This window comes from Rattus norvegicus, chromosome 18 (genome assembly GCF_021556685.1).
Source record: "Rattus norvegicus strain SHRSP/BbbUtx chromosome 18, alternate assembly SHRSP_T2T, whole genome shotgun sequence".
NCBI lineage: Eukaryota > Metazoa > Chordata > Mammalia > Rodentia > Muridae > Rattus > Rattus norvegicus.
In genome coordinates, this window is record NC_141551.1 from 84,196,691 (window position 1) to 84,437,551 (window position 240,861).

Here is a 240,861-nt window from a genome sequence, read left to right on the forward strand (position 1 = left end):
TGTGACGGGAGGTGTTTCTTTTCTGGTCCAATCTATTTGGAGTTCTGTAGGCTTCTTGTATGTCTATGGGTATCTCTTTTTTTAGGTTAGGGAAGTTTTCTTCTATGATTTTGTTGAAGATATTTACTGGTCCTTTGAGCTGGGAGTCTTCACTCTCTTCTATACCTATTATCCTTAGGTTTGATCTTCTCATTGAGTCCTGGATTTCCTGTATGTTTTGGACCAGTAGCTTTTTCCGCTTTACATTATCTTTGACAGTTGAGTCAATGATTTCTATGGAATCTTCTGCTCCTGAGATTCTCTCTTCCATCTCTTGTATTCTGTTGGTGAGGCTTGTATCTACAGCTCCTTGTCTCTTCTTTTGGTTTTCTATATCCAGGGTTGTTTCCATGTGTTCTTTCTTGATTGCTTCTATTTCCATTTTTAATTCCTTCAACTGTTTGATTGTGTTTTCCTGGGATTCTTTCAGGGATTTTTGTGTCTCCTCTCTATGGGCTTCTACTTGTTTATTTATGTTTTCCTGGAATTCTTTCAGGGATTTTTGTGTCTCCTCTCTATGGGCTTCTACTTGTTTATTTATGTTTTCCTGGAATTCTTTCAGGCATTTTTGCGATTCCTCTGTGTAGGCTTCTACTTGTTCTCTAAGGGAGTTCTTCACGTCTTTCTTGAAGTCCTCCAGCATCATGATCAAAAATGATTTTGAAACTAGATCTTGCTTTTCTGGTGTGTTTGGATATTCCATGTTTGTTTTGATGGGAGAATTGGGCTCCGATGGTGCCATGTAATCTTGGTTTCTGTTGCTTGGGTTCCTGCGCTTGCCTCTCGCCATCAGATTATCTCTAGTGTTACTTTGTTCTGCTATTTCTGACAGTGGCTAGACTGTCCTATAAGCCTGTGTGTCAGGAGTGCTGTAGACCTGTTTTCCTCTCTTTCAGTCAGTTATGGGGACAGAGTGTTCTGCTTTTGGGCGTGTAGTTTTTCCTCTCTACCGGTCTTCAGCTGTTCCTGTGGGCCTGTGTCTTGAGTTCACCAGGCAGCTTTCTTGCAGCAGAAAATTTGGTCTTACCTGTGGCCCCAGGCTCAAGTTCGCTGGTGGGGTGCTGCCTACGGGCTCTCTGCAGCGGCAGCAACCAGGAAGACCTGTGCCGCCCCTTCCGGGAGCTTCAGTGCACCAGGGTTCCAGATGGTCTTTGGCTTTTTCCTCTGGCGTCCGATGTGTGTGCAGAGAGCAGTCTCTTCTGGTTTCCCAGGCTTGTCTGCCTCTCTGAAGGTTTAGCTCTCCCTCCCATGGGATTTGGGTGCAGAGAACTGTTTATCAGGTCTGTTTCCTTCAGGTTCCGGAGGTGTCTCAGGCAGGGGTCCTGCCGCTCCTGGGCCCTCCCCCAGGGGAGCCCAGAGGCCTTATACAGTTTCCTCTTGGGCCAGGGATGTGGGCAGGGGTGAGCAGTGTTGGTGGTCTCTTCCGCTCTGCAGCCTCAGGAGTGCCCACCTGACCAGGCGGTTGGGTCTCTCTCTCACAGGGTCTGGGAGCAGAGCAAAGATCATTTTTTAAAAACATTATATAGTGGGCTGGAGAGATGGCTCAGTGGTTAAGAGCACCGATTGCTCTTCCAGAGGTCCTGAGTTCAAATCCCAGCAACCACATGGTGGCTCACAACCACCCTGATCTGATGCCCTCTTCTGGTGTGTCTGAAGACAGCTACAGTGTACTTATATATAATAAATAAATAAATCTTTAAAAAAAATGTTATATAGCTTAAAGTAGGCCAGGCTTTGTGGCATACATCTCAGTTTATAAGATTATTCAGGAGGACTGCCATGAATTCAAACCAACTTGGACTGCATTCAGAGACCCCATATCAAAACACCAAACCAAAGAACAGACAAAACCTATTTGATGAAGAGACAGGTCATGAGAAGGTTCTGTCAAAGTTGGTTGAATCCAAGTTTTTCTTTATCTTAATGTGAATTTCAGACTCTTAGTATGATTCCATTAATCTGTTCTGGTTACTCTCTTATAGCAGCACCATATTTTTCTGATTACCATAGCCTAATAGTAGATTGTGATACTGTAAAATATGATTTATCCAAATTTATTTTCAAAATTTATTTGGCTGGTATGATTCTATGACATTTCAAGTGAATCCTAATATCATTCTTGTCTACTTCTGAAGGTTGATGTAATTTTGCACTTTGAATATGCAGATCACTTTAGGAGTATTCCCATATGAATTATACAATGTTTTCCAATTTATCAAACAAAATATCAAGATGCCATGCATTTAATATATCTTCCCATTATATTTCGTGATTCCAAATATGTAACTTCTGAAGTTATTTTGTTAAATTTTGTTCTCAAATATTTTACTTTTTGCTATAATCAATAATATACAACACATAGATTATTATGATATTCCACTTATATAGGACATAACTTGAAACTTATTGCTAAAATAAAATATAAGACCACAGGACGGTAGTTTTGATGTAAAAGTAAAGATACCATCACATTATAAATCTGGGACTGTAGAAATGAATAAACAGAAACAAGAGTCAAAACGTTTTTTATTTTCCTACCTTTTAAAAACTTACAAAAACTTTCTGCATCCATTCTTCATTTGAGGGACATCTGGGTTGTTTCTAGCTTCTGGCTATTACAAATAAGACTGCTATAAATATCGTGGAGCATGTGTCCCTATGGTATGGTGGGGGTATCTTTCGGGTATAGGCCCAGGTGTGGTATTGCTGGGTCTTCAGGAAGAACAATTTCCAATTTTCTAAGGAACCACCAGATTGATTTCCAGAATAATCACTTGCCCTCCCACCAGCAATGGAGGAGTTTCCCTCTTTCTCCACATCCTTGTCAGCATGTGCTGTCGCCTTAATTCTTTTATCTTAGCTATCTGATTGGTGTAAGGAGGAATCTCAGGGTCATTTTGATTGACAATTTCCCTGATGACTAAGGACTTCAAACATTTCTTTTAATGTTTCTCGGCCATTTGAGATTCCTCTGGTGTGAATTCTCGGTTTGGCTCTGTACCCCATTTTTAAATTGGATTATTTATAGTTTTGGAAGTTAGCATCTTGACTTCTTTATATATTTTGGTATTAGCCCTCTGTCTGATGTAGGGTTAATGAAGATTTTTTTCCCAATCTATAGGATGCTGATTTATCTTATTGACCATGTCATTTGCCTTACAGAAGCTTTTCAGTTGATTTATCAATTCTTGATCTTAGAGCATGAGTCATTGGAGTTCTATTTAGGAAGTTTTCCCCTTGCCAATGAGCTCAAGGCTTTTTCCCACTTTCTCTTAGATTCAGTGTATATGGTTTTATGTTGAGGTCCTTAAGCCACTTGAACTTGAGTTTTGTGCAAAATGATAAGTATGGATCTATTTTTACTTTTCTACCTACAGACTGTCAGTTAGACGAGCACCATTTACTGAAAATGCTTTCTTTTTTCCACTGTATGTTTTTGGCTTCTTTGTCAAAGATCAAGTATCCATAAGTGTGTGGGCTTATTTCTGGGTCTTTAATTTTCTCCCAGTGGTCTCTGTACCAATACCATGTGGCTTTTATCACTATTGCTCTGTAGTAAAATTAGAGGTCAGAGATGGTGATTCCTGGAGAAATTCTTTTATTGTTAAGAATTGATTTTGCTATCCTGAGGTTTTTGTTTTTCCATATGAAATTGTGAATTGCTCTTTCCATGTCTGTGAAGAATTGTGTTAGAATTTTGGTGGGGATTGTGTTTAATCTGTAGATTGCTTTTGGTAGGATGGCCATTTTCACCATGTTAATCCCATCAATACATGAGTATGGGATATTTTCCGATCTTCTGAGGTCTTCTTCAATCTTTTTCTCTCTTTCTCTCTTCCTTCTTTTCTTTTTTTCTTTCTTTCTTTCTTTCTTTCTTTCTTTCTTTCTTTCTTCTTTCTTTTTCTTTTCATGGATTTGAAATACTTGTCCTACAGATCTTTTACTTGCTTGGTAGGAGTTACATCAAGATACAAAACATGGTTCATTTACATAATGGAATATTGCTTAGCTATTGAGAATGAGGACATCCTGAGTTTTGCAGGTAAATGGATGGAACTAGAAAATATCATACTGAGTGAGGTTGCCCAGACCCAAAACATGGTATGTACTCACTAATAAGTAGATATTAGCCAAAAGGTACAGAATACCCAGAACACAACCCACAGAATTTAAGAAGTTTAACAAGCAGAAATGGAAGTGGAAGCTGAGGAGGAGGGCAACCCCATAAGAAAACCAGCAGTCTCAACTAACCTGGACCTCTGGGAACTCCCAGACACTGAGTCACCAATCAGGCAGCATACAGGGTCTGGTCCTAAGTTCCTCGGATGCATATATAGCAGGGGACTGCCTGGTCTGGCCTCAGTGAGAGAATCCTCTAGAGACTTGAGGCCCCAGGGAGGGGAAAGGCCTGGTGGTGGTGGAGCATCCTCTCAGAGACAAAGGAAGGGAGGAATGAGATGAGGAACTGTGCAAGGGGGAACTGGGAGGGGGGCAAACAGCTGGGTTGTAACTAAATAAAAAAAATCAAAAACTTTTCATGACAATAACTAGTTTAATGAGAATGATAGTGAAAACTCCAAAGATAATACTTATGAAAATTCAATGACTTTGCTTTAGTTGGTGCCAGACCTGATGGCCCCAGTTCAATCTCTCCCTGAGCCTCCATGGTGGAAGAAAACAATCACTGGAGGTTGTCCTCTAACCTCCACACATGTTCTGGCATAATTAGTGCCCCCCCACATGTACACGCACGCACACACACACAGATACCTATATATAAATGCAAATTTAAAAAAGCATTTAAAATTGTCAGATGGGATTGTTTGTGAAGTCTTTGGTAGTTTATTGTATATCTGTTTTATGAAACTATTAGTATAGCTACTCTGATGTCAGCTTTGATGTGTTAACCTTACAAGAACTTTGCCGTGTCTATTGCTAAGCAGCTTATGAAACATCCATGTATACTTAAAATGAAATGATACTTTTATTTTCTTCTTTAGAAATCTTCAGTTTCCTTTAAATTCCAAGTGAAATTTGATTCCTCGTATGGTGCATAGTGTAGTAATATATAGTTGTTTAAAATGTATCAGCAGGAGTGTTTAGAAAGAATATTCAGTTGAGTAAAAAGCTGACTATGTAATCAACCTTGAGGACCTAAGTCTTCATCCCCAGTTCTTACATAAGTGTTGGACAGTACCGTGCATATCTATAAGGCCAGTGTTGGGACAGGAGAATGCCTAGAACTAGTTGTCCAGTTAGTTAAGCCTCATTCACTGAGAGATGCTGTCTTAAGTATAAGAGGGAGAGCAATAAAGACTGATATTTAACATTAACCAGTGACCTGCTCAACACATGTACACTTCACGAACCCATGTACACGCACACACGTGCACACATAAATCATTGGCAGAAAAACTGCATATTTGACATTGTAGGAAATAGTTTTTATTTTCCATGGGGTAGATAATCCAGTTCTGATTCTACAAAATGATTTTGTCAGAACAATCTATTATACCTCATGCTGTGTGTGGTAGCAGCCAAGCATTGCTGGCAATAGCCTGAAGAGTCTTTCTCTCCACCAAGTAAACCTGGATCCTCAAACCACAGAAACAATTCAGGATGAGTCAGAATACAGCAAAGTTAGTAAATTTATCAAACACTTATAAAAGTTAGTACACACTTTAGACTTAAGTATGCACACACAGAAAGAAGCTTAAAGAGTTATACACTCAGGGCATGGAAATTGATTTCTCAAGAGCATCACATGTGTGTCTTTACATGCATGCGTGTGTGTGTGTGTGTGTAATTATGATTTTTCAAATTACATTGTTGAAAGGCTGTAGCTTACAATAAACTTTAAACATTAAGTAAAATTTAAAAATTAATTAAGAACATAAATGAGCAGGTTTACATGTTCCTTTTATCTAAAAGGATTTTGCTCTGTAAATGGAATTTAAGGGATGTAATATTTAGATTTAAGGAAAAGAGAGTATGCTACATCTCTCCACTTCAACATCTGTATGTAGGATGAAATGTCCTTTACACACATCAAGTCACTCTGGGGATAGGCAAATCCTCTCTCAGACAAGGCAGTCCAGTGAGGGAAATGGGATTCACAGACAGGCAACAGACTCAGGAATAGCACCCATTCCAATTGTTGGGGAAACCAGTATACACATTTGCTGCATATGTGCATGACAGAAGGTAAGTCCAGCCCATGATCACTCTTTGGTTAGTGACACATTCTCTGGGGGCCTCCAAGGGTTTAGGTTAGTTGACTCTGTTGGTCTTCCTGTAGAGTTCCTATCCTCTTCAGGTTCCTCAATCCTTCCCCCAAATCTTCCAGAAGACTCCCAGAGCTCCATCTAAATAGATATCAGAGGTGGATGGACGGGGCGGGGGGAACTGGGTGGGAGAGGAGTGGGCTGGGAGGTAAGGAAAAGAGAGAATGGAAATCATCTGATCATCTCGGGGTGGAGGGAGGGGAAGCATCTGTAGAACAAGAATGTGCCAGGCACCTGGCAATGGGGAGGTCCCAGGATGTCTATGGGGGTGACTCTAGCTGAAACTCTTAGCGGTGGGGGGATATGGATACTGAATTGGCCACTTTTTGAAGCCAGGCAGGACTTCTAATGGAGGCATAAGGACACCAACTCACTCATAAAACTTTCAACCCAAAATGTGTCCTGCCTACAGAATATGAAGGGACAAAGGTAGAGCAGAGAGGGAAGAAATGATCAATCAATCACTGGCCCAAAATGAGACCCATCCCATAGGCAAGAACCAATCCCTGACATTATTAATGATACTCTCTTATGCTTGCAGACAGGTCCTAGCAAAACCATCGTCTGAGAGGCTCCACCCAACAGCCACTGATGGAAAGAGATGCAGAGATCCACAACCAAACAGTAGATGGATTTTGGCTTCTTTTAAAACACAGTTACGTTATGTGATTATGTTTTTCTTTTAATCCCAGGTGTACGATTTTGGGGTGGCTGATTCCTGCTGTTGGGTTTGCTGCTTTTGTTATTGCTAGACTGCTGGATTGCTGGATTCCTAGATTGCTGTTTGCTGGATTGCTGGTTGGAGCTATCCTAATGACACAGATTGATTGAACTTGCCCCTAAGAACTCAATGCCTCAATCAGCAGGAAGTAGTCTAAAGAGATCTATGCATCTTTCCCCCTCTAAACTTCTTTCTCCTTTACCTAATGTTGGGGGTGCTTGGAAGGGATTAGGGTAGAATGAGGGTAAAGGAGGGTGGAATACAAAAGTACCCAGTAAAGTAGCCCAAAAAGGCTGGCTACAGAAAACCAACTTATTTACACACCAGACCAAGGCACAGGTGCAACCCCTCACTTGGTCCCATACAAAGAACATCAAATGATATGATGGTAATGGCCCACATCTGGTATCTCACCACTTAGTGTGTGAACCAAGGGATAAACAGGCAGAGGATTTCAAATGTCCCACCAGCTTCATCTCAGCTCAGTCCTCACTGTGCATGTGGCTTATCTGAACTCTCATCTATCTGTCTGTGAGTCTGCCCATTTGTCTGGTTCTCCCCTTGCCTCGGTGGCCTCCACAGTTGTGTACTTTGCTTCTGAAGTTCTACTTGTTCCTGATGCTTAGCTTATCCCAGATACTGGGCTTGACTCTGTAACCAGTGCCTTCAATTGGGCTTGTTCACATTTTATCTAAGCCCTTGTAGGAACACTCTGTCTGCACCAGTCTCCTGCCTGCCTTCCAGTGAGGCCTCGTCAGAAGTCCTTGACCCCCAGTAGTCTCCTCCTTAACCTTTCTCAGCCACTCTATAGCCAAGATGGATAGACACAGATATAGATCTATTTTCTCCGTGATGTGTTTTGTGCAATCTGAGAGCTCAGGTTCATAGTTAAGATTAGAATAAAAGCGGCCATGTTTGCTCAGCCAGCTGTCAAAGGAAATAGGTACAGTTGGCAAGCTCCTGCCAGTGAGGCTGACAGACGTAGCTTGTGAATTTATTGCTATTCTATAAAGTCTGATATTGTGGAAAGACAGATGTGTCTATTCATGCATTTGGCGTAGCATGCTCATGATAAATAGTTAATTTTCCATTTGAACACCATTGTTTGAGACGCCGCTGGGAAAATTAGAGTTATCTCTGTAGGAAAACTTGGTTTTATTGGTTGAATTGATTTTTCTTGACTTCCAGGCTGTAGCAAACAGATCTTAGGGTGAGAGATTCTTTCCCCATGTCTCCTTAATTTTTCTTCCTCTCCTTCCTCCATAACCTTTTAATTGTTCACTTCATGGACCAAAAGCTTAAAACAAACCATACTTTCCCGTGTTTGTGATGGGTTTTTAGTTATCGATGACTAGAATTCCAGGAAAGAAGTTGTGTCTACAAAGGCTGATCTACTGATTAGAACTCAGTGAAATGGAGAGGTTGGAATGTTGCTGTTTCAGAGGTTATCTCATACTGACCTAGCTGAACCATGCCCCTCCTCAGCAGCCATTCCTTGCCCACTTCTGTTGGAACTAACATGCTGTGAATAACAGATTAATAACATTTTTAACTTAGCAGGCCACTGGCTTCTTTCAGCCCTAAAACTGAAGTTATCAGATAACATTTAAGGCTTATAGAAAAGCTCCCACATCTAGCTGTAGCAACCTCTCTAATGTATCCACTGATGTATTTTAAATTGCCTTAAGCAATGACTTTTTTGTCCTGTAAAATTATGAAACTGCTTCCCCACTGGAACATGGAATTCGGGGTAATTTTAATCTATGTTCTCTGGTTATTGCCACTTAAATTTTACTTTAGAGTAAACTATCTCTTATTCTCTTTAAGATGAAAGTTGTTTTGTTGTTGTTGTTTTGTGGCTTATTTGGTTTTGCTTTCTGTGAAAATAAGTTAGTTTCTTTGCAAGATGGTATGTTTTACATCTACAAAAATCATAACCCACTCTTTTGCAATAACTTTGTGGAGAAGATTAGCTCAGGCTGTGTCTGATTTGGCTGGTGCCATTGCTCCCTAGGTATCTGGAACAGACTCTTTGTTACCAAGCATTGCTTTAAGTTGGGAGATCAATTTAATTAGTGAATAATTCTAATTTGCTAATTTAGCTAACACTTCTTTTGAGCATTGTATCATTTGGCATAATGTTTTGAGACCTCACAGAAACCTGTAAAGTTTCTGGGCAGTGTGCCTTCATTTACTCAGTCACTTCGGCCCCTGCATATTTGATTTAACCATTCTGTGGTTTGGCACTGTAAGTTTTCTGCCAGTCTTACTGATATGTGCTCATTAGAACCAGTTGTCTACAAAGCACCTGCTTTCCTGGGAAAGGATCTGATTACTGAAACGCAGCTAGCTCTCACCAAGGAAAGGGCTCAAATTTCTTGGCCTGCTTCCTGCATTATCAGACTGCTGGTTGGTCTTTCTATTTGTTGTGCTCAGCCCAAATTTCTTCCTTGTCTTTTGTTCTGGAAAGGTCCTGCTGTGAATCGCTCTCTATTTTCTTCATTCTCTCCTTTTAAGGCAGATCATGCTGTGCCCAGCCCAGCATCTAGATTGTACTGTGATAGGAATACAATGCATCTAGTTCCTGCTACCATCCCAGGGGAGTCCTTTAGATACAAGGACATCCAGAGGTAGGTCTGTGCCTCCACTCCACTGTCCCCAGAATCAACTCCTGTATTCTTTTGTTTCTATTCCAAGCACTTTTCTCTCTTTTTTTCATGAAAGGGTTCCTCTTGTAATCATGAAAGGCAGGACCAGTGCAGGCAGGGGTGCTTTCAATCCACTTCTTTGTTCCAAGGACAGCTGGTTCCAGCCATGCTCTGAAAAATGGAAAGATTCCCATGGGGGAAGTCACCTGAAACCCAAAATACTTTCTTGAAAAATGGAAGCAGAACCTACTGTTGCTAACTCTGTGATCTTGGGCTGGAAGCAGCATTTCTTCACATCTCAGTTTCTTCCTGTGAAAAAGAACAGAGTGGACTAGATTTATTTATTTTTGGCAGGTGGATAAAATGCTGTATGAGTCTCTTAAAAGCCATGGACTTGCTCTTTAGAAGAGTGCAATTCTGAAAACATCCGTGAAAGCTATAAACAAGTTAGGGTCTGACTGACATGTTGGAGATCTAAGTCTATTGGGTTAAGAAAAATAAAGTAAGTACGACCCCTAAATTCATTTTGAAGCCTCATATTCTGAGCATCCTCTTGAGGCTCTTGACCTGAATGAGAATGTCTTTAGCACTTATACCTCCCTCAAGCCTCATTTCAGTTAAGTGTCAAATGTTCTCTTTCCTACTAGTTAGTCATAAAGGGTCACCTTGGGCAAAATCACAGACTTGTAGTAAGACACTGTAGGAAGTAACCAGCCATTTTCCCTGCTTTGGAAACTTGTTTTTCTTCTTCCTTTGGCTTTCAAAATTTTTACATTACTGGATATAGGACAGACTTTCCCATTTAAAGTATATACTTTGAAATAGGGCTGTGTCCTCCCTTAAGTTACTCTAATTGTATAAACTCGTGGTTTTACAGGTCTTATCTTCCCCAACAGACTCCATTTTGAGGACGAAGGATGGATGACTCTGCACCTGGGTGGATACATAAAGGACCCCCTTTGCCTGGTAATTCCCACGCAGCACAGACTGATGCATAATGGTTTATTCTTGGATGTTGGAAGAGTCTCATATTATGCATTTGTTGGGGGTGTACTAGGACAGGAGGGACTCATGAGTTTATTAAAATCATATAAAGAAACCCAAGCCTGAGAAATTATCAGGCATATTAGACCAAGGAAAGGGTATCTAGATCCCTCCCTGAACTCTATAAAGAGGTTAACACCTAGTGATAGCGATGGCTCTTGTCATCTGACCACCCAGGATGTATATCAGGCATGGGAGTCAAGAGACTGACAGGCAGAGAGGACTGACTGACTGTCTTAGGAGCTCCATTTCAGCTGTAGTTCATTCTTGACTATTGACATGGCTTACTTAATTGGCCTTCCTGTTTGCTCACTTACACCTGTAATCCATCCATCTGCCTGTTTATCCATCCATCTGGATGGTCCTAGCACCTTTGCCCTTGTAGCTGGACTCTGCAACAGCAATGAAGTGCCTCTGAAGAGACATCTGCTTGTTATCTCATCCCTAGAGACTCTATTTATTTTCTATCAGCTTCTCAGCTTTGTCCTTCTAGGCCAATCCAAAGCACCTCAAATCCCCTTGCTTCTTAAAGACTTAAAGGCCCACCAACATGTAAGATTCCAGGAAAGTGGTTCTAGGGGCCACTCCCCCAATTATGTTTGGGGTAGCAGAGGTGAAATATAGATTTTAAAAGATGTTAATTCAGGAACATTGGAGGGGAGTGTGTACTAGCTATGGGGAGGTTTAGAAGTGTCCAGTCATTGTGCTAGTCAAGGCATATCAAAATTAGCTGGTGTGTCTGTGTGTCTGTGTGTCTGTGTGTGTGTTTGTATGTGTGTGTCTCTCTGTGTGTGTATGTGTCTGTGTCTGTGTATGTGTATGTGTGTGTGTATGTGTGTGCGCGTCTGTGTGTGTGTGTGCACATGCACGTCTTTCATTCATGATTCCATAGCCCTTGGGAAAATACAGCATGTGAGTGACCTGCCAGGAACCAAAGGATATCAACTATTGACCATTAGTGTGTTACGTGGCCAAGGCCATCTAGGAAAGTGGGAATATCTGGCTTCTAATGAAAGTTCCATACCTTGTGAACCTATTTTTAATAAACTCTGACATCATAGAAAATCACATAAGTGTTTGTCTATGTTTCTGACATTGCAAGACAATGACAATATGGTTTAGCATCATTTTGTACAAACATATCATTGCATACACAGGACCACTATTTCTGGAACTCTTTTCTCTTACAAAATCAAAACACTGTAACTGTTATTCATGTGGATTGAGGGTGTTGATTGCAGATTCTTGGTTTTATATGAACAGTCTTAGAAGGCGATACGAGGATGGTTTCATTGGGGATAAAACCAAAAATGGCAGCTCAGGAAGAAGAAAGTTGTGCTTTCTAAAATAGAGTAAGAAAGCAGGCAGGCTCAGTAGTGGAAGTCTGTGTGTTGCTTCGAGGGAGGAGCTTTGTGGGCCCATAAAATACATATACTATTGTATTCATTATTTGTCTTATTGCTGCAGCAAAATTCTGAAAGCAACTAAAAGCAACTGAAGGAGGCAAGATTTTACTCTGCCTCATTATTTGAGGGGAGAGTCCATCCTCCCTGGCAGGGAATCTTGGTGAGAACAGACAGAATATGCAGGTGGTGTTTTCTCAGCCAGGAATAAGAGATAACTGATTGTGCACAGCTCACACACTTCTTTCTTATTCAGTCTAGGACCCCAGTCCATGCAGTGGTGTCACCCACAAGCAACACAAGACCCAGAGCTACTGACAGGCATCCTCAGAAGCTAACCTAATACAAATGATCCTCCATAGGAATGTCCAGAGTTAATCTAATATTGATAATTTTGCACACGGGTGTTCAGATACTTAGCTCCTAGATAATTCTGGATTCTGTCAAACTAACCAATATTAACCATCCCAATCATTAACAGTCACAGTTTAGCTTGAAGGCTGTTTTTTTTTTTTTTTTTTTTTTTTTTTTTTGGTTGTAAAACTGTTCTTCATCCTCAGGAGTCCCTGGCCTTTTCTTTACCACTGAATTGCTTTCTAGCTACATCTTGAAGAAGAATTTCCCTTTAAAAACAAAATTGATTGATCAGTGGTTAAGAGCACTGGCTGTTCTTTCAGAGGACATGGATTTAATTTCCAGTACCCACATGGTGGCTCACAGCCATCTGTTACTCCAGTTCTAGGTGATACAAAACCCTCTTCTGGCCTTTGTGGACAGATACATATACAGGTCGTGTGCAGACATAAATGCAGGCAAAATACTCATACACATACAAATAAAATAATAAAATATGTTTTGAAAAGGAAATTAAAATATTAGACAGTTTTTGTGGTTTTCAGGTCTATGGACAAGATAAGCACCATCAATGGTTAAGTTTTAATGTCATATATGCTTTGGAATTAAGCATGATTCATGAGCTGCTTTAATCCCCTTGCTTGAGATAATGTTCAGAGAAGGAGCACTTTTGCAGGTGTTCTTCATAGCAATGCACTTTTGTTTTCTATCTGTGCTGACATTTATGCTTGTTAGCCACTAAAATGTAAGACAAATCTGGGTCAAGAGGCTCCATTTTCTTCCCATACCTTCTTACCTTTCCTGTATGTCTAGCCTGCATAAATTCTGTCTTCTGTCTCTATGAAGTTATTATTTTAAAAACTTCACATACTAGAAGTAGAGATGAAATGGGGGGAGGGGATGGTTACTGAGTATGAGAAGACTTCTTAGATTTGGTGGGATTTCACTCAAGAGTTAAGATGCCACATGCCCTTGGTCACACAAAACTACTGCCAGGTCAGTGGCTTCCACCAAGTCAATAGAAAATTTAAGAATGAATTTTATGGACACAGAGAGCTAACTTTAGAAAGAAGTTTTATTATAAGATTTTAGGTGGGGAGTTTAAGAGAAATAAGGAAGACAATGTTGTTGTGTAGCTGGAGTGGCTCTTGGCAAATGGGGTTCTACTGAATTTCTTTTCAAGGGTTTTTTATAGGTCTTAGAGCAAAAATGATTGAAGTGTGAGGAGGTGTTCAGTCCAGATACCTCTCATTTTAAGTAACAGCCTAGCCTATGGCTTCTACGCAGTAAGGTTCAGTCAGGAAAAACAAAAGAATCCAGAACCGAACCCGAGGCCCCTTCCGGCTTTCTGGCTTCAAGTCAGGACAGAACCAAAGACATTCTCCATTTTGGCCAATGTTTGCTGACATTGTAGCACTGCCAGAATGCAATTTTAAGTTTGAATAGTGTTTCATTTTATATATACAGGCCACATTTGTTTACTCACTCATCTGCTGATTGACAATCGAGTTTCTCCCACATGCTGCTCTTTGAATAATACTGCTGAGAACAGAGGTTTACAAGTATCGACTCTTTTCAGTATATACCCAGAAGTGATGTTGCTAAACCAAATGATAATTGTGTGTTTATACTTTTGAGAGGTAGCCATACTTCTTTCCATAGTGGCTACATCATTTTACATTCCTTTCAAAAGAACACATTTTCCGATTTCACCACATCTTTGCTAAAACTTGTTATTTTGTGTTTACTTTGATGGTTGACTTTGATGGGTGTAAAACGCTGACATACTGTAGCACTGAGTGGTTATCCTAGGGCCTTACACAAGCACAGTGACATTGGGCTCCTTTTTCTGATATTAATTGTGGCTTAGGTATGCATTTCTTTAAAGACTAGTCATGTTCAATAATAAGATCTCTTTGTGTGTGTGTGTGTGTGTGTGTGTGTGTGTGTGTGTGTGTGTGTGTGTTTATTTGTATAACATCTTTGGAGAAATGTCTAGGCATTTTTTTCTCTTTTTTGTTTCAGCTTGTGTCCTATCCCACATTTATATATTAAAGTCCCCTTTGGGAGCTTATGAGTTCATGAAAGTCAAAAACCCATGGGAATGGATTAGTATTTGTAAGAGACATGAGGGCTGGCAAGAAGGATCATCAGGGAAAGGGAACTACTGCCAAGCCTGATTACCTGAGTCTAATGCTTAGGATACAGTGACTAGAAAGAGAGAACCAATTCCTCCAAGCTTCCCTTTGTATCCATTGGAGCATTAAACACACACACACACACACACACACACACACACACACACACACACACACACAAGATATCCCTGTGCACCCGTCCTAATCAGCAAGCCTAGCACCAGTGGGCTCAGTCTCACTATGTTGGAGCTCCATCTTCCTTCTGAGGCATGCAAGCACCACCAGAGGTCAGTGGTTGAAAAACAGAGGCCATAGCGCCCCACCCTACAGCTCTACCTGCCTCCGGGGAGGCCTGCTCAAAGGCTTACTTAACCACAAGTTTTTGGTACCACAATAGTTTATCTGGTAACCAAGGTAGCTACTAAGTACCGAGTGGGAAGGCAGTGAGAGGTGTCTCACGTCTTGGGTGGGATGGAGCAGGACAGTATGATATTTCATCCTGCTTCTCATGACAATGTGAGAGATATAGGATGCATGAATTATTTTGGAGTGTAAGACAAGGAGGGCTTGTGTATACTTGGGAATAGAATTGCTAGGCTGTGTGGCAATTCTGTTTACATTTTTGACTATTTTTCATGACCCTCCACCACTTTATATTTCTAAAATTAATGTCTGAGTTTTCTAGTTTCTCCAAAACTCACACCAGCAATACTATGCTCCCCCTTTTCTAATGCAGCTATAGTATAATTCTGTCCTGTTGACTCATGTCGGGGTCTTTCTGTGCATTTATTGGTCATTTATATGTCTTCTTGGGGAAAGGTCTGTTCTGATCCTTGGCAGTTTTTAAATAGAACTTTTCTTAAGTTCACTTTATTGCTGTGTTTTAAGAGTTTTAAAAATAAACCTAGGAAATATGTCTCTTTGTGATATGTGATTTGCAAATATTTACTCATGTTCTGTGGACTTGGCTTTTCGTTTTCATGGTAATGTCCTCATAAACATGAGGAAATTTTTAAAAAAAACAATTCTTAGCCCACAATCATAAGTATTTAGAGCTGACATTTTTACTAAGAATGCACACACTGGACAGTTATCCATGCAGTACGAGGAAGGATTACTTATCCCTTCCATGTAGATACTGAGTTATCCCATTTGTGGAAAAAAAATTACTCTTTCCCCAAGAATTGTATCGGTGCATTGGTTCAGACAGCCAGTTAATTATGACCATACTTATTTCTGATTTCTATAATTAAGAAACGTGGAAACTAACTGTATAACGGAAGCAAGACTCAAATCCATGAGGCTCTGCTCCAGGAGATGTAATCATCTTTTGTTCTGATCTTTACACTTTAAAATGGCATAAAATATTTATCAGTTTTCTATTTTCATATTGGGAGGATAAGCTAGAATTTTATGATGCTTTAAAAAATTAAATATTGTGTGAATTAATGGGATGAAGTTATGGTGCTTGGTTTGGATAATTCATAAGTGGGGAATGAAACCTCAGGCTTCAGCCATTTTTTCTTAGCGATCAGTATTATTAATAAATTGTGACCTTTATTCTTAAATAACATAGGCTGGCATTTGGGTAACTTTTTGAAAGTCACACAGAACATGGGTTTGCCAGAAGATAATGAATAAAACTTCTATACAACTGTTGGTTTGAGCCTCTTTTGTTTAGGAATCTTTATTGTTTACTCTTTTTATATGTTTTTTCATAAATAAATTAATGTTCCAATTAATTGTTGGAAGTTGGAAAAGGATATTCTCCTGAAGCCAATAATGTGGTCCATGTGAAGAAACAAGGAGAGAACACACTCGTTTTCTTTCACTGAAAGTGTTGCCTGACTGTGGCTGCACAGATAAATGACTTTGCAAGTATATGCAATCCTGTTTTTGAAGTCCTTGAAACTTAAGGGTTCAAAACCACCAGCAGTAAGACAGCTATTCTTTGCCTATTCGAGATTTCCATCCAGAGCAATCAGACTCCCAGCTAGCTCCTAAATAAGGTATTGGAGAGTTAGAATATCCCTGAGCTGCCTGTGTGGAATTCCCACCCTGCTGAACCAAGTTAACTTCTGTGACATTCAAGTTTTGACCATATTTGTTCCCTTGTCAAGGTACCTTTGTCAGTCCTTTTGGCAACCCATGAAGAGACAATTAAAGGACTGTAGGTGATCATCCCATCCCTGATCATCTTCGAGATTTGATGAGAGAGTTGGCATTGATTGACTTCACGGATCTTAGTAATGTTCACTCTTACCTTCTTTTTACACCAGAAAACATTGGAAGTGAGACTTTTCTAAAGTCAGATATACTCATGACCACAGTCACGACAGTGAATAGAAAGGATTTTTATTATGGGTGTGTGCTTTTTAAACAGCAGAGTTAAGAAACCGAAGATTGATTCTTTGAGGGAGAATGGTCAGATCAATACTTAGTCAACACGATAGAATACAATACAATAGTCAAATTCTGGATAAATTTATTCGTTTCAAATGCAGTAAATAGTACTTAATGCTTTTGCCTGATTATAAAAACCATTTAGGATGAACACTCTTAATTCAAAAATCAGAAATCCTAAATTATCCAAAAGCTGACATTTCGGTGTACAGCTGTTGCACAATTATTGTGAAGAGTTGCACACTTCAACCTGCGTTCACATATAAAAGTCTTATAAAAGAGCTGGGGAGTTGGTTTTGCTTACTGGAATTTCAAAGCATCTGAGTTCTTATCCCAGCACCCACAGCAGGCAGCTCAACATCTTTAGCACCAGGAGATACAATGCCTCTGAAACCTGTCCATACAGCAAACCACCCACCTACGTGTGTGTGTGTGCGCGTGCGCGCGCGTGCGCACACACACATCACACAAACACATCATTCACACACACATTACACACATGTATCACATAGATCACACAAGACAATTTATAAAATTGCCTTTAGACCATGCTCAGAAAGTACATATGAAATAAAAATTTTCACTAGGCTTGGGCCTTGTGTTCAAACTAACTCATTATGTATAGACAAATGTTCCAAAATCAATCAATCAATCAAACAAACAAACAAAAAAAAAAACCCCATAAAATACAAAATATATTTGCTTCCAACCATTTTGGAGAAGGGATAATTTTACTTTAACCCATGTAAAATCGACAATAACAACAACATATAAAATTAAAATGTTCATATTGGTCCTAAGTGCAAAGCTCAGACCTTTTTTATAGTTATCTCTCCCAAGTCAAGGTAAGGCAACATGCTTATGTTGATATTTCTTTTCCCCCATGGTCATGTGCAGTTCTAATCTACAAATGTATGCTTTGTGCTTGGGTTGATTGCTCAGTTCTGAAGTTGTGTAATGTCCTTCAAAGTTTCTACTTTTTGCTCTACTTGGCACATTACTCATGAGGTGCTTTGGTCCAGAGGTGGAAGAAGTTATCTACAATTAAATTTTGGCTAAGCAGTCTTAGGCAGAGCCAAGTGGAGTCTTGATTACACATACAATAGTGCTTTTGCCTGGAGCCAGAAGGACAAGAATTAGAAGACACTGTGTTTTCATCAGTACTGGTCAGCTGACATGGGCTGAAAAGGGATAGAAGGCCAAATAGAAAATACTTAGAAACTAGCAGCAACCTTTCTGTCCTTTTCTTTTCCCAAGTAAACTGGTCTCATTGAATTTCTCACTTTCTTGTTTCTGCCACATTTCCTCAAAGTCCTATTCCTTGTAAATATTTCTTCACCCTACTTTTTGGTCTTAGTACATTTCTATTTATCCAAGAGTCAACTCAGGTTTCACTTGTTTATCTAAAACACACACACACACACATACACACGCATGCATGCAGCACTGTTCTAATGGAGTCGAAACAGAAAGCTAGTTTTTTAGTCTTAGTATTTGGTGTGACTTTGGATGGGTACTTCTCTGATTTTTAAATTTCCTCTTTTGCAAGAAAAGAATGAGTTATCTATTTTGATTGACATCCCCTCCCTTCCTAGGAAATTGAAAACGCCAGTACAATAAAATGTTCCTTAAAATGCGAATAATTTTATAAATTTAGCTTTATCATCCCTCTTACTATCATTTGCAATTTCATTTCAGCGTATGTTAGAAAAGCATGGAAAATGCATTTAGAAAGCATTCAAACAGAATCTTCTTACGCCGTTCCTTTTTTTCCCTTTTCTCTTGTCACCCCCCCCCCCCACCTTCTCCTCCGCCTTTGATTTTTGCTTATGCATTCTTGAGGTCTGGTATCCTAGACGCTGAACTTTTCAGTTACATTTTGCAGCTTGAGCCATTTAATAATCAGGAAGAGAGTTGGAAGAGCAACCACACACACACACACACACACACACACACACACACACACACACACACACACACACACACACACAACCACCTGAGCTCTAGGAAACATTCAGACTGGCAACACACACACACACACACACACATTCCACCCCAGCTCTAGAAGCTAAACATTTACACACACACACACACACACACACACACACACACACACACACACACACACACACACACACACACACACACACACACATTCCACCCCAGCTCTAAAAGCTAAACATTCAGACTGGCACGGTCTGAACAAATCCCATCAGAGCCTTGGGCTGTTGCCAGCTCCTAAGAGCCCGCTTTTTAGCCCGCGTCTGAAAGCCGGAACTCAATACCAAGGGGCGAAGGGGCGTGTCCGGAACTTCTGGAGGGAGCAGGGCTGAGCCAGACTACAACTCCCAACATGCACTTGGACGGAAGAGGGTGCTACCTCTTCTTGACTCCCTTATACCTTAGGCTTCTTAGGACCGAGGCAGAGGTATACGTAATCAGTCGTAATAACAAAGAGATATCGTAAACTTGTGTGGTGACAGAAGCATTGGGACTTTTCATTTACTGCTCTCTACTCAAGGGGTGGCTAGCGTAGACATCGTGGAACCTCTGTTCCTTTCAGACGAGTTTCCGGAGGATATTAATTATGAACGAACTCTGTGGCGCGACCGTTTAATTCTCCGGCGGCGACAGATTGTGGTGGAGAGATGGTTCTGGCGGGGCTCATCAGGAAGCTCGGTAACTGTCTGTGTTGCCCAGGGTCCGAGGAGCCCTCGCGTCTTGGCTTGGTAGTGCTGGGTTTCGGCGGCCCGGTCGCGCGATCACCGCTCCTAGTCCCTGCTTGCGCAACGTTGCCCGCTGACCTTGCTCACATTGTATAATCCTCGGCCGCATCCAGCGCACCTGTGGCTTAGTTACATCCTGCTTTCTCTTCAGGGGGTTGGGGGGAACAAGCACATTCAGAATAAGTTATGAGTGGTTCATCTTTTCAGAGCCGGGAGATAAAATTATTTTGTGCCAACTTTTCTAACAGGCCATCAGCTGACAGAGATCAGGGAACGCGCCCTCAAAAGTATCCTGTGCAAGATCGAGCACAACTTGATCTGCTGTGCTGACTTGATTCAGGAAAGGTTGCTTTTTCTCCATTTGCTTGAATGGTTCAATTTCCCGTCCGTCCCAATGAAAGAGGAGGTTCTGAACTTGTTAAGCAGATTGGTTAAGGTAATGTCATTTTGAAATGAAACAACTGTGGTCTAAGTTAACTAGCATTTACTGAAAGGCATACTTGGCATTAATTTTTTTTTAAAAGACAATCAGAGGTGTTGAATTTTAATTCATCTGAGTAGACATTGCTCATCATTTCTTATAATAGCTTATCTCACATTGTACGATGCCTTGAAGTAGAACTACTAATTCTGTTTTTTTGATTATTTGCCGCCCGTTTTTCTTCATTTTCCTGATATTTCACGTTTAAATTAGACATTTCCAGTATTAAAAGGAATACATTTAAATACGTTTAATTAACAGTGCATATAATGCTATTTCATGAAAATATTTTTTTTTCTATTTCTGTGTCTACATTAAGAGTAATTTAATTTTAAGGACCAATGTCAAATGTTCAGTGTCTTTTAAGTCATTAAAATTCTCATGGGGAAATTTTAATGCCTTTGGCATTTTGATTCCAGTAAGGAGACTAAGATAAAGTGTCAGTAGAGAAAAGTAACTTAATTTATATTTAAAAGAAAGGCGTGGAAGTAGGAAGGATCATATAAGACAGGGGCCAGCCAGTGTGTGTGTATTGTGTGTATGCTCCTGTGATGGGAAGACAAAGTACAATGATGCATATATATGAAATATAATGGAACCCATTTTCTAAGTGACTATATTAGCAATAAAACATTTACAAGTAAAAGGGGAATTGGTAGTGTGTGTTTTTAGTGCTCAGAGTCTTGGCTTCTTTCTATTGAGTATGTGTCTCTCTAAGTTTGTCTGTTTTCCTTTATGTTTGATTTATGGAAGTTGTTTAGAACACAGCAATGCAGAGTTTGCATTTCAAAACATGAAATATTTGTTACACTAAAACTGCTATGTTTTGATTATGGTAAAATGAAGTTTAGAGATCTCCATGTTCATGGCTATTCTCAAGAATATTTCTTTTACTGTAGTATCCTCCAGCTGTCCAACACTTGATTGACCTTGGTGCAGTAGAGTTCTTATCTAAGCTCCGTCCAAATGTGGAGCCAGCAATTCAGGCTGAGATTGATGGCATTCTCGATGGACTTTTCATTCTTCCTTCAGAAGTTCCTGCACTGCGTTCTGCCACTTACCAACCTGATCAAAATGGTAACTGCTTTTCTGTGTTGTATTCTCTTCAAATCTTTATTATGTTTTTTTTGTGTGTATGTATGTGTGTATGTAGGATGTATGTATGTATGAATTATGTGTGTGTGTATGTATGTATGTATGTATGTATGTATATATGTATATGGGTATATGTGTGGATGAATGTCAGCTACAACATGCCTAAGGAGGACAGACAGAGGATACTTGTGGGAGTCAGTTCTCTCTTTTCCACTAGTATAGGCCCCAGAGATTAAATTCAGACTGTCAGGCTTGGTGGGCTTGCCAACTCATGTCCTTTTTTTTTTCTTTCTCTTTTTTTTTTTGCAATTCTTTCCTAAGTATATTCAGTGAGAACCAAAGCAGCTGGGAACTATAAATTTGAGTAGTGAAGAGAAGGGAAACAGACTAAGAAACACAGGTGGGCAGTCATCATTTGATACTTTTAGCAGACTCATATTCACCAGGGATATTTTCAATCTAATTAGTAACTATATTTACCTTACAGTGAAAGAGAGGGGAAAGCACCTTACTTGGAACTTGGCATTCTTTTTTTCTTTTTTGTTTTGGAATATACAATATTCAGAGGATAAACTGGATTACTTTTTTATTTTTATTATTTATTTAGTTTTATTAATATTGAAAGAGTGAGAGAAAATAATACACTTTAAGATGGATAATTTTTGTTTTAGCAGGTGAATTGATAACAGTAATTCATGTATTTTTTTTTTTTTTTCAGAATTGTCACAACAACCTGAAGTTTTAACAGGCTATTTTCCCCAAGACAAAAGTAATCTCCAGCAGATGGAAGCCCCACCAGGGCCAGTGGGTGTGTATAAATAGGGAAATCTACTCTGTTGTAGAGACTTTCCTGATGATTGTTTGTAGTGACATGTTAGTTTGTTTTCTATTGCTGTGATAAACACCATGACTAAAATGATGTTTTTGATTGGGAGAAAAGGGTTTATTTCATGTTACAGCTTATAGGCTATCATGAAGGAAGTCAGGGCAGAAACTCAAGGTAGGAACTGAAGCAAAGACCATAGAGGAATGCTTGTTATTGACTTGATCTCCATGGCTTTCTCAGACCACTTCCCTATACCACCAAGTATTACCTTCTAGGGCCTGGGCCCTTCCACATCAGTGATTAATCAGTAAAATGTCCTACCATCAACTTGATAGAGATATTTTCTCAATTGTTATCTAACCCCCAGATAAGTAGCTTTTTTCACATTGACCAAAAGTAATTAAGACATGACTGGTTGAACTGTGTCTGATTCTGTTCTTAACGCCCCCTCTGTCAGAGAGTTTTCTGATTGATGTTCTCTTTATGTCTCTTCTTAGCAAATTATATATATGTTTACTGCTTGTCTCCTTCCTAGTGTAATAAGCTGTGACAGCCCCTCTTTCTCAGTATTTGAACCAATGCTAGAAATGTATCAGGGATCCAATGTGGACTCTTCAAAGGATTCAATGAGTACTTACCAAGCCACAGTGGGATTTGGTATTATCCAATGGGGTAAGCACACTATTATCACCTGACTACAGTGGCTCAAATACAGTTAGTATAGCATAAAACTTGGCCACACAGACTCAAATCCCAGTGTCCCTATTTTACCAACTAAGACACTGACAAAAGGTGAAAAGTTTGTCCTAGGTGACAGGGAATGGTTAAAAATTACACAAGTTAACATGGTATTACATGTTATAGTTGAGATGAAAGGATGTGCTAAAGAGTGTCTGCTGATATCAAGAATTAAAATAAACTTAATTTAGAACCCTCTGCTTTTAAAAAGCTTTCACGGCAACTTAAAGGCTGAATAGCAGCATACGGGAACAGGAAGCATGTGAAGCGGCTTTAAATGCTATACTCCCTCTGTCTGGAAAAGCAAGAAATTTAAAGATAATCTCTGCATTTAACGAGTTCATGTTCTTCCCAAACCATTTGACACACATTATTTACACACCATCATATTTGATTGTTCAGTTTTGCTGTTCTTTTACAGGAAACCCAACTGTGAAGTGGCTGAGGTTCTCTGTGTTTCCTTGGCTACCCCTGACCACAACAGACAGACATGTTCTCTCCTCCAATGAAAGGTACAGAGATGATGTATTACAGGCCCTTTTGGTTTTTTGTAGCCATGAAATCTGATAGTTATCACTATATGTATTCTTCTGGAAAAGGTAACAAGTTCTGAAATGTGATTTTCAGTATTTCAAGAAAGCAAGCAAGAAAATTGTTGCATGTGTCTTATCTTTGAGCCATCTACATGCCCATTTTTTTTCCTGAATGGATATCATGTAGCCCAGGCTGTCCTCAAGCTTACTATAAATAGCTAAGGATGACCTTGAACTCCTGCTGCTCCTTATCCCCCCACCGTGTGCTGTGATGATATGCATGTTTGTGCACCTGGAGCACACCCAGTGTCTTCTGTGGTTGGAAGCTTACACAGTCTTTCATGACATGCTATCTCTAATTGTGTAGGCTGTCTGAGTATTTCCTGAGTCCTTCAGGAAGAACAGTGGGACAACTAAATGCAGTCCGTTTGGTAGAATATACTTGAAACATGGGCTCCATGAGGAGGAAAACTTAAAGGTGTTGAGAAAGTTGGAGATACCCGCACTGGTCTTCTCTAGTGCGTATTGATCTTAAATTAGGAGGATTTATAAAAGGAGAGGGCTGATTGAGAAAAGCTTGCAGCATCTTACTTGTCGTTTTTGTTTTTTTAAGGTTGATTTTTAGGACAGACCATAGTGGCACATACTTTTAATGCTGGTTCTCTCGAGGCAGAGCCAGGAGGATCTCCGTGTGTTTGAGGCTAGCCAGGTCAGAATAGTGAAACCCTTAAATTTTTTTTAAAAGAAAAACATTTGTTTGTAGTTTTAATTAATTTAATGTGTCTGTGAGTGGGTTTGTGCCTGTGTGAGTTCGGGTGCCAGAGAAGTCCAGAAGGTGGCATCCAGTCCCCTGGAGCAGGAGTTACAGGTTGTGAACTGATTAATGTGGGGGGGGGGAGCCGAAATTGGGTCCTCTGTAAGAGTAGCATGTGCTTTCGACTACTGAGTTATCTTTCTAGTCCCAGATAGTGGTTTATATATGTAGGTATGCATGCATTTATTAATTATGTATGTAGAGGTCTGCCTGCATGTATGCCTGCAGGCCAGAAGAGGGCACCAGATCTGATCATAGAAAGTTATGAACCACTATGTGGTTTCTGGGACCTGAACTCAGGACCTCTGGAAGAGTAGCCAATGTTCTTAACTTCTGAGCCATCTCTATAGCCCCCAGATGGTATTTTAAATATCAATATTTATCTGGTGTAATTTACTTGAAGTCACAATAAGTGATTGTCTCTTTTGATAAGGTATGAGTTTATCAAATTTGAAAGAGTTAAGACAAAATACAGGCGATTGCTGGTAATGCTTACATCATTGTCTAAGAGCAAAATATTGAAGAGGTAGTGCCCACTTTAGAATGGGTCAAGGGTGAGTTATTAGTTGTGAGTCAGTGCTTAAGGAAGAGGTAGAATAATTCTAGCTGAGTTCTTGAAGTGGACTGTATACAATTAACTGCATCCTTAGGTAAGTGGAAGCTAAGGGTATGGGATAAAAGGACATCGGGAACAGGGAAGATGATTGGAGAATCGAATTCCCAGAAATTAACACTATACAGGCTGTCATTTTTTCCCTTTTAATTTGAAAATTGTATTTGACTCACCAGTCCCATTTGGTAGAGTTGTTATGCCTTCACATTTAGTGGTTAATGTGACGTAGTTCCTGTTCTGCCAGAGTATGGTCTAGTGGAGGATGCAAAGCCAGTAAGCAGTCACTGAATTAAACAGTGTGGTGTAGAGAAGAAGGACCTCCTCAGAGTTGACTAGGAAAAGATAGGAGGATGCATCCAGGGCCTAGTGATGCCTCTGTGGAGCTTCAGGTGCTGACAGAGACATTATGCCGTTAGGTTACACAGGCAGGTGCACATGCGTTCTCTCTGAAGCCTGGCTCTGTTGTCTCAGCTCCTTGAGAAGTAGTAACCACACTCTGATCTGGAACACCTGTGAGCTTCTGAAGGACGTGATCATGCAAGACTTTCCTGCGGAGATTTTTCTTCAGAGGCCTAAGATTGTTCAGGTAAGTATATTCTGTATTGTTTTAGGCTTTAAAACAACATTTTATCTTACCACAAATTAGTGAAGTGCATAGCAGAGTAAGCATCCTTGGGAAGAAACCTTGTATGAATTTTAATTTTAAAAATGAAGTATTGAGTGACTTAAACTGCCTTCTGTCTGACGTATCAGGATAGTTAACAGTTCTTTTAGTGGACAGTAGTCTCATTTAGTACTTTCTGTCAAGCTGTCTATCTCAAATTCTCATCGTTTGGATTTTCTTCTTTAAAGTTTTAAATTTCTATATCAAAGTGTGCGTGTGGAGATCAGAGGGCCACTTTACAGCATTGGTTCTCTCCTTTCACCTTGATGTGGGTTCTGGGGATCAAGCTTAGGTTGCCACAGTGCATGGCACGTGTCTTTACCCACTGAGCCATCTCACCAGCCCCATTTATGGGTAATCTAATAGAGTAAGCTTTAGAAGAGTGGGCAGCAATAATCTTCATGTTTCGTATTCTTTATGTTTAGAGAATAATGCTAAAGAAATACATTATCAATGATCAATAATGATTACCCTTTCCCTTTATGCAGTCTCTTGTCTCTGCAGTAGACAGATTCAAATGGGAATGTAACATATCCACAGCATCTTGTAATACCTGAGGGTTCTGGGTTCTCACTCAGGCTGGATGGATCCCAGTGATTGGCAGTGTTGATGCCTTCCATCACAGATGGGAAATGGAAACAAAAACGCTGTTTATTACTGAAGCCTGTAAAGTGCTTCAGATGGGTGAGGTGTAGAGAACTTGCTGTGACTCTGTGTGCTGTGACTCTGTGTGCTGTGAAGTGGGTGTCCTTAATGAGAAACACTCCTTCCAGATAGGAAATAGGAGATACTGACTGCTTCAGTCAGCTTTTTTATTATTCGTACTTATTTATTTTTTATTTTATGTGTATGAGTGTTTTGTCTACATGTATGTCTACACCATGTGCTGTGTGCTCCTGGGGCCTGTGAAGGTCAGAGGTAGGCATCAGGTTAATGTAGCCCTAACCCTAACACTGACAGTTGTGAGCTACCATGTGGGTGTTGGAATTGAGCACAACTCTGCAAGAGCAACAAGTGCTCTTAACTGCTGTTGCACTAGGCCTACTCAGCTTTTAAGCACTGTCATTGAGATGAGGTCTGGCTGTGTTGCCCAGGTTTGTCTCAGACTCACATGGGTTCAAGTGTACTGAGTATCTGAGTATCTGGTACTGCAACAGGTATGTGGTGCCACCGTGACTTGTTTAATTTTATCACCTATGGACATTGTTGGATTTTGCTGTCATTTTTGCCAGTATCTTTTTTAAACATTTTTTCTGTTTTTTGAATAAAATATATTTTATTATTATTATTATTATTATTATTATTATTAATGTTGAGTGCTCATGATGTGTATTTGTCTACGTTCATGTCATCAAACAACTTTATGAAGGTGATTTCCTCCTTTCATGTGAGTTCTGGGTATCAAACTTGGGTTGTCAGGCTTGTGTGCCCCTGTTTCTCATGTTTTATGAAAGTTTGCAACCCTTTTCTTTGCTTATTCACCTTTGTTTGCTTATGTGCCACATCCATTTTTATTTATTTATTTTTTTTGTTTTTGTATGTAGTTCTAAAAACATAATTTTTAAAAATATAGGTCTCGTTATATATGCTCTGGAACTTGCTTTGCAGACCAGACTTCTGCCTTGAAGTTGTGGTGGCCCTCCTGACCACCACACCTGACCACAGTGTTCTGTAGAACTGAGCTCTCTGTTTCTATAACTACTTTCACTCTCCTGTCTCAGGGCCTTTTGTGTCTGGTGAAGCTGGCCTTTGGAGGAGATGGGAAGCATCGTCTCGCCTTACAGTCAGTGTCCTGTTTGCAGCAGCTGTGCACAAGCTTAAGAAACAGACTCAACTTTTACAGAGATCCCAACCTTTTCTCGAATAAACAAGGTACTTTGCTTATCTGTTTACCAGTTAGCAATATTCTTTATCGTCTTCTGAGAACTGTCCACCTCACTTGAAAGTTGACTGTGTATGCTTTGCCTTTCTCAGTATACATTCTCATTCCTAAGACGTCATTGGCTCCTTGAGTAGAAACTAGGCAAATGAGAGAACCATCATGATCCCGCTCTTTTTTTTTTTTTTTTTTTTTTTTTTTAAATAAGGCAAAGTTTGAATTACTTAGAAAAAGATTCTCATAGAGAATTAGGTGTGGGCACTAAGAGAGAGATACACACTGAAGGACAGTAGCCCATATCCAAAGATGGTGCCAGCTTAAAGAGATTTCCTTTCACAGTCTTAACAATGGCTATATATGTGACGCCGGTGGCTTTCGAAGTTACAGTGCTTAAATGATTTAAATCTCAGATAAAAATGTTTTAGTATGCTTTGTTTTTTATCTGAAGAACTTTTCTTTCCTAAATGAGTTTGTAAGGTGGTTTATGGTTTATGGGGTTCCATGTGCCTTATAGTTGTATGCATTTGCAGGATAAACTAGGTCAGTAAAGGTCAGTGGAGTGCTAACTATAGGAGGTTAGGCATTCATTGTTCATAATTTTCTGGAATTTTCTCAGAAAAAGGAATATGTTCCTTTGCATATGGTGTCAAAATTATTTTTAAAGATTAATTTTTATTATTTTTAATAAATTGTAGTTGTGTGTCTGTTTGTGGATATGTGCATATAAGTACAGGTGCCTGAGGGATCCAGAGGTGTTGGATCCCCCAGAACTGGAGTTACAGACACATGCAAGTCACCTGCCCTGGGCGCTCTGAGGAAAAGCAAGCTGGCTGCCCTTTCTTCCAAAGCCTCCTTTCCTTTTCTGTTGTGTCTCTCCTCTGAGCCTTCTGGCTGTTCATCTTAGGGATGACTGTAGCAGAAGTCCCATTTTCTGGTAGTGAATTTACTTGCTTAGAGATTTATAGAGTGATTCTCTGTTTTATCCCCAGATTCTCAATCATTATGGGTCTGGGGACTAGGATTCAGACTGTGACAGTTCATGTGGGACTTAGGGAATTTTAATGCAAGGTATATATTGGGTTAAAACACTCTTTTGTTTGAAAAACAGTGATTTGTATTTTACCAAAGCCATGTTTATGCTTTTTGAGATGTAGCATATGCAGACATGTACTCACATCCACAGGCCATTCAGAGGAAAAGTGCCCTCTAGTGGACAGATGGGATACAGGGTGACCTAGGCTGAATAGTCTCTACAACCTGATTTCTGGGTACACTGTGCCTTGAAAGATAAATACAAAAATCCAGTCATTTGTTATTCTGTTTTACAGTCCCTGTTTACTTGGGGGCCTCGCTTTTTACCGTAGACTTTACCATAGGCTATGGGCTCTTGTTAATATTCTTAATGGGTTTTCTGCAAATGACCCCAGAGAGCTGTGCTCCATGCTTTAGCATAGAAAGAGTTCAAGTACTTACATAACTCCTATTATATGCCAGCAGATAAACTAGCCTCTGGGTAGGGAGCAATGACCTAGCAATTCTGTTCTCGGGGTCTTGTACTTTTGGCACTTGAGGAAGACAGAGAAAATCAGGGTTGTTTCTGATAAGAAGTGCTCTAAGGAAATAGAAAGGCGACATCACAGAAGAGGATACCACTTTCACCACTTTCTTTAGATGGATAGAGAGTTGCATGAAGAGTGTACATGGGGAGTTGGAGATCAAGGCACCAAGTGCATGCGATGTATGTGAGAAAGGCAATCATGTCCTAGGAGAGCAGAATGTCCAGAGTCAGGTACAAGGAAGTGAGGCGAGATAAGAGAGGTTATAGAGGCATGTAGATTGTGGTGGTTTGAATATTGAATATGTTTGATCCATGGGAAGTAGTACTATTAGGAGATGTGGCCTTGTTGGAGGGGTTGTGTCACCGTGGTGGTGGCCTTTGAGGTCTCCTAGGCTTAAGCTCCACCCAGTATGGAATTCTAGTTTCCTCTTGCCTGGCTGCCTACAGAAGACAGTCTTCTTCTGACTGCCTTCAGATTAAGACATAGAATTCTGGGCTCCTCTAGCACCATGTCTGCTATCTTGCTGCATGCTATCTTGCTTCCTCCCATGATGATAATGGAATGTACCTTTGAAATTGTAAGCCAACCCCAAATAAATGCTTTCTTTTATAAAAGTTGCCTTGGGCATGGGGTCTCTTCACAGCAATGAAACCCTAACTAAGACATAGATCTTATTAAGCATTTCATAGTTTGTGAAGAACAGTGAGAAGTGTGTGGTGGTAATTTTTTCCCCTTATAAAGTCTGTCAATGTATCCAACATGTCTTTTTCTACAGCTGTTTGTAAATACACATTTGTGCACTGAAGTGCTATTATGGCTACTTTCACCATCATGAGTCTTATCTACAAATGTACATAAGACAACTCCGGCTGTCCTGGAATTCATGTGTAAATGGGCTAGCCTCGAGCTCACAGAGATCCTCATGCTTCTGCCTTCCTAAAGCTGAGGTTAAAGGTGTGAACCAGCACACCAGGCTCCATGTGCACCTATAACATAAGATGTAGTTATAGCTTTTTAAAAGAGTGATGTGAATGCTCATACTGTTTTACAGCTCTCAGACATCCTTGTTACTCTGAAGAGAGGTATTAAGTAATAATCCCCCTTTCTGCTTTTTCTTCACCTACTGATGAACTCTAATCTAATTTTATTATGAATTTTGTCCATTCTTGATACATTTGAGATCATACAGAATTTGCCATTTTTGTTTCTGGCTTATTTTCTTTGTAATAGTTTTAAGCTATGCCTTCTTTGTACTTTATTTCTTCCTTTGGCCGAATAATTTTCCATTGTGTTTATGTGCCAGATTGTGTTTGTTTATATCTTGAGGGACGTTTGTGTTATATCTACCTTCAGTCATGTGTCAGTGTGCTGTATCCTACATGTGTGTGTTTGTGTCTGACGTGTGTGTAAGAATGAGCTGAAGATCATATGCTAGTTCTTTCCTTTGCTTTGGAAGGTCGTCTTCGGGCCCCTTTGTTGGTGGCTAAAACACTTTACGTATCTACTAGCATAAAGCTTCTGCACATGCAGTTCTCGTGAGTGCTTCCTCTCACTCTTCATCATGACATTTCACAGGTGCCAAGCAGTTTCTCTCGCCCTTTTGATTTGCATGTATAGACACTCACAATGGATGATGAACTCACTACTAATTTTGTGTGTGTGTGTGTGTGTGTGTGTGTGTGTGTGTGTGTGTGTGTGCTGGTTGTTATTTGTATGTCTACTTTGGAGAAATGAATGGCTATTTCAAAACCTTTGCCCATTTTCACTTTGTTCTTTGTTTACTGTTCAGTTTTAGGAATTATTAATGTATTCAAAATATTAAACCCTTACTAAATACATATTTTGCAAATATTTTGCCACTCTGTATTTTGTCTTTATGCTTTCTTATAAAGTATTTTGATGCACAAAAGTTTTGAATTTGATGAAGTGTGACTTATCTATTTTCTTTTGTTGTTTACATTTTAATTTCCATATCTAAGAATTCATTGCCATGAGGATTTTTCTGTTGTTGACTGGGAGGTGTATTTATGGTTTTAGTTCATATTTAGATTGATGTTTCATTTTGTTATGGTTGCATGTGGTTCAAAGCATGGGTGCTTTGAGAGCTCAAAGCTGGGGAGACGTACCCAGTGTTGTTCTATTTCACAGTCTTAGCTGTCACTGCCCAGAACTTCTTAAAATCAGGTCAGGAATGTGCTGTGTAAATATTTGCTGGGAAGTGTGATTTACTCTTTAAATTTTGTCCCTGTAGAAAATATTTTTTATTAATTTTTTTTATTTTTGCTAAAAGTCTAGGGGATATAATTAATTCACATTATCAGAAGTCTGTTTCTATCAGGGGTAATTATATTGTTTTATTTCTCCAGACACAATCTCCCAGAATTCTTCTTTGTCTTACTGTCATGAAGCAAGAGGTCCTTACCATTCCCCAAACCCGTCCCCAGGAAGCAGTAGCTCTCGGCCTTCCGTGGTTGGGCGTACAGGCCAGCGACCCCGAGGAGATGGCCAGGACTGGGATGCAGTGTCTTCCAGGTGATTGGCTCCTGTGTCTGTGTCCATTTTATAAGGAGAGAATTGTTCCCCCTGTTTTCTCTTGGATTATTGCCCTACGTATAGGCAATGAAACTCTGCATTCAATACACATTCATATGCTTCCTCTTAGTCTCTGACTCTCTTTATGTGTGTTTAACTAAAAAACAACATGTTTACACCATTTTACTCCAATTCACTATTCTGCAACCAGTCTGTATTCTTTATTCCTTCCTATTTCTTTAAAAAGATTTCATTCACTGCTATTTTGATCAGCTATACATAGAACATTACATTAAAAAATTGTATGTGTGGGGGAATGGGGCTTGGGATAGGAGCTAGCATGCCATGCTGCACATGTGGAAGTCAGAAGGTAACTTCGTGGATTGGGTTCTCTCCACCTTTTATATGTGCTTTTGGGATTAACTCAGGTCATCAGGCCTTAATGATAAGTACCTTAATCCACTGAGCTGTCTCTCAATCTCTAAATTATATTTTTAAATGATATTTTCATATATATTTTTGTAAGTCTAATTATAAAGTCCTGTGTGCGAGGATATGAATGGTTAGAGAATATCGTTTACATGGGAACTCATTTAAGGGGCATGCATCATTTATCTGTGTGAATACAGATTTTCCATATGTCATGTTTGCTTGAAGGGATGACATTATATCTGTGTTAGCCTATCCTAGGCCATAACTGCACACAGTAACCTTTTCTTGCATGTCATGCTAAGCAGTGTTTAATAAGGAAGTCCATGTCTTGGCTTGGTTATTGTTGCTGCTGCCCTACAAGCTCACACAAATTCATCATGGTCATGAGCACGGTGTTAGGACCACACACTTTACATTCTTGATTTCCTTAGTCATCTTCAGACAGTTTTACAATAGGATAGGCATTGTTCTTATTGCTATTACTTGCAGAAAGACTTGTATTTTCAAGGGGTTGAAACCACGATAGTTGCCAAGGAGTAGAGTTGGGGCTGCCTGTGGCAGGAGAGCACAGAGCTCTCTTACAGGTTTTCTTTTTACCTGGTTATAAAGCATGCTTTACAACCTTGTTCTCTGTATGTGAACAGTTTCCTCACAGGGCCTATCAGACTTTGAGGGAAACCTCGGTGGCTCCCTTTCACATTTTGGGATGCTTGGAATCTTGAAGCTAATAAATAAGGAAATAGGCATGAAATCTGGGGAGCTTTGAATGCTCACACAAAATGTTTCAGTAATTCAGCTGTAGTTGTCCATAACAGAAGTCAGAATTTTGAGGACCAGAATAAGAATCTTTTAATGGAGAAAGCATTTTCAAAATCACTATATGATGTTGAATGTCCTGGTAAGTAACCCACTTCCTATGGTATCTTTCTGAGGCCATTCTCTAGTTGCTCGCACTGGCTTACTTAGAACATTTGCTGAAAATCACAGAAGCCCTCAGCAACTGTAGAGTTTACCCTCATGATTTGCTCCCATCAGTGCTTTGCTGTGAGCCTGCTTGTTTTCTTTTCGGAAGTCAGTGGGTTATTGTTGCTCCTGTTTTCTGCTGTAGAAGTGTTCATGTCTCAAAGTTATCAATATGAAAAGCAAGGAGTAAATGAATGCATGTTTTGCTTCATGTTCAGTTTTTTCTGTTTTTCTTTTGTGGTGTTGCAGTCTGTAGTTTAGGTAAGTGCTGTGTCACTGAGCTGCACGTGTAGTTCCTTCATGGATAGCCTGAAGTTCTCTGAATGGAATTTAGTCTAATTTGTCAGACTTATTACGCAAGTCAGTACGAAGAATAGTGTGCGTTCTGCTGTGCAGCAGGTAACAGCAAGTCTGCTGTTGGGTTGTCTTCTTACTGAAGATCTGTCTTTGTTTGCTTTCCAGCGGGAGCAGCAGTCACGCACATGTGAACTCTAGGCTGTCTGTGCGTTCTCCCTTGGATGTGGCGCATGCAGATCTGCCGGAGCTGGAAACAGAGGACGCATTGGAGCTGCACTTCCAGCAGCTTAGTCTTCCTCAGTTCTGCATCTCCACCCTGGACGCAGCAGTCCCTCTGCTGAGGACAGGTGAGCTGCACGTGAGCTTGTGTTTGTTTTATGTGTCTCCTGCGAGTGACTGATGCTCTTTCTTTTGTATGAAGGCTTTTAGCATCTATTTTTACTTATCTTTCTTTAGAAATTAGCAAGCCTCCTCCCTTTCTACTTCACTAAATGTGTTGCCATGCTGATATTCAAATAGAGTATCTTCTTCCATTATTTGTTGTCATGGGCTTCTTCACTATTTTAATATGAACACTAACTATAAAATTTAGCTTAAGTAAGTTAACAAAGATACATTTAAAAACTAGCAAAGAAAATTCACTCAAAATTCTGTTTGAGGTACTCTCTGTTGCTCATACTTTATACTCATGTCTTCTAAAAATGATTTATTTATATTTTTATGTGTATGAATGTTTGGCTGTTGCCCATTGGTATGATTGCATCATGTATGTTTGGTCCTCATGGGGACCAAAAGGACATCATATTTCCTTTAATGAGTAACAGAGAGTTATGAACTACCATGTGGGTGCTGGGAACTGAACAGCCTGGGTCTTTTTCAAGAGCAGCAAGTGCTCTTAACTACTGAGCTATCTCTCTAGCCATATTCATATCTTATAAGCCAGAAAATGGTAACCAATCCTCTACCTGGATATATTTTTCTCTAAAGCAACCCCCACATGTTCTGGTTTTACTCATATGTACTAAGTATCCTTTTCTAAAGCATGCTAGTTACAGTGACAGTGTGGCTGGTCTCTGCTGGAGTCTAGTCATGGAGCTCTGTGTGGAATTCCCAGCCTGCTTAGTCATTGCTATTTGATTTCATGAGCATTATTTTCTGTTTGTCAACAACCCAGTTTTCTCCTTCAGCAGTCACAGTTAGTGTTGCCATGTTTTCAAAGGAGGAAACTAGGGTTTAAAATGATTTTCAGACTTACTGTCAAAATAGCCAGGGACCTGACCAAAAGCACTAAACTTGGAGTCCACACTCCAACATTTTTTAGTGTAAGCAAAATATTGAAAGCAGTAATGATTTGTATTCTGTAAGCTTATACATTCCTCCTCGGTTTTGAATATTGAAGCAGATACTTATGTTTTCTAGGCAAGCACTCACTCCTAAACTACATCTCCTAGCAGTTGATAAACTTGTCAAGATATTCATATAAAGTGAGTTTTGCCCTTGTTAGTTTATTTATCAAAAATCCCATATAATGGTTGAACATTTAATTTTTTTTGTCTTGGTTTTTGTCTGCTTGAAGGAGATGGAGAAAAAAATAGAGCAAAGGTATAAATTTGTGAAGCATCTTTGTCTTGAAACCCCCCTCCCTTTCCTTCTCATGGTGGATTCCTGGCTCCCAGGCTTGTGAGTGTGCATGCTTTCACATGCTGATGGTGTTATGTGATACAAGAGTGGCACTTTGCATCATCAGGTGGTTTTGTCTATTTGTCTGGTATATTGAGAAGAACAGTTTTAGTCTTAATGATTTTGCATTTAACCTTTCTTTAATTTGTTGTAAAAAGTCAGATTGATAATTATAAAGCTATATCTTGTACATAAAAATTTCTAAATGTTCCCTTGCCCTTTTGCAGTAAATTATTGCATAATTTGTAATTGTTCAGTATTTTAAGAGGTGTAGAGAGAGCTTGCTCCAGCTGTTCTAATGAAAAAAATGAATGTAGATAGATCCCTGTGATTCAGGAGTTTGTTTTACAAACAATTCATTAGGAATTAACCTTTAAGATATAAGACAGGATAGACAGTCTTATTTGAAAGTTTGCCTTTCAGAATTTCAGAAAATGCTTTTGTTTTCTATCTCAGGAGAGAGAGATTTGGTTGCTTTTATGGTAGTGTTGGTTTTGTTCTTTTGAGATGGTCTGGTGATTGGCCAAGAACACATCGTGTAACCCAGTGCTGGGATTACAGGTGTGCACCACCTTGTTTTTCTAGAGCAGCATCTCTTGTAATGTTTGTGGTTAGTGGCTTTTTGTTTGTTTGTTTGTTTAGACAGTCTGAGGTGTCCCAGCTTGATCTTAAACTTACTTCATAGCTGAGGATGACTTTGAACTTCTGATCTTAACCTTCACCTCTTGAGTAATGAGATCAGAAGTGTGCCTTACCGTACCTGTGTAGGCCATCTGGAAATGGAACCCAGGGCCTCAAGCAAGCTAAGCAAGCCTTCTACCAGCTTAGTTACACTCTCAGCATTGGATGCTATTTCTTATAATTTCTTCAGTATACAATACTGTGGATGGACATTTATTCTTTTAGTTACTGTGGTATAGGACTAGTTTCTCATGTGACTCTTATGTGTGACTCTATGACAAAGCTTAAAGCTTCTTGTGCTAGAGAGAAGTCTAGAATGTATCCTTTAAACTTGCTTGTTTTGTTGCATATAATATACAACATGGATAGTCTCTGAGTTTGAAATTGCTTAAATCTGTTTCAGGGTATTTTTAGTTATTTCTGCTTTCAAGTAACTTTGACACTTATGAACACATTTGGTCTGTTACAGTGAGATTGTGATTTCCTCCTTCATCTCTGCCAGCAGTTTACAAACCGAGGATGGGGTAATAGGAATTTGGGAGCATTACCTCGCTTGAGGGTCCAGCCATTAACTGATAATCAAGTGACTTTGTTTTCCTTTATATTTCTCCCATTTTTATGTCTAGGTAGCAGAGAAATGGTAATAAGAGTTTTGGAACTGCTTGCAGAGGACCTGTTGCTCATTGGACAAGCAATTTCATCTGAAATCTGGGATGATAACAGCCTTTTTGCTATAGATGTGGTGAGAGTCATTATTTTCTTTAGGGTATAGTAGGTTTTAATTTGTGACAGAATACATGATAGGTTCATTTTGTATGCATCTTTGAGTGAATCCTTTCCTCAGTGGTTTGGTTTACACTAATAGAGACAGGTCTAGACCAATAAAAGGCCACTGGGTATAAAAGCTGTCATGACATCCCACCCCTCTTCTATAACAGAACTATGATATCTAATTCATGGGTTTGTATTTGCTGTGTTCTGATTTTAAATTTTTCTTATACTTTTGTTCAGAGAAAGTATTAGTTCACAGCAAGAGGAAAATAATTAGCTTTCATTGGTAGCATATGTACATTAGCTTGATAATAGTAACACTAGCACAGTGTTTCCCAGTCTTTTTTTTACTTCAAGTAAATTTAAACCTTAAAACATACAGTTGAAATATTCCTTAAATTTACTTGAAGGAATTCTCTTTTCCTTACAATTTCAAGAAACACAGTTATACTGGCTCAGGTAATTTTTTAAAAAAGTAAAAATATAATTCATAAAAATATTAACTCATATTTCTCTCCATGAAATTTTTTACATTAATGTCATTCTCAGAGGTTTTTTCCTTCTCTTGCTTTGGTTTTTGTAATTTCTTTGGGATTTTCTCTCTCTGGAATCACTCTATCAATGAATAAACCGTGTTAGGATTATGTCGTCTGTGAATATAGACAGTTTGATGTCTGTTTAGTCAATTTAGATATCTTTTAATTTATTGTTGCTGCCCATTGCTTTGGCTAGCACATGGCATACAATGGGAGTTAGCATGCTGTGAGCCTTGTTCTTCCTGTGGAGGAGTGTAAGTCGGTCTGTAAGGATTAGCTATAGTTTGAGCTCCCCAGTTTTGTTAAGTGCCCTTAGGAGAGGAAGTTTTCAGTTATTCCTTAATTTGATTTTTTTTCTTGAACAGATGTTGGATTTTGTCCTAACCTTTTCAGTGTCCTATAGAGATGATCATTTTTTGAATAGAAGTTACTCATTTATCTGTTTATTTTTATGCTTGAGACATTGTCTTGGTAGATATTCTAGGTTGTCCTTGACCCCAAGATTTTCTGCTTCAGCCTCCCTAGTGTTGAGATTATAGGTATGCATCCCACGCCTGGCTGGATTACACTGTGTGTCTTGATTTTTAATGCATTTGTCCTTGTAGAATTAGAATCTGTTCTTATAAGTGGCTAAGGTATTATCAGAGCAGTCTCACTTCTTTGGGGCCTATTTAAATTTTTCTAGAAAGGTTCTTAAACAGTGACTTTAAAGTGGAACAGTTTTGCCCTCCAGTGGGCATATGGCATTATCTAGAGACATTTCTATGTATTATAACTGTCATGGTACTGGCATCTAATAGATAGAATCCAGAACAGTTCTTCATAAGAAGTACATTTTTAGCTGAAGGTTCCAGTAATAGCAATATTGGAAACAACAACAACAACAACAACAACAACAACAACAACAACAACAACAACCCCCAAAAAACAAATGTCAGTGTTAGAGTATCCTCCTTACAGAGGTTAGACTCTACTCCTCTAGGAGATGTGGCCTCTCTGGGTTCCCATCGGATGTCTGCAGACTTCTGATGACTTCCATTGGTTGAGGCTTGAATCTCTTGTTGTATCTGTGCCCTGGGATTTTGTGTTAAATCTGAGTGGTTAGATTTGGCCCACATTATGCAGTTTGTAGTTTCTACATCATCTCCATCTTCTTTTTTTTTTTTTTTTTATTAACTTGAGTATTTCTATTATACATTTCGAGTGTTATTCCCTTTCCCGGTTTCCGGACAAACATCCCCCTTCCCCCTCCCCTTCCTTATGGGTGATCCCCTCCCAACCCTCCCCCCATTGCCGCCCTCCCCCCACCAGTCTAGTTCACTGGGGGTTCAGTCTTAGCAGGACCCAGGGCTTCCCCTTCCACTGGTGCTCTTACTAGGATATTCATTGCTACCTATGAGGTCAGAGTCCAGGGTCAGTCCATGTATAGTCTTTAGGTAGTGGCTTAGTCTCTGGAAGCTCTGGTTGCTTGGCATTGTTGTACTTTTGGGGTCTCGAGCACCTTCAAGCTCTTCCAGTTCTTTCTCTGATTCCTTCAACGGGGGACCTATTCTCAGTTCAGTGGTTTGCTGCTGGCATTCGCCTCTGTATTTGCTGTATTCTGGCAGTGTCTCTCAGGAGCGATCTACATCCGGCTCCTGTCGGTCTGCACTTCTTTGCTTCATCCATCTTGTCTAATTGGGTGGCTGTATATGTATGGGCCACATGTGGGGCAGGCTCTGAATGGGTGTTCCTTCAGTCTCTGTTTTAATCTTTGCCTCTCCCTTCCCTGCCAAGGGTATTCTTTTTCCTCATTTAAAGAAGGAGTGAAGCATTCACATTTTGATCATCCGTCTTGAGTTTTGTTTGTTCTAGGGATCTAGGGTAATTCAAGCATTTGGGCTAATAGCCACTTATCAATGAGTGCATACCATGTATGTCTCTCTGTGATTGGGTTAGCTCACTCAGGATGATATTTTCCAGTTCCAACCATTTGCCTATGAATTTCATAAACTCGTTGTTTTTGATAGCTGAGTAATATTCCATTGTGTAGATGTAACACATTTTCTGTATCCATTCCTCTGTTGAAGGGGATCTGGGTTCTTTCCAGTTTCTGGCTATTATAAATAAGGCTGCGATGAACATAGTAGAGCACGTGTCTCTTTTATATGTTGAGGCATCTTTTGGGTATATGCCCAAGAGAGGTATAGCTGGATCCTCAGGCAGTTCAATGTCCAATTTTCTGAGGAACCTCCAGACTGATTTCCAGAATGGTTTTACCAGTCTGCAATCCCACCAACAATGGAGGAGTGTTCCTCTTTCTCATCCTCGCCAGCATCTGCTGTCACCTGAGTTTTTGATCTTAGCCATTCTCACTGGTGTGAGGTGAAATCTCAGGGTTGTTTTGATTTGCGTTTCCCTTATGACTAAAGATGTTGAACATTTCTTTAGGTGTTTCTCAGCCATTCGGCATTCCTCAGCTGTGAATTCTTTGTTTAGCTCTGAACCCCATTTTTTAATAGGGTTATTTGTTTCCCTGCGGTCTAACGTCTTGAGTTCTTTGTATATTTTGGACATAAGGCCTCTATCTGTTGTAGGATTGGTAAAGATCTTTTCCCAATCTGTTGTTTGGCGTTTTGTCCTAACCACAGTGTCCTTTGCCTTACAGAAGCTTTGCAGTTTTATGAGATCCCATTTGTTGATTCTTGATCTTAGAGCATAAGCCATTGGTGTTTTGTTCAGGAAATTTTTTCCAGTGCCCATGTGTTCCAGATGCTTCCCTAGGTTTTCTTCTATTAGTTTGAGTGTGTCTGGTTTGATGTGGAGGTCCTTGATCCACTTGGACTTAAGCTTTGTACAGGGGGATAAGCATGGATCGATCTTCATTCTTCTAAATGTTGCCCTCCAGTTGAACCAGCACCATTTGCTGAAAATGCTATCTTTTTTCCATTGGATGGTTTTGGCTCCTTTGTCAAAAATCAAGTGACCATAGGTGTGTGGGTTCATTTCTGGGTCTTCAATTCTATTCCATTGGTCTATCTGTCTGTCTCTGTACCAATACCATGCAGTTTTTATCACTATTGCTCTGTAATACTGCTTGAGTTCAGGGATAGTGATTCCCCCTGAAGTCCTTTTATTGTTGAGGATAGCTTTAGCTATCCTGGGTTTTTTGTTATTCCAGATGAATTTGCAAATTGTTCTGTCTAACTCTTTGAAGAATTGGATTGGTATTTTGATGGGATTGCATTGAATCTGTAGATTGCTTTTGGTAAAATGGCCATTTTTACTATATTAATCCTGCCAATCCATGAGCATGGGAGATCTTTCCATCTTCTGAGGTCCTCTTCAATTTCTTTCCTCAGTGTCTTGAAGTTCTTATTGTACAGATCTTTTACTTGCTTGGTTAAAGTCACACCGAGGTACTTTATATTATTTGGGTCTATTATGAAGTGTGTCGTTTCCCTAATTTCTTTCTCGGCTTGTTTCTCTTTTATATAGAGGAAGGCAACTGATTTATTTGAGTTAATTTTATACCCAGCCACTTTGCTGAAGTTGTTTATCAGCTTTAGTAGTTCTCTGGTGGAACTTTTGGGATCACTTAAATATACTATCATGTCGTCTGCAAATAGTGATATTTTGACCTCTTCTTTTCCGATCTGTATCCCCTTGATCTCCTTTTGTTGTCTGATTGCTCTGGCTAGAACTTCAAGAACTATATTGAATAAGTAGGGAGAGAGTGGGCAGCCTTGTCTAGTCCCTGATTTTAGTGGGATTGCTTCAAGTTTCTCTCCATTTAGTTTAATGTTAGCAACTGGTTTGCTGTATATGGCTTTTACTATGTTTAGGTATGGGCCTTGAATTCCTATTCTTTCCAGGACTTTTATCATGAAGGGGTGTTGAATTTTGTCAAATGCTTTCTCAGCATCTAATGAAATGATCATGTGGTTCTGTTCTTTCAGTTTGTTTATATGATGGATCATGTTGATGGTTTTCCGTATATTAAACCATCCCTGCATGCCTGGGATGAAGCCTACTTGATCATGGTGGATGATTGTTTTGATGTGCTCTTGGATTCGGTTTGCCAGAATTTTATTGAGTATTTTTGCGTCGATATTCATAAGGGAAATTGGTCTGAAGTTCTCTTTCTTTGTTGGGTCTTTGTGTGGTTTAGGTATAAGAGTAATTGTGGCTTCGTAGAAGGAATTCGGTAGGGCTCCATCTGTTTCAATTTTGTGGAATAGTTTGGATAATATTGGTATGAGGTCTTCTATGAAGGTTTGATAGAATTCTGCACTAAACCCGTCTGGACCTGGGCTCTTTTTGGTTGGGAGACCTTTAATGACTGCTTCTATTTCCTTAGGAGTTATGGGGTTGTTTAACTGGTTTATCTGTTCCTGATTTAACTTCGATACCTGGTATCTGTCTAGGAAATTGTCCATTTCCTGAAGATTTTCAAGTTTTGTTGAATATAGGTTTTTATAGTAAGATCTGATAATTTTTTGAATTTCCTCTGAATCTGTAGTTATGTCTGCCTTTTCATTTCTGATTTTGTTAATTTGGACGCACTCTCTGTGTCCTCTCGTTAGTCTGGCTAAGGGTTTATCTATCTTGTTGATTTTCTCAAAGAACCAACTTTTGGTTCTGTTGATTCTTTCTATGGTCCTTTTTGTTTCTACTTGGTTGATTTCAGCTCTGAGTTTGATTATTTCCTGCCTTCTACTCCTCCTGGGTGTATTTGCTTCTTTTTGTTCTAGAGCTTTTAGGTGTGCTGTCAAGCTGCTGACATATGCTCTTTCCTGTTTCTTTCTGCAGGCACTCAGCGCTATGAGTTTTGCTCTTAGCACAGCTTTCATTGTGTCCCATAAGTTTGGGTATGTTGTATCTTCATTTTCATTAAATTCTAAAAGGTTTTTAATTTCTTTCTTTATTTCTTCCTTGACCAGGTTATCATTGAGTAGAGCATTTTTCAATTTCCACGTATATGTGGGCATTCTTCCCTTATTGTTATTGAAGACCAGTTTTAGGCCATGGTGGTCCGATAGCACGCATGGGATTATTTCTATCTTTCTGTACCTGTTGAGGCCCGTTTTTTGACCAATTATATGGTCAATTTTGGAGAAAGTACCATGAGGAGCTGAGAAGAAGGTATATCCTTTTGCTTTAGGATAGAATGTTCTATAAATATCCGTTAAGTCCATTTGGCTCATGACTTCTCTTAGTCTGTCTACATCTCTGTTTAATTTCTGTTTCCATGATCTGTCCATTGATGAGAGTGGGGTGTTGAAATCTCCCACTATTATTGTGTGAGGTGCAATGTGTGTTTTGAGGTTTAGTAAGGTTTCTTTTACATATGTAGGTGCCCTTGTATTTGGGGCATAGATATTTAGGATTGAGACTTTATCTTGGTGGATTTTTCCTTTGATGAATATGAAGTGTCCTTCCTTATCTTGTTTGATGACTTTTAGTTGAAAATTGATTTTATTTGATATTAGAATGGCTACTCCAGCTTGCTTCTTCTGACCATTTGCTTGGAAAGTTGTTTTCCAGCCTTTCACTCTGAGGTAGTGTCTGTCTTTGTCTCTGAGGTGTGTTTCCTGTAGGCAGCAGAATGCAGGGTCCTCGTTGCGTATCCAGTTTGTTAATCTATGTCTTTTTATTGGGGAGTTGAGGCCATTGATATTGAGAGATATTAAGGAATAGTGATTATTGCTTCCCGTTATATTCATATTTGGAAGTGAGGTTATGTTTGTGTGCTTTCATTCTCTTTGTTTTGTTGCCAAGACGATTAGTTTTTTGCTTCTTCTAGGGTATAGCTTGCCTCCTTATGTTGGGCTTTACCATTTATTATCCTTTGTAGTGCTGGATTTGTAGAAAGATATTGTATAAATTTGGTTTTGTCATGGAATATCTTGGTTTCTCCATCAATGTTAATTGAGAGTTTTGCTGGATACAGTAACCTGGGCTGGCATTTGTGTTCTCTTAGGGTCTGTATGACATCAGTCCAGGATCTTCTGGCCTTCATAGTTTCTGGCGAGAAGTCTGGTGTGATTCTGATAGGTCTCCCTTTATATGTTACTTGACCTTTTTCCCTTACTGCTTTTAATATTCTTTCTTTATTTTGTGCGTTTGGTGTTTTGACAATGATGTGACGGGAGGTGTTTCTTTTCTGGTCCAATCTATTTGGAGTTCTGTAGGCTTCTTGTATGTCTATGGGTATCTCTTTTTTTAGGTTAGGGAAGTTTTCTTCTATGATTTTGTTGAAGATATTTACTGGTCCTTTGAGCTGGGAGTCTTCACTCTCTTCTATACCTATTATCCTTAGGTTTGATCTTCTCATTGAGTCCTGGATTTCCTGTATGTTTTGGACCAGTAGCTTTTTCTGCTTTACATTGTCTTTGACAGTTGAGTCAATGATTTCTATGGAATCTTCTGCTCCTGAGATTCTCTCTTCCATCTCTTGGATTCTGTTGGTGAAGCTTGTATCTACAGCTCCTTGTCTCTTCTTTTGGTTTTCTATATCCAGGGTTGTTTCCATGTGTTCTTTCTTGATTGCTTCTATTTCCATTTTTAATTCCTTCAACTGTTTGATTGTGTTTTCCTGGAATTCTTCCAGGGATTTTTGTGTCTCCTCTCTATGGGCTTCTACTTGTTTATTTATGTTTTCCTGGAATTCTTTCAGGCATTTTTGCGATTCCTCTCTGTAGGCTTCTACTTGTTCTCTAAGGGAGTTCTTCACGTCTTTCTTGAAGTCCTCCAGCATCATGATCAAAAATGATTTTGAAACTAGATCTTGCTTTTCTGGTGTGTTTGGATATTCCATGTTTGTTTTGATGGGAGAATTGGGCTCCGATGGTGCCATGTAGTCTTGGTTTCTGTTGCTTGGGTTCCTGCGCTTGCCTCTCGCCATCAGATTATCTCTAGTGTTACTTTGTTCTGCTATTTCTGACAGTGGCTAGACTGTCCTATAAGCCTGTGTGTCAGGAGTGCTGTAGACCTGTTTTCCTCTCTTTCAGTCAGTTATGGGGACAGAGTGTTCTGCTTTCGGGCGTGTAGTTTTTCCTCTCTACAGGTCTTCAGCTGTTCCTGTGGGCCTGTGTCTTGAGTTTACCAGGCAGCTTTCTTGCAGCAGAAAATTTGGTCTTACCTGTGGTCCTGAGGCTCAAGTTCGCTCGTGGGGTGCTGCCCCCGGGCTCTCTGCAGCGGCAGCAACCAGGAAGACCTGTGCCGCCCCTTCCGGGAGCTTCAGTGCACCAGGGTTCCAGATGGTCTTTGGCTTTTTCCTCTGGCGTCCGAGATGTGTGTGCAGAGAGCAGTCTCTTCTGGTTTCCCAGGCTTGTCTGCCTCTCTGAAGGTTTAGCTCTCCCTCCCACGGGATTTGGGTGCAGAGAACTGTTTATCCGGTCTGTTTCCTTCAGGTTCAGGCGGTGTCTCAGGCAGGGGTCCTGCCGCTCCTGGGCCCTCCCCCACGGGAGCCTAGAGGCCTTATACAGTTTCCTCTTGGGCCAGGGATGTGGGCAGGGGTGAGCAGTGTTGGTGGTCTCTTCCGCTCTGCAGCCTCAGGAGTGCCCACCTGACCAGGCGGTTGGGTCTCTCTCTCTCATGGGGTCTGGGAGCAGACAGCTGCTGTGGGCCGGGATCCCCGGGTGTGGGACTTCTGGTAAACACAGAACGTGCCTGGTCCTAGAGGAATTCTGCTTCCGTGTATCCCAAGCTCACCAGGCAGCTTTCTTGCAGCAGAAAATTTGGTCTTACCTGTGGTCCCGAGGCTCAAGTTCGCTCGTGGTGTGTTGCCCACGCGCTCTCTGCAGCGGTAGCCCATCTCCATCTTCTTAAACCATCTATGACTGTCTGACTCCATGGGCCATTTTGTCTGTTTTCTCCATAGGAGTTGCTTGCAGGCACAGTAAGTAGGGCCTTCATTTCTTGTTTTTCTTTCCCCTGATACGACAGTTTTAGACTGTTAATTCTCCAGTGTCTACTATTTCTTTTAAGGAAAAAAAAATAGTGCAGCTTTTTATTTGTTTCTTAGAAATGACTAGTCCTTATTACTATTTTATGACCCACATACAGAGGCTTTAAATTATGATGTTTATGCAACTGACTTACCTGGGAATTATCAGAGTTTAGTTGTACAGTTGTCTACAGTATAGATTCTGTATCTCTCTCAGAGTCGTTTTGTATGGACAAATGTTATTGAGGTTAGTTTTGTGAATTTAATACAAACTAGAGTCATGGGGAAAGGAGATTTTGGTTAAAGAATTGCTACCTTTATATTGGCCTGTGGGTATATCTATGGGGATCTTCTTAATTGCTAATTAATGTAGGAGAGCCTAGCACACTGTGGGCAATGCTGTCATGTGGGCCTGGGCTGAATAAGAAAATTACCCAGACTAATCAGAGGAAGTTACCCAGTCAGAGGAAGAAATTACCCAGTCAGACTAGTCAGAGGAAGAAATTACCCAGTCAGACTAGTCAGAGGAAGAAATTACCCAGCCAGACTAGTCAGAGGAAGAAGCTGGTAGCAGAGTTCCTTGTGGTCCGCACTTCATTTCCTGTCTCTACTTTCTTGCCTGAGTTCCTGGCTCCTTCTTCCCCCAAGCTGGTTTGGGCAGTGATTTATTATAGCAAAAGAAAGCAAATAGGGTTGGTGTTTTGTTCTTCACTGTTTGTATTTTCATTTGGTAGATAATTTCAGAAGTACACAGTAGCCTCAGGAATGCTGTATTATGGCATAATATTTAGAAGATCTATAAACTGCCAAAGTTTGGTTCTTATTGTTTTGCTGCCAGAGATCCATTACACAAGAATTTTACCACTGAGATGCATCTTTAGTCCTTAGTGTATCGGCATGTAATTGCAAATTGTAAATCCTTTGACATTTCATTGTAGCATAATTCTGTTGTCACTTAGATCTTTTATTTTGAAATCATCTGATAAACATTTTTCTTGAAAGAGTGACATCTCTTTTGTTAATGTCTACTAGTAATATCTTTTCTCTTTATTTACCATTTTGATTATCTTGCTAAGGAAGTATTATAACTTGTTAGTCATTAAAATATATGTTGCTTTAAAGGTAACTCATTGCTTTTAGGATAACTTGAGTATTGTTTTGTAAGTGATAGGGATCAAACCCAGGGCCTTGCATGTGCTGGTATGTTCTTTCTACTGAACTGTGTCCCCAGTCCATGTGATGACTTGTAGTTACTGAGTTTTCTTTGTTACTGTGATTTTGTCTGTCTATATTTAATTAAGATTTGTTTTGGCTGTTAGGGAATGGCTGATAAAATTCTTAGGAATAGAAGCCAAATCATAAAAACACAACTAAAATAGAGACAATGCAGATATTTACATAATAAATATTTGTGCATAATATTTACTTGATGCTATAATGAATATTCAAGATAATTAACTTGTTAAGGGAAGAGAGTTATTTTACTTAGAGTGTTGGAACTTACAGTGTAATACTAAGTGGACTCAGTGGCTTTGGATTTCAGGTAGATATGTGTGATATCAGAGGTGGTCTATGTATGAGGTCAGTCTGTATGCCTCATAGCTACTTCAGTCCTCTTCAGATGAGAGACTCTTCTTCCTGATAGCTTCACCCTGGATGCCAAGCCTTTAACATTTAGACTTTGGAGGTCATTAGGCTTTTAACTATAATAGTATTATGTATGCAAATACTTACGGTGTTATCTTTTTAATGATACATGTATCTTGAAAATATAAATAAATGATATATAATAGCTATGTTTCAAGCCCTTCAATTCGTGATAGTAGTTTTTGTTTATTTGTTTTATGTTTTTGAGATAGATTCCTATATATCTCAGGCTGGCATCCAATTTGCTGTGTAGCCAAAGATGATCTTGAACTTCTGATCCTCTTGCCTCCACTTCCAAATGCTGTGATCACAGGCATGATCCACCTTGCCAAGGCACTAAATGGAGAGCTTCCTGTATGCTGAGCAATAATACAACCAACTGAATCACTCCCTACCTTCTGATGAAGCTTTTCCTCACTTCATTTTTCTTTACAGTTATACTCCTTCATAGTATTTTACTTTTCTATTTTATTTACTTGTTTTTACACTCCAGATTTTATTCCCCTCTGGTCCACCCTCTGGCTGTTCCACATCCCATATCTCCTTCTGCCCATATCCTCCACTCCCCCTTCACTTCCACTACCCCCCACCAACTGTCCTACCCTCCACGCCCATCTCCACAAGGATGTACCCCCCACTCCCACCCCTACCCCACCAGACCTCTAAACTTCCTGGGGCCTCCAGTCTCTTGAGGGTTAGGTGCATCTTCTCTGACTGATTCCAGACCCGGGGGTCCTCTTCTGTATATGTGTTGGGGGCCTCATCTCATCTGGTGTATGCTCTCTGGTTGGTGATCCAGTGGCAGAGAGATCTTGGGTTCTAGGTTAATTGAGACTGCTGGTCCTTCTATAGGGTTAGTCTCCTCCTCAGCTTCCTCCAGCTTTCCTCTAATTCAACCAGAGGGGTCAGCAGCGTCTGTTCTTTGGTTGGGTGTACATATCTGCATCTGACTCTTTCGGCTGCTTGTTGGGTCTTTTGGACGGCAGTCATGATAGGTCCTCTTTTGTCAGTGCCCCATAGCTTCAGTGATGGTGTCAGGTCTTAGGGCCTCTCCTTGAGCTGGATCCCACTTTGGGTCTGTTGCTGGACCTTCTTTTCCACAGGCTCTTCTCCATTTCTATTCCTGCATTTCTTTCAGACAGGAAGAATTATTGGTCAGAGTTTTGACTGTGGGATAGCAACTATATTCCTCACTTGATGTCCCGTCTTTCTACTGGAGGTGGGCTCTACAAGTTCCCTCTTTCCACTGTAGGGCATTTCATGTAGGGTCCCCCCACTTTGATTTCTGAGAGTCTCTCACTTCCCAGATCTCTGGTACATTTTGGAGGGTCCTCCCAACCTCCTTCCAAGGTCACCTTTCTTTCTGCTGACCTTCAGGGCTTCAGTTGTTTTCACCCATCCAATACCAGATCCCCCCACCTCCATCCCTTTGCAAAACACATGATGTCCTCGTTCATAAGAGCCGAGTAATATTCCATTATGTAAATGAACCACATTTTCTATATCCATTCTTCTGTCATGGGACATCTGGGTTGTTTCCAGCTTCTGGCTATCACAAATAAGGCCACTATGAACATAGTGGAAGACGTACCCCTGCGGCATGGTAGGGCATCTTTTGGGTATATTCCCAAGAGTGGTATTTTTGGGTCTTTAGGCAGGTCTAGTTCCAATTTTCTGAGGAACCTCCAAATTGATTTCCAGAGTGGTTGTACCAGTTTGCAATCCCACCAGCAATGGAGGAGTGTTTCTCCTTCTCTACATCCTCACCAGCATCTGTTGTCACCTGAGGTTTTGATCTTAGTCATTCTGACTGGTGTAAGGTGGAATCTCAGTATTGTTTTGTGTTTGCATTTTCCTGATCACTAAGGATTTTGAACATTTCTTTATGTGCTTCTCAGCCATTGGAGATTCCTCTGTTTTGAATTCTCTGTTTAGTTCTGTACCCCATTGTTTGATTGGGTTGTTTGTTTTTTGGTGGTTAGCTTCTTGAGTTCTTTATATATTTTGGATATTAGCCCTCTATTGGATGTGGGGTTAGTGGAGATTTTTTCCCCCAATCTGTAGGATGCTGATTTGTCTTACTATGTCCTTTGCCTTACAGAAGCTTTCCAGTTTCCCGAGGTCCCATTTATCAAATCTTAGAGCATGAGCCATTGGAGTTCTGTTTAGGAAATTTCCCCTTTTCCAATACTTTTTTTAAAAAGTAGATTTGTTTTCTTCTCATATTGAAGAGTTTCAGCACGTGATTTTATCCTTAGAAATGTGAGGAATAGATTATCAGTTGTGTCTTAAATTAACTCAAAGACTCTTGGCCAGAACATTTATCTGAGAAAGTTCAGTCATTCACTTTTTACTTTTGGCTGCTGATCATTTGTGACTCAAAGATTTATTTATTTTTAATCTGTAAAGGTTAAATCTGTTATATAAGTACCAATTGGTACATAAGAAATGCTAGGTCATCAGTGCTTGAAATTATACGTAATTTACTTATAAATAAATACCTCCTTGGTAAAAGCTATTTTCTTCAGTGTTAAAAGCAAAAAACTGAAATTTGTGTTCCAACTTTGACAAACATTAAGATAAAAAAATAGAATGTTACGGCATTAAATAACACAATATATTGTTATCAATTTAGAAATAAAGTACTTGAGGATATATAATCATATTACTAGATAGTTCTAAATAGTTAAGTCATATCTAATATTCTGTAACTCAGTTTTGTTAAGCTAACATAATGAATCTTCCCCTAGAAGTGACTACTTTTATTCATTTGAAGTAAAAAGAAAAAAAAATATTGTTGTTAAAGTAGAAATGTATTGATAAACAATTACCACATTTTATTTTCCTAGAGTACCCCATTCTACTTTGCATATGAAATCAGGTTTCCATTTTTTTCTGTACACATGGCCATTAGGTCTAGGAGCTGGGAGCCTGGCCTTTCTTTAGAAAACTCCCAGCTCCTCTTGTCCTTTGTTTTGTTTCATTTCTCTCTCTCTGTCTCTGTTGTCATTGTAGCTCACTGAGAAGCAGTCTCATGACTCAAAGCTTCTAAGTTTCCAAGCACCTAGCACTGAGTGGCCAGTGTTCTTAGTCTGCACGTTTTCCATTGTCGTGCTTATGTGTCCTGTGTTGGAAGTGAGACTTCCAATGTGTGCTGTCATTGTTCTGCTGTACTGTCTGATGGCAGCTGAGAGCACGTCAGTATATCTAGAATACATTTTGGCCTATATTATCATGACTTGGCAAGTCAGTTTCTCTATATGTTATTTAATTTTTTTAATATGTTATATTTACCTTTCAATATAAAAGATACAGTGTTCTGGTTATGTGGTAAGTTACATGGATATTTATAATGGTAAAATATTTCTTCTTTAAACGGCCTTACTACTTGAGAAGAAAGTTGACATGTTTGATAATTTTTTTAGCTAGATGGCTTCTGTTTTATTATTTAATAAACATTTGGGTCATCAATTTGAGAATATTTCTATTAAATTACTTCTTCTACCCCATTATATTTGCCATTGTATTCAGCAAATATTAATCTTGGTACACATTTGAAGCAAGGTCACATGAGTCTGTGCTCCAATTTGGAGAATTAGGTAGTGGAAACTGGGAGGAATTTATAGCCCTCTAAGCTTTTGTGTTTTATTGTTTTTGTTATTCTTAGTAAGGATTTCTCACTATATGCTCAAGAACTGGCAGCCTCCCTGTGTAACATTAATGTACCCGTTCTTTTGCACTTTCTGTTATCTCTAGATGTTGGCTGTTTTTTTGCTGTGAGGAGTAAATTTTTGTGTTGGTTTGTAAATGACAGTATTTGTTCTCAATGAGATTTGTGTATATTTACATGCAGAATTGATTGTTTTGTTTAGTTTTGTCTTGTTTGAATGCTTTCAGAAAGAGAAACTGCTCCAAGTGTTGGGGTCCCTTGGAGAAACTATGTGCTACCGAAAGACCAGTTTTAGCTTGGAGCAAGCAGAGGCTATACTAGTGCACCACAGGATGGCCTTTGTCAGCATCTCACTGTTCACCGTTCGACTGTTACAAATTCTTCTCCCTGTTGAAAAGGTAAGAGAGAGAAGGCTGGATGCTTATAATTTACTGAAAAATGTAAGTAAATGGCTATTTAATGGTGTAAAGGTGTGTTCTACTTTAGAATGTTTTCAAAATATGTGTGGCATAGCACTGTATCCTGTAAGCCTTGACCTTGGAAACCTGACTAGGATGATGAGAGCGAAGAAAGGACAGACACATAGAATGATGTATAGAAAAGCTGGAGGTCAGTTGGGCCATTTGCTGTGATGGTGACACACCATCACTGCAGCAACCAAGACTAAGTGTGTTTATTTTATACACTTCTGTCAAGGAGGTGTGTTTACTGTATATAGCTGAACAAGCAGGTAGGTTTAGCTAAACGTGGTTGGAAGTCTCTGTCCTAGTTATTGTTCTATAGTTGTGAAGAGACGTCATATCCATGGTAGCTTAAATAAGAAAGCATTTCCATGACCATCATGGTAGAGAGCATGGCAGCAGGGAGGCATGGCAGTGGAGAAGTAGCTGAGAGCTTATATCTGATCCACCAGCAGCAGGCAGAGAGACAGAGACAGAAAGAGACAGAGACAGAGAGATAGACTGAACTAGGCTTGCCATGGCATTTTCAAACCTTGCACCTCACCCCCAGTGACACACTTCCTTCTACACAGCCAAACCTTCTTCTAGTCTTTCCTGAATAGTCCACCAACCTGGAACCACACATTTAAGTATATTAGCTTATGGGGACCATTCTCATTCCTATCCCTATAGTCTCTATAGGGGGGCAATCTCAGGTTGTAATCATATTGGAAGAGGAAAACTGCTTGATAATTTCTGCATATACTGCACATGGATCAGAGGAAGGCTTTGCAAATTCTCTTTGAGTATCCCTGGAGAAAGATTTATGGTGGAGGCACTGGGGTCCTAGACATGGCTCTGCCCCTATCAATAAATAATACACACTCACTCAGGAAATTATCTGCTCCTCACACATCTGCCCAAGGCTTCCTCCATTCTTCACGATTCCCTCTTTTTTTTTTGTGTGTCTTAAATGCTTCTGATGCAGCTTGACTTCTGGTTCAGTGGCAGTTCTGGGTGATCTCAAACCAGGTCTCTGGTCTGGGTGATTTGTTATCCTGCTTAAAAACTAGAATTAATTTGAAAACCAATTAGATCCTTCCCTTTCAGCAGGTCTTGTCTCAGGGCTGCTTGTAAGAGCCATACTACTAATAGCTACAGCTGGCCTTGTCTACCAAAAGAAAAGACTAGAGCTGTTTTCTGAGGTGGTCCCCAGCTGGGAGGCATATGCCTCCTTTGAGCCTAGCCTTGAAGACAAGGGCTTGGTAGTGTAGAGTGGGGAAGAGCCTGGCTGGGTTGTCCTGTATTAGCTCAAGGTCAAGAGCAGCTTGCTGTTGCCAGAGATCAAGCCTGAGCACAAGAGAGCCCACTACCCCTGACTACTTCTACACCTGGGAAAGGAAGTCCTAGACATAGATCTGGGTAGGTTATTACGCTGGACGCTCAGGAACTATTTCAGTGTGGGAAGATCGGTAGCGACTATAAAGTATCCCACTACGCCAAACCCAAACTCTTAGAACTCTGAAATCCCTAAAGAATCCTGATAGTTTGTAAGATGAATATAATCCATTTGGACAGCCTCTTCATAAGGAGAACATTGCAGCAAAATCTCCTTTAGAGTACTAAAGTACAACTTTAAAGTACAAGCAAAACTGCCTCGGTCTTGGTTCTCTGTCTTGCTTGTCCCATGTTTTAAACCTAGAACTTAGACATGCACTTCTTTCTGTCCCTCTACCACCCCCATTCCCTTCCTCTTCCTCTTTCTTTGTATTCTTCTCTCAGACCTACACAACTCCATCCTGGAAACCTGTTGGGGTGGCAAAGAAATACAGATAGGACAGACACATGTACAGAGAAGCTGGGATTGGGTGGGCTGTGCACTGTGATGGAGACACTGACCCCGAGAGCCACCTGGAAACTCAATGTGAGGAGGCCTGTTGATTGAACATAGCTGAGCAAGGAAGGTTGTTTAGCTAGTCTGAGTGCGGGGTGCGGGGGGTAGGGAAGCCTTAGCCTGTAGTCTGAGAGGAAGCTGTATTTGCTATTTTCTGCATAATAGCCAATCTTTCCTAAATATGCATACTTGGATCTGAGCAAGGTTTTACCAGTTCTCTAAGCCTGACTTGATAAGACTGCCATTCCCATGGGTCTGAGACACGGAGGTCTTTGACATGGCTGTGCCCCTGTCAATAACACACATTCGTTCAGGACTTCATCCTCTCATTTACTCATGACTTCCTCTGTTCCCCACAATGTAGTGATTTTAAGAGAGTTGTAGAAAATGACTAGCACCTCGAACAATTTTGGCAAATCATTTGGTAGAAAGGGATTTTTACTTTTGCATATGTTAAACACATTTGGGCTTTCTACACTCATGTATATTCCTTCATTTGTTTACCTAATCAATATTTAATTCATTAGTAGTAGTTGACTAGTCGTATTAGAAACTGGATGTAGAACTGAGTTAGAATTTGTCTCACAGAACTTAATCTTGTCTAAAGCTTGCTATTATCTAATATATGCATTTATATTCTTGACTTGCCTGATTTCATTAAAAAAGAACATTTATTTGTTTTATATGTGTTTTATCTGTTTGTGTATATGAGCACCATGTGTGTGTGTGTGTGTGTGTGTGTGTGTGTGTGTGTGTATGTATGTGTCTTGTGCCCATGGAGGTCAGCAGAGGATATCAGATCCCCTGAAATAGGAGTTACAGATAGTTATGAGCTGCCATGCAGGTACTAGGAATTGAACCGTGAACATCTGTAAGAACAAGTGCTCTTGTCCAGTGAACCATGTTTTCAGCTCCTGCTTTCATTTCTTTAATAAGTTTGGGGTTACATGAAGGGTAGTGGTCATGTCTTTGTAATTCCTTTTACCTTATTATTTTTACTTCTATTAAGCATGCAGCAAGCCTTATAAATACCTCACATATATAGATACAGACATACACATATGTATACCTATATAATTGATAGACCTTTTAATTGAATGGATGTCATTACATATACACCCATGTTCTCATCTCTGCAAACGAGGAGCATAGCTCTCGATGCTTATCATTCCTGGCAAGGTTTTCTACTGCTTCTTTACAGATAGGTAGAGTTTGTTACTTAGCCCATTTCCCAAATTCCTTGGCATATGTAAAACATAGTTTTCAGCCTTTCAGAAATTATATCCTGGTTAGCATTTGCTAAGTGTCATCTATTTTCTCTGGCATGACATTTCAGAACAGGTAAGCAGTGCCTTAGCATCCAGGTGTTGATTAAGTTGGTTTCTTAGTATTGTTTCTCATGATTATCCTAACGAAAGGCTTTTCTCTTTATTTATTAAACAGTGCAAGAAACAATATGAGAAAGGAATAAGAATTTATTACAAGAGAGTAAGTTACTGACCCTGAATAGCACTTAGCAACAAACAGTTGTTATCAATAAACACAGCTTATTTTTAATATTTATAGTGAATATTCATTTTAAGGTTTCATTTTCACATATTTGCTTTCCTCAAATGATTATTATAGTGCCCATATGTGCGCGCGTGCGCGCGCGCACGCACACACACACACACACACACACACACACACACACACACACACACAATTCTGGGTCAGGAGCATGCAAAAGTATGTAACTTAAGACTGAACATTTAGCTTACCTTGTACAAGCTAATTGCGTGCAAAGTGCAATGCATAGTAATGTTGATTATACTTGTTCAAGGCAGGTTAAACTTAAACAGAATTACCCTTAGTTATTAACTATTTTTAGTTTTGTTTCTATAATTTTGTGGAGAATATAGTCTCAATTCTATTTTCTTTTGATGTTTAAGATCTGCAATATACTGCCAGGACATTTTGGAAAAAACAAAGTTTTAATTTTAAAACATACATTTTACATTGTAAAAAATTAAAATGTAGAATCCTAAGACTGACCTGGTTATATTTGCTTCAATTAGCGAAGTTCTTTAAAATGGCATCTTAACAGAAATGCTCTTCCATTGCGCCTCATTTCTCCATTGTGTAGAAATGTGAGGTTTTGCTGCCCTCTGCCTGTGAGGAGTCACCAACAATTGGAAGGCAATTTGAGCCATGTTCACAGTACTTTTCCTTTGAAATTGATATTTTTTGATTGAAAATAATTTTGTAGAGTATTCATATTTGGTTAAAATGTTAGCAATCTCATGAAAAATACTTTTGATTGGGATTGAACTGATTGGGAAATAAAATGAAGGTTGTTTTACTTGAGTAAATATTTAGGAGGTATGGGGGAAGAATTGAAAATACTAGCCTGAACCAGAAGAAGCAGAACCCAAGATCCAAGTGTATTTTAGGAATATACTTTTATGCTTCTTAGCTTGCAAGCAGAAGTAAAAGTGAGGAGGACTTCATACCCAAGTCTTCTGGCTTTTGGTGATGTATGTCAGGTGTCTTGGTACTGACTGAATGATTCAGACTAGTACATTTTGAAGTATAGTGTATAAACAGATCTCCTAGAGATCTTGATAATCTTATTTTCCATATTCTGATTCATCAGGGTAGGGCCCAAGGGGATGGATTTCCTGTCCTTGATACCCTCTATTGTTGGAGACAAAGGGCCTTGTGTTTGCTAGGCAAGCACTCTACTACTGAGCTAAATCCCTAACCCAGAGGTTTCCTTTCTATCAAACTCTTAGATAATACTGCACCATGCAAGAATTAAATTTAGGATATTAGCATAGTGTTTTGAGTTGTTGATATAACAGAGTTTCAGATACAAATATGCAGAGTGAAAATGTCAAATTCCTCCTTGAGGGGAAAGGGGAAAGGAAGAAAATGAATATTTATCAAGTACTATGTACTCTGTTCTTTGCTTAATGCTTAATTCAAACCCAGTTATTATTTTTCTCACTAGATTTAGGCATTGTTCTTTCAAACTAATGAAGGGACCTTTTCATCCTATTTTGTCACCACTTAGAAACTAGGCCATAAACCATTTGCTCCAGCAGCAGACCCCTAAGTCCAGTAACAAGACAATAAAATCCCACACTTGAGGAACAGCCTAAAGATACCCACATGAATGGGAAATAATCTTAGGATAGGCCATCTGTGCTGGGCAGCACATCCTGTGGTTAATCATTTATGACGCAGCCCATCTGGGTCATCCCAGTACACATCAATGAGGTCTTAGATTACCTTATCCTAACAATATAGTAATAATAAAATGTTTGTCTACTTTAAGTCTAAGTCAATGCCTGTCTGAGTAGTTCTGAGGCTGGAAACGGCAGTTTCCAGTAGCATCTCATAGTAGAACGGGTTGCGTGGGGGAACTGTTCAGCTCTTAGTTGAAGTCTTGGGGGAAAAAAAGGGGAGGGTGACATGTCTCTGCTCTTAGTTCTCAGCACTTGTATGTCTTCCAGAGTGTATGATCACATGGTAAAAAAAAAACACTACAAGTTTGCACATAAATTTAGGTCATAAATCAAATGAAAGGTTTACAACAGAGGATGTCTTTATGTTTATCTACTAAGAGTAATTATCTGGCTAAACATTCATCATTTGTTATTAGCTCTACAGGTTCATGGAGAGTTAAAAACCATAACTGTGTTATCCTTGAAGTTTTGTATAGGTAAACCTACTCAAATATATATATATATATATATATATATATATGTGTGTGTGTGTGTGTGTGTGTGTGTATGTATGTGTGTGTGTGTGTGTATATATATATATATATATATATATATATGTTTATTTATTTATTTATTTTTTTCCTGTCCTTGCACCTATAGTAAATCCTTAGTTCCCTTTTTATGACCTTTGGTTAATGGTTCTTACAACCTTTTGGAATGCGCTGTAATTTTTAGATATCTCAGAAGTATTTAGTATTTTGCTATCTCAGAAGTAATTAACTAGGGACACTTGAAGACTGGAAGAATTCTCATTGCAGTTTTGACATCAGAAATGATTTAATAGAGAAGTCCCATTATAAAAGAGACCTGAGTGTCTTTGAAGTGGTGGGGACCCATGAGTGCTGGTTGCTTCTGCAGATTAAATGCTCTTTGGTCTTGCATACTATTTGAGTCTGGGGGCTTCCTTCAGTGATTTTGAACCCTGACACTAAAATGTAGTTACCATGGAGTTAGAGCCTCTGGGTTATATTATTTCAGTACAGTGCGTCCAAGTCACAAGTTCTCCCTTACTTGTTTTTCTTTAGCTTTCTTAGTCTTTCAAATGTAGAAGACTGACCTTGTGAAATACTCCCTTTATGTGACCTTTAAATGTGATTTACTTGTTTATGATTCCAGGACTTATGCTTACAGGCAAGACATTCACATGTTTCTTATCATTTATATGTTCTATATCTCTAGTGTTCCATTTCAGTACCATCACTTGGATAGTGGTGTTTCTAACTCCCTACATCAGACCTAATCCTTTGCTTCATAAGTGTTTTCTCCCCGTAGACTTTGTTATTTCAGTATCTTCATTTCCTACATGTTACTTTTTTAGGTGAAAGGTTCTAGTCCTTAAGTATTGTTTCTCCAGCTTGAATTACCTGAGTTGAACCCAATGTCCTGTTTGGTCTGTGCTATTGCAGTAAACGATTCACTGGTCTGTCTCTTTTTATCTTTGTTTTACTCTGTATTCTCTGCAGACTAGTCAGATGAATACTTGCATCCTGTCAAGGGCCTCAATCTGTGAGCAAATCCTTAAGAAAGATCAAAGCCTTAATTAATCTGGTTCTTCTTTCTCTATTTCCATCCCTCAGCACTATCTATAATGGCCTATTTAGAGCTCTCTCGCTCTCTCTCTCTCTCTCTCTCTCTCTCTCTCTCTCTTTACCGCTTTCCTCCCAGATATCTATGCTTCCTGATGGGTCCAGGTTGCTAAGGACGAGCCTCAGCACGGAGAGGGTCTCTGAGAGAAGGATTGTCTAGGAACAGCAAAAAGAATGACTCAAAGTCAAACTGTGTGTCCAAGCTTGTGGCCTATTGTCTGCTGAGGTGGCTTTTCAGACTGTTCCCCGCCCCTCGTGTTCTGTTCAGCTCTAGACAGTTTTTTCTTGGTATTCTAAAAACTCTAATAGTAAAAATTCTAAAAGCTGTATGGATAGCTCATGACTTTTCTGACCAAAGTCAGAAAATCTGCTATAAAAAAATTATTGGATCTTCTAACCAAGTCAGAAATCCTTTTAGGCAACAATCCTTGAAGAGCTAGCTGTGTTGCTCTCCAGAAATCTTCAGACAACTCTGTTTTTGCTAGGGAAAAAAAATGTAAAAAAGAACTGCTATCTCTTTTTGCTAGCTCATCTACTGCAGACCAAACATCCAGTTTTTAATTTACATATCAATTCAGTTATTTATTCCAGGTTTCTTTTGCTTATCTTATGAATCAGTATCCTGTGACCCTAGCCATTTGATTCTTAAGAGACAGCAGGCATACATTTTTTCCCTTAATATTGTGAAAGAATTCAGAAATCTGTCTGCCTCTGTTTAGCACAGATGAGAAGGTGGTTGGGTGGGACCCTGCTATGAAATTACCATTTCTACCACACCTGGCTTTGTCCTAGGCTGATGTTGACTCAGGAATCTGCCTGCCTTTGTATCTTTCTGACAAGCTGGCTCATACTGTAGCTGCCTTTGTTCGTTTAGATTCATGAAGGCCCTCATAATTCATATTGTGACCTTATATTTTACATAGTTGAGAAATTATATATATTTTCGAACTCATGTATTTAGAGCTCTTTCCCATAGCCTTTAAGGGCTGTCCTGAAGGTCCCAGCATTTATCATTTTGGTGAAACATCTTCACCTCCTGGACTTGTGCTGTTTCTGATTCTCATGGAATAATTAACATTAACAGGGAAGACATTCCTTGGAGGAATGTGAAAATATGTACATTATTATACAAACAAGCCTTATGCCCACAGTAGCCATCTGCACTTGTGGAAGCTTACAGCAGGCCCTGTCAGGGGCAGGAGCCATGTCATCATGTCACCCTGTCCCTACCTGGGCTGCGCTAGGGCAGGAGCATCGGGGAAGAGTTGTCTCTCTCAGAGTGGCCTGTGGACATGTCTGACAGGCGTTTTTTGATAGATGATTGTTGTGGGAGAACCCAGTACAAAGTGGACCATGTTATCTTTGGGTAGGTGGTCCAGAGGTGTATAGGAAGGAACTGAGCAAGCCACAGAAATCGAGCTATTAAGTAAGATTTCTCGTTGGTTTCTGCTTCAGTTCCTGCCTTCAGGTTCTTGCCTTGAATTCCTACCTGGGTTTTCTTTGATGATTGTCTGTAACTGGTAAGCCAAATAAACCCTGTCTTCCCTAAATTGGATTTGGTCATGGTGTTTATCACAGCAATAGAATGCAAACTAGGAAACTCTGATGTCGTCTGCCAGAGATGCTATACTGCTTTAAAGTTAGTAGCATTTCCCTTATCTAGTCCATATAGCATTTCTCTAGCTTTCCCATCCTGATTTAAAAATTTTATTAGTACTTGTAGCCACATTTGCCATCATGTGAATGTATTATTTACTCTCTGTCTTCTTCAGTGGAATGTCAGCTTCTGGAGGGCAGAGATTTTGATTTGCTTCTGCTGTGTCCTCAGTCTCTGGTACAGTGCCTAGCTTATACAGCTGCAGAGGGGAGGCTCAATTACTATTTTTTGAGTGATTTGTAGGTGAGCAGATATATATTTTTTCTCTCCTCCTTTTTTTAGTAAGAGTGTTACTAACAAAGCAATGAGGTTCTTGTGACTTACTAATAGCTGTTCTCTTATGTGTCTAAGTTTTTCAGTGGTTTTAACCTAAAGTTTGATTTCTTTATCTTTTGATATTCTCTTGGCAACTCTTTTAACGGCATTATTGCTTAACTGATTCAGCTCTTAATATTAGACTTTCAGGCAGATGATGATTATTGTTAAAATAGGATGCCAGTGAAATAAAGTTATGATTAAATTCAGTGATAAAGAAAATATTTCAGCCATACTATTGAGCTTGTTGAAAGATTTTTCTTTAACTTGGACTAAACTACATTTTATTTTTTAATTAATACTTAGAATCTTACCACAGAACTATAACCATTAGTTAAAATTAATTCTAGTTTTAGATCCATTGACTTTGATTATAAAATATATTGTAATTTAAAACAATAGAATAGGTCTGTCTTCTATAAGTTTTCTGAAATGATTTGAAATATTATGTTAAATTCCATCTTAAAAGGAGAGCACAAATCAATTTCTGCTCAAATAAATCAAGTTGGAATTGAATTAGTGCTGTACTGTTTTATGTGTAGTTATTAATGCCTGCACTGCTTGTATATGCTTGTATATGCTTGTATATGTCAGAGAAAATGTTTCTGTTCTCAGGAGCGTGTCGGCTTCATTCTGTACTTCATAGCAGAACTGTAAACAAGGGACCGCAGTTAGAGGGAGAGTAATTCTGGGTATTAGAGGGAAGTAACCGATCTCTCCAGCTGGGACAAAGGACTTAACATTTGGATTAATATTTGGACTTAACATTTTAGGCAGAGAGAAATTGCATTAAAAAAACATAGATGTACATGATATGTTGATATGTTGGGAAATATAATTTTCTTTTGAAAAAATATAGATTTTTGATAGAGAATTAATAAGATAGACTCAACTAATATTATAATATACACTTTGTTTCTAAAAAGATTTTTTAGAAAATACTTACTTAAATTTTTTTTTTTCCATCAAGGCTAGTGAGTTTTTGCCAGAGTCCATGTCAGCAGCATTATTTTTTGTCTCGTTGGACATGCCTATTTCTTTGGAATATCCAGAGATTCATGACACTGTTGTGGCTTATTTGGAACAGCTGGATTCTGAAAATTACAGCATTTATAAGCGAACTGCAGAGGCTGTTTATTCAATTGAATGTACCTGTAACTTCCTATCTGATGTGGGGAAAGAGGTAAAATATTTTGCAAATAATCTCTTAAATCTTTTTGGTGAAGTGTTTAGAATAGCTAACCTACAGTGTTCCAACTGATAGATGTACAATAAATTAATTGGTTGTTGATATGTGAGAAAAATGTGATACATTTGATTGGAGTGGTTTATAGTCTCTTTAAAATAAAGATGCAATTTGTACATAAGTAACACAGAGACATTAGGGTACTGAATAGTGTATTCTCAAAGAATTAGTGGTTTCAGAAAGCTATAACTATTTCGTTTTACACATAATAGCAAGTACCTGTTATCAGTGTCTCACAGTTTGAGAACTGAGTGATGACTGATTTAATCAGAATTATGAGAGTTGTGTTAATGCATACTTAAAGACTTGTAGATAAAATTTTGTTTTAATCTTTTATGACATTTACTACATATTTTCATGAAGAACCTGATATTTTTGCTGTTAATTACAGTCTTGAGTTATTATTTGTAAGATAGTGGGTATCTTGAGTTATAGCATCCTAGCAGTAATTATTAACATTTACCTCATTTAAATTTACTATTGAAGTATAACATATTATACTGAAAGGCTAGTGGATCCCAGAGATGGGTTCCAGAGATGGCATTGTCTTGAGTAGAGGTATGAGAATATCAAAATGGTCCCTGCAAAGTAAGCACACAATTCTAATTCCTTTTGAAGTATCTTGAACCTCATGTTTATAATTTATTTTTATATATTATGAATTTTTTCTTTTTATTTTTATGTTACCCTCTTTAACACATTGCCCCGTGCTGGGGATGGAAGCTCAGGCCTCTTACTTATTAGGTAAGCACTTCATTGCTGAAGCTGAACTAAGCCTCCAGCCCTTTTGCTTGCCTTTCTATTTGTTTTTATAAATTGATCAGATTTGATTTGAGTTTATTTTATAGTCCTGGTGGGCCTTATACTTGATCCCCTGCCTCAGCCACCTCAGTAGCTGGGATGAAGGCCTGAGCTACTTGGCCTGGCCAGTTTTTTTTGTCACTTCTTGATGCCACTGGTTTCCAGTTTATTCTTTTACAATTTTAATTAGCATCTTAAGTAGATTTATTATTTATTATTTTTGTGCATTCTTTAGTCTTTTGAGTGTGCATGTATAGATGCCTTCTTGTTTCCAGAGCTTGTCAGGATGGTAGGTAATAAAATGCATCAATCTTTTAGTCACAGAGGTCACAAGTGAGCAAGTGAGCAAAGGAAACCCAAATAAGGAACAATCTCAGATGACATTTCACTAGGATTTCCCCCACACTTTGCTTTCTAGGTTGGGATTTTTAGATTAATATGTCAGAAAGTGGACTTAAACAAATGTGAACAGGGTCTCTGAATGGTTTAATTTCCTGAAGGTACTTAGTTAACTATGAGAATTTTATTCTATGTGAATTTTATATTTCCTATCCCTTTTCTCTTTTATTGCAGGGAGAAAAGAATCTCCTAGAATTAGTGGAGCTGGCAGACCAAGCCTTGCGTAGCTTTTCCTATCATCAGCATTCCCCCCTCATAAAGGAAGTCATCTGCCTTTGTTCAAAGATGTAATATTTCCTTTTTAAATGTGACAGTGTTAATATAGGTGTGTGTGTGTGTGTGTGTGTGTGTGTGTGTGTATGTCTGTGTGTGCGCGTGTGTATGTGTGTGTGTGCGTGTGTGTGTGCATGTGTGTGTGTGTGCATGTGTGTGTGTATGTCTGTGTGTGCGCGTGTGTATGTGTGTGTGTGCATGTGTGTGTGTGTGTGCGTGTGTGTGTGCATGTGTGTGTGTGTGTGTGTGTGTGTGTGTGTGTGTGCCTGTGCGCGCGCACGTGCATGTGCATGTGCAGGCATCGGATGTGAGGCATGCATATACAAACTTAAGAGTAATATAAATGAGCATGGGTCTGTAAACTTTGGAGTAATATAAATGAGCATGGGTCTGTAAACTTTGGAGTAATATAAATGAGCATGGGTGTGTAAACTTTGGAGTAATATAAATGAACAAGGGTGGGTAAACTTAGGAAGAATATAAACGAAGCTGGGGGCTGGAGAGATGGATTGGTGGTTAAGAGCACTGCCTACTCTTCCAGAGGACCCAGGTTCAATTTCCAGCACCCACATGGCAGCATACAACCATCTGTAACTCCTCTTCCAGGGGATCTGACACCCTCATGCAGACATAGGCAGTCAAAATACCAGTGTACAAAAAATACAAATAATAAAAGAATATATAAATGAAACTGACCTTACACATTTTCTATTTTAATTTAAATTGCTTTATGGGTCACACTATTAAATTGTATTAGTTCATTAAGTGCATTAAGCTAGTTAACTGCTTTATTCAAGAATTAATTTCACAGTGTCATGCCCATAATGAAAATGAGTATTTCCTGGATCTGTGTGCATTTGTAGCCATCCTTGTCACCTACTCAACTCTTAGTTATTAATAGTCAGAGGTGCTGGTTCACACCTACAGGCCTAGCGCTCAGGACACAGAAGCAGGAGATTCACTTGTAGTTAAAAGTCGTCACTGCCTAGTAAGAACCAATCTCAAAAACACTAATGTCAACAGAAATAATTACTTATGTATGTTTGATTCCTTTTTATAAATTTTATAAAATTACTAATTTTCTTAAATGGATTTCTAGGAAGCATTATGCATTAGTTATTTTATTTCAAGATAGTGGACAGATTCCCACAATACATTCTATAATATGACAAACATCAGCTAACTTATGAGTTATTCACTTTTTTACTAATATGTATGTGTGGAATATGGCACATGCCATGACCTGTGGAGGCCGAAGGGCAGTTTTAGGAACTAGATTCACTCCTTCTGTAGGACCTAGGGGTTGAACTCAGGCCATCAGATTTGTGTTACAAACACCTCTATTCTCTAAGCCATTTCACTAAGCGCTCTACCAGTGAGCTAAATCCCCAACCCCCTCAAAGATTCTTTTTTAATAAAGATTTTATTTATTTATTTATTTTGCATGAGTTCTTACTGTGTAGCTTTGGCTAGCCTGTAACTTCTTATGTCCAGGGTGGGACTTAGTGATATACTTACCCCCGTTCTCTGAGTGCTGGACTTGAAGGCATGTGTCATCATGACTGGCTGCAAGTGTGAGTGCAAGGATGTTTTCTTTTTGTCTCTTTCTCTCTCTATTCCTTTAGAGAGAATTATTATTTTACCCAAGTTCATGCCAGTCTAGTTAATTAAAGAAAGATGTCACTCAAAGGAACTGGAGTAGGAGGGGGTCTTTCCCAACATGCTTTGTAATCCTTTGCTTAGTAACTTGCTGACCTCTGATGATTTAGCTGTTTTTCTTTTTTTTTCTTTTTACCAGCTGGAAATCTGCACAGGCTAGTCCACTACTCCAGGGAGAGAGCCAGAAGGTGTTTCTCCATATGCTGTCTCACCCATTGCCACAGGTGAAGGTGGAGACTTACCAGTGCTGCCTGGAGATTGTGAAGGTGGAGCTTTTCTTCTTCTGTTTTTGTGTTAATCCTAAGAACTGTATTCCAGAGTAGATGGTAGTCATTAGTCAGCTCTGGGAAGGTTGCATTTATAAATCTAACAACTCCTGTAAGTCTGTTTGGCTGTAACAAGTGTTTGTATTTTGCCATTCTTCTAATTAATAAAAATACCACAGTGACAGACATCTCAGCCAATCTTGCTGTTGGGGTGTCTTTCCATCCATGTTTTAGAATATATGTTTACTCGATACACATGTCTTTATAATACAATGTATTATTGTTTGTTTTGTGTGCCTAAAGTATATTTTCATACTATACATGTTTTTGTCAAATGTTTAGTTTATCTGAAGGATATGGGATCTACTTAGTTAATTCATCTTTACTGTTATAAGTTGAAATTTACTTCCTTTTGCTTAATGATTTCTTTAGGTTGAATCTCTTTTTTACCTAAACAAGAATTTTAATTCCGAGTGTTTGGATTTTTAATCCATGGTGCTCAGGTGGCACTGTGGTCACCTGAGATGATTTTTAAAGCTATAATTTGGGTAGTATTTAGGAGATGGGCATAGAAGGCTTGTAGAAGGAATTATTACATTTTTGGAGGAATAAATTAAAGCTCAGAGAATTGTGTGTGTTTTAAGGAAGTGACAGTAACATTAAGGCTGAAGCCTTAGCTCTCAAGAATTTAGAGCATTTTTTTTGTTGCATTAAGTTAGTAGTTAAAAGATAGTTTATATGCATATAAGTATGTGAGATTATATGTATATATTTTGACCTGTGAATTGTTACTAGTTCTAAGTAGAGAATAACTTGCAGTATGAAAGAAATTGAGCTTAGGTTTGTGACCCACTATTTCATGTGCTCCACCTATTGGGTCTATATCCTCTTAATATTTCTGATCACTTCTCTTCTCTCTCACATTAAATAGGTTCTAGGATAACATTTTCTCTTATAATTGAGAAAGGATTTAATGTTTCTTTTGTACGTTTCATCACATATTCTTCAATACACACACACACACTCCCTTCCCTCTCTCTCTCCTTCCTCTTTCTTTCCTTCCTTCCTTCTTCCCTTCTTCGTTTTTTTACTCCCTCCCTCCCTCTCTTCCTTTCTTCCTTCCTTTTTTTAATTTGAATTTTGTTTTTCTTTCTTAAGCCTCAGTAAATCAAGTCACAAATCAAGTCACATTAGGTTAACGTTTTAGAGTTTTAGATTTCTGGACGTTATGTTACTTTTTTTTTTTTTAAATTTCTGAAGACTTTGCACATTGATCATTATATAGTCCATATAGACTTGAACAGTTAGGTAGAAAAATCTTACTAGCTAAAAAAAGTTTTTAATGATGTAAAAACTAACAGTGGAAACAAATTATAAGCAGAAGAAAGAGGACTCTTAGAAAAATCTTTCACTAATTTCAAATATTTGTATTATTTTGCAGGAGTGTTTAGGTGTCCATAATGTCACTAAACCTGTGTCTTCACTGTGTAGTGGAATTCATTTTCTGCTTCATCCAAAAGTTCTCTATGAAATCTCTGCATTTGGTATTCAAGAATCCAAAAATGAGGTATAATATGTTTAAAAAAATGGGCAAAAGATTACTCTACCAAGTCAAAATGCTCTAATAAAATTGAATAGCTTGATGAAAAGCTATAAGGACATGTATATTTGGTGTATTAGTTCAGTTTTGATACTATTTATATAAAAAGATGTTAAAGAAAATGGGTGAATCAAAATACAGAATGCACTTGATCTCATAGAATCAGATGAACATTTTACTTACGATTATCTTTTAGATGTAGGGAGCTACAAAATAGTTGTTATTTCAGATTTTTTGATAAGGGTGAAGTAGTAGAAACTAGTAAGGGGGCAAACTCACTAATATCAGAATATAGATGATATATGGAGAGAGGAACACTTTAAGAAAGAGGAGTTGATTCTGCACCTTTTCAGATTTTATAAACATAGGTCTGTGAGAGGACCTAGTAGGACATCTCATATCATGTCTCCTGTTGAGCAGGTGAATGCTGCTGCCAAGGCTGTTCTCCTGTATCTGCTTCAAGGACGATTTATGATGACAGCTCTGACCTGGAACAAGTTTATCGAGTCTCTCTGTCCTGTCATTCCAGTGCTACAGGTACTCTACAATTCATTTTTTCTGATACCATTTATCTTTGGCTGGTTGTCAGTGATTTAAAAGAATGCAAACAGCAGAACTGTCACATTGTGAGAAAAATGAAATGGAGCTGTGAAGGCACCGGTGATAAGTGAGCAGGAAGTGTGTGGCTGTCTTGTTCCTGGCAGAAGGTTAAACAAGGATAGCAAATTTGCCCATGTACACTTACATACCTGGGTGGGAGGTCAGAAAGTATTGACTGTGAAAAATAGAATTCCATCTTTTATAAAGGCTTTGAGGCAAAGCCAGCAGTCTTTGTAAAACTGACATTGCATAATTAGCTTGCCTCATGAATTCTATTTGTGCATGTATTTAATTAGAATAATACTTTGATTAATGAGCTTGTAGGTACAAGACTTTCTTAAGCAGCCCCTTTTGGCATTGAAAGAATGAGGAAAGTTTAGGTTCCTACCTCCTTTGGATGGAAAGGTAGAGAGTGAGGACCCACACGCTTATTTATTTTAATTAATTTTATTTATGTGTACATGTGTGTTTGTGTGAGTGTATGATATATATGTATGGGTACATATGGAGACCAGAAAGAGGTGCCAGATCACTTGGAATTGGAGTGATAGTTATGAGTTGCCTGATATGGGCGCTGGGAACTGAACTTCAGTAAGAATTATTCATTACAGCTGAACCATATTGCAAGTCCCAGGTTTATTTGTTTGTTTGGTTGTAAATACATAACTATCTTTATCTTTAGAAACTGAACAACTGTCAAATTACTATATAAAATACTTTGTTTCCATGGTCAAAAGTTCACATTCAAAATGTAATTTCTTTGTATTTATTAAATAGGATCCTATTTAAGTGTGCTAATGTGTGATAAGATACTCTGTTCTGAAAAATCTCATTGGGGTTCAGGTGGTTTGCCTAAGAAAGAAATAATCTGCAGCTAAGCCACATGAAAGAAAGGATAAGAATGTAGGGGAACCTCTTGTCTAGTACCATGAAGAAAAGTGATTTTATTTATTTTTCCTGTTCACATTTTTTTTCCACTTTTATATTGTTGCTATAACAAGCATCATGACCAAAAGCAACGTAAGGGAGGGAAGGGTTTTTGACTTTCCCTTCCAGGTCCCAGCACATCATGAAGGGAAGACAGGGCATGTAGGGACTGTTGTGGTGTGGCTCATGCTCATGCTCAGCTGTGTAGGACTGGTACTACCCACAGTGGACTGGGCCCTCCTGCATCAGTTAATAATCAAGACAATCCCCACAGACATACCCACAGGCAAATGTAGTCTATGTGGTCCCTTGATTCAGGCTTTCTTCTCTGGTGACTCTAGGTTGTGTCAAGTTCACAGTTAAGCTTTTAGAATGTCTAAGAATGAGTTTCAGAAACATTCTTTATTCTCACTTTTATATTGTCTACATTGCATTGTATTATGTAGAAAAAAATAGCTTACTTCACTGGAGACTGACTACAGCTTCCTATGGACAATGGTTATATGTTCCCAATGGAAACATAGGTTTTAGTCCTTGAAGCTCACTGGTGTAGTTTTCCACATGGAGTTCCTATAGCACTCCTGCTTTGTTCTGTTTGGAGAGGGCTAAAGATCTGTCAAGTGTCTCAGGTATGGAGATGCTACTGCTCAGATCTTGGAAAACAGACATTTCAGCACATTTTTCTTAAAATATACTTTTAAATTTTATTTTACTTTTAATTTAGTTTTATTTCAGCTCCTAATCACATGTAGGCTATTTTCAAAAGAGGCTCTGTTCTTCAACTGACATGAAAGGATTAATGAACTGCATGACATGCCTGTATAATTACTATTATTTTCAAATTGAAAACTTAATATTAATAAAGCTGAATGGTAATTTCTCTTAAAAACAATTCTTAGGGCTATGCTGATACAGAAGACCCTTTAGGCAACTGCATTCTCCTTCTAAGCAAAGTGAGTTCTGAGACAGGAGAAGGCATTCTCCCCTGCACTACCCGGCTGAAGTCTGTGCTACGACTTTTGCTAGTGAAAAAACCTTCGTGAGTACAATGTAACCTTTTGAATAAAAATGATTAATGGAGCCATCCTAGGAGAATGTAGTAATTATATGAATCTGAAACAGAACTAAAGAACGGAATCAAGGTGGTTCCGTGTCATTACCCTGGAGAACCAATGCATGTGTAACAGTGAGCAGTGTGAAGTCCTTGGCTGCTTTCCTGAGTGCTTTAATCTCTCTTTGGTTTGTGCTGTTACTTGTGAAAGCTAAAAGGAGCCCTTTCCTTAGTAGCTATCATCTTTTTTTTTTCTTATTCAGTGACACATGAGTCGTCTCTGTTCCCTTCTGTAGTTAACGGTGGATATATTTCCCTTCATTGAGAAGAGGAAGAACTTTAAAGTCAAGTGGTGATGAAGAGTATTCAAGAATACTATTTTAAAATTTAACTATTTTAAAATTTTTAAATATTTTTATTTTATTTTATATGTATGGGTGCTTTGCCTGCACATATTTTCTATGTACCACATCTGTGCCTGGTGTTTGTTTGTCAGATCCCTTGGTACTGGAGTTAGGATGGTTGTGAGTCACCATGTGGAGTCTAGCAAGTGAACCCTAGTCTTCTATAAGAACAGCAAGTGCTCTTACCTGTTGAGCCATTTCTGTAGCCAGAGCAATCTTTAAAAAAAATTTCTCTTTATTATTTTTTAATGATGGGTATATACATGTACATATCTGTTTGTTGGTGCCTATGGAGTCCAGAGGTACTGGATTCCCTCAGAGCTTCAGTTAAAGGCAGTTGTGAAAGTGAACAAACGGAGTTCTCCTTTGGGACTGGCTTCTGTGAGTGTGCCATGGTCCCTGGAAAACACTAGTATTTATTGTTTTAGTACTGTACTCTTCTTTTTCCCTTAACCAGCACCTGCATTTGATGAGGAACATACAAATATATTTGTTATTCTCTTAGGTAGATTGTATTAGTTTTTCATTGTTTTTGTTCATGCTCTGACAGAATACCTAACAAAAGCAACTTGTTTTGCTTCATATCTTAAGGTTACAGTTTCAGTCTTTTATAGTGGGGGACGTATGTAAGGCATTGGGAACTTGGAGCAGCTGACCACATAAGTGTTCAGCAAACAGAAAGAGGAATGCTGGTGCTTAGCTCAATTTCTTTTTATCCAATCCATGTCCATAGTTCATGGGATGGTACCGTTCACAGTTAGGTTGTGGGCCTTCCCACTTTTTTTGGGCATACCTACATAAACATGCCAGAGTTGTTTCTGTGGTGATTCTGAATCTAGGTAAGTTGACAGTGAAGATTAGGAAACATCACAGGGTCCAAGACCTCTAGTAAGCAGACTCAACAGGATCCATGAACAAGGTCTGAACTCTATTAGAGTATGAGTAAAGAACTTAGCATATTTAACTTAGTCATTTTCTTCATTGGATTAGTTTCATATTATCCCACTTATAAACTCAGTGAAGTTGGGAACTCTGTCTACTGACTAATTTTCTATCATTACAGATTATATATCAGGATAGTTGAAAAAGTAGGTAAATATTAGGATAATTGGATTCTGGAGGCCAATACCAAACCTAAGAACATGTTAAGTTTATATACTAGAAAGGAAGACACAATAAACATGGTTTATTCTTCTCATCTCTGGTCTTATTGTGGTGTTTTGAAACTCTCCCTAAATCCCAGCTTCTGCATAGAAGCCTTAGAAGAAAGGAACAAGAAACAGCATTAGGTAAATTGAATGTATGCCCTTGCTTTATTTCCTTCTTCCTTTTTATCCCTTAGTTACTTTTCTATCAGGTGACAAGACACCATGACTGAGGCAATTTATTGGGATTCATGATTCCCAGTAGAGGTTAGAGACATGATGATTTTGGCCTTGAATCTGGCAGTAGACAGGCAGTTGTGGTCCCAAAGAAGCAGATGGGAACGTCTTTGTGATCCACAGCTATGAGACTGGGTAGGGTGAGGGGAATATGTCACTCCCAGTGACACGACTCCTCTACTAAGACCACACCTCCTAATCTTTCCCAAATAGTTCTACCTGTAACAGACCAAGTATTCATTAGTCTATGGGGGCCATTCTCATTTAAACTGCCACATTCTACTTGCTGGTCCCTGCATGCTTTGTGCCATATAAAAATGCATTTAGTCCAACTTCAAAAATCCTCAGATGTTTCCACCAAGTGTAGACCATGCATTCAAATATATGAGCCTATGAGTACCGGTCTTCAAACCACCACATCTTGTAGGTTTATTTTTAGACTGGCTTTATCATTGTGATGCCAGGACTACTCTCAACCTCCTGTGTTTAAGTGATCCTCCTGTTACATTCATGGGCAGTAGGGACCACAGATCTGACATGGAGATTAACCTCCTGTTTTCTTCAGTCTCAGTGAGTCTACCTAATTGTATTCTGAGTTTCTGATGGTATTTTATAAAATAATGTTGACTCCTTATGAAAATAGCTATATATGAATTTTTTGTAGAAATAGGAAAATATTAGTAATGGCAATATATATATATATGGGTAGTTATACTTTATTATGATAATTATGTATATTATTCTAAGCCTTTTTATAAAATTATAAAATTTTGACTTAAATACCTTCTGTTTTTAGGGTTCGCTCACTAGCATTAAAACTTTTAGCATTTCATCTTACCGGTGAAGAAGGAGCTGATACAAAGCGCCCATTCGTAGATGCTAGAGTTCTTTCCAGAGTTACTAATCTGTTTATTGTGAAAAAACCTATTGATCTTAAGTTGGATGACAGAAGAGAACTAGTTATTAAGGTAATTTCAACACTTGAGTTTATTACTATGTGGTAATTTGACACATTTATATAAGATGTATTTCCTGTGATGTTTTTTAGGATGTATGTGCATATGAAGGGAGATGGTTAATTTGGGGCTATTTCATGCAGTCTGTATTGATCTGACTTCTGGATGTGTTTGTTTACTGGGCAGGTATCACCTGAGTACCTGTTGTCTTCCAGGTATTATACCTTTAACTGAGTGTGTGTGTTGGAAATACAAGTTATTCATGGAGTGTCTGAAATGCACTACAATTGAATACAGTGAGAGGTTTTGTGATGAATTTTAATTTATCTTTCTAATTAAAAAACCCCTTATGTATGTATGCTTATGGCTACAATGCCCAGTTGAAGGCAGAAGAGGGCGCTGGATTTCTTGGAGCTGGATTTATAGATGGCTACTTGCTATGGATGCTGGAGTTCGAACTCCAGTCCTTTGGAAGAGTAGCATATGCTCTTAATCTCTGAATTATTTCTCCAGCCCTGTTTTTTTATTTTTTCAGTTAATTTCTTAAAATATATAAGATTTGTCTGTGTATGTTTGTGTTAGAGAGGAAAGGGCTTATTTAATCTTACAGATTAGTACATCATCTGGAAGCCAAGTCGGGAACTTAAAGCAGAAATCATGGATAAACATTGGTTACTAGTTAGCTCCTAGGGTCAGGTTCAGATATTTTTCTTCTACAGTTCAGACCCACCTTCCTAGAGATGTACCATTTACAGTGGCCTGGGTCCTCAAGCATCAATCAGCAATTAATAAAATGCTCCATAGACTTCCCTATAGACTAATCTGTTGGAAGAAATTCCTCAAATGAAGTTTCCTATTCCTAGTTGTGTCAAGTTGACAGCCGTTATTAACCATCACTGAATAGAATTTAGCAGAGGGTGCAAGAAAAAAATAATGTTGCTTTTTGTTCTGTTTATATTGCTGCCTTTGCTGTTTCAGACTCTGTCTTTGAAGTAAGCCAGTCTCTGCCTGTTAAAACTACTAGACTTGTGTCCAGGGCAGAGATAGTTAAAGAAGAGGGCTATGGGTGCTGGTGGTTTACAGGATTGAGAGAAAATCTTTCTGAGTCGTGCGTCTGAGTTGTTTGTTTCAGGTTTGTGTGGTATAACACATAACCGCTAGGAAACCTGGAAGTTTTTATTATATTCTCAAGTGCTAATAGATTAATGACCTATGTCCTTTAGCAATAATGTTCATTTAGAAGAGAAGCTTATTTGAACATTGTAGTTGCTTCTTTTTAAATTTCCCTATTAAGTAACACATCACTGTGGCAAAACATATAAATGTTTATATAAGTAAGTTGACTGCAAGCTTTGGTTTTTATGTCATGAACTGTAAAATTTTATTGGAATTGGAAACAGGTAAAAATGTCTATTTTTTGATTTCCAGTTGGAGACTGTTAAAAAGGTGTATGAAATCTTCACCTCAGATGATGTTGATCTTGTTTTAAGAAAGTCAGCAGCAGAACAACTAGCTGTGATAATGCAAGGTAATGAGGACTTTTGTTTTGTTTTGTTTTGTTTTGTTTTGTTTTGTTTGTTTTCCGACAGTGGTTGTTGCTGACCTAGGGTTTGAGATTGCTGCGTAGTCGTCTTGTTATTGGGTGGCTGTCACAGGCCAGCTGTGGCCTCTGACTTACTTTAACCTTGAAGATAAGAGTGCCTTTTTTTACGTTTGGAATTATTATAATCAAGTCTCAAGAATGTGTGATAGATTTTACATGTAATATTTACTACTCAGTTCTTCACAAAAAATTGGCTTGTTAAGGATGTTGTCAGTGTTTTTCCATACGAAGTTGAGAATTGCTCCTTCCTTGTCTGTAAAGAATTGAGTTGGAATTTTGATGAGGATTGCATTGAATCTGTAGAGAGCTTTTGGTAAGATGGCCATTTTCATTATGATAATCCTACCAATCTATGAGCATGGGAGTTCTTTCCATCTTCTGAGGTATTCTTTGATCTATAGAATGCCATTTGGGGGCATTATCAAATTATCAAATCTATTATAAAATATTAATAAAATTATGAGTGTAAAGTTTTATATATTTTTACAACTTATTAGTATATGGTAATTTTGATTTGTACATGTTGTCCAGAGAACAACCAAAAAGTACTTTTGAGTACGACTGAAAATAAATCACAGTGAGCTAGAGAGGTGACATAGTGGTTAAGAGCACAATGGTTAAGAGTTCCCAGTACCCATACAGAGCTTACAACCATCTGTAATCCAGACCCAGGGGATCTAATGCCCTGTGTTCTCAGGGCACTGGTTGTTATACAACATGTAGTTGGTGTACAAATATACATTCAGACAAAACACCCATACACATAACATGAAATGGAAAAAGTGCATTGTAATTGTCTGTATTATGACCTATTGTTTAAAAAGAGTGTGTGTGGTTTAAAAATAAATTAGAAAAAATACTGTTTGCTTTGTTTGTACTATTACTATTGTATAGGCTTCCAGTCTTTGTTAGTGTTTAATTTTTCTCATCTTTGATATGTTCTTTAATGTTTTTGAAAAAAAATGCTAATTTCATTTATATACTGAAAAGTCATATGGTAAGTATTCCACAGTTATCCTGAGATTATTGGACCCTGGAATGAGAGGATATTTTGAAAAGGAATAATCAGCATATTTCTGTTTTTATTTTATTTTTTATTTTCTTGATTGGGACATAATTCAGCTAAAATATTGTTTAAATAGCCAAGTAGACACTTTATAAATGAAGACAAGTAGTTGGTCACAGGTATAGGAAAACATGTTTCCCACCACTAATTATTATAGCATTATAAATCAAAACCATATTCTTGTTAAAATGTCTGCCTTTAAAAAGAGAAAAAAATAAAAACAAACACCTACTGGCAAGGTTGGGCAAAACAGGAGCTCAATCTCCAACTTTTATGCTGCTGATAGGGATCAAGGTAGTGTAGCCATTATGGAGAACAGTGTGCAAGCTCCTCAAAGACTTCAGTACTGGCCTGCTGTAGTATCTGCATAGCCAAAAGACAAGAGATTGTTATCTTGGAGAGACATTGCATGTGTCGACTAGTTTTATGTCAGTTTGACACAAGCTAAAGTTATCTGAGTGGAAGGAACCTCAATTGAGAAAATGCCTCCATGTGATCTGGTTGTAGGACATTTTCTTAATAAATGATTGATATGTGAGGGCACAGCCCACTGTAGGGAGTGCCATCTCTTGGCTGATGGTCCTGGATTCTATGAGAAAGCAGACCGAGTAAGCTATGAGGAACAGTCAAGAAAGCAGTACCCCTCAATAGCTTTTGCATCAGCTTTTTCCTCCAGGTTTCTATCCTGTTTGAATTCCTGTCCTGGCTTCCCTCAGTGATGAACTGCAATGTAGCCAAATAAAGCTTTCCTCTCCAACTTGCTTTTGTTCATGATATTTTATCACAGCAGTAGTAGTACTAACTAGGACATTACTCTGTGTTTCATGTAACCCTGTTCAGTGCTCTGTCTGTGGTTTTAATAACAGTAATATAGACTGCAGAAAATAGGCTCTAAAGATGTGGAAGCTTGGCATGACACGCATAATCACAAGTCTCAGAAGGCCGAGGCAGAATGATTCTGTGACCAACCTGGGTATAAAGAGACCGTACTTCAAAATCTGGAAAGAAGGAGCTAGGTATGGTGGTATATACCTGTTATCCCAGTTCTTAGGTCTTGGAGACTTGAGGACCAGGAGTTCAAGGTCATTCTTAGCTACAGGATAAGTTCAAGGCCAGCCCAGCCTGCCTGTAGCCCTGCTTCTAGATACATGAATGAATGGAGAATTTTGGTTAAAAATTGAAGACCTTTTTGAAAGATTATTACTTCAATATTACTAAAATTTCATAAGTAGAGTTTGAAAATATCCTATACTGTGGTTACTGGAAATTCACTTTTTAAATAGTAGCCATAAGCTAGTTATAATGATACTTACATCACAGTATGAAGATTCCTATGATTTTATTAGTGATAATAGAGGAGAAAATTTGCATGTAAATTATTTGCCAATACTTGTAACATATCTAGCATTTCTGGCTCTAGTAACATCTGTGTGTGTGTGTGTGTGTGTGTGTGTGTGTGTGTATGTGTGTGTTTCTCTGTACACAATTTTAAATTTTTTCTGCATATTATAATATTTGAATATATTCTTACAATTATTTTTCTGAAATATATAGTACATTAAAGTTTCTTTAAAAATATTTCTTTCTTGGGGGGGGATGCTAGGGTAGTGAGGTAGGAGTGGGTGGGTAGGAAGAGTTGCATCCTTATAGAATCAGGGAGAGGGGGGATGAGAGGAAGAACCAGGAAAGAAGATAACATTTGAGATGTAAATACATAAAATATTCAATAAGAAAAGCAAAAAAAAATTCTTTTTATATTTCCTATTATTAACTTGAGAAGGAAAAATCATTTGTTAATAGACTCATCTTCATGTTTAACCCATATCTATATATCAGTTTATGGAGACTTCTAACTATTTTGAGGTAAACTATTTGGGAAAGAGAAGAAATGAAACAATATAGAGAAAAAATTTACCATGTGGAATTAAAATAATTCATTTGCCTTCTTAAAGTTCTAGTTTCTACTTAGATACTAGATATTCTAGTATCTAAAATAGTTTTTATTAGTTTTTATAGTTTTATTTTTTAATTTAATTTTTAAAATATGTTTAATTATTTATACATTTATATATTTACATCAAACACTGCCCTTCCTCTCACAGAGACCCTTCCCCCATCTCTCTCCCCTTCTCTTCTGAGAGGGTGGGCCCTGCTAGGTATCCCCCACCTTGGCGTATCAAGTCTCTGCCAGGGTAGGAGTATCCTCTCTCACTGACTGTCAGACAAGGAGGCCTTTTTGGGGAACGAATACCTCAGTCAGGTTACAGCTTTAGGGATAGCATTCTCCCCTTCATTAACCCATCCCCCTTGTGCTCCAGTTGTTGGGGGACACACATGGAGACTGAGTTGCACTTCTGCTGCTTGTGTGCCAGGGACCTCAGTCCAGCCTGTGTATGCTCTTTGGTTGTTGGCTCAGTCTTTGAGACCTCTCAGAGGTACAGGTTAGTTGACTCTGTTCGTCTTCCTGTAGGGTTCCCATCCCCTTCAGGGCCTTCAACCCTTCCCCCAACTTTTTCATAAGAGTTCCCGACCTCTGTCTAATGTGTTTGGCTGTGGGTATCTGCATCTGTTTTAGTCAGCTAAAACAGCATCAGAGAGGATAGTTACACTAGGTTCCTGTCTGCAAGCATAACAGAATCATTAATAATGTCAGGGCTTGGTGCTTGCTTGTGGGGTGGGTCTCAGTTGGGCCAGTTAATGGGTGGCCATTCCTTCAGTTTCTGCTCCATCTTTGTCCCTGCATTTCTTTCAGACAGGATACATTTGGGGTCTAAAGTTCTGTGTGTGGCCTGGTGTCCTATCCCTCCACTGGGGGTCCTGCCTGTTTGCAAGAGGTGGCCTTTTCCGGCTCTATGTCCCTACTGTTAGGGATCTTGACTAATCTCACCCGCATTAGTCAATTAGGAGTCCTGGGAGCCCCCCATTGCCAGCAGCTGAAGATTTCCACTCATTTTCTTGGTCCTCTGGGTCTCTGCACACCTCATCCTGCCTCCCCAAAACCTATTCTTCTCCCCCTCCCCTTTCCTACCACTTCCCTTTCTCCCTCTGCTTTCTTCATCATGGAATGAATCAATAGATGCAGATTTACTTGTAGCTTACATGTTTTCACAGTGTACAGATTCATAAAAATACTGAGTCTTAAAATTTCAGCCTAGGTATACCCTATTTTTTAGTATCTAGAAATTTGTATGCATATAACTGTCTCATATATTTCAACATGTTTTTAAAGCCACAAACATTTATTTAACTTTTAATACTGTTTTGTCTGTAGATATTAAAATGCATACAGTGGTGAAAAAGTTGTGCTTAATTGAGAAGATTATTGGATACCTAAATGAATTCGTGGGTCAAGATGGCAAGGTAAGACAATGAAGTCAGACATTTATTATAGGTCGGCTTTTTTGGTAAAGAGGTTATTTCTGTATGCCTCTGCAGATGTGCATGTACATGTGTGTGTTGTATGGTGTATGCATATATGCATGCAAGCGTACTTGCCTGTGCATGGATGTGTGGAGGCAAGCAAGTGAAACTGGATATCTTCTTTCCCTCTCCATATTACTTTTGAGATGGGGTTTTTCATTCAGCTGTACTTCACTCAGGGCTTTTGTTGGACTTCACTCAGGGCTTTTGCTGGTTAGGAATCTGTAGCATCCATCTGCCTCACCCACCATGTTCTGGTGTACTACACTGAGATTGTCCATGGAAGCTAGGGCTCAGATCCAGGTCCTTCTGCTTACAGAGCAAGTAATTTCCCCACTGTGCCATGTTTCCAGCCCAGTAGGTTGGTTTAATTTGTTTGGAACTGAATTTAGAGAGAATAGTTGGATTTGTAGTGTCAAAAGGGATACCCACTCATCTTTTTTTTATTTCTAAAAAGGGTTTATAAAGGAGAAATAAGATAGTTTTATAAAGAGAAGTGTATTCAATATTGCTTTTATTTTTAAGTAGTTTTTTAAAATTAAAATAATCATCAACTTATGAGTATAAGGGTTTCCTGAATATATGCCTGCACATCATGTGGGTGCCTGGTGCCAATAAAGGGCAGAAGAGGGCATTGGATTTCCTAGAAGTGGGGTTACACACAGTGGAGAGCCACCCTGTGGGTGCTAGGAGTTGAACTTGGGTTTTCTGCAAGAAGAGGCAGTGTTCCTTAACCACTGAGCCATCTCTCCAGCCCAGTGTTTAAAGTAACTCTCAATATAATTTAAATATGTAATATTTAACATCCTTTCATCTTAGTTTCATATAAATTGATGAGAAAGCAATTAAACTTAGAATAGGATAATGTGGTATATTTTATCTTCTTTCCTGCTGGCAGGTTATAGAATGCTTGATTCGGCCATGTCTCACACTCCTGAGGAAGGTTGTGTGTGCTGACCTGGTTATCCGTGCCTCTTTGTCACAGCAGGCCTCTCTCTTGACCCTCTTACTCAGAGGTGAGTAAGTAGTGCCCGAAGGGCTCCACCTGTGCTTATACTCTGACTGAAGGCTAAAGTTACTTCTCACTGTAGTAGGAGAACAGAGTTCCTTACTGTTTACTATACTGAAAACATAATCTTAAAAAGCACCTAATGTGTGTTTGGAATTATCCCTTCTACTGCTGTTGCCCAAGTAGGCAGCAGCTGAGAAATGCTGAGTGAACGTGGATTGGTCTCTGCACCTGCTTGTTAATATGGAGTTTACTACTTATATGGCGAACATTGTGAAGAGCAAGGCCAGCTGTTTTTTTCCTTTCCCTTAGTATCTGTGTCCTACCTCTGTTTTCTCTTGCACCTTCGCTTGGCATTTGTGTATGAGATCAGGCTGGGATTGAGACTGGAGACCTAACTCTATCACACTGAGTGACCTACTCTGAGCATCTGTTTATGCGTGTCATTTTAAAAACCATTTTTAAAATGTGCTTTAAAAAATAATTCTAGGTTTGATTGGATGTTAATGATAATTTGAGAGAAAACATGGGTTTATGTTATTTCTTATCATTTGCTTTTAATACAGACTTGAGTATTTTTATACGAGGTAGGATTCTCCAGAGGAACAGAGCACAGAATGAGTGTGTTATGCAAGGGGGTCTGAAGGCGGACGGGCAGAGGGCACCAGTCCCCAGATTCCGTCTGTGCTGCGGCCGAGATCCAGCACAGGCTGCCTTGGTTCTGTCCAGCCCTAGTCAGGTTCCCACCCCAGGCTGACCAGCATAGTGTTCTACAAGCACTGTGTTTCCTCCAGCATCACCTCACTGCTTTTAATTATTCTAAAGAGGCGTTTTGGTCAAATGTTTCAATATTTTGTGACCTGTTAGGCATTGGTGAGATAAATGATGTTTATATTAGAATATTTAGTATTATAAAATAATTTTATTTTAGAATTTTACCCTCAGTGATAATCTGCTTACAAAATGAGTAGGACACAGTTTAAGAATCATTTGTGAAAGTCCAAACCAGGCTAAAAAAAAAAATTCATTTTTAACATCATAAAATTATATAAGTAGAGTGTGAGATTTTTTATAGATCTTTACGTAGTGATCACCTGAAGGGATAGCAAGTATAGACTTCTGATTTCATCTTTCCCCTTTAAAAACACTTACTTATTTTTCATTTGTAGCTTTCTTTTTAAAATTGTTCTCAGAAAGGGTATCTCTCTGCAGCAGTTTTTGGCTAGAACTTAGTATAAGGTGGTCTTGAAGTGATCAGCTTCTCTCTGCCTTCTGAGTGCTAGCAGAACACACTGTGTTCCATTGTGTCTATCTTTAACTTTTTTTATGTTAATAATTCTCTTATTAACTCTTTTAATTTCATCTAGTCTCTCATTTACCCATTTTCTTTTAAATTATTCAAATACTGCACTTATGAGTATCTAGCAGATACTAAAGCATTTTTGCATGTTTGGGATGGTGTTGGGAATTAACTGAAGTTTTGTATGTGCGAGACAAGTGCTGCACCAGTGAGCTACACTCCTAGCTTTCAAAAGTACTTTCTATGGCCACATAATCTGTATCCTTTGGGTATTTTTAGCAATTGTTCTCTGTCATGTGTACACAGGGAAATTTTTATTTTTTAACCAGCTACTCTGCCAGGAAACTATTCCTCTGTAAGCATTTATGAAGCACATACTATGCTTTAGATGCGGTAGTAGGCCCTTTTATTAGAGTTATTAGCATGCCAAAGGGACTGTCTTTATAAACAATTAAAAATACAGCATATAATACCTGAAGTGGGATGCCTGGTACCAGAGGAAGTGCTGAATGTGTTAATTAGTGTGAGGGAGGTAATAGATGATGCTTCTAGGAACCATGGTGTCTGAGCTGGGCTTTGAGCATTGCATGGGAATTCAGATGGACGTGACTGAGCTACTGATAATGGAAGAAGATATGCTCCACACGTTAGCTTGCTAGGAGCAGTGTAAATTCAAAGGAACATAAATGAAGGGGAAATGGAAATTGTAAGGAGGGCAGCTCGTGTAAGATCCAGTAAGAAAGAGCAGGGAGGAATTATACGAGACTGTTAAGTGGGAACATGTGTTTTAGAGATTATTCTGTCCTAGTATGGAAAACTGATTGACAGGCTTTAATGATTAAATAATCTTGGCAAAGCTCTGTTTTGAATTATAGCCTTGCTATGACAGAATCTTATACTATATTGTAGGGATAGAATCTAAGTTAAATAGTGAGGGGATGGGAACAGGAACAGGGATGAAGTGAGTGAGGGAGGGGAATGGAGGCAGAGAGGATGGATTCTGGAATTATTATTCTAGAGACCAGCATCAGGGTGCAGATCTAACTTCCTTGTTCAGTACAATAAACTTATATACAGTTTTTCAGCTAACCAGGGGGCAGTTACAGAATCAGTGGCCAAGCGGGAATTGCACACATTGTCCTGCTGAATGTAATTCACTTGTCCACGACTCTGTAGGGGAGAGGGTTAATCATCCAGGGAGATTGCCATGCCTGTGAATAGGGAAAGCAGCCAACTCCCTGATTCACCTGTGTGCTGGAGCCATCTCAGAGTACCATGTACAGCAGGTCAGGATTCTTGGAGGAGGTGCAGGAGCCAATGGAGCTTTGCTCTCCATCTCACTTCTTCCCCACCAGGTTCCCTCCCATAGTCCCCAGAAGACAGTATTCATGATATCGTTAGAGAGGGAGGAAATTGAGGTCTCACAGGTACTTGGGTGCTTCAGCATATTCCTAGTACTAGCTAGATATGTAGTAGAGGCAGAAGAACTCCAAATTCTTTATCTTTCTTAAAAATGATAACAAGTTACATATCCCCATTGCAAAGTTCCAGACAGTTGTTGAGCTATACAAAATAAAATTCTATAGGTTTTTTTTTTTTTTTCAGGGCCTTGCGCTTGCTAGGCAAGTGCTCTACCACTGAGCTAAATCCCCAACCTTCTATAGGTTTTTATCATCTCTGTTATTTTCTAATATCCCTTAAAAAGAATGACGTATTGTTGTTTTTTGTTTCATTTGCCATATTACTGAATATTTGTTTCAGATTTCATATTGTCAGAAATCATTTTTCGTCATCTTACGCATGCACTGTCATAAGAACTGCTGCCCTTACTCTGGAATGTGGTTAAGTTCTTCAAGCCAGTTTCTTCACAGTCTGCTATGTCTGGGGGTGTCTCATTTAAAATTTTTTTTGTAGATAAAAATAATAGTTCAAATAGGCTGTTGAGGAGAAGATAACCAAACTAAAGTGTGCATGAGGTTTTGCTGCCTTAGTAAAAGATAAAATGAGGGGTGTAGTATATCACATGTGAAATGAAGGAATTGGCCTGGGGTGGAGTGGGAACTGAAGTTAAGCAGTTCTCACACAGGGGAGTAGGGGAAAGAGTGGATAAAGGAGAAATGAAAAGTAAAGATATGAAAGAATCCTTATGCAACCTCACTGGTTTATAAGCTATTTAAAAATATATCAAGAAACAAGCTTGTATTATAGCTAAAGCCTTTAATAAACTTAAATATTTTAATGGAAATAAAATTTAAGGTAAGGTTCCAAATCTGTTTTAGCCTCATACAATAGCCAGTTGTACTTCAGAAATTTTTTACTATTTATACACTCCAAACCATCTTTTTAATATTCGTTCATTTTTATATAATTCTTATTTTTTTACTTTTTAGGTTATATTTTTAATAATGCTAACTACATATTTATCTTTTTGTACAATTAGGAAAGTTTGTATCTAAAATACAGATTTCTTGTTTGTGAGTCTATAAATGTGAAGATTCTGTATTGTTACTATTTGTGTGTGATGGTACAACTATTAATTCAGTTTGTTTAGTATTTCTTAGTTTTCAAATAGTGAAAAATGTCTCATTGGGAATGTTGCAGAAGTAGATGAGGCTTTTTTTTTTATGGTAAAGGACGTGACTAGCCCTCTGAACTAGTATGTGGTGAAGCTAGTGTTATTACCTGCTAACTCTGGATGTTTTTACCTACATTTTCTCCTAGTGAGTAAAAAAGACAGAATAACAAAGCATAAGTACAACATTTTAGTATTAAGTCTAAGTTATAGGACCATATTTGTTCCTAAGATCCAAAGTTATAAAGGATGTCTAGTAAGAAAACTTCAGCTAGAATTATGTAACTTGATAAAGCATCCCTTGACTTGGATTTCTTTGCTGAGATCACCTGCAACTGGACAGTGTTTAGTGAACAAGTCTGCATGTGTGGCTCTGGACCAGTACTGTCAGCATTTTCTGGGAAGGTGTTGGAGATACACATTACTTACATAGAACTGTTGCCTTCCTAGTAACTCTCACACATTTGGTAGCTTGAGAGACAGTGTTTTAGATATGTCAGTTTTTCTGGGTTATTGCTATATTTCTTTTTCTTTCAAGTTTCAAGTGTAAGACATTTACAAGCTTAATATTTTATGAAATTGCATTCCCTCTTTCCCTCAGTTTCCTTGATATTTCATGAAGACTGTGCTGTGGTGGCTGAAGTCGGGGCATTGTTTTGTCTTCTGTTGTTCGATGAAGTATCAAGAATGGATATGTGGTGAGATATAAGGATTTTATTGGTGTGCTTTTGCCCTGAGTTATCTAAGGTATGATGCACAATTCTTTCCATGCTGTACACATCATTCATCCTCTTCAGTTTGAGTAGGTGTGAGTAAACGATATTTAAAAACCCATGCTTTCAGAAAGTCACCCTCAGTTACTTTTTTGAGCATAACTAAGTACAAAATTAAAAAAGTAATTATTATAGTGATTTTTGTCTTGGATATGTTTTTAATATATATTTCAGCATTGTATGCTTTAAAAATTATTATTTACAAGAGGAGAAAATATTTAGAATAATAATATTTGATTAATGTGACCCTAAGAAGCATCAGTCAGAGGGGTCACAGATGTCACTTGCTAGTATATCTACTTTGTTATATGAATGCTTATTATATGAAACTACAAACAGAAATACAGTTTACTTTCAGTTCAGGTGATAGCAAACACTCGACTATACTGAATGTTAGACTTAGTAATAATCTCAAATGCACTGTCTAAGAAGGAGTGGGCTGTACCTCTCAGAACTTTGGCCTACTCAGTTTTCATTTTGCCTTCTTTTTATAGGTCTGATAATTCTTCTAATAAACCTTCTTTGTCATCAGTCTTCAGTTTGCCTGTTTCAGTCTTTAGAAGGTAAAGAATTTGTCTTATTTTCATAACTAGTAAGTTTATTTCACAAAGGCGAAGTTGCTGTCTGTAATTGTTTCAGTCTCTTCTTTGTCAGGACTTCCAGAATTTCCTCACTGGGATTCTTTGAAGGGTCCATGAGTTCTGCTCCCTCCAATCAAATCAGCTTTTTACTTCAATCTCTTGCAAGTTTACAGGACAGCTTATTTCAGTGTCCCTTCAGCCCTGAGTCATTGTTCACATGCTGTCCCTTTCTCCACATATAATCTCTATTTTCAATCATTTGAAAAGAAGCTTTAGAAAATTTTTTTCACTGTTTCAAAATTCAGAATATAATCAAGATCATGTGTTGAATTTTATTATATGTACATTTAGAACTTGAAAATATATGTCATTTTTTTATGTATAATATACATGAAATTATACACAACCCTTGTATTTCTCAGTAAACACTAGAAAATACTATGCAGATAAAGAAAATGGCTGTTACTTCTAGGTCACAAACTTCTTCCACCTTTTTTAAATTACTTTTTACTACTCCAGAATGTAATTCTGTTTTCATTTTTGTCAGTATAGCTTATTTTTGCTGACTTTTATCAACAAAGTGCATTTAAAAAAATGTTTATTTATATTTCGAATGTTGCCCCTTTCCTTGTACCCCCTCAAACAGGTCTTCCTTCTACCTCCCCTCCCCTCCACCTCTGAGAGAGTATCCCCATCTATCCCACCTCCCCCAGGATCTCCCTACTTTGCTACATGATTAGGTTAATCCTTTCCCACTGAGGCTAGAAAGGCAGCCCTATGGTACATAAGTTCCAGGGCCTCAGACAGCTCTTTGTCAGTCACAGTCTCTAGCAGCTATTAGGTTTCCAAGGTAGTTGATACTGTTGGTCTTCTTATGGGGTCACCATCCCTTTCATCTCCTTCAATCCTTGCCCTAACTCCTAGGGGTCCCTGACCTCCGTCCAATGCTTGACTGTGAGTATGAGTGTCTGTCTCATTCAGCTTCTGATAAAGCCTGTCGGAGCACGTTAGATTCCAGTCTGTAAAAAGTCCGTAAAAGTGTTTGGAGTGCCCATGGGGTGGATCCCAAGTTGTGACGGTCACTAGTTGCCATTCCTTCAGTCTTTGCTCCATTTTTGTTCCTGCATTTCTTTTAGACAGGAGCAGTTTGGGGTCTAATGTTTTGTATGTGGGTTGATGTCTCCATCCTTCTATTGGGGGTCCTGTCTGACTACTGGAAGTGGTCTCTCTAGGTTCCATATCCCCACTGTTGGGAATTTTGGCTAAGGTCACCCATATTGAGTCCTGGAAGTCTCTCCCATCCCAGGTCTCAGATTTTTCTAGAGGTTCCCCCCCAGCCCTGGCAGCTGCATATTTCCATTCATTCTCCTGTTCCTTTGGGCCTCTCTCTTGTCTCCCTCCATACCTGATGCTGTCCTCCTTATTTCCTCCTTCCCTCTCTCACCCAAGGCCCTCCCTCCCTCTGCTTACCATGATTATTATGTTATGGACTGGGGAGGAAAAGGGGATAGGGATTGGGATGGGAGAGGGACATGATCTGGTATTTGGTGGGGGAAAAGAACGGAAGCCCTGATGTCTAGGGGGAAGAATGGAAACAGGCCATCTCAGGAGGTAGGAGTGGGAGGACCCTCCAGAATGTACCAGAGATCTGGGAGGTGAGAGACCCTCAGAACTCAAAGGATGGGGATCCTAGATGAAATGCCCTACAGTGGGAAGCGGGAACTTGTAGAGCTCATCTCCAGCAGAAAGACAGGACATCAAGAAAAGGATGGGGTTGATATCTCACAGTTAAAATTCTGACCCATAATTCTTCCTAACTGGAAGAACTACAGAGAGTAAATGGAGAAGAGCCCGAGGAAAAGAAGGTCCAGGGACAGGCTAAAATGTGGTCTAGCTCAAGTCGGGCAGCAAGGCCTGGCCCTATTACTGAAGCTGTGGATTGCTCAGAAAAAGGGACCTCTCCTGACTGCCCTCTAAAAGACCCAACAAGCAGGTGAAAGTGTCAGATGCAGATATGTACACCCAACCAATGGACAGACGCTGTTGACCCCTCTGATTGAATTTGGGAAAAGCTGGAGGAAGCTAAAGAGGAGGGTGACCCTGTAGGAGGACCAGCAGTCTCAGTTAACTTGGACCCCTGAGATCTCTCCGACACTGGATCACCAACCAGGCAGCATACACCAGCTGAAATGAGGCCTTCAACACATTTACGGAAGAGGACTCCCAGGTTTGGGTTCAGTCAGAGAAGATGCACCTAACCCTCAAGAGACTGGAGGCCCAAGGAGTTTAGAGGTCTGGTGGGGTGTGTGGGGTACAGACACCCTAGTGGAGATGGTGGGTGGTTAGGTATGGGATATGGAGAAATAGGAGTGTGGGCTAGGAGGAGAATAAAATCTTGATTGTGAAAGAAAAATAACAAAAAAGAAAAGAATAGAAGCAACTTGATTACAGTTTTTCAAAATATGCCAAGAGGCAAAACAGAAACAACAGCAAAAGAAGAATGTCATCCATTATCTTTCTTTGCAGCTCTTGTGTCTTTCTAACCTGCCCTCATGAATCAGTGTTTGGTTGCTTTCTGGCACAGAATAATCAAGGCTCCTTGAGACTAGCAGTAGCTGTTCATTTAAAAAGAGAGTTTTTTTGTCTAGAAAAAACCCAAACTTATTTGTGTGTGTGCGTGTGCGTGTGTGTGTGTGTGTGTGTGTGTATGTGTGTGTGTGTGTGTGTGTGTGCGCGCGCGCGCGTGCACGCGTGTGGAGAAACCAGAAAAAAGAATCAGATTTCTTGGGTCTGTGTCTATAGGCTTTTGTGAGCTGCCTGATGTGGGTGTTGAGAAGCTAGCTTGCTTTTCTTCAAGAGTGGCAAGTGCTCTTAACCAGTGAGACAGCTTGTCATCCCCAGTTTATTAGTTTTCAGTGGAAAATTGCTATTAAAATGTTTAAATTGCTATTAGAATGTTAAAAGCTTGTTAAAAGTAGCTTTACTTGATAAATCATAGTTTGATGTAGATATGAAATTATAGCATTGTTTCTCCTTCATTGGTGTGTAGAAAGTCAGAAAGAAAGCATGTGTTCTTGTAAGCTAAATGATATAATTACTTGTATTACAGTGGTCATTAATGAGGATTAGGGAATATGCGGGAGGGGAGCATTGTGAGGGGGTACCTGAAAAGAGAGGGATACTTCAGTTGGGATGTAAAGTGAGTAAAAAATAAATTAATGGGAAAAATTAGTCATTAATATGTAAATTAGAGACATGTGGGTTGGTGGGGGGTGTTGATTTTTGTTTTTTGCTTTTTCTCTTAAAGAGCTCAGGCTTCCTTGGTCCTGGACAAGAATTTGATTGCTGAACTATAGCTTCAACCTATTGGAATATGTTACATTATTAAAGTTATACTTTACATATAGCATATGAACTGGGACTGTCTTGCTAGCCACCACTGTTAAATTGCTTTGAGTTCATTTAAGAGACATCAGTATTTAATTTCTTCTTGTATCTAGAAATACTTGTGTAGTCTTGAGTTTATTGATCACTCGGTCAAAGGAAAGCAGTGCATGGAGTGCAGTCACTTAGTAACTTTGATCATAGGCAATTCTGTAGCTCCCTCGAGAGCCTTATTTTTGTCCATCTGTATGCCATTGCATTACCCAGTATAAGTAGAGAAATGGTGGTTTGGAACAGTGTTTGTCAAAAATAGTCGGCATCCTTGTTTTAGCAAACCACCTTTAATTTTCAGTGTAATTATGTTCCTGACTTCAGGGAGCACTGACTATCTCAGTAACAACCCTAATGTAGAGAATGTAGCCATTCATAGATAGGAAAGAGTAATACAGTATCTTGGAGAATGTAGAGGAGAGTGACAGAATAATTAAACTATTATGTAAGATGTGATAAATTTAACATTGTTATGTATGGGAGTCACAAAACTAGCTCACACTTCTGGTTCATTATTTGAGTCCTGTTTACTAATTTAAAGTTTGTAACTATTTAAATTCATTTTCTTTAGGTATCACCTACCAGTTTATGTGAATGGCCACCACGCTGTGAGTCCTTACTCAATAGTTTTGCCATTATCTACTGAATGTTTGGCCCTCAAGCCTGTGTCAGATATGCTGAGAATAGCTTGGAACCTGGCATGGTATCATGGGAGTGATAATCTATTGAAACAAACGACCTCTGAAACTAAAATTCAGGAGTAAGTAGTTATATTAAGATAAATCACAAACAAATTACATGAAATTAATTAGGCTTCAGAAGTTCTTAAAAGTTTTTAAAAGCATTTTTACCTTGATATCATCAACTGATTGTAATTTAAGATTATATTTTCGTTTTCTTTTAGGTCTGTGCTTATTAACAATTATATGCTGTCTAAACTGTTTCTAAACTGTATAGTGTTTATTCAGTTAATAGTTGTAAATCATTTGGAAAGAGTAATGTGTACCCAAGAATATTCTTACTTCTAGATGTGGTAATTGGCTCCCATGAGTAACAATATATTGGTGTGTCATTGATAAGAAGGGAAAGTCAGTATCCACAGTTGGAATGCTAATGTGAAACTGTGCTATTGATAGATTTATATGTTAGTATTTAACTATAAGTTAACCTTTATTGAAAAGCACATGAAGCCAAACAGAATTTTTAAGAGGCTTATGAATAGAAATAAGTATGGGCTTATGTTCTTTTTCTTTTTATGCTTAGATTTTCAGATACACTGCAGCTGTCCACAGAAGATATCCTTACACTGAAGATCACATACACGGATAGTGGGCTGAAGGACTGCCTTCAGTCCATTGTTCAGGCTGGAGGCCACAGGGATGTGAGGGCTGCTATTACCAGGATGAGTTTTTATCTTTTGAACGACAAACTGTCTTTGAAGGATGATATTGGTCCATGTGGGTTTACTTTAAAGTCCTTGGCCTGGCACACTGTGCTGAACAGGTTAGTGTAAATTTAAGGCTGACAGTTTGAAAGACCTGCTTTGAATTATGTTTAGGATTATCTTCAAACCTTTGCAGGGAAGAGTGTATATTTGTACAGTTGCTATCATGAGAGAGATGCTTTAAACAGAAAGAAAAACTAAACTGCTATTTACTTATCTGTGATAAATAATAACAAAAGAGAAAAACTTTACCTCAGTTCCAGCATTTCTGAAGAAAGTTTCTTATAATAAGGTTACAACATTGGCTGAAACATAGCTATTGGATTCATTACATTGAAATAATATTCATTATTTTAAACGAATAGAGCCATAGTAGATTGACGACAAATAGGTTCTGTACACCTGCTACTGGTCGTTTTATTTTGCCTTTGTTTTCTTCTCAAATAAATGATTTCAGTTTTCTTTCTGTTCAAATTCCATGAAGTTAATGGCCATATGGCTGTCTTTGGTAGTTATTGGAAAGACTCTATCTTGTAAATTTCAGATGTTGAACTGATAGCAGATGGCTCCATTTGAAACAAGACTGAGAAACCTTCCCTCAAAGCAATTTTTCATCTTATGTTTCACATGAATAGTGTAGATGTGTATTTTTCTAAATAGGCACAGCATATGATTTTCAAAGTGTTAGGTGATATGAGCTTGTGAATTTGAAGTTCTCCAGTTCCTTGTTAAGAGTGTAAAAGAACTTACCCTCTCCAGTGGCATGCTGAACCAGCTTGTGAGGTGGTGGTGTCACGATTATGGATTTTTCCAATTAATTACATAAAAATTATTATGCAGTATAATTTCATATATTGTTAATTTATGAATTAAATTATATGAAAAGTAAAAGCAGCAAACATGAAAATTGTCACTTTTTAATTGCTTTACATTTTACTATTGTCTGTGCTCTGGTGGTTATTTATAATAGATCTTTTATGGATGTACTGTTGTATTGTGTGCTATAATTTTTCACAGCCCCCTAGTAAATTGTAGCTAGAAATAGGCCACAGTAGGGATATTATTATACTATGTAAATCGGCAAACAAGCACATTAGTAATGTTTTATCAGGCTACTTCTTTTATACATACCAACTAAAGCATGTGCAAATTTTGCAGTTTCAATTCTTTTGATATATTCTGTTTGTCAAAAAAATAAACAACAAAAGCCATTAATATATCTTGATGTAATTGTACATGCTAGGTTTTCTTTTGCACATTAAAACTATAATTGCATGCTATACCACAGTGAAACAAAGGCTCTCTAATAAGTTTGTATCAGTGGAGCCTCCAGGGGAGTTCAAATTGAATAGTAGCAGAAACTATGTGAGAGTCACATTTTTTAGGATTATGTTTTCCACATACAAGGACAGAATTGTATGTGTGTGCCTCATAAGTATGCATCTGCTACAACCATGCATTTAGCCAAGTGTATATTGAAAATAATAAGAATAATAACAACGGCTGGTCAGATGGTTCAGTGGGTAAGAGACTTACTTCTCTTGCAAAGAACCCTCCTTATTTCCTAACATCCACATTGGGTGGCTCAGAATTTCCTATAATTTTAGTTTCTGGAGATTCCCTTCCCTCATCAGTCCTCCTTGGGCACCTGCACACACATAACACACATATATACATATACATAATCAGTTCCCCCAAAAGAAGCATCTGTGATGAAAAGGTGTTTTTTTGTCTTGTTTTGTTTATTTTTTATGTAATTGTTTCCTAGACAATACAGTGTAACAACTGTATGATAACATTTATATTGTATTGGGTAGTCAAAGTAATGTTACAGTTTAATGCTTGTGAGAGGATATGTGTAAGTTATACTTAAATACAGTGCTATGCTGTAGAAAGGACTTGAACAATTGCAACTGCAAATTTTGGTTTAGGAACCTAATTAATGCAGATTGGATGAATAGCAGCATGTAGAGATTATTTTGTCTACCCATGTACTCATTGAATCCCTTTCTGTGTTTCCCTGTTAAGCAGCCATGTACATTCATGTGAGGACCTCTTCTAAAGAAAGACTGTTTCATTTTTGCACTTGGACCAGAAGTTCTAGCTTTGAACTGTTTTTGCTTTTGCTTTTGTAGTTATTCCTACCAGTATATCCTTTAAACTTACTTAAAACTAATCCTCACTCACTTCGCATGTTACATCTCTCCAGTTATTTAAGTACAACTATAATTTCTTCTCTGATTTTTCTCCTTACATTCTCTCAATGTTCCTTAGACTTACTTGTTCACACTTCCTCTTTCACCATGATGTGATGACGTTTAAATAGGACATGTAATAAGGAATGGAGTAGGCAAGGAAAAGGGATATTACATTTTTTCCCCTTATTGCATTTAGTTAACATTGTTTACCTACTAGATGCAAGTCACTTCTAGGAAATTTAATAGAAAGCCAAATAGGTATGTTCCCTCTTATGGAACTCATGGTGAAGACAGCAAACAGTATTGTGAATAGTAAGTAGTACAGCGCCTGAGGAAGAAATGGGTGGAAGACTGGATGAGCAAGTTCTAACCTTATGCCAGTAGGGAACTAATATTTCAGTGGAAGAAATTTAAGTCAAGACATAATAGAGTTAAGAAGGATGAAACAGAAAAGATGCCAGGCAAAGGGGCATAGGCCTCCTGTAAGAGAATAATCTTTAAGCAAGAGAAAGAAAGAAATTACACATGGACTTAAAGAATATGGAAGTCAATACAGAATGAGTACAGGGATGATTATGTGTATTTATGATTATGTTAGATATCATGGAAAAGTTCTAGAAATTATTATGTATTCCTTTAAAACAAGACTTCGTATCTTCTCAACTGACTGTCATTTTGCAAAGTGGAGATTTTAAGTGAAAAGGTGTAATTTAGCAAGTATCTACTGTCTAACACTTAGTAGCCACATGACTATAAAGAAAACTGCCTAACCACATCTTTGTCTGCATTTCCTCATTTTAACAATAAAAGCATCGAGGTTCTAGAAATATTTTTTTATAATTTATTAGACTTTTTATTTATATTTCAAATGTTATCCCATTTCCTGATTTCCCATCCATAAACTCCTATCCCATCCCCCTTCCCCTTTTTCTATAAGGGTGTTCCCTCACTTAAAAGATCACCCCTTCCTGCCTCCCTGCCCTGATATTCCCCTACACTGGGAGTCCAAGGACATTTCCTCACATTGGTGCCCAACGAGGCCACCCTTTGCTACATATGCAGCTGGAAACATGGGTCTGTCAATCATACTCATTGGATGATGTGTCTCCTCTATGCAGCAAAATGCTGGGTCTTCTTTATGTATCAAGTCTGTTAGTCTATGTCTTTTTATTGGGGAATTGAGTCCATTAATGTTAAGAGATATTAAGTAACAGTGATTGTTGTTTCCTGGGTTTTTTTTTTTTTGTTTTGTTTTTGTTTTTGTTTTTGTTTTTGTTTTGTTGTTGTTGTTGATGATGATGTTAGAGAAGGAATTATGTTGTGTGGCTCTCTTCTTTTGGGTTTGTTGCAAGAAGATTACTTTTTTGCTTTTTCTAGGGTATAGTTGTCCTACTTGTGTTGGAGTTTTCTATCTGTTCTCCTTTGTAGGGCTAGATTTGTCAGAAGATACTGTGTAGATTTTGTTTCATTATCTAATATCTTGGTTTCTCCATCTATGTTAATTGAGAGTTTTGCTGGATACAGTAACCTGAGCTGGAATTTGTGTTCTCTTAGGGTCTATATGACATCTGTTCAGGATCTTCTGGCTTTCATAGTCTCTGGTGAGAAGTCTGGTGTGATTCTGATAGGTCTGCCTTTATATGTTACTTGACATTTTCTCTTACTGCTTTATATATTCTTTCTTTGTTTTGTGCATTTGGTGTTTTGACTATTATGTGACGGGAGGAATTTCTTTTCTGGTCCAATCTATTTGGAGTTTTATAAGCTTCTTGTATGTTTATGGGCATTTCTTTATAGGTTAGGGATGTTTTCGTCTATAATTTTGTTGAAGATGTTTTACTGGTCCTTTAAGTTGGAAATCTTCGTTCTCTTTTATACCTATTTTCATTAGGTTTGATCTTCTTATTGTTTCCTGGATTTCCTGGATGTTTTGGGTTAGGAGCTTTTTGCATTTTACATTTTCATTGACGGTTCTGTCAATGTTTTCTATGGTATCTTCTGCTCCTGAGATTCTCTCTTCTATTTCTTGTATTCTGTTGATGATGCTTGTATCTCTGATTCCTGATCTCCTTTCTAGGTTTTCTATCTCCAGGGTTGTCTCCCTTTGTGATTTCTTTCTTCATTGTTTCTATTTCCATTTTTAGATCCTGGATGGTTTCGTTCAATTCCTTCTCCTATTTGGTTGTGTTTTCTTCTAATTCTTCAAGGGATTTTTGTGTTTCCTCTTTAAGGAATTCTACTTATTTACCTGTGTTGTCCTATATTTCTTTAAGGGAGTTATTTATGTCCTTCTTAAAGTCCTCTATCATCCTCTTGAGATGTCATTTTAAATCCAAATCTTACTTTTCCGGTGTGTTTGGATATCCTGTGTTTGCTTTGGTGGGAGAGCTGGGCTCTGATGATGCCAAGTAGTCTTGGTTTCTGCTGCTTAGGTTCCTGGGCTTGCCTTTTGCTCTCAGGTTGTCTCTGGTGTTAGCTTGTCTTTCTGTCTCTGACAGTGGCTGGACCCTCTCTCTTTTTTTTTTTTTTTTGGTTCTTTTTTTCGGAGCTGGGGACTGAACCCAGGGCCTTGCGCTTCCTAGGTAAGTGCTCTACCACTGAGCTAAATCCCCAGCCCTGGCTGGACCCTATCTTAAGCCTGTGTGTCAGCACTCCTTGAGATCAGCTTTCTCCCAGCAGGATCCAGTACAGAGAGCTGTGTCACAGGGTCAGCTCTAGGTGCAAGCAGAAACCAGAAGGATCCCGTTCCAGACTGCTCCTAGGTTCCTGAGTCCTAAGGGCTCCAGGCAGGTCCCTCGGAGCAGAAGTGGTGGTCTTACCTCTGCTCTCAGGTGTGTCAGGGCTCCTGGAGACTGGTTTTCAACTCTGAATGCAGGCAGAAACTGGAAGGATCCTGTCCCTGACTGCTCCTAGGTTCCTGTGTCCAGAGGGCTCCAGGAGGTTCTTGGTTTCTGCTGCTTAGGTTCCTGGGCATGTGAGTAGGATTGGTGGTCTCCCCTGCGCTCTCAGCATTATATGTACTTCTGAAAGTCCAGCTCTCTCCCCCATGGATTTGGGTCTAGAAAGTTTTTAAAACTGGCAAAAGTCCAGTGGGTAGTGGATGATGAGTGACCCAATTCTTATTACTGCGTACTCCAGCAGTTGAATCTCATCTCTCTTCCTATTTGCTTTTTCCATGATCCTCCTCCCCTACAGAAAATTTTTTGTCTAACTACTTTAAGCTCTTTTATACTAATGTTTGTTTAAAAATCTTCGAAAGTTGCTTTGGCTTTTGTAATTCTGAACTTTAATTATTTTTCCTAAGCCTCTTTCTGCTTGTTGCAAAATCTAGTAACTTCTTTGCAAGATTGGTGTGTCTGTTCGTTTGTCCATCCGTCCGTCCGTCCTTTTTTCTTTCCTTCCTTCCTTCCTTCCCTCCCTCCCTCTCTCCTTCCCTCCTTCCTCCCCTCCCTCTCTCCTCCCCTCCCTCCCTCCCTTCCTCCCTTCCTTATTTTTGCACCTTGATTTTCTTAATTGGTCAGACTTGGTTTTGAAGTCACAATTCTTATTAGTGAAAGTTGACACTTCCAGCTTGAAAATACAGAGGTAGAGAGATTGTTTTTGCCCCTGGCATCCCCTTTAGTATTTTTCTCTGAAGTTTATGTTTTATTTTGAGTGAACCTAGAACTTTGTACATGGTAAGGCAAATGTAGATCATTTTTTTGCATTTTTCTTTTGGTGACTTACTTGTCACTTAATTCTCTTTCACCATTAAGTTCATCACGTAATTTTCTCCACTATACTGGGGTTATGGGAGACAAATGCCCCGTTCCCTCCTTCTGTGCATTTCACAACTCTAGACTCTTATCTTAGAATATACTGTGTTTGTGCTAACTATACATACTTGACCAACAATGATGACGTCTGCATTTTGAAGAGCTAGGAATCATGATTACTGTCTTTTTCCAAAATATAGGTTTTTACAAGTACTTCCTGCTTGCACTGAAGATGAAAAACTGCTAATAGATATCATACATTTTTTGAATAAGTTAATAAAGGAACAAAGAAAAAATCCATCAGTAGAACTTTTAAACTGGATTCTAGAATTACTTCTTAGACATGTAAGTATATTAAAAGAATTCAAATTTTTGGTTTGGGAAGGAATTTACTTGGAAAAATCACTTATATTGGAAGGGGTAATGCTTATATAGCATGTGATAAGTAAAATAATTCTTATTTTGAATGAGAATTGTGTTGAGTGTTTAATGTAGTGTGGTCTTCTTGACATGATTGATTCTGTTTATTTAATTGACATTCCATACAATGACTGAGACCATTAATATTCATGTTTAATTAATCCAGTTTTGTTTGTGAGCTTTTTGCTATATTTAAAATTTTTTGTTAGTGAGTTTTTAAATTTGTTTTGGTATTTTAGAGAAGTTCATACAATGCTTGAACTTTCCTTCCCCTTACCACCCTCAGATCTTTCCACATTTCTTTTTTCACCAATGTCATAGTCTTTCTTTCTCTTAAAAAAACACTGAAACCCAAACAAAGCAACAAAAAGAAGTACAAGTGTGGGCATGCCACACGAGTGTGTGTACATGTGCACAGATGTGTACCCATGTGCACCTGTGTACACACACACACACACACACACACACACACACACACACTAAACAACAAGGAGTCCTATTTGTGTTGGCCAGTATTCCTGAGCATAGGGAATGTCCTGAAGTGTGGTTGATACACCCAGTATCTTCCCATTAAAAAAAAAAAAACAAAAACTAATTTCTCTTCTTTCAGCAGCTAGCAATTGCAGATAGTTTCTAGGTGGTGGTGGGACTTTGTGCCTATTTCTCCTTGTTGTTCCTGGGATTTTGCTTATCTTGTACTTAGACAGGTCTTGGGCATGCTGCTACAATCTTTTGGGGACAAAAGTATACCAACTATGTTGTTTAGGAAACACTGTTTTCTTGAAGTCTTCTACCACTTTGGGCTTTTACAACTTTTTGTCTTCTCTTCTACATAGATCCCTGAACCTTGATGGGGAGGGTTATGGCACAACATTCCATTTAAGATCTGTGTCTCTAAAGTCTCTTACTTTCTGAGCATTGTCCAGTTGAGGGTCTTGATGTTTATTACCATCTTCTGTAAGAAGCTTTTCTGACGAGAGTTGAGCAATGCAATGATCTGTGAGCATAGCAGTATGTCATTAGAAGTCATTTTATTGCTTTGTGCATTGATCAAAATAATAGTAGTAGGGTTTCCCATAAGGCCTATGACCAATTGAGTATCATGTATGGATTCAGTTTCATGAAGCAGGCCTATAATCCAGTTTTTTTAAAAACCGTTGACTGTTCCTATAACATTTGTGCACTATTGTATCAGTGGGTATATGTGATAGGCAGGTGAGTGGCTATTGTAACTTGGAGGGATCTTGGAGCTGGCTGAGATTCATACTAACTATGAATGCTAGTTAGTAGTAGTGGTGAAGCTTCTAGTTGAACTGAACACTATTTTTCCATGTTCTATAACATTAGTATTTAGTGTCTTTAGCAATATTGTTGCTTTCAGGATGTGGAGGTTAAAGGGAAATATCAAGAGGTAGGTAACTGACTTAGTATTCTATTGCTGTGAAGAGACACTGTGATAAGAGGAGAGCATTTAATTGGGGTTTGTTTATATTTTCAGAGGTTTGGGCATGATGGGATCATGGCAACATGCAGACAGATATCATAGTGCTGGAGAAGTAGCTTAGAATTTTACGTCCAGTTCCCAAGGCAGTGACTAGGCCTGGCTTGAGTTTTTGATACCTCAAAGCCCACTTTCAGTGACACACTTCCTAAAAGAAGGCCACACCTACTCCAACAAGATTACACTTCTTAATCATTCTCAAGTAGTGCCAGTCCCTGGTGATTAAGAATTCAAATATATGAGTGAGTCTGTGGGGATCATTCTCATCAAACCACCACAATAATGGAAGCTTGAAGGTGAAATGGAGAACTGGGTAAATGGTATTCAATCTTTACTGTGGGATTACTAGGGGATTAACCTGCCCAGTCTTTACAAACTCAAAGTTTCTAATAAACCTGCTAAAAGCACTAAAAGCTAGCTCACAATGTGGTCCTCGTGGTTATGTTCATCTATGTATTTATTTCTGTGAAGTTAGTAAAGATAAATCTTTTCAAAAATAAAAGTATATAGGAATCAGAAAAGGTCTGATCTGTTATAGAAGATGGTAGATGTCTATTATGTTTTGGCGTATTTGCAAAATTTTTAAGAATACTAAGTTCTGTATCTCAAAACTTGGAAATTCTAATTGACAGGAATGTCTGTATACAACTTAAGTGTTTATTATCTTCTCTTTTATTGTAAACCAGTGAAACCAGGCTGTTTTACCCACAATGAAATACCACAAACATGTAGTAACTCAAAAACCACACATAAATTCATAAAATTAAATTTTTAAGTGGCTTACCAACAACAAAATGGTCACTGTAAAGTGTGTTGAGGGGTACATGTGCCAATATATTTATAAACTAATTATCTAGAATTGTTGCTGTGCTATGTTATAGTTTTGTATGTGTGTGTATGTATTTTGAGGTTCTATTTGTTGGTGGTGTTCTATAAATAACTTACATTTAGTGAGTTAGAGATGTTTATATACTTGAGGCATTTTTTATTTTATTTTATTTTTATGAATTGTTCCTTGATTTCTTGCTGGTTTTACTCCATGATTGGTTGGCTTTCTCCCTCCCTCCCTCCCTCCTCCCCCTCCCTCCCTCCCTCCCTCTTCCCCCTCCCTCCTCCCCCTCCTTCCTCCCTCCCTCCCTCTTCCCCCTCCCTCCTCCCCCTCCTTCCTTCCTCTCTCCCTCCCTCTCTTCCTTCCTTCCTTCCACTCATTCATAGAAGAACTTTTTATAAATTAGTCCTTTATCTGTGGTGTGAAGTACAGAATCTTTTGTTATGATTTGTCATTTATTATTTGATTGACATAAATGCTTAATCTGGTCAAAAAAATACTAAGAGGAAATAAAAGACATATCTATTAGTTTTCTGAGGGTAGGCTAGAAACTTTCTCCCTTGCAATTTTTGCCTTGGCTTTATTGCCATTTTATTTATTGTAGTGAGCATATTGTTTGAGAATATATTACCTTATTCCTCTGTATCTTAATATTTTATTAATGTTACCTATTTTATTATTTTGTCTATTTTAGCAATATAGAGCTAGCCTAGCTAATGAGCTGATTTAGATTTGTATCAGAATGATATGTAATGCTAATGTATCAAAGTAGGGCTGTAATTTTTCTTTCTTTGGAGGAAACTAGTTGGAACTTCTTTTTTTTTGTCGCTATTGACTTTCGTGTAACATGTCCTGGTGCCATAGTTTCATGAAAGCATTGAACAGCCTGCAATCATAGACGTGGTGACTGTGGTAAATAGAATAAGACATCACTGTAAAGATGTTTGGCTTTTTAGAGGTCAGCCTTGACAGAATAAAGGTTCCAGTAGTTTCGAATGAGAATAGAATACCAATATGAAAAGACAAAAGCTCGAGGTGTGAGAGGTTGAATATTTGTGATCAGGACATATTAGTACAGCCATCCTCCCTGTTACTTCTTGTGCTTGTCTTGTGTTTTAGAAGATACTGGTATAGTTCACTAGATCTGAATGTCAACAAGTACATGGAATATACAAAGGGAGAAAAGTCTCAGCAGTCTGCCAGCAGAAAGAGCTTGCTAATAGGATTGAGAGACTTTGACAAATCTTACTTTTAGCCCAGGACCAGATGGGTTTAGTTGAGAATTCTATTAGACCTTTATAGAAGACCTCATAACAATACTGTCCAAACTATTCCACAAAATAGAAACAGAAGGAACACTACACAATTCCTTCTAGGAAGCCACAGTTACACTTATACCTAAATCTCACAAAGACCCAACAAAGAAAGAGAACTTCAGACGAATTTCCCTTACGAATATCGACATAAAAAATAATCAATAAAATTCTTGCAAACCAAATACAAGAACACAGCAAAATGATCATCTATCATGATAAAGAAGGCTTCATTCCAGGGATGCAGGGATGGTTCAATATACAGAAATCCAATCCACTATGTAAACAAACTCAAAGAAAAAAAACCACATGATCATTTCATTAGATGCTGAGAAAGCATTTGACAAAATTCAATACCCCTTTATGTTAAAAGTCCTGGAAAGACCAGGAATTCAAGGCCCATACCTAAACCTAGTAAAAGCAATATACAGCACACTAGTAGTCAACATCAAACTAAATGGAAATTAACTTGAAGTGATCACACTAAAATCAGGGACTAGACAAGGCTGCCCACACTCTCTCTACTTAGTCAATATATTGCTCAAAATCCTAGGCAGAGCAATCAGACAAAAAAAAGGAGGTGAAAGGCCTACAAATTGGAAAGGAAGAAGTCAAAATATCACTATTTGCAGATGATATGATAGCATAATTAAGTGACCCCAAAAATTCCACCAGAGAACTACTAAGCCTGATAAACAACTTCAGAAAAGTGGTTGGGTATAAAATTAACTCAAACATACCAGTAGCCTTCCTCTAATCAAAGGATAAACAGATTGAGAAAGAAATTAGGGAAATGACCCCCTTCACAATAGTCACAAATAACATAAAATACCTCGGTGTGACTCTGACCAAGTAAATGAAAGATCTGTATGACCAGAACTTCAAGTGTCTGAAGAAAGAAATTGAATAAGATCTCAAAAGATGGAAAGACCTCCCATGCTCATGGATTGCCAGGATTAATATGGTAAAAATAGCCATTTTGCCAAAAGCAATCTACAGATTCAATGCAATTTCCATCGAAATTCCAACTCAATTCTTTATAGAGTTAGAAGGAGCAATTTGCAAATTCATTTGGAATAACAAAAAAACCCAGGAGAGCAAAAACTTCTGGGGGAATCACCATCCTTGATCTCAAGCTGTATTATAGAGCAATGATGATAAAAAACTGTATGGTATTGGTACAGACACAGGCAGGTAGATTGGTGGAATAGAATTGAAGACCCAGAATGAACCCACACACCTAGGGTCACTTGATCGTTGACAGAGGAGCTAAAACCATCCAGTATAAAGAAGATAGCATTTTCAACAAATGGTGCTGGTTCAACTGGAGGTTAGCATGTAGAAGAATGCAAATTGACCCATTCTTACCACTCTGTACAAAACATTAGTCCAAGTGGATCAAGGACCTCCACATAAAACCAGATACACCCAGACTAATAGAAGTAAAAGTAGGGAAGACCCTTGAACACATGGGCACTGGGGAAAATTTTCTGAACAGAACACCAATGGCTTATGCTCTAAGATCAAGAATTGACAAATGGGACCTCATAAAACTGCAAAGGTTTTGTAAGGGAAAGGACACTGTCATTAGGACAAAACAGCAACTAACAAATTGAGAAAAGATCTTTTCTAACCTTATATCTGGTAGAGGGCTAATATCCAAGAACTCAAGAGGTTAGACTCTAAAGAATCAAATAACCCTATTAAAAATGGAGTACAGAGCTAAACAAAGAATTCTCAGCTGAGGAATATCAAATGGCCGAGAAGTATCTAAAGAAATGTTCAATATCCTTAGTCATCAGGGAAATGTAAATCAAAACAACCCTGAGATTCCACCTCACACCAGTTAGAATGGCTAAGATCAAAAACTCAGGTGACAATAGATTCTGGCAAGGATGTGGAGAAAGAGGAAAACTCCTCCGTTGTTGGTGGGATTGCAAAATGGTACAACCATTCTGGAAATCAATCTGTAGGTTCCTCAGAAAATTGGACATTGCACTACCTGAGGACCTAGCTATACTACTCCTGGGCACATCCCTAACAAATGCTCCAATATACAACAACAACAAAAAAAACAAAAACATGCTCCACTGTGTTCATAGCAGCCTCATTTATAATAGCCAGAAGCTGGAAAGAACCCAGATGCCCTTCTACAGAGGAATGGATACAGAAAATGTGCTACATCTACACAATGGAATACTACTCAGCTATGAAACACGATGACTTAATGAAATTCATAGGCAAATGTATGGAACTAGAAAATATCATCCTGAGTTAGATTACACAATCCATAAAAAAAAAAAACCCTCATGGTATATACTCACTTGATAAGTGAATATTAGCCCAAAAGTTCAAATTACTCATGATAAAATTCCCAGACTACATGAAACTCAAGAAGAAGGACAACCAAAATGTGTATGCTTCAGTACTTCTTAAAATGGGGAACAAAAATATAAAAATATTCATAGAAGGATATAGGGAAAAGTTTGGAGCAGAGACTGAAGGAATGGCCATTCAGAGCCTGCCCACCTGGGGATCCAACCCATATACACACAGCCACCAAACCCAGACAATATTGATGAAGCCAAGAAATTCATGATGACAGGAGCCTGATGTAGTTGTCACCTGAGACGCTTAGCCAGAGCTTGTCAAATAGAGGTGAATGCTAGCAGCAAACCATTGAACTGAGAAAGGGGTCCCTATTGGATGAGTTAGAGAAAGGATTGAAGGAGCTGAAGGGGCTTGCAACCCCCATAAGAACAACAGTATCAACCAACCAGAGCTCCCAGGGACTAAACCACTACCTAAAGAGGACACATGGCTCCAGCTGCATATGTACAGATTTTGGCCTTGTTGGGCAATAATGGGAGGAGAAGCCCTTGGTCCTGCCAAGGCTGAACCTGCCAGTGTAGGGGAATGTCAGGGTGGGGAGGCCAGAAGGGGGGGCTTTGGGGAGGCGGAACATCCTTATAGAAGAAGCGGGGGAGGAGATGGGACATGGGGGCTTATGGACGGGAAATTGTGAAAGGGAATCATGTTTGAAATGTAAATAAAAAATATCTAAGAAAGAAATTCTGACTTTTTGATAAATATTTAGTATCGATATAGCAGTTAGTAGTTTCTGTTTAATTTTTACTTGTGTATTAGTTCTGTATAATTTTTACTTATATACATTAATTTTTACTTCTTTCCTGATTGCGAAGTATAGACATTTGAGAACATTAGTATGAATAGTTTGTTCATTCTATCACTATTCATAGGAGTCAGTTGACATATAACTGTATTACCTTTTGGTCTATGGATGTTACTGAAAATATTTTGAGTTTTTTTAAAAAAAAAAAACACAACCTAAGTATATGATCTGATTGTTTCATTCTTGGGAGAGAAATGGATTTTAGGTAATTTTAATTGTCCCATGAGTATTTTTTGTTCAAGATAACACATAAAGATTGGCAAAAATTCTGCTCAGGTATAAAGCGTAGTATTATAGAACAAAACCATGACAGCCTCCCTGGTTCTTTCCCAAAGTTTTTACTGATAATTGTTTTTATAATTACATATCTGATTAAAGTATTCTCAACATACTTTATAATATAAGTGACTTGACAATTGTCTTCACGTTTTACACTAAGTACAACGTAGGCATTTTAAACTTTAATTTGTTACATGAAAAATTTAATAACAGCAGTAGCTACATTTCGATTTGATTACTTTCTATGCTATTACATGCACTTGTGATGTGGCACAATGCTAAGAGTGGGTGTTAGATTGGAAATGTGATGCCACTTGGTCTGCTTTGTAGGCTTTACCTTTTCTCTTTTGATATCCTATCTGTAAGACCGAGGTAAAAACAGAAATCTTGGAGCTACTCAGGAAGTTAATTGGAATCTTGCCTTTCCCCTGTTTCGCATAGACTCTGACACCAAAACGATTATTGTAAAATATGTCTACCAGTGCTTGCTGACACCTTATAATGCTTTCTACTCTCGGTATTGTTAGAAACAATCCTTTTAAATACCTTTAGGTACAGTGTTTTAGTTGGTAAACTGGACATATTTTACAAAGTCGAAGTTTGATTCTCTTCTTAATTTATCATATTGCTAAATATTACAGCAGTAATAACCCTCAACATTGACATATACTTTAGGATGTTTTACATACTAATTAGTCATATACATCAGTACTTTTGGGGGTGGGAGGGTAAGGGCAGTATGGCAATATACCAAAAGGTTTTAAACTATAACAATGTATTGTCTTAGTAATTTCATGGCTTACAATTTTTATATGAGTCATAATTCGACATGTGCATACTCTTTATTGAAGCTCAGGAAAACCATAATCATCGAGTAGCCATATGTAGTGTTGTATTCAAGTACATATGCACAAGGAACGGTCAGATACCTAAACAAGGTGTAAAGACTGCTAATTAGAATAAGGAAGAATTGAGTAGTGGGTCTTTCACTTAGTGTCAGTTTTGTGTAAAACATATAATTTAATTTGTCTCTATTTCTAACGATGGAGACAAAGACAAGAGTATGGAGCCGATTTCTTGCGTTCCTCTGTTTCCTTCATTTCTTTGTAATGGTTGCATTTTGTTCTTATCAGCATAATACATTAAGACTGTTGAATTTAGAATGTCTTTATGAATACAGTTAAAGCCCAGGGCTACCAGTTTTAATAGTTGGATAATGACATAGCAACAGAAAACTTTTATAGGAAGCAATACATATCAAAGAATAAATATATTTTAAAAATGTTTCGTTTTAGAATCCAAACCCACTATTAGACCTGCTGGTTCTGACAGAGTCACATACACGAGAAGTAACAGATGAAATCCGGACTGCTGTCAGACAGCAACTCCAGAAAGAATTGATCACTCTTCTTAATTCCTTATTGCTGGTTTGCATGACAGTTTCTGACAGGTACCATTTTTGTTATTTACTATTTGAGTATGTTCATATAAAGCATACTTTTCTTCAATTTCTAAAGGTTGACTTCTAGTTCTTTAAATTAAGAGGTTAAAAACTATTCATCAGATAGGCTCAATCTGTCTGTTTCTAGTAAAGCCTGGTTGTCCTTTTTTTTAATCTTTAGTACAATAATGAATGTATGTATGTGTTGGAGAAAAAAATGAAACATTTTCTTCTGCTCCCATACTATGGTCACAAAGGACTCTCTCTACACTATGGTCAACACAGAGGACTTTTGACTCTTAGATGTGGTTTTCACTCTTACCATGAAACAAATAGTTTCAGTGAATAATGGTTGGGTTTGTCCAATTCAGTTTAATATGACATACTATCCAGAAGTCCCATCTGTTTCACAGGTTGAAGACAACCTTAAGAATGCCCTTAGTTTCACCTTCGATGCTCATTGGCAGGTTCAAGTTACACTGCTTGTGTTCTGGCCCACCTCCTATTACCTAGAATGCCAGCCATCTTCTCAGCTGGTTTCTTAGTTCACATGAGTAGCTCATAGAATTTGTGGATGTACTTAGATTTGCTGCTTTATAAAAGGTTATGACAAAGCTTATGGATGGAGCATATACAAGGAAGACTGAGGAGTGAGACATGTTGTTTTCATGCCTTCTTGGGGTGCTTCACTCTTCATGTTCAGCTATTCACAAATACACACTGATCATTGCTTTGTTTAAAATTAGTGACACAAAGAACTTACACTAAGGCTAAAAGTTGCTTATATACATTCACAGTTCAACCACAAAGCAATCTAATACAATTTAAAATGTTCCTATCTTTTTTTTTTTCTTCAATCAAACCTTCTCTTCCCTCTTCTCTTGCCTCCTTCATAACTACCACTCTGGATAGTTCAGATGATTACTCCAATCCCAGAGAACAGCAATAGAATACTCATTGTTTTCTCCAATGAGATAAGTTATTGGCAAAGATCACATCTACCAGAAGAATACGTTTACTCCACTATGTGGAAATCTGTTATTAAAATAAAAACTCCTTATTTGAAAATAATCAGTTTCAGTGTAAATGGTTCTTTAATAAAAGAAGCGTCTATGAGAACACTCCATTTTTCACTGTATTCCTTTTTCTTCATGTTAATGTTATTATACTGTTGGGTTTAACCTTTTATCCATAAAAAGCAAGTAGGAAAAAGGAAAGTGTATAAAGCACTTTAAAGTTGCAATAAGCATAATTGTGTCTTAGTAAGATGAAATAAAAATTTCTTGATGCAAACTTGGTTCTCATTGGAGAAAAACAGTAGATATTGTATTGTTAATCTCCAGATTACCACTCCATAACCAGAGTGGTTATGTGGGAGGGAAGGGGAGGAGGAAGAGAAGGAGGTTTGAAGGTTTGAAAAAGAGATAGGAACATTTTAAATTGTATTAGATTGCTTTGTGGTTTACCTGTAAGGAAGTGAACTTAGAGAAATAATTTTTGATGTTAGTGTAAGTTTTTTTTTGTGCTTCTAAAATGCTTTAACAGCCAGTGAGAAGTATGTAAAATAATGATCTTAGAACACATATATTTGATGGAATAAATAGTGATGCAGTTAAAGTTGTCAGATTTAGAGTTTTATAATTAGAGGTATTGAAAGATTTCTGGCTTTATTTAGTAGCTTGACTGATTATTTATGAATTACATTTCTGAATCCATGCCTAGGTATTTAATTTTAGGAATTTTTCTTTAGTAAAATAAATGTTCTTTTTATGATCATTTTGCTTATGTGTTTAGATTTTTAGGGAAAATGTGAATTTTAATTAAACAAAAACCACTCTTATGACAGTGAGTGATTTAAGTATAGTATTAAAATATGCAAGTTAAAGTCATTTGAAATATGAACTTTTGTATTTTAGCTTTCTACCTCTTTACAGGGTGGTAATGCCACAATCTACAAACGTGTATTTTCAATGTAACAATGTATTTGTTGCTTATTTTTCTCTTGACTTACCTTTGTTGATATTTTTTCTGTGCTCCCCTTGAAGAATGTTGAGCAGCAATATTTTCTATCATCTTTTTTAACTCATACATTTCTAATGTAGTGCATCATCAGAAACATCCTCAGCTGCTAAGAGAGCACCTGAGCTCTAACCATGTGGTTTTCCTCTTTTTCCACAAATAGGAAATGCCTGGAACTATTTTATGTTTTCCAAACACAGCTGTCTCTGAAGCTACTCCAGTGCCTCAGAGTCACAGATGCTCCCCATTTCTATGGCTTGCCTTCCTTGGAGAGGACCTTAGCAGGGATGGCTCACCTCACTGCCTCCCCTGGGTGGAGTGCACATTCTCCTCTCTCAAAGCCACTTGAGATTTGTGGGAAGTACTTGTCAGGTCTCCTGGAGGTAAGTGAGAATGACAACTCTAACACCTAGCTACTGTTTATTGGTCATTTTTTAATTTCTAAGCCAGGAACAAATGCAGTATATATTGTTATATTTAAGGTAGATTATAGTACAGTATATGTATAACTTATAATAATTTTGAAACGTTTTAATTTTTTAAACAAATATGTGAGGTCATATATACCTAGTTACATTTACAAGAAAAACTGAGACTTATCCTAAGTCTCTTTAGGGATGTGATTTGTTTTTTCACTTATTTCATTTAGCCAGCTAAAGTTTTGGTTTTACTTTCTGGATGCTCAGGAAGGGTGGGGTGGGTTTGTCCTTGCCACAACACAGGTGTGACTACCAGAGGACAATTCAGAGCAAGCAGTCTTTTCTTCCCTCGTTCCATGTGACTCCTAAGGTCAAACTGTTCATGAGGCTTGGTAGCAAGCACTTTTATGTGCTGAACTATCTCACCAACCCCGTTTAAGTTTAAATTATGAAATATAACATATATCCAGAAATACACAAAATTAAACAATAGCCCAGTGTGTTATTACATGACTAAAATCCCACATGATTGCCCCCAAATCTCTAAATAGAACCTCGCTGACAGCTCTGGCATGTTGTTAATCACATTTCTTTTAATAACATTTCTGAAGGGTCTTGATTGCTTGGCATTTTGGTCATTTTGATAGTTTTACTCCTTTGTCTTGTGTTGGTAGAAAATATTTTCTGACTTTTTAAAAATATGCAAATGGAATCGTTTGATTTCTTTCTTTCAATGATATTCTTAGGAAATTTATTTATTTTTTCCATTTTTATTAAATTGGGTATTTCTTATTTGCATTTCAAATGTTACTCCATTTCCCGGTTTCCTGTCCATCAGCCCCCTATCCCCTTCCCCTCCCCTTCTATATGCCTATTCCCCTCCCCATTCACCACCCCCCATGTTCCCCTACAGTGGGGGTCCAACCTTGGCAGGACCAAGGGCTTCCCCTTCCAGTGGTGCCCCAACAAGGATATTCATTGCTACATATACAGTTGGAGCCCAGGGTCAGCCCATGTATAGTCTTTGGGTAGTGGTTTAGTCCCTGGAAGCTCTGGTTGGTTGGCATTGTTGTTCATATGGGGTCTCAAGCCCCTTCAACTCCTTCAGACCTTTCTCTAATTCCTCCAATGGGGGTGCCGTTCTCAGTTCAGTGGTTTGCTGCTGGCATTCACCTCTGTGTTTGACATGTTCTGGCTGAGTTTCTCAGGAGTTTTATTTTTTTGTTGCTTATAGGTGTTTAATTTTTTTTTACAGTAATCTACATACTACAAGAATGACTTGCATTTAGTTTTAAGTTTTGTTTGATAGAGACCAAATTTGGATACTGTTGCTATGAAATTATTGCCGTTGGGTGAAAATGTGTACAATATATGTATTTAAAAAGTTTTCTTATTCTTGTTAATTTGTGGAAACTTACCAGTTTCTAAGCAAATGCCTTTAATTTTTTACTCATTGATTCATTTTGTTTATGAAGTCATTCAGGCTGGAATCGCCTATTTGGGAAGATTATTAGTTATGCATTGAGTTTTAGTAAATCTATAAGTAAACTATTTTTTCATGTTTGTTTTGTTTAGTAGGCTATATTTTTCTAGAATTAAAATTTTTATTTACCTAAATTTTCAAAATCATTATCTAAAAATTCTTCAGCACTTAAATGTCTACTGCATCTATAGTTGCTACCATCCAGATATTAATTATCCTTTCTCCATTTTTCTTTCCTCATCTCACCAGTGCCGATGTTTGTTACTGTTACAAAGCAATCAGCCTTCATCTTTGATCCTCTGTCCTGCTTTTCCCTATTAATTTTTACTTATACAAAAAAATGCATTTACAAAAAGTGTACAGCTTTATTAATGTTTTTAGGTACAGTCTTACTTCACTAATTTTTGTTTCTACTCCAGCTTTTCTTTTTTATTTTATTGTATTTATTTATTTATTTATATTATTTATACAATATTTATTGTATTTATTTATGTATTTATATATGTATTTATTTACATCGCTGCCCTCCTCTCAAACATCCCCTCTCTGTCCTCTCCTTCCAGAGTTCCTCCCCCACTCCCTCCCTTTCTCCTCTGAGAGGGTGGAGCCTCCCCTCCCCCCAGGTATCCCTTCACCCTGGCACATTATCCTCTCTGAGGCCAGACAAGGCAGCCCTATTGGGGATGGATTCCACGGTCAACAGCTTTAGGGCTAGTCCCTGCCCCCTGCCTTCCTCCACTCTAGTTTTTGGGGGCCACATGAAGGCTGAGCTGCACATCTGCTACATAAGTGCTAAGGGCCTCAGTCCAGCCCTGCATGCTCTTTGGTTGGTGGTTCAGTCTCTGGTAGCCTCCAAGAATCCAGGGTAGTTGACTCCGTTGGTCTTCTGGTGGAATCTCTATCCTCTTGAGGTCCTTTAATCCCTATCCCAACTCTCCTTTAAGAGACCCTGACCTCCATCCAATGTTTGGCTGCGAGGATCTGCATTTGTTTCTGTCAGCTGCTGGAGGGAGCCTCTTAGAAGAGAGTTATGCTAGGCTCCTATCAGCAAGCATAATAGAGTATCATTAATAGTATCAGGGATTGGTACTTGCACATGGAATGGTCTCAAATTGGGCCAGTTGGCCATTCCTTTAGTCTTTGCTCCATCGTTGTCCCTGCATTTCTTTTAGACAGGACAAATTTTCTTAAGTAAGCCTTTTTGTCTCTTAGTAGACTAGAAGCATGGCCTTAATTATATTCCGCAGTCATCATTTGGTTCAAAGTATTTCCAGTACGATGTAATTAAATGAACTGAGATATGGTTGTGCAAAGTTTTCAGAGAACAACTTTGCTCTGGCAGCCTCACATTATGCCTAGCTGATGGATGTCTTAGCAGAATTGTCTGAGATAGCTCTGCAATTTAAAAATCTCTTCATGGGACTGTCAGAAGATTAATTGACATGCTTGTTCACTATTTGAAGTTGGTTATGAACTTCTAAACTTATGTGTCTTTTTATTTTTTATAGCTATATGTATTTTATTTTGCTTTTATGATTTCAATCTTTTTTATTCTTTAGGATTTTATATGTTATTTTGATCCTAGTTACTCTCTCCCTAGTTCTTCCCACTTCTCTACCTGTCTACGTTGTGTCTTTTTTTTCTGATTTCTTTTCTTTCCTTTAATTTTGAATTTTGAATTTTCTGTTATTTTTGACTACTCATTCATAGAAGCTTTCCAGCAAGAACTATTCAGTAGTGTCTGTCTTTTATAGAAGTCAGTCTCTATATATATAGAGTTTACATCTTAACTTGCTTCTTTTAATAAGCCTTTTCTTTTTCACAGCTATGTGCTAAGTATTGGTTGCTGGTCTGTAGATGACATCTACTTATAGAGGCTTACAGATGCCACTGTTAGTACATAATCTTTTAGATACATTGTATTTCTTTGTTTTACATGTCTTATCATTAGTTTATGATAATGGTTTTTGGACCATTTCCATTACTGGTGCCTATCTGCATGTTTAACACAATGATTATGATCTGCCTTTACCCCTAAACTTTGTTTTGTTTTTTAAAAAGTTTTAAAAGTGCTAAATTTTTAGAAGCATTATGAAATCCAGTATAAATTTAACTGTAGCCTCTTTAAAAAAGTACCCTTTTTCTTAATTATATAAACCAAGAAAGATGTACTATAAATTGACTCATTAATCACTCTATGCTACAAGGTTTTTGTAATTAGAAATATATGATTATTTTACATAAATATACTAGCCAATAACTTCCTTCTAAGTTCAGCTATCTTGAAATAAAAACATTAGCAGTTTATTGACCAAGGAACAGATAGAAATATTCCCTATTTTCTAATATTGCATAGTTATGAAAAATTTAATTAATAAGTACTGATTTGGAATGAATAGGTGTTTCTTTAATGCTTCATTGAAAGTAATGGAAAATGTATGTCTTTATATTCAATGACAGGAAGTTCATGTCAAGAAGTCATTTTTTGTTAGAAATTATAGCTGAGTTACATTCAATCTAGGATTTTTTGCTCAGTTAATTATGTGAATGGGTCTCTTTATTGTATATTATCTAAACTCATACTATTAAGGAGAAAGTAAAGTTTATGTGAGTGGATGTGTCAAGATCTATCGTTTGTCCCACTGATTTGCTTAATGTTTGTCACTGAAGCTAATCCTGTCTTGAAAGAGCTGCTCTTCCAATATCAAGTCCTTTTATTTCTCTACAGCAGATCTGATATTTGTCTTTTGCAGTACTTTATTATTTTCAGCTATTTATACCTAATTATGATATGTAGATAAACACCAAATTGGTATTTGAAATCACCTACATGATCAATAATTCCAGAGATCTGATGAATAATACTAAAGTTATTACCAGGTATTGTGATCTAAAAAATAATATTATTACAAAGATGGTAAAAACAAAGTGATAAGGATTTGATCATGTATGACTTGTATTTTTAATGTAGTCTCATAAAACTTAAGTTTTTAATTACTAAAAATATCATATAAACCTACATTTTGGAAGACTAGTTGAGCCTATGGAACTGTTGTTCACAGTTTTTAACTCCTGCCTAGTCTTGCTTTTTTTTTTTTTTTTTTTTTTTTTTTCCGGAGCTGGGGACCGAACCCAGGGCCTTGTGCTTCCTAGGTAAGCGCTCTACCACTGAGCTAAATCCCCAGCCCCCTAGTCTTGCTTTTTAAGAGATAATTTTGAATTATCTGTTTTTAAAAAACTTAATTTTTCATCAAAAACCCTTAGTTTTCTATTGGCAGGTCATTTAAAAAAATGTATGTATGTGTGTGTGTGTGTATAACATTGTATGTATATTTATATATTAATATGTATATTTATACATATAAATATATATGGTTTTAAATATGCTTATATGTAAATATATATTTAATTATATAATTATAAATCAAATTAAAATTATATATAATCACATATATAATTGATGTATATACATATACATGTTATATATACTAACACAAACATATATGCAGTGATTGCTATATATAATTTCCTTTGCTTCATGAGTTGAAGAAACACATAAAAGAAACCCTAGAAGACCCCCAAGGGAGGCGATTTGAAGTTGTCCACATGGAGGTTTACTACGGAAAGAGAGCAGTGAAGCCTTAGCCAGTGCAATACTTACAGTAGTATTAGGACCAAAAACTAATAGTATTGCTTATTTGGACACACAGAGAAATTTTTTTCAAAGGTATTATGCCTAAACATGGCATCTTTTTTAAAAGAAATATTATAACAAGAAATTATTTTTGTCTTACTGAATTTTTATAGTTTAAGTTAATAATCTATAAAGAATATTTTTGTAATCACTTCACAGTTAGTTACCAAGTCCCTGCTCGGGAACAGTGTGCTATTCACACAGAAATGGTGAATATTAAGGATATTGCTGCACAATTGAGTTTTCCTAATCAGGCATCAGGACTCCTTCTGATGTAGTTGCTTAGTTAAGGGTGTCTCTTCACAAGAGAAATGCTTCTGTGTTGTTACTGTTGAAGAAGTGTCAAAGCTCTCAAATATGTGAGAAAGAAATTACCTAAAGACCAGTTATTGAAATAATAATCACATACTAAAATGAGCAGTAGCAATGCAAAATCTTTCAGAAGTAAATACAATTTCTGTTTACATTTAACACAAATATTAGCATAATCCTGGTAATCAGTGCATTTTATAGAGCTTGTAATTTTATGTATACTTTTCATTATACATTTAAAAATTGGATTAAAATTGCTACAGCACTAAACAATATCATATTCATATTTTAATTGTAAAAGAATGTCCTAGGAAGGTCCTTTGAACAAATTCCAAAGTTGAAAAAATTTAAAAACATTTTTTTAACTAGAGTAAAATTTACCACCACTGTCACTATTAAATGAATTAATAGGACTTTTAAATTTATGTAGCTAATATTTGATTAGATAAGAGAAAGATGCTTACTATTATATTCCCTTAAGAAGAAGTCCACTATAAAATTGCTGACCTTTGCTTTCTAGGTAATTACTTCTTTTTATGTGGAAAGGGGAGGAAACGCTATGTCCTTCATGGGGAAAGGTGTGACGAAGAGCACAGTTCTTTGCTTACTTCATTTATCCCACGAGATGATAGTCCAGGCACCAAACTCGGTAAGAGAAGCTGACATATGACAAGCTCAGATGACAGGCTGCCATCATCTGAAGTGTTGTGAAAAGGAAACGTGCTGTGGTTTAAGCCTATGGGCTTTCTACATGGAAATGTTAATTTTGACTTGGTCGCGAGACAGTAAGAATTACTTACGGATGTTGAGTGCTGGAGAGGTGGCTCAGTGGTAAAGTGAGCTGGCTGCTCTTTCAGGGTGCCTGAGTTTGGTTCTTAGCACTCACCTACATTGATTGATTCACAGCTGCCTATAACTCCAGCTCCAGGGGTTACAAGGCTCTTATAACATTTGTAAGCAACTATACACACACACACACACACACACACACACACACACACACACACACACACCCCATAAACAAAATAAAATCTTTAAGACAACAATTGTTTTGAGTTACAACATTTCTTTGATTTTATATGTGTCTGAGTTTATTTAAAAAATTATTTTGGTTGAAATCTTAAGTAGAAAACTACTTTTTTTGTCTAAATTATGGGAGAAAAGCCTCTGTTGAAAAAATTTTAAAGGGAAGCCAAGATATTTACTTGCATTATTTTAGCCAAAAGTGCATTTTTATTTTTTGATCTTTAAAACCTTAAGAGTTATTTTAAGCTGTATAAATGTACTTTTAAGTATTGTGTTCTTGGTTTTCATTCTAGGAGTGGATGCCACTTTGGTTCTTGCCTTTGGGTAGTCACAGTGAAGAAAACGTCCCTTCTCAGCAAGGATTGGCCTGGCTGATTCCCTTATGGGTTGATCGAGACCCAGAGGTCAGTGTGGAGGAACACCAACTATGTTATATCTAAATTGAAAAGCAACTAAAAGCAGATTTACTTATGTAATATTGTGGGTTACTGTAATTGATAAAACATGTTTTATTTAGCCCCCATCTTTCCTCAGGCAACCCTAAAGAAGCATTGTTGACAGAGTTATTGCAATAAGAATTTCTTGCCTTATAGTTTTGTTGACTGTACGAGCACAGTCAGGTTCTGGAGAGAGCCTTTAATTTTCACTTACAGATGCTTGTCTTTTTAGAGAATGTCCACAGAGCTTTTCACTGTACATGTGTTGGCAGTCCCCGGTCTGGTTGTGGGAAGGATGTTATCATTAAGAGTTCATTTCATTCTAATTATTTTGAGGAAGCCCTATTTCCAAACAGGACCCATTGGGAATTAAAGCTTTCACTGAGACTGGAAAATCATCTTTCAATCTAGCTTTATAACTCTGTTCCATTATAATTTTTATCCTTTTTAAATACATTAATCTCTGTAAATAGATTTAAAAAACAATACTTAGCTCACTGCATTATCATCTTTAAACTCTGAAGTCCAAGGTCTTGTATGAATATTATCTAAATCAAGAATAGATGAAAATTTATATATTTCATCTCAAGGAAAGAATTTGTTCTCACCTAGGATCTGTGAAACAAAGACATTAGGTATGTCTGTCTGATTGTAGAATAGTTGTAGGTTACATATTTCTAGTCCCAGAGGGAGAAATAGGAATGGAAGAAACGAGGCTCCAGAGCAAGTGTACATGCTGTGGAAGCAAAATTCCATTAGCACTTAAGACTCGAGCCCTTTGTCTTGATACTGTGCATTTTAGGCGTGCTGGAGAAATATTCTCAGCACCCCATGTTCCTACAACTCAGTGGGTAGCTGACCTCCTCAGGCTGTCTCCCTGGGCTCCACCTGTGCTGTCGTCATTACGGACAGCACCACAGTCCCTTAGGCACTGACTGGACTGGGCCATCCTGGCCCAGTGAAACTAGAAAGGCAGCCGTAGCCTTAGAAAGTGAGGCTGTGCTTTGCCTCCATGCTAGGGTAGGAGTGACTGAGCTAAAGATCTCTGAATTCCATTTGGAGCCATTATTGTCCTTGAAGAGTACCACACACTGCCTTCTGGAATCTAAGCCCCATAGTCTCCCAGTCATTGCAGTTCACTTCCTTATTTCCTGCCGTTCCACACTGGCACTGTCTTTGTCTTATCTCCATTCTGGCTATTGCTAAAATGTCTAAACAACATTCATAATCTCTTCATGAAACAGTTATTCAGCCATCCTTCCGTGGCCTTTCCAGAACTAGAGTTCTCATCTTGTATGTAGATAGCCTAGAATTTTCTTAATTATCTATAACTGTCCCCCTTTTACAGACATATCATTAATTCCTGATTCAAATCATGCTTCCTTTGCATTTTGCTATAAGCACTCATGAGAAATTGATATACTCAGCACTTTGCTTAGAAATATTTTCAACTATGTGTATAATTTCATTGCTCACAAAAACAACACTTGAATGCAGTTTTACCACTTTTAACTTTTATTTGTATAAAGCAGCTCTATATTATTATAACAAATACCTGAGCAGAACTAACTTAAGAGTTAAGAAGTCAAGGTTTATTTTCACTTACAGTTTCAAGCATTCCGCTCTCTTTGCTTTTGGTCCTGTAGCAGTGTCTTGGTGGGAGCTCATGGAGTAGCACACCTGCTGGCCTCCTGGCAGCTGGGCAGCAGAAAGAGAGAAAGTAGAGGGCCGGGGTCTCAGTATGCCTATTTTGTGCATGCCATAACATGGTTAAAAGACTTCTAACTGCCTACTATCCTTAAAGATTCTACCTTCTGTCAATGGTTGCATGGACTAGGAACTGCACATTAACACACCGGTCTTTGACGGTTACTTGTGCAAATCCGAGCATGACCTCCTATGGATCATCCTTCCTCCATGCTCTCATTTCTTTCTGCTATCACAGCAGAGTCATCTTGCGGCTGAGCTTCTTGGTATGAGCCTGGAGTCTTCCAGACTCTAACTTGTGTAGTTCAAAAGTCACTTCTGTGTCATGGTATTTGTTTTAGTATAGCTCCTCTTGTTAGTTATTATTAAAAAAGAGAAATTAAAAAACAACTTGTATTAATGTTCTCAGGTTGCCATAATAAATACCACAGAATGGATTGCTTAAAAAGCAGCAATGTAATTTCTCATGGTTCTGGAGGCAGCAGTCTAAAATCTACAGTTAGCTTCCTGGAACACTCCTTCCCACTGTGGATGTCTACCTTCTCATTCTGTGTTCATTTTCCTCTTCTTGTTGCGGGCACTTGGTGAAAGGTCTCTCTCTCTTTTCTTTTAAGGGAGCCACCCTACTTCATTTTAAATGCCTAGTAATATTTAAGTGCCATTTTATACATAACTTATATTATTTAGACATTTTTCAATGATGTTAGGTAAGAAATCATGGGTCTTATTAAAAACCTTGATTTGTGTAAGTATTATTTGATCTGAACTTAGAAGGTACACTTGGACTTATTACTTGACTGTTTTGTGACTATGTTATTTTATTCCTGTAATTCTCACTGAAAATGTATTTTTGACTCAAAATTCAGAAATGCAGCAAATTGTTAACTTAAATAGCAGTTATGCTATGGTCAGTATTACTGTAACAACTTAATTTTGATTTTTTGAGACATTTTCTTCCTCTTAAAATAACTTGAGAAAGTACTACATGCCCTATAAAGAATTGTAATTTATCTACATAGTTTTGAAATGAAGTATTACCAAACAAAACTATTTGGAAAAATACTGCTAACTTAAAAAAAAAGAACAAAGTAATGGGTATATTTTTTAAGAATGAGGAGTAATAGAAATCATGTTCAATAAATACTTCATTTGCATATGAAGTCATGTTCAAATGCCTTTCCTTAAAAAAAAAAACCTTCTAAATTATAATTGCTTTAATGCTTACTTATAACTACCTAGGCTACCTCATGTAACATTTGATCATAGTCTACTTCTTTTTCAAATCATTGATTTGTTTTTTCCCTCCACTCTGATATGAAATTTCTGCAAAGCCAATGACATAGTCACACACATGCAGGACACTTCCTAGTGTTCTATAATGTGTAGGAATGTAAGGCCAATACCATATTCACATATATGTAGGACACTGTTTCTGAGTGTCCTTTAGTGTATAGAATGTAAAACCAATGCCATACCTGTGTAGGTCTAACAGTTCTTTTGTACCAGAAGGACAATCTAATGGTAGCAGTGAGTATTCTTGGACTTGATATCTTTGTCTTTACGTGACAGGTGAGATTCACTTCACTGGGGTTGGGATCAGCACTGACTACTATGGAGGCTGGCTGTGTGGCCCTGGCAAACAGTTGTCAGAATATTTCTGGTGGGCTCTGGGGAACTGTGGTGAACATTCTTCTGGATCAGTCAGAATGCAGTATGGTGCGGCGGGAGGTATGTCTGTCTGATTTAGCTGCCAAATCCACTTTCCCATACCCTTTATTGTCACAGAACTCTATTGCAAGAGCATCTATAACTCTCATTTGACTTGCTGTTCAGCAGAGTAGACTGAGAAAAAAAAAACATTATTTATTTTGCTTGCTAAATTTAAAATGATTTACAGTAAAAATTCAAGTCTTTTATTCTGATAAAATTAAGGCAGAATATTTAAAAATTTTGTATTAAATATTTATTTATTTGTTTTTATGTGTGTGCATGCATATACACATATGCGTGTGCACATGTTCTGCTGTGAAGGTCAGAAGACAACTTAGGAGAGTCAGTGCTCTCCTTTCATGTGGATCCTGAGGTGAGAATACAATCTTGGCAGTCAGTGCCTTTATTAGATGCGCCATCTTGTTGTGCCCAAAATGGTACTTTTTAATGTGAACTTTTCTATTCCACATTGCAGAGTAATACACAGAAGACATTTGTTTTTACCTCAACATTTATAGGCATTTAATGTTTTTAAACCCTTTATAATCATAGGTATTTTCAAAATAATGTTTTACAACGTTTGTCAGTGATACTTGAGAAGAAACACTAAATTAAATTGTGTTGTAAAATTATTTATGTCATCTACTTGTGTGTGCCCATGAAGGTCAGAGGGCAGATCCCGAGAGTCAGTTCTCTTTCACCATCTTGTGGGTCCTAGGGACCAAAGTTGGGTCATTAGTTCTACCCACAGAGTCCTGTACCCATGGAGCCATCTTGTCAGCTCCAAGTGGCTTTGTTGTTGTTGTCTCATTGATGCTTCTGTCAGGTGATGACTTACACTCGTAGTTTTAAAAATGACAAGCTGATGGCTCTCAGAGGTTCCTGAAGATACCAGCGGTTCCTGGCCCACCATTACCTAGTACCCAGTGGCAAATGTATAAGGACCGTATTCTTATTAGTTGCTGTCTTAGTTTTAAGATCTCTTAAACTTACGGATTAAACTTCTTACACTTATGGATTTTTCTTGATTAGATAATTTTAACCTTTTTAAATAGACTTCTGTGAAGATCGATGGAAACTTTACTCTTAGATTTTTTTCATATTCTTGTTATTCTCTTAGCATGATTATAGCAAACCTTCCATTGAATGAAAATCAGTTCTTATATTCGTATGACTATTTCATTCTGTTGTCTTATATTCTGATAGGTGAAGTTGGACATTTGTGCTTTACCTTTACTAGGAACCTTTATATGAATGAGGAGGAAATTGAGGGAGAAGGCAGATGTTTGCTATCTCTGTGTGTAACCCTACAAAGGGATTTGAAGACTATTTCTTAAATGTTCCTAGAATTATTATACTAGTCATGTTTTGTAGAAAACTAAATTTTGAAATAGTAAAAACTATATTTTCTTATGAAATAACTGCATTGTTTGGTCATCACCTAATTCAGTTATCAGCTAGTAAGAAATGTAGAGTATGAGACCTTGTGAGGGTCTCAGCTTGTATCATTGCCCATCCAGTTATTTAATTGCAACAATCGGTTATTTCAGAGATGACAGCAAGATGGCAGTATTGACATTTTGTGTTTTTAATTTTCAGGCTGCATTTATACTTCAGAATCTCCTTGTAATTCCAATGCCTTCAAAGGTTATAAAGGATTATACTTGGCAGGTAGGTATAAGCGGTTATCAATCTAGCAGATATTTTATATTAGTTTTAAATTTTCAGTATATTTGTTCAACTAGCCCTTTGTGGGTTTTATTTTTGTGGATTTAAGCAATCAGGAGCCAGGAGTCAAAAACATTCAATAAAAAGTAATTGTGTGGAATAATTATATTCTCTTTCTCTCTCTCTCTTTTTTTCTCTTTCTCCATAATATATATGTATACACACACACATATATGTATGTATGTATATATCATTCTCCTTGAATAGTATAGCCTGACAAGCACGTACAATAGCATTGTTATTGTAAGTGACTTAGAGAGCTTTTAAGTTATACAGTAGAATATGCACAGATAATAAACAGTTATCTCTGTCTACAGAGTTTGGTATTTTTGAGAGTCTAAGAACCACTCCCTTTTGATACCAAAGAGGCTAAGCTTTATTACTTAAAAAATTGTGTGTACAGCAGCAAGTGCTTCTTAACTAGAAGGTAGTAACTGATGCTCCAGTTCAGCATGTAAAATGTAAATGTAAAATGGTCCAGCAAAGGTGGAAGGAGAGAACTGACTTTGTAAAGTTGTCCTCTAACCTCCACACATACGCTTCACATGGTACATGTATAACCCCCATTACACATACACCATATATACACAATAAATTTTAATTACAAAAATTTAGGTTTACTTATGTGTGTGACTGTTTTGCCTTCATGTATGTGTGTGAACCATGTATGTGCCTGGTACCTATAGTGGTTAAGAGGAAGGTGTCAGATTACTTGAAACTAGACTTGCAGATGGTTGTAAGTTACTAGGTAGGTGCAGTGAATCAAACCTGGGTCCACTGTAACAGTGAAAAGTGTCCTTAATCACTGAGCCGCCAATAAAATCTTTTTCTCTAGCCTCCAGTAAACATTTCATTTTTCTGTATGTGTGTGGTTTTTGTTTGTTTATTTGTTTGTTTGTTTTTGTTTTCTTATTTGAGATAAGATCTCACCTTGGCCAGCCTGGAACTCATACATCAGGCTGACCTCAAACTCAACAGAGATATCTCTTCCTCTGTCTCCCAGAGCTGGGATTAAAAGCACAGGCCACCATACCCAGCCTGATAATGCTTAAAAAAAGAAGAAACCCTCTTTTGTTGTAGTGGTTAATATTTTTAAAATTAGTAATGCTTAGCATGATAGAGAAGTTTTGGGACTATTAACTAGAATAATTGTTGGAGTTGTGAACTATTTTCCCAATTACATAGTTGAGAAGTTTTATCACAAGGAGTTGAAAGAGCTTAGTGAAGCAACATAGTCAGTGGTATTACAGAGTCTCTTTCTCGTATACATTGTTAAATTGACAATTGGTAAATTGTAAAGTTGGTTGTATTTAAAAATACAATCATATTAAATTTCTTTTTCTGAGTTAGTGTACAGTTGGGACCATGATTTAGTTCTTTTTCTTTATATTAGATTTTTTTTTAAATAGTGAATATCAAGTCACTAAATAGTTAACATGTAATATGTAAGTAGGCTCATCATAGGCATAAGATGTATTTTTATCGTATCTTCATCCTCATAATTATGTTTATAATAATCTTGTATACCACTTCCCGTTCTCCTCCATAAAACTGTTTATTTTTCAGTTTGCTTCAGAATATTCACTCATAGTTACTGAATCAAGCTGAACTTCAGAAAGGGGGATTTCAGTATGTCACCTGTTGCATAATCTAGCTGGCATTTATCTCCTGGGTTCTTCACTTCTTCAGTCTTTACAAAACCAAGTTAGCAGTGCTGGTGCGCCAATTCATCTCTAGCCTTATTAGTATTGTTTGTGTATGTGTGTGTGTGTGTGTATTTGTGTATACAAGTCTCTATGTGTGTGTGTCTGTGTTTGTATCTGTGTGTATGTGTGTACTGTGTGTGTGTTTCTGTGTGTGTGTCTCTTTGTATCGGTCCATCTGTCTACATGTGTGTGTACCACCATGTGGGTTGAGAGGTCAAAGGCAACTCTGTGAAGTCTGTTTTTCCTTCCTTTACTCTGGGGTCCAGGGATGGAGCTCAGGTCATCAGGCTCTCATAGTCTGTGATGTTACCTCTGAGTCATATCTTTCCATCCCCTAAAAATAGTTGTAAAAATATTTTTACTAACCACTGTAGTCTTTAATTTTCTCTGAAAGACACTAGTATTTTGTTTTTTGACCATTAAATTGAGTTCATTACCACATATTAATTTACTGCATTGCCTCAATTCTTACTATTAAAATTTATCTTCTTATATAGAACTTTGTTTCAGAAGGTTAGAACCATAGTTTATTATTATTATTTTTACTTTCTTTCCTATGGCTCTAGGGATTGAACCAAGGCATTGCTTATGCTAGGCAGCAAATGCTCTACCACAGATAGGGTTTATGTTTTGAAAATGTGCTCTCCCAATTTCTGATTTAGTAGTGTGTGAAGAATTCAACTTACATTCTTGGTCTTATGTAATAAAGTCTTTGTTTTGTTTCATAATATTCCATTTACTTTGTTTGGATATGCTGGGGATGGAATGAACTTCAAGAGGAGGAACAGATAGGAAGCATGTACATAATCCTCATCCGTTGGCCTTCAGCGGACACCCACCCACACCTTCTGTTAGTAAGTAGGGAGCCAGCCTCTGGCTGGGTATGAGAGCTCAGCTCTTGTTACAGTAATCTTCACGTATTGTAGTTCTTTCGAAATTGGGGCATATCTTAATAAAATATGTTTATAGAGGCTCACCTTTATTCACATGCATTATCAAGACTGTCACTCTCTGTATCAAAGTGCTGAAAGTTGTATTGTAGTTCTCAACTAAGCAGTGCTTATAAGCTAGTTTCCCACAGCCTGACTAGGTTGTTAGTTCTGGATGTCCCTGATTTTGTTGCTGAGTTTACTTTGAAGACTACCAGGTCAGCCTCTGCAATGTTTTCAATTAACCTTAGACTTGTTTATGATAAGAAATCTAACAGATTTCTTATTTCATCTGGCTTTCTGTTGTTTGGTTTTGGGTCTTTTTGTCTATGACATTTATTTAGTGCCTACATATTGGGGATATGCAGGTGTTCAAATTAAATGATTTGGACCTAATGACATGATTTAGGGGAAGACAGGCGTTTTACAATGTTTTATGTATTCTATTGGTAGCTTATTCATAATTTTTGTAATGATTGAGTTATTCCCTTGAAAAGCATATCATACTTATTGTATAGGCATTTTCATGTGGGTTAATATGCTAGGTTATTGCTAGTTTGTGAATATATTACACTTGTTCTCACTTTGCTTTATATATTTGTAATAGGGCTTTGAGTTGGCACCTGCACTTTGTCTTTTTAACCCTTTGAAAAAATAGTAGATTTATAGAAAGTTGCAGAAACAATATAATTTCCATTCATCTTTACTCAAATCTCCATTGTTCATATGTGTCCTAAATTGTCTTTGTGCTGGTTGTTCTTGGTTGTCAGAAAGAGGGAATTTCAGCTAAGAATTAGCTTCATTAGGATGGTTTGTTAGTTTGTGTGTGCTTGAGTGCACATGTGCATGAGGGCGAGATACCTTTCTTGATTGCTAAATGATAGAGGAGAGCCTAGCCCATTCTGGGCAGGTGGTCCTGAGAAGCAGGAATTAAGCCAATAGGTGCTGTCCCCCTGGTGTCATGATCTCTGCTTCAGTTTCTGATTTATGTTTAATTGTACTCCGGAGTGGATAATATAACCCATAAGCCAAATTCCCAGTTGTTTATGGTCATGATATCTATCACAACAACAGAAATCAAACTGTTCAGCTGGTATCTTTTAAATTTTTGCGTACTATTCAAAATATGGATACACTGATACTTTTCCCATTAACGCCGAAGGATGAATTTCCTATAAACAAGGGCATTTTCTTATGTGATAATAATAATTCTCAAATATTTCTAGTCTGTTATACAGTTGTACCAAGGATCTTCTATAAACCTAAGGTTTATTTAATAGTTAACTGAATCAAGATGAGTTGCTGAAAGGCAGTTTCTAGGTGTTACCTGATGCAGACATAGGTGACATTTATTTCCTGGATCATTTCACTTCTTTTGTTTATGGACAAAGGAAATCCAATATTGTATCCAATTTAGAATAACATTTTTCACTTTTTTGTTTACATGTGAAATTGTTTTTAATTCTTCAAAACTTATAACCATTTTGAAGAATGCATGCTACTCAGTTTCTGCAGTGACTTTCAGTTAGTATTACTTGTTTCCTTATGATTGAATTTGGATTATTCTGTCTTCTCATAAAACACATAGAAATGGGCTAGATAATCTGCTCCCTTGAAGAGGCTATATCCTGAGGCATACCAGAGGATCCGCTGTACTCAGAACATTTGACAACATATCCTGAAGTGTATCACAAGAACCACTACACTCAGAACATTTGATAGTACATCCTGAGGCATTGCAAGAGATCCACTGCACCCAGGACACCACAGCTTAAAGGCATCCCAGGAGTTCATCTGTATACAGGGACAGCTGAGCAGTCGATACCACACCCGCGAAGACCTCCCAGGGGCTCTGTTGCATGCAGGGCACTGACCCAAAAGACTGAAAGCCTCCCTGTGGCTGCACACAAGGAAACAGAAACCACAGTCCATTGGCTCACCACCCCCTTCCCAAAACCCCTGCCCCTGGGAGAACAGCTTTACACAGGTCAACAGTTTGACTGCTCCTCTGAAGACCCAACAGTCTGAAGGCCACCCCCACCAGGAGATCTACTGCAGCCAGGACAACAAATCAGCTTCTCTGCCCCTCTGAATACCCTCTAGTTGGAAGGCCCCACAAGAGGTCTGCTACAGACAGTGCAGCAGGCCTACCAGGAAACATGTAGCAACCCAAGGACAAAAGAGGCAGACTCCAAACAGAGTCACCCAGACCAGCAAACACTAGGGATAACCAGATGACGAGAGGCAAACATAAGACCATAAGCAACAGAAGCCAATATTAATGAGCATTATCTACCACCACAGCAAGCCCTGAATATACCAACAAACCAGGAAATCAGGAAGCTGACCTAAAATCCTATCTCATGAAGATAAAAGAGTCCTTTAAGGAGGATATAAATAACTCACTGAAAGAAATACAGGAAAACACAGGTAAACAGGTAGAAACCTTTAAAGAGCAAACGAGTAAATTCCTTAAAGACATATACGAAAATACAATCAAACAGGAGAAGGAATTGCATAAAGCGGTCCAAGACCTATAAAGTGGAAGTAGAAACAATAAAGAAAACACAAATGGAGGCAAACCAAGAAATGGAAAACCTAGGAAAGAGGTCAGGAATGACAAATTATATATCACCAACAGAATATAAGACACAGAAGAGAGAATCTCAGGTGTAAAAGATATGGTAGAAGAGAATGACACAACAGTCAAAGAAAATTCAAAACATAAAACAAAAACCCAGAACAAAAATTCGAAGCTCAAAACATCCAGGAAATTCAGGACACAATGAAAAGATCAAATCTAAGAATAATTGGAATAGAGGAGAATGAAGACTCGGAGCTCAAACGTCTTTAACAAAATCATAGAAGACAACCTCTCCAACCTAAAGAAAGAGATGGTCATAATGGTATAAGAAGCCTATAGAACATCAAACAAATGGGACTAGAAAAGAAAATCCTCTCTTCACATAATAATCAAGATACTAAATGCACAGAACAAAGAAAGAATATTAAAAGCTACAAGGGAGGGGCTGGGGATTTAGCTCAGTGGTAGAGCGCTTACCTAGGAAGCGCAAGGCCCTGGGTTCGGTCCCGATCTCCGAAAAAAAGAACCAAAAAAAAAAAAAAAGCTACAAGGGAAAAGGGACAAGTAACATACAAAGGCAGACCTATCAGAATTATACCAGACTTCTCAACAGAGACTATGAAAGCCAGAAGAGCATTGTCAGAGGTCATGCAGACTCTAAGAGAAGACAAATGCCAGCCCAGGCTACTATACCCAGCAAAACTCTCAATCAATATAGATGGAGAAACCAAAATATCCCAGGACAAAACCAAATTCAAACAGTTCTACAGAGGATCCTAGAAGGAAAACTCCAATACAAGGAAGATATCTATACCAAAGTAAAGACAAGATATTAAGCGTCTCACAGCAAAGCCAAAAGGAGAAAACTACAAGCACATAAAGCTACCTACAAAAACAAATATAACAGGAACCAACAGTCATCTGTCTTTAATATCTCTCAATATTAATGGACTCAACTCACCTTTAAAAACACATAAGCCAACAGGTTTGGTACACAAACAAGATCCAGAATTTTGCTACATCACAAGAAACACACCTCAATAACAAAGACAGACACTATCTCAGAGTAAAAGGATGGAAAAAGGTCTTCCAAGCAAGTGGCCAAAGAAATAAGCTGGAATTGCCATCCTAATATCCAATGAAATAGACTTTCAATGAAAAGTTACCAAACGCTATGAGGAAGGACACTTCATCTTCATCAAAGGGAAAATCCACCAAGAAAAAGTCTCAATTTTGAACACCTATGCCCCAAATGCAAGGGCACCCACATTGATGAAAGAAATTTTAGTAAAGCTCCATATATTGAACTCCACCCATTCATATTGGAAGACTTCAATACCCCACTCTTACCAATGGACAGGTCATTGAAACTGAAACTAGACTGAGACACAGTAGAAACTATTTGAGGTCATAAACATGAACCAAATGGGTGTAACAGATATTTACAGAATATTTCACCCTAAAACAATACCCCTTCTTTTCAGCACCTCATAGTACCTTTTCTAAAATTGACCACATGATTGGTCTCAAAATAATCCTCAACCAGTACAAGAAGATTGGAATAATCCCACAAATCCTGACAGACCACCATGGACTAAAGCTGGTTTTCTATAACAGCAAAAGCAACAGAAAACCCATATACCCATAGAAACTGAACAGCTCTCTTCTCAATGGTAATTTGGTGAGGGATTAGATAAAGAAATTAATGATTTACTGAAATTTAATGAAAATGTTGACACATCATACCCAAACTTATGGGACACAATGAAAGCAGTGCTAAGAGGAAAATTCATAGCACTACGTACACTGGTAAATAAACTGGAGAGATCTTACACTAAACAGCATACCTGAGAGCTCTAGAACAAAAAAGAAACAAACTCACCCAAGAGGAGTAGAAGGCAGGAAATAGTCAAACTCAGAGTTGAAATCAACCAAACAGAAACATAGAGCAAAGAATCAGCAAAATCAAAAGCTGGTTCTTTGAGAGAATCAATAAGATAGATAAACCCCTAGCCAAATTAACTAAAGGGCGCAGAGGCGGTATCCAAATTAACAAAACCAGAAATGAAAAGGTAGACATAACAGAAATGGGGAAAATTAAAAAAAAATCATCATATCCTGCTACAAAAGCCTATATTCAACAAAACTGGAAAATTTTGATGAAGTGGATGGTTTTCTAGATAGATGCCACATACCAAAGTTAAATCAACAGCAGGTAAACTTTCTAAACAGGCCCATAACCAATAAGGAAATAGAAGTCATTAAAATCCTCTCATCTAAAAAAGTCCCAGGGCTAGATGAATTTAGTTCACAATTTTACCAGGCCTTCAAAGACCTGATACTAATATTCCTGAAACTATTTAATAAAATAGACACAGGAGGAATACTACCTATGTCATTCTATGAAGCCACAATTACTCTGATACTTAAACCATACAAGACTCCTAGCAAAATAGACAATTCAGACAATTTCGCTTATGAATATCAGTGCCAAAATACTCAATAAAATTCTTGCACACAGAATCCAAGAATACATCAAAGCCGTCATTCACACACCCGCGGATCCCGGCCTGCAGCAGCTCTCTGCTCCCAGACCCGGTGAGAGAGAGACCCAACCGCCTGGTCAGGTGGGCACTCCTGAGGCTGTAGAGCGGAAGAGACCAACAACACTGCTCACCCCTGCCCACATCCCTGGCCCAAGAGGAAACTGTATAAGGCCTCTGGGCTCCCGTGGAGGAGGGCCCAGGAGCAGCAGGACACCTGCCTGAGACACCACCGGAACCGGAAAGAAACAGACCGGATAAACAGTTCTCTGCACCCAAATCCCGTGGGAGGGAGAGCTAAACCTTCAGAGAGGCAGACAAGCCTGGGAAACCAGAAGAGACTGCTCTCTGCACACACATCTCGGACGCCAGAGGAAAAAGCCAAAGACCATCTGGAACCCTGGTGCACTGAAGCTCCCGGAAGGGGCGGCACAGGTCTTCCTGGTTGCTGCCGCTGCAGAGAGCCCCTGGGCAGCACCCCACGAGCGAACCTGAGCCTCGGGACCACAGGTAAGACCAAATTTTCTGCTGCAAGAAAGCTGCCTGGTGAACTCAAGACACAGGCCCACAGGAACAGCTGAAGACCTGTAGAGAGGAAAAACTACACGCCCGAAAGCAGAACACTCTGTCCCCATAACTGACTGAAAGAGAGGAAAACAGGTCTACAGCACTCCTGACACACAGGCTTATAGGACAGTCTAGCCACTGTCAGAAATAGCAGAACAAAGTAACACTAGAGATAATCTGATGGCGAGAGGCAAGCGCAGGAACCCAAGCAACAGAAACCAAGACTACATGGCACCATCGGAGCCCAATTCTCCCACCAAAACAAACATGGAATATCCAAACACACCAGAAAAGCAAGATCTAGTTTCAAAATCATATTTGATCATGATGCTGGAGGACTTCAAGAAAGACATGAACACACTTAGGGAAACACAGGAAAACATTAATAAACAAGTAGAAGCCTACAGAGAGGAATCGCAAAAATCCCTGAAAGAATTCCAGGAAAACACAATCAAACAGTTGAAGGAATTAAAAATGGAAATAGAAGCAATCAAGAAAGAAAACATGGAAACAACCCTGGATATAGAAAACCAAAAGAAGAGACAAGGAGCTGTAGATACAAGCTTCACCAACAGAATACAAGAGATGGAAGAGAGAATCTCAGGAGCAGAAGATTCCATAGAAATCATTGACTCAACTGTCAAAGATAATGTAAAGCGGAAAAAGCTACTGGTCCAAAACATACAGGAAATCCAGGACTCAATGAGAAGATCAAACCTAAGGATAATAGGTATAGAAGAGAGTGAAGACTCCCAGCTCAAAGGACCAGTAAATATCTTCAACAAAATCATAGAAGAAAACTTCCCTAACCTAAAAAAAGAGATACCCATAGACATACAAGAAGCCTACAGAACTCCAAATAGATTGGACCAGAAAAGAAACACCTCCCGTCACATAATTGTCAAAACACCAAACGCACAAAATAAAGAAAGAATATTAAAAGCAGTAAGGGAAAAAGGTCAAGTAACATATAAAGGGAGACCTATCAGAATCACACCAGACTTCTCGCCAGAAACTATGAAGGCCAGAAGATCCTGGACTGATGTCATACAGACCCTAAGAGAACACAAATGCCAGCCCAGGTTACTGTATCCAGCAAAACTCTCAATTAACATTGATGGAGAAACCAAGATATTCCATGACAAAACCAAATTTACACAATATCTTTCTACAAATCCAGCACTACAAAGGATAATAAATGGTAAAGCCCAACATAAGGAGGCAAGCTATACCCTAGAAGAAGCAAGAAACTGATCGTCTTGGCAACAAAACAAAGAGAAAGAAAGCACACAAACATAACCTCACATCCAAATATGAATATAAAGGGAAACAATAATCACTATTCCTTAATATCTCTCAATATCAATGGCCTCAACTCCCCAATAAAAAGACATAGATTAACAAACTGGATACGCAACGAGGATCCTGCATTCTGCTCCCTACAGGAAACACACCTCAGACACAAAGACAGACACTACCTCAGAGTGAAAGGCTGGAAAACAACTTTCCAAGCAAATGGTCAGAAGAAGCAAGCTGGAGTAGCCATTCTAATATCAAATAAAATCAATTTCCAACTAAAAGTCATCAAAAAAGATAAGGAAGGACACTTCATATTCATCAAAGGAAAAATCCACCAAGATGAACTCTCAATCCTAAATATCTATGCCCAAATACAAGGGCACCTACATACGTAAAAGAAACCTTACTAAAGCTCAAAACACACATTGCACCTCACACAATAATAGTGGGAGATTTCAACACCCCACTCTCATCAATGGACAGATCATGGAAACAGAAATTAAACAGTGATGTCGACAGACTAAGAGAAGTCATGAGCCAAATGGACTTAACAGATATTTATAGAACATTCTATCCTAAAGCAAAAGGATATACCTTCTTCTCAGCTCCTCATGGTACTTTCTCCAAAATTGACCATATAATTGGTCAAAAAACGGGCCTCAACAGGTACAGAAAGATAGAAATAATCCCATGCGTGCTATCGGACCACCACGGCCTAAAACTGGTCTTCAATAACAATAAGGGAAGAATGCCCACATATACGTGGAAATTGAAAAATGCTCTACTCAATGATAACCTGGTCAAGGAAGAAATAAGGAAAGAAATTAAAAACTTTTTAGAATTTAATGAAAATGAAGATAAAACATACCCAAACTTATGGGACAAAATGAAAGCTGTGCTAAGAGGAAAACTCATAGCGCTGAGTGCCTGCAGAAAGAAACAGGAAAGAGCATATGTCAGCAGCTTGACAGCACACCTAAAAGCTCTAGAACAAAAAGAAGCAAATACACCCAGGAGGAGTAGAAGGCAGGAAATAATCAAACTCAGAGCTGAAATCAACCAAGTAGAAACAAAAAGGACCATAGAAAGAATCAACAGAACCAAAAGTTGGTTCTTTGAGAAAATCAACAAGATAGATAAACCCTTAGCCAGACTAACGAGAGGACACAGAGAGTGCGTCCAAATTAACAAAATCAGAAATGAAAAGGCAGACATAACTACAGATTCAGAGGAAATTCAAAAAATTATCAGATCTTACTATAAAAACCTATATTCAACAAAACTTGAAAATCTTCAGGAAATGGACAATTTCCTAGACAGATACCAGGTATCGAAGTTAAATCAGGAACAGATAAACCAGTTAAACAACCCCATAACTCCTAAGGAAATAGAAGCAGTCATTAAAGGTCTCCCAACCAAAAAGAGCCCAGGTCCAGACGGGTTTAGTGCAGAATTCTATCAAACCTTCATAGAAGACCTCATACCAATATTATCCAAACTATTCCACAAAATTGAAACAGATGGAGCCCTACCGAATTCCTTCTACGAAGCCACAATTACTCTTATACCTAAACCACACAAAGACCCAACAAAGAAAGAGAACTTCAGACCAATTTCCCTTATGAATATCGACGCAAAAATACTCAATAAAATTCTGGCAAACCGAATCCAAGAGCACATCAAAACAATCATCCACCATGATCAAGTAGGCTTCATCCCAGGCATGCAGGGATGGTTTAATATACGGAAATCCATCAACATGATCCATCATATAAACAAACTGAAAGAACAGAACCACATGATCATTTCATTAGATGCTGAGAAAGCATTTGACAAAATTCAACACCCCTTCATGATAAAAGTCCTGGAAAGAATAGGAATTCAAGGCCCATACCTAAACATAGTAAAAGCCATATACAGCAAACCAGTTGCTAACATTAAACTAAATGGAGAGAAACTTGAAGCAATCCCACTAAAATCAGGGACTAGACAAGGCTGCCCACTCTCTCCCTACTTATTCAATATAGTTCTTGAAGTTCTAGCCAGAGCAATCAGACAACAAAAGGAGATCAAAGGGATACAGATCGGAAAAGAAGAGGTCAAAATATCACTATTTGCAGATGACATGATAGTATATTTAAGTGATCCCAAAAGTTCCACCAGAGAACTACTAAAGCTGATAAACAACTTCAGCAAAGTGGCTGGGTATAAAATTAACTCAAATAAATCAGTTGCCTTCCTCTATACAAAAGAGAAACAAGCCGAGAAAGAAATTAGGGAAACGACACCCTTCATAATAGACCCAAATAATATAAAGTACCTCGGTGTTACTTTAACCAAGCAAGTAAAAGATCTGTACAATAAGAACTTCAAGACACTGAGGAAAGAAATTGAAGAAGACCTCAGAAGATGGAAAGATCTCCCATGCTCATGGATTGGCAGGATTAATATAGTAAAAATGGCCATTTTACCAAAAGCAATCTACAGATTCAATGCAATCCCCGTCAAAATACCAATCCAATTCTTCAAAGAGTTAGACAGAACAATTTGCAAATTCATCTGGAATAACAAAAAACCCAGGATAGCTAAAGCTATCCTCAACAATAAAAGGACTTCAGGGGGAATCACTATCCCTGAACTCAAGCAGTATTACAGAGCAATAGTGATAAAAACTGCATGGTATTGGTACAGGGACAGACAGATAGACCAATGGAATAGAATTGAAGACCCAGAAATGAACCCACACACCTATGGTCACTTGATTTTTGACAAAGGAGCCAAAACCATCCAATGGAAAAAAGATAGCATTTTCAGCAAATGGTGCTGGTTCAACTGGAGGGCAACATGTAGAAGAATGCAGATCGATCCATCCTTATCACCCTGTACAAAGCTTAAGTCCAAGTGGATCAAGGACCTCCACATCAAACCAGACACACTCAAACTAATAGAAGAAAAACTAGGGAAGCATCTGGAACACATGGGCACTGGAAAAAATTTCCTGAACAAAACACCAATGGCTTATGCTCTAAGATCAAGAATCGACAAATGGGATCTCATAAAACTGCAAAGCTTCTGTAAGGCAAAGGACACTGTGGTTAGGACAAAACGGCAACCAACAGATTGGGAAAAGATCTTTACCAATCCTACAACAGATAGAGGCCTTATATCCAAAATATACAAAGAACTCAAGAAGTTAGACCGCAGGGAAACAAATAACCCTATTAAAAAATGGGGTTCAGAGCTAAACAAAGAATTCACAGCTGAGGAATGCCGAATGGCTGAGAAACACCTAAAGAAATGTTCAACATCTTTAGTCATAGGGGAAATGCAAATCAAAACAACCCTGAGATTTCACCTCACACCAGTGCGATTGGCTAAGATCAAAAACTCAGGTGACAGCAGATGCTGGCGAGGATGTGGAGAAAGAGGAACACTCCTCCATTGTTGGTGGGATTGCAGACTGGTAAAACCATTCTGGAAATCAGTCTGGAGGTTCCTCAGAAAATTGGACATTGAACTGCCTGAGGATCCAGCTATACCTCTCTTGGGCATATACCCAAAAGATGCCTCAACATATAAAAGAGACACGTGCTCCACTATGTTCATCGCAGCCTTATTTATAATAGCCAGAAAATGGAAAGAACCCAGATGCCCTTCAACAGAGGAATGGATACAGAAAATGTGGTACATCTACACAATGGAATATTACTCAGCTATCAAAAACAATGAGTTTATGAAATTCGTAGGCAAATGGTTGGAACTGGAAAATATCATCCTGAGTGAGCTAACCCAATCACAGAGAGACATACATGGTATGCACTCATTGATAAGTGGCTATTAGCCCAAATGCTTGAATTACCCTAGATCCCTAGAACAAACGAAACTCAAGACGGATGATCAAAATGTGAATGCTTCACTCCTTCTTTAAATGAGGAAAAAGAATACCCTTGGCAGTGAAGGGAGAGGCAAAGATTAAAACAGAGACTTAAGGAACACCCATTTAGAGCCTGCCCCACATGTGGCCCATACATATACAGCCACCCAATTAGACAAGATGGATGAAGCAAAGAAGTGCAGACCCACAGGAGCCGGATGTAGATCGCTCCTGAGAGACACAGCCAGAATACAGCAAATATAGAGGCGAATGCCAGCAGCAAACCACTGAACTGAGAATAGGTCCCCTATTGAAGGAATCAGAGAAAGAACTGGAAGAGCTTGAAGGGGCTCGAGACCCCAAAAGTACAACAATGCCAAGCAACCAGAGCTTCCTGGGACTAAGCCACTACCTAAAGACTATACATGGACTGACCCTGGACTCTGACCCCATAGGTAGCAATGAATATCCTAGTAAGAGCACCAGTGGAAGGGGAAGCCCTGGGTCCTGCTAAGACTGAACCCCCAGTGAACTAGTCTATGGGGGGAGGGCGGCAATGGGGGGAGGGTTGGGAGGGGAACACCCATAAGGAAGGGGAGGGGGGAGGGGGATGTTTGCCCGGAAACCGGGAAAGGGAATAACACTCGAAATGTATATAAGAAATACTCAAGTTAATAAAAAAAAAAAAAAAGCCGTCATTCACCATAATCAAGTAGACTTCATTATAGGGATACAAGGTTGGTTCAGTATATGAAAATCCATTAATGTGATCCACCATATAAACAAACTCAAAGAAAAAGAATGACATGATCATCTTCTTAGATGCAGAAAAGCATTTGACAAAATACAACACCCCTCATGTTAAAAGTATTGGAGAGATCAGGAGTTCAAGGCCCATATCTAAACATAATAAAAACTGTTTACTTCCAACCAACAGCCAATATCAAATTAAATGGAGAGACATTTAAAGCTATTCCACTAAAATTGGGGACAAGAGAAGGATGCCCACTCTCCCCACATATATAGGACTTGAAGTGCTAGTTTGCACAATAAAGACAACAAAAAGAGTTCAAGGGGATACAAATTGGCAAAGAAGAAGTAAAGGCATCACTATTTGCAGATGATTTTGATAGTATACATAAGTGAGCCCAAACATTCTACCAGAGAACTTCTCTGCTGATAACCAACATCAGCAAGTAGCCAGATATAAAATTAACTCAAATAAATCAGTAGCCTTCCCTTATGCAAATGAAAAACAAGCTGAGAAAGAAGTTAAGGAAACAATTTCCTTCACAATAGCCACAGATAATGTAAAATATCTTGGGGTAAATCTAACCAAACAAGTGAAAGACCTGTATGATAAGAACTTCAAGTCTCTCAACAAAGATATCGGAAACGATCTCAGAAAATGGAGAAATCTTACATGCTCAGAGTAGTAAAAATGGCCATCCTACCAAAGGCAATCTACAGGTTCAATGCAATGCCCATCAAAATCCCAACACAGTTCTTCAAATACATGGAAAGAACAATTCTCAAATTTACCTAGAAAGGCAAATAACCCAGAATAGCAAAAACATTTTTTTTTTTTGCTGTTAACTTTATTAATGTCCTATTCTTATCCCCCATCCCCCAAGTATCTGCAGGTCACTACTCATTGTCTTTTTTCGTTGTTGTTGGATTTTTTTATTTATATTTCAAATGTTATCCCCTTTCCTGGTTTTATCTTCATAAGCCTCCTATTTCATTCCCCTCCCACTTCTTCAATGAGGGTGTTCCCGACCCCAACCATCCAACCTTCCCTTCTCCCTGCCCTGACATTCCCCTACACTGCCTTAACAAAACCACAATTTTAGGTTGTTATTCTTTCTCTAAGTGACAAAGATGTTGGCTTCTTATGTTCTGCATTATAGCATTGTATCTTATCTTTATCATGCTCTGTTCATTTAAGCATACTATAACATGTGATGGTGACAGTAAGGTTGACTATTTTTTTTCTTGATAAATAGCTCACCTGTGATAATTAATAAAGTCATGTTTTAAAGGACCACAATGGAGTGCAGTTGTAGAGCACTTGCCTCTATGGTTGAGGGCCCTGGTCTCACTGAATAATTTATAAATAAATGACAAGCCACATTGCTTGTAACTGACCATGATGAGTATGCATAGCCTTCTGATGCCATTCTCCTGTTCTGTTTGACCTGCTTCTTCTAGATTTCTTTATTTAAATTGTTCATTTTTTCTGAATCACTGCTAAGTAGAAATGCGTTCAAACAATACTACTTAGACCACATTATTTCAGATCTTTATAATTGTGTTACTATCATGTGTTGGTTAAAAGATACTACTTGGTTGAGAATGATTGTTTTATAGTAGCATTTTTATGAATTGACCCTTCAGGAGGTTTAACCTTCTGGTAGAGGAAGTTTGTACATATATATACATATATATGTATATATATATATACTTTTTGTTGTTGTTGTTCTTAGGGAATTTTATTTTTTTTCCGTCTTTATTACATTGGGTATTTCTTATTTACATTTCAAATGTTATTCCCTTTCTCATTTTCCATGCCAACATCCCCCAACCCCCCTCCCATTCTATATGGGTTTTCCCATCCCAATCCTCCCCCCATTACTGCCCTCCCCACAAGAATCCCATTCACTGGGGGTCCAGCCTTGGTTGGACCAAGGGCTTCTTCCCTTTCCACTGGTGCTCTTACTAGGATATTTATTGCTACCTATGAGGTCAGAGTCCAGGGTCAGTCCATGCATAGTCTTTGGGTAGTGGCTTAGTCCCTGGAAGCTCTGGTTGGTTGACATTGTTGTTCATATGGGGTCTCAAGCCCCTTCAGCTCCTCCAGTCCTTTCTCTGATTCCTTCAATGGGGATCCTGTTCTCAGTTCAGTGGTTTGCTGCTGGCATTTGCCTATGTATTTGCAGTATTCTGGCTGTGTCTCTCAGGAGAGATCTACATCCGGTTCCTGTCGGCCTGCACTTCTTTGCTTCATCCATCTTATCTAATTGGGTGGCTGTATATGTATGGGCCACATGTGAGGCAGGCTCTGAATGGGTGTTCCTTCAGCCTCTGTTCTAAACTTTGCCTCCCTAACCCCTATCAAGTGTATTCTTGTTCCCCTTTTAAAGAAGGAGTGAAACATCCGCATTTTGGCCATCCTTCTTGACTTTCATGTATTCTGTGCATCTAGGGTAATTCAAGCATTTGGGCTAATAGCCACTTATCAATGAGTGCATACCATGTGTGTTTTTCTGTGATTGGGTTAGCTCACTCAGGATGATATTTTCCAGTTCCATCCATTTGCCTATGAATTTCATAAAGTCATTGTTTTTGATAGCTGAGTAGTACTCCATTGTGTAGATGTACCACATTTTTTTTAATTCATTCCTCTGTAGAAGGGCATCTGGGTTCTTTCCAGCTTCTGGCTATTATAAATAAGGCTGTTATGAACATAGTGGAGCATGTTTCTTTCTTATATTTTGGAGTATCTTTTGACTTGACCGTCCTATAGGCCTGTGCGTCAGGAGTGCCGTAGACCTGTTTTCCTGTTTTCTTTCAGCCATTTATGGGAACAGAGTGTTCTGCTTTCAGGTGTATAGTCATTCTTGTCTACTGGCTTTCAGTTGTTCCTGTGGGCGTGTGTCCTGAGTCCACCAGGCAGGTCACATGGAGCAAAAAGTTGGTCTTACCTCTCATCTCGGGCCTGAAGTCGCTCCTCAGGGCTGTGTTTCAGCTCTCCGTTAGGGCAGCAATCAGAAGGGCCTGCCCCTTCTTCTCCGGGGTCCCTGTGTGCAGGGAGCCCTGATGGTGCTAGGCGTTTTCCTCTAGAGTCAGAAATGTGGGCAGAGAGTAGTCTCTTCTGGTTTCCCAGTGGTTTCTGCCCCTCTGAAGGTCTAGCTCTCCCTCCCATGGGATTTGGGTTCAGGGAGCTATTTGACCAGGTCCCTTCAGATCTGGGCACCGTCTTGTATATATACATTTTTTTGCAGCCTATCTCCATAAATATTCAACCTTTCCTCTTGTTGACCACCCACCAGAGGCAGTGGAAGAGAAAGTTATTAGGATATGAGAGTAGTGGATCTGTTTAGCAATAGTTCTTTGGGGGGTGAACTCAGTCTTCTTTCTCTTCGTCAGCAGTTCAGTCAAGTAACAAACACCAAATATGAGTCAGCAGCTAGAGTCCAGTCCTCTTGGCAGGCAGACAGCACACATGAACCAGCAGATGTAGTTCAATCCCAAAGAATATGCAAGGTTTGCCAACTGTCCTGAGGTGAGCCTGCAGAAGAGTCAAGAAGCCACAGTAACTTTATATAAAAGAACATTTTGTCACGTTTCTCTCAATGGCAGCATTAGCATCTCGGAGCTCAACATTGGCATGTAAGCCACCAATACTTGCATGTCATTAGTGAAGAATAGTGATACAGAGAGAGCAAAGCAGACCAATGCTTCTTCCCAGTCTTTGTGGGATCATATTTATACTCCTTCCTTATGTGTCCTTTCTTGTGTCCACTGTAGCAAACTATCCTTTCACTTATGTCTGCTTCAGGAAATCATTCTTTCACATGTCTGCTCCAGCAAGACATCCTTTCACCTGTGTCTGCTTCAGGGAAACATTCTTTCATATGTCAACTTTAGCAAGACATCCTTTTACCTGTGTGCCCCAGCAAATGATCGTTGTACATGATTGACTTTCCTAAGAAGCTAGAAGTTTCCACTTCAGAAATTTAAGAAGCAGAAACCAGTAAAGCAAAATACTTTTTGGTCTAGTCTAAACTGCCGTACTAGAAGGATGATGGTAAGGCCTGGGGCACCTTTGCCATAATAGTGAGATGCAGTGGTTTTTGTTTTTGTTTTTTTTTTAAGAATGAGTTCCTAACTCAGTATGTCCTCTCTGTCTTCCCCACAGGGCCCCTGTGTCCATGATGAAGATTCTGGCCTGTCACTTTCAGGAAAACCTGCACTACAGGCCCTTTTGTATCACTGCCGTTTCTATGAACATTTGACTCACATGGTGAAACATTGTTACGTTGGAAGATATATGTTTGATTTTAATATTTCTGCTTTTACTGAAACTTCAGAATATAATGATTTAAATGGTAAGTATAATACCTTTATCATTATCATTATCATTATTATAAAATACAACTTCTGTTAAATGATATCGAGAAGCTAGGGAGATGACTAAGTGTTTAAAACACAAGTGGAAGGACTGAAGTTTGTATCTTCAGCATCCACACAGTGGTCTGGAATCCCCAGAGCAAGCTGTCTAGTCAGATTGACCCGTGTCACGTGAGAGATCCTCCTTTAATATACAAAGTGAAAAGAGCGCCTATGGAAGACATGAAGTAAACTTCTGACCTCCACACTCAAGAGTACACATGTGAATATTTAAATAAGCATGCATACCGTCTACACATGGGAAAAAAAGCACATGCTCACTAAAGAACATTTGGAAAATAGTAAAAGATTCATCAGAAAAAACTATCTCTAGAGAATACCTCTGATATATTTCTTACCATCATTTTCCCTATGTGATGTTTTTTCATATGTTTTATGCACACTTTCTGTTTAGTTTCTGCTTCTCTAAACATTGCCTGAACATTATTCTGTGTTATAAGTTCTTCATAGAACCATGCTTGACATTTTCTTAATGCTTCATAAGTTATTTTCTGGCCTTCAGTAAAGTTTATACCTTTTTTTCTATGGTACAGTCTTAAGCATTTTTAAGACATCTTGTATGTCCAAAGATGTACAGTCTTTCGGTTGTTTTCCCCTACCTTTCATATGAATGAGATCTTTTCTATGGCTTCTCGCTTATTTGGTAAAAGTCTTAAAAAAATCTATTTATTTTTGTATGTCATAAATTTATCAGAACATCTTACTGAAACCTTTTTATTTCTCATTTTCTAAGTTTTATATATTAATGCATAAATACTACTTAGATGTTATAAAGTGAAGATCCATTTAGCATAAACTGCTTTAATTTTGAAATTAATATTAAAATATAATGCTTTAGAATTAACATAACACAGAAAACGTTCAATAAAAAAATAAAAAACCATTAGCCATATTAATTTATTCACTGTCTCATGAATATGTATGTGTATGTAATTATAAATAAGATTTATGTCTGTATGCAAATATATACATATATAATAAGCAGTAAACTGAAATGAAATTCCATTACTTTTAATTACTTAAATGTGAATTTATTTATAATTATTTAAATGTATATTCACATTTTTATTCCCATCTTAGGGGAGTTGAAAGTAGCACTTAATGAAGCTCTTGAACTTTATAAATAACTGTCTCTATTAGAAAAGTGAGTTAGTTGTTCAGATGTTTTGATTTTATGAGTCACTGTCGTTCCTAACATGGCTTTTGAGCCAATCTGCACTGATGCGTTCTGAGTGTTTGTTAGAAGTGTGCATTCATGGTTTCATTCTCATGTGGGCTATTAGAATCCCTAGGGCAGGTGCACTGGAGAAACTGCACCAACAATCTCTGAGCAATTCTCAAACACAGTGAAACATACCATTCTTTACTTTATGGTTCTTTCCTTAAGGAGTATGTATTCTGTTGATTGTCGGAGAACCTTGAGGAATGTCATATTAACTATTCTCTGTTGTCACAGGTTTAGATGACTCATTCAAGTTCTGGAGGGCCCCCTCTGGGACATCTACTCAGGATCATGAGCCAAGTTCTCTTTCTACCTCAGAAACAATGGTAATTGAAAAGAACACATAGTGTATCATTTTGAGCCACTAAATAAGTTTATATTTGCATACTAGTGATAAAATATTGGATACAAATTTAAGGTTAGGATTATAATGTCTTTTTGAAAGTACATTCTGAGAAGACTCTTGCTCTGCATTTACTCAAAATATTCTGTTTAATATGTTCAGTTATCCTCATATGGTAGACACCCTTTACTTTCCCACACAAGTGTGTCATTCTGAAGTTAAGTAACTATGGTAAACAGCAATGTAAGAGGCAAGATTGGAATTTCAACTGGTATTGCTGGCTACAGTCATAGCTACATACATTGTTTCAGTTGAGTCTTCAGCCGCTCTTTCCTACCTTTTCTGATTGAATCGAGAATAAAATCATGTTAATAATTAAAAGTCATTAATTGTCCTGAAATTTTGATTAAGGGCAAAGCAGAATGAGAAAGTGTACATATTCAGGTCATTCCAATGTGGTATTGATAACTTCAGACACGTTTCTAAATACCTGTATGAAAAACTTTTCTACAGTATGTGAAATTTGCGTGTATGTACATGTCGTCATTCTTGCATATGTGGCTTCTTCCTAGAAGCTGACGCCCATTTTCAGTTTTCTTAAGTATATCAAAAGCATTTCTTCTAATTAAAAACATAAATTTTTCAAGTGTACTCTATTAATAATTGTGTTGTAGAATCTATTAGGAAAGCAATATGTATATGTGATAGTAAAATATATAGACATTAATAATATTTACCTCCTATATTGTCCTTTTCCCTTTCTTCCCTTTATTGTTTCAAAAGAAAGGAGTTGTATTTAGTGCTAAACTAGACCTTTATGTGGAAAAATGGGATAATTACTCTGCTCCCACTAGATGTCATACTTTCCAAGCTTAAATGTAAAGACACTGTATCTTCAGTTCAGCAAGAGAAATGATATAATTAAATGCTAAGATGAATTATATTAGTTGGTTCACAGAAAAATCACTGGAGGAACAGCATCAATATATTCTTAAAATTTTCTCAAGTGAACCAGTTTCTAGAAGACTATTGAATAGCCACTCTAGTGAACCTTTAGTTCTGTGACTAAATGCCTGAGAAAATGACCCTCAGGTAGAGAAGATGTATTGAAATTCACAGTTTGAGAGCTTTGGGCCTGTGGTTATGTGACTTCATTGTTTCTAGGCCAGTCCTTAGTGAGGCAGAACATCATGCAGGGAAGCATGTGGTGGTAGAGCAGAGATGTTCATGGTATGCAGTGAGCAAAAGATAGTTACAGAGGAGGATCTGGGGTCAAATGCTCCCTTCAAAGTCACCCCAATCTACTTCCTGTAACAAGACTATAACTCTTAATGTTCCCATGAACCTACCAATAATTAAGTAAACTATGAAACTTTCAATGTGTTGATCCATTGTTGTATTCAGAGCCCTTAAGAAATAATTGCCTCTTAAAGGTCTTCTGAGGGGCTGTGTTACAGGGGGATGGGGGAGAACATTTAGCACAGGAGCATTGGGAGGAAATTAGGAAATCAATCTTAAGACAGGCCTAAACTGTTTAATTCTTTGTTTATTAGCAGTATCAAGTAAATAGTAATTTTTTGTGTTAGCTATTTTGTGTTATTCAATTTATATTTATCATATGTAGGAAGACTTGATACAGAAAGAACATTTTAATTTATATTTTTAGTGTATATTAACGTATGAACTTACAGCTTAAAGCACTAGATTTGCCAAGAATCTAATTACTATGATCCATATTAAAATAGAAATACTTTTGTCCTCATTAGTCTTGTATTAATGTTAAAAATATTCAGGCAAAAAAAACCAAACAAACAAAAACAAAAACAAACAAACAAAAAAACCAATATAAAAGGAAGAGAGGCTTGTTTTGCCTCACAGTTTGCGAGGTTTCAGTCCAGTCTCTGCCCTGTTGCTTTTGGCCTCTGATTGCACAATACATTACAGTGTATGTGTACATATGTGCAGTAGGTAATAGAGGAAGCCTGTTCATCTCATGACATCTTAGACACTGAGAAAGATGCAGAAAGGAGCCATGATTCTCATATATTCTACCAGGGTACGTCCAGTAGTCTAATGTTCTCCAGCAAGCTCCACCACTAAAGATTCCCCTATCCCTTCCCTGTAGCACTGTGGACTGAGGACCAACCTTCAGTACATGGGCCCAAAGGGACATTTAATATCTAAATTAGAGTGATCTCTGTGAACATAACAGCCCTTAACTTCTTCACAGTTAGTTGTTACAGAGTGAGATGAATGGCAGGATGGCTCAGAGACTACCAGCGTTCACTGTGCAAGTTTAATGACCTCAGCTTTGATCCCTGGTTCTATTTCACAGTCGAAGGAGAAAACCAACTCTCAAGGGCTGTCCTCTGATCTCCACATAGGTGCCATGGCGTGTGCATGCCCACACTCATACACCCCCCACCACACACACACACATACACACACACATACACACACACACACACACACATTGCTAGTAATAAAAGATAATATACAAAAATGTGCTACTGAAGAAGTATTTGAAGTTTAAAAAGGATTATATTATATTATATAAAAATATTAATAATAATAAAATTACTTTATTAGGTTTGTGTAACACTTTCATACATGCATATAATGCTTTTTGATGCTCTCACCTCTTGGCCTCTCTTATCTACCTCATATCCTAATCAATCTTCCTTCCTACCAATCCCTTTCCCAGAATCATGACTTTTGGTTTCATTTCATGACTCTTATAATTTAATCAGGGCCAACTGTGGTTTTAATTATGGGGTCACCAGTGGGCATTTAACTGAAGGCAGTGACTCTCATCTTCTTAAGTCTTTCAATAGCAAGCAGTTGAATAGTGAACGTTGAGATCCCCAAGTACTTCCTTCATCCATGCCTGACTGTTGATGGTCTCACTCTTGGGCAGACCCCTGCACACATCTGTTATCTGCTGTCAGTTGGTTATTCTAATGGCTGTATCTTCCCTAGATGATATTGTTTGCAGCCTTCTCCCTCTCTTCCAACTCCTGCATTCTATACTAAGACATCTTCACCAAAAATTATTTTTAAAATATAGCCCATTCAAATCATTTACCTTTTTTTCAGATGTTGATAGTTTCTCGGGACTTCTACAGTCAGCTTGTGTGTTGTTGTTGCTGTTCTTAGTACTACTCTTACTATTTCATTTCTCCTTTTGGGAGAAGGTAGAGTCCAAACTGAAATACTGGAATTTTGTTTTTAATTCATTCTAAGTTCTGTAGTTGTTCTTATTCTGTTTTTCTTAACCATGGCTAACATGATATGCATCTTTGCCCTAAAGAGACAAGTCAAAGAATTCATTTACTACTCATTACCACTGTATGCAAAGACAGTTGTACTTAGATCAACTAATACTTTCTCTAATGGCTAGAATTGGCTAGTAATCTAGAACTCAGAAGTTATAAACTGAGGTAACAAGGCGAGGGAATGTAAATCTTGGGGGCCCATCTGGCTCTTTACATCTGTTTTTGTTTATCTCTCAGAGTTGAGAAAAAATAAGGTCTGCTTATTGGTTGGCTTTTCCATTTTTGTCTTTTCTAAGTCTGGGACCCTCTTTGATTTGGATCCCGAATAAGTGTTGCCACTGGGCCTGTCCAGCCTGCGCTGTCAGAGCCACTTTAAGGATGCAGCAGTGCCGTCTAATGAATTCAGTCTTTTGTTTGTTTGTTTGTTTGTTTGTTTGTTTTCATGCATTGTAAGGGTTGAGCTTGTATACTGTGTATAGTATAAGCAGTGTCCTGGGCAAGAAAAAAATTTAAGCAATCCCTTGTCTTGAACAGGACCAGAATAGGTCTTTTCTATGTGAATCAAAACTGTGCAGCAGTTAAATATTTAGTTGCCAAAACACTTATTATTTGAACTCCTAGTGAAAAGGTACAGATCTTTATATCAGCATTGATTATTAAATATAACTAATTCTTTTACATGTGTCTTCCAAATATTTTTTTCATGGAAGTGGAGAAGTTTAGTTTAATATATGTTTGGTTTTGCTCATTAAGAAGGAGTATACCGTTATGTTAAATCGAAAAGAACGCATGTAAAGATCAGTGGAAATATAGATCACCTATACTCAATTTTTGAGGCATATTACCAGGCAAAGAACCCCTGACTCCTCAAGTATATGAGACAAATTTTAATATAATTAATAGATTGTTTTCACAAGCATCTTCTTTAAGCTTGGGCTTTTTAATCCTGTCTCCTTTACTTTTTTTTTTTTTTTAAACAGCCAGAGGAGTTTTTTGATAGGAGACAGATGTATTTATTATTCAGCTCTGCCTAGGTTGTGATATTAGTCATGGTGTTTGATTACTCTTTCCTAGAACCATAAAAATCATCTTGATTGCTTTGACATGAATATTTTTTACATGCCTCCCAATTGTCATCTGGACAAGTATATTTGTAAAATAAGCAAGTTAGATTATTTTGCTATTATCTGAATTTAATACAAGAGATTTAGTGCTTGTCTGTGAGTGATTTATTTAGAAGAAACATTCATTCAGATAGATATTTTATGCTTAAGCTCGGTGTTTTTGACTTTAGAATTTTCTCACTTACTAGAACCAAAATCATATTTACCTAAGGTGGGAAATAATGTCTTCTGTTCAAATGGAGATTTGTTAAGTATATTTAGATTTAATCGCTGTGGATTTTTTCATATTCTCTTTACTCTCAGAAACTACAAATGAAGACAGTCTTAGTGTTTGCTTTCATGATATCACTTTAAGTCAAAAGTACAATATGCTAAAAGTAAGCACAGCCAGTGTACAGATGTGACCTTGTAGCACTGTGACAGCAATAATGCTAGTTTATCAGTTCTGGTGATGTCCCATATCATGTGCACACACTGACACAGGGTCTCCCCCTGTGTAGATTCTTTGTGCCTTTTCACAGAGAAAGAAATATCTTACCTTCCCAGGGAGGGATTTTTCACATAAGAAGTGCCAAACACAATAGCCTGAGTGCATTCAATTTTTGAGGGTCACAGCCTCATCTACAAACCTCTAGGTATTTTGTGTTTTGCTTTCTACAGCAATTCTATCAGGTTTGATGTTTTAAAAAATGTTGTATTCTGAAACATGGTGTCAGCATTTTGACAGCCTTTTTTTTTTCTTTTTCAAAGTTTTTTTTCTTATATGAGGTAAAATAAAGAAAAATCTTTTAATACTTCACTGATTGTTTTTGTTTAAATTCAATATCTGCAAGCTTTTCCCCCCACTTTATGTGTAGGCTTTTATGTTTGTTCATTTGTTTGTTTTTTGCTTGTATACATCTGTTCATCACATGTTTGTCTGGTATCTGTAGACCTTAGAATAGGGCATCAGGTCTCCTGGGAATGGTTGTGATGCAGAGGTTGTGAGCAGCCAAATGGGTACTGAAGATTGGACGTGGGTCCTCTGGAAGAACAGCAAGTGCTTTTACATTCTGTGTTATCCATGTCTCCAACACTTACAGTGATTATTATAGGCATTATTAAAACTTAATTGTGCAATTTGAAACATCAGAAACAAACTAAACAAACATGGGTGTTGGAGAGTTGGCTGAGCAGTTAATAGCATTTATTGATTTTTCAAACGATTGAGGTTCAGTGTATTCCAGTTCCAGGGGCCACCTTCTGTTCTCCATGTACACTAGGCACATAGGTGGTAAACATTCATACGTGGTGGCAAACCACTCATATAGCTAACATGTATATCTAATGTAAAAATCTCAAAACCAATAAATTTTTTATGAATAAGTATGTATCTTAAACACTCTGTCATTTGGGCAATGAGAGCTGTAGATTGCTTATGAAAGGAAAGGTATTGGCATTGTACACCCAAGAGCAAGTTCTGAGCATGATTCTTCAGTGGGACAGGCCAAGGAATAAGAGACTAAGACAGGAGATAGAGCGTGAGGAAAGAGAAGGAAACAAGGAAGAGGGGCAGCGATATTTGTTCCACTTGACAAAAGACTGCCATGTTAAGATGAGGTGCTTGGTTTTAATTGGGCATGTTATTTAGGTGAGACAAAGGAGGTGTTTGACTTCAGTACTTTAATGGTTGGACTTTGGTAGTCAACCTCAGGAGGGGTAAGTGACCAAGCAAGCGAATAGATTTGGTGGCTAGCTTTAGGTATGTAATCTAGTGGTTTGTAGCAAGGCAAGGGGATGGGAGAGAAAAGTAGGGCTGCCAGAGTCATGCTCGCCATCCTCGAACTGACCAGAGTCCAGTTTATATCAGAAACTTAAATCCTACTTGGGCTTCTGATCAAAACTTGGCTCTTTTGAGTTACTGATTTATGGACATTATAGCAGTTCCTATAAGAGGTCAGAGAAAATGTCAGTGTTGGAAGACTAACTCAAGATTTAAAGTATTTTATAGTTATGTTAGCTGGCAAAATTAATTTAAAACTGGCTTCCTTAATAGTCTGTATACCTGCTGTTTGTTTCCATGTTACAACATTAATGAGAACCTACCTGGTTCACAGGTGGCGGCTTCGGTGGTCAGTGCTGAGATTCAGCCCCTGCTGCCATCAACACTTCTTCCTGAACCAGCAGCCCTTGACCAGTTTGTGACACAAGGTATTCTTTTTTGTATATAAAGGTTTTTATTTATTTATTCTTTTAGTTTTCCCTTTCCCTGTCTCTGTCTCTCTTTCTCTCTTCCCCTCTTTCTCTTCCCTCCTTCTCTCCCTCCCTCCCTCCCTGTGGTCTGTGGTATGTGGTATGTCCAGGGGTTGATATTACAAGCCTTTCCCAATCATCCTCCCTTTAATTTTTTAGCAGCACAGAAAATTGTAAAACTAAGATTTCCAAAGGATTATTACTTCTGGATAAAAACAGTATGACTAGCATTTACTTCCTCATGAATGTTTCATAGAAAACTTCTAAATATTCTAAACATGGACAGGTGTTCTTCCCTTGTGCGTCCTATACTAGCTACATACTTCCCTTGTATGTCCTATACTAGCTACATACTTCCCTTGTACCATGTCTGTTTGAGCTCCATGCTTTAAGGTTTTTGAGCATCTTTCATTTTTCTCTTTAAGGAGCATTGGGCACAATTTTCTTTCATTGGAGATAGCCAAACACTGCTATGATGATGATGCATTCTATAATCAGGGAATACTCCGTACAGAGTGTTTCTCTGAATAACCCACAGTGCAAAGGTCTTGCTTATACTTTATAAGTTCTTTCAGAATTTTTAGTTTTGTATTTATTTTGAGCATATTCATTCCATTCTCTCAATTCTTTCCAGATCTCCCCCCTCGTTCTCATCCCCCAACCTTTGTGTTCCTTTATATTGTTTCGATAGGGTCTCATTGTGTAGCTCTGGCTATTTTGAACTTCCTTTGTAGACCTGGCTGCCCTGGAACTCATAGAGGTCTATCTGCCTATCTCTGCTTCTCAAGTGCTGGGATTAAAGGCATTTACCCCCATAGAACTTTAAAAGATGAAATATGCTGTTCAAACATTTCTTTTGTATTTGTTATCTTCACTGAGCATGCTTAGCTCATCAGAAACTACAATCTTAGAGAAAATTGTCACTTTTTCAGCAGCTAGCAGTTGCCATTTGCTCAAAGACTGAGGTGAGATTATATGCCCAGCTCCCCTCTCCATTCCATTTTTTTGAGATGAGGTTTCTTACTGAATTTGGAGCTCACTGGCTGTTAATTCCCAGGACTAGGATCTCAGATGTTTGTTGCCATACCCAGCTTTTCATGGGTGATGAGCATCTGAACTCTCAAGATAGAGCAAGTACGTTACCCGTTGCTCTCTCCCCTGAGCCCACTTAAGTTATTTTCTTTTAGGAAGATATTTTGCTTTAATAAAAGATGGAAAGGGAGGTAAAAGTATGAGAGGCTAGAGAGACAGATGGCTCAGCAGATAAGAGTGCTGCTGCTCTTGCAGAGGTACCAAGTTAGTTTCTCAACTCCCATGCTGAGCTGCCAATTGATAACTGCAGTCACTGCTTTAGGGGACCTCACAGGGCACCTGCACTCAGGTGTACCCCCACATTTAATACTTTAAAAAATAAATAATTTAAATCATTCTTTTTTTTGCGTTTTTTTCCATCTTTATTAACTTGAGTTTTCCTTATTTACATTTCTATTGTTATTCCCATTCCTGGTTTCACAGCCAACATCCCCCTAGCCCCTCTCCCTCCCCTCCTATATTGGTGTTCCCCTCCCCATCCTCCCTCCATTACCACCCTCCCCCCAACAATCACATTCACTGGGGGTTCAGTCTTGGCAGGACCAAGGGCTTCCCCTTCCACTGGTGCTCTTACTAGGCTACTCATTGCTACCTATGAGGTCAGAGTCCAGGGTCAGTCCATGTATAGTCTTTGGATAGTGGCTTAGTCCCTGGAAGCTCTGGTTAGTTGACATTGTTGTTCATATGGGGTCTCGAGCCCCTTCAAGCTCTTTCAGCCCTTTCTCTGATTCTTTCAACGGGGGTCCCATTCTCAGTTCAGTGGTTTGCTGCTGGCATTCGCCTATGTATTTGCTGTATTCTGGCTGTGTCTCTCAGGAGCGATCTACATCCGGCTCCTGTCGGCCTGCACTTCTTTGCTTCATCCATCTTGTCTAATTGGGTGGCTGTATATGTATGGGCCACATGTGGGGCAGGCTCTGAATGGGTGTTCCTTCATTCTCTGTTTTAATCTTTGCCTCCCTATTCTCTCCCAAGGGTATTCTTGTTCCCCTTTTAAAGAAGGAGTGAAGTGTTCGCATTTTGGTCATCCTTCTTGAGTTTCATGTGTCTGTGCATCTAGGGTAATTCAAGCATTTGGGCTAATAGCCACTTAAATAAATCATTCTTTAGGGAAGTTGTTTAGCCGGACCCCTGGGAGCTTCCCGACACTGAGCCACCAACCAGGCAGCACACAGGAACTGTTGAGAGGCCCCTGACACATAGAGAACAGAGAACTGCCTGGTCTGGCTTCAGTGGGAGAAGATGCACTTAACCCTGGAGAGAGCTGAGGGCTCAGGGAGAGGGGCTGTCTGGTGCGGAGGGAGCATCCTCTCAGAGATGGGGAAGGAAGAACGGGGTGAACTGTTGGGGGTCAGTGTCTGGATTGTAAATAAATAAATAAACAACAACAACAATAATAATAAGTCTGATCGCCACATGGCTCCTTACTTAGTATTTCAGTAAATAACCACTGCATATGACTCCACATTTTAATCCTCTTTTGGGAAGCACTTAATAGTACGTGACTTGGATGTGAAGAAATTGTAGTTAACATGTATTCTATAAGGATGTGCAGTCATTTGAAACAAAATCTATTGGTGTTTTTGTTTTTAGAAATCCACACAAGCAACCTGAAATATATTTTTATTTATTTTCCTGCAGATAAGGACTGAACCTAGGGCCATTTTCATGCTATACCCACACAGAAAAATTTTTATATCAATTCTCCATCCCTGCAGTGCACTTTTATAAATCCAGTATGTTTTACTTTTTGTCTTTGGACCACAACCAACTCTACTTTAAGTTGTATTTATATTGGAGTTTACAACTCATCTTTGAATCCTAGAGAATATGTTGGACTCATTTGTTAGCCCTAAATTTCTGACCTAAAAGAAATAATACTTCCTAAAGGAAGTTAAATGTGAACACTGATGTACAGAAGATATTCTTACAAAAAAGTTTGCTTCATTGAATTTTCATTACTGTATTATAATAATTTCACAAACAGGTTTCCACCTTGGTAATTTATGTTAGTTAATAAAAAAGATTTAATTATAAAAAATACTTAATTCAACCTCTATGTTGTATGCTTACAAATCTTTAAACAATTTTATTAAATAGTAAAAAAGTCACAAGGATTGAAGTTAGGTTTGGCTGCAACCTAGGCCTGCTGAGCCATCTTACCTGCAATAATTATAGAAGAAAAACCACAATTATTATTAATAATTTAACTTTAAAATTCAGCCCACAAAATAGATGTGAACAAACATTTAAAAATACATTATTTTTAGATAGCATAGCTGATATCAAAAATATGTAAAATGTTAATTTCTATAAGTTAATCTATAAATTAGTGTCCAGTCAAAATAACATCAGATTTCTTTGTAGTAGGAAAATTGTATTCACCCTTAAAACAAAACAAAATGAAGAATGAGTATACAGAAGTAGCCAGGAAAATGCTACTTGGATATAATAACTGATTAAAAAATAATATTGAATCTTTTTTATTACCAGCAATGAAAAATAAATAGAAGTGAGAATGTATCCATAATGATTAAAGTGTCACCTCAGGTCTCTGGATAAGCCGTAGGTCTTTTGATAGATAATAATGAAAACTGGCCAGCCATTTGACACAAGAGCACATCTTACGCAGAATCATCTGGGCTCCAAAGTAAAAAGTGAAATTAATGAATACTAGAAGGACACATGGATGGATGCTTATAAAACCACATTGAAGACTCTAATCTCATGTCAGAGTCAAAATTCAATAAGAAGGACACATTTACATTTAACTAACAACAATAAAAACGACTTATGAAGCAGAAAAGATCATAAAGTGAAGAGATTGCTTGACAAAGTAGCATAACTATGTGGAACATTGCTTACAGGAAATGCTGTCTAAGCATTTAGCACACTTAATTCTTAAGAAGGAATAGGACTGACAACTTGTAAAAGTGAGCAGGGACATGAGACAAACAGGCACAAAAGACATGAGGAACCCATATTATCAGATGCATACAAATTAGTGCTACACCATGACCCTCGTTCTTAGCTATTAAATTAAATTGCCAGCTATTAAAAAGCACTGGCAGTGCATCCTCTTGGCAAGACTATGGAAAACAACACTTTTATAAATTGTAAGAGGGAATGCAATTAGTGTAACATTTTTGGAAGGGAACTTGGCAATATCTAATGACTCTATAAATGCATTTATCTTACAGATAGCAATTTTCATATAACTCATCCCTAAAAGCATAAAAGTATACATGCACATGATTATTTAATGAAATATTTGCAATTAGGAAATATATCACATACCCAGATTCCCATAAGCAGGAGGGTGTTTACAAGTAAATATCTACTGTAATGAACTATTCAGGTGTTGAAAAATCAAGGAGGGTATCTTCAAATTGGTACATCAGAATTACCCCAAAATATCAATAAGAAAGCATCTGATTGGGTTAGGGAGAGGGTTCAGTGGGCACAGTGTTTGCTCTGTAATCCTTTAGCATCCATGTGGAAAGTTGGTTGTCGTGACACATGCTTTTCATGCCAGTGCCGAGGGCAGAAACAGGCAGATAACTGAGCTTCACTGAGTAGTCCATCTAGTTGCTTTGGTGATGTTCGTGTTGAGAGAGAGAGAGAGAGAGAGAGAGAGAGAGAGAGAGAGAGAGAGAGAGAGAGAGAGAGAGACTGACCAACCGACTCTGTTTCAGACCATAAGATAGATGGAAAGCAATAAAAAGGGGAACACCCAGTTTAGACTCTGGCCTCCACATCTGTATATAATTCCCACATATACATTACTGGTTGTAATGGGGTACAGCTGGTGGGGAATAGCCTGCAGGAGCAAAAAGTCTCACGGGGTTCAGGCATAGCCCAAAGGACTCAATGGTTACAGCTCTCCAAGGGAAAGCCAGAGCAAGGTAGGCTGCAGGATCTCTTCTGCTGGTAGCAGGTGATGAGACACAGCAGGTAGCTAGAGGCCAAGGTCAGAGTCACTGAACAGGAAGTGGCTTTGGTCACATGCACCCAGCTGATTGGGCTGGGTCGAGGTCCGGTAGTGAAAGCTTCTGGAGTGAAAACTCTTACCTGGAGTGTTAGAGCTTAACAAGACAGGCATTCTCAAACTAGTTGTCTTTGGTGAAGTAACTCAGGCACTTTTTTCTTGTGGATGGGACCTTACAAACATTTGGGATTGGGTTGGGATCTAGATGGAATAATTTTTTATGCTCTTTGTAAATAACAGGTCAACCTGAAGTCAGACCTGTGCGACCGCGTGACTCATCGCCGTCTGCTTCCCTGCACAGGCAGTGTGTGTTTGTTACTCCGTCTCTGCTGTCAGCAGTGTGTAGCCTCTTAGACAACCTCTTGGCAGTTACTCCAAGAGATGCTGCAAATGCTTTTCAACAAGCTCATCTCATAGAACTCCTCTGTAGGTAAGAGATAAGGGCATAGCGATGATGAATACAAGATGTATGTTCCTCACGTATGTTCTCTTCTGTTCTTATACCCTTAAATTCCAGGCTTTTGCTTTTGCCGTCCTTGGCTTCACAGATGTTGCTGTTGTTATTTCCTCCCTCTGTTATGTTAATATACATGTATCAGCTTCTTAGCTTGATTGTTAAGCACAGAAAGATTTTTTTTCTTAAGTTTTAAAAGTTGAGATGGTTCTGAACCTTATGCCTTCTATCATAGTCACGGAGTGCAGTATATTCCACTTGTTTACTCTTTGTGATGGACAGGAAGGAGTTTGAGGATTCCTCTCTCTAGCAGCCACATCAGAATAATGACCCCAAGTTGAAAATCACTGTTGAATTTCATTCATATGTATTTTGTTATGGGAAACTAAATTCATTAAAAATGTTATGGTAGAATTTATGGAAACAATGACTTGTTTTAGTTTTTCATTTTCCTAATATTAATGAGCCTCTGATGATGGTATTTACATAGCAGCAAAGCCTTAGCGGTTGTGCTCAGGCCCGTCTAAGGTTACAGTTTATTCCTTGCCTGGTGTTGCTTTGTCCTCTACAGGATATTGTTGGCCCCAGCTTAAAGGGGAAGCTTGAGGAAGTCTAGGGTGCAGATACTCCTTCTGTGTGCTGAGTGTGATGTCTCTCTTCCTGACACTAGCTCTTCTCTCCCAGCATTCTTTTAACCATATGCATATGTCTATTTCTCTGCCATTCTCTCTTCTTACTTTCAAAAAGTGCTGTCTGAAATATTTTTTTTTTTCTCTTTGCTAAACCGTACTGCCTTCTCTTTCTTTTGGGATTTGAAGATAGAACTGAAGAAAAAAAATCAACCCTACATTTCTGCCTTAGGTTTTCTGTTGTAGTAATAAACACTAATCAAAAGCAACTTAGAGGAGGAAAGGGCTTATTTGGTTTGGTTTACAGGTTTTCTTCATCATCAAGAGAAGCTGAGCTAAGCTGAGCCAGGAACTGAAGCAGAGCCCACGGAGGAGTGCTGCCACTGGCTTGCTCCCTCTAGCTTGTGCAGCTCTCTTCCTCCACCTAGATCCACTTGTCCAGGGTTAGTCCCTCCCACTTGGGGCTAGGCCCACTCACATCAATTAGCAACTAAGAGCATGCTCCACAGACATACCCTCAGGACAGTATGATGGAGGCAATTCCTGAACTGTGGTTTCTTCTGTTCAGGTGTGCCAGATTAACAGCTGACGCTAACTATGATACTTCACTCTTTAGAATTCTTTGTTTTAACACTTACCTAACAATATATTCCTGTTTTCTGAAGTACTCTGGGAAACCTTAAACAGGTTTTTGTTGTTGTTGTTGTTGTTTTTGTTTTTACTTAGAAAAGCCCTTTCTCTCTATTTATATTCAGGGTTATATGGTAACGTAACATTATGGTGTTTTGTCTTTAGTAAGAAGCATAGTAACTATCTATGGGGTGTCCTTTATCCTTGACAGCACTATGGATGCCTCCCTCCTAGAAATGTGCGTCCAGGAACTCAAGACCCCACTGTCTTTATCATCTGCTGTTGAACATACTCAGGCTCAGGTAAGCATCTTGGATCTGCCTCTCACTTGTGTCAGGGGTCTTTTGCCTTAAGGGCCAAACAGCAAAGTCTGCTAAGGAGATCCATCCACAGAAAAGATGGAAATCTCTCATTATATGTGTGGTGTTATGTGCTTTTTGAACTAGGTTACTTAAAATTAGTATAAGAGACGGGGATTGGAGGAAAGAATACTGAATACTTCCCCTAACTCCATCATTAATCACTTATAAATGTTTAATTCCTTGGAGCAGTACTTTATAAAGGGACGCTGGCGTAACCCACTTATACTATGATTTTAGGATGTCTCTGGAGTGTCTTATTTTTACCTAGGTTGAAGTTGTTAGATTAGTGTATTATTTGTTTCCTTGTTTTTCTTTTTTCTTTTATTTTTTGAGACAGGTTTCTCTGTGTAGACATGGAACTCACTCTGTAAACCAGGCTGGTTTATTTATAATAGTATTTCTAGTATCCAGAGATTAAACTTTATTTAGCTTTAATAGGGCAGCAGATGAAGAGAATCAAAGATTTTTTTACAAAAGAATATACCTTTTTCTCAACATTTCTCATGGTACCATCTCCAAAATTGACCATATAATTGGTCACAAAACAAACCTCAAGAGATACAAGAAGATTGAAATAATCCCATGCATCCCATCACCACAGATCACCACAAACTAAAGCTAGACTTCAATAGCAACCAAAACCTCACATACCCATGGAAACTGAACAACTCTCTACTCAATGATAACCTGGTCAAGGAAGAAATAAAGAAAGACATTAAAGACTTCCTGGAATTCAATGAAAAGGATGACACAGCATCCTTATGGGACAGAATGAAAGCAGTACTAAGAGGAAAATTCATAGCACCAAGTCCCCTGGTAACGAAATTGGAGAAGTCCTACACCAGCAGCTTAGCAGCACACCTGAGAGCGCTAGAACAAAAAGAAGCAAGCACACCCAAATGGAGTAGATCACAGGAAATAGTCAAACTCAGGGCCTAAATCAACCAAATAGAAACAAGGAGAATGATACAAAGAATCAACAAAACCAAAAGCAGATTCTTTGAGAAAATCGACAAGATAGATAAACCCCTAGCCAAACTATCTAAAGGGCCCAGAGACAGAGTGCAAATTAACAGAATCAGAAATGAAAAGGGAGACATAATAACAGAAACTGAGGAAATTAAAAAAAAAAGTCAGATCCTAGAACAAAAGCTTATATTGAACAAAACTAGAAAATCTAGAGGAAGTGGATGATTTTCTAGACAGATACCACATACCAAAGTTAAACCAAGAGTAGGTAAACTATCTGAACAGGCCCATGTTCCCTAAGGAAATAAAAGATGTCATTAAAAACCTCCCAACCAAAAAAAGCCCAGGGCCAGATGACTTTAGTGCAGAATTCTAATGGACCTACAAAATATTATTTTTATATTGAAGGATAACTAGAAGCAAAATACATTTTATTGATAACATTACCTAGGCTTATTAGGCTTGATGTCTTTTCCCCCATACTTTTGCACTTTGAGGATTATTTTTATAATCAGATCTTTCTTTGCAAATTGGTTTATTTTGACTTTAAATACCCTCTCTGCTGCTTCTGGGATATTGGTTTCACAAGTTACCTATTTTAAAAATACAAATACTTTAAATGAAATATGGAAATCACCTTTGAAAATACTGTGTTGTTTACTTGTGGTATACTTAATAGTGCTAATGTGACCATTACTGATATGCTTTTAATATTGGAAACTATTGCCTGTTGCATATTAAGTTTATAGCATATAATTTATGATGAGTGCTTTTTTAGTATCTTACTGAATACATTTTATAAAGAAACGATTTTGTATAACACATGGAAAAGCAAATTACTATGATGCCACCTAGATAGATGTTTTATGAAATCTGTTTACCATATTCTATCTCTTTTTGCAAATAGACTTCCTTTTTTTTGGAGTACCTATCCTCTTTGTTCCAGCTTTTGAAGTCCTGTCTGTTGGTAGATCCTAAACTTGTGACACAAGATGAGCTCTTGAAACCTCTTATCACTAATGTCATCCGAGTTCTCATTGTGTGTACCAAAGATGTATTGGGTAAGTTTGTTTACTTATTTGTTTGTTTGTTTAAATTAAAATGCATTTATGTGTGTGGGTGTTTTGTCTGCATGTATATCTATACCACATTCATGCCTGGTGCCCATGGAGGTTAATGGATCCTCTCATACATGAGTAGCAGATGGTTGTTAGCTGCCATGCGGGTGCTGGGAATTGAACCCAGGTCCTTAGGAAGAACAGTCAGTGCTCTTAACCACTGAGCTATCCTCAGGGATAGAGGGGAAAGAGTACTGGGAGAGCTACTGGAACTGGGCAGCAATTTGGGGACCAGGGAAGCAGCTAATGTAATGGAAACTCCCTGAGATCTACAAGGGTGACAAAGATTTTTACTAATGGGGATGTTGACCCTGAACCAGCCATCTTGTATATCTAGGCAAACCTTCCAGTGAAGGGATTGAGACACCAAACCAGCAATAAAACCTTCAATCTACAATTTTTGTGCTCACAAAATGTGCTGGTATAAAGGTGGTACAGAACTTGTGGGAGTGGCCAACCAAAGGCTGGTCCAACTTGAGCTCCATGCCACAAAGGGAATCAGTGAAATGATTGCTAATCATTCTTCTCTACTAGTTGACCAGACCCTAGCATCATCCTTATTAGAGAGGAGTCATCTAGCAACTGATAGGAACAGATGCAGAGACCCACAGCAAAACATTAGGTAGAGCTTGGGGAATTGTGCAGAAAAGGGGGAGGAAGGACTGGAGGACCCAGAGGGGTCAAGGATGCAGCAATAACATGACCCACAGAATCACCTAACCAGGGCTCATAGGGACTCACAGAGACTGAACCTATAATCAGGAAGCCCATATAGGTCTGACTTAGGGCTGCATATTTGTTATGGGAGTGTAGCTTGGTTTTCTTGTGGAATTCCTTATAGTAGTAGCGGGGAATATCTCTGACTTTTTTACCTGACTTGGGGATTCTCTTTTCCTATTAGGTTGCCTCATCCAGTCTTGATATGAGGGTATGTGCCTAGTCTTATTGTAACTTATGGTGATATCCCTGCTCTTTTCTGAAGGGAAACAGAAGAGAAGTAGAGGAGGAGATGAGAGATGGTGTGGAGGGAATGAGAAGATAGGAGGGAAGGAAAACTGGTCAGGTGTAATACATGGTAGAAATATGTGAGAAGAAGAAATAAAAAGAAAAAAATGAACACAATCAAATTTCCTTCCTTCCTTTTTTCCCTCCAACTCTTCCCTTGTCTCCATCCCCCACTTTCTCTCAAATTCATGGCTTCAATTTCTTGACTTGTTCCTCCCTCCCCCTACCCCCCCCCAAAAAAAAAACCTTTTTAGTTCATTGAATGTCACATCTTTATATGATTTCCGGGTAGACCACTAGTATTAGATAACCAGTTTGAGGTTTCTTCCCTGACGAAGAGACAGACTATTTTTCCTACTATCAGAATTCCTTATTTGCTTTTAATTCTTTGTCTGTGTTTGAGGCCCTATGAGATTTTCCCCGTCAGTGGTAGCATGTCTATTAGAATGATCCTGCTCAGCTCTTGCTTAGGCAGTTGTGAGACTTCATGGTTGCATCTTCTCTGACATTTCTGGGAGATAAAATCTTACAACAAACGTCCTGTTGACAATCTTTCCGTCTAGTTCTGCAATGATCCCTGAGCCTTAGGGGCAGGGGTTGTATGGTCATGTATCAGGTAGGACTAGGCTCCACACAATCTTTTGGTCTATCAATTTTGATTGGTTGTGGCTTTCTGTAATGATTATCATCTCTAGCAAAGAGACTTTTTTTTTTGAGGAGGGGTGAGACCTATACTTACTGTGAGTATAATATCAATTATTAGGGTGTGGTTAGTGCATTGTATTAGTGCATTGGCATTTGTAGGTTTTCTATGAGATCCGTGACTTTGCTACCCCTGGATAGTTGGCTAGAGCTAAGAGGACTAGGTATCATTTTCTTCTTGTGAAGGAAATCCATTAGAGAGTGGTTGGTTACCAACAAGGTATCGGTGCCGCTCCTGCACGCTTAGAGTTATTGTGCCATGTTAGTCATTGTTGTTGTTCATAGACATCTTACTTTAGTTAATTAGGACTCTCAGTTGCTTCCCTCCTTTGGAAGCTAGAATGATGCCTGTTTCTACCATGAAATGTATTCCTCAGAGAGAAGGCTTTCAGGTTAGATCCAGCTCAGAGAGTCTGGGTCCTGTGTTCAAAGTTTTTGTTTTGTTTTATCCCCTCTGCTGTCAGTATTTTGAGAAGTTTTGATCATGTGTTTTATAATTAGAATGACCTGAAATGGCATCAGGAGAAACTTAGGGCATATATATATATGTGTGTGTGTGTGTGTGTGTGTGTGTCTGTGTGTCTGTGTATGTATATATACATATATATACACACATACATACATACATATTCAGAACTCTCCTCCATGTTTCAGTTGAAACAAGTTACAGTCTGTAATGAGCTTGGAGTACTGTTTTTATGTATATGGTAAGGCCAAATGGAAGTTGCAGGTATAAGCCAGTTCAGCATATAATATGAGCATTTAAGATCCTTTGAATTGTTTGGATTTGCGTTGCCATTGAGGTGTGAAAGTGAAAGATGCTCTGGTCATGAGCAGTGCCAGACCACAGTATTGCTCATATCAATGTTAAAATTACTTTTCTGTTTGAGTTGCAGTATTTTCCTGCTTGGAAATTCTCTTCAGGTTAGCAACAATTTAATGAAGCTTAGTAGGTTAGACTGCAGTCTCAACAACAATATAGATTGATCTTGTGAGAAGGGCATGAGGTAGATATTAGTGTGATGTGTGGTCTAACAGAGCTCAGTTGTATCTCATAAATTCTTATTTAGTAATTTCTTATGTTTGGTTTTGTAGCTATTACTTGACCAACACTGACATTGAGTTCATGGGTGTGCAAGGCACTACAATATTTGTCTACAGTACTATGATGATGATAATTGCTCGATCTAGCAGTCACTTGAAAACAGTGTGTGACTGTTGTGGCCTTGTAGATTTTTTTTATTGTTTCTCCTATATACTTTTAGAAATATATTAGATATCTATACATATTACATATTTATATGATTTGCTAGTTCAAGTATATAATTCAATACTTTATATATAAGCAAATAAATTTAATTAAAATATTTAGTAAATATGATAATACATTTAAATGTTAATAGCTTTTGAAATTTATCTTCCAAGTTAAATATTTTATCATTCTTAAGCCTATATTGAATGAAATGAGTAGACTTTTCTGTGGTATTTTAAAGGGGTCATGCAAATATGCATGTAATACATGTGAGTACACAGCATATCATAGGGATTGGCAATCAGGAAACACCTAAAGTGCTTCTCAGTGAGATTAGCAACAAGACAGCTGAGGAGCACTGGGACTGGTTGTGGCCTGAATACTTGGTAGGAGTTCTCTCCAAGGAACTCACTGGTGCTAAGGAACACCTGGACAATGTCCCCTTGCTTACGTCCATGAAGTTTGATGAAAGGTGACAGAACTGCAGAGATATGGCCAGAGAGACTTCAGAGATAGCCAGTGCTGTCCAACTTCCCTCTACACAACGTCCTTACTATGGAAGGTTAACTTCTCTAACAAGGGGTCCACAAAGGCAGCAGTGCTCAGTCTGCTTTGTAGTGTAGTTTTCTTTGTGGGGTAATTCTCTGTTTGGCTCTTCAAAGAAAATTTTCTTTCTCTTCTGCCTTGACCCCAGCATATCGTGCTTTCCTTTTCGTCTCTGCACAAAGCTGCTAGAGGGAATAAAGAAAATAAGAGGAAAGTTTGTTTCACAGAAATAGCCACGGTTATGTTTTATAATATGCCTACTGTGCAGTTCAGAAATTGTAGTTTGTATTTACTGTATCGTACTTTCTGATTGTTATTGAAAATATTCTAATGAAAGCATGGCTTGCATGACTTTGTAGAAGGGTAAAGGGACATACCTTTAAGTAGCAGTAGAAAAAGAAGTAAGAAGTTAATTGTAGTGACTTGGATAATTGTGCAGGCTAGAGTTTATGTCAACTTGATGCAGGGTGGGGTCTTTTGGAAGAGAAACCTCAATTGAGAGAACACCCCCATCAGATTGGCCAGTGGAGGACTCAGTTCATGGTGGGCTGTGCTAGTAATGGACAGGTAGTCCTGGATGCTACAGGGAAGCAGTCTGAACAAGCCATGAGGATTAAACCACAAGCAGGACTCTTTCATGGCCTCTGTATCAGTCCCTGCTTCTTGGTTCCTCCCCTGTTTGTGTTCCTGTCCTGGCTTTCCTCAGTGACATATTGTGATATGGCACTATTTGCTGAAGTAGATCCTTTACACTGCCTTTTTTTTTTTTTTTTTTTTTTAGCAAGTGTATATACCTTTTTCTATGTGGATCTAATAAAGTATAATGGTAAGTTGTTAATGTTTGAAGGTTCTCTTCTTGTTAATAACTTGTAGCATTTTGATTAATTTACAGATGTACAGTTAGTGTTGGCTTTTCACCGCACATGGACACATTTATTTGACCTTCTGGCCACACTACTGAGGAAGGCTGGTGCTGTCTCCCTTGTTCCTCTTACCTCAGCTCTTGCCAAGCACTGGGAGGCAGTGACTGGTAAGTAGATCTTAAAGGATTGGGGTGTCTCACCTAATAAAAATAAGATAATCTTTATTGTCAGCTAAATGTGTAAATTCTCCACATAAGTATGGCATGGTATAGGAAATAATTTCAGGATACTTGACTTGAGAATTTTCACTACTCCGGATGAGCCTTCTTTCTCCCAAATTGCAATTTAAAAAGCAGCAATAAATTTCAGTGTGTCAAAAGCTAAGTAAGAAAAGTCTGTTTTTTCATGAAAATATATATATTAAGATTATAAAACAATTAGATTTATATTTGTTCCCAAAGAAGTCGGTCATTTCTGTTATTTGCTATATCTCCATTCTGTGTTAAATGTGGATATATGGAATCTCATATGCAAGCAATATCAAGATGGAAAATTCTAAAGCATTATCTTTTCTGAAGACATTTTTTATAGCCCAGAAATACCAATAATGTGGTTATTTTTATATTTTCTATTTCCCATTAAAATAAGCAAGTGACTATTTTTAAATAAATAAGTTTTGATTTTTTAAAATAGTCTTCTCATAAACTTTAACATAGCAGGGCTTTACATAGGTATAATATTTATTAGTCTTTTTAATTTTAATTTTATTTAATTATTTTTAAAGTACATTTTTAGGAAGCATATAAAATAGGTTTCTATATGGGCTATATACATGTTAGACAAGTGCTAAGCCATACCTTAGCCATACCTGTAAACTCAGGCTAACATTTTCTTAGTACTGAAGTAAAAATTCAGAAGTTAAAAATTCTCAAAACTTTAAATGTTAGCTCAAAGTAGTTATCCACATCTTGTCTCCATGTATCATGTATATATACTGAAAAACTCATGTAATGAAAACTTAAGTAGATTTCATAACTCAGTATGTTGCCTTAATACTGACTTTAAAACTTTTTATTCATGTATATATTGATAGCTTTGCATCTTTAAAAATAAGAATGCTATAAATTTAATTACAAATACAAATCTGATTATTTTCCTCTTTAATTTTGAAGAAGTTGTCAAACATATACATCTGAAATCATTCTCCTTGTAGATACACTGTGCAGATGTGTGGGCCTCTCAGTCAAGTGTCCTGCCCTTAGTATTGCCAGCCTCCAGTTCCTGTCTGTTCTCTTGGCTGAGGAAGAAAAGAGGCGTGTCCAGGACAAGGATAAAACAAATGCATGTCAGACCCCAACAGTGGCCTTCCTTCTTGATGGAACTCAGGGAAGCCTTAGATCTTCAGAGCGACTTAATGAAACAATTCTTCAGGTGTGTGATTTCTTGAAATTTTTTTAGACTTTATGTATCTTTAAATGAATTCCCTTTCATTATTCATCAATTTAAATTTTTTCAAACATTTTTATTAAGGAGTCAATGACCATTTTGATTGAGTAAGCATATAGTAGAAAATTATAATAGATCAAGTATTTCTTTTACAATTAGTTGTATTACTAGCACTCTGTAGCTACCTATGTGTGTCTGTGTGAGTGTTTGTGTATGTTCATATGAGTGTATGTGTGTGAATGAGTATGTATCTGTTTGTCCTTGTATATGTGACTGTGTGTGTGTGTGTGTGTGTGTGTGTGTGTGTGTGTGTGTGTTCGTATGGGGGTGGTGATTAGAGATTGAACTCAGGACTTCTTGCATGCTAGGAAAACACTCTATTCCTAAGCTGTATCCCTAGATCCTTTGTTTTACCTTTGATTTTGACATAAATTTTAAGTTGCTCAAGCTTGCCTTGAATTTACCCTGTATAATGTAGGCTAACCTTAAAATTGTAATCTTCCTGCCTCAGACATTTCAGCATATGACATTATAGGATGGGGCAGGAGCTTTCTGAGAATATAGCTTTGTTGGTAGAGTGCGTGCATAAACATGCATGAGTTTGTAGGATCTGTGTCCAACATGACACACACTGGTTATGATGATAGGCACCTGAATCTCAGCACTCAGCATGTAGCAGCAAGAGAATCGGGAGTTCAAGCAAGCCTCAAACATCAAGACCCAGAGATAGGTAGGGGGTCCTTTAATTTCTTGATTTTAATCTTCTTTCTGAAATGTGGAAAAGTGATAGAATTCTATATGAGGGATTCGCAAATCAGCTAGATGTAATTTACATGGTTGGTTGTGCCATCTGATATGTGGTGGTCCCTTTTTTGCTTTGAATTTAGAGATTTTTCTCTCCCCTTGGTTTGTGAATGTTGTCCTCAAGAAGGTATTTATGGCATGACTACTTGTACATTTTTAGCATCAGTCTTGACTGTGTTGAGATGCAGAGAAGGCTGGTAGACAGGCAAAACTGAAAGGGAAATGAGGAGATAGTAGAATTTATGTCATAAAGTCAGAAGGGCATGCTGCTTCTAGGTAGAACAGTGCCAGTAAGAGCGGGAGGGGAGAGTAATAGAGTAATATTGTAGAAATGTTATAATCAAACCCATTCTTTTGTATACTACCAGAAATTTAATTAAAAGCAATAGCAAAAAGACAAGAGATACTTTCTGCTCCAGTTAAAGGATGCTTTATAGGATACCTTGGAGTAATTTTTTTTCCTGTTTTACAAAATCTGGTTGTTTTCTCAGCATCACTAAGAATCCTAACAGAAGGTCTCCTACATTTTGTCATCTGTCTGCAAATGTTGTTTACTGCAGAGCTTGGTCTCCTCTAAGAGCTGTTTATTTTGATGAGACCAGAGCTTCCCTATAGATAACTTTCTTTTTTTTTTTTCTTTTTTTTTCTTTTTCTTTTTTTCGGAGCTTGGGACCGAACCCAGGGCCTTGCGCTTGCTAGGCAAGCGCTCTACCACTGAGCTAAATCCCCAACCCCTTATAGATAACTTTCTTACATACATCCTTTCAGCTTTTTCCAGTGAAGAACTAGACACTAGGACAGAGCACTTATAATTCTTGCAGAGAACCTGGGTTTGGCTCCCAGCATCCATATGGTAGCTCATAACTGCCTATAACTCCTGTTCCAGGGGATCCATGCTGTCTTCGGAGTGGCCTCCATTGGTTGCATGTGATACACAATAATGCACTTAGATGTACACACATGTACATTAAATAAATCTTAAAACTGGATGCTGCCCCTGCTGTCTTGATTCCAAATCCAAAAACTAAAGTGGCTTAGTTTTTCCTGTGACATTGTTGGCACTGTTGTATCAGTGGAATTATCTGCGGCATTGTAGATCATTGTAGATCACAAGATTCACAGCTCAGCAAGACTGATGATGCATCTCACACTTCAGCACTGTGAAAGCTAGTCAGTAGTGATGAACCTTCCAAATGGCATGAGTATGTGTTGCCGTCATCTTACTGACTAACAACTTTTTTTTTTTTATTAACTTGAGTATTTCTTATATACATTTCGAGTGTTATTCCCTTTCCCAGTTTCTGGGCAAACATCCCCCTAATCCCTCCCCCTCCCCTTCTTTATAGGTGTTCCCCTCCCCATCCTCCCCCCCTTGCCGCCCTCCGCCCAACAATCTAGTTCACTGGGGGTTCAGTCTTAGCAGGACCCAGGGCTTCCCCTTCCACTGGTGCTCTTACTAGGATATTCATTGCTACCTATGAGGTCAGAGTCCAGGGTCAGTCCATGTATAGTCTTTAGGTAGTGGCTTAGTCCCTGGAAGCTCTGGTTGCTTGGCATTGTTGTACCTATGGGGTCTCGAGCCCCTTCAAGCTCTTCCAGTTCTTTCTCTGATTCCTTCAACGGGGGTCCTATTCTCAGTTCAGTGGTTTGCTGCTGGCATTCGCCTCTGTATTTGCTGTATTCTGGCTGTGTCTCTCAGGAGCGATATACATCCGGCTCCTGTCGGCCTGCACTTCTTTGCTTCATCCATCTTGTCTAATTGGATGGCTGTATATGAATGGGCCACATGTGGGGCAGGCTCTCAATGGGTGTTCCTTTTGTGTCTGTTTTAATCTTTGCCTCTCTATTCCCTGCCAAGGGTATTCTTATTCCCCTTTTAAAGAAGGAGTGAAGCATTCACATTTTGATAATCCGTCTTGAGTTTCATTTGTTCTAGGCATCTATGGTAATTCAAGCATTTGGGCTAAGAGATGGCTTAGCTGTTAAAGGCTAGGCTCACAACCAAAAATATAAGACTAACAACTTCAAATGAGAAAATACATTCCTGGCACTGGACTTTTATTTGCTAGTCTGTAGTGTCTAATAGCATCACTGTTGCCCCTGTTATAGGTTAACTCCACATATGTGTGTGCATACATGTATATGTTGTATATTTATATATATATATGTGTGTGTACATATGTACACTATTTTAAAAGTAATTGTTAATTATTCACTTTGTATCCTGCTCACTGCCCCCCTTTCAGGCTCCTCCTCCCAGTGACCATTATTAGACATATATTCTGTAATATTCTCCACCTGATACAAAAATAAAACTTCTTTAATAAGGGGTGAAAGCTACACTTAGGTATGAGGATATGCATTTGGAATACAGTTAGAATTTATACTGGTTTAGAAAAATGGTAATAGGAGGTTCTAATCTTGAATCTATGACCTCTCCAACCACAAGTAACTTGTTTACAATATCAGGCATGAATTTCCTTCTTTTGAGTGCCTCAAGGACAATTAGACAATGTTGGCTACGCCTATGATAAAAGCGCCACTATTACAGCACTGTGGAAATCTTTCTAGTCCAGCCAATGTGTATTTCTTGGTGTCACAGCTAGTTAGAGGTATATTGAGAATTTTGGTTTCTTTAAAACACAGAAATACTATAAGAATATGTTTTCATTTTAATCCCACTTGTGGAATATGGGATTTGATTGTCCACAGCAGCTATGATTTGCCTCATGCTCTAGCAGGGGTGTGATTTTGCCAGATGCAGATAGTTTCTGCTGTTGTGTGGTATTTGGAGTTCTGGGGGACTTTTCAGAAGGTCTATAGATGCTAGGGCCCTGAAAGGTGCTGTGGGTTGTTGGTTGTGTGCTGTTGCCAGTGGTTTGTTAAGTAGTCATGCTCAAAGAAGAACCAAGAAGGAAAAAATTAGATATCCTGAGGGTGGAGATCAGTCTTGCCCCAAGGAACTTGACACCTCTCATCAGCAGGAAGTAGTCTAACAATAATGTCACCCTCTTTCTCCTCTATCCTTCTTTTCTTTTCTATCTAGTGTTAGGGAGATGAAAGGGTGGAAGAAAGAGGTGCAACTTGCACAGCACATTGGTGCACAAAGGAAAGAAAGTTCTTGGGGAGAAGACTTTCAGGTCAGTTTCATCCTGTTTCCTGGAAGTCCTGTGACTGAAGTGCGATAGGGTCTTACATTCAAGGGGGGCAAGAAAGGACAACAGATAGAGAATATATTGTGTTCGGGGTCTTTTGGACTGCTCCAACTAACAACTCAAGCAGAATTTCTTGTAGTTGGAACTGGGGTTTTCTTTAGGTAGTCTATAACACCATTTTTATTCTGTGTCATAACTCCATTTAAACTGAATGTCTATGTATATACATATGCATAAATATATGTAATTTTAGGTAAATATGAACTAATATGATTCCCTATGTCATTTTGAAATATCCTTAGTGTTATTTATTCCTCCTCTTTCTTCTCCCTCTGCATTGCCTCTTATTCCTCTGTTTTTCTCATTTTCTTCTTTATTGAACTTGTGTCCTACTGGTTCCTACTCTAGAATTTATTGTCCCCCAATCCCTTGGTCACTTCTTACTTTCTTGCTGTGTATTAATCTATACCCCCTCCCCCATAGAGAGACTTTGAGAATAATTTTAATTTTCTTCCATATGGATAATTTCTATTTAGGCTTTTCTCTGTAGAATGTTCATAGTTGGTAATAATTTATTAAATTATAGCGGTGGTTTTTTGTTTTTGTTTTTAGTTTTGTTGTTTCACACAATCCTTAATATGCCTCTTATTTAAACATGCCTTGGTTCATAGAAGTTTTACTAGATGGAGTTTTTTTCTGAGCAGTTTCTCTGCCTTCTCTACAGTGCTATGAAGGAATCTCCTCCAAAGACGTCCTGAAAAGAGTTGCTGCAAATGCTCTGATGTCACTTCTGGCTGTCAGCAGAAGAGCGCAGAGGCATGCGTTGAAATGTGAGATCACCATCAAATGTTTATTGGCATCTTGCTAATCATATTTTCTACTGCTTGTTTAATTTCCTTTGAACTAAAAATGTAAAGAAATTATAGTAAAATTTCAATGACATTTAAAAAGTTTTTTCTATATAGCAATACTGAAATTATTACTTTTAATTATTTTTTATTTTTAAGATTTATTTTATTTTTAATTATGTGTGTGTATGTCTGTGTATTTGTGAGTATGTGCATGTGAGAAGAATTGCTTATGGAGGACAGAAAAGGACACTGGATCCCTAACCTGGAGTTATAGGCTGTTGTGAGGCACCTGACATGGGTATTGGAAACTGATTCTCTGCAAGAGTTAGTTAGTTTATCTTAACCACAGAGTAGTCTCTCCCACCCACATTCATTCCTTTAAAATAAATGAATAGGCTGGGAATATAGTACCTAGGAAGCACAGGACCCTGTATTGAATCTTAACACCAAAATATCAGTCAATAAATAATATAAAGATGATGATACTTATAGATTGTGTGTTTCTATTTGCATGTAATGATTATTATTATTCTAGAGAATAAAAACATAAAGAAATTTCAAGCTGTATCCTATTGTTAAGCTTTATAATCATTAGTATACACAAGCATATTTTACACACTTAGTATACAAGCATAGTTTTTATGGTATGGTAAAGACTACAGTATCAAATAAGCAGTATTTTTATATAAATTTTCACACTACAGGGTCATGATTTTCCTTCTAGACATCAGAGAATACAAGTCTGAGAGGTGAAAGAAAGGTGAAAGCACAAAGCTTATCCACTCAACTAATTATTTGCTGCTAAAATAAAGCGTATAAGCTATAAAATACATAGATATGGAAACTCTCTTACTAGGAAATGAAAACAAAGGGTATGGTGCTCTTTTTCCTCTTTAAATCACCATTCCTTCATCATATATTCGAATGGGTTTTCAGTGACTTGAGTACTTGCAGCCTTAATGTCTTCAGAAATGGAATGGCCCCTTGACAGTTGAAGCCTTTTTCTTTCAGCTGATCTCATAGAAAACTGTGTGGAGCAGATGAAGCACATCAATGCACAACTGAACCTAGATGTGCTGAGGCCTGGGAAAGCAGCACTAAAAAAAAAGGTGACTTCAAGGTCTGAATTCTTGTACAAGGGAAGATTGATAGAATGACCATGTCTCCGTTGCTCTTGTGCCTACAATGAGCACAAGGTTGAAATCAATGTTTGACTTAGAAGGTAGATAGAGGCAGGTACATTATTGAGGTCAATTCTCATTTGAAAATCTGTGAGATTTATATGTTACTCATTTCTGTTATGCACAGGTAGGAATGTGAACATTTACATGATATATTGCAGAAATATTTTATACAATGAAATATATGAATAAAAAGTTCTCGAGGGATGAAATCTGTGACAACTGTAATTTATTTGTGTTTATGTTTGGACAGTTCATACATTTCAAATTTGTTATTGTATAAATAAACATTTATAACAACATATTGACAAAATCCTGCCATTGATGAGGCAAGATTTTGCTCTCACATTCTGTATATTTTCTTTCATGATTCCCAGATGTTTGTTCTAGCATTTAATTGTTTGACTGTATATATAAATTATACCTTCATGTAAACACAATATAACATAGTAACTATGTATTGCCCATGGCTAGTCATAATTGTGACTAGTAACATTTACACCTCATTTTTTTTTCAAAAAGTGAATGTACATATGAATATTTAAATATATTGTTGCTTGTAAAATTATAAAAAATGCTGTCTTTTATCCCGCACTAGGTCTGGCACCGGAGTGCCCCTCGATAACTGGTAGATATCTTCATTTCAGTCAGCAAAGCCTCTCACCCGCTTTGTACTAACCCATATCACACTGTCAGTGGCCTCTCTCTGAGCCTGGCAATAATCTCTCTGCCCATCTAGTTCCCAGGGCAGGCTGCCACCATGCCAAACACACATCCCAATTCCGTGGCGGCCCAGTGTCTCCAGCCACCACGTACTCTCTTGAACTTAAGTCGCCACATGAAAGGACACACAACACAATAACCTCTGATCCAATTGATAAGTTATAATTGCCCACCTAGACATACAAAGCCATGTTCACATCCATCCCTTAAGAATATTCATCACAACCTGTAAATGTGCAGAGAGGAAGCTTAACATCCGCCCCCATCTTCTCTCTGCTGCTTCTCCTCCTCTTGCTCGAGTCTCCTCCTCTCTAAAACTTTTCTCCTGCCCATCCTTCTTGACAGGCCTTGTTCTGTCTTGTACCTGCCTTCACCGTATGACATTCTACAATATATAAATAAATATTCTACTTATTAAATATATATTATAAGTATATATAATGTATTAACACTCTTGCTCATTTTAAAGACACATGGTACTCTTTCAGAAGATAATGAGTTAAGTTCCAAAGGATACAATGTTCTCCTCTAGTCTTTGGAGACACTGCATTTGTTTACATGAACATACCCATGTGTATATGTTTATGCATATACATATATATGTATGTGAGATAAGATTGTATGTAAATATATGCATGTAATTTAAAAGTAAAGTTAAATCTTTTAAAAGAAAATCAGGCAAAACTTTATGAAATAGGTTAACTGGTATACGATTACAGAATCCATGTTTGACAGCTTCTTCTCCTGCTTCTTATTTTCTGCCTAGAAAAAGCCATAGTTATCATTTAGAAAGTCAGCACAGACCTGATATGATGGAAAACCAGTCAGTACCTACCTCCCTTGATTGGAGACGTGACATGGAGGCTATTATAGATCTGAATTGTTCCATGCCTGATGGAATCGGTTTTTTTGAGTGCATGTATTTCTTGGTATATGGTCACCATACCTTGTCAGTTTTCTCAAAGTGATTTAGCTGGGCATAATTACAGCACAGCTGCAGTGTATGGTGACCCTAAAGGAGGAAATTACTGTTACTGAAGGAACTGCATTCATGTTTTCCAACTTCTCTGTGTCTGTATAGGAGGATGGCATCATTAAAGAGTTAAGCATTACCCTGCAGCTCCTAAGAAACTGCCTTTATCAAAATGAAGAATGTAAAGTAAGTAGAGTGCCTCAGATGCTGATAGCAGTCCAAGCAGTGAGTGGCTGGGAGTTGTGTGAAGTAGTCCAGGAAGGCAGACGGACCCTCCGAATTCTCTTGTTTAAGACGGATAGCCGATTGTTTCTTAAGCTCAGAGTTAATTCTCAGAACTGAATGAATTTGATTATGTTGTGCTTCATCACTAATGACCTTCCTAGTATATCAAAGCTTTACCTTCGTGATTGAAATGTAACTTCTGAATTTCCTCTTCATCCTATATTGTTATGCATTTAGATGTTTTTTGACTATATAGTAATAAATGGCTGTATATGTCTTGGAAGAAGGGGTTTTCAAAGGTGTTTGTTAAAACTGATTATTTTCGGGGAGTAAGTGACACTATTCATAATTATAAAGAAGACAAGCATGCATCCTGCTTCAGAATAGGTACTGTTTTGCTTAGGATGGTCATGTCACCTAAAGGAAATCCCTTCCTTACATATTTGCTGTCATCTATGGCCTTGGGACAGTGCTGTTTGAAAGCCACTGAATTATTTTGCTTTCTTTGTAAGCTTTGGTTCTGTCAATTTAAGCCATCGTGATGGCACATCAAGATGTGTGACACAGAATCTTCTGAACTCATGGAGGTACTCAATACGGAGTGACCTCACTTTTGAGGAGTTAGCTTTAGTATAAAAAAAAGTGGTGAGGCAAAGATAAATTATAGAAATTTCTTTTGGTTTTAAATTCTTTGATTATGTGCTCTTGTAAATGTGGAAAAATATGGTAAACATGAATTACTTAATTCCTCTACACTGGGGAATGAGCCTTTACAGGTCCAATGGCTTCTCTTCCTGTTGATGCCAGACAATACCATAGGTCCCTCCATGTGTATTCATTGGTTGGTGGTTTAGTCCCTGGGAGCTCTAGAGGGGTCTGGTTTGTTGATACTGTTGTTCTTCCTATGGTGTTGCAAACCCCTTCAGCTCCTTCAGTTCTTTTTCTAACTCCTCCGTTGGGGACCCAGCACCTTAATCTGTATCAGTAAGGGTATGGTAGAGCCTCTCAGGAAACATCTATATAAGGTTCCTGTGAGCAAGCACTTCTTGGCATCAGCAATAGTGACTGGGATGGTGGCTGCATAAGGGATGGATCCCCAGGTGGAGCAGTCTCTGGATGACCTTCTCTTAGTCCCTGCTCCACTGCTTGTCCCTGTATTTCCTCCCATATTTTGTTCTCACTTCTAAGAAAGAATGAAGCATCCACATTTTGGTCTTCCTTCTTCTTGGACTTCATATGATCTGTGAATTTTTTCTTAGTTATTTTAAGATTTTGGGCTAATATTCACTTAGCAGTGAGCGTATACCATGTGTGTTCTTATGTGACCCGGTTACCTCACTCAGGATGATATTTTCTAGCTCCATCCATTTGCCTAAGAATTCCATGTAGTCATTGTTTTTAATAGCTGAGTAGTAATCCATTGTGTAGATGTACCACATTTTCTGTATCCATTCTCCTGTTGAAGGGCATCTGGGTTCTTTCCAGCTTCTGACTATTATAAGAAAGGCTGCTATGAACATAGTGAATCATATGTTCTTTTGGATGTATGCCCAGGAGTGGTATAACTGGGTCCTCAGGTAGTTCTATGTACAATTTTCTGAGGAACCTCCAGACTGATTTTCAGAGTAGTTGTACCAGATTGCAATCCCACCAACAATGGAGGAGTGTTCCTCTTTTTCCACATCCTCACCAACATCTGCTGTCACCTGAGTTTTTGATCTTAGCCATTCTGACTGGTGTGATGTCTGGTATCTCAGGGTTGTTTTGATTTGCATTTTCCTGATGACTAAGGATGCTGAACATTTCTTCAGGTGCTTCTTAGCCATTCGATATTCCTCAGCTGAGAATTCTTTGTTTAGCTCTGTACTCCATTTTTTAAAAAAGATTATTTGGTTCTCTAGAATCTAACTTCTTGAGTTCTTTATATATATTAAATATTAGTCCTCTATTGGATGTAGGATTGGTATATATCTTTTCCCATTCTGTTGGTTGCCATTTTGCCCTATTGATGGTGTGTTTTGCTTTACAAAAGCTTTGCACTTTTATGAGATCCCATTTGTTCATCTTAGAGCATGAGCCATTGGTGTTCTGTTCAGGAAATTTTCCCCGGTGCCCATTTGTTCGAAGCTCTTCCCCACTTTCTCTTCTATTAGTGTGAGGGTATCTGGTTTTATGTAGAGGTCCTTCATCCACTTGGACTTGAGCTTTCTACAGGGCAATAAGAATGGATTGATGTACATTCTTTTACATAGTGACCTCCAGTTGAGCCAGCACCATTTGTTGAAAATGCGGTCTTTTTCTCACTGTATAGTTTTAGCACCTTTGTCAAAGATCAAGTGACTGTAGATGTGTGGGTTTATTTCTGAGTCTTTGATTCTATTCTACTGATTTACCTGCCTGTCTCTGGACCAATACTATGCAGTTTTTATCACTATTGCTCTGTAATACTGCTTGAGATCAAGAATGGTAATTCCCTCAGAAGTTCTTTTGTTGTTGAGAATAGTTTTTGTAATCCTGGACTTTTTGCTATTCTAAATGAATCTGCAAATTGCTTTTTTCTAACTCTATGAAGAATTGAGTTGGAATTATGATGGGCATTGTTCTAAATCTGTAGGTTGCTTTCTACAAGATGACCATTTTTACTATATTAATCCTGCCAATCCATGAGCACGGGAGATCTTTTCGTCTTCTCAGATCTTCGATTTCTTTCTTCAGAGACTTGAAGTTCTTGTCATACAGATCTTTCACTTGCTTGGTTCGAGTATAGGGGTATTTTATGTTATTTGTGAATATTGTGAAGGGTGTTGATTCCCTAATTCCTTTCTCAGGCTGTTTATCCTTTGAATAGAGGAAGAATACTAATTTGTTTGAGTTAATTTCATATCCAGCCACTTTGCTGAAATCGTTTATCAGCTGTAGGAGTTCTCTGTTGAAATTTTTGGGGACACTTAAGTATACTGTCACATTATCTGCAAATAGTGATATTGTGGTTTCTTCCTTTCTAATTTGTATCCCTTTAACCTTCCTGTGTTGTCTAATTGCTCTGGCTAGGACTTTCAATACTGTATTGAATAGGTAGGGAGAGAGTAGAGAGCCTTGTCTAGTCCCTGATTTTAGTGGTGTTGCTCCAAATTTCTCTCCATTTAGTTTGATGATGGCTACTGGTTTGCTGTTTATTGCCTTCACTATGTTTAGGTATGGGTCTTGAATTCCTGATCTTTCTAAGATTTTTATCGTGAAGTGGTGTTGAATTTTGTCAAATTCTTTCTCAGCATCTAATGAGATGATCATTTTTTTCTTTGCATTTGTTTAAATAGTGGATTAGATTGATGAATTTCCATATATTGAATCATTCGTGAATTCCTGGGATGAAGCCTACTTAATCCTGCTGAATGATCATTTGATGTATTCTTGGACTCTGTTTACAAGAATTTTATTGAGTATTTTTGCATCAATATTTATGAGGGAAATTGATCTGAAGTTCTCTTTCTTTTTAGGGTCTTTGTGTGGTTTAGGTATAAGTGTAATTGTGGCTTCAAAGAATTAATTGGGTAGTGTTCCTTCTGTTTCTATTTTGTAGAATAGTTTGAAGAATATTGCTATTAAATCTTTGAAAGTCTGATAGAATTCAGTACTAAACCCATCTGGTCCTGGGCTCTTTTTGGTTGGGAGGCATCTAATGACTGTTTCTATTTCTTTAGGAGTTATAGGACTGCGTAGATCGTTTATCTGATCCTGATTTAACTTTGCTACCTGTTATCTGTCTAGAAAATTGTTCATTTCCTCTAGTTTTTCCAGTTTTGTTGATTATAAGCTTTTGTAGTAGAATTTGATAATTTTTTGAATTTCCTCAGTTTCTGTAGTTAAGTCTCCATTTTCATGTCTTATTTTGTTAATTTGGATACTGTCTCTGTGCCCTCTGGTTAGTCTTGCTAAGTGCTTATTTATCTTGTTGATTTTCTCAAAGAACCAGCTCCTGGTTTTCTTGGTTCTTTGTATATATAGTTCTTTTTGTTTCTACTTGATTTCAGCCCTGAGTTTGATTATTTCCTGCCTTCTACTCCTCTTGGGTATATTTGTTTCTTTTTGTTCTAGAGCTTTCATTTTGCTATCAAGCTGTTAGTGTAGGCTCTCTCCATTTTATTTTTGAAGGCACACAGAGCTATGAGTTTTCCTCTTAGCACTGTCTTCATTGTATTCCATAAGTTTGGATATATTGTGCCTTCATTTTCATTAAATTCTAAAAAGTCTTTAATTTCTTTCTTTATTTCTTCCTTGAACAAGTTATCATTGAGTAGAGCATTGTTCAGCTTTGATATAGTAGTTTTTGTTGTCATTGAAGATAAGCCTTAATCTTGGCTTAATCTTGGCTCTTTTCAGCAAATAATTACCATAGCACATACATATATTATTCTGGGTCAGGATATGGGGGAGTACATAATTGAAAGCTATAAGTTTAGCTTAGGTTGTCAGAACTGAGTGGGAAATCTGAGGCATACTAAGGGTGGTCACCTTGTTCTCCTATAAGCAGGTTAGTTAACCTTAAACAGGCCAAGCACACAGTAGGACTGCACATTAAGTACATAGTCTTAAATAATCTGAAAATATATTATTAACTTGTTTGGCAGTCTGGGCAAGTTAAACCTCTTTGAGGTCAAGGTCTATTTTCAGAAGATTGTCTCATCTCACATATAGTATATCCACATTAAGAGAAGTAAAAGGCAGAATCGATCAAAGAATTTTCTTTACTACAAATCTCTGTCTCTGGACTGTGTATGAACCTTTTTAGTGTTTATTTATTGCTAGGAGATAATCACTTTACTGCATACTTTTACATGTTATAGAAACTTCTTCGTAGTTTTTCTCTGACTAATATATCCTAGCCACCCTTCCAGAGACTGTGCAGTCTCCTGATCCGTTCTGTCCAAGGTGGAGCACTGGTGAACTGAAGAAAATTCTTCCTACTCTTAGGAAAGATGAATTACACTATTACCTTATGTGGGTGACAACTTCAGGGGGTATTTAAACCTAGGTTTGCATTTCACATGTTCAAACTAATGGCTGGTCTTATTTCTTTTCTAAAACAGGTGGCAGCTTTTGAAGCACATCTTGTGCCTGTCCTGCACTCTCTCTGGCCTTGGCTTTTGATGGAAGATTCATTGATGCAAATTGCCTTGCAGTTGCTTTGTGTCTATACTGCAAATTTTCCAACTGGTAAACTAGAATCCAGTGTTGTTTTTTATGATAAATTAAAATACTAGTTAATACTAAACTGGACTGGAAAAATATGTATGTTGATACATTTTTCCTTATTAGTCAAAAGCAAATTTTCTTATGGGTCTTAAAACTCGAGAGCATTTTAAGAATATTATTTGTTGGCCTGGATAGTCAGTGGATAGATAGTTCAGGAAGTAGATTGGCTTGATTTTATATGGCTGTGGGAAACTGCATTCACAGGGAACATCCAAAAGGTGAAAATTAATGAAAAAGCAAGTGAAGATTAGGTCTTTTATAGATTCTAGAACAGGAGACAGATATGATGGAAGTTAGTTCAGGGTACTGTTGGTTTTTGAAAATTGATACTGATTATATTCATTCATGTGGAAGTTATTATCTTGACAATCTATGAAGGGCCATGCATTGTGAGTTGTAATGAAACTGATTAGACAATGAGGAAAATGTACTGGTAGACAATTCTAGGAAGAGAAGGGGTGTGACGTCACTGATTTAGAGGGGGAAGCAAACCTCAGGGTGTGAAGTACTATGTTTGTTAGTGCTTGTTAGCTGTTCAGTAACTATACGGTCAGACATACAATGTGGACTAGTTAGCAAGTATGCATGGTTTCCTTGGCTCAGTAACAGAAATGTACACACACCAAAGGATGCATATGGACGGGATGGGAGACAGTGAGCAGTGAGCTCATCTTGTCACTGCTTTGTGTTATGATGACTGATTTCTTTTTATCGTCTGGTACCTTAGGCTATCTGCTTCACCATCCTACTTAGAAAGTCTCCTGCATATAACAGAGTAAAGCTTGTGGCTGCCAGTCTGTGTCTGATTGTGAATCAGAATTGTCCTCTCTTCCTTCTGCTACTGCTTTCTCTGTCTCTTTCTTCTGCTTGGAGAGTCTCTTCTCAGTGTGTCTTTTATCTCAACCTTCCCTGCGGTGTGGCCAGCTCAGCATAGCCTGTCTCTGAAATGTACTATCGAATGTTGTTCTTCCTTGTCTTAGCTTTCATCCTAAGCATCTAGAAAAGTTGGAGGGACAAAAATTGAGTGGCTTAATGTGATATAAAAAAACTGATTTGTACTATATGCATCCTTAAAATTTATGAGAATTGTAGAAGTGATTAGGGTACTACCAACCTAATGCAAAAATACTATTTTTCTATTTGGTGTGCTGCTAAGCAAAAACACATCATTTAGTGAACACATTAGTGTTTAAATGTAGTTATGAAGTTAAGAGTACAAGAAAGGCTACTATATTTTCACTTGTACTTATCACAAATGAGCTTATTTCATAGACTGTTCAATTCTGATATGACTATACAAGCTGTTCTGCTTGCATGAAGTTTTGCAACTTCATATTTCTAACTCCTTTATGTTTTTTGTTTTGTTTTGTTTTAATTCCCTAATAAATCTCATATGGTTACCTGATTTACTCAGAATACATAGAACTCTGGAAAGCCATAGATACCAATACTAGCTCCTCTATGAGCCCTGTGACCTTGAAATCCCATGATCAGGCTTTTCTGAGTTCTTTATTTTATGGGTACTGTGGAAAGTGGTGTTTGAGCTGTCCCAGTTACCTTCATTGCTAAAATTCTGTTCTATCACACAGGCTTTTATTTTGATGCCTTCTTTATAAACTATTTAAAAAACCGATTATGCTAATCTAATCCTTTCTTTAAAAAACAAAAAACAAAAAAAGTTGGCATTTTAATGCTCCACTGAGGTAATTAGCCACTGAGTGAGTTCAGTCAATCTGTTGGGTTGAGGACACATCAACATTAGGATTCAGTGCTCACGTGTAGTTCATAGGTGACTGACAGATATGCTTACTACTTTGTGTTTTAAAAGCTAAGCAGCAGAACAGAGGCAACTCGGTGACAGGATTTTTTTTTTTTTTTTGAAGGCTGTAGTTCCCTTTGTTGGTCAAATTATGGACAGTATATTCAAACCGCACACAGAGGCACCCCCAGCAGCTCCCTGATACTGTGTGCCCTGAAACTGGCTTCTCAGGTGCCTGCAGAGAACACCCCCATTCAGCAGGCGGTTTTTATGTTTCTTTCAAACCTGGCTTTATCTCATGACTGCAAGGGAGTAATTCAGAAGGTAAGTACATAGTCTCTCCTTTGTGTCATAGTTATTTGGCAAAATAATCCTGTCAATCAGATTTTAGAAGTTTGGAAGTTTGTCTGTTTCTAGGACTGCTTTCTTCAGATTTCAAGACATTTTATTTTAAAGGTTTGTAAGAGAATTAGAGACTAATCGCTTAAAGCTAGTTTGAGAAGCACTAAAATTGAAGCAGAAGGAGATTCTTATTAGTCATGTCCTTTTAATTATCTCCATAACTGTGTTTTAACTAAAAATGGTGATTTTAGAAAAATATTGGTGTAATACAAATAATATATTTGATCTGTAAGTAGACCAGTCAAACCAATTTCTGTTTATTATGGTGACAGAAAGTTGTATGAAATCAAAGCTCCTTTGCTCCAGTTACATTTTTACATCTTAATAGCATAGTTTGCCACTTATAAAGTCTCTGGATCTGTAGTTCTAATCCTTCATGTTTTATCACTAATTTTAATGGAGTGTATAAAGAAAGGGTATGGGTGAGACAAATTTCTGGGACAAATGTACTAGAGCAGAGCATCTTTATGGTTATATATGAACAGAATTCCTACTTGGGAATATTTTTAAAATCTAAATGTTATCAGGTCATCTGTTACTTACTCCTGACAGTGATTTGAATGTTTCTGTTTCTTCTGCTTTGAGGTCAGATGGGATTCATAGCAATTCAGTGTCCCCCTACTGTTTCATGTGTTTGAACCAGATAGTTTGGATATAATTGCCCCAAATAATGCTAATGGCTCTCATTTTAAGGAAACTGAATGATTGGTTTTACCAGGGGAATATTTTCTATAAGGAATTTTACCCTGCTCACTCTGACTCATGAGTATCCTCATTATATTTTTTAGAATTTCTCAAGCCAGTTGATGTGATGTTATCTTAAAATCAGCCATGGAGGAAACATTCATAACCTTAAACTTGACAAACACTACAATCAATTACCTGCCTCTCAATTGTTTATTTACCAGCATACAGCTAGATAGTTTCTTCATGTGCATGCTGATATTTCTACAAATTGTACATATGAATGCATGTGCATATTTAAATATACATAGCATGTATATCATGTTTGTATATTCTTTCATATCTATTGATGTTTATATATGTATACACACACTTTACTTCCAAAAATCTCATCTTGAGCTAAATACATAGAATTATCTTCTTCAACATGAGAGGTTTATACATGTGAGACCATGGTACTGGCCAATCTACCACTTTCTACCACTCCCTTGTAGAACATGGTAATGGAGTGCAGAGTTTGAACATCCAGATGAAATGTAAGTGCCAATTTCAAGTTTGACATGTGACTTTGAGCTGGAGACTTTTTACCTTACATTTCAGGGTTGCTTTATTTTTAATTAATAAGGAAAAATACCTCTAAGATAGGTAAAACTCTCAGTTTAAATTCTGGTTCTCTACTTAAGAATATTGTGGGAGAAAACAAAGATGGCAGCAACTGCTGGTACCCCCTTGAAACTCTGAGGAGTCTTAATGACATGGAGTAGTACCAGAATAACAAAAAGAGAGAGAGAATAAAAAAGGCAAGTCTATAGGATGATGTTTCCAAAATGTGGACTTATGAAATTGGAAAGAAAGAGAGCCAAACAGAGCTGTGTGGCAAAGAATGGCGAATCTATACCCTTAGCATGTCAGCCAGAAGGCTGCAAGCACAAAGATCATGTCTGAGAAGCCATGGCACCCCATGAGGTGACCTGGAGCTCCCACATAATGGGTTGGCTCTAGGCCTACCCAGCCTCCAGCCTACAGACTATGCTGTTTGCCCTGCTGGGAGATCAGAAGCACTACAGCCTACAAGCACAACTGGCTCCAAGAACAACCTGCAGCAGCTGCAGCTCCCAAAGAAACATGTCATTCCCGAATATGGCTGATGGAGCTGTCCCTGCTGACAGGCCCCAGCATGGAGCTGCCCAGCCCAGCCACACCACCACCCTGACTCTGCAACAGTAGAATATCTATTGAGACAAGTCTCAGCAATGGTTCAGTATTTACGGTGCTTCACAAACCAGAATCCTTGAAACTGAAGAATTCATTGCTATGAATATTTATATGTAAAACTGTTTGGGCAAAAAAGTATACTTTGTGATATATTGCAGTCTCAGAGCAGTTGAGTGCAGAGAGAGCTGCAGTGGATGGGGAACGTGTTACTGCTTAATAGGGTCAATGTGGGGAGGGAGGTGCAACAGACTCAATCCCTGAAAATGCTGTCCAGCTGGATATTTACCCTGATTCCAAGCAACAGTGGGGTGTCTGTGCTGAAAAACTGTCCATGTTGTGGATTGGACCTCTTCAAAAGACCTCTGTGGTCTGTGCTCCCATGTTGATGTTGTGTTGAAGCCTGAGGTCTGTATGGATGTCTGTGGTCTGGGCTGCCATTAGAGGGTATGTAGATGGCCAAGGTCTGTGCTACCACTGGAGACCAGGTAGATATCTATAGTGTATGCTACTGTAGGAGGCCATATTAGTGTCCATGGTCCATTGCTGTCGGAGACCATGCTGATGTGAGTGCTCTGTACTGTCACTTGAAGCCATATTCATCTCTATAGCCCCTGTTACCACCAAAGGTCATGTAGGTGTTTGTAGTCTATGGTGCTACCCAAAGCCCTGTTGATGTCCTTGGGCCATGCCATGGACTGTATTTGTGTCCATGGTTCAGGTTGCTGCAGAGAACCTGATGATGGCCTTGACCTGTGCTACCACTGAAGGCTGTAATAGTATCTGTGGCCCATGCTACTGCACAGGGTCATGTTGATGCCCATGGTCTGTATTGCCAATGGAGACCATGCTGAGAACCATGGCATATGCTGATGCTGGAGACCATGTAGATGTCTGTGGTCTGTGGTGTTACCAGAAACCATGTGGGAGTCCTTGATCTATCCTCCTACTGACAGTAGAGAGCAAGGGAGCTACTTTTTGAAAACAGCAAATATAATCTGTCTTGTATTGATTGTGAGCTCACAGTCCAGAAAGAGGTACATGGAAGTCTATGTGACAGCTCCTACCCCACCTCACCCTACTTGCTCTTCCTCAAAATAGAAACAGCCTAGACAGAAAGACTTCAAAGAGAACTCTTAAAAATTGTGATAAGGATCCTATAGAATAGGTCTCCACAATTGATGGCTTCTGACAGGGAAGGACTCAGTTTTTTAAAAGGTGTTGGCCACTGGAGTTTGACCATGTTCCAGTGAGTATATAGGCAAAACAATTTGAACTTTTTTCTTTTTTGTGAGGGAGAAGGTCACAAGAGTTGGGGTACAGACCTGGGAGGTCTGGGAAGTAAATGTAAACAGGGTGCATGATGTGAAATTCCCAAATAATTAGTAAAAATATTATGTTGAAGGGAAAAAAGAATGTTCTGATATAATATGAATATAATCTGTTTTCAGGGAACATAAATCAAGTCTGCTCTAATTAGAAAATTCTGGAAACTTCCATTGCTGTGTTAAGTAATAATAAGCCTAGAGCCTTCCAGTAGTGCCTCTCCCTCACTCACCAATGGCCATGAGAAAATGCAGTAGCATTATTGTATAACTTGGTACACACTCTAACCAGAGTATAAAATTGTTTTAAACTATCTTTAGAGTGTACAGTGTAGAAAAGCCCACAGTATGCTATATTTTCAAGCACTGGGTACATGTTTTGCAACTCTTGTCTGCTCTGAGTTATAATACGGTGTATCTAACTAAATGGGAAAGGCGAGGAGGAACTATTCAAAAAAGCATCCTTTGTGCTGAGATGAGACACAGAGAAATTTTGAGAGCCCTGCAGCACTTGGTTTATAGTAATTTTGCTGTTTGGAAATATTCTAGTATTTCAGTAGCCCATCTCATTATTATCCTCAAGGTTCTCTGTGTAGGTATATTAAAATTAATTATATAAATTAAATCCAACATCCTCGTTTTCTGCCCAGAAGAACTCAACAGGTAAACTAGTGTAGATTATCAATACAGGTAGGAGTCATTCTATACAGAAATAACATGCAAGTGATGCACTCTACTTCTTTTTCTTTGCATTCTACTTCTTAAATACATCAATGATCATAGCGTCTATATAGTCACGCCAAGCATCTGCTTGAGATTATTGGGTTATATTTTGTTTATATGTGCCTAGTGTCTATCATATAGTTATGTAATTGGTAGTGGTTTAAGGAATTGGCTTTATTTGAAGATTAAAATGACTTTTGCAGTTCAAATAATAGAGTTTTCTCGTTTCTAAGTTTAATAGAATGACATATAGCCATGAAATTTTTCTGTATTGATAAAACATAGGGTAAAATGATTGTGAAGTATGTTCATAAATTTATGAAGAAAACACCTGTAGCTATAATCATATGAAACACTTTCACTCCTACCAGAGTTATTAATTCCTGTGCAGGGTGGATTTGAGTTTTGTTTCTTTCCTCCCGCAGAATATCTTTAATGAGTAGCAAAATTCCTGGAAGAAAGATAAGAAAGGAAACTCAGGAGGCCTTCTCTGAATTATCAACTCTTAAATAATTGAGTTGACTATAGTTTATTTTATCCATCATCAGAAAAAGAAATAGTGGGAATTAAAATTTAAGCACTACTTTGTTCTTACCGTTATATTTATTAATACTTGGAAGTTGTGTAGACAAAGTATTTGGAAGAAAGAGAAATTAAAATCTGGGAGAAGGATATCAAATGCTGCTTAATTGGTCACCAAGGGACTAGGCAAATGATGAAAAAGACCTGAAAAGAAAATACTATTTTGTGTTTATTCATAGAGCAACTTTCTACAGCACTTCCTGTCCCTAACATTGCCTAAAGGAGGAAATCAACATCTCAGCAATGTGACCATTCTATGGTTGAAGTTGCTCCTGAATATGTCGTTTGGAGAAGATGGACAGCAAATGATCCTGAGACTGGACGGCTGCTTAGACTTACTCATCGAGATGAGCAAGTACACACACAAGAGCAGCCCTCACGTGCCTCTGCTGATCTTTCATAACATTTGCTGCAGTCCTGCTAATAAGCCTAAAATTCTGGCTAATGGTACGTAGTCACGTCGTGGACTCATTTCATACACGTTGGATGTGCAGATTGTTCTAATCAGATTAAAACACAAAGTAGCTCCATAATTTCCCACCTGCTGTGTCCTTGGGAGGCAGGGACTCTGGAGGGGGTGGTACTCAAGCATGGGCCTAGCCTCTGAGTGTGGATCAGCAACAGTCACTCAGTGGACACACTGGGTATAGGAGGTACCTGGGAAAGAGAAGCGGTGGGCAAGCGTGCTCTCAGTTTCACCCTCTGCTTCTGACTCTTCTTCATCTACTGTTACTTTAGTTTCCCATCCTTTCTTATCTGTCTTTGAGTAAATGAAAACTCTCTAGAACATGTATCCCAGTTGAGTAAATGAAAACTCTCTAGAACATGTGTCCCAGGTGCAACTTCTGCCCTTCGTCCTGTCCTGCATCTCTTCCACCTTCTACCAGTCCCCTTCCCCAATCTGCCTTTGTGTGTGTGCGTGCGCATGTGTGTGTGTGTGTGTATGTGTGTGTGTGTGCGCGCGCGTGCATCTGTGTGTGCGCGTGTGTGCGTGTGTGTGCGCGTGTGCGCGCGCATGTCTAGTATCTAGAGTTGTGCCTGTCACTACTAAGCTCTCCATAAACATTTAGTAATTAAGAGAAATCCTGACAGGCAGAGTTTAAGGCCACAACCAGATAGGGAAATTAGCCGTATAGGCTTCATTCTCGGAAATGTGTAATTGGAGGCAAGAATCCAAAAGGAATTGAGGGGAAAAAAATGAAAGAATTGGAGGGATCTGTTTCTGAATCCACAACTACCATGTGAATTCATGTGGAATTTTATAAGAGACACCCAATTGTGATATACAAAAAGGAAGAAAAGAAAAAAAAAAAAGAGTAGGAGGTGGTAAACTGGTCTATCTGGTCCTGAACTGAATGTCCTTCTCACTTTACAGAGCTTCTATGAACCCTAATTCTCCCCCACAAAATACTTTGTTTTGATAAGAATGAGTTTATGAAAACAGAATGTCCCTAGGCTTGTTGCTAGTTCATAGTAAAGGTATTAATCCTCTGCTCCTTCATGTTTTACACTTAATTTTTCTGAAACTTTACCATCCCAAGTGTTCTAAGTGAATAGAAATGACACTGAACTCATGTTTTATATGCATAAGGTAGTGCTTCTATTTTTCTGATAGCAGCTATAGAATTGATGAAAATTTTATGCAGAAATTGTTCAAGTTGAACCATCTTCAAACTCACCTGAACTGACTCAATTTTTACCCAGTTTTTCACCACTCTTCTGCTGACAGTGCATCCCACCATTGGGAGATGCATATCGGTGCTTATCTTTGATTCCTCTTCCATTGCATCTGCTTTGGTTCTCACATCTGTAAAGTGAGGATAATAATAGTCCCACTTCAGGTGATAAGATCCATACAGATCATTTGCTGACAGTCCTGGTTCGTGGGAGCAGCTCAATAGCATCTGCTATTGTTTATTCCCCATTCCCATAGTAAGTTGGGTTTTGTTTTTGTTGTTGTTGTTATTGTTGTTACTGTTTTTTCTTTAGATCCCCTGCTTTTACTGTTCAGTCAGTAAAAGGAAAGAATTTAGGGGAACTGAGGAAATATACACTTTTCACTTCTAGATCTCTAGATTTGTATTATGGATTTCCCTATAATCAGCAGTGTTTTCTCTCCCTCGTCAGTATTAAGCAGATGGAAAGTTGGAGAGAAGTCATTTCTCCAGTGCTCTCACTCTTGACCTCAGTGGGCTTTCTAGGGAGAGGTCAGGTAAGAGCCAGCATCTGTGTGGAGCTGGGAAGACCTGTCACAGGCTTTCCACATGGTGAGCTAAGCAATAGACTTTGGAAGAATCAGCTAAGTTACACAACTTTCTAAGGCAGACTGCATGCCTTTAATCAGTAGCACCAGACATGTGGTGTGTATGGTTAGGATGGACTGTGCATTGGGCTTGACCTGGCTGCTAAAAACCTCCTCACCCTGTAATGTTCAGGATGAATGTCTTTTGTAAAATCACACTGAATAAATGTCATAAAAATTTACATCAAAGTGTTGCAGGAAGATAGTGGGGAAGCTTACAGACCAGTTTTGATGGAAAGTTTGTGTCCAGATGGATAGCACATGCCGGAAGGATATCTGCCAGGGTTATTGCTTAGCTTTTGTCTAGAACATCAAAGAAAAGAAAGAAGCAATGACCTTCAGGTGAGACTCTTACTGTCTGTCCTTTGTGCACGGAGCTGGGGCTTCAAAGACCCATTCTTGAAGGAGAAAGTAGATCAGAATAAAAATACTTCCCCAGCCTTCATCTGGATGAATAAAGAACAGAAAGAGAGAAAGGGGGATACAGATGGGTCCCATGGGCTGCCCCTCCTAGCCTTTTCATGCTGGGATACATGTTATTGATGTGATCATTGGTTGGTTAATAGTGATCAGAAATCTTGTCAGAAGCAAATTTTCCCCTCTGGATGAAGAACAACATGCTGGACAACAGGGAACTGCCACAAACAACTTTTCTGAACACTAGAACAATTAATCAGGTACACTGGAAAATTTAACTCTCTGAATAAGAATCAGCAGAGAAACAGGTACCAACTTCTCTACCCAGACTACAAATAATTATAAGTATTTCTATCATTTCAGGATTTTTCTTTTGGGCATCGTTCTTTTAGAAACTTAATAGCCTAAATTTAAATTAATATGGATGTCTGTCATTAGCAATATATAATGTAGGTATAGAAAAAAGATAATTTAGGCGATAGAAAATAGATTAGCAAAATATTATTCAGAATGCAACAGAGGGCTGGAAAGGTGAGAAAGGATTGGGAGCATGTATTCCAAGACAAATTAACAGTGTAATAAACTCCTAGACGATGAGGAGGAAATGGCTAAGGGATGATGGCTGTTTCTTTTGTGAGCAAGGAAAGAAAGTTTATTTCAATCTTACAGTCATAAATAAATGCCAAGGCACTTGAAGCAAAAACAGAAGAATTCTACTTACCTGCTTGCTCCCTGCTCCTGGTCACCTAGCTTCCTCATACAGCCCAGGACCAACTGCTCAGAGAGGCTCTGCCCACAGTGGGCTAGGCCAAGCTCTACTTATAATAATTAAGAAAATACCCTGCCTCATCCCCCCAAGAAAAGACCACAGGCCAGTCTGATCGAGTTAATTCCTCAATTGAGGTTCCTTCTTCCCAGGTGTCTCAAGTTGACAACCAAGAGCAGCAATCACGGGCTGTCTTAACAAAGAAACTACAGACTGTAAAATTACATCTTCTGTTTCTGTAGTTCTATTCTCTGCTTTTCTGATTTCTTCCTTTCTTTTCTATTTCAGAGAATGGAAATCCTTGTCTTGTTTCTGATTGTAGTGGGAATCTTTTGAGTTTTGCTTCACTTAGGATGGTGTGACTACACCCCACCCACCAGGGACTACACTCTTACAAAAAACAGACTCTCTCTGCTATCATCTATAAGTGCTATTAGCCTCTTGACTAGGGGTAGGAGGACTCCAAGCCGACTTCTTCTGTATGTAATAGGGTTTAGTGCACTTTGTAAGTGTGCAGACCTTATGCATGCTGGGACAACAGCTGTGATTTTATATGTCCACTTGCCTGGTTGTTTGTGGAAAGCAGTTTCCTTGTAGTTATCCACTACCCCTGACTCTCACAAACTTTTTGCCCCTTCTTCCTCAATGATCGTTAAGCCTTAGGAAAAGTGATATAGTAAAGGTGTCCCATTTAGGGCTAAGTATTCCACAGTCTTATTTTCTGTGTCTTGATCCTTTGTAGTTGTCTGTTAATCTCAGATAAGGTTCGAGAGATGCATTGATGTATGGATTCAATGAGAACTTTCTAGAAGCTGATTTAATACTACATCCATTTAACAGAGTAATAGTAGTAGGTTCTCCCCTAGAACTTAGGGTCTTTCTAGCCACAGGTTCTTGCAAGCAGCATCTCCACACAAGAAAGCAATATAGAGCAAGTAGTGCACAGCCACCACACGGAACTTGTCTGATATGGGTTGCATGAGGCACTAATGATTTATCCAGTCTGTGACTAATTGATTCTCACAAAATACTTCTGTTGATTTCTTTTCTCAAACTTTGATGTCCACAGTTAATTTGTAGTTGTCATTCAGTCATAAGTTGATGAAAGAAATTGCAACCTAATTTCTAGCTTGTAAATTTTAACCTGATAGTACTGTGCTTAAATTATTCCACACGCATGAAGGATATGTTCATTTAGCTGAATTAATCCCTCAGCTTTCTCACTAAACCAACCTTGGTTAGAGCATTTCTTGAATTCTTGGTGTTTATGTTTCACTCTTGTTGATTCACTTTTAACTACTTAAGGTATTTAAAGCTCCTAGGTTTATAATCATTTATAGCTTCCTATTATCTGTCCCTGTGCTTTAATTAGAATTCATACTTTTTGTATGTGCCTTATGTGCTTTTTTGTATGCACATTATATTTCATGATAAAATGTTGTCTTAAAATGTTTTACTCACTTGCTTTACAGAGGGCTAACACATTATTTAGCCTGTAAATGTAGTTTATTAGAAATGATAAGTGATAATGACTTGTTACAGAAGTTAAGATATAAACTGATATAAATCTTAAGGATTGTTATCTGAATATTTGGGATATAAAATTATTTGATGATTCTCAGTTGGAAAAATGAAACTACCCTCATTTATGTAGCCATCCACAACCCACATGCCAAATTACATTTGATTCCTATTATAGACTTAATTTTGGATAGTCTATTTTATAGGAAAGCCAAGGGGAACTGGGTAATGCACATGAGGTATTCAGGCCAGAGGGGACCGTGTGGGCAGAGCACGACTTTCTCTTACCTGCATACCTCCCTGTCATACCACCCCACACATCTGAATTCACTTCCTTTTCTTGGCAAAATTCCTTACAATACAATCACTTAGATTAATTACTTTTCTGTTGCTGTAGTAGAATATACTGACAGAAACCAAGATAAAGAAGAAAGGGCTTCTTTTGGTATATAATCTCAAGGATAAACTCTATCATGCTTAGAGAAAGCATGGCAACAAAAGTGTGAGGCTCTCCTGATAGTCAGAAAATACAGTGGTCATGTTTAGTCCCCACAAAGGAAGAACAGGAAAATCAGGCTAGGCTATAAAACCTCAAAGCTTGCTTTCCTTAATCTACTTTCTCTAACACACAAGGCTCTACTTCCTAAAGGTTCCACAACCTTCTCTAATAGTTATTTCCAAATGAGGACCACACAAGTATTTTCACACTTGAGTCTGTGGGGGTCATTTTTTATTCAAACTACAATATGATTTATACAAAATATTAAGTTGTCAGATTTTCATCCAGGTAGTATTTATTGGGCCCCTATAACGTACTGGCACTGTGATTTGAATGCATACCCTTTGGCTCTCTTTTAAGGGCAGGCTTTTATTTGGGGAAAAATATACTGGGCAGTCAGAAGCTGAGGGAGTTAAATGGAGTTAAAAGATAATGGCCAGGTTCTGTAGTGGTGTGTCGGGCAGGAATCTAGGCTTTAGTTCTAGAAAACTAATTACTAATTACTGTAGTTTCAGCAAATTGTAACCGAAACGGAAGGACTTTTCAATTGGCATGGTCATAGCAAGTACTGACGTGTTTCTGTAGGCAGGTAGAGAGGAGGGAGCAACCGTTATTGTAACTATCCCTGCTGGGTAATGGCAGCATCCTCATCCAAGAGATCTTGGAGCAGTGTCTGGTGTCAGAAAATGTAGAGGGAATGTTGTGACAGCAGAGTCTTCCCTCTGTGGTCTCTTAGCCTGCTGCTGTTTCTAGCTGTGAAATGCTCTCTTCTCAAGCTATGGCACCCTAAAATCATCTAAGAGATGAACATCAGGTCAGTCTAACCATTCGGAGCAGAGATGGGTTTAGAATCTTCACTCCTGCTGATCTTCAGGAATTTGAGGGTATTCATGGGATCCAGGTAGATAGAGTTAGACTATTTCTGAACCCTGAGTGTGGATCAGTAGTAACAGAGGAGATAAAATTAAGACGGCAGTTGCATACTCACAAGGTCTGCACATTAATAGCATCACTACTAAAAATTCTTATATATTGTTTTATGGTAAAGACCCAGAGATTCAGTTTTCGAACTGTTGGCCAATGGGATTGTTGTGTTCAGTGTAGTCTTAGTGAGGTATTATGGACCTTGTGTAAAGGAGAAACTAGCAGGATTATCAAAAACATAAAAGTTGGTGAGGTGTTTCTGATTAGGAAAAGCACGCGAGTCCTTTAATTTATTTATACCTGGAGTTGCTGTGATTATTCCCCACCTGGCATGTCAGTGGCCCAGATGTAATGCCTGACGTAAAGTTTGATTTAAATGATTATCAACCATTTAACTTTTATTATACTTTCCCGCTGGATGTTTTAGACCATGCAGGTGGTCAAAATTAATCATTCTTTTATTGTCAAAGTCAATTGAGGGTCTGATTCTTTGGCATCAAATCTTTCCTTGAGCAGTGCTAGTTTAGTTAGATTCCCTGGGTGGTTAACATGTAACTAATTTGCTGAAACAAACGTTTCACCTTTTAAAAAAGTTTTTAAAATTATACAAATTATACAAATGTAAAATTTAATGATGTGAAAATAATAAAAAATAGTTTTAATATTGTTTGATGCATCCTGACAATTGCCTTTGAAGTAGATGTCTCTGAATCCTCACTTAAAATGATCAGACTGGTATAGATAATTAGTAAGTCTTGATTTCTCTCCTCTAGTGGCCTTCCCAGAGGGACATTTCTTATAAATTAAAATGACATCAAGTCAAATTTTCTTGTGATATAAAAATACAAAATTTTCATGCTGTAGCATGTTTGTATAGTGGTGATTATGATTTTCTATCAATCTGTTTTGTACATGTGAAAATAGGAGCTTTAATAGGATAACAATATACTTGCTTTTGCATTATTGTCTCCCAATGAATAAACTTTTGTTGAACTTAGACCAGAAAATTTAGAGAGGATTGACATCCACATCATCTGGTGTGGGAACAGTGTTCTGAGATATGTCTTCTCATGCCTCAAGTTATAGAAGATATTGTTTGAGGATAGCAATTTGTGTTTTATTCTAATAGGGCATTTATTCTGTTTACTGTTATGGGACCAGTCCAAGATAAGAATGCAGTGAAGTGTGTGGAACTGAACTTTCCTCTCATGATGTGCTTGATTGTAGAAAAGGTTGTTACTCTTCTGGCTACCTGCTTAGAAAGTGAGAATCAAAATGCCCAGAGGATTGGAGCGGCTTCACTTTGGGCTCTAACATACAATTACCAGAAGGTTAGTTTTTAAAATCATTGGTGAATTGGAGGGAGGAGAGTTTGGGCAGTTAAATAATTAAGGCTTTTAGGATGCTTCCAAAAATATCAGGAATACCAGCCAAAGATACAAATGAAGTCACAGACCCAAGTCTCTTTGTTATTCATATGATTAATATATCAGTTAATATTCTTTTCATTTAATTATTTAATCAGCATTGGACTCAGAAAGGTACCTCTGTTTAAGTGAATTTCCCTATTTCAATTTAACGTGCCAATTCATTATAATTTTAGTAGAATTATTTGTTTGTACAGATTCCAGGAGAAATGCATCTTGATGTAAGGATGATTAGTTTCATCTGTGCATCTGACTTGGCTTTCGCTTGTATATATCATCACTTAAATTTACAAACAGCTCAGTCCATTTAAGATTGGGGCTCTGGGGCTGCCCACAGCCAATGAGAGCAAGAGGATACTGTGGTCACCCTTTCTCTGGCCTGTGGTCTTCTTCTCTTGCAGACTGAAGGTGACATATGTGAGCTAGCCAGCCTATGTGGCTCCTTCTCATCCTGGGCCAAGGAGCTGCCATCCTTCTCACATGGATTAGGGGATAAAGAATAAAGGGATTAGGGGAGTGAACAGAGGGGAAGCTTCAGAAGGTGCAGTGGGCCTGACACTATAGGCTGAACTGCAGTGCAACTAACTGTCTATATTATATCTTTACTATTATTCTGCTTAACGCAGTAGCTAGGAATGGGTAGTCAGTATTGCATTATCTTCATCCTTAATATTTGGGAGTAAATCTAACAGATTATCTTACTTTCTCCAGGCAAAAGCAACTTTGAAAAATCCATCAATTAAAAGAAAAATAGATGAAGCATATTCCATAGCAAAGAGAAGTAAGTTTTAGTTTTAAAGGTTATAGTTAAATTTGAAGAGAACTAAATGAATTTTCTTGTTACTAAAATATTTGATCAAGCCATTGCAAAATGACAGTATTGTGCATTGCTTTTACTTAGCTAGATTTTGAGAAGTGTTATTAAAGTACTATCAGATGGGCCCACATTTAGTATGTGCTTTTCTTGGTAATATTTCTTGACATAGTAAAATAATAAAATATTCAGATAGACCAGTATTTAAAATATAAACGTTTCTTAAATTGTGTCTATTGATGATCTTTTCCAAGTCAGTTTCTCCCTCCCCCTCCCTCTCCCGCCCCCTCTCTCTTTTGCCAGCAGCTGCTACTGTGCTATTGAGCATTCTTAGGTGATAAGAATTGGGCCCAATTAGAATTGACCTTGAAGAGAATAGTTTGATTTAACCTTAGGAAGCTGAAGTCTTCCAGGCCCAGATTTGATTGCCCTGTAGCCAGGTTTCTTTATGATCTGCATTCATGGTTTGAGGGGTTTCTTTTTCAGAGCATGTCAGTTGTTTTAAGGGAGCCACTTTTCAATGAGCGTTATCCTCAAAACTTTTATCTCAAGATAGCAAAGTATGTCTTTCTTGAACTGTGGTAGATCTGTTTATTGTTAATGTTTATTTCTGAAGAAGAAAAGTCTTTGGTTTGTTTCCAAATGTGATCTTGCACTTCAGGAGGAAATAGAAAATTAGATTATGTTAAAAGTTATGATTTTAGAGGGAAGGTATATAAAAAAAATTCATCCTGAATTATAGCTAATTTATGTGAGTTACAGAGATGTGTTTTTAAATGTGTTTTAGATAAGCCCATTGAAAAGAAATGAGTGGAAAATTTTAACATTTTAATTTTATAAATGTAAAATGTTTTCATAATTCAGGTATATCAAGAGCATAAATATCTTGCTAATAAATCTTTTTCATAGCTTCATGTAGGAGTGTCTGCCCATATGTGTAGCATTGTTTATTAAAGTGGTATTTATAACTCTTATTTCCTGTATCAGCTTTCTCAAACTCAGAAGAAGACCCTCTAAATTCCTACTATTTGAAATGCCTTGAGAATCTTGTACAACTGCTTAACTGTTCCTGACCCATGAGATACCCTACTCCAAACCTGACCGCCATCCACAGGAGATCTGGATCAGGGGCCACTTTGTATAGCAGCTGCAGCTTTGTATAGCAGCTGCCCCTGAATGATGCTAACTCTGCAGTATGAGTGCCTGCCTCCCTGTGAGGCAGCAGCCGCCACACTGAAAGGAGTAGCTCTGGTGACTTCTCAGGCTGTTCGTTCCTGGCAGTCTTCCAGAAGTGAAGACTTGCTGGCCTAAGATGCTGCAAAGACAGAATTCTGGCAATATAAACATTTTTTACACTTTTCTATGCAATATGTTTTGTAAAATGTCTATTTAATAGTTATTTAATAAATAATATTTTTAGAAACTATACTTTTAAAAGTGTATTTTATTCTGAGAATTTCATGCATGTATGCAGTGTAGTTTGATCTATTTTGTCCTCCATTCCTGAAATTCTGCCTAGATCCTCTCCACACCCTATCCCTATCCAAACTTCATACCTTTTTAGAAAAATAACCCATTAAGTCTAATTAGTGCCACTCAAAGCACATTGATATGAAGTTAGGAGCATGGCCAATCTACCAAAGGCCATACCTCTAACTAAATAAAGCTGACTCTAACAACCCTAGAAGCCATTAACTGTTAATAGGCCAGTTCCTCAGCTAGTCATGGGAGAGTTTGTTCCATGCCCCATTTATTCTAGGCTATCGACTGGATTGATCTTGTACAGATAACCACAGCTGCCATGAGTACAATGTTCCAGTCATGTCCAGAAGACACTGTTTTGTCCCAGTCTTTCCTACCTATGAGTCTTATAATTGTTCTAGCCCCTCTTCTGAAACTTGTAGGAAGGATATATCATCCATGGCTTGGCATTCCACTGACACTAATTCTCTGCACTTGACCTTTTGCTTCTCTGTATTTTCCACCATCCATTGCACAGAGCTGTGTCTCTGATAAATGTTGTTGAAATTTTAGTCCCAATATGGGGATTTTGATCATTCAGTTTCTGGATAAAAGACACAATTTTTATTATTTACAATAAGCCTTAAACAGCACAAAAGCTGAGTAGATATCTTTTTTCCATGCTGTTAGGTCTATATCCCAGCCAATAATCCCATTATATAATTTGCCATGTTTCATCTGGACTGCTCTTAACTCCAGTTAGCCAACCCAGATGGCCATAATTTCATGACTTACCTGATTCATCCTGACTTCTTCCTCCAATCACCTTCTTCTCCCTCTCCCTTGGGGTTCTCTGACCTCCAGCTCAGGAATCTTAATCACCACCACCCCCCAGCCCCATGTCTCTTTTGTCCAGTTATTGGCTGTCAGCATCTTTATTTACCAATCGGAAATAATTTGGGGGCAAAGTCACCTAGTGTCACTTGGGTCTACTTTCAGCCTCTCATCTCTGGGTAATCAGGTCTTGAACCATTATTAGCTTTAGAATACAAGCAGCATCAGGCCAGTCCACTACAGATAAGGTCTGAGAGCTGTGCAATGTAAATGTATGAGCAGAGAAATGCCTACTTAGGAGATCTTGGTATTAATTATCTCCACTTAAGAAAATCATAGTCGTGGGTTCTTCCCTAAGGCCTAGGAGCTTCAGTACCATGGATTCTTTGCCAGATTTACAAGACAGTAATTTCCTTCTGTGGAATGTGGTCGCTATTCTTGGTTGTCAAGCTGACTACATCTAGAAATAACTAAAACCCAAGTGGCTGGGTACATCTGTGAGGGACTTTTTCTTAATTGAAGTATGTGAAGTAAGTCAGATTCACCTTTAATCTAGATCTTCTGAGGTAGGAAAACAACCTTAAATCTGGGCCACACCTGTAGCAACCTATTTAAGGCCATGAAAGAAGGAGGCTCTTGCCCTTTGCTTCTGGTGAATCAGTTCCTTCACTGGCATTAAAACCTACTTCTTTGGATTCCAAGATATACTGAAGACCATCTGAGACATCCAGCTCTGTGGATTAAACAACTACTAGATTCTCAGACTTTCCATTGGTAGACAGCCTTGTTGGACTAGCTAGACCACAGCCTATAAGCCATTCTAATAAATTTCATCTCTATATAAATATAAAGATACATAGATATAGATCCATTTTGTCAGTTCTATTCCTCTAGACAACTCTGAAGAATACACAGAGCAAAGGAGCAAATCCAACTACAAAGCAGTTACTCCTATAATCGTTCCTACTGCATCCATGGGCATACCTTCTTAAGCTGGTCATTATTGTAGTTTACCAGGTTCATAGTAGCTAAGACTTCTGGTTACTTTTCTACTATAGCACCTTCTACTATTCTGAAAGCTAACCAGCATTAAATATTCTTGCAGACTCTTATCAGTTGGAGACAAAAGAAGGAATTTTGTCTTGGTTTCTTTTCTCCTCCCCCTGCCCCCACACATACCCATGGAATCTGGCCCTGTCTATATCAATCCTAACTTTTATATGTGTGTTATCCAGAGAATATATGAGACTGAAGTGCACTTGTGTAAATATGCATGGTTTTAGAACTTCCTTGTAGAATGTTTAGTGTCATTAACTTATTTTTGTGATTTAAAAAAATCATTTATAGTTTTCATCTTTCCAAGTTTAGAAAGGCTGTATGTATAATAATGAATTTAAGCATATATTAGTAGCTGCATAGATCCTAGACTAGTTCTACAGAACACTATAACCTTTTTAATTAATTAGTTTTATTTCTTTACTTAGAGGCCTAGACTGACCTTAAACTCATAGTCCTCTTGTCTCTTGTTCCTGAATGCTTTCCTTTAGATTGTATCATCAAACCTAGCTGATATGATTCCTAATTAAGATGAAGTTTAGTGGATTTTAAATATATACTTTGACATTTTTCTTTTACTTTGTGTACACATGCATGCATACCACAACACTCATGTGGATGTCAAAGGACAATTTAAAGCAGTAGTTTCTCTGTAAGTTAGAAATTCTGAATCCCAGAAGTTTCTGAAGTCTGAAGTTATTTGAATAACTGAGCCAGAAGTATATTTAAAAAATAAGTCAAGGGCACTGGAGAAAACTTCCTGAACAAAACACCAATGGCTTATGCTCTAAGATCAAGAATCGACAAATGGGATCTCATAAAACTACAAAGCTTCTGTAAGGCAAAGGACACTGTTGTTAGGACAAAACGGCAACCAACAGATTGGGAAAAGATCTTTACCAATCCTACAACTGATAGAGGGCTTATATCCAAAATATACAAAGAACTCATGAAGTTAGACCGCAGGGAGACAAATAACCCTATTAAAAATGGGGTTCAGAACTAAACAAAGAATTCACAGTTGAGGAATGCCGAATGGCTGAGAAACACCTAATATTCAACATCTTTAGTCATAAGGGAAATGCAAATCAGAACAACCCTGAGATTCCACCTCACACCAGTCAGAATGGCTAAGATCAAAAACTCCGGTGACAGCAGATGCTGGTGAGGATGTAGAGAAAGAGGAACACTCCTCCATTGTTGGTGGGATTGCAGACTGGTACAACCACTGTGGAAATCAGTCTGGAGGTTACTCAGAAAAGTGGACATTGAACTACCTGAGGACCCAGCTATACCTCTCTTGGGCATATACCCAACATATAACAAAGACACATGCTCCACTATGTTCATAGCAGCCTTATTTATAATAGCCAGAAGCTGGAAAGAACCCAGATGCCCTTCAACAGAGGAATGGATACAGAAAATGTGGTCCATCTACACAATGGAATACTACTCAGCTATCAAAAACAATGACTTTATGAAATTCATAGGCAAATGGATGGAACTGGAAAATATCATCCTGAGTGAGGTAACCCAATCACAGAAAAACATGGTATGCATTCATTGATAAGTGGATATTAGCCCAAATGCTCGAATTACCCTAAATGCACAGAACATATGAAACTCAAGAAGGATGACCAAAATGTGGATGCTTCACTCCTTTAAAAGGGGAACAAGAATACCCTTGGGAGGGGATAGGGAGGCAAAGTTTAGAACAGAGACTGAAGGAACGCCCATTCAGAGCCTGCCCCACATGTGGCCCATATATATACAGCCACCAAACTAGGTAAGATGGATGAAGCAAAGAAGTGCAGGCTGACAGGAACCAGATGTAGAGCTCTCCTGAGAGACACAACCAGAATATGGCAAATACATAGGCGAATGCCAGCAACAAACCACTGAACTGAGAATGGTACCCCCGTTGAAGGATTCAGAAAAAGGACTGAAAGAGCTTGAAGGGGCTTGAGACCCCATATGGACAACAATGCCAACCAATCAGAGCTTCCAGGGACTAAGCCACTACCCAAAGACTATACTTGGACTGACCCTGGGCTCCAACTGCATAAGTAGCAATGAATAGCCTAGTAAGAGCACCAGTGGAAGGGGAAGTCCTTGGTCCTGCCAACACTGAACCCCCAGTGAATGGGATTGTTGGGGGGAGGGAGGTAATGGGGGGAGGATGGGGAGGGGAACACCCATATAGAAGGGGAGGAGGAGGGGCTAGGGGGATGTTGACAAAAAAGAAAAAAAAATAAGTCAAATATTAAAATAAGTTTGAGATATGTAAGAAATCTTAGAGATATTCAGCAGAATTTAAAATGCTCTAAAACCTTAACCTTTTTGAGCGAAGTCACTCAAAAGCTTTCCTTTTTCAATTGTTTGGGAGCTTTATACTGCTCAAAGTTATGAGACAGCATTGTGTCTAACAAAAATAACAACTGTACACTCACATAGCGATAATAAATCCTTATATACTCTTATTTTCCAAAATATTTCCAGAAGAAGTTTTCTAATTATATTTTGCTTAATAAGAAAAACACTTAAGTGATTTCAGCAAATCGTCCAAATCAATAATCCATGGGTGATTATTACATATTTTATGTACTTGTTATTTATTCATTCGTTATTAAGACAGAGTCTTTCTAAATTCCTAGTATCAAAGTTGCAGTTTACCTGCCTCCTGAGTAGCTGGTATCATGTTTGTGACAAACCAGAAGTACAACCACAAAATACTGTCAAACATTTAAGTACTAAGTTTTGTGTTAGAATTATTTCACAGAATTATTGCCAGAAAAGTCTAGGAAACTCAGAAGTTTCTTAATAGGTTAAGTTGAAAGTATGATAATGCTATTGCACTAGTAACTGTTCCTTTGTTGTGACAAATATGTGGACAAATGTAACTTAATGAAGTTCATGTTCCAGAGGTCCATGGTAGAGAAATCGTGGTGGCAGGAGTCTGTGGCAGCTGGCCACATTATAACCACTGTTACCATGGTGGCAGGAGTCTGTGGCAGCTGGCCACATTATAACCACTGTTACCATGGTGGCAGGAGTCTGTGGCAGCTGGCCACATTATAACCACTGTTACCAAGCAGAACAAGATTGGACAGTGCTGCTCAGATTTCATTCCATCCAGGTCTCCCATCCCATAGAATTATTATATAGCGTGATCGCTCTTCCTTCCTCAAATAGCTCAGTCTGGATTCCCTCATGAATAACACCCAGTGTTTTATTCTCATGCTAATTCTAAATCCCCAAGATAACAAACAATTCTAAAAGCAGGAATCTTGTGAATTTTTCTCTCTTTTACTCTGACATATAATTTCTATCATTTTATTTCTTTGAAATTCTTCGTGGTGAGTGAGATGGATTTTGTTACAACTTCTATTTAAGGGAGTTATTTATATGTTCCCAAGCACTGAACTTTTACTGTTTAATCAATCTTCCTAAACAAACAAACAAACAAACAAAACAAAACAAAACAAAAAGAAACCAAAAGCCCACTGTTACTTTATGTTAAAGTCTGTCTTAGTTACTTTTCTATCAGCTGTAAAAAGACACCATGACCAAGACAACTTGGAAAAGAAAGCATTTAATTGGACACTTGCTTTCAATTTCAGAGGCTAAGCTTATGGCCATTATGTCAGGTAGCACTGGGAGCAGCAGAGATGCGGGCAAGCATTGGAGCAGTGCCTGAAAGCCATGTCATCTGCAAGTAGGAGGCTCTGGGTGTGGAAAGACACTGACTCTGAGACTGGACCTAGCCTAGGCTTTTGAAACCTCAAAGCCTACACCTAAGTATATACCTCTAACAAAGCCATGCTTCCTAATCCTACCAATAGGGGATCAATCATTCAAATATATGAGCTCATAACAGGCACTCTCATGCAAATGACCACAGAGGTGAATAAATGGAGGCCCAAGAGTAAATTTGCCTACTGTTGGTGAATGGATAAGAATGGTAAGAATGGAGCCCAAGATATCCACCAGCATCTTTAAGCTCTGTTTTGTTTCTTAACCCCCAAGCTACACTACAGCTCTACCTCCACCTACCACTTCTGTCACTGAAAAGATTTGTACTTGGATCTTGTGAATAACCACTACTTTTCTGTAGAAAACAAGCTCTCTTTAAGAAAATTATCATTTTCTTTGTGATTCATTGATTGACTTTATCTACACATCTTTTTTTAATTGGATATTTTATTTATTTACATTTAAATGTTATGTATCCCCTTTCCCAGTTTTCCCTCTGGAAACCACCTAAACCATCTTCCTTCCCCCTGCTTCTAAGAGGGTGCTCCCACACATATCCATCCAACTCCCACCTCCCCACTCTGATATTCCCCTACACTGGGGCATCCAGCCTTCCCAGGACCAAGGGTCTCTCCTCCCATTGATGTCCAACAAGGCCATCCTAGCTACATATGTGAATGGAGCCATGGGTCACTCCATGTGTACTCTTTGGTTGGTGGTTTAGTTCCTGGGAGATCTGGGGGATCTGGTTGGTTGATATTGTTGTTCTTCCTATGGGTTATAAACCCCTTCAGTTCCTTCAGTCCTTTCTCTAACTCCTCTTTTGGGAATCCCATGCTCAGTTCAATGACTGGCCGTGAGCATCCAACTCTTGTATTTGTCAGGCTCTGGCAGAGTCTCTCAGGAGACAGCTATATCAGGCTCCTGTCAGCAAGCACTTCTTGGTATCCGCAATAGTTTCTGAGTTTGGTATCTTATATGCTATTCCTTGTTTTTTTGGAACCAGGGAGAATTGTGAATTTCTCCCCTAGGAGTTCCACTAGGTAGACTGTGAGGGGCAGTTAGTGGAGAATGCTCATGCCCAAAGTCCAGGGATGAATGTTGCATATTAAGCATCTATTGAGAACCTGTCTTGCATGACACTGTACATAGACAATGAATATACACAATGGTGTCAGGGGTCATCTAGGAAAGACTAAGGCTAGCAGGTGGCCTTCCTGGAGGTGGCTCACCTTTTTGCATGGCCTAAGCTGGGTGAGTTCTGGGAGGGAAGGCCCTGAAAGACCTCATCTCAGGTTGGCTTCTTAGCAGCGAATCTGTTTTTCCTGTCACTATTGCACAGCCTAAGGATTTCTGGGTATTAGCCCACCCTATTGAGCATACTCACTGCAGATCAGTATGAAGATGAACTTTTATTAATTAATGCCATTTAGATGAATTACTGATTTTATAGAGTTCCAGAGTTGATTCAAATAATCTTTTTTTTTTTTTTTTGGTTCCACACGGAGAGGTAATGTTAGGATGAGACAAGGGAGAGGGACAAGAGAGAGAAGAAGAGTAGAAGAGGAGAGGAGTAGAGGCTGGCCATGAGCATATGGAGAGAAGGGGGGAGGGGAATGGGGAGAGAAGGGACAAAGGGGAAAAGGGTAAGAGCAAGAGAGTGGGAGCAAGAGCAAGAGCGATTCAAATAATCTTAGGAACAAAACTTTAATATATCATTTTAGTTGTTTTGCTGGAAAGATGCAATAAAGTTAAAAATTCAAGAATAGAACATGCCCACACATAATAGTAAGTAAAGGGTGCATAGTAAGGGATAAGATGAGCCTTCATATTAAACTAAAAGGAGACTTCTAGTAATAAATCTTTTTACTTAATTCCTCTACTGCTAAACAGCATGTGTTAATCACCAGATATTAGCACTTATTTAAGAACAAATAAGAAAGTTGAATTTTAAGTGCAGAAAAATAATAAAGTTTGGAGCAGTTAATGAAGTACAGAACAATGGTAATTAATAAAGAGTTAAGTTTTCAGTGCTTTAATAAAGCATAAAACAGTAATAGAGAGTATATAAAGATACAGCATTTAATAAAGCACATAGATTTATAAGATAAAAGTAAAGCACGGAGAGATAAGGAGAAAAGAAGCCAGCAATTTTCAGCCACAGAATAAGCAAGCAAGTGGTGATTCTCCAGAAACCATCAGCTAATAGAATCCAGTAGTTAAAGTTACAAGGCCAGAGATCATCAGTCTTTTGGCCTTCATGTGATGGTGTGTCCCACCTCAGCTCAGCAATTTGGTATATTTAACTCTCTACACATCATGTGGTGAAACTCTACTTTTTAAAAATTAACTTGTAAAAGTGGAAAATTGAAAAACACAAATCATTGCCATACTAGTCAAAAGAAAATCTTAGCTTAAACAATGTGACTTACTGTAATCCCATGAGTTTGGAAAATGAACTAGACTAATGCATTGTGTCTGCAAATTGAGGAAACGATAAACTGAGACTTATTCTTTGTAGGTTCATACTTAGGAACTTCCTTATACAACCTAAGCAGTAGGTCTCGTGGGGCTGCTCGAGAATCTGCAGGGCGTGAAGCTCACACTCTAGAAGACTGCCAAGACCCCAGGAATCCTGAGCCCTGGCAGCAGTACACACACGGAGCTCAGTGTGATCCTGTTTTCAATGTGCTCAACACTTATCTTTGCATCCCATTTGCTCCTTCTGCATTGAAATCTGTTTCAGAAAATAAAATCTTGTTTAATGTTTCTCAGAACACCCTTGTGGTCATGACTAATAAATGTCTCTTTAATTTTACATAAAACCAAATTTTATATAGACTTCCTTTTTACAGTATCATCTTTACCTGTTTTCTGTCAGTGTTGCGTGGATTGACTTGGTTAGTGATGTATAATCATCCTGGGGCAGACTGTGATGTAAGCCTCCTGCGGGGGTGAATCGTGGTGGCTCCCTGTGAATTCTGAAATTGTTTCTTTCAGTTCTTTATTAGAACATTATTCCTTTGGCTTAACATGGAAGGCATCAGATAATAAAATGGAAATTTACTATTTTAATTGTTTAAATGTTCATAAAGATTGGTTGTGGTGCTGAAGAGATGGTTCAGTGGTTAATAACACTGGCTATTCTTCCAGAGGACCCAAGTTCAGCACTCAACACTAGCCAGCTCATACCCATCTGTAACTCCAGCTCCAGGTTATCTGACCTCTGTAGGCACCTGCACTCATGTGCACATAATTAAAAGTGGAATGCAACATAAAAGTGTTAAAGGTTGACTTTGCAGAATCTGTTTGTGGGTATAATGTTTATTTTAAGTCACTTTCTGTACCTGTTAAGGAAAAAATAACAGTTTCATAGAGCTGAAAGTCCCAAACAATAATGGCTTTAGGCTTCAGTGAAATAGGAGGGTTTTGTCTCCTGCCTTTTCTTTCTTTTTTCCTCCCCTCTTCCTCTTTTTTTCATGTACATGGCAAAGGGAGCTCATTGTTTTCTACTTTCTAGATCCAAATAGGCAATGAGGCCACAGCCAACTGTACTCATGCACTGTGTCCATCTTTCTGCTGTCTCATTACTGCATGCTGCCTTCAGTAAGTTGATTCATGAGCATCAGGGGAAAACAAAGGCCAGACAAAGGCATCTCCAGCTGTCTGTTATCTTTTCAGACACGATTTCCTGAGTTCAACAACTTGCACATTTACATTCACTTCTTAAACTGAACATAGCATCTGTTCACACGTACAAGGGAGACCAAGAACTGTAGTCTAAGTTCAGGGCCTTTGTCTAGGAAAATAGGTCTTTGTTATTTAAGAAATGAAAGTTTGACTAGGCAACCACCCGTCTCTTCCCCATATAGCAATGCTCTAACTTGTTTTAACAGAAAAATGTGATATTATTATGGGTAGAAGAATTATTCTCCCAAAAAAAAGGTAAAACAGGTTAGCCACATTACTGAATTGTTTTATGTGGATTGAAACTTTATGGTTAGTTCTAATTGAAGGCACAACTGAAGATAACAGTATGCAATAAGAAAGCAAATGTGAATTTCAGTGTGAAGACTGCTTCTCTTCAGTATCCTGGATAAAGTCTATCCCTGTGAATGGAAACTATCAGTACCTTCCTGTCTATGGTGAAGAAGTGGAATCAGGAGGCAACCAGGCTGAATATACTCCCTATGTTCTGAAAGACAGCAACTTCAAATTAATCAATTAAAATGAAAACGGTTTAAGAAATTTAATAATATCTTTCTCCAATATTTTATTTGCAACATGTAAACGTTTACCTATTCTCGAGGGTTTTTTCTAGGGCCTTTTAAATGAAGTTCATACTGTTTTGTCAAAGTCACACTTAATCTATCTGGAGACTATCCAGTTTCAGATTGTGCTCCTGGAAGACCAGCTCTTTGCAGGCAGGTTTTGTGTCTGAGGGCTGTGGATAACCCCAGCTCTGGGCTCAGATGGAGACGCAAGAACAAACTTTTTACCTCAATGCTCTTTCAGATTCTCTTATCTCTGTGGTTTAATTCAACTTCACCCCCACAGTGTTCTTCCATCTACCTTCACCCTCTATTTCTATTATAAAAGCCCAAGTGAAATGTCACCTTTCCCAGGAAGCTGTCTCAGATTCCAGCTGAGAGAAAGTTCTCCACTCTGGGTTTACACAACTACTTCAATTACTTGTTTAATTTTGAGATCACTTAGTTCTCTTGCCAGTGTGTTGTGCTGATTTGCAGATAATCTCTGTTCCTACTGACTTCTTCAGACCTGATCTCTGATAAACTTGGGAGCAGGTGCTTCTTGTGACACTGTAACAAAGCACATACAAGGAGTGCATCTCCCTCTATGAGTGAGTATGAAAAACATAGTAAGACTAATCATGACACAGAGAAATCTGTACATGGTAATTGAAATCAATTTTTAGAACTTTAAAATTCTGTAAAGAAAGCAATGAAGTCTGACGTGCTGGTTACAGTGTGAAGATATAGGCAACACTGTCAAGAAAGTGGCTGCCATGCTTCCAGGATCCCTTGTGTTACTAAGGATCATAGCAGGGACATGCTGTGGGGGAGCTGGTGGCAGTGTCAGCTTTTGGAAAATAAAACAGCAAATTCTGAAAGCTGCAAATGCTGAGTGCATCACCCAGTGTCCTTCCATCCTTTCACTTCACGGTGTTCACTCGCGGTAGCAAAACTCTCGCGGAGACTGCACTTGAAAAAGATGCATGTGACAGAACTAGAAAGTAGTGTTAAAGGCTGAAGGGATATTTATTACCTCAACTTAATAAAAGCCAGTAGCTCCTGAGAGACACAGCCAGAATACAGCAAATACAGAGGCGAATGCCAGCAGCAAACCACTGAACTGAGAATAGAACCCCCGTTGAAGGAATCAGAGAAAGGACTGGAAGAGCTTGCAAGGGGCTCGAGACCCCTTATGTACAACAATGTCAAGCAACCAGAGCTTCCAGGGACTAAGCCACTACCTAAAGACTGACCCTAGACTCTGACCTCATAGGTAGCAATGAATATCCTAGTAAGAGCACCAGTGGAAGGGGAAGCCCTGGGTCCTGCTAAGACTGAACCCCCAGTGAACTAGATTGTTGGGGGGAGGGCGGCAATGGGGGGAGGATGGGGAGGGGAACACCCATAAGGAAGGGGAAGGGGAGGGGGATGTTTGCCCGGAGACCGGGAAAGGGAATAACACTCGAAATGTATATTAGAAATACTCAAGTTAATAAAAAAAAAAGTATAAAAAAATAAAATAAAAGCCAGTAGCAATGAACATTGTTTCTGATACCCCACAGTGGGGAATACTGTCTATAATTGCATTACTTTAAAACTCTGAAGCTCATTTCTTGGCAGCAACTGATAAAACACAGCTCCAGCTGGAAGAAGGAAGATACTGAGACTTTTATACTCGATTTGAGTTTGAACCCAGAGGGAAAGCTCTGACTCTACAGTCTAACTCAAAACTGGCAGGTCCAACAAAAATGACATTGGCTGTGCATTATTTAAGGATTTAAAGTGGCTGGGGCTGGTGAGGAATAAGATTTTAAGCTACCAGGACTGTTGATACCTCCTTTAAAATTCATTCAAAAGACATATTAATTCTTATGAGAAACTGAGGCACAGACTAAGAACCATAATGTTTCTTTGGAATCATTATGACAAGATCAGACTTGTCCCCTGGGAAGCACAAATTCAATCATGTATGTTTGAAGACCTTACAGATTTCAAACCAATTTTATTAGAGTCTTATCAAGGCAAACATCCTGGAACTCTTATGTTGATGCTCCCTGAAACTATATATATATATATATATATATATATATATATATATATATGTGTGTGTGTGTGTGTGTATGTATACATATAAATATATGTTGTAATATATTAAATATAAATATTATAATATATTACTTACAAATATATATTGTAATGTATTAAATATAAATATATTGTAATGTATTATAATGTATTAAATATAAATATATTGTAATATATTTTAATATAAATATATAAATAATATATATTTAAAGCTAGAACTGTATGAGTCAAGATGAGCATGCCCAGAGGGGATCCTGTCAACCAGATTTGTAACACAAGATGAACATGCCCTAAGTGTTTCTACTGGCATCTGTACAATACAACCGGAGCATGCCCAGAGGCATTCTGTCACCCATCTTCTTGTCACAACATAAACATGGTCGGAGGTATCCATTTCTCCCTCTTTATGATGTAAGCTGGACATTCCTAAAATTCTTCTTTTCTGTCACTTTGAACCTTTTGAGAATGCAGTCCATAAAATAGGGACTAAGTATAGAAAATATTTGTCAGCCACATTTCCTTTTGGAACTGTTTTGTTAATTTTTTTCAGTACTGGAGATTGGACCTTGAGCATGCTAGGCAAGTCCCCTAGGAGCTGTATCCTCAGCATTTGAACTATATTTTAAAATTATCCACGTTCATTAATGTATTTGTTGATTGTGCATGCTCCTGAATGGGCCTATTCTTAATATTTTTTGCTTTATGAATAAATACAGTTTCTCCAGATAAAATTTCCCCCTTTCCTTAGTTCAAGAAGGCTATTTCTTTGGAAATAATTTCTGTACTCTCCTTACCTTTTTCAGGTAACAAGTTTTAGTCCATAGAATCATTTCTTCACTCTCCTTGTTCTGGCTTTGCACTTACCAAGATGTGAAGCACAGTGTTTAATTATACTTTGAAAGGCAAAAATCACGAGTGAACATGAGGATTAGTTGTTTGCAAGAACGTACATTTTCTGCTGGAGGTGGGTTCAATAAATCCCCTCTCCCCACTGAAGGGCATTTTATCTAGGGCCCTGCTTTTGAGTGCTGAGAATCTCTCACTTCCCAGATCTCTGGTACATTCTAGAGAGTTCATCCAAACTCTTTCCTCCAGAGGTTTCCATTCTTTCTGCTGACCCTCAGGGCTTTGGTCCTTTTCCCCAGCCAAGTGGTTGCTTTCTTCTCTCTCCCAAGTGGGACTGAGGCATCCTCACTGGGCCCATTCAGCCCATTTTTGAGTTCTGTGGACTGTATCTTGGGTATTCTGTACTTTCTTTTTTCTTTGTGGCTAATATCCACTTATTAGCAAGAACATACAATGCATGTTCATTTGGGTCTGAGTTACCTCACTCAGGGTATTTTCTAGTTCCATCCATTTGCCTGCAAAACTCAGGATGTCCTCATTTTTAATAGCTGAGTAGTATTCCATTGTGTAAATTAATGGATATTTTCTATATCCATTCTTCTATCATGGGACATATGGTTTGATTATAGCTTCTGGTTATCACAAATAAGACCGCTATGAACACAGTTGAATATGTGCCCCTGCGGCATGGTGGGGCATCTTTTGGGTATATTCCCAAGAGTGGTATGGGTCTTTAGGTAGATCTATTTCCAACTTTCTGAGGAACCTCCAAATTGATTTTCAGAGTGGTTGTACCACTTTGCAATCCCATCAGCAATGGAGGAGTGTTCCTCTTTCTCCACATCCTTACCAACATGTGTTATCACCTGAGGTTCTGATCTTAGCCGTTCTGACAGGTGTAAGGTGGAATCTCAGGGTCGTTTTGATTTGCATTTCTCCGATCACTAAGGACTTTGAACATTTCTTTAGGTGCTTCTCAGCCATTCAAGATACCTCTGTTGCGAATTCTCTGTTTAGTTCTATACTGTAGTTTTTGATTGGGTTGTTCGTTTTTGGTTTTTTGGTTTTTTTTTTCTTTGTTGGTTAGCTTCTTGAATTCTTTGTATATTGTGGATATTAGCCCTCTATTGGATGTGGGGTTAGATTTTTTCCCAATATGTAGGATGCTGATTTGTTTTATTGACTATGTCCTTTGCCTTACAGAAGCTTTCCAGTTTCATGAGGTCTCATTTATCAGAGACCCCTAAGACCTGACACCATTACCGAGGCTATGGGGCACTCACAAAAAGGTACCTATCATAACTGCCCACCAAAAGGCCCAACAGTCAGCTGAGTCACATGCAGATATGTGCAACCAACCAATGAACAGAAGCTTCTGACCCTTCTGGTTGAATTAGGGAAGAGCTTGAGGAAGCTGAGGAGGAGAGCAATCCTGAAGAAGGACCAGCAGTCTCAATTAACCTGGAATCCCCGCTTCCCTGAGGTCTCTCAGACACTGAATCACCAACCAGGCAGCATACACCAGCTGAGATGAGGCCTCCAACACATATACAGCAGAGGACTCCCAGGTCTGGGTTCAGTCAGAGAAGATTCACTTAACTCCCAAGAGACTGGAGGCCCAAGGAAGTTAAGAGGTCTGGTGGGGTGGATGGGGTGGGGAGATCTTTGTGGAGACAGACACGTGGCAGGGGGCGAATGTAGGGGAGGAGATATGGGATGTGGAACTGTTAGGGGTGGGCGTGAACCGGGAGGGGAATAAAATCTGGAGTGTTAAAATAAATAAATAAATTGAAAATTAAAAAAATAGGATACAAAATTCACAAATAAAATTAGGATACTTCTTATAAACAAAGGATAAATGACTGGGAAAGAAATCACAGGAAAAAAATACCACTAACAGCACAGATATTTAAATTAGCACATTCTATTTTCCAAAGCATATAATTTTGTTCTCCATGTATTTGTACTTATTGAATAATGGTAATGTGTCATTGAATATTTTAATGTGTTAATATTTTTGAGTATTTATATATTTAAAGGCTTTCAGCATGCCATTTCCCTAATATTCCTTCATAGTCTTACCTTTCAACTATTGAATTTATACTCTGGACATAATTGGTTGTTTTTCAATGAAAATCTGAAATATACAGTTTTGAACTTACACATATATGCCATAGTTAGCAATATTTATATATTTCTTCACAAATATATTATTGCAAAAGAACTCTTTATGTATAAAATTAAAGATACTGTTTCTGAAAAAATAGGAACATACATTTTTCTGCATCATTTGAGAGTAACATATATTTTCTGTCCTTAAAACTATTTATGTTCTGTATTACCTTAGTTATTTGCATATGTTACTCAAATCTTGCATCCCTGGAGTGAAGCCCAACTTAATTATTGGTCTGTAGTTTTTTTTTTATATCATATTGGCAATAGAGTAATGCTAGCTTTGTATACTGAATCTGATAGGGTTGCTTTCCTATTTTATGGAACAATATCTTTCTTTCCTTATTTCTTGCAGTTTTAAAGTATCCTTTTATTCCTACAGATCCTTTGGATTTCTGTGGTGTGTGTGTGTGTGTGTGTGTGTGTGTGTGTGTGTGTGTGTGTGTGTGTGTGTGTTCAAAACTGAAAGAGGATTTTGAGAGGGGAAGAAGAGGTCAAAGAAGGGGAAGAGAGCATAATGGACTACGTGTATTGTAAAAACAGAAGTGGGTACTGTCTGAAGGAGAGAAGTGAACAAACCAAGGGAAGGGAGGAGGCCAATAGGGAGGTTGGTGACTTAGCGTATGATGGTGAATATTATGTTTAAGTTCAAAATTACTGTGCTTAAGAGAACTATAAAACATAAATGCCTTTAACCTGTAAGTCCCACTTGTCTAGCCACAGATAGCATCCCAGAGTGCTGGAGTTATTTTTGCCATTGCCTGATCCTGTACAATTTCAACAAAACTATTGTTTATGTAAAATAACAAACCATGTGATATTTTAAACAAGCTAGCTTGCCCCTGACTGCATGTAGGCAGGATATGTGCTTGACTGCATGTAGGTGGGATTTGTGTCTGATCACATGTAGGCAGGAAGTACATCAGGATGTGTGTTTGCCTCTAATTGTATGAAGGCAGGAAATACTTCTGAGTTTTGGTTTATAGCCCCCAGACTAATATAATTCAGGGATACATCTTGAGAGTCCTCTGGGTATAGTCCCAGTACCAGCATGAATATCTGAAAAGGCATCTTTTTGTTAAATTTATTCATGGTCAGACTGGTGAATCTCTGAATAAGCCAAAACCAAACTATAATGATACATATATGAAAATCACTATAATGAAATCCATTATTTTTGTGCTGACTTTAAAATTTTTTTTAAAAATAGAAGTTGTTAGTATATTTTGAGTAAGACACTGTCTCACAATAGAGTAATAGGGCAACATAATTTATTGATCACAGGACACAGAAAAATGAAATTAGTACTGATCAAGAAGCTTTCTTCCCTCTGGTTATCTTTTATAATATAAAAAAGATGCTATTTAGGTCATTGAGAGAAAATCATTGAACGTCTTACCAGCAGCAAATCTTGTGAAATGCAATGGTTTGTGTAGTAAGATAAGCTCATGTGTGCAATAGTGGAATGAATGCTATGAGAGTAACCAGTTGAGTTCTGGTTGACTTAAGACTCATCCAGAGGCATAAATATACCTCTTTTATTATAAATTTGCTCAAGAACCCATAGTTGGGAGACCATAGATCCTTCAGTAAACTAACTACTATTATCCTGCTAAATGGAGAGTAGATAACTACCCTCTGAATTTATTTCTTTATACCTATAAATTAGTACAGCTATCAGATACCATCAAAGTTTCTTTGTCTGGTAGGTGGAATTTAATATAGAAACTCAAAACTGGTTAAAGTGTAGAGAACAAGTATCAGGGGAATACTTAGCCACAAATGGGACATAGGTATTACACTTCTCCAAGACTCAGTGACCATCAGGCAACATCATGTGGGAAGAGTATAATAGCTAGAATCCAGGGAAGATTGGGCTAAAATAGTATCATCTGGACAGAACAGGACTAATGCAGCCATGAAAACATAGCAGCTGTGTTCGTCTATATAAGATCAAGCTTGTCAACATTATAGCATGGAGGAGAAGAAATTAAGGAGTTCTCACCCCTGACTGAGAAGCTCTTGGCAGTTGATAGCTTCTAGGGGGTAGAGTGTCAGTTTTATTTTAGGTTATGGCCTCTGGTAAGTCAACCATGCTCCAGTGGGTACCTTCATACACATTTGGAATCAGTGAGTTTTTTTTAAAAAAGGACTTAAAGTAGGGAAGGATGGTCAGATAAATCTAGGAGGTGTCAGGCAGAAAAGTTAAGGTAGATATGATCAAAATGCATTGTATGGAATTCTAAAATATTGACAAAAAATGAAAGAAGCCTGAGACAAAAAGAGTTCATACCAATTATTCAACTTTTAGAAGAATGATGATTGCCGTTATTGGTGTTTGGTGATAGAGATCAATTATTTTTAATTCATACACGGCTGTTTATTGAAAAAGACACAACATAACATAGCCTCTCCCGATTTTACTTGATCTATTGTATGTCTTAATACAGGTAATGTAACAGATATATGCATAGATATTATTTATATCATTACATACCATATTGTAGTTCAACAAAGCACCGAAGAATTAACTATATAATAAAAAATATGGACATTAATGAGGAAAATACAAAAGCTCTGTGGAAAATGTTACATTGTTTTGAAGGCTGGGCATGTAGATTTTGGTTTTAGAAGGAATAGGTGGGTACGAATTTAAAAAAAACAGTAGAAGAACAATGAGAGAAACAAATTGAACATTGAAAGTAAATGGCCTAAATTCATAAACAATGATGAGTTCAAAAGATTGAACTAAACATATATATATATATATATATATATATAAATCTACATGGTCTCCACGGTTTAAATAAACATAAAAAGTCATAGATATAAGCACGGAAAACTTCCTCTGATGTTGTTGGTCAGGGGAGTACAAGAGATTCCCAGAAAAATATAAGCTATTGCCATTGCCATTGGTGCCTTTTAGCAAACAAAGTAAGACTCTTGTCATGATTTGTTTATGCTTGGCCCAGGGAATGGCACTATTAGAAGATGTAGCCTTGTTGGATTAGGTGTGTCACTGTGTGTGTGGGCTTTAATACCCTCGTCCTAGCTTCCTGAAAACCAGTCTTCTGCTATCTGCCTTTGGAACAAGAGGTGGAACTCTCAGCTTCTCCAGCCCTACATCTGCCTGGATACTGCCATGCTTCAACCTTGATGATAATAGACTGAACCTCTGAACCTGTAAGCCAGGCCCAATTAAATGTTTTTCTTATTATAGTTGCCTTGGTCATGACATCTGTTCACAGCAGTAAAACCCTAGCTAAGACAACCCTATTGCTGAACACATTATATATTTCAGACACAGGATTTGGAAAAATATATATGGATGTGACATGGAGACCTTTTTGCTGAGGGCTATCCCTTCACAGTTTTGGACAAAATCATGCAGCCTCTTTCCATCATCATAGAAAAGGAATCAAGAACCTGATCAAGCTGTAATGTCAACAAATCACAACTATGAGAAGAATGGCACGGTATTCTGATAAGTACAAAGGTAGCACTTATCTGGGGGTAAAATCTGAATTGGACTTTAGACCCTCTTAATGGGAGTGAATTCATGCCCATCATTGTAAACTTAAACAACTCTCTGTGGTGAGTAAGGCCATGGAAACTGGAAGAAAATCTAGTACTGACTGTTTCCTAAACCAGTATCATCTGCATTCTGAAACTCATCTTTATACTCGCAGACATGTAGTTCTCGTCCCTCATCAAAGAAGCTTCTTTTTGCAGTAGACAGAAAACTGAAAGAGAAAACCACAAACGATCCAACCACAGAGACCAGTGGTCTATGTAGAACACATCCCCGGTTAAAACATTTGCATGTAAGGCTTAAGTCACATCACAGAAGAAAGGGCTGGAATCTTTTTTTAATGTTTTAAAATTTATTTTGTATTGGCATCTACTGCTGAGCATGAGGCTTAGTCTTAAGAGTGGTTCCTATCCTAGTGAGACCTAGTTGGAGGAAACTATTTTAAAAAATGCACAAGGTATTATCAATTGGAGAACACTTCTGGGTGAGGAATGGCAGTTTGTGTCTATATTCCCATTCAGCACTGGGACCACATCTAGACCGGACCTGAGCTGCCTCAGTCTCTGTGAGTTCATATGTGCATTAGTCCTAACGTGTTTATAGGGCTTCGCCTCCTTGGTGTTCTCCATTCCCTCTGGCTATTATAACCTTCCTACCTCCTCTTCTGCAAGATTTCCTAAGCTCTCCAAGGGGAGAGATATGAAACACACAACACATTTAGGACTGAGCATCCCAGGGTCTCTTGCTCTTTGTACATTGTAGTGCTGTGGGACTCTATTTGTATCTACTTGATGGAGGAGGAAACTTCTCTGATGATAGCTGAACAAGACACTGATCTTCAAGTATAGCAGAATGTCATCAGGAGTCAGTTCATTTCTGTGTTCCTTTAGCAGAACAGTAGTTTTGGTTTTCTTCTATGTCTCTCCATCTATTTATCTGACAATTTCATAATTTCATTTTTAAAATTTGTTTATTCACTTTACATCCCAATATTAGGCTTCTCTCCTTTCAGTACCCCCTCATGCAAGTTCTCCTCCCATTACACCATCCCCTTCTCAAAAGAGGAGGGGAAGGCCTGTCTGGGTGTCACCCACCCATGCTAACCATCCCCTCCCCCACATACTAGTCACTGCAGGATTAGGTCTTCAATCTTTGGTTGGGTGATTCAGTATCTGAGACCCCACAATGGTCCAGGTTAGTAGACTTTGTTGGTCTTTCTATGGAGACCCTGTCATCTTGGGGTCCCTAAATCCGTGTCTCAGATCCTTCTGTAAGACTACCCAAGATCTATCTAATATTTGGGTGTGAATCTCTGCATCTCTTTTCATTGGTTGCTGGGTGGAGCCTCTCAGATGACAGTTATTTTAGGCTCCTGTGTGCTAGCATAACAGGTATCATTAATAGTGGGACAGGAAGAAATTCATAGGCAAATGGAAGGAACTGGAAAATATCATCCTGAGTGAGGTAATCCAGTCACGGAAAAACACACATGGTATACACTCATTGATAAGTGGATATTAGCCCAAAGGCTCGAATTATCCAAGCTGCACAGAACACATGAAACTCAAGAAGGATGACCAAACTGCGGATGCTTCACTCCTCCTTTAAAAGGGGAACAAGAATACCCTTGGGAGGGGATAGGGAAGCAAAGTTTAGAACAGAGACTGAAGGGACAACCACTCAGAGCCTGCCCCACATGTGGCTCATACATATACAGTCACAAAACTAGATAAGATGGATGAAGCAAAGAGGTGCTGGCTGATAGGAACTGGATGTAAATCTCTCCTGAGAGGCACAGCCATAATATGGCAAATACATAGGCGAATGCCAGCAACAAACCACTGAACCCCGTTGACGGAATCAGAGAAAGGACTGGAAGAGCTGAAGGGTCTTGAGACCCCATATGAACAACAATGCCAACCAACCAGAGCTTCCAGGGACTAAGCCACTACCCAAAGACTATACATGGACTGACCCTGGGCTCCAACCTCATAGGTAGCAATGAATAGCCTAGTAAGGGCACCAGTGGAAGGGGAAGCCCTTGGTCCTGCCAAGGCTGGACCCCCAGTGAACGGGATTGTTGAGGGGAGGGCGGTAATGGGGAGAGGATGGGGATGGGAACACCCAGATAGAAGGGAAGGGGGAAGGGCTAGGGGGATGTTGGCCTGGAAAGCGGGAAATGGAATAATATTTGAAATGTAAATAAGAAATACCCAATTTAATAAAGGTGGAAAAAAAAAGCAGAGCATCAATACTGCTGCTACAAAATCAAAAAGGACTTGAACTGGGGGAAGAGGGTGTGCATTTGTGAGAAATTGTGGGAAGAGTAAAAGGTGAACATTATCAAGATATACATATACAATTCTCTCAAATTAATAAAATATAAAATAAATAAATAAGTAAGTAAAAATAAATAATAAAATAAAAATGCGTAAGTTATGAACAAGAAAAAAAGATGAAATCCTAAGTAGAAATTGTCATTGTGAACTGATATTCATGTAGGGAAATTGTCTTAAGGGTTAAAATTACATAGAGATGAAAAAGACTACTGCGATTATAGAAGATGAATCTTTTGAAATTTACCAAGAAGATGTGATAATTTCAAAAGTTTATACATTTTTTAACTTTGAAGTAGACAAAGCTAAATTTGTTCCGGAGTTTCTCGAATATATTGCTAAATCTGCCATCACTGCAGATTTTGTATTCTTGTGTTTGTTTGTTTTGTTGTTTGATTGATTTTCCCCTATTGAAATTAAATTTTTTTCTCATACAATATATCCTGAGTATAGTTTCTGCTCCCTTCACTCTTCTTAGTCCTTCCCTCTCCCCTCCCAGCCAGATCCACTCCCTTTCTGTCTCTCATCAGAACAGAACAAGCTTCTAAGACATAATACAACAAAATTAAAACATAATATAAAACAAAAAAAAACCTATCGCATTGAAGTTGGACAACACAAACATACAGAAGGAAAAGAGTGCAATATTGGGCATAAGAATCAGACCCACTCATTCACACACTCAGGAGTTCAACAAAAATACTGAAATGGGGCTATACTAGAGGACCTGGTGCAGACTTGTGAAGGCCACATGCTTGCTGCTTCAGTCTCTGTTAGCGCTTAAGAAATGTGCTCAACTGATTTAGATGGATTTATTCTCCTGGTGTCCTCCTTCCTCTCTGGCTCATACATTCTGCCTCTTCTTCCACAGGGTTCTCTGAGCTCAGAGGTAAAGGGATTTTACGGAGATATTTTATTTAGAACAGCATGTTTCAAAGTCTTTTTTCCTGCATTATGTCTGGCAATGAGTCTCTGACTTCATTTCCATCTGATGCAGGAGAAAGTTTCCTCACTGATGGCTGAATAAGGCAGTGGTCTATGAGTATAGCAGAATATTATTTGGAGTCATTTTATCACTAAGTTTTTAGGTAGGTCTCACACTATACCACAATATGGCCTTAAACTGGGGTCCACCCCCTGCCTCAGCCTCCCAAGCTTGAGGAAAGAATGAATTATTTATTACTTATATATCATGGTGGAAACTACATAAAAAGGAATGTAGAAAACCTGGAAATCACAACTAATAACCCTGAGCTACAAAATTTGGTAAAGGTTTGCTGTTAAAATTTAGCAATAACAGGCTTTTCTCTGGCCCATGTCTACTTGGTCGCTTGTTCTTTCCATTTTATAACTTAGTTATACCTAATTTAAAAAAGATGAAATATATTCGTATATTTGAAAGTGGATACGTTTCTAAAATACCCCAAAGTTAAAGCAGAAACCACAATGGAAATTACTGAAGGCTGATAAGAAAGTGTACCCATAATACTTGTGGGATAGAGCAGAGGTGAGAATTCTCACATTTATCTTTCAGGAAATTTTTGTCTTTAAATCTGCATAAAATAAAGACCTCTAAATTAGGGGGTCGATTGTCTGTTAAAAGAAGTTTAAAAAAACATGACAGAATTTATGTCCGGGTCACAATTCTGAAGCATGAATATTCTTAATATCTTTTATAAAACATTAAGTTGTTATAGAAGTATGGATTTATTTCTAGAACCTCTATTCTATTACCTTGGTCTATATATCTGGATTTTTTGTTTGTTTGCTTGCTTGCTTTTGTTTTGTATGCCAGAATCATGCTTTGTAGCTTTGCAGCAGAGTTTGAGATGTGGTATTATAATACTTCTCTACTTAAGATTGCATTAACTATTCCTCCCATATGAATCTTAGAATGACCTTACTAGTTTCATGAAACATATCATTAGAAATTTAATGAGAAGTGTGTGATTCTGTACACCACTTTTGAAAAATGTTATCTAATATATTTCAATCACATTTCCCCTCCCTTAACTTTTCCCAGTTCTTCTTCACTTGTCTACTCTCCTAGAATCATGTTCTTCCTTAAATAAAAAGTAAAACAACAATCAAGCAAAGAAGTGCAGGCCGACAGGAACCGGATGTAGCTCTCTCCTGAGAGACACAGCCAGAATACAGCAAATACATAGGCAAATGCCAGCAGCAAACCACTGAACTGAGAATGGGACCCCCGTTGAAGGAATCAGAGAAAGGCCTGGAAGAGCTTGAAGGGGATCGAGACCCCATATGAACAACAATGCCAACCAATCAGAGCTTCCAGGGACTAAGCCACTACCCAAAGACTATAAATGGACTGACCCTGGGCTCCAACCTCATAGGTAGCAATGAATAGCCTAGTAAGGGCACCAGTGGAAGGGGAAGCCCTTGGTCCTGCTAAGACTGAACCCCCAGTGAACGTGATTGTTGGGGGGAGGGCGGTAATGGGGAGAGGATGGGAAGGGGAACACCCATATAGAAGGGGAGGAGGAGGGGTTAGGGGGATGTTGGCCCGGAAACCGGGAAAGGGAATAACATTCGAAATGTAAATAAGAAATACTCAAGTTAATAAAAAAAATAAATAAATAAAGAAGTGAAACACTAATTATACAGGAAAAAAAACCAAAAATCACCAAAACAAACTAACAAAAAAGCATATAAAAACATGGAATTTATCTTTTTAGTCAACTCTTTCTAAGTTTGGGACATACCTGGGAATTTGGTTGATATATCCAGTGACACTCCATTGGAGAACTCTGATTTCCACTGTCCAAAAAGTATCAATTAGAAATATCTTCTAAATAAAGGATATGGCTTTCTGTCTACTTACACTATGCTGTGCTGGGATTTTATCTGGTTTAAATGTGTATAGGTCTTATCCATGCTGTCTCAGTCTCTGTCAGTTAATATATATCAATCCTATTGTGTGTGAAAAACGCTGTTTTCTCGGAGTTGTTCACCACTTCTGCCTCTTTTCCCACCTTCTCCTTTGTTTAATCCTCAAGTATTGACAATAGGGGTTCGATAAAGACACTTTATTTTGAGTTTAGTGTTTCAAAGTCTCTCACTCTTTGTAAATTGTCCAGTTGTGGGCCTCTGCCAATCACTATCTGCTATGAAAAGTCACTTCTATGATGAGGGCTAAACTGATGATGTAAAATTTGTGTAGGTATAGAAAAAGTATCATTTGGAATTATTCTATGTTATGTTCTTCAGCAGAATAATAGTAGTAGGTTTTACTGTAGGATCCATGATCTATAAGGGTCCTTGACCACTCTAACAGTGTCAGGTATGGGTTCCATCTTATGAAGTGGACCTTAAATGTATTTTTTAAAAAGTGGCTGATTAATTCCATACCATTTATGCCATTATTATACCAATATATCTTATAGTCTCTTGTAACTAAGTAACATTTATGATTCCTCTTCTTCTCTGGTAATATGCAAAACAACTTGTGTCACCATGAGCTCTGTGTGGGTAAAGCAGAGAACTGCTTTGGCACCAGTTCAATCTCTTCATAATCAAATACATGTGTAAATCACTGTCTTCAGCAATAGGGCCTTACCATCAGGAAAAGTGACAAATATCCTTGGCAAAATTATATGATGTTTGGGGAAATTTATGGAAAACTTTTGATCAATGAAATGTAACCTACTCCTAGAACTGTTGTAGTTACTGGGGGCATTGTCTTCCCTATTATACAGTGACTCCATTTAAATTCATTTCACGTATGTATATATTTTAGGATATTCTACAGCGATACGTTTCCATATGGCTTTCCAAAAGGCCTTTACTGTTAGTTGTCCCTTCTCATATTCCCTTCTTTCCCATTCTCCTTCCTCATCTGACTCTCCTCAGAACGCTCTGGTTTATTTTCACTTCCAATAGAATTACCACAGAGGGACCAGGGGTCAGGAGAGGATCGTCCAATGATGGAAAAGTAGAATTCTCTGTTAATAAAAATATTTTTCTAACATTGCTTCTGCTACTCTGTGAGCATGACAGACCTCTCATCTTAGAGATGAGGTAAGACTGTAGTCACTGTAGTTCCAGCCTGAAAGACCTGCGTGCATGAGAGAAAAAGGCATGAAGGATGGTATATGAACAGAAAAACTATTAGGCTGAGACCAAATTTCCATCTCAGTTAATCTATAAAATAGATCACACAATCAAACATTCCCCCTAAGCCTTAAGATTTAATGTGTGGCTTGGTTTAACTTAGGAAATAGAGTACTTTTTCTTATTTTCCCTATTTGTAACAAGAATGGTTGTGCTATATCTATCTCCCCACTTTATTTTAGAAACATAGAACTTGTTTTGTTTTATAGCTTCATAACTTGGGAAGAATTGGATGGGGAGTGGAGCATCCCTTGAGTTTCGCCCACACATGAGGAGACTGTTGGCTTTAGTATTTTATAAGTTGGTGCTATAATACGAGTTGTACAGTTATGATAATGAAATAGACATATTTTATGTTGTAAAAGAGCATGAATTTGGGGGAGATCTTGGGTGGAATATCTCTATTATTCTAAAATTCATGTTGTAATCTAAATCTAAAAGACCTACATAAAAGTGATTAAGTCATATGGGGAAAAACATTTACAAATACATTTAGTTGCCAAATGGCATACTAAGATAGTAATAGTGTGTTTTGATCCTTCAATGCATAAGGCAATTGAGTCTACTTCACTAAAATTTCAAGAGCTAAGAAGCCCGCTTATAAACAGTACTGATATCCAGGGTCATGCTAAATCTAGCTTAGTCCGTGGTTACATTGGAGGTTCCAGCTGAAATTAGAAAAGTAGCACAATTTAGATTAAGTTCAAATTAAAAGTAACATAATTGTTATTAAATTCATATATAAGACACAGAAGGTTTGAAAACATGTAAATCCCAAAAGGATCCTCAAATTTCAAAGAGAAGAAAGGAAAAGTAAGAGAATTTATATGAATCGATTTAGTAATTTGTGAGTTTTGTACTCAGTGTTTATGTCGATAGAAAGTGTACCTTTCCATTGCAAAAACATATTCAGAAACACACACACACACACCACCACCACCACCACCACCACCACCTGCCTTACAATAAGGCTTCTTTGATCTCATCTCAGAATTGCTTTATTTAGGCCTCATTTGCTGGCACCAAATCTTGTACCATACATCCCTGGTATGAAGGCCCTATAAAGCACGGTATTTCAGACTAAATTCATCGTAAAGCTACTTTAACATTCAGTGCCAAACATTTAACCACCCACCTCCTTCCTGAAAATTTAAATAGTGAGTCATTGGTCTACAACCTGATGAAAGTGAAGTTTTGTTTCCTGTGTACCCTGAGAGAATAAGAAGACAGATCAAGCTAACTTTCACTTCATACCAGGGGAACTATAGTCCCAAGTATGCTGACAAAATAGTCACCGATTTCCTCAGCTTAGCTTGCTTTATTGTATAAGACCCTTTATATATTTGAACTCAGTGTGTGTGTGTGTGTGTGTGTGTGTGTGTGTGTGTGTGCGCACACGTGTGGTATGTTGTGATGTACAGGTGTGTGTACAAGTATGTGGCATGTTGTGATGTGTGCATTGATAATCATAATTGTCTATTATTTTAGAATAACCAAACATATTATTCATTCTCTAGATCTTCTATAGTATATTTTGTTTGTGCTCTATATTAAAGGCAATATTAATACTGATTGTTGCTGAACCAACACCAATTCTGGCAAAGCCTAATATTTCACTTTTACTTCCAGGCTACAATGAGCTAATTCTCAATTCTGAGAATTGAAATTGACTTCTGAACCATCACGAAGACTTTAGAAGTTTGTGGCTTAAGGTGATCTGTGTTATCCTGGACTTCTGCTGTCACTGTGCTTCAGCATTTGTTCCTCTATGTACTTTCCCAAGATATCACATCCCCTCGTTGACTTCACACATTACCTCCATGGGAAAGCCTGCAGTTGCTTGCAAACAGTTTCTCTAGTTTCTAACTGCTTCCCCACTATCCAAATGCCTCCTCCAAATTTGACTTCTTAGATCCCTTAGGTCTGACTAGCCCCATTCCTAGAGTAATCCAGGCTTCCTCTGTGTTCTGGTAATCACTCTCAGAATAGCATCAGCACTAGAGTTTTCTCTTTATTGAGGAGCTAGTATTTGTTCCAGCTGACAATTCCAAATCCTCCAGTTCCGGCAACCAGTCACTGCATAATATGTAGAGCTCAGACAGTCTCACCATGAAATCTGGGAAATGTTTTCAATTTTCCCATCCACGAGATTTTATAAAGAGTTATAGGAGTTAAGTAATAACAAAGAGACAAATGGTTGAATTAAAAATGAGATTAAATGTACTGTTATAAGTTCACGTGTGTCTCCTCTCCTAAAATATTTCTGCATTTGTTTCAGTGCTGGGGATAGAATTCAGGGCCTTACACATCCTTAGTAAGTACTCTGCAACTAAGCCACACTCCCAACCTCTGTTCAAATCCTTTCTAAATATTTTTATTGGTTATTTTATTTACTTACATTTCAAATATAATTCTCCTTCCCAGTTTTCCTTCCACAAACCTGCTATCCCTTCTCCTTCCCCACTGACTCTATGAGGGTGTTTCCCACTTGCCCACCCACTCCTGCCTCAGCACCTTAGCATTCCCCTACCATGGGTCATTAAGCCTTCACAGGACTGAGGCACTTCCTTCCCAGTGATGTTCCATAAGGCAATCCTAAGTTACATGTCCAGCTGGAGCCATGGGTTCCCCCACGTGTACTTTTGGGTTGACGGTTTAGTCCCTGGGAATTTGGGGCATCTGGTTAGTTGATATTGTTGTTCTTTCTGTGGGGTTGCAATCCCCTTCAGCTCCTTCAGTCCTTTCTCTAACTCTTATAGATTTTATAGATCACTAAAGTTAAGGCAGTCTCAATGTACAGTTGCAAAATGAAATGTATACTTACTATACAATTAGAGCTCTCCAAAGGAAAATCAATAGTGTTAATGTCACTGTATAATATGTGCTAAACTCTTTTTTTTTTTCAAGAAAGAAGGATGATTGTGAAAGTCCAGGGCTCTTTCTCATATGATCCATCTAACAATGACAAGTTGGTAGGACAAACATGCTAGCTACTCCCAAGCCTGGTTGTCGTAGAGCACTTTGTAGAAATATTAATGACATCCTGGACAAATTCCAGGAAATCCCACAGTCATTGTCTCCAGCAGGAGGACCACTCATGCTAAATATAGTATTCAATTGCTAAAGCTTAAAGAAGAATTAAGATTATAGTGGTTTGTAGCAAAGAATGCATTTTCTGTTTTTGGTAAGAAGTAGGTTGGCACATGGCTAATAAAATTGTTCAAGAAAGAAATTGTCAGCATTTGTAGTGTCATAATGATGTCGACCCTAATAATGTTTTGTTTCACTTACATTGCTTCTTTTTTTAGAACAGGATCTAACCATGTAGCCAAGACTAGCCTAGATCTCCAATTGTTTCTATTTCAATCTCTAAAATGCTGAGATTATAGTCCTATGCTATTATGCCTTGCTAGTGCTAGAAAATCAATAGGTAAATAAAAGGATATCAGAATAAGCATATTTGTTCAAGAACACAGAATAGGAGGAATAGTTAAGAGATTGTAGAATGATTGTTTCTGAGAAGGAGCAACCCAGGATTGGGAGCTGTGGAGTGTCTAATGTGACAGTTCTGAATATATACTCCAAGAGGCTCTAAGTGTGTTTTTGGCACATTTGTATATTGCCTACTTTACTTCCTTTTCAGGATAAAAGGTATGGATATAGTTTGTCTGCCAACACTGCTGGTCATTTTGAGGCCTTCTATGGAAAGTGAGACCATGCATAAGGTGACACAGAAAGTGTAGTTTCAAAGTATTTAATTGACTTTAGAAAATGATAATGTACAAGTGAAGGAAGTTGGGGTTGCTTTGGATTCAGGGAATTCAGTGGAATGGGGAGAGTAGAGCTTCAGCAAGACAAGTGGGTGTGTGGCCCAGAGGAACCCAGAGACAAGGTATCTTAGAGTTGCAGGACTTTGTATCTATTTCTGACTCTTGACTTTCTCCACCCAACACTGCACCATGCAGTTTCTGCAAAGAGCCTTGCCTTGGTAGAAGTGTATCCAAAACCAGTCAAGGGTGGTTTGAAAGCAGGCAGTATGTCCTTTCTAGCAGTGGCAGAATTGAGAAACAGTTTTGAAATTTACAAATGGACAAGTAATTTCCAGTTTTCACCAAGTAGCAGAGTTCTTCATCTTTGTTCCTCATTCTTTGTTTACGTCTTTGTTCTCCATAGCAAGATTTCTGCTTCCCCATCACACTCAAGTAAAGATATCTCATTTCCTCTCTCTGAAAACAAAATGATTTGTCAATCAGTACACAAGGGGTACTACCAACATGTTGGGACTCCTTACTCTTAGTGAAGTTCAGAGAATTTACTTTTGCAATGGTCCCAGGATTGAGAGAACTCTGCTCAAAGGTGCTTGAATATATATATATATATATATATATATATATATGTATGTATATGTGTGTGTGTATGTATGTATGTGTGTGTATGTATGTATGTATGTATGTATGTATGTATGTATGTATGTATGTATATCACTTAATTCAAAGTGTTTGGTACTGACCATGACCTTAGTTTAGAGAATATATTCCTAGAGTAGTTGTTGGGTCAGAATCCTAGACATATAGACAGTTCTTTCCAACTTCTGTTCACAAAGACCCATTGTGGAAAAATACCAGATACCGAATGCCATACACAAACCCAAAATGCCATGCTCAGTATTACATGAAATCAAATGAATGTCTGAATTGTATGCACTCTTCTTCTTAATCTGACTCCAACAATGAGTTTTCTTTCTAAAACTTAAGCCCACTCGTATCCTGTTGAACTCTCTTGCTGCCCCTTGGGCCTCTTCAGCCAGTCATCACTTACTAATTGGTTTCCATTTTCATGGTGTATGCTGCTTTGGTCAATTACACAAGTTTTGACTTGTATACTACTAAATAACTGTCCCATTTAAAAATCTCTTATTGCACTGAAATATTGTGTATGTTTACATAATTTTTAAATGATCATAAATGTATAAATAAAGGAGTCCCTTTATTGCACCAATACAGATACAATCACCACTTATATCATAGTGTTATTTATTTTAACCTCTCAGTAACCCTTGGGGATAGCATTGAGGCTCATTTGGTAGAATACTTATCTAACATGCAAAAAGTTCTGGATTGGATCACTAACATTTAATAAACAGGAATCATTATACATGACTGTAATCCTATAAGTCAGGTAGTAGAGGCAGGGGGATCAGAAGTTTAAGGTCTTCCTTTACTATATAGCGAGTTTGATGCTAATCTGGTCTCTCTCTCTCTCTCTCTCTCTCTCTCTCTCTCTCTATATATATATATATATATATATATATATATATATATATATATTTAAGTAGCCCCAGTAACAATGTCTCTATTACAAATGCCATATTCATTTAAAGATGACTTATTATTTTTATATGTATATGTTGTCTCCATGAGTGTGTGCCTATGAATACAGGTTCCCTTGGGGTCCAGAAGAGGTTGTTATAACACCAGGATCTAGAGACACAGATAGCTATCCACCACTCAGTATGGGCACTGGGACCTGAACTTGGGTTGTCTACAAAAGCAATAAGAACTCTTAACCATCAACCCATCTCGCCAGCCCCTATATTTTTAAAATTGGTTTTTTATCCAATAATATATGCTCATTATAGATAAAATCACTGATGTTCTGTCATTTAATGATTCCATTCAGTAGATGTTTTGCTCATTTTATGTATAAATTAATATTTTGTGTTATAAATCATAGGTTTATATTATTTAGTGACATATTTTATCATGAAAATGGAATAAACAAATTTTTTAGAACAACTCAGCAAAATAAAATTCTAGTTTATTGTTGGACATTGTTTCACACATACATCAAACAGGCCAAAAAATAAATAAATAAACAGCAACTTCATAGACAAAAAAAAAGGGAAAAAATCTTTTTATCTTTGGCCTTTTTAACCATCTCATATAAACCAACTACTTATAGTACAGCTAGGTACACACACAAAAAAAGTTACTGGAATGCTCAGAATAAGATTATTTTGTTGTTGTTGTTGTTTTTTAACGAGGTTTTTTTTTTTTCCTCCTTTGAGCGTATAATGAACATGGTCACACCACAAGTAAAGTCTGAAGTAGGACAGAAAATGCTCTGAAGACTGGATTGGTCACCCGTTATCATTATAAATGGCTGACCCCTAACAATATGTACAAAAATATAAAATGTAAATTAAAATTACAAATTTTCCTTTTAGAGTATTTTTAAGAAAAAAAGCAGGTCCTGGGAAGTTCTGGTTCTTTTCTCCTCCCTTGTTGCCAATTCATGTTGTGGTTTTGGTGGGGTGGTGGAGAGCGCACATCTGTGGGTGGCACAGCCCGCAGTGGGTGGGCGGGGCCTGCTTCTCTAGTGGAAGGTGACCACGTTTAAATTCTGAGACCGGAAGTGGAGGGTGAATATGTCACCGTGTGTAAGGTTAGCTTTTCATTTTGCTGTCTAGTCCTCCTCATCAGTCTTCTGCTTCTTGGTGTCAACATCATCATCCTGATCGTCCTGAGCTACCCGCTTGCCCATAGGAGCCTCAGCTTCCTCATCTTCATCTCCATCCTCTTCCTCACCATCACCTTCCTCCTCCTCCTCCTCTTCATCTACCTCATTGTCAGCCTCGTGCTCCCCATTTTCCTCATTTTGAGCGTTCCCATTGGCAGGTGGATCTCTTCCATTCTCTGCCTCTTCCACAACTTCCTTCTTCTCCTTCAAGTCCTTGGTGGTGATCTTGGAGCTGATGTCCACTGCTGCGTCTGACATGGTGGGGCACGCTGGTGGTCTGATACTGCTAGTAAGGAATTAGTTGAGTTTCGAAGACTCTGGCGAGAAAGCTGCCTGAGTCCGCATTGGAGGAGATGGTGGGCGGCGATGGGCGGCGAAGGTGGCTGCAGTGAGCAGGGAGCACGACCCGGGAACAATGCAAAGATGGCTTTTCCGAACAGCCAGAGGGGCCACAAATTGTTAATTAGCCTTCATGAAATGCAAAACTTTAAACTTAGTAAAATGTTAAAACAAATGTTAGAGTCCTTTTATGTGTTTGATTCTGCACAGTAAATTTTGTTATCAAAACATCTCTTTTAGTAGGAATGATGTATTTAAAAGATGTCCATAGACAAGGCTGCCCACTCTCTCCCTACTTATTCAATATAGTTCTTGAAGTTCTAGCCAGAGCAATCAGACAACAAAAGGAGGTCAAGGGGATACAGATCGGAAAAGAAGAAGTCAAAATATCACTATTTGCAGGTGATATGATAGTATATTTAAGTGATCCCAAAAGTTCCACCAGAGAACTACTAAAGCTGATAAACAACTTCAGCAAAGTGGCTGGGTATAAAATTAACTCAAATAAATCAGTAGCCTTCCTCTACACAAAAGAGAAACAAGCCGAGAAAGAAATTAGGGAAACGACACCCTTCATAATAGACCCAAATAGTATAAAGTACCTCGGTGTGACTTTAACAAAGCAAGTAAAAGATCTGTACAATAAGAACTTCAAGACACTGAAGAAAGAAATTGAAGAAGTCCTCAGAAGATGGAAAGATCTCCCATGCTCATGGATTGGCAGGATTAATATAGTAAAAATGGCCATTTTACCAAAAGCAATCTATAGATTCAATGCAATCCCCATCAAAATACCAATCCAATTCTTCAAAGAGTTAGACAGAACAATTTGCAAATTCATCTGGAATAACAAAAAACCCAGGATAGTTAAAACTATCCTCAACAATAAAAGGACTTCAGGGGGAATCACTATCCCTGAACTCAAGCAGTATTACAGAGCAATAGTGATAAAAACTGCATGGTATTGGTACAGAGACAGATAGATAGACCAATGGAATAGAATTGAAGACCCAGAAATGAACCCACACACCTATGGTCACTTGGTTTTTGACAAAGGAGCCAAAACCATCAAATGGAAAAAAGATAGCATTTTCAGCAAATGGTGCTGGTTCAACTGGAGGTCAACATGTAGAAGAATGCAGATCGATCCATGCTTATCACCCTGTATAAAGCTTAAGTCCAAGTGGATCAAGGACCTCCACATCAAACCAGACACACTCAAACTAATAGAAGAAAAACTAGGGAAGCATCTGGAACACATGGGCACTGGAAAAAATTTCCTGAACAAAACACCAATGGCTTATGCTCTAAGATCAAGAATCGACAAATGGGATCTCATAAAACTGCAAAGCTTCTGTAGGGCAAAGGACACTGTGGTTAGGACAAAACGGCAACCAACAGATTGGGAAAAGATCTTTACCAATCCTACAACAGATAGAGGCCTTATATCCAAAATATACAAAGAACTCAAGAAGGTAGACCGCAGGGAGACAAATAACCCTATTAAAAAATGTTGTTTTAGTGCTAAACAAAGAATTCACAGCTGAGGAATGCCGAATGGCTGAGAAACACCTAAAGAAATGTTCAACATCTTTAGTCATAAGGGAAATGCAAATCAAAACAACCCTGAGATTTCACCTCACACCAGTGAGAATGGCTAAGATCAAAAACTCAGGTGACAGCGGATGCTGGCGAGGATGTGGAGAAAGAGGAACACTCCTCCATTGTTGGTGGGATTGCATACTGGTACAACCATTCTGGAAATCAGTCTGGAGGTTCCTCAGAAAATTGGACATTGAACTGCCTGAGGATCCAGCTATACCTCTCTTGGGCATATACCCAAAAGATGCCCCAACATATAAAAAAGACACGTGCTCCACTATGTTCATCGCAGCCTTCTTTATAATAGCCAGAAGCTGGAAAGAACCCAGATGCCCTTCAACAGAGGAATGGATACAGAAAATGTGGTACATCTACACAATGGAATATTACTCAGCTATCAAAAACAATGAGTTTATGAAATTCGTAGGCAAATGGTTGGAACTGGAAAATATCATCCTGAGTGAGGTAATCCAATCACAGAAAAACACACATGGTATGCACTCATTGATAAGTGGTTATTACCCCAAATGCTTGAATTACCCTAGATGCCTAGAACAAATGAAACTCAAGACAGATGATCAAAATGTGAATGCTTCACTCCTCCTTTAAAAGGGGAACAAGAATACCCTTGGCAGGGAATAGAGAAGCAAAGATAAAAACAGACACAGAAGGAACACCCATTCAGAGCCTGCCCCACATCTGGCCCATGCATATACAGCCATCCAATTAGACAAGATGGATGAAGCAAAGAAGTTCAGGCCGACAGGAGCCGGATGTAGATCTCTCCCAAGAGACACAGCCAGAATACAGCAAACACAAAGGCGTATGCCAGCAGCAAACCACTGAATTGAGAATAGGACCCCCATTGAAGGAATCAGAGAACGAACTGAAAGAGCTTGAAGGGGCTCGAGACCCCATATGTACAACAATGCCAAGCAACCAGAGCTTCCAGGGACTAAGCCACTACCTAAAGACTTATACATGGATTGACCCTGGACTCTGACCTCATAGGTAGCAATGAATATCCTAGTAAGAGCACCAGTGGAAGGGGAAGCCCTGGGTCCTGCTAAGACTGAACCCCCAGTGAACTAGATTGTTGGGGGGAGGGCGGCAAAGGGGGGGAGGATGGGGAGGGGAACACCCATAAAGAAGGGGAGGGGGGAGGGGGATGTTTGCCCGGAAACCGGGAAAGGGAAGAACACTCGAAATGTATATAAGAGCTCTGCACCCAAATCCCGTGGGAGGGAGCGCTAAACCTTCAGAGAGGCAGACAAGCCTGGGAAACCAGAAGAGACTGCTCTCTGCACAAACACATCGCGGACGCCAGAGGAAAACACCAAAGGCCATCTGGAACCCTGGTGCACTGAAGCTCCCAGAAGGGGCTGCACAGGTCTTGCTGGTTGCTGCCGCCGCAGAGAGCCCGTGGGCAGCACCCCGCGAGCGAACTTGAGCCTCGGGACCACAGGTAAGACCAACTTGTATGCTGCAAGTGACCTGCTTGGTGAACTCAAGACACAGGCCCACAGGAACAGCTGAAGACCTGTACAGAGGAAAAACTACACGCATGAAAGCAGAACACTCTGTCCCCATAACTGGCTAAAAGAAAACAGGAAAACAGGTCTGCAGCATTCCTGACACACAGGCTTATAGGACAGTCTAGCCACTGTCAGAAATAGCAGAACAAAGTAACACTAGAGATAATCTGATGGCGAGAGGAAAGCGCAGGAACCCAAGCAACAGAAACCAAGACTACATGGCATCATCGGAGCCCAATTCTCCCACCAAAACAAACATGGAATGTCCAAACACACCAGAAAAGCAAGATCTAGTTTCAAAATCATATTTGATCATGATGCTGGAGGACTTCAAGAAAGACGTGAAGAACTCCCTTAGAGAAACACAGGAAAACATTAATAAACAAGTAGAAGCCTACGGAGAGAAATCGCAAAAATGCCTGAAAGAATTCCAGGAAATCATAAATAAACAAGTAGAAGCCCATAGAGAGGAGACACAAAAATCCATGAAAGAATATCAGGAAATCATAAATAAACAAGTAGAAGCCCATAGAGAGGAGTCACAAAAATCCCTGAAAGAATTCCAGGAAAACACAATCAAACAGTTGAAGGAATTAAAAATGGAAATAGAAGCAATCAAGAAAGAACACATGGAAACAACCCTGGATATAGAAAACCAAAAGAAGAGACAAGGAGCTGTAGATACAAGCTTCACCAACAGAATACAAGAGATGGAAGAGAGAATCTCAGGAGCAGAAGATTCCATAGAAATCATTGACTCAACTGTCAAAGATAATGTAAAGCAGAAAAAGCTACTGGTCCAAAACATACAGGAAATCCAGGACTCAATGAGAAGATCAAACCTAAGGATAATAGGTATAGAAGAGAGTGAAGACTCCCAGCTCAAAGGACCAGTAAATATCTTCAACAAAATCATAGAAGAAAACTTCCCTAACCTAAAAAAAGAGATACCCATAGGCATACAAGAAGCCTACAGAACTCCAAATAGATTGGACCAGAAAAGAAACACCTCCCGTCACATAATAGTCAAAACACCAAACGCACAAAAGAAAGAAAGAATATTAAAAGCAGTAAGGGAAAAAGGTCAAGTAACATATAAAGGCAGACCTATCAGAATCACACCAGACTTCTCGCCAGAAACTATGAAGGCCAGAAGATCCTGGACTGATGTCATACAGACCCTAAGAGAACACACATGCCAGCCCAGGTTACTGTATTCTGCAAAACTCTCAATTAACATAGATGGAGAAACCAAGATATTCCATGACAAAACCAAATTTACACAATATCTTTCTACAAATCCAGCACTACAAAGGATAATAAAGGGTAAAGCCCAACATAAGGAGGCAAGCTATACCCTAGAAGAAGCAAGAAACTAATCGTCTTGGCAACAAAACAAAGAGAATGAAAGCACACAAACATAACCTCACATCCAAATATGAATATAACGGGAAGCAATAATCACTATTCCTTAATATCTCTCAACATCAATGGCCTCAACTCCCCAATAAAAAGACATAGATTAACAAACTGGATACGCAAAGAAGACCCTGCATTCTGCTGCCTACAGGAAACACACCTCAGAGACAAAGACAGACACTACCTCAGAGTGAAAGGCTGGAAAACAACTTTCCAAGCAAATGGTCAGAAGAAGCAAGCTGGAGTAGCCATTCTAATATCAAATAAAATCAATTTTCAACTAAAAGTCATCAAAAAAGATAAGGAAGGACACTTCATATTCATCAAAGGAAAAATCCACCAAGATGAACTCTCAATCCTAAATATCTATGCCCCAAATAAAGGGCACCTACATACGTAAAAGAAACCTTACTAAAGCTCAAAACACACATTGCACCTCACACAATAATAGTGGGAGATTTCAACACCCCACTCTCATCAATGGACAGATCATGGAAACAGAAATTAAACAGTGATGTCGACAGACTAAGAGAAGTCATGAGCCAAATGGACTTAACAGATATTTATAGAACATTCTATCCTAAAGCAAAAGGATATACCTTCTTCTCAGCTCCTCATGGTACTTTCTCCAAAATTGACCATATAATTGGTCAAAAAACGGGCCTCAACAGGTACAGAAAGATAGAAATAATCCCATGCGTGCTATCGGACCAGCACGGCCTAAAACTGGTCTTCAATAACAATAAGGAAAGAATGCCCACATATACGTGGAAATTGAACAATGCTCTACTCAATGATAACCTGGTCAAGGAAGAAATAAAGAAAGAAATTAAAGACTTTTTAGAATTTAATGAAAATGAAGGTACAACATACCCAAACTTATGGGACACAATGAAAGCTGTGCTAAGAGGAAAATTCATAGCGCTGAGTGCCTGCAGAAAGAAACAGGAAAGAGCATATGTCAGCAGCTTGACAGCACACCTAAAAGCTCTAGAACAAAAAGAAGCAAATACACCCAGGAGGAGTAGAAGGCAGGAAATAATCAAACTCAGAGCTGAAATTAACCAAGTAGAAACAAAAAGGACCATAGAAAGAATCAACAGAACCAGAAGTTGGTTCTTTGAGAAAATCAACAAGATAGATAAACCCTTAGCCAGACTAACGAGAGGACACAGAGAGTGCGTCCAAATTAACAAAATCAGAAATGAAAAGGTGACATAACTACAGATTCAGAGGAAATTCAAAAAATCATCAGATCTTACTATAAAAGCCTATATTCAACAAAACTTGAAAATCTGCAGGAAATGGACAATTTCCTAGACAGATTCCAGGTACCGAAGTTAAATCAGGAACAGATAAACCAGTTAAACAACCCCATAACTCCTAAGGAAATAGAAGCAGTCATTAAAGGTCTCCAAACCAAAAAGAGCCCAGGTCCAGATGGGTTTAGTGCAGAATTCTATCAGACCTTCATAGAAGACCTCATACCAATATTACCCAAACTATTCCACAAAATTGAAACAGATGGATCACTACCGAATAACTTCTACGAAGCCACAATTACTCTTATACCTAAACCACACAAAGACACAACAAAGAAAGAGAACTTCAGACCAATTTCCCTTATGAATATCGATGCAAAAATACTCAATAAAATTCTGGCAAACCGAATCCAAGAGCACATCAAAACAATCATCCACCATGACCAAGTAGGCTTCATCCCAGGCATGCAGGGATGGTTTAATATACGGAAAACCATCAACGTGATCCATTATATAAACAAACTGAAAGAACAAAACCACATGATCATTTCATTAGATGCTGAGAAAGCATTTGACAAAATTCAACACCCCTTCATGATAAAAGTCCTTGAAAGAATAAGAATTCAAGGCCCATACCTAAACATAGTAAAAGCCATATACAGCAAACCAGTTGCTAACATTAAACTAAATGGAGAGAAACTTGAAGCAATCTCACTAAAATCAGGGACTAGACAAGGCTGCCCACTCTCTCCCTACTTATTCAATATAGTTCTTGAAGTTCTAGCCAGAGCAATCAGACAACAAAAGGAGGTCAAGGGGATACAGATCGGAAAAGAAGAAGTCAAAATATCACTATTTGCAGATGATATGATAGTATATTTAAGTGATCCCAAAAGTTCCACCAGAGAACTACTAAAGCTGATAAACAATTTCAGCAAAGTGGCTGGGTATAAAATTAACTCAAATAAATCAGTTGCCTTTTCTATACAAAAGAGAATCAAGCCGAGAAAGAAATTAGGGAAACGACACCCTTCATAATAGACCCAAATAATATAAAGTACCTCGGTGTGACTTTAACAAAGCAAGTAAAAGATCTGTACAATAAGAACTTCAAGACACTGAAGAAGGAAATTGAAGAAGACCTCAGAAGATGGAAAGATCTCCCATGCTCATGGATTGGCAGGATTAATATAGTAAAAATGGCCATTTTACCAAAAGCAATCTACAGATTCAATGCAATCCCCATCAAAATACCAATCCAATTCTTCAAAGAGTTAGACAGAACAATTTGCAAATTCATCTGGAATAACAAAAAACCCAGGATAGCTAAAGCTATCCTCAACAATAAAAGGACTTCAGGGGGAATCACTATCCCTGAACTCAAGCAGTATTACAGAGCAATAGTGATAAAAACTGCATGGTATTGGTACAGAGACAGACAGATAGACCAATGGAATAGAATTGAAGACCCAGAAATGAACCCACACACCTATGGTCACTTGATTTTTGACAAAGGAGCCAAAACCATCAAATGGAAAAAAGATAGCACTTTCAGCAAATGGTGCTGGTTCAACTGGAGGTCAACATGTAGAAGAATGCAGATCGATCCATGCTTATCACCCTGTACAAAGCTTAAGTCCAAGTGGATCAAGGACCTCCACATCAAACCAGACACACTCAAATTAATAAAAGAAAAACTAGGGAAGCATCTGGAACACATGGGCACTGGAAAAATTTCCTAAACAAAACACCAATGGCTTACGCTCTAAGATCAAGAATTGACAAATGGGATCTCATAAAACTGCAAAGCTTCTGTAAGGCAAAGGACACTGTGGTTAGGACAAAACGGCAACCAACAGATTGGGAAAAGATCTTTACCAATCCTACAACAGATAGAGGCCTTATATCCAAAATATACAAAGAACTCAAGAAGTTAGACCGCCGGGAGACAAATAACCCTATTAAAAAATGGGGTTCAGAGCTAAACAAAGAATTCACAGCTGAGGAATGCCGAATGGCTGAGAAACACCTAAAGAAATGTTCAACATCTTTAGTCATAAGGGAAATGCAAATCAAAACAACCCTGAGATTTCACCTCACACCAGTGAGAATGGCTAAGATCAAAAACTTAGGTGACAGCAGAATCTGGCAAGGATGTGGAGAAAGAGGAACACTCCTCCATTGTTGGTGGGATTGCATACTGGTACAACCATTCTGCAAATCAGTCTGGAGGTTCCTCAGAAAATTGGACATTGAACTGCCTGAGGATCCAGCTATACCTCTCTTGGGCATATACCCAAAAGATGCCCCAACATATAAAAAAGACACGTGCTCCACTATGTTCATCGCAGCCTTATTTATAATAGCCAGAAGCTGGAAAGAACCCAGATGTCCTTCAACAGAGGAATGGATACAGAAAATGTGGTACATCTACACAATGGAATATTACTCAGCTATCAGAAACAACGAGTTTATGAAATTCGTAGGCAAATGGTTGGAACTGGAAAATATCATCCTGAGTGAGCTAACACAATCACAGAAAGACATACATGATGTGCACTCATTGATAAGTGGCTATTAGCCCAAATGCTTGAATTACCCTAGATGCCTGGAACAAATGAAACTCAAGACGGATGATCAAAATGTGAATGCTTCACTCCTTTAAAAGGGGAACAAGAATACCCTTGGCAGGGAATAGAGAGGCAAAGATTAAAACAGAGACTGAAGGAACACCCATTCAGAGCCTGCCCCACATGTGGCCCATACATATACAGCCACCCAATTAGACAAGATGGATGAATAAAGAAGTGCAGACCGACAGGAGCTGGATGTAGATCGCTCCTGAGAGACACAGCCAGAATACAGCAAACACAGAGGTGAATGCCAGCAGCAAACCACTGAACTGAGAATAGGACCCCCGTTGAAGGAATCAGAGAAAGAACTGGAAGAGCTTGAAGGGGCTCGAGACCCCATATGTACAACAGTGCCAAGCAACCAGAGCTTCCAGGGACTAAGCCACTACCTAAAGACTATACATGGACTGACCCTGGACTCTGACCTCATAGGTAGCAATGAATATCCTAGTAAGAGCACCAGTGGAAGGGGAAGCCCTGGGTCCTGCTAAGACTGAACCCCCAGTGAACTAGACTGGTGGGGGGAGGGCGGCAATGGGGGGAGGGTTGGGAGGGGAACACCCATAAGGAAGGGGAGGGGGGAGGGGCATGTTTGCCCGGATACCGGGAAAGGGAATAACATTCGAAATGTATATAAGAAATACTCAAGTTATTAAAAAAAAAGAAAGTAAGTACAGGAAAATTAATTGGTAAAAGTGCAGCCTGGGTGTAGGAGAAGACACCAGCATTTTGAAAATGCCAGCACCATGAGAAGACCACCAAGAACATGGCGGCAACGGAGTGGAGCGAGTTGGAATGCAGATGAAATGTTGTGTGGGCTGCAGACCGTAGAGCTAAAAAGTGACCAAAGCCCTTTGGAGGACCCCGGAAGACTGCGAGTGGAGCTTAGACATTGGACCCTGCATTACGTACACTGTTGGAAGTTTGGTTTGCTTGATCTGGTTGTGACTGCGCTCTGCATCTCCCATGTTGAAGTGAGATATTATTTATTTTCATTTTGAGGCCTTATAAAAGACCACAATGGAGAGTTTCAAACCCCCCCCCAAATAAATAAATAAATAAATAAAAGATGTTCAGTTCAAAGTAGGAAAATCACATGAAGAAATGTTGGTAAAGCAGAATGAGAAATTACTAGAATAGAAATGAAGCAGAAAGATACAGAGAATATTATTTCTGCAACACTCTGTGTTGGAGTCAACAGAGCAATGTAGTTTCACACACAGAGAGAGAGAGAGAGAGGGAGGGGAGAGGAGAGAGAGAGGGGGGAAGGGAGAAGGGGAGAGGGGGGAGATGGGAAGGGGGAGAGGGAGAGAGAATATAAACCCAAATTGTGTTGTTCAATGATCTGAAGAGTAGAATGGGACTACATTAATGAACTTTATATATCTTATATTTAGATAGAAGCAGTTATTTAGCATGTAACATGCATGGTTAGCGCTGTAACCATATATGTATCTGTAGGATGATACTAAACCTGGTTAAAGTAAAACAAGCCTCTGATAAGAAGCTGAGAAAATCAATCTTTATGTGTTAAAAGTTTATGTGGCATTTTCTTTCTCTTCCTATAACCAAGTATTACCTACTTTTCTAAAAGAAGTTTAAACAATTTTGCTTTCCTAAAAAGTTGTAGAGGGCACTGTGAGCTTAAGTAATGTCCATTCTGTTTTATACAAATCAACACAAGAGTCAGTTTTAGTCAAGAGAGAGCAAAGTGATTACAAACAAGTCTTCTGTGCCCAAGTTAATGTCCTGGTTTTGTTGAAAAGGTGACTTAGTCTCCACCTCAGCTCTTGGCAGGAGCCATCTGGCAGAGGCACCGGGATGGCACCAAAGGACCTTTAAAGTTATGTTGCTCCCTTCTCGTTTTGTAGTTCAGATACTTGTAAATTCACCTGCTGATGCAATAAATTTTCAGAGACATTCCACAAACCATTTACCCAGGTTCCTCAAAATAGTGACAAATTACAGGACCTAAAACAATATCAAACTAAGACACTGACATTAATACAGTAGGCTTAACTCACTCAGATTTCCCAAGTTTTGCTTGAACTCATGTGGATGTGATTGTCTTTGAAACAGGAGGATACCCAGGAGGGAGTGTTATAGGAAATATTTTATTTTCTCAATGCACATTGCTGACCTTGGGAGTATTATAGAAGAAAGGAACATCCACTATGGTTGCTTATCAATGAAACCCATCTATCTATTGACTGGAGGGAAGAGGTCTACACTGCCATAGGTGGAGAGTGGATATTAAGGTTAAAATTGTGGACTCTGTAAGCAAGTAGCTGGATTTGAATCCTGACTTGGCTAAGCAGAAGATGTCAGGAATGGAGCCTTAGGTAAGTTACCTGGAAATGGTAATAATTTCTTAGTTATATACTTTTAAGATTTAAAAACTGATTAAATGGATTTGTCTGGAACCTTGGTGTGAACCTAGTTTTGCCCATTCATGGTGACTATAGATACTCTCAGCCTTCCTTGTTAGCTTATTCCTATTCCTTGTGTCAGCTGCTAATTGTTGTGGATTTGGTCTAATGCTGCTTGTATTATGTTAATATGGGGCCCCAAAATTCCATGAGAATACTCATGTCTGCTTGTAAGGCACTAAAGGAAACCTGTCCCTTGTTTGGTTTGGGATTGATAAAGTTTCCTGGGAAGGGACCAAGGAAGAAGGAGGATGGAGAGAGAACTGCCATGTGGTGAGGAGAGGAGACACTACACCTGAGAGGTGCAGGACACAGAGCGTAGTCACCATGCAGGAGCCAGGGGAGCTTGGCCCAAGAGAACTGCACATTTGGGTCTAGGGCAGCAAAGATGCTATATAGATTTTAGTAAGTAATAACTCAGGAATATTGGAGGGGAGATGGATTAGCCATGTGAAGGTTAGGAAGTGGCCCAGCCATGGAGCTGTTTTAGGCATATCAAAATATAAAGGCTAAGTGTATGTGTCTTTTATTCGGGAATCCAGAACATTGGGGTGGGTGGTGAGGAACTTGCCTCCACTCCCAGGATCAATTGAGTAGATTAATTGGGTACAGCTATAGCTAATATCTAGTAACATTCTCCACCTGTAACCCAAGTTGTGACATTGTGCTAGGTCTCAGGTAGGCAATTCACGCTATCCTTATTGTTCTTTGTGATGAACTCTCCATTTTCACCCTTAGTCCTGTTGCAACCTGTTTGCAGGTACTCCTCTTATCTCAATTCATTTATTAGAGACTCCAACTCCTGATATAAAACCAGGTCTCTCCTAACCCTTTCATCCTTGTCTCTCTGGACATTCTTTGTTCTACTGCAATCTATTTGCAAAAAACCACACCTCTACATGACACTTTACTCAGCAAGACAAAGTTCATTTAAGGTACCAAAATGAGTCACCACAGTCAACTTGCAGCCCTTATCACAATGTGATAGGCAGTTTTAGCTGAAGCAGTATTTCCTTTATAAACTGGGTTGTCTTTGTGTGTGGTGCCTAAATGTTCAGGGTTGGTATTCTGAATGTTTCTTGTACTTCGATAAGTACCTCCTGCGTTGTTTTGCACAGTTTTCTTCTATGATTTTGTTGAAAATATTTTCTGAACCTTTAACTTGAGTTTCTTCTCCTTCCTCTATCCTATTATCTGTAACTTTTGTATTTTTATAGTGTGGTTTGTCAAGAACTAGCCTCAGCTTGGAGAGGTGTTCCTGAGAGAAGGGGTGTCTGTCATTGGCAAAACAGAGGATTTGAAGTCAAATCGGGGGTTACAAGCTGATGGTCAATGTTCTGCTCAAGACAGCTTTCCAGATAGTTCTCTGCTCAAGACAACTTTCTCTGAAATAAAATTGGAAATAATAAAAATTGACGAATCAAACAAAAATCTCAAAGGTAAGTCTCACTAATAGAGTATAACACCTGGAAGAAAGAATTTCAGGCTTTGAAGAAAAGGTAGAAGAAATAGATATCTCAGTCAAACAGAATGTTAAATCTAAAAAAAAAATCAAGCTACAAACAATTGAGGAAATCAGCCATACGATGAAAATACCAAATTTATGGTTAATAGGAATGGAGGAAGGAAAAAAAAACTCAAGTCAAAGGCACGGTAAAGTCATAGAAAAAAATGTCACAAAACCAAATCAGGAGGTACCTATTATGGTAAAAGAAACATTCAAAATATTAATCCTAAACAATTAGGCACCAAACACATGAACTACCAAGCTATAAATCACATATCACACTGTGACTATGATGAATCCATTTTGGTACTTCAGATGAACTTTGTCTTGATAAATAAAGTACCAGTAATGAAATGGGAAACTTCTTGTCACTTCATAGAACTTTCTCCAAAATTGACAACATATTTGGACACAAAGCAAGTCTCAGTGGATACAATAAAATAATGTGCTACATTCTATCTGACTACAATAAATTAAAACCAAATATCAACAAAAACAAAAACAAAAACAGAAACCAAAGAAAGTTTTCAAACTCATTGAAACTGAAAAACTGACTACTGAATGAAAAATGAGTCAAGACAAAATTAAATAGGAAATTAAAAACTTTTTCAGAGTTGAATAAAACTAAAAATGGAAATACAACATATCTAAATACCAAATATTGGACTCAATGAAGGCAGTTCAAGGAAGCAAGGCCATAGTACTACTTACCTATCTACCTACCTACCTACGTATACACACACACACACACACACACACACACACACACAGAGAGAGAGAGAGAGAGAGAGACACAGGAGAGTTATTAACAACTTTGTGGTGCTTCTGAAAGCTCTAGAACAGAAAGAAGAAATAATGTTCAAAAGTAGAGGGGAAGAAATAATCAAACACAGGGTTGATATCAATAAATAGAAACAGACAAAAATTGCAAAGAATTAAATGAAAAGTTGGTCTTTTGAGAAAATCAATGATTGATACAGTCTTAGTTAAATTAACTAAAAGATGGAGATAGAAGATCCAAATTAATAAAATTATAGGTGAAAATAGGGGCATCACAACAGAAACTGTGGAAATTCAGAGAACCTTAAGCACATACTTTAAACAATCCGAACTCCACCACACTGGAAAACTTTAAATAAATGAATTAATTTATTGAATACATATATGTATATGACAAACAATAGTTTAATCATGGTCAGATAAGCCTTTAAATAGAAGAGTTAAGTAGAAGACTCCCAACAAGCAAAACAAGCAAGCAAACAAACAATCTCATGGCCAGATGGATTCAGTGTAGATTCCTGTCAGAACTACTAAGAAGAATTAATGACAATACTCTTCAAGTTATTCTACAAAATAGAAACAAAGGGAACATTACCAAGAAAGAAAATTACAGACCAATATTTGCATAAACAGAGATGTAAATGATGTCCTGAGAGAGCACAGGAACTCCACGGGAAGACTAACACAGTCAACTAACCTGGACCCTTGTGGGCTCTCAGAGACTGAATTACCAACCAAACAGCATCTACAGGCTGGATCTAGGTACCTGCGCAGCTCTGTCTTCATGTGGGTCCGCCAACAACTGGATAAGAGGTCTGTTCCTAAATCTATTGCCTGCCAATGGATTCCTGTTCCCCTAACTGGGCTGCCTTGCATGGCCTGAGTGGGAGAGAATGTACCTAGTTTAGCACAGATGGAAAAGAAATGTAAAGGGGAATATGGAAAACAAGTCAACATTAAGGGCCACTGGAGGTAGGGGTCATTTAAAAACCTACTACTGTAGAAGCATCTTAAAATATATAACAGTGAAACCTAAATGAACTCACAAAATAAAGGAGAAGACAATACCTCAACTAGATATCCTTTGTTGCAAGTGAAACTGCCAGTGCCAGAAATGTGTAACATTTAGTTGAGTTGTTGACCAAAGGGGGCCCAACAAAAGCCCCAAATATCTCAGAGTATTGTCAAGGCTATTTGCTGTTCACAAACTTATGGTAAGGCCTTATTCCTATGGACAATGTAACATACCATATTAAATGTAAGAATTTAAGCTGTGACTACCTAGAACCTTCATCCCTACTGACTAGTGTTCATGGTACTGGAAGGTACTCTGCAAACTACCAGAAGAGAAAGGTACAAAGCCTGTGATCTATAATGGTGACTTCCCTGCAAGATATGCTGGTACAATAGTGGTAAAGGGCTGCAGGGGTTCAAGCCAGATGAGGTCTCAGTGCTTAGAGTGGGAAGTGGACATGAGCTTCATATCTAATTAAGAAGCAATATCAAATTGGCATCTGCTTGCAAAGGAAATTTAGTTTTCTGATAGAGTCTCACTACTATGTTAACCACTTAAGGATAGGCCTACACCTGGCAGTAGATGACCAATACAAAACAAACCCAATGGTAACGTTATAGACTTGTCTAATATTGCTTGTTTGACATTTATTTCCGTTTTACTGGTATTTCGATTGTATATTACGGTTTCCATTTTTTCTTGGAATTTGTGTGTTTGCTTGCTTGCCTTTTTTCTTCCTTCCTTCCTTCCTTCCTTCCTTCCTTCCTTCCTTCCTCTCTCTCTCTCTCTCTCTCTCTCTCTCTCTCTCTTTCTTTCTTTCTTTATTTATTTATTTATTTTTCTCCCTTCCTTCCTTCTATTCTTTCTTTAAAAAAAAAACTTCTGGCTTGTTTTGTTAAGAGACATAGAAAGAAAGATGTGAGGTTGAATGACAAAGGAGGTAGGGTGGATCCGAGAGGAGTTGGGGGAAGGAAAATTGTGATCATGGTCTGAAAAAAAATGTTTTCAATAATAAAATGGAAAAGGATAATGAGCAAAGTATTTAATGAAGAAATGTAAGTGCTGGGGACCATCAAGAAGGCTCAGCAGGTAAAGGTACTTGACAGTGATTTTAATTACCTAGGTTTGATCTCAGGAAGCACAGGTTGGAAGGAGAAATAGACTCTTGCTAGTTGTTTTCTGAGCTCCATGTGAGTGTCAAGCTACAAATATTCCCCCATCACAAACACACAAACACATACAGTCATAAATGTACACATACACACATATACATATATACAACTGTGTGCACACATATATACATACCCACATACAGAATGCATACCCACATACAAACATATATACACATACACATTCACTCATAAATAAATGATTATAATAAAAAAGAAAGAAATGTTGGGCACATAACCATCCAGTCACCACCAGCTAGAGTGCCTATAGTTAGACAATTAGGTGGGAAAACTAGCAAAGCTCATGGTGGCCCTGGGAAAGGAGACCCAAGAATCATGAACAGTGATCTGCTAATCATAGCAGCTGCTTTGAGAGCAAGGATACTATCGGTAGAAGTAGAAAAGGAAGAGGAGGGTTTTAAATGTATTTTTTTAATGAACATTCTTCGGTATTTGGTGACATAATATAACATGTTAACAAGGACTACTCAAAGATGGCATTGAGGTGGGCCCTGGGAACTAGGAAAGGGGACTTATATCTTCCATGAATGCAGGGTGTCCTGGATATGAATATATCATCCTGGGAAATTCAGTGATATAGGATCAAGGGTAAATCTTTCAAGTTTTGTCTTTATTGGGAGGAAGGAATATGAAGTCATTTCGTTAGTTTATACAAAAATCTGATACATGATCCATGTTGGTAATGAAACAGTCTGAGTATGCAGCTGTATTACAAGGAAAATTATGCCTGAGATGCAACTTTGAACTTTGAGGACATCTCTGCTTTTTATTGAGGGCACTGAAGTGGTAGAATAGGTCCTCTGGGAAGGAATTAAAAGAGAAAGGCATGCTGGTACTCATAATCAAGAAAAGGAACAATACTAGTGGGAAGAATTAAAAAGGCCTCAAGTGAAATAAATATGCATGAATTAAAGCCAGAAAGGAAAATGGTGTCTTCAGTAACGCAGGTTTAAGTAAATGGGGAACTAGGTAAGATGACTTGGTATATAGCAGATGTATAAAACTTCATACCCTCTGCATATAGAGTAGTGTATTTTACCTTGTGTCAGAATTTTGCTGGGTTTTGTTTTCATATTATTACTCATTTCCTTGTATTTCCCCATCGAATCCCAGCTATCAGAAACTTCTAACACTATTATCACAAAATAATTTATCTTGGGTGAGTGGATAATGACACATGCAACCAAGTCCCTGGACCCCATATAGGGGAAGAAGAGAAATGACAGAGCTGTACATTAAATACCATGCCTTTGCCACTGTGGCACACGTGTCCCTCCACTCCCTCACCCAAATACATACATAAATGTAAAAAGATTAGATAAAACTGTACATTTAAAAGGATTTGAACAAGGAGTAATCATATTAGTTATGTGTATGTATGGCTTAATGCATACTTGAATATCTTTCTGTCATCCACAACTTTATCACTTTTCCTCCAAAGTCATCTCCTCTAGAAATTTCCAGAAACTGGCCCACTGCTTTGTGAACTTTTCTGGATTCTGCTTATTTCTGTACCAAGCACCAAGACTTTTATCCATGCTTTTACACACAAAAATTAGAAGAAAATCAATCTGCATTTTATTCACGGAGAAGACATAATAATGACACCCCTTTCACAGATATTCAAGGAAAGGGACTTCTCATAAGACGAAGAGCAAAGATTTTGAGGTGGAAACTTATCTGGTCTTGTGTGAATGGGTCTAATGTAATTACAAACATCCTTAAATGTGGAGGCAGAGTGACAGTCAGAGAGGATGTGAGCAGAGAAAATGGTCAGAGAGGCAATGTTGCTGACTTGGAAGGCAGAGAAAGAACCAGGAGTTCAGGAAGCATCTGCCTCTAGGAGCTGGCAAAGCCCATAAGACATGACCTTGCCTTGAGACTAGAGCTCTGTGGACACTTGGGGTTCAGTTCAGACTCGTGTTTCATTTTAAACCTCTAAATTTATGGTAATTTGTTACAATCACATGTAGAAAAAAATAAAGGGGCTAGGAAGACCTAAATTACATCCAGATGAGGAAAGACGGTGAGAGAGACAAAAGGAGGGAAGGAGATGGGGACGGAGTCAGAGAGAGCTTCCAAACCACAGATAAGGTGAATAAAGATATTAGAGCAGTAAAACTCCCCAGATAGGTAATGCACAAAATTGTGAGAACATTTCACAGAGTACTAAAATTTGGGACTAATTCATGATTTCAAAATAGGTAAGATGATAATTCTGGTGCATGGAGCAAGAGGAGTCTGTTGTGCAGGATTTCTTCTCTGGGGAAGTAGAGTGAAGAATGCCATGCTTCAAGGTTGTTTCCTCTAAACAGTTTCCTAAGGATACTGTACCAGTAGTATGGCCTCTGGTCCAGAAAAGCATGGAGGAAAAAATCTTAGGGCTGGGACTACAGAGCATCATCCAGAGTTATCCAGTTTCTCTTTTACCAGGCATCTAACATTTCTCCTAGTTGACAGGATGTCCATAACTTACTAGATTTAAGTTGAAGTGAAGGGCAATCAGGACAAGGGAAATAAATATGTTCATTTAAGCAGGCTGAGAGTGAAGGTGGAAGGGTAGAGAGCTACATTACTGAAGTCCTGAGGACACCAACCTGAGTCTGACTGCAGTCGAATATTCAAGAATTAGAAGCTCTGGCTCTCCAAGAACACATCGGTCCATCACCAGCTTCCAGCAGCACAGGTGCAAGGAATTTCCAGAAAGTTTTGGAACAAAGCTACTTCAAGCCTCGTCTGTGCAAAACCTGCCCACCAAAGCTCCAGATGGTAACAGTACAAATTTCCCATTCGAAACCATGCAATATTAGTCTATGACTGAGTTAAATATAGACTTCCAAGTCACACGCAAGTGCCTTTTGCTCCAAGAATTTAACTTAAAATCTTGCTTCCAGGAATACTGGGTCACACACTCTCCAAGTTTTCAACCTCTAAAATGCAAGGGAGAATTCAGAAGGAGAGAATTTGGGTTGTTGGCAGGTAGCATGCTGGTATACTGGCCACCACTGCCTCTTATCTTCTCTTAGAATGAAGAGTTCTGAAAGTAATGAACCCTCTTACAGCTTACATTTGTATTTAAAGCTCTGATTAGGCATTCTGACAGAGTCCCCCTTTGTTGATTTTAAGAACAAACAAACTTCTTGTTAACAAAAAGCAAAATAAGTGTTAAAATCATACTTAGGGAAGAACTATTTATAAATATCTGTAAGGTGCTAGATGATGCTCCTGGCATTGGGGTCTAGACTTGGTGACCAACAACTAGATTTTTCTGAGACTATTCTGAACTGAAACTTGTATACTGTGAGCCGATGTAGTACCATGTAAACATCTAGACAATGGACCATGTTTGATACAGCAGTGAAGAATGCAGGTTTCAATACATTTGAGGTGTTCATCCTTAAGTTGGTGGCCCAGACACACACACACACACACACACACACACACACACACACACACACACACACACGCCAAGGCAAAAGTCAGAGTTTTACATACATAGTATCAAATAAGAAAGAAATTAAAACATGTTTTAGTTGTAGGCTGGTTCAAACATTTATTCTGTAATGAGCCGTCTCCTTCTGTGTGTAGTACGAAAGAGATGGTTCTCTAGGAAATAGCTGTGTATTCTGAAAGTTCCTGTTTACTACCCATGTGGAGACATATAAAGAAAGTCTAACTACCATTGCTTACAGGTAAGGTTGGCTTATTTTATCTGTCTTTATTCCCTTCCCCAGGATCCCATGTCCTTGGGAAATGAAAATCACTTTATATTGAGGCCTTGAGTACTAAGGCCTCTACAGCTGGCAATAGTAGTAGATTTTTATTTCTGAAGCCAGGGCCATCTTGACTGAGGAATGGGTAAAGGACTACAGGCTCCCATGTGAGCTGACTTTTCATTATTGAATATTTAAGTGCATCCAAAACTCAGATGACTCCATCAAGTTGGCATCCTCAGGACTTCAGTTATGCAGGAGAAAGATGTGCTGTCCCCAAATCCTCTTGGTCATCGTCCAAGCTGGGGTGACTACCTGGCTTGGCTTGGACTGTACAAGATCATGGGATCTTGGGAAATTGGGTGTCAGATTTAAAATCCCCTAGGTAGCTTTTTGGTGAGTATAAAATTTATTATCCAACCCAAGATACTTTTAAAAATGAAAGGCAAGATAGACAAACGATGGATAGATAGATAGATAGATAGATAGATAGA

At 38.3% G+C, this 240,861-nt stretch overlaps 1 protein-coding gene, 1 long non-coding RNA gene and 1 pseudogene across 7 annotated transcripts; 1 reads left to right on the plus strand and 2 right to left on the minus strand.

The window, feature by feature from the left end:
* Window positions 1-19,645: 19,645 nt before the first annotated feature.
* On the plus strand, window positions 19,646-189,390 carry Rttn (rotatin). 5 transcript variants are annotated; one of them, NM_001170436.2, is given in 50 exon segments: window positions 19,646-19,713; window positions 20,009-20,196; window positions 21,141-21,318; window positions 22,055-22,144; window positions 23,322-23,412; window positions 25,332-25,446; window positions 27,246-27,396; window positions 31,329-31,494; window positions 33,352-33,533; window positions 36,174-36,289; window positions 50,329-50,499; window positions 60,233-60,445; window positions 61,883-61,995; window positions 63,780-63,906; window positions 65,348-65,473; window positions 65,927-66,043; window positions 67,933-68,072; window positions 70,667-70,838; window positions 72,255-72,354; window positions 76,767-76,855; window positions 77,814-77,931; window positions 82,398-82,494; window positions 83,064-83,132; window positions 87,157-87,345; window positions 87,849-88,088; window positions 94,183-94,327; window positions 102,813-102,967; window positions 105,141-105,360; window positions 111,406-111,534; window positions 112,205-112,315; window positions 115,625-115,783; window positions 117,365-117,436; window positions 135,917-136,106; window positions 137,645-137,736; window positions 144,249-144,342; window positions 145,751-145,765; window positions 149,717-149,894; window positions 151,389-151,479; window positions 153,416-153,569; window positions 158,024-158,161; window positions 159,208-159,425; window positions 164,124-164,229; window positions 165,262-165,359; window positions 167,236-167,313; window positions 172,440-172,566; window positions 174,489-174,688; window positions 179,472-179,739; window positions 186,949-187,052; window positions 187,860-187,929; window positions 188,950-189,389. In NM_001170436.2, coding segments are annotated over 50 exon segments (6,687 nt in total). In that variant the 5' UTR covers window positions 19,646-19,682; the 3' UTR covers window positions 189,036-189,389.
* LOC147999910 (uncharacterized) lies at window positions 123,616-225,463 on the minus strand. The gene is made up of 3 exons (XR_015642733.1): window positions 224,963-225,463; window positions 224,549-224,838; window positions 123,616-125,960 (listed from the first exon to the last, which is right to left on the minus strand). It is a non-coding gene; the product is annotated as an uncharacterized LOC147999910 (long non-coding RNA).
* Window positions 220,228-221,706, minus strand: LOC147999911 (prothymosin alpha pseudogene; annotated as a pseudogene). Its single transcript, XR_015642732.1, has one exon. The product of XR_015642732.1 is annotated as a prothymosin alpha pseudogene (transcript).
* Window positions 225,464-240,861: the final 15,398 nt, after the last annotated feature.

Excerpts from the sequence above, each read along its gene's own strand:
- Rttn (XM_087592261.1), top strand. The coding sequence starts at position 19,683 with ATGGTTCTGGCGGGGCTCATCAGGAAGCTCG. Across the intron at positions 21,319-22,054 it reads TTACCAACCTGATCAAAATG|AATTGTCACAACAACCTGAA; the intron begins GTAACTGCTTTT and ends TTTTTTTTTCAG. Across the intron at positions 61,996-63,779 it reads ATCTGCCTTTGTTCAAAGAT|CTGGAAATCTGCACAGGCTA; the intron begins GTAATATTTCCT and ends TCTTTTTACCAG.